Source organism: Musca domestica, unplaced genomic scaffold (assembly GCF_030504385.1).
Source record: "Musca domestica strain aabys unplaced genomic scaffold, Musca_domestica.polishedcontigs.V.1.1 38, whole genome shotgun sequence".
Lineage (NCBI taxonomy): Eukaryota > Metazoa > Arthropoda > Insecta > Diptera > Muscidae > Musca > Musca domestica.
The window spans coordinates 530,769-774,561 of record NW_026712324.1 but is presented as its reverse complement, the minus strand read 5'-3'; the positions used below and the strand labels follow the sequence as shown (position 1 = coordinate 774,561).

At 34.8% G+C, this 243,793-nt stretch overlaps 7 protein-coding genes across 19 annotated transcripts; 3 read left to right on the top strand and 4 right to left on the bottom strand.

The window, feature by feature from the left end:
• The first annotated feature begins 743 nt into the window (after window positions 1-743).
• Window positions 744-47,524, top strand: LOC101895874 (protein melted). Of its 4 annotated transcripts, none has more exons than XM_059126364.1 (12): window positions 744-871; window positions 1,707-2,527; window positions 41,015-41,233; window positions 41,305-41,556; window positions 41,626-42,338; window positions 42,396-42,751; window positions 42,814-43,517; window positions 43,588-43,834; window positions 45,246-45,415; window positions 45,477-45,605; window positions 46,456-46,737; window positions 46,806-47,523. In XM_059126364.1, the coding sequence occupies exons 3-12, from the start codon at window positions 41,129-41,131 to the stop codon at window positions 47,061-47,063; spliced, it is 3,216 nt and encodes a 1,071-aa protein (XP_058982347.1). In that variant the 5' UTR covers window positions 744-871; window positions 1,707-2,527; window positions 41,015-41,128; the 3' UTR covers window positions 47,064-47,523. The 4 variants fall into 4 exon arrangements, with proteins under 4 accessions (XP_058982347.1, XP_058982349.1, XP_058982346.1 ...); XM_059126365.1 differs by having other exon boundaries at window positions 826-871; window positions 1,845-2,527; XM_059126366.1 differs by having other exon boundaries at window positions 797-2,527; window positions 45,264-45,415; window positions 46,806-47,524.
• A 10,030-nt stretch (window positions 47,525-57,554) lies between these two features.
• LOC101896152 (glycerol kinase) lies at window positions 57,555-96,417 on the bottom strand. Of its 3 annotated transcripts, none has more exons than XM_011298054.3 (3): window positions 95,680-96,417; window positions 62,863-63,588; window positions 57,555-61,760 (listed from the first exon to the last, which is right to left on the bottom strand). In XM_011298054.3, the coding sequence occupies exons 2-3, from the start codon at window positions 63,497-63,499 to the stop codon at window positions 60,655-60,657; spliced, it is 1,743 nt and encodes a 580-aa protein (XP_011296356.1). In that variant the 5' UTR covers window positions 63,500-63,588; window positions 95,680-96,417; the 3' UTR covers window positions 57,555-60,654. The 3 variants fall into 3 exon arrangements, with proteins under 3 accessions (XP_011296356.1, XP_011296357.1, XP_011296355.1); XM_011298055.3 differs by lacking the exon at window positions 95,680-96,417 and adding an exon at window positions 68,695-68,805; XM_011298053.3 differs by lacking the exon at window positions 95,680-96,417 and adding an exon at window positions 68,508-68,572.
• A 1,891-nt stretch (window positions 96,418-98,308) lies between these two features.
• On the top strand, window positions 98,309-174,929 carry LOC101896323 (protein draper). Of its 8 annotated transcripts, none has more exons than XM_059126436.1 (15): window positions 98,309-98,408; window positions 99,218-99,372; window positions 120,264-120,296; window positions 152,460-153,158; window positions 153,225-153,446; window positions 155,879-156,042; window positions 156,122-156,253; window positions 159,594-159,840; window positions 159,923-160,962; window positions 164,663-165,202; window positions 165,276-165,443; window positions 166,845-167,141; window positions 167,208-167,360; window positions 167,486-167,599; window positions 171,190-174,929. In XM_059126436.1, the coding sequence occupies exons 5-15, from the start codon at window positions 153,322-153,324 to the stop codon at window positions 171,474-171,476; spliced, it is 3,267 nt and encodes a 1,088-aa protein (XP_058982419.1). In that variant the 5' UTR covers window positions 98,309-98,408; window positions 99,218-99,372; window positions 120,264-120,296; window positions 152,460-153,158; window positions 153,225-153,321; the 3' UTR covers window positions 171,477-174,929. The 8 variants fall into 8 exon arrangements, with proteins under 8 accessions (XP_058982419.1, XP_011296359.1, XP_058982420.1 ...); XM_011298057.3 differs by having other exon boundaries at window positions 166,842-167,141; XM_059126437.1 differs by having other exon boundaries at window positions 98,310-98,408; window positions 166,842-167,141; window positions 167,486-167,518.
• Window positions 140,912-146,356, top strand: LOC101897608 (germ cell nuclear acidic protein). The gene is made up of 6 exons (XM_011298056.3): window positions 140,912-141,123; window positions 141,181-143,811; window positions 144,015-145,436; window positions 145,501-145,693; window positions 145,752-146,009; window positions 146,073-146,356. Exons 1-6 carry the CDS (start codon window positions 141,051-141,053, stop codon window positions 146,323-146,325), a joined length of 4,830 nt encoding a protein of 1,609 aa, XP_011296358.1. The 5' UTR covers window positions 140,912-141,050; the 3' UTR covers window positions 146,326-146,356.
• An 8,726-nt stretch (window positions 174,930-183,655) lies between the features above and the next one.
• Window positions 183,656-201,313, bottom strand: LOC101897784 (uncharacterized). Its single transcript, XM_059126431.1, has 3 exons — window positions 200,169-201,313; window positions 184,325-186,268; window positions 183,656-183,979 (listed from the first exon to the last, which is right to left on the bottom strand). Exons 2-3 carry the CDS (start codon window positions 185,928-185,930, stop codon window positions 183,750-183,752), a joined length of 1,836 nt encoding a protein of 611 aa, XP_058982414.1. The 5' UTR covers window positions 185,931-186,268; window positions 200,169-201,313; the 3' UTR covers window positions 183,656-183,749.
• On the bottom strand, window positions 186,193-191,838 carry LOC101897947 (lipase 3). The gene is made up of 4 exons (XM_020040056.2): window positions 191,616-191,838; window positions 190,837-191,559; window positions 190,310-190,740; window positions 186,193-186,268 (listed from the first exon to the last, which is right to left on the bottom strand). Exons 1-4 carry the CDS (start codon window positions 191,691-191,693, stop codon window positions 186,193-186,195), a joined length of 1,308 nt encoding a protein of 435 aa, XP_019895615.2. The 5' UTR covers window positions 191,694-191,838.
• LOC131804048 (uncharacterized) lies at window positions 196,452-223,652 on the bottom strand. Its single transcript, XM_059126320.1, has 3 exons — window positions 218,690-223,652; window positions 200,169-201,317; window positions 196,452-196,561 (listed from the first exon to the last, which is right to left on the bottom strand). The coding sequence occupies exons 1-3, from the start codon at window positions 223,650-223,652 to the stop codon at window positions 196,452-196,454; spliced, it is 6,222 nt and encodes a 2,073-aa protein (XP_058982303.1).
• Window positions 223,653-243,793: the final 20,141 nt, after the last annotated feature.

The following is a 243,793-nucleotide window of genomic DNA, read 5'->3' as shown; positions in this document are numbered from 1 at the left end:
TTGAAAAATATTTTAAAGAACCTCCACGTTGATCGGCCTGGAAAAATATTCATAAGAAATCCACTTTTTATCCCGAAAGATATTCTTTAAGACCACACGTGTGTAGCTCCCGATTGTTATGGAAAAAAGTTTCACGTTTGTATTTTTATAAAATCCATGATAGTAATTTCCGATTGTTGCTTTTTTCAAGGTTCTTGCTACCGATTGTTCTGGTAATTCTTTTTTAAAAATTCATATTTTATAGCTCCGGAAAGAAGATATACAAAAATACAGATTTCAATGACAAATACCCTAAGAATACCCATGTTTATAGTTCCTCATTATCTTTAGTTATAGCTCCCATATTTTGAGACGCTGAGGTCTTAAAAAAACATATATAATTTCTATAATTTTTATTTCTTTAATTTAAACAAAAAAATAAAGAAACAATCCTTTCCTGGTAAATTTTTTGCTACCATTGAAATGACAATGATTCATATATCCCAACCCTGCTCCTTACTCTCTGTTGAAAACAAAACAACAGGTGGGCTAAGAGAACGTGTGTTGTCACCATTTCAGTTATTCAAAGAGAGCCCAACAAAAAGAGTGCAAGAAGAGGCACAACAAAAAAGTATCTCAAATAGTATCTGAAGGTGTGTATCTGTGTGGTGTTGTTGTTAATCTTTTTTATTATTGTTGGCTTGCTGGCTATCATTGTATTATTCACGTCATTTATTGTCCAAAAGAGAGAGTGTGTGAAGTGAGAGAGAGACCTCATGGAGATACAACCACTTTTCCGTTGCGCTTCAAGATTTTGTTTAGTCTTTAATTTGGCTTTAACGCGATTGGCTTGCTGGATATGTTCGTGGCTAGCTAGTTGGCTGACTGTTTGGTTTGTACGCACGGTAATTTGTTTTAGTTTAGTGAATTGGTTAGTTAAGTTGCTAAATTAAACTGGCGTTGGGACGGTTTGTCGGTCTGACGATTTTCATTTTTTTTTGGAGAGTCTAAAGTGCCTTGGCAAAAAATAAATAAAAAAAAATCTGTCAGTTTGGTTTAGTGAATGGTCGATCGGTCGTTCCGTGGTCGCTGCTCATTGTATGCAAGCGGCATTAACGTAACCGAAAAAAAAAAAAACAAAAAATAAATAAAATATACAACACCAACAACAAATCGCTTGCTTGATCGGTCCGGTCCGTCGTCGGTCGTTTGTCTCTGCGGTTGGGTCGAGGAGCGACGTTAATGCTTCTTGTTTGACGGTTTTCGGTGATCGTGAATTTGAGATTGTGTGTGGAAGAATTGCTTGCTTGCGCTGGTGTTGTTGGTTCGATGGATGGTTGGAGTAGAGTGCTAAAAAAATTTTTAATATTAAAGAAAAATTGAAAAAAAAAATAAAAATCGAAAATCTGATATCACCTCTCTTCGGGCCACAAACCTTCAAAAAACAACCAAAAACAAACACCATAAAAGCTCTGTTTGTTCGAGAAGACCCCTCAAGCCATCAGCAATCCAGCCCTGGTTTCTTCATCAGCCATTTATCCAACTCCGTCCACAAAAAAAGACGACAACCCAAAATTCGCAACGTCAACGAAACGTTTTGAAAAACTCAAAATTTCGTAGACGTTGAGTAGTCAAAATACAAAAAATTAAAGTTATTTTCTTGTTGTTATTGTTGGCGTCGTCGTCGTCGTCGTGGCTCATGTATGTGTGTGCGTGAATATGTAAAGCGCGTTTGTGTGTAGGTGAATGTGCTGTGCAATTCTGCTTTGAAGGCAGAAGAAAAAAAAAGAGTTAATAACAATAGGCCATAACGTCATTGTACTAGAGTTTTCTTTTGCACAACAACAAAAAAAATTTTATGCCAGACAAAAACAACAACAACATCATCTGAAGTTAAAAAAAAAATTAACAAAACCCCACCTTTTTATGCCGCAAAAATAAAATTGGAGAAAAAAATCTGTCAGCAGATCTGTTAACCAGTTTCAGAATCCAAGCATAAACAAGTTTTCAGAGGGGACAAAGAGAGAACAGAGAGTGAGAGAGGAGACCCCCCTCCAGTTTCATCTTCCGCTTGACAAATAAAAAGAACTGATTTTCTGATCTAAAACTCTGGGCAGAGCCGGTCCGGTAAGCGGGCCTCGTGGTTTACCTTAGACAAACGTTTTTTATTGCCTCAATTTTTTCACTGAGAGGAGGGAAAGAGACGTAGCTCAAACCGGAGAGACGGCCAATAGAAGAAGAACAAAACACCAAGAACAACAACAACAAAACTACATTGGCATCTCATAAATACCTGGCTGGGGTCTGGTATCTCTACGTCTGTCCGTCTGGCTGTCTGGCAAGGTTCGTTGATGATGATCATCATCATGATCGACATGACGATGATGACTGTGTGATGTTGGAAACCAGTTGGAAGAGGAAACATGTTTGCCAACTCTTTCTTCAACTACCAGAAATGAAGTGAAAAACAAGCAGCAGGCAAGGCAAACAAACAGCAGCAGCAGCAACAACAACAATACCAATACCACTAACAACAACAACAAAAATGGTAAGTGAGTACCCGGAATCTAACGGTAGATGGGATGGATGGATGCATGTTCAATGCCTCATCGTCTTCTTCTTCTCCGTCTACTTCTCGTTGTTTAATTTTCACTTCATTTAAACGTGATCACTCACCACCACCACTGGCCGACAACCGGCCATCATAACGACGTCCAGTAACACTTGTTCTTCTCCCCCCCCCTCCCCTTTTTAACCGAGGGTTTTCCAAGAAATGCATTCTAGTTTGAAAACAAACAACAACTTTTGTTGTTAGCCGACTTGACTCTTAAGGTTAGAGGGAGAATAGGATTTAAAATTTTTCAAAAAAAAAAAAAACAAAAACAATTTTAAAATTATTTTCAATTTTTTTGTTTGTAATTTTTGTTTTTTGGGTTTTGTTAATGTAATTGTTTTTGTTGTTGTCGATTGGTTATGTTTTATGAAGTGTTAGGGCTATTTATGAGTGCAATACTTGCTCGCACACATTCGATCGAACCCAGCCGGTGCAATCAATGGTGGTTTGACATGACTCGTATGGAGAGTTGCCACATTAAACAATTTAAAATATGCATTTTTATATCCTCTATCATAGTATGGAGGGCATATTGAGTTTGTAATTCCGTTTGAAACACCACTTCGATCAGCATAAAATTCAAAGTCGATTTAACATCGACCGTCTGTCCGTCTGTGGAAATCACATTAGCTTCCGAACGAATTCAAGTAGGTTGATAAAATTTTACTCAAATGTATGTTATGTATGCAGGACTTTTAGTATTGAAAATGGGCCATGTAGGTCCACGTTTTGGTATAGCCCCCATATACGGTACCTCCCGATATTCGGTATTTTTATGATTTTAGCGACATTATTTACCGGAATTGTTTCAAATTTAGTATTTGAAGTTCGTAATGAATACTACAGCATAAGGCAGAAATTTGTCGGTGCAGGTCCACGTCTTCGTATAGCCCCCATATAACGGTACCTCCCTATTTTCGGTATTTTGAAGATTTTAGTGACATTATTCACCGGAATTGATTCAAATTTTCGTATTTGAAGTTCATACAGGGTACTACAGCCTGTGCCAAAAAGTTAAATATGCTGGACCACGTCTTCGTATAGCCCCCATATAAGTGTACCTCTCTATAGTCGGTATTTTGATGGTTTTTGCTACATTATTCACTGGAATTGTTTCATATTTCGTATTTGAAGTTGGTATAGGGTACTAAAACCTGTGACAGAAAATTCAATTTGCAGGTCCACGTCCTCGTATGGCCCCCATTTATCATTACCACCCTATATTCGTTAATTTAATGGTTTTTGCTGCATTATTAATCGGAATTGTTTCAAATTTCGTATTTGAAGTTCCTATAGGGTACTACAGCCTGTGACAGAAAATGCAATATGCAGGTACATGTTCTCGTATGGTCCCCATATAGTATTACCTCCCTATATTCAGTATTTGGATGGTTTTTGCGACATCATTTACCAGAGTTGTTTCAAATTTTCCATGGGATGTTCGTACTGGATACTACATCCAATGACAGAAAATTTTCTGTGCAGATCCAAGTCTTCGTATAGCCCCCATATAACGGTACCTCCCTATATTCGGTATTTTGGTTTAGGTACAATACCCACCGAAATTGTTTGAAATGAAGTTGAAGTTCGTAATGGATGCTACAGCCTATGACAGGAAATTGTCTATGCGGGTCCAGGTCTTCGCACAGCTCCGACATAACAGTACCTCCCTATATACAATATTTTGATGATTTTTAGCTACATTATTCACCGTTTATTTCAAGTTTCAAATTTGAATTTGGTAATGACTTATGACACACAATGCCTATGTAGGTCCACGTCGTATAGACATCAATATAATGGCTATATTCGGTATTTTTAAAATTTTAACAGATTTTTTTAAGGATTTTATTTCCAAATTCGTTCCAAATGATGGAGGGTATTCAAAGTTCGGCCCGGCCGAACTTACTGCTTTTTAACCTGTTCAATTTTAAATTATAAAAAAAAATATTAGTAAACGGCTAAAAGTGAAATGCTGAGATCTGGTCCAGTAAAGGAATTAAGCTGGATTTTTGGAAATTCGAACCGAAAATTGCTTGGCACGTAAGAACAGTTATTTGTGCCAATTCTCAGGATATTGAATTTCACTTATCTTTTCTTGGTATCGACATTCCAGTGTTATCAATTTCGTATCTACCCTATGTCTGATATAAATATTACAAAGTGTAAACTTTGGACTACAGAGTGACATAAAAAAACTGCAACAAAGTCAAACGCCATAATTTTTACATTTTTTTAATTTTATTGAATAAAAGCAAAAAATGTCGGAAATAGCATCAAATTTTAAAATAAGTTTAGATTTCTTCGAATTGGTCGCCTTTGGCACGAATTATGGCCTTCAAACGGCCAATGAAACCGTCACACGCTGCCCGAATGTTGCTCTGCGGTATTTTTCCTATTCCCGGCGAAGAGCTTGTTTGGGGTGATCGACACTTTGGTATTTATTAGTGCCAACCTTGCTTTCCAAAATACTTTAGACTCAATAGTCCAACGGATTGGTATCCGGAGATTTTGGTGGTAATTGTGCGCTGGGAATAAAGCGAGGAACATCATTTTGTAACCATTCTTAGGTGGCGTGTGCTGAATGCGATGGTGCGAAGTCCTTTTAGTCCGCGGCCAAAATGTTTGTGTGCCCAAGGCTTTAATACACCCTCCAGAATATTTTCGCGATAATATTCGGCAATTATTCTGATGCCACGATCGATGAATACGAGCGGAGAACGACCAACGTCTCTAATGGCGACCCACACCATTACCATGGCCGGCGCTTGAGTTATGGTGGCCAATCGATGGTGCACATTTTCATCTGACCTCTTTGGCAAGTAAACACGATCGTTTTGTTTGTTTACAAACTGCTGGACCACGAATGTTTTCTCATCGGAGAAAACCAAATTCGGCAGTTCACCACTTTCGGCCAAGCGAAGCAACTCTTTAGCTCTTTTGAGTCTATTTTCTTTCTGTTGCGGTGTAAGTTCTTGCACTTTTTGAAATATCAATGGCCTTACCCCGAACTCATTTTTCAATATTTGCCGAATGGAATATTGCGATATGTTCAGCCCACGAGCAATTTTTCGGACACTGCGACGCGGGTTTCGATCAAGTCGCTTTTTTATTTTTCGAACCATTTCTGCTGATGTTGCCGTTTTCTTCCATCCTTCCTTGACGTCTGGCTACGCTACCAGTAACACGGTAACGAGCGATAGTACGAGACACAAATAATTTATTCACATTTAAATGCTGGAGTGCTCTAAAGATAGCGACTTGTGGTTTTCCAGCCAAATATAGAGTAATCACACTACCACGCTTGAATTCCATCACGAAGAACTTATAATCGGGAAAATTCTCACCATAATCCTTGTGTACGCTTGTAAACAATATAATAAGCTGTCACTGGAATAATTTTAACAGCTGTCGGACGAGTGTCTTAGAAATGACAGCAGTCTGAAGTTGACTGCAGTTTTTTCATCTCACCCTGTACGAAGGCTATTAAGACTAACTTCATTACTTAAGGAATATTTTTAAATGCCCTTCTAGGCTATAAACCTGGATTTCAAAGAATGTTTTTGAAGACAATTTTTTTAATTTTATAAAGAATATTTTATTTCGAAAGGCTGCAAACGTATATTTTAAAGAACATTTTTAAGTTGCTAAAAACCACCTTTGATTTTTAAAAAATATTTTTGATGGCCCTTTCAGGTCACAAACTTTGTTTCATAAAGAATATTTTTTTTTAATATTTTTAGAAGGTACTTCAAAGCCTTAAATGCAGATTTTGAAGGCCCTTAAAGGCTATTAATGCATATTTCCAAAAGATATATATTTGAGGGTCCTTCAATGCTACAGAAGGAGATTTTTAAGGTCTTCAAATTAACATGAAGAAAAAAACGGTTCGGATATATAACAACTTTATTCGGAACAAAATATGTAATAAAGTTCAGAAATACCTATTTTAAATTTTATAAGAATCGGTTCAGATTTTGATATAGATCTCATATGTATTTCTATCCGATTTCACGTTCATTGTGCACTAAATGGTTAATATCAGCACAAATTGAATGGATTTTAACAAATACAGCCTAAAAGCAACTGTGTGAAATTTGGTGAGCATCGGTTCATATATTACTATAGATCTCTATATACCTCTCTATACCTATGTTTTATCCAATTTTGGTATTGAAGTCCCTCGGATAAAGCTTGGAAATACCACTGCCAAGTTTTGTCGAAATCGGTTCAGATTTGGATATAACTCCCATATATATCTTCATACGATCTTACAAATTTACCAAATGTGTAATATCAGCCCAAAAGGTAGTCTTATCATGCACCCCATACGAGCTGTAATTTTTGGTGCTAGAGGTCCAAATACTTTGGTCAAATTTTGTGTAAATCGATTCAAAGAACAAGTTAAAAAGCAGTAAATTTGGCCAGGCCGAACATTGAATACCCTCCACCATTTGGAACGAATTTGGAAATTTTCAATAAATAAAGTCCTTAAAAAAGTCCTTGTTTGTCATAAGCCATTACCATATTCAAATTCGAAACTTGAAATAAAAGGTGAATAATGTAGCTAAAATCATCAAATATCGTATATAGGGAGGAGGCTGTGAGAAGACCTGGACCTGCATACACAATTTCCGTCACAGGTTGTAGCATCCATTACGAACTTCAATTACAACATCTCAAACAATTTCGATGGGTATTGTACCTAAAATCGTCAAACTACCGAATTTTGGGAGGTATTGTTATATGGGGGCTATACGAAGACGTGGACCTGCACAGACAATTGTCGTAGGCTGTCGTATCCATTACGAATCTCAAATAGCAAATTTGAAACAATTCCGGTGAATAATGTCGCTAAAATCATCAAAATACCGAATATCGGGAGGTACCGTTATATGGGGGCTATATGAAAACGTGGACCTGCACAGACAGTTTTCTGTCTTAGGCTGTAGTATCCATTACGAACTTCAAATACCAAATTTGAAACAATCCGATGAATAATGTCATCAAAATACCGAATATTGGGAGGTACCGTTGTATGGGAGCTATACGAAGACGTGGACGTGCACAGATAATTTTCTGTCATAGGCTGTAGTAACCAATTCGAACTTCAAATACCAAATTTGAAATAATTCCGGTAAATAATGTCGCTAAAATCATCAAAATATCGAATATCGGGAGGTACTTATATATGGGGGCTATATGAAAACGTGGACCTACATGGCCCATTTACGAACTTAACCTGCTTACTAGAAAAATAAACACGTGTGCAAAATTTTAACCTTCTATCTCAATTCGTTTGAAAGATAGCGTGATTACAACAGACAGACGGACATGGCTAAATCGACTTAGAATTTTACGCTGATCAAGAATATATATATTTGTTGGGTCTGACATGAGTATTTCGAGGAGTTACAAACGGAATGACAAAGTTAATATACCCTCCATAGTATGGTGCAGGGTATAAAAACATACCTCCCATATATTAGTTTTATTCGTTTTCATATTATAACTGCTCTCAAGCCATAGTGCGTATTCTACTTCACATAAGTTCCCCATATAAACGATTATCTGTTACAGGTAGCTCTGCTAAATATGCTTTGTGCTGTAAGATATCAGCAGCAATCGGACCCGTCCGCTTTTTTACCTTTCGAAATGTCAAAAAATCCTATCCTACCTCTTCCTTGGCAATCCATATAGCCTCCAAATTTTATTGAATGAAATCTGGTAACCACCCTGTCAAGTGCCAGTTTATAGTGTTCTCTTTCTCACCTGTGTTTATCAACACACCAGTAAAACTAATAATAACAACAACAATAAAAATGAGCAATTTCCCAAAACGGAGGAAAACAATAAAACGTACAAAAACCTTAACTGTGTTTATCTAAACAGGTAAATTTATGTGGCTGCGACGACTGCTCTCACCTGCCGAGAGAATGAGAGAAGGTGAATGAAACGCACACCGCGAACACTGCGCTCGTTTATAAACAAATGGCAATTATGGGAGAAAAAATAACAAAACAAAAGATAATTGAGATCAACAAAATAGAGTAAATGAGGAGGTTCTCTTTTGGGCCTTGCTCTTTGTATCTTTGAGACAATTTTCCGAGTTGGAAGTCAAGAGAAAAGAGAGTGTGTTAAAGAGAAATTTCCTGATGCATGAAGTCTTCAGTGACTGGATTTCTGATTTGTTTTTTTGCTCATTTTGCAAAACCAAGTTTAACTTCCTGCTTCTGGCCAAGTTTGACGACTACTACTCCATGATATAATACTCGCATGAAGGCAGCGATCGGTTGAAGCTATACGCTTTCAATTCGATCTGACTGTTTTTCCACTTGGTGGTGCCTGCCAGCAAGAAAAAAATTGTTGTTTACAAAACACAACTTTGACAATTGACAGGAAATTATAATCCTACATTGATATGATATGACAATCGAGAGACAGAGAGGTGGCTGGACAGCAATGCAAAGTGTTTGTGAAAGGGTTCTGCCATTAGGAGGGGGTATTTTGGTATTTTAAGACACTGTGCTACACAATAAATGATTACAGGAAAAACTCGGTACATTATGAAAGGAGAGCTAAAAATAGAAGAGACGTGAATCGCGGTTTTAAAAGTTTTCAACGCAAAACTACCTGCAAAATTCTCCCCTCTTCTAAATTTTTTGAAAATGTGGGTTTGAGATTCCTTGAAATCCCTACGTTTTAGGTATACAGGGTGAGATGAAAAAACTGCAACCAACTTCAGACTGCTGTCATTTCTAAGCCATTCGTCCGACTGCAGTTAAAATTATTACAGTGACAGCTCATTATATTGTATACAAACGTACAAGTGCATATTAGTGAGAATTTTCCAGAGAAAAAGTTATTCGGGATGGAATTCAAGCGCGATAGTGTGATTTCGAAACTCGCGTCGCAGTGGCCGAAAAATGGATCGTGAACTGAACATATCGCAATATTCCATTCGGCGAATATTGAAAAATGAGCTCGGCATATTCCAAAAAATGCAGGAACTTAAACCGCCACGGAAGAAAATAGACTCAAACGAGCTAAGGAGTTGCTTCGCTTGACCGAAAGTCGTGAACTGCCGAATTTGGTTTTCTCCGATGAGAAAACATTCGTTGTCCAGCAGTTTGTAAACAAACAAAATGATCGTGTTTACTTGCTTAAGAGGTCAGCTGAAAATGTGCACGTTCGATTGGCCACCAGAACTCGAGCGTCGGCCATGGTGATGGTCTGGGCCGCCATAACAGCCGATATTCTTTAAAAAATCCACGTTTATTGGTCTTCTGGTCCTTAAAAAAATATTCTTTAAAAAATCCACGTTTATTGGTCTTCTGGTCCTTAAAAAAATATTCTTTAAAAAATCCACGTTTATTGGTCTTCTGGTCCTTAAAAAAATATTCTTTAAAAAATCCACGTTTATTGGTCTTCTGGTCCTTAAAAAAATATTCTTTAAAAAATCCACGTTTATTGGTCTTCTGGTCCTTAAAAAAATATTCTTTAAAAAATCCACGTTTATTGGTCTTCTGGTCCTTAAAAAAATATTCTTTAAAAAATCCACGTTTATTGGTCTTCTGGTCCTTGAAAAAATATTCTTCAAAAAATCCACGTTTATTGGTCTGAAGGTCCTTGAAAAAATATTCTTTAAAAAATCCACGTTTATTGGTCTTTGGGTCCTTGAAAAAATATTCTTTAAAACTCCGCGTTTATTGGTCTGAAGGTCCTTGGAAAAATATTCGTTAAAAAATCCACGTTTATTGGTCTGAAGGTCCTTGGAAAAATATTCGTTAAAAAATCCGCGTTTATTGGTCTGAAGCTCCTTGGAAAAATATTCGTTAAAAAATTCGCGTTTATTGGTCTGAAGGTCCTTGGAAAAATATTCGTTAAAAAATCCGCGTTTATTGGTCTGAAGGTCCTTGGAAAAATATTCTTTATAAAATCCACGTTTATTGGTCGTTGGGTCCTTGAAAAAATATTCTTTAAAAAATCCACGTTTATGGGTCTTTGGGTCCTTGAAAAAATATTCTTTAAAAAATCCACGTTTATTGGTCTTTGGGTCCTTGAAAAAATATTCTTTAAAAAAATCCACGTATATTGATCTGAAGGTCCTTGGAAGAATATTCTTTAAAAAATCCACGTTTATTGGTCCGAAGGTCCTTGAAAAATATTCTTTAAAAAATCCACGTTTATTGTTTTGAAGGTCCTTGAAAAAATATTCTTTAAAAAAATCCACGTATATTGATCTGAAGGTCCTTGGAAGAATATTCTTTAAAAAATCCACGTTTATTGGTCCGAAGGTCCTTGGAAGAATATTCTTTAAAAAATCCACGTTTATTGGTCTTTTGGTCCTTGAAAAAATATTCTTTAAAAAATCCACGTTTATTGGCCATTAGGTCCTTGAGGAAATTTTCTTTAAAAAATCCGTTTATTGGTCTTTGGGTCCTTAAAAAATATTCTTAAAAAAATCCACGTTTATTGTTTTGAAGGTCCTTGGAAAAATATTCTTTAAAAAATCCATGTTCCAATTTTTTTTTAATTTTCTCCCCAACCATGAGTCTCCCCAGAACTGAGGAAGTGTTGACACCAAAACTTTGAGTAGGTCATTCTTCTTTGACACGATGATCTCATTACCGATGAACTTTTGTGTATGAATATCATTCATCCACAATCAATACACATCATTTACATATTCACAATAGATTTTACAGCTAAGAACCATACAAAGCCCCCATCTCTATTTCATTCGAAATAAATCCACAAAATCCAACAATGTGGCACGTAGCTCTACCTCTCTTCGATGAAAAGTTTACATTTTGGTATCGAACCGAAACAAAAATAAAATTCAAATGTTGTGATTTAACTGGATTAGGTAAATGAAACCGTAGCTAACCCTAGCGTATTTTGTTTTCGGTTTCCAAATAACCAAGCCAAACCTTCATCCATTAATCAAATCTTGTTAGGTAAAAAAAGCAAACAAACAAAAAATAAATTAAATCAAATAATGGCAAATGTGAAACGTGGTTTTTGCAGCTTTGTTGGGCAAACAAAATTTTGTAAAAATTACGAAAAAAAATAAATAACTGTCAATGATGCCCCCCATAGAAGTATCATAAATTAGGGTACTAAACATTAAATTTGAAAATAAAATCAGTTTTGAGAAAATTATATTACACTGTGCAACACAAAGATAATTATGGAGAAAATCCAGCAGATTATGAAAGTAGAGCTAATAAAAGAAGACACGTGTATCGGCGATTTGACAATTACGCAAAGTAACCCGAAGAGAGGGGTCATGTTACCCCCTCTACCACACTTTAAGAAATTTTCGGATTAAGATTCCTCCAAATCCGTGCATTTTAGGTAAATAGTGTCTCAGGCAATATTGCTGATAAAAATACACGGAATATTTCATTGGGAAATTTTAACCCTCCACCGAGTCAAAAATTAGGTCTTTTTGGTCTGTCTTTTTAAATATGGTTAAAAACTCCCTTTATAAGGGACCATAGCAAGTCAAAATATTCTACAAAATTATTTGGCATAAAATTCTACTATAGGTCCTAGAAGACGTAAAGGGTCTAATTCTTATCTAAACGCCAGAAATTCATATCTTTCAAAAAAAAAAAAAAAAAAAAAAACGTTTTAGGGTTAAAATCGTACTTTGTGTGAGTTTGGGCAAAAATCTCTAACAAATCATCATTTTAGAAGGATGAGGTCAAAGACAAAATTGTTCTTCATCAAATTTTCATGGAAGTCTCCAAAGAAAGAAAATCTCTATTTCCATTGTAAGCCAAAATATTTTTGTTTCAAAGATCTGAAAAAAACCGAATATATTTTTTAATCTTTTTAATCAAATTTTGCCATGACTTTTTTCGAGTTGACTCCTGAAGGTAACATTAAAGGTCGCTTTAGACATAAAGTATCAAAACAAGAAATATTCTACACAAAATTTCACTACAAATCTCAGAATAAACCATGTATCTAGGTGCAACAGTTTTTCTGAAAATCATATTCAAAATTGATGAACTAAATTGATGAAAATGATGTGCTTGCTTTTTTCTACTGTTAATTTGACACCTTTCTAAACCATGTCAAAATCTCCCTTTATAAGTCATTTTTTGGGAGAAGTGTCAAAGGAAAAATTATTCTTGATCAAATTTTACTATAAGTCACCAAAGAAAAGAAATCTCTATTTTCATTGCATGCCAAATTATTTTCGCATCAATGTTGCGAAAAAAACGAAAATATTTCTTAACTGATCTTAACTTAACATGAAACTTATGTGTTTGCTTTTTTGTACTGTTAATTTAATACGAATCGATATCTCCCTTTATCCCTCATTTTTGGGAGGAAGTGTCAAAGGAAGAATTATTCTAGATCAAATTTCAATATAAGTCACCAAAGAAAATAAATCTCTATTTTCATTATAAGGCAAAATATTTTTGCTTCAAAGATCTGAAAAAAAAACCGAAAATATTTTTTTAATTTTTTGGTCAATTTTTTCCCGAACTTTTTTCAATTTAACGCCTGAAAGTAGCATTAAATTTCGTTTTAGGTGGATTATGTCAAAAGAAGAAATATTCGACACAAAATTTTACTATTAATCTCAGAATAAACCATATATCTAGGTGCAATAGTTTTTATGAAAAATATATTCAAAATGTATGTACAGGATGAGATGAATAAACTGCAACCCTCTTCAGACTGCTGTCATTTCTAAGCCACTCGTCCGACAGCTATTAAAATTATTCCAGTGACAGCTCATTATATTGTTTACAAGCGTACAAAAGCATTACGGTGGGAATTTTCCAGAAAAAAAGTTATTCGTGATGGAATTTAAGCGTGATAGTGTGATTTCCTTATATTTGGCTAGAAAATCGCAAATGGCTATCGTTAGACCACTCTAGCATTTAAATGTGAATAAATATTTTATGTCTCGTACCATCGCTCGTTACCGTGATACTGATAGTGTAGCCCGACGTCAAGGAAGTGGACGGAAGAAACAACAACATCAGCAGAAATGGTTCGAAAAGTAAAGAAGGGACTTGATCGAAACCCGCGTCGCAGTGGCCGAAAAATGGCTCGTGAGCTGAACATATCGCAATATTCTATTCGGCAAATATATAGAAAAATGAGCTCGGAGTAAAGCCAGTGAAATTCCAAAAAGTGCAGGAACTTACACAGCAACAGAAAGAAAATACACTCAAAAGAGCTAAAGAGTAGCTTAGCTTGGCCGAAAGTGGTGAACTGCCTAATTTGGTTTACTCCGATAAGAAAACATTTGCTGTCCAGCAATTTGTAAACAAACAAAATGATCGTGATTACTTGCCAAAGAGGTCAAGCGAAAATTGTGCAGCTTCGGTTGGCCACCAGAACTCAAGTGCCTGCCATGGTGATGGTGTGGGCGGCCATAACAGCCGGTGGTCGCTCTCCGGGTGTATTAAAGCTTTGGCCACGCAAACATTTTGGCCGCAGACCTTGGACATTCCAACAGGACTCAGCACCATCGCAAAATGTGGTTCCCTGCTTCATTTCCAGCTCACAATGGCCACCAAAATCTCCGGATACCAATCCGTTGGACTATTATGACTTTGGAAAACAAGGTTGACACTAAATAATACCAAAGTTTTTAATATTTTTTCAAGGAGCTTCAGACCAATAAACGTGGATTCTTTAAAGAATATTTTTTCATGGAACTTCGGACCAATAAATGTAGATTCTTTAAATAATATTTTTTGAAGCACCTTCGGACCAATAAAAGTGGATTTTTTAAAGAATATTTTTTCAAGGAACTTCGGACCAATAAACGTGGATTTTTTAAAGAATATTTTTTCAAGGACCTTTAGATAAATAAACGTGGTTTTTTTTAAGAATATTTTTTCAAGGACCTTTAGATCAATAAACTTGGTTTTTTTAAAGAATATTTTTTCAAGGACAAAAGACTAATAAACGTGGATTTTTTAAAGAATATTTTTTCAAGGACCCAAAAGACCAATAAACGTAGATTTTTTAAATAATTTTCTGAAGCACCTTCGGACCAATAAACGTGGATTTTTTAAAGAATATTTTTTGAAACACCTTCGGACCAATAAACGTGGATTTTTTAAAGAATATTTTTTCAAGGACCTTCAGATCAATAAACGTGGATTTTTTAAAGAATTTTTTTCAAGGACCTTCGGAACAATAAACGTGTGTTTTTTAAATAACATTTTTTCAAGGACCTTCAGACCAATAAACGTGGTTTTTTTAAAGAACATTTTTTCAAGGACCTTCAGACCAATAAACGTGGTTTTTTTAAAGAATATTTTTTCAAGGACTTTCAGGTCAATAAACGTGGGTTTTTTTAAAGAATATTTTTTCAAGGACTTTCAGATCAATAAACGTGGATTTTTTAAAGAATATTTTTTCAAGGACTTTCAGGTCAATAAACGTGGTTTTTTTAAAGAATATTTTTTCAAGGACTTTCAGGTCAATAAACGTGGGTTTTTTTAAAGAATATTTTTTCAAGGACCTTCAGACCAATAAACGTGCTATTTTTAAAGAATATTTTTTCAAGGACTTTCAGATCAATAAACGTGGATTTTTTTTAAAGAATATTTTTTCAAGGACTTTCAGATCAATAAACGTGGATTTTTTAAAGAATATTTTTTCAAGGACCTTCGGACCAATAAACGTGGTTTTTTTTAAAGAATATTTTTTCAAGGACTTTCAGGTCAATAAACGTGGATTTTTTTAAAGAATATTTTTTCAAGGACCTTCGGACCAATAAACGTGGTTTTTTTAAAGAATATTTTTTCAAGGACTTTCAGGTCAATAAACGTGGGTTTTTTTAAAGAATATTTTTTCAAGGACCTTCAGACCAATAAACGTGCTATTTTTAAAGAATATTTTTTCAAGGACTTTCAGATCAATAAACGTGGATTTTTTTAAAGAATATTTTTTCAAGGACTTTCAGATCAATAAACGTGGATTTTTTAAAGAATATTTTTTCAAGGACCTTCGGACCAATAAACGTGGTTTTTTTTAAAGAATATTTTTTCAAGGACTTTCAGGTCAATAAACGTGGATTTTTTTAAAGAATATTTTTTCAAGGACTTTCAGGTCAATAAACGTGGTTTTTTTAAGAATATTTTTCCAAGGACCAAAAGACCAATAAACGTGGTTTTTTTAAAGAATATTTTTTCAAGGACTTTCAGGTCAATAAACGTGGGTTTTTTTAAAGAATATTTTTTCAAGGACCTTCAGACCAATAAACGTGCTATTTTTAAAGAATATTTTTTCAAGGACTTTCAGATCAATAAACGTGGATTTTTTTTAAAGAATATTTTTTCAAGGACTTTCAGATCAATAAACGTGGATTTTTTAAAGAATATTTTTTCAAGGACCTTCGGACCAATAAACGTGGTTTTTTTTAAAGAATATTTTTTCAAGGACTTTCGGTCAATAAACGTGGATTTTTTTAAAGAATATTTTTTCAAGGACCTTCGGACCAATAAACGTGGTTTTTTTTAAAGAATATTTTTTCAAGGACTTTCAGGTCAATAAACGTGGATTTTTTTAAAGAATATTTTTTCAAGGACTTTCAGGTCAATAAACGTGGATTTTTTTAAAGAATATTTTTTCAAGGACTTTCAGGTCAATAAACGTGGATTTTTTAAAGAATATTTTTTCAAGGACTTTCAGGTCAATAAACGTGGATTTTTTTAAAGAATATTTTTTCAAGGACTTTCAGGTCAATAAACGTGGATTTTTTTAAAGAATATTTTTTCAAGGACTTTCAGGTCAATAAACGTGGGTTTTTTTAAAGAATATTTTTTCAAGGACTTTCAGATCAATAAACGTGGATTTTTTAAAGAATATTTTTTCAAGGACTTTCAGGTCAATAAACGTGGATTTTTTTAAAGAATATTTTTTCAAGGACTTTCAGGTCAATAAACGTGGATTTTTTAAAGAATATTTTTTCAAGGACTTTCAGGTCAATAAACGTGGATTTTTTTAAAGAATATTTTTTCAAGGACTTTCAGGTCAATAAACGTGGATTTTTTTAAAGAATATTTTTTCAAGGACTTTCAGGTCAATAAACGTGGGTTTTTTTAAAGAATATTTTTTCAAGGACTTTCAGATCAATAAACGTGGATTTTTTAAAGAATATTTTTTCAAGGACTTTCAGATCAATAAACGTGGATTTTTTAAAGAATATTTTTTCAAGGACTTTCAGGTCAATAAACGTGGATTTTTTTAAAGAATATTTTTTCAAGGACCTTCGGACCAATAAACGTGGTTTTTTTTAAAGAATATTTTTTCAAGGACTTTCAGGTCAATAAACGTGGATTTTTTTAAAGAATATTTTTTCAAGGACTTTCAGGTCAATAAACGTGGATTTTTTTAAAGAATATTTTTTCAAGGACTTTCAGGTCAATAAACGTGGATTTTTTTAAAGAATATTTTTTCAAGGACTTTCAGGTCAATAAACGTGGATTTTTTAAAGAATATTTTTTCAAGGACTTTCAGGTCAATAAACGTGGATTTTTTTAAAGAATATTTTTTCAAGGACTTTCAGGTCAATAAACGTGGGTTTTTTTAAAGAATATTTTTTCAAGGACCTTCAGACCAATAAACGTGCTATTTTTAAAGAATATTTTTTCAAGGACTTTCAGATCAATAAACGTGGATTTTTTTAAAGAATATTTTTTCAAGGACTTTCAGATCAATAAACGTGGATTTTTTAAAGAATATTTTTTCAAGGACCTTCGGACCAATAAACGTGGTTTTTTTTAAAGAATATTTTTTCAAGGACTTTCAGGTCAATAAACGTGGATTTTTTTAAAGAATATTTTTTCAAGGACCTTCGGACCAATAAACGTGGTTTTTTTTAAAGAATATTTTTTCAAGGACTTTCATTTAATAACAATAAACGTGGGTTTTTTTAAAGAATATTTTTTCAAGGACCTTCAGACCAATAAACGTGCTATTTTTAAAGAATATTTTTTCAAGGACTTTCAGATCAATAAACGTGGATTTTTTTTAAAGAATATTTTTTCAAGGACTTTCAGATCAATAAACGTGGATTTTTTAAAGAATATTTTTTCAAGGACCTTCGGACCAATAAACGTGGTTTTTTTTAAAGAATATTTTTTCAAGGACTTTCAGGTCAATAAACGTGGATTTTTTTAAAGAATATTTTTTCAAGGACCTTCGGACCAATAAACGTGGTTTTTTTTAAAGAATATTTTTTCAAGGACTTTCAGGTCAATAAACGTGGATTTTTTTAAAGAATATTTTTTCAAGGACTTTCAGGTCAATAAACGTGGATTTTTTTAAAGAATATTTTTTCAAGGACTTTCAGGTCAATAAACGTGGATTTTTTAAAGAATATTTTTTCAAGGACTTTCAGGTCAATAAACGTGGATTTTTTAAAGAATATTTTTTCAAGGACTTTCAGGTCAATAAACGTGGATTTTTTTAAAGAATATTTTTTCAAGGACTTTCAGGTCAATAAACGTGGATTTTTTTAAAGAATATTTTTTCAAGGACTTTCAGGTCAATAAACGTGGATTTTTTAAAGAATATTTTTTCAAGGACTTTCAGGTCATAAACGTGGATTTTTTTAAAGAATATTTTTTCAAGGACTTTCAGGTCAATAAACGTGGATTTTTTTAAAGAATATTTTTTCAAGGACTTTCAGGTCAATAAACGTGGATTTTTTTAAAGAATATTTTTTCAAGGACTTTCAGGTCAATAAACGTGGATTTTTTTAAAGAATATTTTTTCAAGGACTTTCAGGTTAATAAACGTGGATTTTTTTAAAGAATATTTTTTCAAGGACTTTCAGGTCAATAAACGTGGATTTTTTTAAAGAATATTTTTTCAAGGACTTTCGCGATCGCTCTGAGATAGTACGAGACACAAAATATTTATTCACATTTAAATGGGGGAGTGCTCCAACGATAGCCACTTGAAGAAATATAAAGAAATCACACTATCACGCTTGAATTCCATCACAAATAACTTTTTTCTGGAAAATTCTCCGGACTTTTTTCGTTTTACGCCTGAAAGTAGCGGAAAATTTCGTTTTAGATGGAAGGTGTCCAAAGAAGAAATATTCTACACAAAATTTCACTATAAATCTTAAGTAAACCATTTATCTACGTACAATAGTCTTTAAGGAATTTCGAATGTAATCGAAATGTATGTGCAAAAAGTGAAAATTATGTGTTGGTTTTTTTTACTGTTAATTTAACACCTATCCAAGGCGAGTTAAAATCTCCCTTTATATTTCATTTTTTGGGAAAAGTGTCAATGGAAGAATTATTCCAAATCAAATTTCATTGCGAGTCTCTGAACAAAAGAAATTTGTATATTCAATATGTACCATGAAAAATGTCATCAAATTTGGACAATAAAAAAATCTTGTTTTTTGAAATACTTAGCACTTTTCTAAGCACTTTCTCTTTTTGGAAATGTTCTTATAATTTCACTGTCCAGTTTGAGTTATACGAAATTCCTAGTGGATTTGATTGTATTCGGATTAGAGGTCCAAACTTTTTAGAGCCTTCATATTTAATTATGATAAGTTAAAAATATTTCCCTTGGTTAAATAAAATTAAATTAAAAGCCTATGGACTCACCTTTTACACGAAATCTCTCTCCATGACCATCTGAAATTGATTAAAAACAAAAATAAAACAATAAATATAAATTCGCATTAATAAAAAAAAATAAAATTAAAGACATCAACAATAACAATAACATATATATAAATATATATGTATTATTACGTATTTGTGAAATTTAAGATGATAACTTGTATTTCCTTATTTCATATTTTTTTGTTGTCTGGTTTGAGGTTTCGTTTCGTTCATTTTTTTCTCTTTTTTTCAAATAACAGCCGCGCAAAACCACAAAACGCCAGTGAGGCAGACAGACAGGCAAGAAAAAAAAATAAAATAAACGAAAACCAAAAACAAGAAATGAATGGAAAACAAAAGTAGCAACAACAACAACAAGAGGGCGACTCATTTTACCGGAAGTTTATCACCATTTCTGGTGTTCACCAAGCGACAGCAGCCGTAACAACATCAGCGTTGGCTTCACACTTTCCCAAAAATGAATCGCGCCTTGGAGATTTAATAACAACACAAGGCAAGGTTCGGAGATATGACCTGGCTTGGGAGTTGTTTGGCAACACCTTGTGATCCGGAGGATGTTTGGGAGCTATTATCGTGATTATTGAATTTTTTATTTATTTTTATCGATTTCGGACACTCTTAAATATTCAATAATATTGTAATGTTTATTACACCACAGCTAAGAGTAGGAAATGCAAAACGAGTTCATGGCAGTTTTCCAAGGAAGTCTAGTGGCTATTAGGGAAGACAAGTTATATTTTCACGGAAATCCTATAATACCTTCCTGATTTGCAAGTTTTTTTTTTTTTTTTGGTGAGCAGATTTTCTCTTAGGATGCTGACGGGGGTCAGTGAAAACATTCGCATATTATAATGGAGAAATGTAGGTTCAACTGCATTGTTGCGCAAAAACTTTTAAATAATGCTGGTGTCATGGTCCAAGTTTTGGAAATTCCAAAATAAAGATACGAGTAACAACAAATCCCATTACAAAAAAATGAAGTACATTTTGACACCAGTAACTACTTCCAAGCACCCTAACCCATTGTTTTAACATTTATTTGTACTAAGAAGAGTCTTGAGAGGGTATATAGGGTGAGATAAAAAAATGCAACAAAGTCGAACGCCATAATTTTTACACGTTTTTTTAAATTGTATTGAATGTTGACCTTTGGCACGAATTATGGCCTTCAAACGGCAATGAAACCGTCACACGCTGCCCGAATGTTGCTCTGCGGTATTTTGGCGCTTGCTTGGGGTGATCGACACTTTGGCATTTTTTAGTGCCAATTTTGCATTCCAAAATACTCCAGACACAATAGTCCAACGGATTGGTATCCGGAGATTTTGGTGGCCATTGTGCGATGGAAATGAAGCGAGGAACCTCATTTTGTAACCATTCTTGGGTGGCGCGTGCTGAGTGCGATGGTGCGGTGATGAGTCCTGTTGGAATGTCCAAGGTCTGCTGCCAAAATGTTTGGGTGCACAAAGCATTAATACACCTCCAGAATATTTTCGCGATAATATTCGGCATTTATTTTGATGCCAGGGTCGATTAATACGAGCGGAGATCGACCATCGGCTGTTACAGCGGCCCACACCATCACCATGACCGGCGCTTGAGTTCTGGTGGACAACCGAAGGTGCACATTTTCAGCTGACCTTTTTGGCAAGTAACACGATCATTTTGTTTGTTTACAAAATGCTGGACAACCAATGTTTTCTCATCGGAGAAAACCAAATTCAGCAATTCACCACTTTCGGCCAAGCGAAGCAACTCTTTAGCCCTTATGAGTCTATTTTCTTTCTGTTGCGGTGTAAGTTCTCGCATTTTTTGGAATTTCAATGGCTTTACCCCGAGTTCATTTTTCTATTTTTTCCGAATGGAATATTGCGATATGCTCACGAGCCATTTTTCGGCCACTGCGACGCGGGTTTCGATCAAGTCGCTTCTTTACTTTTCGAACCATTTTTTTGACGTCGGGCTACGCTCCAGTATCACAGTAATGAGCGATGGTACGACACACAAAAGATTTATTCACATTTAAATGCTGGAGTGCTCTAACGATAGCCACTTGTGGTTTTCCAGCCAAATATAAAGAAAGCACACTATCACGCTTGAATTACATCACGAATAACTTTTTTTTCTGGAAAATTCTCACCAAAATGCTTTTGCTTTTGTAAACAATATAATGAGCTGTCACTGGAATAATTTTCACAGCTGTCGGAATTTTAACAGCAATCTGAAGTTGGTTGCAGTTTTTTCATCTCACCCTGTATATTCATGTAACATACTGGTCCATTATTGGGTTGAAGAACCCTCAGAACCCTTATTTGCTAATTTTCAATTTTCTAAAGTCGAGTTCTAATTTCGGTACTTATACGCTTTTTGGTTTATAAATAATTTGTTTGGTTCATTAAGGCTGGGTTTCTGGAAATTTAAAATGTATATCCATTGGTAGTGAATGGCATTTGGAAAAGAATATAACTGGATATCGGATATCGGGAAATGGAAATACGAATATACGAAAAGTCCTAAGTGGTACTAAATTTTGTATTGGATTAATATATAGTACTTGAAATCTGAAATTTAGCAATATGGTCAGTTTTTGTCCGGTAAGGTTAATATATGGAGGTGGATTTGGAAATACGTACTAAAAAGTACGAAAAGTATTAAATTGTAAAAAAAATTGTATTTGGGAAAGGATGGAGCTGGATATCGGAAATTTGGATTTTTTGTGGGATAGACAATCCAAAGTACCAAAAAGCACTTAATTTGGTACCATTTATCATTATGAAAGATCTAACACTTTGACAAAATTAAGTTTACAAAGTAGCTATGAAATAAAGAGGCGATCGTGGAAGGACTTACTACCAGTATACGAATAGTACTAAATTTGGTATTGAGTGAACGGATGGTGCCTGAAATTTGGAATTTAAGGTTATTTATGTTCTGTAGAATAGACGAACAAAAGAATTTTTGGAAATTCAAACAAAAAGTGTACCAAAAGTACTAAAATGCGTACTAAAGGTTTAAGAAAATTAGTAAAATGTACCAAATGGTACTAAATTTTGTATTGAGTGAACGGATAAGGCTTGAAATATGAAAATTCGCATTGGAGTCATTGTTAGTGTGGGGTTGATATGTGTACGTAGGTTTGGGAATATGTACTAAAAAGTGCGAAAAGTACTGAATGGTACTAAATTTGGAATAGAGTAGAAAATCTAAAATTTAGAATGAATGTTTTTGCTATTGTGGATAATAGACGAACAAAATTATTTTTGGAAATTCGAATAAAAACTGTACCAAAAGTACTAAAGTGTACTAAATTTAGTGCCATCTGGAATTAAGCGAACGGATAGAGGTAACATTTTGAAATTTAGTATATGAATTATGTTAAGTCTAGGAAGATGGGCTCAAATGAAGAGGTGGTTTTGGAAATACGTACCAAAGGGGTACGAAAATTAACAAAATGTACTAAATGGTACTAAGTAAATTTTATTGATCGAATGGTTAGAGCTTGAAACCTGAAATTTCGCATTAGAGCCACTGTTAGTGTGTAGGTATAAGATTTGGAGGTGGGCTGGGAAATACGTACTAAAAAGTGCGAAAAGTACTAAATGGCACTAAATTTGGTCTTTGAGAATGAAATGAAGTTGGAAATCTTAGATTTGAACACAGATGTTTGATGTTGTGTAGAATCGACGAACAAAATGTTTTTTTTTTTTTTGTTGGAAATTCGAACAATAAGTGCGCCATAAGTACTCAACCAGACTAAATTTAGTACTAGAAACTTTGAAATCTTAAGGGGTAGAAAATTTCCTTCAAACGTCATACAGTGTAGGTCCAGGTTTTGCAAGAACCCCTTGACACAAATTTGAAATTGTTGGGTCGTAAGGGGCTACATCGAATATTGAAGATTTTGGGTGATTTTTTTTCGAGGATTTTTAAGTTTTTTTTTTTTAACACCAAAAAGATCCGAAAACTTGGATTTTTAAAGAGCACTGACCATTTTAGGAAATGTTTTTAAGAATATATATTTTTTATGGAACAAAAAGCCATTTAACTTTATTTTAAAAATTCTTTTTGAGGACCAATAGTGGTATCAAATGTGGAATTTTTAAGAATATTTTTCAAGGATTTTGTAGGAAATTTTTCCAAGGCCATCTGCCAACTAAAAATTAAAAAAAAATATTTTTTTCAAGCACCCGTAGACCATTAAGCAAGGATTTTTTAAAAAGTATAGATCAAAGATGAGTAGACCATTATGTTTGAATTTTTTTAAGCTTCTCTTCAAGGAACGACAGTCCAACATTTGATTTTAAAGATTTTTTCAACAAAAATAGATCAGAAAACGTCGTTTCAGAATCAAATATTTGTCGAAGATTTTGTAAGAATATTTTTGTTGAGCAACAAAACATTTAACGTGGTTATTTTAATAATATTTAAAATATTCAAGCTCCAAAAGAGACACCAAACTTGGATATTTTTAAGAATTTTTTTCAAGGGTCAATATACCGTTTATCGAGGATTATAGTCAGCATATTTTTCAAGAGCCAACAGACAGACATTTAAAAAAAAAATTAAAGGGTAACTATTTGAGGATATTTAAATATTGGGTTTTTAAGGATTACCAAACTATTATTCGAAGACTTTTTAGATTTTTTTTTCAACGACCAGTAGTCCTTTTTTCCTTTTTTTTGTTTAAAGGGTCAAGTGGTATTTCTAAAGAATATTTTTTAAATGACCGGTAGACCATTAAAAGGAGATTTTTAAGAATATTTCTTCCAGTACCCGTAGACCATTATTCGAGGATGTTTATGTTTTCGAGGGCCCATGGACCATTAAATGAGGATTTCCAAAATTTCATATTATTCCAAAGTCAATTTTTAACATGGTGGACATTTTACGTGGTTACTGCATTCAGTATTAGACCATATGATTTAATGCCTATAATTTGCCAAGGTAATAAACCTAGACACAATAAAAACTTATTTCCAATTCAATTGCATAAATCAAAAAAAATTCACTTGAACCTTTGGGTGAAAAGAAAATGAAAAGTGAAGAAAAATGAAGAAAAAAAATTATAATTAAAATTAAATTAATTTCATTTTCAGTAGCTGACTTAAAATTCATACAAATGAAAGCGAATGAAAAATCTAATCGCATAAACATGAAGTGAAATAATTGGAAGTAGCAATAAATCCAGCAGAGGCTTATGGGAGGCCTCAGTTAGACTTGGTTGAAGATAGCCAGTCTTGTAAAAAAAGCACAACAATGTAATGAATTTAAAGTTGGCAAAAAGGCATATGAAGAAGAGTATAAACAATTCGGTCCTGCTACTTCTTCGAAGTTGGCTTTTTATTATACGACCATAGATTTGAAATAAGTGTATACCAAATTTTATTTATTTATTTTTATACCCTACAACACTATGTGTTGGGGGTATTATAAGTTTGATTGGGCCAGAATTTATGTAACACCTCGAAATATTGGTTTCCCATATAGGAAAGTATATATGGATCTTCCTAGCTCGCCGAGCTGAGTCGATCTAGCTATGTATGTCCGTCCGTCCGTCTGTCCGTCTGTCCATGTTAATTTGTAATCACTCTACAGGTCGCAATTATGGTCCGATCTTCACGAAATTTAAAATGGAGGTGGGGATAGGGTCGGAATAGAAGCCTATTTCTTTTGGAGATGATCGCCAAATGTTTAGGGGTTGAAATGGACCAAATACTGAAAAAATATCGGATTTTGCAGTAGCTATACAAGTCGCAATTATAGACCAATCGACGCGGAATTTCGTATGTAGCTAGAGTTTAGGGCGCGGAAGAAGCCTACCAATTTGGGTGGTCATCGGATAATATTTAGCGGGTAAAATAGACTATATCTTTTGTGTTGAAAAAATTCAACATTTTTCATTAAACCGCGAATATTTTAAATTCCGGCGAAATCACTAAGCCATGACAAGGTTACTTCTGACCTTTACATTGATGTTAACATCCAACAAATCGGATATATAGCAAAATATGTGCGATATATATGTCTATCAAAGAAGATATGCTTGAAAGATCTCTTATATGTCAAGAACGGCTGAACTGATTTCGACAGTTCTCATTAATTAAGGAATGGCCTTTTGGCATGAAAGAAAAAACGTCTAAAAAATCGCATAAAAATATCTCTCTAAAGATGAAAATTTTGATTTTGTAAAATTTGCTCATATTTTTTCAATTTTGTCATATTTTTGGCATATTTTCATTTTGAATTAAACATTTGGTAATATTTCTACAGCTAACAAAACTAAGTAGTTAGGATATCAGGATATCATATACAGATCGCATTTATGACCCGATCCTTACGAAATTTTGCATGGGGATAAGATGAGGGTCAGAATAGAAGCCTACTCTTTTTGGAGATGATCGCCATATATTTAGGGGTTGAAATGGACCAAAAAAACTGCAAAATTATCAGCAGGTCGTAATTATCGCCCGATCCTCACGCACATTTGAATGGGGGTTACCGGACATTGCAAAAGCTAAGCAGTTTTGGATGGCCATCCAAAAATATTCCATGTGTGAAACAGTTTGCCAACTTTTGTAGACAAAATATGAGAGATTATAGGTCTTTGGGAAATATTGGTTCCAGATCTAGGAAGACCATTTAAGTGCAACATCTACCAATAAATTGGAAATGAGCAAATTAGTTTAAGTTGCTATTATTCGAAAATTAGAGAACGAAACCTGATGGCTTTCTTTTATTATTTGTCACAATATTTTGTGGAATTCTTTCGAGTATCTCGCCTATATAAACTGTATCGTTTATTATAGTGTTGTAGGGTATTCAACGGTCGGTCCCGCTCGACTGTAGCCTTTGCTTACTTGTTTTTTTTTGACAATGATTTTTCAAATACTTTAAATAATATAATCAGTTATTAATTTAAAATTTTTGATATCAATCAAAAAATATTGCGACTTTTCAATTAAATTTTAATACACAACAATCCGTTTGAGTTCGTCTAAATTTTTAAGTTGTTGCAAGCGGTCTGTTCAAACCATCACACCTACCATCTTATATCGAAGCATATAAAGAGATTAATGATTGTTTTGTTTTATAATCTCATCACCAACGCTTTCATATTGTTTTCAGTCTTCCTCTCAATTTCTCTCGAATCTGGACATTTTACTGACAGACAGACATACAATTATTTATTTATTGTTTTTTTTTTTTTTTGTTTCACAAATCAGACAGCTAATTAATTACATTTCATGCTGTCGGTCAAACGACAAACAACTGAAACGAGGTTGTTAACATTGTTCGAAAATTTATTGGCCTATTTCGAAGAGTAAAATTCAATCCAAAATTAAATTGAAATTAAATGACAGTCACGTTTGAGGAACCCACACCATACATGCACCTTAAAATTGGCATTGGAAAAAGGGAGGTGAATGTTCACCAATTAATTTTGTAAGGTGAGACAATTTTGTAATTGACCTGATTTTTTCAAGGGCCTGTAGACGAAGAAGTGTGGATTTTTAAAGATTTTTTTTATTTTTTTAGAATTTTTCTTTCAAGTATTTTTTCCGAGAATTTTTTAAGGATTATTTTTTAAGAATTTTTTTTAGGATTATTTTTTCGTTGGTTTTTAATAACTTTTTTCCCACGAACAAAATACCTATACCTATTAAGATTTTTTAAGGACGAATAGGCCATTCTTCTTAAATTTTTAGGATTTGTTTCTTAAGGGCAATTATTTAATAGAGAATTTAAGAATATTTTTTCAAGGACAATCTGCACAAGAGACATGTTTAAAAAAAAAATCAAGCACCTATAGACCTGAAGTCGCGGATTTTTAAAAAATATTTTTCAAAGACTCCACCCGTCTTACGATTATGTTTGGATTTCTCTCTCTGGTATTTCTCTCCAAGGACCAACATTCGATTTATATATATTTTTAAGGACGAGCCTATTCGAACTCTTGGTTTTTTTAGGAATTGTTTTTCAAGGTCAAATTAACAACTATTCTTATATATTTAGAGAATATTTTTAAAAACCACCTGCCTGGATTTTTTAAAAAGTATTTTTCAAAGACTAGTAGACCATTATGATTGGATTTGACAAGCATTTCTCTTGAAGGACCAACAGTCAAGGATTTTTTTTTGAACACCAATAGATCACAAAATTCGGTTTTTAAGGATTTTCAGGACCAACCATTTTTTGAAATTTTTGAGATTATTCTTTTTATGGAACAACAAACCATTTAACGTGGTTATTGTATTAAATATTTCTTCGAGGACCAAAAGAGACACCAAACGTGGATATTTTTAAGAATATTTTTCGAAGATCACCATAATTTATCGAGGATTTTTGAGGATTATTTTTCAAGGGCCATATGTTCAATAAATATTAAAAAAAACAAAATATTTTTTCAAGCACCCATAGACCATTAAGCGATGGTTTTTTAAAAAAATATTTTTTAAAGAAGAGTAGACCATTGCATTTGGACTTTTTGAGAAGCCTTTCTTCAAGAACCAACAGACCAACATTCGAGGATTTTTAAGATTTTTTTTTTCAACACCAGTAGATCTTTAGTCTGTGGGTCCTTGTTGATTTTTAAGGATTTTTGGACCAACTATTTTCCGACGATTTTTTAAGAATATTTTTTATGGAGCAACAAACCATTCAACTTGGTTATTTTAAAAATATTTTTCGAGCTCCAACCGAGGCACCAAATGTGTTTTTTTTTTAAATATTTTTATTTATTTTTAATATTTTTCAAGGGTCATCGGTCCAATAAACATTTTTTTAAAGAAATATTTTTTCAAGCGACAATAGACCAGTAGTTTCGGATTTTTTAAAAAGTATTTTTCAAAGACGAGCAGACCATTTTGTTTGGATTTTTTGAAAAGCATTTCTTCAAGGACGTGCAGACCAACATTCGAGAATTTATAAGATTATTTTTTCAACACCAGTAGATCTTTAGTCTGTGGGACCTGGTGGTTTTTTAAGAATGTTTAGGACCAACTATTTTCCGACGATTTTTTAAGAATATTTTTTAATGGGCCACAAACCATTTAACTTAGTTATTTTAAATTTTTTTTTCGAGCTCCAACCGAGGCACCAAATGTGTTTTTTAGAAAATTTTTCGAGGATCACATTACCAATTATCGACGATTTTGTAGGAATATTTTTCAAGACCCATCTGTCTAATAAACATTTTTTAAAAAACAAAGTATTTTTTCAAGCCCCCTTAGACCATTAAGAGCGAATTAAAAAAAAAAAAAAACATTTTTCAAAGATGAGTAAACCATTATGTTTGGAAAAGCATTTCTTCAAGGACGTGCAGACCAACATTCGAGAATTTTTAAGATTATTTTTTCAATACCAGTAGATCTGTAGTCTGTGGGTCCTTTTGGGTTTTTAAGGATGTTTAGGACCAACTATTTTCCGACGATTTTTTAAGAATATTTTTTGAATGGAGCAACAAACCATTTAACGTGGTTATTGTATTAAATATTTTTTCGAGGACCAAAAGAGACACCAAACGTGGATATTTTTAAGAATATTTTTCGAGGATCACCTTAACATTTATCGAGGATTTTGGAGGAATATTTTTCAAGGGCCATATTTTTTAAAAAACAAAATATTTTTTCAAGCTCCCATAGACCAGTAGTTGCGTATTTTTTATAAAGTATTTTTCAAAGAAGAGTAGACTATAATGTTTGGATTTTTTGAGAAGCATTTCTTCAAGGACCTACAGACCAACATTCAAGGATTTTTAAGTTTTTTTTTTCAACACAAGTATATCATTAAACGTGGGTTTTGAGGGTGTTCAGGACTAACCTTTTTTTTAATATTTTTTAAGAATATTTCTTATGGAGCAACAAACCATTATACGCGGATTTTTTGAAAGCAATAATAGCAAGGACCAAGAGGGACACCAAACCTGGATATTTTTAAGAATATTTATTCAAGGATCAATATACCATTTTATACATTTTAAAAGGGCCAACAGACCATTATTCGAGGACTTTTTTGAATGACCAAGAGTATTTTTTAAGGACCCAGTGCGATTTCCAGAAACATATTTTTTAATGACCAATAGACCATTAAAAGAGGATTTTTTAAGAATATTTCTTCTTGCACTCGTAGACAATTATTCGAGGACTTTGAAGGAACGTGCAATCAAGAACTCGTGGCCAAGACCGCGGATTTTAAAAACATTTATTATTCAAGGACCAACAGACCTTTTTAAGGATTAGGAATTTTTTTAAAAATATTTGTTCAAGGACCAAGGGATCATTATTCGAGGACTTTTTAGACGTTATTTCCTTAAAGACTATTATACCTTTATTCCTGAATTTTTAAACAGTATATTTTTAAAGGATCATGTCATATTTCTAAAGAATATTATTAAGTAACCTGTAAACCATTAAAAATTGTCTTTTTAAGGATACTTTTCGAGGACCCGTGAACCATTTAACACGGTTTCTTTTTTGAGACATATTTTTAAGGACTAACAGATCACTAATCGGGGATAGTTAAAATTATTTTTTCAAGGACCATTATTTAAGGATTTTCTTTAAATATTTTTTAACAGTGCATTTTTAAGGATATGTTTTTAAGGAGGGTTTTTGAAGGTCCAACAGATCATTATTTGTAGAATTTTTCCAAAATATTTTTCTAAAAATTAACAGACCATTTTTCAAACTTATTTTTTAAGATATATATTTCCAGGACCAACAAAGAATTTTTTAAGAATATTTTTTCAAGGCCAGCAGGTCAATATCCAAAGATTTTTTGGAATACTTTTTCAAAGAACAATAGGCCAATATTTAACAAAATTCTTAAAATATTGTTTTCAAGGACCAGCAGTGAATTTTTAAGAACATTTTCTCAATTACGTGCTGACAATTATTGAAGTATTCGTTGCAATATTTGTTCAAGGGCGAACCAAGTTACTATCATATTTGAGGAATTTAATTTTTTTTAAATCAACTCAAATCTGTTTAGTTGTAATTTATCAAGGATCAATGGACCATTGTTTGATGATTTTTTGAAAATATTTTTAAGGACAAAAAGATGATTGTTAAGAATATTGGACAGGTGAATAGGCCAATGTCCTTTATTTTAAAGCTATTGTATTTTTTTCAAGGTAGTTTAAGAATTTGAAATTTTCCAACATTTCCCATTTTCCCCAAATTAGAATAGAGCACAAAAAATGTATCTGTCAATGTCATTATTTTCTAGGCTAAAATTGTCTTCTTCAACGGAATGTGCAAAACTAAGCAAATACCTCAAAGATAGAAAAAAAAAATACTGAAAAATACTAAAAACACACATAAAAACTATTTTGGATTAGTGGCATTCCAGCAAAGGCGGCAGCAGCTATCTCTCTCAACGACAAGAAGAAAAGCGTCAAATATTTAACTAATCCGCAATGACGATAATTACAAAAAAAAAAAAAAACACACATAAAACATGATCTCAAAAAGCAAACAAAACCCCAACAACACAAACAAATAATGCCCACCGAACAAGCGACTCGGGGAATTCAAATGAGTTGGCAAAAATAGAAATAAATAAGAAAAAATACCGGCTAAATGACAGTTCCGTTCTAAAAATAACAACGCGAAAAAAATATCACGACCCACGTGAAATTAAAGAAACGAAGAACGAAAAAAAAAACATTTATTTGGTGACCGGATATTTTTATAAAGAAAATCATATTTATTTCTTAGAATTATTTTTTTCAAATAATAAATAAATGAATGAATTTCAATGTGGACAGTGATGACCAGCCGGGGGCACTCACTCATACCAATTTCAAAAATTTCTTTGAGGAAATATTTATTAGTACTTTTGCAGGTCACATCGAAGGGTCCAACTTTCTTTGCCGACGTTAAATTACAAAAAAAAAAAAAATGGTATTAAAAAAAATATTAAAAAATTAAAGTTTGGTTTCTAACAACATTGATTTTTAAGAATATTTTTCTAAGGACCAACAGCTCTTTTGACGTGTATTCTTTAAGAAATTTATTTTAAGGACCAAAAGACCATTGAACCTGGATTTCTTATGAAATCTATTTTAGGGACCAATGTGGACTTTTTAAGGATTTTGTTACAAGGGCCAAAAGTGGACCACACTTGGATATTTGAAATACATTTTTTTCTAGGACCAACGGTGGAGCAAAAGTGTTTTTTCTAAAGAATTTTATGGAGGACTAACAGTGGATCAAACTTCGATTTTTTTTCAAGATCCAACAGTGGAGCGATCGTATCAGCAGTGCACCAAACGTCGATTTTTTTAAAGATTTTTTTTTAATAACCAACGGTGGATTTCTAAATAATTTTTTGAAGGACCAATGCCGAATTTTTGAATGAGTTCTTTGGAGGGTCAACGGTGGATGTTTTAAAGAATTTTTTCAAGAGACAAAAGTGGACCAAATCTTGATTTTTTAAAGAATTTTTTCAAGGACTAACAGTGGACCAAACGTTGATTTTTTAAAGAGTTTTTTTCAACGACCGACAGTGGACCAAACGTCGGATATTTAAAGATTTTCCTCAAGGACCAACAGTGGATGAATCGTCGATTTTTTGAAAAAAAAATTCCAAGGACCAAAAGTCGATTTTTTAAAGAATTTCGTCAAGGGCAAACAGTGGGCTTTTAAAGAATTTTATAGAGGACCTCTATATTTAAATAATTTTTTCAAGGAACAACAGTGGACCATATGTCGATTTTTTAAAGAATTTTTTCAAAGACCAACATTGACCGAAACGTCGATTTTTTAAAGAATTTTTTCAAGTTCCAACAGTGGACCAAACGTCGATATTTTCAAGAACCGACTGTGCACCAAACTTCGATTTTTTTCAAAGACTTAGATTATTTTAAATTGTTTTTTGAAGGGCTAACGGTGGATGTCATAAAGAATTTTTGCAAGGGGGGATTTTTAAAGAATTTTTTTGCAGGACCAAGAGCGGATTTTTATACCCTCAGCCATATGGCTAGAGAGGGTATATATCATTTGATACGGCCAAAACGCGCCTCATCGAAATAATGGGTTTAAACCCTAGGTCTCTTTGGACCAAATCCTTTTCAGGACATTTGGAGTCGATCTAACGATGTCCGTGCGTCCGTCTGTCTGGTCTGATAATTCTCAAAGGGAATATCTGATTTGGTCCAAACTTGGTACATCGTAATATTACTATCAAATTAAGATCGAGCTCGGAGATAGGCAATATCGAAAGAAAAAGAAATGTTCAAAGAAAATAATGCACTATCAGCACAAGATGTGTCATGAAGATGGTAGAGATCGAACCATTTTTTCTGGTATCTCCTCCACATAGTGTTCAAGATTTTGAAAAACAAGACGCTCAAAGAAAGCGAAATAAGCATCCATCTCTCTTCTAATTTTACACATACAAACATTTTTGCTAACACAAGATCTGTTGTGAAGATGATATATATTTGCGAACCCCTTCTGGTACCTCATCAACAAAGGGTCAACATTTTTTAATATTTTTTGACAATTTTTTTTTTGGTCCGATACGAAACGGTTCCACTGTATCAGAACAAATGGTTCTGCTACAACCCCCTCCTCCCCCTTCTTATCGCCATCAGCACCTTCAATGGGTATGCGACTACCTCAGACATCACCTACCTACCTCATTAGGTTCTTGTCGCTTGTCTGTTTACATATTTGGTAATTGAATTCGATATCTGTGGGGATTCCCCCAAGCAAAACAGAACAAGAGCAGCAAAAACAAAAAAAAAAAACTATCGCAAAAGACGTGGAATATGAAAAACGCTGATAACGATTAATGCGATATTTGTGTATAAACAATTTTCGACATTGTTTGGCTAAGAATTTCATTAACCAAGCGGAACCGAATAGAGAGGAAAAACATAAAACCATGAAAATATTTTTTTAAGTAATTCAGATGGAGATTAAATGAAAATCCTTCAAATCCTCCAAAATTATTTGCTTGATGGATCTTGCATTAAAGAAATGCTTAATCTATAAATTCAATAAAGAAAACCAAAAGATCCAAATCAGACCTAAGTCTGATACAAATATTAAAACGTGCCAGATTTGGATTAAATCAACTAACTCATTGACTTTATACGAGATATGTGATAAATTTTGGAAATTTTTGAAATGTGAGTGAGGTTCCAGGTGTTGGGAAGTGGAGGAGGTACCAGAAGGGGTGGGCTGATATACCAAGTTTGAAAAGAATCGCTGAATGTTATGAGCGAAATAAGTATTGAAAGAAAAATTAGGATGTGTGAAGCTTAGTATAAATCACATGCTTATTTCGAATTTTATGAGAGTTATAATTATTCAAAATTTTGACCGGATGTAGAGGAGGTACTAGATGGAGTGGTCCCATAGATTCCATCTTCACATAAGATTTTGTGATGATAGAAATATTAGGATGCGTGAAATGTGAAGAGAATCGCATGCTTACTCCAGATTTTACGAGAAAGTTAAAATTATTTAAAATATTTTCTTTTTGAGGGTAGGTGCCAAAAGGGGTGGGCCAATATTAATCACCTTTATACCAGATCTTCTGTAAGTGAAAATATTGGGATGTGTAAATTTTGAAGAAAATCTGATGCTTATTTCAAATTTTATGAGAGTTAAAATTATTCAAAATGTTGACTCCTTGTGGGGAAGGAGTGGACCGATATATCCCATATCCATACCAGATTTTGTGTTCATAGAAATATTGAGATGTGCGAAATTGGGAGATTATAGAACACTTGTTTCACATTTTATGAACATTTTGATATTCAAAATCTTGGACCTTTTGGGAGAAAGCTACCAGAGAGAGAGAGAGAGAGAGAGTTAGCCGATATACCCCATCTTCACACCAGGCCTTAAGTTAATACAAATATTGGGATGCACGAAATTTAATGGCAATCAGACTCATAGTTATTCAAAATGTAGACCCCTTTGTGGGGAAGGTACCAGAAGGAATGGGCCGATATCTACCATCTTTGCAACATATCTTGTGTTGGTGAAAATCTTGGAATCTTTGAAGTTTAGAATGAACCAGATGCATATTTCGCATTTCATGAGCATTTTGATTATTCATGATGCTCACATTTTTGTAGTGGAGGTACCAGAGGGAGCTAGCCGATATGTTCCATATTACTATCGCATATTGCGTTAGTAAAATTATATGATGTTTGAAGTTTGAAGTCAATGGAACTCTTATTTAACTCTTTAGGAAAGTTTTGGTTATTCCAAATTTTAGCACCTTTGTGGGGGAGTTGCCTGAAGGAGTGATTCGCTCTATTCCATATTCACCCCAGATTTTGTGTTGGTAGAAATTTTGGGATGTGCGAAATTTGAAGGCAATCGAAATCTTATCTCACATTTTATAAGAATCTTAATTATTCAAAATGTTTACCCTTTGTGGGGGAGGTACTTGATGGAGTGGACTTTTAAGGATCTGTTGGTCCTTTAAAATTTACGATTCGTGGTACTTGAAAAAATATTCTTAAAAAACTAAAATATTTATTTTTATTCTCGAATATTGGTCCTTTGAAAAGAATTGTTTAAAAATCTTTGATTTGCGGATGGTTGGTTCTTAAAGAAATATTCCTAAAAAAGTCTGTTGGCTCCTTAAAAATTGCACGTTTAGGACTTGACTTGAAAAGTAACTTTACAAAATCCACTTTGTTGGTCTTTAAATGAAATTCATAAAAATCCAAGTTTAGAGGTCTGTTAATCCTTAAAAATTCTTGAAAAATCAGTGGTTTTTTGGACCTTGAAAAAAATTCTTTAAACATTTCAAGTTTGGTCCACTGTTGGTCCTCGATAAAATTCTTTAGAAAACAGACGTTTGATTCACTTTTGGTCTTTGAAAAAATCTTTAAAAAAACATAAGTTTGGTCCACTGTTTGTCCTTGAGAAAATTCTTAAAAAAAATCGACGTTTGGTCCGCCAGTGAGTCCTAGAAAAAAATTCATTAAAAATCCACGTTTGGTCCTAGAAAAAAAAATATTTAAAATGTCCACGTATGGTCCATTGTTGGCCCTCAATATATTTCTTTAAAAAATCCACGTTTGGTCCACTGCTGGTTTCCGAAAAAAAAAAAATCTTAAAAAAACGATGATTGCTCCACTGTTGGTTTTATCCAATGTTGGTCCTTCAACAAATTCTTTAAAAAATCGAAGTTTGATCAACTGTTGGTTCTTCAACAAATTCTTTAAAAAATCGAAGTTTGATCAACTGTTGGTCCTTGAAAAAATTATTTACAAAATCGACGTTTGATCCAGTGTTGGTCCTTGAAATAATTATGTAAAAACTCGACGTTTGCTCCACTGTTGGTCCTTTAAAATACATTTTTTTTAATTCCACGTTTGGGCCAATGTTGGTCCTAGAAACAAACTTTCTTTAAAAATCCACGTTTTGTCCACTGTTGGTCCTTGATAAAATTCTTTAAAAAATTCACGTTTTGTCCACTGTTGGTCCTTGATAACCTTCTTAAAAAATCCACGTTTGACCCACTGTTGGTTCCAGAAAAAAAAAAATACTTTAAAAAATCAATGTTTGGTCCACTGTTGGTCCTTTAAAAAAATTCTTCGAAAAATTCACGTATTGTCCAATGTTGGTTCTAAAAAACCTTTACAAAATCGAAGTTTTGTCCAATGTTGATCCGTTTAAATTTAAAAAATCAAGGTCCACTGGTACATGACTGCTCCACTGTTGTTTCTTGAAAAAAGTTCTTTCATCTGTTGAAAAAAATCCACATTTGCTCCTCTTTTGGTCCTCAATATAATAATTAAAAAAAAATTCTTTAAAAAATTTAGAAAATCCACATTTGCCCCACTGTTTGTCCTCAATATATTTTTTTAAAAAATCCACGTTTGGTCTACTGCTGGTTCCCGAAAAAATTTATAAAAAAAATTACGTTTGGTCTACTGTTTGTCCTTGGACAAATTCACATTTCAATTCACATTCCGCTTCACATTTGGTCCTTGAAAAAATTCTTAAAAAAATCCACTGTTGGTTCTAGAAATTTTTTCTTTAAAAAATCAAGATTGGCCAACTGTTGGTCCTAGTTTTTTTTAAGTCCACATCGGTCTTTAAAATGAACTTCATAAAAAATACAGGTTCAATAGTTTGTTTGTCCTCAAAATAAATTCCTTAAAGAATCCACGTTAAAAGGTCTGTTGGTCCTTAAAAAACACGTGAAATGTTCTGTTGATCCTTGGAAAAATACTCTTAAAAATCCATGTTTAGTGGATCTGGGGTTCCTTGAAAAAATATTCACAAAAACCGATGTTTAATGGCTCAGTTGGCCCGGGGAAAAATATTCTTAAAAATTCATGTTTTGCAACTCTGTCGATCCTTAAAAAAATATTCATAAAAATCCACGTTTAGTGGTCTGTAGGTCCTTGGAAAAATGTTCGTAAAAACCTGTTCATTGTGGCTCTGGTGTTCCTTAGGAAAATATCCTTAATATCTACATTTAGTGACTCTATTGGTCCTTGAAAAAATATTCTTAAAAATCCACATTTAATAGTACATTGGTCTTCAAAAAATTCTTTCTTTAAAAATACATCGAATAATGGTCTGGGTCCTGAACAAATATTCTAAAAAACTCTAGAAGTAATGGTGTACTCTTCCTTGAAAATTATTCTTAAAAATCCACGTTTAGTAGCTGTGTTGGTCCTTAAAGAAAAATTCTAAGAAAATTAAATTTAATGGCCGGTTAGTCCTTGGAAAAAATATTCTTGGAAATCCATGAATAATGGTCTGCTGGCTCATTGAAAATTATTCCTTAAAAATTCCTCGAATAATGGAACACAGATCCTTATAAAAATATTTTAAATACTCTATTCGATCGTCTAGTTAGTCGACCTTGAAAAATATTCTAAAATAATCCAAATTTTAAGGTGACTCAACTCATTAAAAAATCCCTAAATATACAGGATTTTAGGTCATGGGGAAATCTTTTAACTCTTTTGCTCATCGGAAAATTCTTTAAACACTCATCGAACATTGATTGATCTGTTCGTCCTTGGAAAAAAAATCCTGGATTTCAGGCCGAGTGGCCCTTGAAATAAATTCCTTCAAAATTAAAATGTCACAGATAACCCAACAAAACTTAGCATACCCTCCCATCTCATGGTAGCTGCATCAAAAATATTTCTATTAGACGCTCTCAGCAAAACAAATGTCATCTAAAAATAATTGTCCACAAAAATATATTTTTTGTGCGCTGTGGTATGCCACAACAAACCAAAAACTAGAAATAGAAGAGGCAAAGAAAACCAACCAAAAAAAAAAAAAAAACAATTCTCACGCTTCTTCTATTTGCATCATTTTGGCAGCTACGCAAATTTTGAACTTCCCCTCGCGTCTTGACTCGCACACGGAGCGTGTGAGATGGGGTCGGTTTTGGTGGCGTTTAACGATCATTAAGATGTCGCTCATTGTCAATTTTTTTCCATACGCTTCTGATGGCTGCTTAGCTGAGTGACGGGCTGACTGGCTGAATGTTCTATGCAATTTATTTGCTAAACATTGCCAATAAATGACAAGACAGCCAGCTAGACATTTGAAGAGTCCCAGAGACAGACAGACAGGCAAACGTAGCGACGCAAACAATGTTGTTAACGACTGGTAGCAACTTGACTTTTTGGTCTATTGCCAATGGCAACCAACAACAATTGATGTTGAAATGATGTTGCTGCCAATATCAGCTCAATTGTTGTTGTATTTCCTTTTTTTCGTCTTCACGTCATTCATTTGCCCGAAGTTGTTTGTTGATCGACGACAAACATTTGTTGTTCTTTGCTTCTTTGCTTTTTGTTCTAGTCTGAGGTTGTGATTCGATTTTTATTTCTGTTATCTTATCTTTTTTGGCGATACACGTTTGTTTTGTTTTACATGTTTCAAGTTCTACCCTCCATCACACCTCCATGCATTGAAATTAATTTTCATTAACAATTTGCCATGGGACACTAGGCTACAAGTTTGAGAATTTCGATATTTGAAATTAACAAAAAAAAAAATCAATAAAATAACAAATCCACGTTAATCGTTGATCTTTAAAAAAATATTTTTAGAAAATCTACCATGACAATGGGTCCTTAAAAAATGTTTTAAAAAGGTCGCGTTGATTGTGGGTCCTTGAGAATTTTTTTTAAAAATCACGTTGATTGTGGGTCCTTGAAAATTTTTTTTTTAAAAATCCACGTGACCGTGGGTCTTTAAAAAATGTTTTTAAAAAATCACGTTGATTGTGGGTCCTTGAGAAATTTTTTTAAAAAAATCCACGCTGTCAGTGGTTCTACGTAAAAATATTTTTAAAAAATTAACTTTTACAGTAGGTCCTTGAAAAAATATTTTTAAAAAAACCATGTGTCAGTGGGACCATGAAAAAAACTTTCAAAAAATCTAAGCCGTCAGTGAGTCCTAGAAAAAATATTTTTAAAAAATCCACGTAGATTGTGTGTCCTTAAACCAATATTTTTAAAATATCCACGTTTTCGGTGGGTTTTCGAAAAAATATTTTTAAAAAATCCACGTTGACAGTGGGTCTTTGAAAATACATTTATAAAACATCCACGTTGACAGTGGATGACAGCTGTCAGTGGGTCCTTCAGAAAGTACTTTTAAAAAATCCACGTTGACAGTGGGTCTTTGAAAATACATTTATAAAACATCCACGTTGACAGTGGATTACAGCTGTCAGTGGGTCCTTCAGAAAGTACTTTTAAAAATCCACGTTGATTGTTGGTACTTGCAAAAATATTTTTAAAAAATCCAAGCTGTCAGTCGGTCTTTCAATTTTTATTTTTTTTAATCCAAGCTGACCTTCTAATCCTTGAGACCATGTTTTTGAAAAATCCACGTTGATTGTGGGTCATTCCAAAAATATTTATATTTTTTTTTAAATCCAAACTGTCGGCGAATCATTAAGTTTTATGGTTCCTTAAAAATATTTTTCAAAAAATCCACGTTTATTGCTCCTTACAAATTATTTTTAAAAAAATTCACGTTTATCGCTCCTTAAAAAAAATATTTTTAAAAAAAATCAAGTTTATTGCTACTTAAAAAATATTTAAAAAAAAATCCACGTTTACAGCCCCTTAAAAAAATATTTTTAAAAAAATCCGTTCATTGCTCCTTAAAAAAATATTTAAAAAAAATCTACGTTAATTCTGAGTCCTTGATTTTTTTTCAAAATATCCACTTCAACTTCGTGATTTGCAAAAATATTTTTAAAAAATCCACGTTAATTCTAGGTCCTTGATATTTTTTTTTCAAAAAATCCACATTAACTTCGTGATTTGAAATTTTTTTTTTAAAAAATCCACTTTGACAGAGGTTAATTGAAAAAATATGTTTAAAAAATCCACTTTGACAGAGGGTCTTTGAAAAAAATATTTTTAAAAATCCACGTTGACAGTGGATCCTTGAAAAAATATTTTTAAAAAATCAACGTTGACAGTCGGTCCTTGAAAAAATATTTTTAAAAAATCCACTTGGACAGAGGGTCCTTGAAAAAATATTTTTAAAAAATCCACGTTGACAGTGGGTCCTTAAAAAAATATTTTTAAAAAATTCAGGTCGATTGTGGGTCTTTTTTAAAAATCCAGGATTTCAGGTTTCCCTCTTTCAAAATATTTTTTAAAAATCCACGGTTTCAGGTGGCCCTTGAAAAATATTTTTTAAAAATCCACGTCGATTCTTGGTCTTTCTTAAAAAATCCACGTAAATTCTTGGTTTTTTTAAAATCCACGTCGATTTTTGTTTTTTTTTTAATCCACGTCAATTCTTGTTTTTTTTTTTTAAATGCACGTTGACAGTGGATCCGTGATAAATTATTTTTAAAAAATTCAGGTCGATTGTGGGACGTTTTTAAAAATCCACGATTTCAGGTGGCCCTTAAAAAATATTTTTTAAAAAATTCAGGTCGATTGTGGGACGTTTTTAAAAATCCACGATTTCAGGTGGCCCTTAAAAAATATTTTTTAAAAATCCACGCCGATTTTTGGTCTTTTTCAAAAAAATCCACGTCAATTCTTGGTTTTTTTTTTTTAAAAATCCACGTCGATTCTTGGTCTTTTTTAAAAAATCCACGTCAATTCTTGGTTTTTTTAAAAATCCACGTTGACAGTGGGTCCTTGAAAAAATATTTTTAAAAAATCCACGTTGTCAGTGGGTCTCCAAAAAATATTCTTCTTAAAAAAATATCTTAAAAATTTAGTGGTTCTGTTGGTCCTGGAAAAAATAATTCTAAAAAATCGACATTTTGTGGTTCTGTTCTTAAAAATCCACATATGGTTGCTCTGTTAGTCCTTAAAAAAATAGGTCTAAAAATAGGGTAGTCCTTAAAAAATAGGTCTCAAAATTCCACATTTAGTGAAACTGAGGGTCATTGGAAAAATATTCTTAAAACTCCTTATATAGTGGCTCTGAAGCCCTTAAAAAAAGTTCTTAAAAATCCACATTAGTAGCTCTGTTACTCCTTGAAAAGATATTCTTAAAAGTCCTCATTTAAAGGCTCTCTTGGTCCTTGAAAATATTCTTAGAAATGCACATTTGATGGCTCCGTTAGTCCTTGAAAAATAATTCTTCAATCTCCACGTTTAGTAGATCTATGGGTCCCTAAGAATATTTTCTAAAAACAATCTACGTCTTGAGGTTCTGCTGATCCTTAAAAATATTCTTAAAAATCCACGCTTTGAGTCTCCAATTAGTCCTAAGAAATATTTTTTAAACTGTGTGATTTGAAATCTAATAATTTTTATTTTTCTATTCTCTCTTTCCAGATACTTCCCTGCTAAAAATGTCTACAATTCGTAATACCCATTAGGTTCAACACAAAAAACAAAGTTAATTTCTTGTCTAAAAGAGAGTAGCATAAAAAGAGAACTTGTTCCAAAATGCATGAACTCTTCACAAAAGTACTCTCAAAACGTGATCTGTCGCGGGCCGGTGATCTGTTTTCCGTACCCGACAATGACATTGTCAACGATATCACCGATGTGGTAAGTCGCCCTCTCCCTTTCCACTCTATAAACATTCTCAACTTTTTGTTACCAAATCCTCTCTTTTCCAGCTCTCTGATATCAACGCCATCATCTCTTTGGCGGACTATTTGAAAAACAACAACGACCAGTCTGTGGTGGAGATCTGTGTAACGCGAGTTCTGTCCTGTATTCGTGAAACGAAAACAGCCGAACGCTACTGTGCTGCACTTATCGATCTACTTAAGACCTGTCTTCTATGGAATCTCCAGCCGAGCGGTAGCAACAAAGAGGATCCGCCGCATGCGAAAATTGCTGCCGATATTATATCGAGTATATTTTTGGTAAGTACCACGGCTTTAACAGTCCTTGAAATTAAAAAAAAAATCTCTCTTTCCCTCTCTCCTCTCCAGAATTATGACAAACGTGAGGTAATGAAGTTGGCCCTTCCCATTGCCGTACAATTCCTGCCCAAGGGTAATCGTGAACTTTCCCGCAATCTGGCCAGCTATCTCTCGCTGGCTGCCATCGATTACGCCTATCTGTTAAGTCCCCATGTAGATTCGATTATGAACTCGATTTTGGCCGGCAACTATGGCCTTTTGAGGGTACTATCCCAAATCTATGAAGTTTCCCCCGACACAGTGTCGCCCCATGCACCCCAACTGGTGGCCCTGCTACCTGAATGTGATTCTCAAGAAAGACTGGCCGTCTTTCAATTGTATCTGTTAATAGCCCAAAGGACTCCCTTAGTTTTAGAATCGTGCATTTCACCGTTATGTGAGTTCCTCTATGACAGTGAAACGGCCAGCACAACAATGCAAATCCTCTTAAAGCTGGCCGAGCAAAGGCCTCTGCTGGTGGCGGAACATTTTGATAAGATACGCTTGGCCACCAAAACCAATCCGAATACAATGTCCCTGGGTGCCCAGGTATTGGCCACGGCAGGACGAACCAATAAGGAGAATGCTCAATATGCCTTGGATTTTGTGTTGGAACAATTGCCACATGCCGATAGGACTTCGCAGGCGGTGTTGTTGCAGGAGGCCACCAAGTTATGTTCGTCGTTTCCGATTTTATTTACCGACAAGGTGTTGGCTTGTGTGAGGCAAAAGAATGCTCTGAGGTGAGTTAAACATCTTTTAAGTATTCAGCTTATTCTGATCTTCTTCCCTCTCTTTAGCCAACAAAAATTGTCTTCCTCGGAAACAAGCGTGGATGTGGGCAACAAAACCTCCGGAGGGGTGACAATTGTCAATTTGAATAGCCCCCATGAACAGCCAGGGATCCAACAGCCTCTGGTGGGTAAGACCTCCGGGATTGTGGTAAATACTTCAGGGGCCCCCAGTTCGGTGGCCCAACACTCCACAATTATCAGTGCAGATCCGGTTACCAGTACCACAACTGTCACGGTGCCCTCGGGTCATACCACTCATGCCACCACAGGACGCACGCACAAGAGTAAACAGAGTCGCAGCAGTCCAAACAGCCCCAAGGATCCGTACAGGCGGACAATTACCACGGGGAATATCAAGATACGTAAGTGGATCACCCTTCTTTGAAAGTTACGTAATAATGATATATTCCCCCTCTTCTTACAGCATCCAATGCCCCCAATCCCGTTCCAGTTCTAACTCAACCTCCCAGTTCCGGCAACACAACCGCCACAGTACCGCCCACTCCACCCCACACAGGCTATACACGACGAGTTAAACTCGGCGACTCTCGCAGCACGGGGAGGCTACATCCTTCGGGAAATACCCATCGCAGTATGACCCGTCTCAATGTGGCCGGAGGTTCAGTGGGTGGTCTTCACAAGAGTATGACCCGGCTGAGTTCATCGCAGCACATAAATCAAAATGGTGGAGGTTCAGCATCCGGTTCCGGTTCGAATACAGCCAATAATTCCACCTCCAGCAGTAATGTGGTGGTCCAGACAGGAGTGATGCCCAAGACGCCCACATCACCCAACAGCCCTGGCTATGTTACACCCGTACCTCCGCTGAGTAATAATGTTATCATAACGGGTCACAACAAATGGGGTATTCCCTCAACCCAGGTGACCTCGGGTGGGGTAACGGTCACCACATCGCCCACGAAAATGCGCCCTCAGTCGCAGGGCCCCACCACCCTTCTAAACACCAGTGCCGCCCTCATGAAATACAGTACCGATGCTCTCAATCAATCCATTGGATCCATAACGGCACCCACAAATCCCGTTTCGGTGCATCATGCATCGCCAGCCTTGCCACATCAAAATAATGGCAATCAAAAATCTGTGATGAAGTTACCAGTGAATGGAAGTGTAAGGATGGTCACCACCATATCAGGATCGGGTTCCGTAGTTAATTCACATTTATCTTCTCTCTTTCCAGAGCGACCACGAAGTCATAGTCTCGGGTCCCACGACCAATGTAACACCACGCCGCAATGACAACACCAGCCGCACTCTCTTGAATGCCAACAACAGCATTTTGGACCAGCGCATGAGTACCTTTGAACCCTATCAAATAATGCGTGACCCCGTCCAGCAATTTTGTGAGAAACACTTCTCCTCCATCAGCTCCTACATGGATGAGGTTTCGCAAATGTTGCCACCCCCGACGCGGTGTAGCATAGAAGGTAAATTGAGAGTTTAGTAGAGAAATGAAAAGAGTAGAGAGGGAGAGCTATTCAAGTGGGAGGTGGGAGAAACTTCTTACTATAGACCGGAAGGAAAATACTTCTATCCACAGGAGAGGAAGAAGAGAGGGTGCTATTCTATGGCTAGAAGAGAGTGAGCTCTTCTATAGATAGAAGAGAGTGAGCTCTTCTATAGATAGAAGAGAGTGAGCTCTTCTATGGATAGAAGAGAGTGAGCTCTTCTATGGATAGAAGAGAGTGACTCTTCTATGGAGTGATTATCTTCTATAGAAGGGTGTGACTCTTCTATGGAGTGATTCTCTTCTATAGAAGGGTGTGACTCTTCTATGGAGAGAGTCTGTGAAGAGATTGATTCTTCTACGGATATAAGAGAGTTACTCTTCTATGGATATAAGAGAGTGACTCTTCTATGGATATAAGAGAGAGGCTCTTCTATGGATAGAAGAGAGAGAGATCTCTTCTATGGATAGAAGAGAGAGGCTCTTCAATGGATAGAAGAGAGAGGCTCTTCTATGGATAGGAGAGAGAGGCTCTTCTATGGATAGGAGAGAGAGGCTCTCCTATGGATAGGAGAGAGAGGCTCTCCTATGGATAGGAGAGAGAGGCTCTTCTATGGATAGGAGAGTGAGGCTCTTCTATGGATAGGAGAGAGAGACTCTTCTATGGATAGGAGAGAAAGGCTCTTCTATGGATAGGAGAGAGAGGCTCTTCTATGAATAGGAGAGAGAGGCTCTTCTATGGATAGGAGAGAAAGGCTCTTCTATGGATATGAGAGAGAGGCTCTTCTATGGATATGAGAGAGAGGCTCTTCTATGGATAGGAGAGAGAGGCTCTTCTATGGATATGAGAGAGAGGCTCTTCTATGGATATGAGAGAGAGGCTCTTCTATGGATAGAAGAGAGAGACTATCTATTGATAAGAGAAAATGGTTCATCTGTGGATAGAAAAGATAGGATCTTGTATGGATAGAAGAGAGAGGATCTTCTATGGGTAGAAAAGAGATACTCTCTCTCCCACGTATGGAAGAGGATAGGAATATCCTTCTTTAGCTTGAAACCCCTCTCATAAGAAGATATATTATTATTATTTTGCATGTTTGTTTTATATGTTTGTAATTTGTATCCATATTTGTTTTTTTTTTCTCTCCCTATTTCCCTTCACCTACACATACATACACACACATTATATTGGAATGTCCTATAAAAATTATTAACTTTTTTTTCTAATTTCTTTTGATTTCATATAACCACCTGTTTGTCGTAACCAAATGTGAATGCTGTTCTGTATTTAACGTATCCTTCTTGTTTGTTGTTGTTGTTAACTTGCTTGCCTTCTGTCTGTCTGTCCTTCGATCCCCCCAAAAACACACCAAAAAATTACACAAAACAAGTTTCCAATGAATTTGCAGAGCGACGCTCAAAGAAAGTGGCAAAATTACATTTTGCCTGTCAGATACGAGGACCCCATTGCCTATACTCGAAGACCTGTTTTACGATGAGAACCCGCAATCCCAAGACCTGGATACATTTAATGTTTCTGGACTTTCAAGTCAGGCACTATGTGAGTATTAGGATGTGAATATTCATTTAAATGTGAATAACAAATTAAATTTCTTTTCTAGGTTAAGGAAAAAAGTGTCCTGAGTACCCGAGAACCGGGTATAAGTAATTTGAAAAATATCTGGCAAATACTCAAATGTGAAAATCGCAGTTTTACCGAATTGGTCACCAGCCAGTTTCCGAGCATAAAGGTAAGGAAATGAAGAGACTAAAGGCCTCAATAGAGGTCCTGTTCTACCCATATAAGACCTCTTCTACCCATAGAAGACATCTTCTATCCATAAAATACCTTTTCTATCCATAGAAGACCTCTCCTATCCATAGAAGATCTCTTCTATACATAGAAGATCTCTTCTATACATAGAAGACCTCTCCTATTCATAGAAGACCTCTTCTACCCATAGAAGACCTCTCCTATCCATAGAAGACCTCTTCTATCCATAGAAGACCTCTTCTATCCATAGAAGACCTTTTCTATCCATAGAAGAACTCTTCTATCCGTAGAAGACCTCTTCTATCCGTAGAAGACCTCTTCTATCCATAGAAGACGTCTTCAATCCATAGAAGACTTCTGCTATCCAAAAAAAAGATCTCTTTTATCCATAGAAGACCCCTTCTATCCATAGAAGACCTCTTCTATCCATAGAAGAACTCTTCTGTCCATAGGAGACCTCTTCCATACATAGAAGGCCTCTTTTATTTATAGAAGACCACTTTTATTCATAGAAGACCTTTTCTATCCACAAAAGACCTCTTCTATCCATAGTAGACCTCTTCTATCCATAGAAGAACCCCTCTTCTATCCATAGAAGACCTCTTATAGCCATAGAATACCTCTTCTATCAATAGAAAACCTTTTCTATCCCTAGAAGACCTCTTCTATCCATAGAAGACCTCTTCTATCCCTAGAAGACCTCTTCTATCCTTAAAATACCGCTTATATCCCTGGAAATACTTTTCTATCCATAAAGCCCTGATCTATCCATGAGAGAACAAGAAGAAGATTTCTTTTACCAAATTCTTTATTTTTTAAATTTCCAGGACCGTGAAATCCTGGTCAATGAATTAAGACATTCAGGCTTCTTAGATGTTTTCGAAGTCTCCAAGACTGATAAATCTAATCCGAATTGCAATGAGCTGGAATATCAATGGGGTTGCTTCCTATGCAATCATCCGGACAAGGCAATGGGCTTCTTGAATGGCAGTAATCAACCCATGATTGAGGGTCAATTGAAAGAGAAAAAGGGCAAGTGGCGGCTATTTCGACGGTGGCGTACCAGATATTTTACCCTATCGGGGGCACATTTGTCGTGCAAAGGATCGGTGAGTATATTTGTTGGCAATACATTCTCCTTCGAGATTTTAATCCCTTTCGATTCCGAAACTTCCAGAGTGGTGGTGAGAGCATTGATGTGAATCAAATCCGTTCGGTAAAGGTGTCGCGTGGTGCCCGCAACATACCCAAGGCATTTGAAATATTTACAGCCGATCAAACACTAATACTCAAGCCGAAGGATGGCAAAAATGCCGAGGAGTGGGTGCAGTGCCTCAGTATTGTGGTGGCTCATTCGCAGGCCCGTGATAATCCGCATACGAAAACCAATAGTTTGCCGGCGCGGGGCATGAGTAGCAGTAAACCATCGTTTTGAGATTTTGTGAAAGAGACATATAAATACACACACACACACCTACATTTAAAGATTTTAAATATACACACAGACATAGAAGTGTAATTTAAGCCTATTCTCAATACTTTTTAAAAGTTAAATAATTTAAATTATAAATTCTAGTTTAGAAATTAATTTTGAATTTAAGAATTTAGATTTTCTTTTTACGCGCATGTATGTATGTATGCACTTTGGCTTTAAAATACATAAATGTATTTAAAAAAAATATTCGAAAAAAATCAAATTTCTGCTAAAAGACCTAAATGATCCTATCATTATATTTTGTACTTAAACTATTGTTATTATTTTAAGGTTTATTTTTTTATTTTTTCTAAGAGTAGTTGCCTTATATATAGACTACAGACAATGCATATCATCAATATATACACACTTATATATATTTTTAAATTTTTTTCCTGTATATTTATTATTATTTGATATTATTATTACTATTATTATTTCTACTATGATTGCAACAAATTAAAAGACATATTTTTTTATAAAATATTTTCCAGAATTATTTTTTCTTTAAGGGAAGATTAAGAGATTTCCACATATTTTCGAGATATGAAAAACATACTCACCACCTTTTTATACCCTCCACCATACTATGGAGGGTATATTAACTTTGTCATTCCGTTTGTAACTCCTCGAAATACTCATGTCAGACCCAACAAAGTATATATATTCTTGATCAGCGTAAAATTCTAAGTCGATTTAGCGATGTCCGTCTGTCTGTCTGTCTGTCTGTCTGTCCGTCTGTCTGTCTGTCCGTCTGTCCGTCTGTCTGTCTGTCTGTCCGTCTGTCTGTCTGTTGTAATCACGCTATCTTTCGAATAAATTGCGATAGATGGCTAAAATTTTGCACACATGTTTATTTTTCCAGTAGGCAGGTTAAGTTCGTAAATGGGCCATGTAGGTCCACGTTTTCATATTTTGATGATTTTAGCGACGTTATTCACCGGAATTGATTCAAATTTGGTATTTTAAGTTCCAAATGGATACTACACCCTAAGATAGAAAATTATCTGTGCAAGTCTATGTCTTCGTATAGCCCCCATATAACGGTACCTCCCGATATTCGGTATTTTGATGATTTTAGCGACATTATTCACGGGAATTGTTTCAAATCTGGTATTTGAAGTTCCAAATGGATACTATACCCTAAGACAGAAAATTGTCTTTGCAGGTCCACGTCTTCGTATAGCCCCAATATAACGGTACCTCCCTATATTCGGTATTTTGATGATTTTAGCGACGTTATTCACCGGAATTGTTTCAAATTTGGTATTTGAAGTTCCAAATGGATACTACACCCTAAGATAGAAAATTGTCTGTGCAAGTCTATGTCTTCGTATAGCCCCCATATAACGGTACCTCCCGATATTCGGTATTTCGATGATTTTAGCGACATTATTCACGGGAATTGTTTCAAATCTGGTATTTGAAGTTCCAAATGGATACTACACCCTAAGACAGAAAATTGTCTTTGCAGGTCCACGTCCTCGTATAGCCCCAATATAACAGTACCTCCCTATATTCGGTATTTTGATGATTTTAGCGACATTATTCACTGGAATTGTTTCAAATTTGGTATTTTAAGTTCCAAATGGATTCTACACCCTAAGACTGAAAATTGTCTGTGCAGGTCCACGTCTTCGTATTGCCCCCATATAACGGCACCTCGCTATGTTCGGTATTTTGATGATATTAGCGACATAATTCACCGGAATTGTTTCAAATTTGGTATTTGAGATTCGTAATGGATGCTACAGCCTATGACAAAAAATTATCTGGGCAGGTCCACGTCTTCGTAGAGCCCCCATATAACGGTACCTCCCTATATTCATATAGCCCCCATATAAAGGTACCTCCCGATATTCGGTATTTTGATGATTTTAGCGACCTTTTTCCCGGAAGTAATTTAAAATTTAGTATTTGAAGTTCGAAATGGATACTACAGCCTATGACAGAAAATTATCTGGGCAGGTCCACGTCTTCGTAGAGCCTCCATATAACGGTACCTCCCTATATTTGGTATTTTGATGATACTAGCGACATTATTCACCGGAATTGTTTCAACTTTGGTATTTGAAGTTCGAAATGGATACTACAGCCTATGACAGAAAATTATCTGGGCAGGTCCACATCTTCGTAGAGCCCCCATATAACGGTACCTCCCGATATTCGGTATTTTGATGATTTTAGCGACATTATTCACCGGAATTTTTTCAAATTTGGTATTTGAGATTCGTAATGGATGCTACAGCTTATGACAGAAAATTGTCTGTGCAGGTCCACGTTTTCATATAGCCCCCATATAACGGTACCTCCCGATATTCGGTATTTTGATGATTTTAGCGACATTATTCACCGGAATTGTTTCAACTTTGGTATTTGAAGTTCGAAATGGATACTACAGCCTATGACAGAAAATTGTCTGTGCAGGTCCACGTCTTCGTATAGCCCCCATATAACGGTACCTCCCAAAATTCGGTATTTTGATGATTTTAGCGCCATTATTCACCGGAATTGTTTCAAATTACGTATTTAGAGTTCGTAATGGGAACTACAGTCTACAGTGACAGAAAAATGTCAATGCAGGTCCAGGTCTTTGTATAGGTCCCATATATCAGTACCTCCCTATATTCGGTATTTTGACGAGTTTAGGTACAATACCCACCGAAATTGTTTGAGATATCGTATTTGACGTTAGTAATAGATGCTATAGCCTGTGACAGAAAATTGTCTATGCTGGTCCAGGTCTTCGCACAGCTCCGAAATAATGATACCTCCCTATATACGATATTTTGATGATTTTAGCTACATTATTCACCGTTTATTTCAAGTTTCGAATTTGAATATGGTAATGGCTTATGACAAAAAATGCCTATGTAGGTCCACGTCGTATAGAAAATTGAAAATTTCCAACTTCGTTCCAAATGGTGGAGTTCGGCCGGCCGAACTTACTGCTTTTTAACTTGTTTCACCTTACAACACAGGTTGGGGTTATTATATACAGATTGCAATTATTGTCCGATCCTCACACAGCTAAAAACATAGCTAAAAACCCCGAAATGTCGATATTTAAGGAGTTATGGCCATTTTAAAGTATGCTATTTTTCCTCTTTAAAAAAGTCATTACAAATAATAGCTAAAAACCCCGAAATGTCAATATTTAGGGAGTTATGGCCATTTTAAAGTATGATATTTTTCCTCTTTAAAAAACTGACCACAAATAATAGCTAAAAACCCCGAAATGTCAATATTTAAGGAGTTATGGCCATTTTACAGTATGCTATTTTTCCTCTTTAAAAAACTGATCACAAATAATAGCTAAAAACCCCGAAATGTCAATATTTAAGGAGTTATGGCTATGTTAAAGTATGATATTTTTCCTCTTTAAAAAACTGACCACAAATAATAGCTAAAAACCCCGAAATGTCAATATTTAAGGAGTTATGGCCATTTTAAAGTATGCTATTTTTCCTCTTTAAAAAACTGATCACAAATAATAGCTAAAAACACCGAAATGTCAATATTTAGGGAGTTATGGCCATTTTAAAGTATGATATTTTTCCTCTTTAAAAAACTGACCACAAATAATAGCTAAAAACCCCGAAATGTCAATATTTAAGGAGTTATGGCCATTTTACAGTATGCTATTTTTCCTCTTTAAAAAATAATAGCTAAAAACCCCGAAATGTCAATATTTAAGGAGTTATGGCCATTTTAAAGTGTGCTATATTTCCTCTCTAAAAAAGTGATCACAAATAATAGCTAAAAACCCCGAAATGTCAATATTTAAGGAGTTATGGCCATTTTAAAGTGTGCTATATTTCCTCTCTAAAAAAGTGATCACAAATAATAGCTAAAAACCCCGAAATGTCAACATTTAAGGAGTTATGGCCATTTTAAAGTGTGCTATATTTCCTCTTTTAAAAACTGATCACAAATAATAGCTAAAAACCCCGAAATGTCAATATTTAAAGAGTTATGGCCATTTTAAAGTATGTTATTTTCCTCTTTAAAAACCTGATCACAAATAATGGCTAAAAACCCCGAAATGTCAATATTTAAGGAGTTATGGCCATTTTAAAGTATGCTATTTTTCCTCTTTAAAAAACTGATCACAAATAATAGCTAAAAACCCCGAAATGTCAATATTTAAGGAGTTATGGCCATTTTAAAGTATGCTATTTTTCCTCTTTAAAAAAGTGATCACAAATAATAGCTAAAAACCCCGAAATGTCAATATTTAAGGAGGTGTGGCCACTTTAAAGTATGCTATTTTTCCTCTTTAAAAAACTGATCACAAATAATAGCTAAAAACCCCGAAATGTCAATATTTAAGGAGGTGTGGCCACTTTAAAGTATGCTATTTTTCCTCTTTAAAAAACTGATCACAAATATTAGCTAAAAACCCCGAAATGTCAATATTTAAGGAGGTGTGGCCACTTTAAAGTATGCTATTTTTCCACTTTAAAAAACTGATCACAAATAATAGCTAAAAACCCCGAAATGTCAATATTTAAGGAGTTATGACCATTTTAAAGTATGCTATTTTTCCTCTTTAAAAAAGTGATCACAAATAATAGCTAAAAACCCCGAAATGTCAATATTTAAGGAGTTATGGCCATTTTAAAGTATGCTATTTTTCCTCTTTAAAAAAGTGATCACAAATAATAGCTAAAAACCCCGAAATGTCAATATTTAAGGAGGTGTGGCCACTTTAAAGTATGCTATTTTTCCTCTTTAAAAAACTGATCACAAATAATAGCTAAAAACCCCGAAATGTCAATATTTAAGGAGTTATGGCCATTTTAAAGTATGCTATTTTTCCTCTTTAAAAAACTGATCACAAATAATAGCTAAAAACCCCGAAATGTCAATATTTAAGGAGGTGTGGCCACTTTAAAGTATGCTATTTTTCCTCTTTAAAAAACTGATCACAAATATTAGCTAAAAACCCCGAAATGTCAATATTTAAGGAGGTGTGGCCACTTTAAAGTATGCTATTTTTCCACTTTAAAAAACTGATCACAAATAATAGCTAAAAACCCCGAAATGTCAATATTTAAGGAGTTATGACCATTTTAAAGTATGCTATTTTTCCTCTTTAAAAAAGTGATCACAAATAATAGCTAAAAACCCCGAAATGTCAATATTTAAGGAGTTATGGCCATTTTAAAGTATGCTATTTTTCCTCTTTAAAAAAGTGATCACAAATAATAGCTAAAAACCCCGAAATGTCAATATTTAAGGAGGTGTGGCCACTTTAAAGTATGCTATTTTTCCTCTTTAAAAAACTGATCACAAATATTAGCTAAAAACCCCGAAATGTCAATATTTAAGGAGGTGTGGCCACTTTAAAGTATGCTATTTTTCCACTTTAAAAAACTGATCACAAATAATAGCTAAAAACCCCGAAATGTCAATATTTAAGGAGTTATGGCCATTTTAAGGTATGCTATTTTTCCTCTCTAAAAAAGTGATCACAAATAATAGCTAAATCCCCGAAATGTCAATATTTAAGGAGTTATCGCCATTTTTAAGTATGCTATTTTTCCACTTTAAAAAACTGATCACAAATAATAGCTAAAAACCCCGAAATGTCAATATTTAAGGAGTTATGGCCATTATAAAGTATGCTATTTTTCCTCTCTAAAAAGTGATCACAATAGCTAATAGCTAAAAACCCCGAAATGTCAATATTTAAGGAGTTATGGCCATTTTAAAGTATGCTATTTTTCCTCTTTAAAAATTGTGAATTTTTCTAGAAATTTAGATTTTTAAATTATTTTTCAAAACATCTGCAAATTGTGAATTTTTCGATACATAATATATACAATCATTTTAATCCTATAAATTACCGATCTTAAGAAATTTACTGAAATTTTTTAAAAAGTAAAAAAAACTTGGTAAGGTTTGCAAAACCTTGGTAAACAATATTCGAACGAGTTCAATTTTAAACTGCCTAGGCTAGTGAAATCTGTTGGAGAATACCGTTAGGCACCAAAGGTCTTACTTTGACCATTGCAAAAATTCCATTGAAAATATAACAAAAGGAATATCCGAAGGTACCGTTGTATGAGGGCTATTGGAAATCGTGGACCTATATAGATAATGTTATGTCACAAGGGGTAGGACCAATTGCAAAGTCTAAGTACCAAGTTGTAAACAATTCCGTTACGAAAACGGTAGGTACTTTCACATAGGCTATAGAAAATTTACATATAAAAAATATTGTCTGCTGAGAAAATAGTAGCCTTTAGGAGGGCCAAATACCAATCTTCAAACAATTCCTATGAAAAATATGACTGAAATCATAAAAATGTCGAATATATACTCTCTACACTCACTTTTTGGAATCCACTAATAATTTCGAAATACTAAATTTTAAACAATTTCAGTGGAAAAATATTGCAAATATCAGCAAAATTCCGAATATCTACACAATGTTAAAGTGGCTATTTGTTTTCATCAAATTAAACCCCTTGAAATAATGTCTGTCTACAATTGACAACCTCGTAAAGAAACTTTCATCAAAACGTCTTCTTTTGTTGAAATGTAGAAATGTCTCAAAAGCAGCTTTCCTTAATTACAAGACCTTCAACTTAACCACTTGCACTCTGCTGCACTTCGATTAATATCTTTCAATTGATTGTCTTTCTTTTATAAAAAAAATTGCAATTAAAAAATACAACAACTATGCTATCAGTACAAATTCGTCAGAATTTTGCCAAGGTCCACATACCAAGAGTAGTATCGCAAATAAAAGCAATAATGAAATCAGTATCGTTCAACTAAGAAATAAACGAAGGTGTGGCTCAACGTCGTTCAGACCCTGATAAAGTTCGTATATCGATATGATAATACACTTGAGCCTCAAAGACACCGATGTGCAAATAATAAAGATTATGCGAAACACACATTATAAATGTTTTATGTTAAGGAAGAAGAAGAGATAGGCAATAATGCTTAATGGAGAAACAAATATTGAACAAGAAAACTTCAAAAATGTTCGCGATTATGGATCTGAGTAGTTGGACTTAGGCCGATATTGTTATTTTAATTATTTGAATAGAATTATTTTTTTTTGCTTGGTTGGAAAAATCGATGGCTATTTGAAATTACAACTCTACAGGGTTGCCTAAAAAATATATTCTAAAAATATTAGTGATTTATGCATGTTTTTTAAATATCCACATTTAAGTTTTAGGCGACAAAAACCATTTTTCTGAATAATTACAGAAAAAAATCCAGCAGATTATAAAATTAGAGCTAGAAATGTAATGACGCATGCATCGTCGTTATGAAAGTTTGCATCGCAGAGTGCCCAAAAATAAAGGGGGAAAGTTCCCCCGTCCTTTTCCACACATTTGAACTTTTTCGGATTAAGATCCTTGCAATCCTTACATTTCAGATATAAAGCGTCCTCGATAATACTATAAACAATCTGAGGATTATTTTGATCAATTTTCTTAAGGCTCAAGTCAGCTACCAAAGCTGCTTTTTTGGTCCATTTTACAAAATATAATTAAAAATCCCCTTTAACGGGATCTTAGCAAGTCAAAATATTCTAAAAAATATATTTGGCATATGCAGGGTGTGATGAAAAACCTGCAACCAACTTCAGACTGCTGTCATTTCTAAGCCACTCGTCCGACAGTTGTTAAAATTATTTCAGTGACAGCTCATTATATTGTTTACAAGCGTACAAAAGCGTTTTGGTGAGAATTTTTTAGAAAAAAAGTTATTCGTGATGGAATTCAAGCGTGGATGGAAGAAAACAGCAACATCAGCAGAAATTGTTCGAAAAGTAAAGAAGCGACTATACCAAATCGTGGACCTACACATGCAATGTTTCGCAAAAGGAGCTAGAACCCATTATGACCTACAAATACCAATTTTCAGACAAATCCGTGAAAAAATGTGGCAAAAATCATCAAATTACCGAACCTCGGGACGTACCGTTATATGGGGACTATACCAAATCATGGACCCATACATGCAATGTTTCGCCACCGGAGCTGGAACCCATTATGACCAACAAATACCAATTTTTAGACAAATCCGTGAAAAATGTGGTAAAAATCATCAAATTACCGAATATCGGAAGGTACCTTTATATAGGGGGCTATACCAAAACGTGGACCTATACATGCAATGTTTTGCCACACGCACAGCCACCCGTTATGACCTACAAATACCAATTTTCAGACAAATCCGTGAAAAAAATGTGGCATAAATCATCAAAATACCGAATATCTGTAGGTACTGTTATATGGGGACTATACCAGAACGTGGACCGATATATCTAATTTTCAATACCAACCATCCTAGACACAATACAAATTGCTCTGCGCTCTACGTCAAATAATGTGGGCTGTATCGTGATTTCAACAGACAGACAGACGGACAAATCGACTTAGAATTTTATGCTGATTATGAATTTATATACTTTATGGGTCTACGCCGAATATTTAATGACAGAGTTAATATACCCTCCTTTCCAAGGTGGAGGGTATAAAAAGCTAAAGAGTTGCTTTGCTTGGCCGAAAGTGGTAAACTGCCGTATTTGGTTTTCTCCGATGAGAAAACATTCGTTGTCCAGCAGTTTGTAAACAAACAAAGAGGTCGGCTGAAAATGTGCACCTTCGTTTGGCCACCAGAACTCAAGCACCGGCCATGGTGATGGTGTGGGCCGCAATAACAGCCGATGGTCGCTCTCCGCTCGTATTAATCCACCGTGGCGGCATCAGAATTAATGCCGAATATTTTCGCAAAAATAATATTCTGGAGGGTGTATTAAGGCCTTGGACACGCAACCATTTTGGCCGCAGACCTTGAACATTCAGCACCATCGCACTCAATAGGCGCCACCCAAGAATGGTTACAAAAAAGGTTCCTCACTTTATTTCCGCGCACTTCTGTGTCTGCAGTATTATGGAAAGCAAGGTTGGCACTAAAAACTACCAAAGTGTTAATCTCCTCAAGCAAGCGCTTCGCCGGGAATGGGCCAAAATACCGCAGAGCAATATTCGGGCAGCGTGTGACGGTGATTTCCCTTGAAGACCATAATTCGTGCCAATTCGAACAAATCATAAAATTTGATGCTATTTCCGACATTTTTTGCTTTCATTCAATAAAATTTAAAAAAATGTAAAAATTATTTAATTTGACTTTGTTGCAGTTTTTTATCTCACCCTGTAGTTCTTCTTTAAAGGGAAGGCATTCTGAAGCTCTTATGTAATATTCATATTCATTCAATAAAATTTAAAAAAATATATTCATTCAATTACATTTTAAAAGAATGTAAAAATTATGGCGTTTGACTTTGCTGCAGTTTTTCATCTCACCCTGTATATGGGAGCTATAGATATATCCGAACTGATTTCGATCAAATTTGGCATACTTATTACACGTATGGTGCACAATAAAAGAGCAAATCGGACGAAGATATATGGGAGCTATATCTAAATTCTGGCCGATTATCTGCAATTTCAATAGGGTTCGTCCTTGGGTTAAACCAATGACTTGTGTAAAATTTCATCTGTATCGGGCAATAAATGCAACCTGTACTCTTATTACAAAAGCACATGGACGGACGGACATGAACAAATCGACTCAGAATGTGATTCTATGCAGATCATCAAAAGGAACTATGGGTCTATCTCGTTTCCTTTTGCCTGTTACAAACAAATGCACAAAGACATAATACACTGACAACCTTGTGGTGTAGGATTTTAAAAAATCGCCGCATCTATTTAGGTTACTTTCCGATGTAAACTCTCAAAAAACCAATACATGCGTAATCTATTTTTAGCTTTACTTTCATAATCTACTGAAAATTTCTGATTATAATTGTTTTTGTGTTACATAGTGTTATCAATAAAAAAAAATAATAATTCATACATTCAAATAATTAATGAAGTACTAATTCTTTTTCTTTGAATTTTAAAGCTTTTTTTCGTTTTATTTCAATTAAACATAACATAATTTCCTGGTTCTTAATCTAAATCGTATAATTCATGAATAGCTAATATTTACACTAATTTCGTTTGGATGGTATAATATTTATATAATATTTATATAATAATAACAAGAACATTACTGATTATAAAATATTTGTTAAATTTATAAGTCGTTGGCATATAATTCTTAAATGGCTATAAATTAATTTCATACATTTTGCGGTTCTTAACACAAAAAGAGGTTTACAATAGTGGTTGTTATAAAAACAATAAAAAGGGAACATTATGGAGAGGAGAGGGGGTGGGGAAACATTTTATCACATATGGCTGTAAAGTACTTTACAATAGTGGTAATCTAAAAGAAAAATATTTATGCAACAAGATAAACAAAATAATCAATAAACAACAACCATAACTTGTCAAAGAGAGGGGGTAATTTTACAAAATAAAATTTGAAATGAAGTCCGTACATGTCTCGTCTGTACAGAGTTTTATAAAAAAAATATAAATGGTAAAATTCAATAAAAACAGTATTAATTAAAAACATTACTAATGGGTATCTTAAAGCTTATAATAATAGTACATATTTAAGGAAAATACTTTATAAGTACAAACATTACTCTCTTTAAGAATTTGAGTCCTTTTTCTCTGTGTATATGAAATACACTACAGTTTTTACATGATTTCGAAAAAAGGACAAAACACGAATAAAATAAAAAAGGAGTCTAGATGAAATTTAAGGTCTATAAAATCATTTTAGAATTGAGCACTGGAAATTGAAGTTGTGGTTCTCGAGAATTTTGGCGTTGACTTGAAACTAAAGGTCTTCTATGAACTAAAAAAAGCTCATGAAGGTCCTACGTGAATATTTTAAAAAGCATTTCCTAAAGATAAAATGCCTTATTTGAGGTTGGAAGGAGCCATTCATGGATAGAAGACCTTCGCAAGACTCCTTTTAAGGATTCTCTGATAGAGGGCTTGAATTTACTAAGGTCAGCTAAAGATAGAAGTATTTAAAAATGTCTGATGAATGATTGTTTTAAGGCCATCTAATGGAAGATTTTCAAATCGATTAAAAAGACCTCTTGAAGATATCTTGAGAAATTTGTGGAGGTCTCCTTTTGGGGATTTTCCGATAAAGGGCTTGATTTTACTAAGGTCAGCTAAATATGGAGTTTTTTTAAATGTTTGATGAGAGACTGTCTTAAGGGCTTCTAATGGAAGATATTCAAATCTATTAGAAAGACCTCTTAAAGGAGCCTTGAGAGATTTCTGGTAGTAGAAAATTGTAACCTATTGATAATCTTTTTTAAGGAAGACCTCCAGAAAGTCGTTTTTAGAAAACGTGGAATGGAAAACCTTTAAAATATATTTTCTAAAAGAGGGTTTACTAAAGCAGTGTTTAGCTTTACTAAGGTCATCTGAAGATAGAAGTATTTTAAAATGCCTTGTGTTGAATGACCGTTCCAAGGCCTTCTAATGGAAGATTTTTAAATCTATTACAAAGACCTCTTGAAGACCCCTTTAGAGATTTCTGATTGTATAAAATTCTAAAAATTCTGTAGCAAACATTCGGCAATTTGTCAGTCCATGGATGATCAAATCATTTAGAAAAGGTTCTAGCTCGATAGAAGAACTTGTGAAGGTCTTTATTTACATATGCGTCTTTAATCTATTCTCAGAAGACCTTGGAGAGGCTTCTGATTGTAGAAAATTCTATAGCAAACCTTCAGGAATTTTTTAGTCCGTGGAAGATCAAGCCATTCCGAAAAGCTTCTAGCTCTATAGAAGAACTTGTGAAAATTTTTCTTCACATATGGGTCTTCAAGCTATTTTCAGAAGACCTTGGAGAGGCTAATGACTGTAGAAAATTCGAAGGAGGTATAGCAGATCTTCAGGTATTTCTTAGTCCGTGGAAGATCAAGTCGTTTAGAAGAGCTTCTAGGTCTATAGAAAAAGTGGTGAAGTGGTCTTTAACCTATTCTCATAAGACCTTGGATAGGCTTCTGACTGTAGACAATTCTATGAAGGTATAGCAGACCTCCAGATATTTTTTGGATCAAGCCTGCCTAAAGTCCTCTATCTAAAGATGAATTTATCTAAGGTCTTTATTTACATAGGGGTCTATTATCGAGGGATAATAGCATTTTGCAAACTATTTCGCAAGGGGGCCAACTAGGAAAAAAATTAACTTTTCCAAGAAAAATATACAAAAACTGGTAGAAAATTAGCCATATCGGAGTAAATTCCTTCTTTAAATGGGATTCCATGTGTAGAATTTTCAAAGGGTTTTCAAAAGATGGAAGGCGTTAAAAATGTCTTTCGTGGCTAATGGCAATCAAGAGAAATTTTATGACAAGAAACGATGTTTTCCATGGCTTAAAGGCTTTTCCAATGACCTTTAATGCAAAAGAGTCTTTTATAAAGATATTCAATGGTAAGGAGACCTTCATAAGGTCCTTTTTGGGAAAGGGACATGCAAAAGATAATTTATAACTAAAAGGCATTAAATTTTCTTTTATAACTACAACAGCTCCAATAGGATTTCATTATCTAGAACACATTTAAATTGTCTTCTATAACTAAACGACTTTCAAAAGTTCCTAAATTAGGAGTAGTCTTTGGCCTTATATAAATTGAAGAACCTAAACATCTCTTCTATAACTAGAAGATTTCGAAAAGTTTGCCATGTGATAAAGCCATCAAAGTGCCGTCTATGACAAGGAGACCCCTCAAAAGGTTGAATAAATTCTAATGACTTTCTGAGACCTTCGAAAGACCTCTATGGATCTCAAAGGAACTTTTTGGGCATATGTGACCCAAATACCTTCAAAAGTGTTAATTTTATCATTTCATAGATCTTCAAGACGAGAAGACTTTCATAAGATCTTCTTTCCCGTGAAAATATTCTCTATGAACAAAAGACCATCCAGAGGTCATATATGGCTAGAAGATCCTGAGATAAACCTTACAATAAAAGAATACATTTTCAAAATTGCTCTAAAATAGATTTAAAATTCAGCCACAACTCTTTTCTATTTCCTTAAATATCTGACTGTCCTTGAAAATCTGTGTCAGAAAAAACACATTTCGAATAGTGGTCTGACAATGCTCCAGTCCTGTTTTGTTTTTCTTAATTCTATAGAACGTCTTTAGAATATATTATATCCTATTAGGAAACTTTTGAAAATCTGATACTGTCATAAGACCTTCTATCAAAAGACTTTTCGAAAGCTTTTTTTTGACTTCTTGATGTCTTTCTATCCGCAGGTGGCCCTATGAAGGTCTAATTTTTCTTTTGACAATTTCTAACCAATGAAGACATTTTGTAATTATGATACCATATCCTTTTCTTTAAAATCTATGCCTATCTATCTACAGGTGACCTTTCCAAAATAATTCGGCACTTTTTGGAACTCTTTCTCATTTTCTTAATTATCTGTCTAAGAAAATCTGGTTCATGAATTTATAGATGACATTTTCAATCCCTTTTCATTTTCTAGCACTTCCACTCAATCTCTTCTATAAGTCTGATTGTCTATCGATTGTATTTCTCATTTTATGTAAGTGAGGAGCACATTTACCACCTCTCGTCTTTAAGCCTTGACATTACGCAGTGAATGGGCCAGCATTGCAAATGTGGTGATAATAAACAAACTTCCAGGCACCGACGAGAGCATGCGATAACGTTCCTCTGTCATGGTCTTAGCTTGGCCACGATCCACCCAATCGAAACTGCGCTCCACAGCCTTTTTCCATTTGCCATAACGATGCTTGCGTTCCTCCTCGGTACTCGTCGGCAGGAAGGTGTCATAGTAAATGTTGTCATAGTGTCTCTTTTCAGGATCAAATTTACACAGCTCCACACCTTCGGCCTGGGCAGCACACATGGCCGCACCAAATGCCGTTGAATCCAGCAGCTGGGAACGGAAGACTGGGACACCGGCCGTATCGGCCTGTAATTGCATTAGCAAATTGTTCGACGACAAAGCACCATCGGCATGGAGCTTATTGAACTTGAAACCACCCTCCTTGTACATACATTCCAAAATGTCACGCGACTGAAAACAGATGGCCTCCAGGGCGGCTCTCACCACATGATGTTTGGTGGAGAATTGTGTCAAACCTATGAGCATACCACGGGCATCCTTGCGCCAATAGGGGGCATAGAGACCGGTAAAGGCGGGTACAAAATACACATCACCCGTGGTCTGTACTGCCTCGGCATATTTCTCTGCATCGGAGGCATTGGGCATTATGCGCACTTTATTCTGCAACCATTCCAAGGCATGACCCGCCACTGCCACTGCTCCCTCCAGAGCATAAATGGGCGGTGAATTTGGTCCCAATTTATAGGCAACTGTGGTGAGTAGACCACGCGAAGAGATGACATGGGTTGTACCCGTATTGCAGAGCAAGAAACAACCGGAACGATAGGTATTTTTCGTTTGTCCCGGTTTAATGCACATCTGTCCCAGCAGCGAGGCTTGTTGGTTGCCCAGAATACCACTAATGGGCATGCCATTCAGTACGGATCGTTCATCACAAATTTTACCATAGATTTCGGAACAGCTTCGAATTTCGGGCAGCATATCAACATGTATGGAGAAAGTTTTCAACATCATCGGATCCCATTCCAGACTTTCAATGTTCATAAGTAGGGTCCGGGAAGCGTTTGTAACATCTGTTATGTGCAGGGAACCTGGGGAAAAATTGAGAGATTTTAGTAAAAATATTTTGAGGGAGATGATTTTAAGAGGTAACCTGACGTCGTATAGAAATGAACTTCTGTGTATAGAAGAGCTCTAAGGGGTCTTTTATATATAGAAGATCTCTAAGGGGTCTTCTATTTAGAAAAGAACTTCAAAGGATCTTCCGTCTATAGAGAACCTCTAGAGGTTCTGTCCATAGAAGACCTCTAGAGGGTATTCTGTTCATAGAAGATTTTCTAACTATAGAAGACCTCTAGAGGATCTTTAATCTATAGAAGACCTCTAGAGGTTTTTCTATCTATAGAAGACCTATAGAGGCTCTTCTGTCTATAGAAGACCCCTAGAGGGTCTTCTGCCAATAGAAGACCTCTAGAGGGTCTTCTGTCTATAGAAGACCTCTAGAGGTTCTTCTGTCGATAAAAGACCTCTAGAGGGCATTCTGTCCATAGAATACTTCTAGAACGCCTTCTGACAATAGAAGACCTTTAGAGGGTATTCTGTCCATAAAAGACCTCTAGAGGGTATTCTGTACATAGAAGACTTCTAGAGCGTCTCCTGACAATAGAAGGCCTTTAGAGGGTATTCTGTCCATAGAAGATTTCTAGAGGGTCTTCTGACCGTAGAAGACCTATAGAGGTTTTTATATCTATATAAGACTTCTAGAGGATCTTCTATCGATAGGTCTCTTATAGGGTCTTCTGTCTATAGAAGACCTCTAGAGGCTCTTCTTTCTATAGAAGACCTCTAGAGGCTCTTCTATCTATAGAAGACCTCTAGAGGCTCTTCTATCTATAGAAGACCTCTAGAGGCTCTTCTATCTATAGAAGACCTCTAGAGGCTCTTCTATCTAGAGAAAATCTATAGAGGGTCATCTTTAGAGGGCTGTCTGTCTGTAGAAGACTCCTGGAGAATCTATAGAAGAACTCTAGTGGGTCTTCTAATTATAGAAGACCTCTAGGGGGTCTTCTGTCTATAGAAGATCTTGCATCTATTGAAACCTCTAGAGAATCTTGTATCAATAGAAGTCATCCAGAAGGTCTTCTATATATTCCAGACCTCTAAAAATATTATTAAAAAAATTTGAGTACTCACCCTTTGTTAAATTCCACACAATCCAACTGTCAATGGTACCGGCTTTGCAGCGCTTCTCACGACATGCCTTCCTCACGGCCGGTACATTATCCTTGAGCCAACGTATTTTCAATGCCGAAAAATACGGTGAAATCGGTAGACCGACTATATTTTTAAAATGATTCTTATTCTGCTCGGGCACCTTAGCCAAAATCTGATCCACGGTGCTGGTGGTGCGTATGTCATTCCAAACGATGGCATTGTAGAGAGGCTTACCCGTCATGCTGTCCCACACCACTGTCGTCTCACGTTGATTTGTAATGCCTATCGTGTAGATGTCCTCCTTGCGATAACCCAAGGCAGGCAGTTTACTAACCGCCACTTCGGCACAACGATAAATGTTATTGATAATGGCCACCGGATCCTGTTCGAACCAGCCATCTTTGACGCTGATCATTTGTTTCTCTATGCGATGAGCGGCGATTTCTTTGAATTCCGGTGTGGTGTAAATCGAGAAACTTACCACATTGGTGCCCTCATCGATGACACCCACCAGCCGGTTGATGCTCAGTGATGTTTTACGAAAATCGCCCATGCGGCGAAAGGGCACCTCGGCACTGGAGCCGGGGGTGGTGGGTATGTTTTTACCTTCAGTCATGTCGTCGTTGATGTCCTCTAAATCTTTAGCGTCGTATACTAAATTGTCGATGTTGTTATAGTGCGTCGGCGTTGACGTTGCTGTCGTCTCTAAAATGGGAAAATGGTAGGAAAGGGGTTAGGATATTTGTCTTTTTTTCTTTTTTTTTTTCGTGCAGATCATTAAAAGCTAAGTCGTCACAACTTATGGCCTAAGGTAATATTTGACCTTAAAATTAATGCGCGTGTTTTTTTCCGTTGCTTTGTTTTTGTCGGCAGTTTTGTTTTAAGCTTGTTTGTTTTGTTTTTATTTTTTCACAATTTTTTTTTTTCGTTTTGCTTTTATTTTTGTTTACTTCACTTTGAACGAGCCCCTTATTTTTGTGGCGGGTAAAAAAAAACTCGTTCCAGCGTTTTTTGTTGCATCTTCTTTTTTACCGTCTAGACAAGCAGAGCCATTAAATAACTCAGAAAAAAAACAGGTGAATACTGAGAGGGTACTTAGAAGTACACACATACAAATGGATTTCAAGTTTTCACTGAATGGCATTTTTGGGAGAAGCAATGCATTGGCAAGTTTTCAAGATGTATAGAACCGATAGAGGACCAGTATATCGACTATGGATCCAGTATGATAGAAACATTTTTAGAGAAAGGAAAAAGGTATCTGCCAGAGCTCGAAGGTATCTGCCAGAGAATATATATTACTACAAGAACGAATTTTACAGATCTGAAAATATAAGTCTTATCAGAGATCCCCCAGAGGGCTCTATAGGTTTTCTGCAGCTAGGAGACGTTCTAAAGACCTAAAAATAAAAGATGAGAATGATACAGACATCTTCTAGAGGAGACTCAATCGAAAGAAGACATTATAGAGATCGCTCAAAGGTATGTACCGAAAGACCTTCGAGTTAGGAAGCCCTGAATACATCTAAAGATAGGAGATTTCCAACAGATCACTTAAAACAAAAAACCATCCAGGGATCTTTTCGAGGACGATATAGATAGAAGACTTTTGGAAATCGTTCATATATATCTTCTAAATGTCTTCCGCAACTGGGAGATTTCCCAGAGATCTTAATGTAGAAGACCACCTCCCCCCGCCCTCCGTGAAGACCTTTTTTATAAAGAGAAACTTAAACAGGTCTTCTATAGATTGCAAACATTGTAACGGTCTTCTATTGGTAGAATAGATTTCAGATACCTTTTTCGTATAAAATATCTTTAAGAAGCCCCTTTAGAGACCTACCACAGATGTGAGTGTTTTCCGAGAGCTTCTGCAAATAGGAGAACTCACAGAAAGCAATGTGGAAGGAAGACCAGTGTAATACATTTAATGGATAGGAGACCTCCTACATGTCTTCGACAGACAAAAGACTCACCCGATAGCTTATGTAGATAGAATTTATAAAAATCGTAATAGATGGGATAACTCCCAAAGATTATAGATAAAAGACCTCCCAGAGTTCTCTACAAATATGACAACATACAGAGGTATTCTGAAATTTGAGGTTTTCCAAAGATCTCCAATAGAAATGTTTCGTATTACAACTATAAAAAAGTAATATTGGATCTTCAGGGGAGAGGATTTCCGGAGAACTTTTAAGTATAGGAAATGTTCCAAAATCTTCTATAAACAGAGAATCCTGTCTGAGACTTTATAAAAAAAAAACCCACCCAGAAATATTCTAAGGATATAAGATATTTTGTAGATAGGAAGGACATCTTACAAGAAATAGCAGAATCTCCAGCCATATTCTTTAGTTGGAAGACTTGGAGATTTTTTGTAGATAGGAGAACATTCGAAGGTCTTCATTCTTCTTCTTCTAGGAGATTCTTCCAGAAATGTTCAAAGATCTACTACAGTTAGGAGAACTTTTAAATATCTTACAAAGATAGGAGTCCGGATATAATTAAGAGAACTTTTACAGATCTTCTGTATATAGGATTAATTCTGTAAATAATGGACCTTCTAGAGATCTTCTGCATAAATTCTACAGTTGAGGGCCTTCTATAGAAAGGGTATCTTATAGAATATTTCTCTGAATAGAAAATCTTCTAAAAATAAGAGGCTTTCCAAAGATCCTTTTTAGATAAAAAAAAATTAACTACTAGAACTTCCAGATTTCCTCAATAAATGGAGGAGAGAAAAAACTCTACGACAAGAAAAAAGAGATGCGTCGGCCCAAACTATAGACTTTGTGGGACCATATTTGCTTCGCTGAGTGGTTGCATCGGCAATCGACAAATATGACCACCGCCTTTATAGAAAAATAATCTAAACTACTAGACCTTCCAGATTTCTTCAGTAGATAGGAGGCCGTCAAGCGGCGAGAGTTTTATATGGAAAGAAACCAGTACTCCCAGAGGACGTCTTATACGAGGAGACCTTCATTTCGAAGCCCTTTGAGAAGTTTTCTATTGCTTGAAGGCCTTCACAAGGGGTTCTGTTGGTACAAGAATGTCCTATCCCTATAAGATCTGTAGGATTGTCCTAACACCATGAGATCTTCTAGATCCCATATTTTCTAGAAGAACTTCGAAGGGTCTTATATTTCTTGAGGGCCTTGAGAGGTCATCGGGAAACTAGAACGAAGTTGTAGGCTGCAAAAACGACTTGAATCGGATATCAATTGAAAAAAGGTTTAAAGAGCTATTATTATATAGCTTCGAGAGATTTTCTATTGATCGATGGTCTCCCTCAGATCTTCTATTTCTAGAAGCCTTCGGAAAGCAAATTTTTTGTACGGCCTTCGTTTGCCAGAAAACCTTAGAAAGGAATTTTGTTACAAGAAAATCTAAGATGGATATTCCGATTTCCTATTGTTCGAATGTCTCCATGAGATCTTCTATTACAAAAAGCCCTTCGAGAGGTAATATTTGCCAGAAGAGGCCTCCGTTTGCCAGAAGACCTTAGAGAGGCATTTTGTTGCAAGAAAATCTAAGATAGATATTCTGTTGTTTGAAGACCCTTGAGGAATTACCAATCTCTAAACCTTCTCGAGACTTTTTTTTTCTGAAAGAGTCATATATTGCACGTGGACCCTGAGAGTTCGTCTACAGATTAGAAGGCTTTCAAGAGGTTTTCTCTTGCTAGAAGTGCTTGAAGATGTTAGCACATTGAATGAAATCTTAGAGAGCTATTCTTATATTGCTCGAGAGCATCGAAAGGTCTCCTATTGCTGCAAAAAATTTCGAGAGGCATAATATAGCTAAAACCCTTTTCATAGAACTTATATTGCTTAAAGTCTTTGGAGAAGTTTTATATTGCTAGTAGACTTTGTAAGGTCATATCTTACTAATAGATTATCGAGGTGATTAGAGTTTTAAGAGTCTTTTTAGAAGACTTTTATTATTATTTTATTGCTCAAAGGCACTCCGGAGGTCTTCAATTGCTAGGAGTGCTTAGAAAAGCCTTCTACTGCCAGATATCTTCGGGAAATTTTCTTTGAAAGATTTTCTATTAATAGAAGGTTCTGGAGAGGTCTTATCTTACCTCGAGTTGTCTACTAGAACGAGAATGTCTTCGAGAAGTCTTATTTGGGTAGTAGGGCTCTAAGGGTTCTTACTTTGATGAAGATCTCTGAGAAACCTAAAAGCCTTTTCAGAGAACTTATATTGCTTAAAGTCTTTGGAGGGGTTTTCTATTGCTAGTAGACTTTCTAAAGGTAATATCTTACTAATAGATCATCGAGGTGATTAGACGACTTTTAAGAGTCTTTTTAGAAGACTTTTATTAGTAAAAATCTTTTGAAAGGGTCCTATTATTGCTCAAAGGCACTCGAGAGATCTTCAATTGCTAGGAGTGCTTAAAAAGCCTTCTACTGCTAGAAAATCTTCGGGAGATTTTCTTTGAAAGGTTTTCTATTAATAGAAGGTTTTGGAGAGGTCTTATCTTACCTCGAGTTTTCTTCTAGAACGAGAATGTCTTCGAGAAGTCTTATTTGGGTAGTAGGGCTCTAAGGGTTCTTATTTTGATGAAGAGCTGAAGAAAAGATAGAAACCTATTACTAGACGATCTTTGGAGTTTTTCTTTCAGCTAAAATATTTAGAAGAGCCTTCTGATTCTAAAAGTGCTCCGTTTCCCCACGAAACATTATATATTGCTTTTAGGCCTTGAAATTTATTCATTTATTTTTTATTATTATTACAACATTTTTACAAAAGATCCTCTAGATTCTGTAAGATCTGTAAGAGATTTTTAAGAAAGAAGTCTTATGACCTTCGAAAACTCTTCTGTTTCTAAAAGACGTTTCGAATACTTTCTATCGATAGAAGCCGTTTTAAAGGATGAATATCTTTCAGTGCTGTTCTATTGAAAGTATGACTTTTAAAGGATATCTTCGTCTACAAGAACTTTCAGGGTTCTTTTGTATAAAGAAGGCCTCCAAAGATTTTCTTCATGAGTCTTTAAGTGATCCTTTATTGTAAAAAGTCATTCAAGACGTCATCTATTTCAAAAATACCTTCGAGAGGTTTTCTATTTTCAGAGGAGTCCTCCATAGAGCAACCGTTAAGGGTCTGAAAAATTGGTTTCCATGCTGGGAATATCAATTACACTGTTTTATCTATCAGATTCGTATGGGAAATATTCTGTTTTCACAACACCTGTTATGGGTTACCTTATGGTAGGTCTCCTATACCCAAATTCCACAAACAAATTTGAAATCTCTTAAAAAAATAATACTTTAAACACTGTAATTAGACGTCTGCCGTTCGGAAATTAATCAATTACCCGTACGAAAACAATTAGCCCCCCTCATAAACATTTAACACTTTCTTTGCGATAGAATTTTTTTTTGTTCAAAGTTCAATTATTCATAGATAAAAATAAATATAATTGGAATGTTGAATTTAAAATCACAAAGTACGCAATAGAACCGAAAATTGTAGAGTACAAAATAACAAAAAAACTCTAACTCTTCATGTTTTGTGACAAACACTTGTGAATTTTGCCAAATGAATATTAAAAAAATACAGAGAGATCGGCCCACATGCATACGTTGAGCCCCAAAAGATAAGAGACTCACATGGAATTCACTTGGAGTTGTTGTTGGTAGATTTTTTTTTTTTCAAAATAACACCAAAAAATGCAAGACAAAAATTTAAACCAGTTTTCAATTTGTTTTTGGCAAATTAAAAATGCAATATTTTAAAAAAGTCTCCAATAACAATGTTTCAAATGAATTAAACCAAAACTTCACTAATTTGACTGACCCACACCGCCTTCGTGGTCGCACTCGTTATTGACTTCCGAAACTTCCGAAATTGAAATCAATTTTTTTCGCTCAGTAACGATAAATGAAATACACACGTCTGTCTTGTCAAAGAGTTACGAAGTATCTGAGCATTACTCAAAAACCCAATATTGAAAGAGTCGAGGAAGGAAGAATGGCATGGAAAACAAGACTTTAGCTTTGTTTCGCTCGCTCTCTGGTCGCATTCAAAAATGTATTTGTATTGAGTAATAATTCAAATTCGAAAAAATATCAACGAAAACCGGCTGTCTGCTTGTATCGGCAATCGACAAATATGACCACCGCCATATACCCACATATACATACAACTATGTTATCAGGCCGACCATCAATAAGTGGCTTCTGCGTAGGGAGAGAGAGAGACTGTGTTTGTTCGCCGCCGTTTCGGAAACGAGCCCTCTATCAGAAGCGTATTGTGTGTGTGTACATATTGATTTAGTTTTGTAAGTAATAGGGGTTAATGTATAGAAGCCAGAGGTTGGACAGTGATCTTCAAAAGATCGAGATCTACGGACTATGGAAGACTATGGAAGAGTGCTCAAAGATTACGAGTTTACCTTCCACTAGTTTGTTTTATGTGGGAAAGCTTACGAGTTAACTCTGTTTGAAATGTTAAAGTGGAAGTCCTATTTCACTCTCAGAGTAAGAGTAACTCTGAGAGTGAAATCGAGAAACGGTAAATGTAAGGGACTGGTTCAGTAAAATCTGCTCGATTGGAGCGTATTTTACTCACACTCACAAAAGCTCAAAACATACTGCATAACAAACGAGTGTATGCTAGGTTTCCTCGTTTTTACTCGCAGTAGTACTATCATTCGGATTCGAAAGTTTTACTCTCTACTCGAATTTGAGTGAGCATTTCGGAAGCCACAAAATATCTGTAAAAAGTCTTCCAACAGAGGAATATCCCTGAAATGATACTAGGACTGTAAAATATCTCTACATAAAGAATGTATTTTCGGAAAGTCGGAAAGTCTCGCGCATTTTGAGCTCATTTTACTCACACATGAAACGCGCAAAGCATGCTCGGCCTTATTAGAGTGGCATAGAAAAAATGCTCGATTTCTTCTATAATGTGTTCGCTAATAGAAGATCTACAGTTGGTCTCCTTTTCAGAAAACCTAGGAAATATCTCTTTTTTAAAAGACCTCTGAATGCTATTTTGTGTTGTTGAAACTCTATGGAAAAAGACCTCTAGATGTACTTATTTTTAGAGAAGACCACTTAAAGATATTTTATTTCTAGAAGTTCACGAGAATCTTCGTTTATTGAGGTAGACTTCGGAAGGGTCTCCTAGAAAGAAAAAAATATGGTCTTCTTTAAGGAACCCTTATGAAGATCTCCTAATTAGAAGACCTTTAAAAGGTGAACTATTTTCTACTGATAGAGGACCATGCAGCACATCCGGAGGTCTGTCACATATTTAAGGCCTCCCAAAGGAATTATATATTTCATTTTTTTCTAGAAGACTTCAAATTTCTCCTGAAGATTCCTGAATGTTTTCTTTTCCTAGAAGATTTCCTGTTCTTTCTTTGTGAGAAAAGACTCAGAAAAATTTTGAACTCATTTTACTCCCACAACGCATTAGAGTGGCATAGAAAAAATGCTCGATTTCTTCTAAAATGTGTTCGCTTATAGAAGACCTACAGTTGGTCTTCTTTTCAGAAAACCTAGGAAATATCCCTTTTTTAACAGACCTCTGAATGCCTCTAGATGTACTTTTTTTAGAGAAGACCACTTAAAGATATTTCATTTCTAGAAGTTCACTAGAAGGTTCGTTTATTTAGGCAGACCTCGGAAGGGTCTCCTAGAAAGAATAAAATATATGGTCTTCTTTAAGCAACCCTTATGAAGATCTGATAATTACAAGACATTTTGTGAAGAGAAATTTTTTCTACTTATAGAGGACCATGTAGCATATCCGGAGGTCTGTTACATATTTAAGGCCTCTCAAAGGAATTACATATATTTCTTTTTTTTAGAAGACTTAAAATTTCTCCTGAAGATTTCCTGAAAGTTTTCTTTTTCTAGAGGAGTTCCTGCTCTTTCTTTATGTGAAATGACTCAGAAAAATCTTTTTAGAAGAGTCCTCTGAAGACCTACTGAAAGGCCTTTTAGACACAGGAGGCCTCTGAAAGATCTTCCAGACATAAAAGGTCAAAGAAGACCTGTAACATAGCCTATGGCCACATAGGATAAGACTGTGTATGTTAAAGGGGTTTCTTGCTACAGAAGACCCGCTATAACATCTATTAACCACGGAAGACCGAGAACTTTAAAAGGTCTTCTGGCTCTAGAAGAGTTGTAAAATATCTCCTAGATAGAGAAGAGCTGTAAAAAATTTTCAGGTACAGAAGACCTAACTGCGGAAGACCTGCAAAATGTCTTCCAGCCATAGGTTACCTGTCAAATGACTTCTTGCTAGATATAACCTGTAAGAAGGTTCTAGTCATAGTAAATCTGTAAAAAAAAACACATATAAGACCCATTAGGGTTCATCTATCTAAAGAAGCTCTGAAAAGATTCTAATTGTAGAAGATCGCTGTAAAGTCTTATCTCAATGGGGGATCTCTCAAAGGTTGTCTTTTACCAAAAACGATCTCTGAAGGGTCTTATATGCATTGAAGACGGTTCAAGGTTTTTTCTCTACTGGAGAACATTTCCATCCCGACATTTATATTTTTTTCATTGAAGACTCTGACGAGCCTTCCATAAGGATGCTAAAGTAACTTTTTAGGAATCTAGGACCTGTAAAGGCTAGTATATATAAAAAAGTCCTATAAAAATCCTTGTTTTTTTTCAAAAGATTAAATGCAGTCTTTCTTAGGCAGACCAACTAAGAACTTGTTTCCCCAGAGAGCTCATAAACCTCGTTTATCTTCAAAAGTATCTCTTTTATCTTCAAAAGCATCTCTTTTATCTTCAAAAGGAATCCTGTCAATATACCTCTGAAAAGCTTCTATGTACAGGATACCTCTATAAACTATACCCACATTTAATATTTTTGAGAGAAGTTTATCTACCCACAAAGAACCCGAAATATCATATTTCAGCTGAATTGCTAGGAAATTTAAAATACCGAAATTCGGAGGTAGCTGGAGGCTATACCAAAAAGTAATCCCACATTGAATTTTTTGTGCAAGAATTTAAAATACATTCAAAGAGACCAACATTTGAAATTACAGCGGATTTTGTGGGAGTTTAAGGCCGAAACTTTCAAAATACCAAAAAAAAAACGGGGAGGTATCGGTTAACGGGTTCCGGTTTATTCCATCTTCGTCTATCTACAGAAAACTTTTTTCTAAAGGTCATGTAATTATAGAACTAGCAAAATTACGTTAATTTCGACCTTTTATATCCTCCACCTTGTGAAAACTTAACTTATGACCAGATCGACCACCCTCAATACCCCTTAAACTTTGAAAGTTTAATTGTCTGAAAACTACAAAGAACCCGAAACATCAAAATTCAGTTGAATTGCGAGGAAATTTAAAATACCGAAATTCGGATGTATCTGTAGGCTATACCAAAAAGTAGACTCACATTGAATATTTTATGCAAGGATTTGAAGTACATTCAATAAGCTAAAATATCAAATTACATCGGGATATACACATTCTAATATCTAAGAAGCCATAATATCAATTTTCTGCGGATTTTGTGGGAATTTAAGGCCGAAACTTTCAAAATACCAAAAAAAAAAAAAACGAGGAGGTATCGATTAGTGAGTTCCGGTTTATAGGATATGGGCATAAACGTCGACAGATTTATTCAATTTGCAATACCAAATAGCCCGAAAACCTTAAAAATGCCAAAAAAAAACAGGATGTACCGGATTATGGGAGCTGCGCCTAAAAGTGGCCCGATTTATTCCATTTTTCCCACACATCTTTGGAATATCAATGGATATGAAACATTACAAAATTATAGCCTTAAAAATCCGAACTCCATTATTATGTAGGCAGTGGCACAGATATAAATGCGAACTTGGCTAAATCGATATAATTTTTACGCTGATCATGAATATATATATATAGTATATTATTTCAAGCTCTTTCTAATGGAATGTCAAAAATATGGAGGGCGAAAATTGGAATATATGTATGGAAGGTTTTTTGAATGACCTCCTATATACAGAGAACCCCCCAAAAACCCTCATTACTTTCCCTTATCGCCCATATTTGTGTGGGTCGTAACCCTCCATCCCTTGTGCCCCACTGTAAAATTCTTTTTTTTTCTTGGACATTGATCATATTGATATTTAATAATAGTGAACAAAAAAAAACTACAGAAACAACAGCATTATCAACAACTAATGAAACATCGTTCGGTGAGTGATAAAAAAAAGAACATTGTTATCGAACAAGTAAATTGATATGTTCACAAACACAAACACACCCATACATATACATACACATACATATATGAGAATGTTTGTCCCTAAATAACAGATAATACCACATAGTTTTTGTTTCGATTATTTTCCAAAATTCTCCTTTTGGTTGCTTACTGACCACCGATTTTTTTTTACTTTCACTGGCTGAGTGACCAACTGACTGACTGGGTGTCTGACTGATAACAGACCTTGTGCTTGAACTGTATGAAGTTCCAGTGGTGAGGATGATGATGATGACGATGAAGTCACAACATCAGTCATCAGTCACTATCTTTCTGGGTATCAAGTGCTTTCATTCACACGCCGGCCCCAGGGTTTGATGGATTTGGCAACAATGACAAATTATGTGTTCAGAGTGTTAAAATTTAAAAAAAGTAAGGCGCAAAAATGTTGAAGAATATTTGATAAGGATGCCCCCTCTGCAATTGAGAGGCATTCCGCTCTCAATCAATTGTGAAAATTTCAGCATTCGAGGAGATTTGGTGGTATAAATAATAATGGTATTAAATTTTGAATTAACATAAACTATTTGTGGAACTGATAAGAATGACAAATTTGAGACCATTATGCGAGGGCAATGAACAATGAACATTTATTCATCTTCAATATTAGATCCAGTGTCTATAATTCGAAGGGAATCGGTCTTCGCGATGAAATATGCTCATAACTCCTTAAATATTGACATTTCGGGGTTTTTAGTATCATTTTAATTGCAGATATTTAAAGAAGAAAATAGCTAAACAGTATCAGACGGTTTTGAGGACAGATGTATACGCTCAGTCAATTTTCGATTATTTAAATATATTTTGAGTTCTGTTATGATTATTCAAACTGTTGACCCTCTATGGAGTAGGTTCCGAAGGAATCTACGTATCGGGCCTAAATAAATATGATATAAATACAAATAGGTTTGGACTGATCTCTATTGGTCCGATCTCTACCATCTTCACAGCAGATCTTGTTTTAGTTAAAATAATGGGATGTGTGAAATATGAGGAGAAACGGGTGCTTATTTCGGATTTTATATTCGTTTTGGTTATTCAAAACTTTGACCCTTTGTGGGGAATGGTCCGATCTCTACCATCTTTACAACAGATCTTGTGTTGAAGGAAATACTGAGATGTACCAAGTCTGAATGAAATCGGATGTTAATTTCGCGTTTTATGAGCTTCATGGAAATTCAAAACTTTGATCCTTTGTGGGGGAGGTACCAGAAGGAATGGTCTACTATCTTTAAAATAGATCTTGGTTTAATGGAAATATTGGGATGTGCCAAGTCTGAATGAAATCGGATGTTAATTTCGAATACGGACATTCAAAATTTTGACCCTTTGTGGGGGAAGTACCAGAAGGAATGGTCCGACCTCTACCACCTTTACAACAGATCTTGTGTTGATGGAAAAAATGAGATGTACCAAATCTGAATGGAATCGGATGTTAACTTCGCGTTTTATGAGCTTCATGGATATTTAAAATTTTGACCCTTTGTGGGGGAGGTACTAGAAGGAGTGGACCGATACGTTCCATCTTCACAGAAGATTTTCTGTTAGTAAAAATAATAGGATGTATGAAATATGAAGAGAAACGGGTGCTTATTTCGGATTTTGATTATTCAAAACTTTGACCCTTTGTGGGCGATGTACCAGAGGAAATGGTCCGATCTCTACCATATTTATAACAGATCTTGTGTTGATGGAAATATTGAGATGTGCCAAGTCTGAATGAAATCGGATGTTAATTTCGCGTTTTTGAGCTTCATTAATATTCAAAATTTTGACCCTTTGTGGGGGAGGTACAAGAAGGAGTAGACTGATATACTCCATCTTCACTCCAGACCTTGGGTTTATAAAAATATTATGATGTGCGTAATTTGAAGAAAATCGGAACTCTTACATTACATTTTATTGGAGTTATAATTATTTAAAATTTTAACCCTTTATGGGGGAGGAACTTGATGGAGTGGACCGATATTGTCCATTTTCACACCTGACCTAGCACTGATGCAAATATTAGGATTTGCAAAGTTGAAACAAAGTCGGTTTATCTTTTCTCTTTCTGTGCAGTAAAATATATATATTTTTTTAATTTATACCTATTGTGGGGTAGGGACCAGAAGGAGTGGACCAAAATTGCCCATCCCCGAACCCTTTTCAGGAGAGGGTCGTTTTTATCCATCTCCGAACTCGATCTTACAATGAAAGAATTATTATATCTTTCCAAATTTAGACAAAATCGTATACACCGTTCTCTCTTTCCGATCACTCTTTCTCTCTCTATCTCTCTCTCTCTCTGAGTAAAATTTGAGTGGTTTACGCCTTTGCTACGTCAATTTTTAAATTAAATTTACTTCGTATAGTTTAATTTCGAATTTTTAAAACTCAGCTAACCTAGGAAGGTTGATCTACCCTTTCTCTCCCTCTCTCTCTCTCCATATTTACCTGTGTAAATTGTGTGTAGTTTATGTCTTTGCTGCATAAATTTTTAAATTATTTTTATTCTCTCTAGTCCAATATCGAATTTTTAAAACTCTACTTACCTCAGGAGGTAAATATGTTCTTTATCTCTCTGAGTAAAGTGTGCGTGGTTTATGCCTTTGCTACATTAACTATTTAAATTATTTTTATTTCGTATAGTTAAATATAGATTTTAAACTCTGCTAAGCTCAGAAGGCAAATGCGATCTACTTTGTTGAAGCTTCCATGTTTCATTTCCTCCCTCTATCAAGTGTTTTTTTTTTTTTTTTTTTTTTTTTTTTTGAAAACAATTCAATTTGTCAGACAATTACAAAATAGATTATAAACACGACAGATTATCAACGATTACGTGTTTGATTATTTTTTGCCCCTCTGAACAAGTCACTCGGTGTATGAATGTAATTTACACAGAACAATTCTGAAGTGACGCCGTCTATTAACTGGAATCATTATTGCGAAAAATTTGCTGACAAGTTTCTACAACTAAACTTAAAGTAAATATTATTACGTTAGAAAAAAGAAATAGATGACCAGCTGACTACTTAGACTCGGCTAAGTTGAAAACTCCCGGGGAATATATATCTCATATTTCTAAAAATCATTTATGACAACCCGATTTTTGGGATTTTCGGACAAAAATAGTTGGACATCCCTACGGTCGCATTGAAAATGTAGAATTTCTAAAAAAATCACCTAATTCAGATAACCGATCTAGAGGAACTTATAAAATTATATGTTCAATATTTATACCCTACAGCACAAGGTGGTCAGGGTATTATGTCTTTGTGCATTTGTTTGTAACAGGCAGAAGGAAACGAGATAGACCCATAGTTCCTTTTGATGATCTGCATAGAGTCACATTCTGAGTCGATTTATGCATGTCCGGCGTCCGGCTGTCCGTCCGTCCGTCTGTCCGTCCGTCTGTCCATGTATTTTTGTAAACAAAGTACAGGTCGCATTTATAGCTCCCATATATATCTTCGTCCGATTTGCCTTTTATTGTGCACCAAACGTGTAATATAAACCCGAATTGTATGGAATTTTGCATATACACCCAAATTAGGTCTGAAAATATGTATGCCAAATTTGATCGTAATCGGTTCAGATATAGCTATAGCTCCCATATATATTGTTCATCCGATTTGTTATTTTTGTCCACCGCCGCCGTAATATGCACTCTGCAACAACAATATTTGGGGAAATATATCAAATGCAGCTCAGAAATACATTTGCTAAATTTTATCGAGATCGGTTCAGATTTGGATATAGCTCCCATATATAACTTCGTCCGATTTACTTTGGATTGTGCACCAAACGGCTAATATTTGCCCAAATTGGATGAAATTTGGCACTTACGACCGAATTGAGTCCAGAAGCTAGTATGTCAAATTTGAATGAAGATCGGTTCAGATGTAGCTATAGCTCCCATATATATTGCTCATCCGATTTGTCATATTTGTTACCCACAGCCGTAGTATGCACTCCGTAACAACGATATTCAGGGAAATATATCAAATACAGCTCAGAAATATCTTTGCCAAATTTTATCGAGATCGGTTCAGATTTGGATATAGCTCCCATATATATCTTTATCCGGTTTCAAATTAATTGTGCACCAAATGGGCAATACAATTCCGAATTTAAAAGATACAAATGCTTCGGCATATTTAGTCCTTTGAACTTTAAGTTATAATTATAATCATAGCGTGTATGATTGAATTCTCCCATAAAAACTTTTATTGTTATGTGGAGCTCTACTAAATTAGCAAAGTGGTGTAGGGTATCATAAAGTCGGCCCCGCCCGACTTTAATACTTTCTTTACTGGTTTTCCAAATAATTTGCCCTTTTGGGCATCTGATTATTTAATTAGCCCTTTATGAACCAGCGTAAAATACGGATAGTTTGTATTTCTACTACAGCAATTTTTAGTTTATCTTCACGGGTTTTAAAGACTTTCATCCATTGAGAGCCTAAAGAAGCTCTTCTATACAAAGAAGGTCTAATGGAAGTCTTTAGTCTCATGTCGAATTTGTTATATCCAAATCCTTCAGAACATCCTCTTTCCATAGAAGACATTATTAAAGGGTTCCACAGAATATGCTTCTATCCACAGAATATTCTTTGAAGACTTCTTGAAAGTCTGTTGTCTGTTGAAGACCTACTCCAAAATAAGCTTCAGAAGATCGGAAGATATACAAAATATGAGAAGATGTCAGACCTGGCTGTTTGTGGTCTTCTGTCAAAGAGTGACTTATAGAAAGATACCGACCCACAGAAGACCCTTAAAAGATTTTATATCCATTTTAGAATGATGGTTTTCTGTCTAAAGCTAATTCTTAAAAGAAGATTGACATATAAACTATCAGCAGAAGATATTTAATATACAGGGTGAGATAAAAAACCTGCAATAAAGTCAAACGCCGTAATTTTAACATTTTTTTGAAATTTTATTGAATGAAAGCAAAAAATGTCGGAAATAGCTTCAAATTTTAGAATAACTTTAGATTCGTTTGAATTGGTCACCTACGAATTATGACCTTCAAACAGCCAATGAAACCGTCACACGCTGCCCGAATGTTGCTCTGCGGTATTTTGGCCCATTCCCTGCGAACCGCTTGCTTGAGGTGATCGACACTTTGGTATTTTATACTGTCAACCTTGCTTTCCAAAATACTCCAGACACAATAGTCCAACGGATTGGTATCCGGATATTTTTGTGGCCATTGTGCGCTGGAAATAAAGCGAGGAACCTCATATTGTAACCATTCTTAGTTGGCGCGTGCTTAGTGAGTGCGATGGTGCTGAGTACTGTTGGAATTTCCAAAGTCTGTGGAGAAAATGTTTGCGTGCCCAAGGCTTTAATACACCCTCCAGAATATTTTCGCGATTATATTCGGCATTTATTCTGATGCCACAGTCGATTAATACGACCGAAGAGCAACCATCGGCTGTTATGGCGGCCCACACCATCACCATGGCCGGCGTTTGAGTTCTGGTGGCCCACCGAAGGTGCACATTTTAGCTAACCTCTTTGGCAAGTAAACATGATCATTTGTTTGTTTACAAACTGCTGGAAAACGAATGTTTTCTCATCGGAGACGGAGAAAACCAAATTCGGCAGTTCACCACTTTCGGCCAAGCGGCGCAACTCTTTAGCTCTTTCGAGTCTATTTTCTTTCTGTTACGGTGTAAGTTCTTGCATTTTTTGGAATTTCAATGACTTTACCCCGAGCTCATTTTTAAATTTTTGCCGAATGGACTATTGCGATATGTTACGCTCACGAGCCATTTTTCGGCCACTGCGACGAGGGTTTCAATCAAGTCGCTTTTTTACATTTCAAAACATTTCTGCTGATGTTGCCGTTTTCTTCCGTCCACTTCCTTGACGTCGGGCTACACTACCAGTATCACGGTAAAGAGCAATGGTACGAGACACAAAAGATTTATTCACATTTAAATGCTGGAGTGCTCTAACGACAGCCACTTGTGGTTTTCCAGCCAAACACAAAGAAATCACACTATCACGCTTGAATTTCATCACGAATAACTTTTTTTTGGAAAATTCTTACCAAAATGCTTTTGTACGCTTGTAAACAATATAATGAGCTGTCACTAGAATTCTTTTAATAGCTGTCGGACGAGTGGCTTAGAAATGACAGCAGTCTGAAGTAGGTTGCAGTTTTTTCATCTCACCCTGTAACAACAAAAATTCTATGTCTATGTCTATTAGATGATTATTTCATGATTTCGATTAGAAATTTGTAACGGAATCTACATCTGGAGCATAAAATTGTAAGTATACCTATAGTTTTCCTGCAGTGCTCACATAAAAGTACGTCTCGATATACTGTATTTTTGCGATTTATGCCAGATTTTTTTTTTGGATTTGTTAAAAGTTCGGTATTTTTAGTTCATAATATTAGAAATATTGTTCAATACACCGCATAATGAACTAGTGATTTTTTTTTCAAGAACCAGCCAAAAAAATGAATTTTGTTAATATTTTTATCAGGGATCAGAAAAAAGTCGATTCCCAATTTTCAACGACCTATTATAAAACTTTAATTTTAAAAGTGCTTTTCTAAGCTGTCTATGAACATAGATTTTAGAAATATTTTTTTTCCGATTTGAGACATGAATATTTAAAAGAAGCATTATTCAAGAACTAGGTTTGAGAAGAGCTAATTATTACTTTCTTAAATTTTTTTTCATGAAGCTGCTTCAGAAAAAATGAAAATCCGTAAAAATCCTGTTAAAATCTTAAAAATACCGAATGTAGCCATTCCATTAGGGACTATACGACGACGTGGATCTGCATAGGCAACTTTTGTCATAACCCATTACAATATTCAAATGGAAAACTTGAAAAAAAAAAATCGGTGAATAATGGAAGCTAAAATCATCAAAATACCGAATACCGGGAGGTGCCGTTATATGGGGGCTATACGAAGACCTGGACCTGCACACAATTTTGCCACAATTTTAAAGTTATCTTCAGGGTTTGGAAGAACTAAAATCTTCGAGAGCCTATAGAAGCTCTTTTATCCAAAGAAGGTCTATTGGAAGTCTTTTGTCTCATGCCCTTGTCTATAAAAGACCTTAAAAATACATTATCTGTCTGTGGAACTTCTCTAGAATATTTTCTGAATTTTTTGAATGTATATTATAATTGCATAATTCCGATAAAACGCCCTGTGTCTATAGAAGGTCTTGTTTTTGCAGAGCCAATAACCATACATTTAAAAAATGTTTGGGTAATTATCGATTTTTTTTGATAACGCTGTAGAGGCGTTTTCTGCCACGCTTATTTTGCACTTTGAAGAACCTATCTTGACAAATGCCCCAGACCTCATGTTTGGCACTTTCCAATCTCCTGCAATTCTGTTTATAAGACATCATAAAATTTGATAGTTTAAGGAGAAATGGGATGGGGGAAGGGTCTGTTGACTGACATTGACACTCTTGTGGATAGATAGAAGACGCCACATAAACGAGATATCAACCAATATTTCAAGTGCAGGTCTTGTGTAGACCTTACCACTTTTTTTGTGAGACAGGTACTTGTGTTTTTACCACCCATTAACCTAACCACACCCTCCTCCCTTTTCAATACAAAAATTATTGTTATTTGCTTATGATATGTGATATGTGACATTTCATGCCGCTTTATCTTTTTATGACATCTAATTTTAGCTATCAGAGAAAACAAAAAAATTATAAAATTCTTTTAAAGTTTAATAAATGTCATAAAAATGCAACAACAAACCAACAAAAAACAGCATTGCTGATAAATTGTCTCCAATGTGAAGGAACGCGAATAGGTCCACTTATGTAAATTGATCAATTAGTTGACGATATAGTTTCAATATCTGCAATATATGTAAATGGTCAATGGACCCCTCACTAGTTGTCACGCTTTTCGAGGGATGAAGAAGGGATATATTGCTAACATGGAGGGCAGTTGTTTACCGCTGCACTCTCGCCATAAATATTTATTATTTCCATTTTTTGTTTGCATTTCATTGTGTCATTCATTCAAAGCTGACTAGCAAACATGTAATTTAATAGAATTGTTTGTTAGATTTATTGCCGGTTGCCCTCAAACCAATAAATTTCAATTTCAATGCAGCAAAAAATGAGTATCGCATGGAAGATATTACTGTCATATTGTGCTAATATTGTGGAGGCGGGCTATGGTATCTCAAATGCACTTGTATAATTTGTAGATATAACTCCCACGTTCCATGAGATAAAATAGGGATCCCCTATGGGTACAAAATAATAATAGACATGTGATTCAATGGCTTATGGAAAACCTTTAATGCGGTTTATCTACAGGGTGAGAAGAAAAAACTGCAACCAAATTCAGACTGCTGTCATTTCTAAGCCACTCGTCCGACAGCTGTTAAAATTATTCCAGTGACAGCTCATTATATTGTTTACAAGGGTACAAAAGCATTTTGACGAGAATTTTTCCAGAAAAAAAGTTATTCGTGACGGAATTCAAGCGTGATAGTGTGTTTTCTTTATATTTGGCTGGAGAAACACAAGTGGCTATCGTTAGAACACTCCAGCATTTAAATGTGAATAAATCTTTTGTGTCTCGTACCATCGCTCGTTACCGTGATACTAGCAGCTGGTAGCTTAACTCGGCGTCAAGGAAGTGGACGAAAGTAAACAGCAATATCAGCAGAAATGGTTCGAAAAGTAAAGAAGCGACTTGATCGAAGACCGCGTCGCAGTGGCCGAAAAATGTCTCGTGAGGTGAACATATCGGAATATTCCATTCGGCAAACATTGAAACATGAGCTCGGGGTCAAGCCATTGAAATTCCAAAAAGTGCAAGAACTTACACCGCAACAGAAAGAAAATAGACTCAAAAGAGCTAAAGAGTTGCTTCGCTTGGCCGAAAGTGGTGAACTGCCGAATTTGGTTTTCTCCGTTTCCGATGAGAAAACATTCGTTGTCCAGCGGTTTGTAAACAAACAAAATGATCGTGTTTACTTGCCAAAGAGGTCAGCTGAAAAATGTGCACCTTCGGTTGGCCACCAGAACTCAAGCGCCGGCCATTGTGATGGTGATGGTGTGGGCCGCCATAAAAGCCGATGGTCGCTATCCGCTCGTATTAATCGACCGTGGCATCAGAATAAATGCCAAATATTATCGCGAACATATTCTGGAGAGGGTATTAAAACCTTGGGCATGCAAACATTTTGGCCACAGACTTTGGATATTCCAACAGAACTCAGCACCATCTCACTCAGCGAGCGCCACCCAAGATTGGTTACAAAATGAGGTTCCTCGCTTCATTTCCAGCGCACAATGGCCACAAAAATATCCGGATACCAATCCGTTGGACTATTGTGTCTGGAGTATTTTGGAAATCAAGTTTGGCACTAAAAAATACCAAATTGTGATCACCTCAAGCAAGTGATTCGCCGGGAATGGGCCGAAATATCGCAGAGCAACATTCGGGCAGCGTGTGACGGTTTCATTGGCCATATTTCGTGCCAAAGGTGACCAATTCGAACAAATCTAAATTTATTCTAAAATTTGATGCTATTTCCGACAGTTTTTGCTTTCATTCAAAAGAATTTAGAAAAAATTTTAAAAATGATGGCGTTTGACTTTGCAGTTTTTTATCTCACCCTGTATAGTTCTTCTACGACGAGAAGGGCTTCGGAAGCTCTTCTATGAAGGGAAGACCTTCTGAAGCTCTTCTATGAAGGGAACGGAACGCCTTCTAATGTTCTTCAATGAAGAGAAAATCTAATGATCTTCTATAGCGAGACTCAATGGCCAGAAGACCTTCTGAAGCTCACTATGACTAGAAGACCTTCTAAAGGCTTTCAGAAGCTCTTCTATGGCCAGAAGACCTTCTGAAGCTCTTCTATGGCCAGAAGACCTTCTGAAGCTCTTCTATGGCCAGAAGACCTTCTGAAGCTCTTCTATGGCCAGAAGACCTTCTGAAGCTCTTCTATGGTCAGAAGACCTTCTGAAGCTCTTCTATGGCCAGAAGACCTTCTGAAGCTCTTCTATGGCCAGAAGACCTTCTGAAGCTCTTCTATGGCCAGAAGACCTTCTGAAGCTCTTCTATGGCCAGAAGACCTTCTGAAGCTCTTCTATGGCCAGAAGACCTTCTGAAGCTCTTCTATGGCCAGAAGACCTTCTGAAGCTCTTCTATGGCCAGAAGACCTTCTGCAGCTCTTCTATGGCCAGAAGACCTTTTGCAGCTCTTCTATAGCCAGAAGACCTTCTGAAGCTCTTCTATAGCCAGAAGACTTTCTGCAGCTCTTCTATAACCAGAAGACCTTCTGAAGCTCTTCTATAACCAGAAGACCTTCTGAAGCTCTTCTATAGACAGAAGACCTTCTGAAGCTCTTCTATAGATAGAATACCTTCTGAAGCTCTTCTATTGATAGAAGACCTTCTGAAGCTCTTCTATTGATAGAAGACCTTCTGAAGCTCTTCTATAGATAGAAGACCTTCTGAAGCTCTTCTATAGATAGAAGACCTTCTGAAGCTCTTCTATAGATAGAAGACCTTCTGAAGCTCTTCTATAGATAGAAGACCTTCTGCAGCTCTTCTATGGCCAGAAGACCTTCTGCAGCTCTTCTATGGCCAGAAGACCTTCTGCAGCTCTTCTATGGCCAGAAGACCTTCTGAAGCTCTTCTATAGATAGAAGACCTTCTGAAGCTCTTCTATAGATAGAAGACCTTCTGAAGCTCTTCTATGGCCAGAAGACCTTCTGAAGCTCTTCTATGGCCAGAAGACCTTCTGAAGCTCTTCTATGGCCAGAAGACCTTCTGAAGCTCTTCTATGGCCAGAAGACCTTCTGAAGCTCTTCTATGGCCAGAAGACCTTCTGAAGCTCTTCTGTGGCCAGAAGACCTTCTGAAGCTCTTCTATGGTCAGAAGACCTTCTGAAGCTCTTCTATGGTCAGAAGACCTTCTGAAGCTCTTCTATGGTCAGAAGACCTTCTGAAGCTCTTCTGTGGCCAGAAGACCTTCTGAAGCTCTTCTATGGCCAGAAGACCTTCTAAAGCTCTTCTATAGCCAGAAGACCTTCTGAAGCTCTTCTGTGGCCAGAAGACCTTCTGAAACTCTTCTGTGGCCAGAAGACCTTCTGAAACTCTTCTGTGGCCAGAAGGCCTTCTGAAGCTCTTCTATGGCCAGAAGGCCTTCTGAAGCTCTTCTATAGCCGGAAGACCTTCTGAAGCTCTTCTATGACCTTCTAAAGCTCTTCTATGGACAGAAGACCTTCTGTAGCGCTTCTATGAGCAGAAGACTTCTAAAGCTTTTATGTGAACAGAAAACCTTCTGAAGGCCAAAAGACCTTCTGAATCTCTTCTATGGCCAGAAGACCTTCTGAAGTTCTTTTATGGCCAGAAAATCTTTTGAAGTTCTTCAGAAGACTTTTGACGCTATTCTATGGCCAAAAGACCTTCTGAAGCCTTCTATAATTTTTTCATTCCGAAGAAACTTCTAAAATACTTCGACGGTATAAGAAATTGAGGCTTTTTGGAAAATCTTTAGGAAAAAAGATCTTCTGAGCACCTTTGTAGACAAAATACCTCCTATGGCCCGAAATTTTTCCTAAATTGAAAATATTGATTTTCTAAAGATATAAACGTTCCTCTTTATAAAATTGTTTTACATCGTTGTTTATAATTTATATAATTTTTAAAATATTTTTTTTTAATTTTGCACATTTTTAATTTTTTTTAAATATATATTTTTAATTATATTTTTTTTATTTATTGCTGTTTTAAAATTATAAATTAAATTCTCCAATTTTCGTAGTTTTTTTATTTCCTTTTTTAATTTTCTTTTTTACGCAAAGATATTCCTTTTTTACGTTTCGAATTATTATTTTTTTTTTTTCAATTTTTAATTTAAATACCGGTTCGATCACTTTAAAAACAACACCTTAAATATATCGCAAACTGATTAAAATTCAAATTAAATATTTCAAAAATTCGTTTAAATATATTTTACTGGGTCACTAACACGATATTGTCCATCTCTCAGCATCAAGCCACGAAATTCAATTAAATTAAACACGTTTATACCGTTAATCGCAAACTTACCCATTTTTATAAAAAAATCCCAATTAAAATTTAATGAAAAAATTATAAATTAAAAAAGAAAATGTTATAAAACGCAAATAATATGTTAATTTAATAATTGTTATTTTTATTTTAATCGTTCGTCCCGTTTGGATGTTTCTTTTTTTTTCCTTAGCGCGTCTTGGATGGGATTCAAGTTTACCCGGCAACGAGTTGAAGGCAACTGAACTTTTCGAATGCGATCAGTGATCAGTCGTTGCAGAATAACGTTTGAAAGGAAATCGCAACAGAACGTAACGTAAAAATGCCAACAACAGCAACAACATGCCAAAGAAGAAGACAAAACATGGCGCAAAGCAAAAAACGTTAATGGCAGCAGAGAAAACCTTTTACGTCGCTGTTTCAGGTCGAAATAACTATGGCCATAAAATGACGAAGACCACCAACAACAACAACAGCAAAAACGTAAACAATAAAAGTTGGCTGAAGAATGTCAAAAAGAAGAGCATTTAATGATATTACCAATAATAATAACAACAACAATGAAAACAACAATACAAAGTCGGCCCCCATACAAATCAACAAAGATAGGAATAGGACGTCAGCGCTCATCTCAGAAAAACTGTTTTGATTAACCCAAACAAATTCAAAAAATACCCCACGATATGTAAACAGAGACGACGTCATCCTCATCGCAGCAACGGTTGCATTTGTATTTTTTTTTTTCACTTATGTAATTATTTTAATTTGCAATATTTTTTGTTGAAATCAAAACAAGCTATTTGGGAATTCTCAGGGAAACCCCCTCAGCACCTGTCTGTCTTTCACTGATCTCAACACATTTGGAGGTGTGTTCCGTAGATAGAAATCGGACTAATGTTAGAACTCATGCCAAATATTGCCGGACATGTGATGGTGTGTTGAGTGCCAACATCTGGGTTCCTGGGACCTATATAAAACAGCCGTCTTATTTTGGCATCGACATTTAGTTACAAATGAGTGTTTCCCTCGCATAACCTATTCTTCATAGGAAGGACAGTGGCTCTCACTGAACAAAAATTATTGGAAAGACAGAAGACTTTCTGAATTCTGAGTAAGAATGAGCATTGAAAGATCTCTTTGCTATAAAAGAGCTTCAGAAGGCCTTCTGGCTACAGAAAAGCTTTAGACGGTCTCCTGGCTATAAAAAAGCTTCAGAGGGTCTTCTGGCTATAGACGAGCCTAAGAAAATATCTTAACTATAGAAGAACTTCAGAAGGTTTTTCTGGCTATAGAAGAGCCTCAGAAGATCTTCCGACAATAGAGAAGATTCATAAGGTATCCCGGCTACAGAAAAGCTTCAGAAGGTCTTCTGGCTATATACGAGCCTTAGAAGAACTTCAGAAGGTTTTTCCGCTACAGAAGAGCCTCAAAAGGCCTTCTGACTATAGTGGAGCTTCATAGGGTATCCTAGCTTTAGAAAAGCTTCAGAAGGTCTTCTGGCTATAGAAGAGCTTCAGAAGGTCTTCCGGTTATAGAGGAGCATCAGAAGCTCTTCCGGCTATAGAGGAGCTTCAAAAGGTCTTCAGGCTATGGAAGAGCTTTAGAAGGTCTTCTGGCCATAGAAGAGCTTCAAAAGGTCTGTTGACTATAGAAAAGCTTAAGAAGGTAAACTAGCTATAGATGAGCTTCAGAAGAGCTCATAGATATAGAAAAGCTTCAAAAGGTCTATTAGCTATAGAAAAGCTTCAGAAGGTCTCCTAGCTATATGGAAGAGCTTTAAAGGTCTTCTGGCTATAGAAGAGCTTCAGAAAGTCTTCTCTTCATAGAAGAGCTTCAGAAGGTCTTCAGGCTATAGAAGAGCTTCAGAAGGTCTTCAGGCTATAGAAGAGCTTCAGAAGGTCTTCAGGCTATAGTAGAGCTTCAGAAGGTCTTCAGGCTATAGAAGACATTCAGAAGGTCTTCAGGCTATAGAAGACATTCAGAAGGTCTTCAGGCTTTAGAAGACATTCAGAAGGTCTTCAGGCTATATAAGACATTCAGAAGGTCGTCTGGCTAAATAAGAGCTTCAGAAAGTTTTCTGGCTATAGAAGAGCTTTAGAAGGTCTTCTGCCTATATAGAAGAGCTTTAGAAGGTCTTCTGGCTATAGAAGAGCTTCAGAAGGTCTTCTGGCCATAGAAGAGCTTCAGAAGGTCTTCTGGCTATAGAAAAACTCCAGAAAATCTCCTAGCTATAGAAGAACTTCAGAATGTCTTCCAGCCATAGAAGGGCTTCTAGAAGGCCTTTTTTCATATAACATGAAGGTCTTCTCATCTTTCTATTCATAGAGGAGCTTCAGAAAGTCTTATCTTAATAGAAGAGCTTCAGAATGTCTTCTGGCCATAGAAGAGCTTCAGAAAGTCTTCTGGCTATAGAAGATCTTCAGAAGGTTTTCTGGCTATAGACGAGTTTCAGAAGGTCTTCTGGCTATAGAAGAACTTCAGAAGGTCTCCTAGCTATAGAAGAGCATCAGAAGGTTTTCTGGCTACAGAAGAGCTTCATAATGTCTTCCAGCCATAGAAGGGCTTCTAAGAGGCCTTCTATTTATAGAAGAGCTTCTGAAGGTCTTCTCTTCTTTCTATTCATAGAGTAGCTTCAGAAAGTCTTATCTTCATAGAAGAGCTTCATAAGGTTTACTGGCTATAGAAGAGCTTCAGAAGGTCTTCTGGCTATAGAAGAACTTCTGGTCATAGAAAAGCTGCAGAAGGTATCCTAACTATAAAAAAAATTGCTGAAGGTCTCCTAGTTATAGACGAGCTTCAGAAGGTCTTCTGGCTATAGAAGAACTTCAGAAAATCGTCTGACTATAGAAAGAAAAGCTTTCGATGATCGTGAGGTTAAAGAAGAAATTTAGAAGGAAGAGCTATACGTCCATGGAAGAGGTATAGAAGAGCTTCAAAAGCAAAAGGACTTAGGTCATCAGAACGTCTTCCTTTACAAGGTATTCTGTCTACAGAAAGAAAAGCATTTAAAAGTTTAATTTTAAGAGCTGAAGGAGTTATCTTGGAATGAAAGAGCTTTAGAAGATATTCTTCTCACAAAAGAGTTTCGGAAGTTATTTTGCCTATAGTAGATATTCGAAATACTTCAAAAAGTTATAGATAGAAAAGCTTCCGAACGTATTTTGTTCTGATGCTATACCGTCCTTTTTTAAGGGCATTCATAAAGAAGCTTCAGAAGGACTTCTGTTTATATAAAAGCTTTGGAATAACCTTCTGAAGCTTTTCTATGAACAGAAACCCTCCTGAAGCCCTTCTGGGCCAGAAGAGCTTTTAAAGCTCTTATATAGCCAAAAGATCTGTCAAAGCTGTTTTATATCATTAAAAGACCTACTGAAGTCCTTCTATGGATAGAAGACTTCGACGAAGCTTTCCTAGACCAGAACATCTTCTAAAGCTCTTCTATGACCATTAGGGCTTCTGAAGCTCTCTATAAAACTCTCCATGACGCTTTCTAAGACCAGACCACCTTCTAAATCTCTTCTATGGCTATAAGGCCTTCTGAAGCTCTTCTATGGTCGGAAGACCTTTTAAAGGTCTTTGCAATTAATTTTCTGATAAAAAAATTTAAACTTCTAGATATATTTTTTCATGCCACGCTTACTTCCCATAAAATACATTTTGACACAGCTCCAAAGAACACTCCTCCTTTTAAAATTTCGCTATCAATCAAAATAATCATAAATTCTTTATAAACTGCCCCACTTGCAGATATCATTTGTTATTTGATAGTTTATCGCTGTGAACTCAGGGAAAGACGTTCCATTTCGAAGAGAGAGGTGTGGCACGATGACGCCATTGTCAATAGATAGGGGGAATTCAAAAGTTTGAAGTACAGGCCTGGTCAACGTAACCAGTTTGGAGCAGATATGCATTTGGATTTTTGGCCTCCCTAATCAATTGGATTTTAGTACTTGTATTTTTGCGCTTTATTTTTATGTGATCCAAAATACAGGATTTCACCTAGGTCGAACAACTTGTCAAAACAAAATACTTGCCAAATGTTTGCTACAAATGAAATTTGAGCGATTCTCTTAGAGATCTTATAACTTATTAAGAGCTTCTAAAAAGCCATTAAACAGTTATTTACGGGACTCCTTTAAATGTTTTTAAAGGCAGAGCCCTAGTAAAGTATTTAATTTTCAAACCCATTAATAAGGTATTTTTAAAAAAATAAAGTCCTTTCAAACCTTCTGTGGAAATGTAGGCACTTTATTAATCGGTTATAAATAGAAAAGCCTTTAAGATTTTCCAAAGAAATTTAAAATATTTTAAAGAATCGTGTACGTACGTTTATACCTTATATAGATACTCCAACGTACATACATAATTGTGTTGTTCGTGGAAACATTGGCCCCCCACAGAATTTTTTGTTTGTATCTATCGCTGTTATGAGACGAGCCCCCACTGTCGTTCAGTGATTGGTTGCTGCTGACAAGGGCATGTTCTGAGAATAAAAATTAAAACAGGGATGCCGTCTTTTAACAATTTTAGGTTGAAATAATATCTCTCCACTAATATACTAACATTATTTTTATAAAAAGATTCAGTGGGACTTTTTTCGGGGCCCTAAATCACTATACATATTTATATAAAGTTCACAATAAACCTGAAATCGGATTAAGGGTATGTATGGGAGATATTTCCAAATCTTTGCCGTTCTCGATACAATTTGACAAAGGTATTTTCGAGCTTTATAAGATATCGGGTATCATATATCATTTTTGTCGAATGCATATTATGGATGTGATGGACTTAAACATCAAATCGGATAAAACATATATATGGTAGCTAAAGCTATATCTGAACCGATTCTCTCCGAATTTAATCTACTTGATTCTAGTCTGAATTCGGTCGGATATGCCAAAATTCAGGTCATTTGGACTGTTATTGGCAATTTGGTGCACAATTAACACGAAATCGGTTGAGGATATACATGGGAGTTATATCAAAATCTGAACAGATCTTGACAAAATTTGATACACTTATTTCGGAGCTGTATCTGATATTTGGTACCAAAGATCATTGTTGTGGAATGCATATTACGCTAGTGAGGGACTTATAACCCCAAATCGGATAAAACATATATATGGGATAGCTATAGCTCCCTATAGCTCTGAACCGAATTACACCAAATTTTAAATACTGGTTTATAGGATGAATTCAGTCGTAATTGCCAAAATTCGGTCCATTTGGGCTGATAATAGTCATTCATTCATTTGGTGCACAAAAACCCTGATATCGGATATAGATATATAATCTGAACCGAACCCGATAAAATTTGACAGAGGTATTTTTGAGTAGTATCTGACATCCAGTACCAAATAAAATTCTTCGGGAGTGCATATTAAGCAAATAAGAGACATAAACCTCCACATCGGATGAAACTAATATATGGGAGCTATAGCTATATCTGAGCCGATTTCCCCCAAATTTAATTTACTTTCTTCTAGACTGAATTCGGTGGGATGTACCAAAATACAGTCCATTCGGACTTATATTAGCCATTAGGTGCGCAATTTGCCAGAAATCGGTTGAAGATATATGGGAGCTATATCCAAATCCGGTCCGATTATCACCAATTTCAATAGGGTTCGTCCTTGGGCAAAAAAACATTGTCTGCAAAATTTCATCTCAATCAGATAATAAATGCGACCAGCATTTTGTTCACAAAAATACACGGATGGACGGACTGACATGCATCAATCGACTCAAAAAGTGATTCTATGAAGATCCCCAAAAGTAACTATGGGTCTATTTCACTTTTTTCTCCCTGTTACAAACAAATGCACAAAGACATAGGGTAAGTGTGCCCAAGTTCGGCATGTCCCATTAGTCGGCACTTTTTATTTTTTATAAGCCCAAATAAATGAAACTATTATAACTAAATGTTTTTTGTCTACTTCAAATATATTGTCAGCTTTCTTTGTGTACAATTTCGCTAAGAAAAGATGATTTATTCTAATAAAAATTAAATTTTTGTGAAGGTCCTCAACAATTCATATTCTTAAGAAAAGTACAATAAAGACTTCGAATCAGTTTAACTAAACAGAAATATTATATTTTAATGAATTAATTTATTATTATTATTAATTATTCTTACAAAAAATTGGTATGCCGACTGTTGGAACATGCCATACCGACATTTGGCGAGTGGTGCCGACTACTGACACAAAATCATTGTTTTAATAAAACTACAAATTTATGAAATTTAATAAAAACTTATTAAAACTTTATTTATTACTGCAAAAACTATACAAAATTTCGAATCTGAATAAATAACCTTTGTAATAATTGAAAAGTTCCACTCAGAATGGTGAGCGATTACAAAAACTCAAAAATCCTAAAAGTGCCGACTACTGGTACACTTACCCTAATACCCTTACCACTATGTGGTGTGGGGTATAAAAATCCACCTAAAAACATTCGTTGAAAATATATTCTTACCCCTTTTAAATCCACATTGAAAAAAAAATTAACAAAATTACATTTGAGAACTTATTAAAAAAACACATTGAAAAGGCATTGTACAAAAAGCACCGTTGAAAAAATATTTTAAAAAATTCAATCTTCTTAGATCATTGAGAGCTCAAATCGTAAGAAAAATGATCAAATATCATTCTCCAAATGGCCGCCCTGGTAAGTACAAATGAATATTTCCATGACCTACATAAGTTCGGCCAGTAAGCTCATCTTTCAACTAAATTTGCTGTCAAAAAAGACATATTGTGATTTTGAGTTGAAAGATAGCCAAATCACAAAAGTGCAAAAACTACTACTACTAATCTTGTTGGCCGACCAATCGGCAATCGGCCCTTAACTTGTTTTTGAACCAGAAAAGTATCTTCCCAAACCTATAGCCTGTATACTTTCTATAGTTAATAATCCTTCTTAAAAAAAACATTTATTGCACAAAAAATATTAACAGGTTGCCAGAACGTTGAAAATTATTTCGAGGTTCTCCAAAATAATTTAATGAATTTATATAAAAAAATATATTTTTAATAAATACAATATAAATATGCATGCGTAATAAAATTCGAATGCATGGGCATGTGATCAAATGCAAGATATAATTCTTCTCACTTTGGCAAGGCAGTTATTTATATGGGCCAAGACAAAGAAGTATTAAAGAGATCATTGACCTTGGATAAACAGAAAAAAAGAAAAACATTTATTTGATTTTATTTTTGTGGACAAAATGCACCCAAACGCTGACGTAGATGGGCTGGTTCAATATATGTGTCACAAAAAATACTGTGTACAAGGAACATTGCATATAAATGCATATAGGTATCGGGAAAATAAACAAGAAGATGGAGCATTTATAAAATCAATCGTTATGAAAATAGAAGAATAATTTCGAAGATTAAGATTTTTTTTTGTGTAATTTTACTTTTTATTGTATTTATAGAATAAATTGAAATATTTGCCAATTCACGTAGATGTAGCATTTATAAAATCTGTCGTTTTAAAAAATAGAGTAATAATATTTGAGATCAAGGTTTTTGCTGAATTTACTGAATTTAAATTTTTACTGAATTTATAGAATTAAATTAATTAAATAACATAAATTGTTATATTTCACTGTGCACAAAATAAATAAAATGAAAAGTTTTTATTTAGGAAGAGACAATGTTTTTAAATTTCCCTTAGCCGATCCCCAGTGATTTAAGACACTAACCGTGTCTTGCTTTCTTATCTTTTAAAATTCATTATTTTTTATGAGCATAAATTTTAATTGTAACAACTACAATACCCTTGAATTGACAATGAACGTCTCGCCATCATGTCACACCATAATAAACATTGTTATATTCTTATGCATATTAAATCAAAGTCATAAAAATTTGCTCATTTATGGGCAGCATCTTTTGAAGAATCTTTAGTGGGCAAAGCTGCAAATATTCGGTGCTATTTCTAAATTGACGTTAGCATTTGAAATCCTGCATAAAGTTGTTATAGAGATTTCTTAATGTGATATAACCGGTGGTATCTGGCGTGTTTTATTAAAGTCTTCGATTATGGAGGCTTTAAATATATTATTGAAATAGAAATCAAATAAATAATAAATTTATTGTTGCTAAGACAAAAAAATCAAAATTTATGGAAATTTCAATAAAATAAATGTAAAAGTATTAGTCGTCATACCGGCTAATGCATATCCTTAGCCAATGTTCGTCTATCTAAATATATTTTGACTGGCGTTATTGATAATTCACACTGTTGACCCTTTATGGAGGTGGTTCCGAAGGAGTGGGCCAATATTGTCATTTTCGTAGCTGGCATAAGTCTGATATAAATATTACACCGTGCCAGATATGGACTATATCGACAACACTTTAAATGGGATATGTGATATTTTTTGGAAAATGTGGAAACACTGATGAGGTACCAGATATAGTGGACCGAAGTATTCCACTTCATATAATACTGATAATAATACTGAGATGCGAAACCTTAAAGAAAGCCAATCGTTTAATTACAATATTATGAGAATAAATGATAATCATTTCCACTCTTTTGTGGGGAAGACACGTGAAGGAGTATGTCTATAAATTCTATATTCACATCAGATCTCTCGTTGAGTTCTCAAGTTATGAGAGATACACAGGGTGTGATAAAAAATAACTGCAACAAAGTCAAATGCCATAATTTTAATGTCGGAAATAGCATCAAATTTTAGAATAAGTTTAGATTTGTTCGAATTGGTCACCTTTGGCACGATTTATGGTCTTCAAACGGTCAATGAAAGCGTCACACGCTGCCCGAATGTTGCTCTGCGGTATTTTGGCCCATTCCCCGTGAAGCGCTTGCTTCAGGTGATCGACACTTTGGAATTTTTTAGTGCCAACCTTGCTTTCCGAAATACTCCAGACACAATAGTACAAGGGATTGGTATATCCGGAGATTTTGGTGGCCATTGTGCGCTGGAAATTAAGCAAGGAACCTCATTTAGTAGCTATTCTTGCGATGATGCTGAGTCCTGTTGGAATTTCCAACGACTGCCGCCAAAATGTTAGGCATATCACTGGATACAAATATTGAGATTTGCAAAGTTTTCACAAAATAGGTTGATCCTTTCTTGTTTAATGCGGCAAATTATTTTCTATAAAAAATTTAACATTTTGTGGGGGAGTTGCCAGAAGGCTCACTTACGAACCCGATCTATGTTTGGTAAAAATATTACCAAGCGTCAAGTTTGGGTCATATCGGATACTCCCCTCGAATGTTATTGTGCGAACAGACAAGCAAGATGGACACCGCTATTTCGACAACCAACATCCTGACACAGATTTCTTTCAAAGAGACCTAGTGTCTAAAACCTTAATTTCAATAAGGTATATTTTGGCCGCATCATATAATGCATTCCCACCCTCTATAGCCCTCAGGCTGAGGGTATAACGAACTACGGCACTGAAATTGATAAAATGCGAAATGCTCGATCAAGAACAACTGAGGAGGACAATTTTCCCACCGGTGGCCATGCCAACAACTTTGGAAACCCAAGAGTTATTGTTGAAAAGCCTATCTATCCCCAACGTGTGACTGTCTGATGGTGTTCATATTTCGGGAAGTGGTATCATTGGATATTACATTTTCGAAAACTGGATTGGATGATTTATGATTTTTTATGGTTGAAGTTAGAAGTATATTGATCTGGACATGGCATACTTTCAACAAGAAAGCGCTGTGACACATGAGCACCGAAACCAAAGCTGTTTTATGAAAAAGGTGCATCTTTCGAAGAGGTGATCACAGTTGGCAACCGAGATCTTGCCATTTAACACCTTGCGATTTCTTTCTTTTGGTCACGAAAAAGTTCTTGAAAAAAGACCAGCGACAATTTAAGACCTCGAAGATGGGATTCGCAAGACTAGCTCTTAGTCAGCCTGTTTGCAATTAGGTTCAGCAATATTTCATAAAAAGCGTCCTCGTGGTGGTTTTCTTTCGACTTTTGTCAAACCCATGACTGTGGCAATTTTTAAAAGTACCTATTTTTCAATAAATATCGTCCTTATCCTCATGTTGATCATAAGGGTTGATATTGTACTTCATCATCAACGACCTTCCTTCATTCTATTCTATGAAAAAAACTATCATTTATCTTTAATTGGCGCGTAAATACCTTTGAATGCCAAATAAAAACCTCTTATTGGAAACCCTCTAATATTGTTTCAATGACAAAATTGGTTTGGATGATCTCATGTAATTATAAAAAATCTGTATAGAAGTTGACCTTGACAAGAAAAATTTCCCCCAAATATAAATATTGGGATAAATTTATTCTAAATTTGGCTTGGAATCTCTGGAAAGCTTATTTATTCATAGAATGCTATTCTGCTGCCTGAAATTTCCAGTTTTATTTTAACCCAGCAAATGCAAATCAGCCCACCAACAGCAACAACATATAGCTCCGAGGCTACATTATCAGAACATGCATAAATTATGAATAAAATAACAATAAAAAGTTTTATGGACTTACCCCCGTCGAATGATGTTGTTTTTAGACTTTTGTTTTTATAGAGTGCTGCATTAATTTATGGTCACGGTTTTTCTGTCTTCTGTTTTTTGTGCTACTTTTTTTATTTAATTATTTGTTTATATTTATTTTGTTCACACAATTTCTCACAAGTGTGTTCTTCTTCTTTTTTAATTTAATTCTGGTGCTATTTTTCGCTATTGTGTAGTTTGTGGCAGGTTAGAGAATGGGGGTGGTGGGTGACAGACCAAAAGCCACCAATGATGATGAATGGGGAATGTGGTACGATATGGTGTCGCTTGTGACGTAATAACCCAAGCAACGAGGAGACGAGCCCACTTTTTTTGCTGCTGCCGCTGCTGGCTGCCAAATATATCTATCTATTGACGTCTCCACGTACGTATTGTGGTAGTTTTTGTTTTTGCACATTAAATTCACGAGTACCCTCTTGTTGTTGTTGTTTTTGCTGCTGCTGCCTCTTTTGTTTGCCAATATAACACGCCACTTTCTTTTGCTAATTTTTTTAAGGTCACGTTTTATTTTCACAATACTTTTTTCGATCTTTTATTACTTTTAAATATATCCGACAATTGAACGATTATGATTTTACCGTTTGAAGTGCATACGACGGCTTACGATTTGTTAATATCCTCTTTATTTTCCAAAATTATTTTAATATTATGCCGTTGCTCACAAAAACCGCCTACATACACATGCACACATACACGTGCACTGCTCTTGACATCAACAGCTGTTTGTGAAAGAAACCGCAAATTAGGAATAAGTAGGTCGACTTTTGACCGATTCATTAATCGAGCTTTGGTAGCGAAGATAATAATCGAATGGTAATCGTAATTTTTCAAAGTTAAATAATAATAATTTTAAAAAATATCAGAAAAATCTGACAAACAATATTTATTAATGTGTTATTATGTGTTTCTGTGCGAAGAGGCCTTCGAAAACTTTATAAACGTTTGAAGTCAAAAATGCTAGGGAGGTATAGTCCGATTTTAGCTTAATCCAATTATCGACTTTGTGTAGCAAAAATAGAAGAGCAAGAGCCATGGTAGAAGAATACAGGTAGTCGCATCGACACAGGTGCTAAGACTATGAACTGCCAAACAAATTGTGAAATTGAAAATTTTGAATGAACAATTATTAAAATTTGTAAAAATTTTAAATGCATATTATAGCAACCTCCGATTGGAGTCGTATAAGAAAACTTATAAAAATATACTTATGTTTGAAAACACATAGTAAAAGTGTTGCCATATCAATATTTCCAAACGTTCCCAATGTTCTACCATAGCAAGAGAAAAATTACAGAGAAAGATATGCTCTGTTCCAGAACTCTAAAAATGTAAACGTGTTTACTACTACCGATTTAACCGTTATAATATCGAACGAAAATTTCAAGGTTAGTAGATTCTGCAAGTTCAGTAACAGACCAAATGTTGGAAGCTCTATGAAATTGTTGGTTAGTTTCTTGATTCTGGTTTGGTGTTTGATGTGCTTGTGAATTCTTTAGTGCCCAAGGTAAACTTTTGGCCGGTTCCAGAACTGCAAAATATTTATACTACAATAACCGATTTTTCCGTTATGATATTGAAAAAATTGCAAATCTAGTAGATTTTGTAGGTTCTGGAACAGAGCAGCTAGTGTGGGGTGGATTATTAAGAATGACTCATAATCTTGGTTTTTCAAGGATGATAAAGCCTTGTGAAACACTGCAAATTTCCTAGACTTTACATGACGGATCTTCGTAAGGTGTAATATTTATGGATTTCCTAAGGATGGTAAGACCAATAATCGTGGACATTTTAAAGAAAAGACCTAAGGTCAGAACTACTATCAAAACAAAAGTAACATTGGTTTTGTTTATTTAGCTGGCTGGTGGGCATGATAGTTCTCTCCCCCGCAAGAGGTCAATATTTTCAAAGAAAATATTTTAACACATAGAAAAAGTTCAATTTTGTTCAAACTTTGCAAGAACCGATAGAATGAACTATTTCTTCAAGTAACTCCCCCAAAATTAGCAATAACGCTCATAAATTGCGAAATTGACATCCGAATCCTTTCAAACTTGACACATTTCTATATTTCTATCAATACAAAGGGTCCACATTTCGAATAACAATAACCTTTAAAATACAAAAAAGTCACCCATTTTCTCGGGAACTCGTGTATCTAAATATTTTTTATTAACGATAGATATGGGATATGTCAATAAGGTTAAAACTTCGTTGAATTTTTCGTATAAAATTGAAAAAGGGTTCGATTGTTTTTAAACTTTGCACATCCCTTTTTTTATCAGTATTAGATGAAGTGTGGAAATGGAATACATCGGTTCACTGCGTATGGTAATAAAAAATAACGATTTCCAAAAAAAACGAATACACAGTTTTCATTTCATTCATTTCAAACAAGCATGTTTTATAGAACATTTTTATTTATGAAATTTGTTCATTTATCACTTTTAAAACATTGTAATTTGCTGGGTTTTTAACGGTAAAATAATATTTCAGTGTGGCAACATTAAAATTACTCTACGAATTAGGCATCCCTATTCATCCCTCAAAGAGAAAGTGCTGCCAATGTTACGTTAAATAAATTTGATCTGACGTCAATTTGGAACACCAAGTCGTAAGTCGACCTTCGTCTCCCTAGTTGCTTGAGAACTGCCAATGTGAAGAGAGTTGTCGAGCTCGTTTATTTGTTGCTTGTCGGTCTCGGTGGGTTGCATGGAATTTTAATACAAAAAATATGTATTTATTTGGAACGCATTTGATGTGAAAAACAAATTTAATTGTTTGTTGTTTTTTAAATGAAAATAAAAAATTCAAATGTCCATGGAATGCATCAAAATAAAAAAAAAAACAAATGCAAACGTTAGTATGCGGGTATACTTGGTGTTCGTGAGTGCGTGTGTGCCTTTGAAAAGTGTCAATGCTATGAGTTGTTAATTAGAAACCTTATTTGGTGTTTTTATTATTACTTTTTCTTTAATATAATGCTCGATAAGGCATTATTAGAGTTTATTAAAAGTGAATAAAAGAAAATAAATTTCACCATCACCAACTAAATTTACTAAAGCTGTCATTAGCTGTTTTTGTGTGTCTGTGCGACAGAGAGAGCGTAACGAACTTGTTTTCATATATTTGTTTTTGGGCAGAGGTGTTGTTTTGCAAATTTTTTCTTCATTTTAAGTGAATTTTTATTTTGGAACAAAAACATCAAAATAAAATATTAGTGTTTGGTTGAATGTGTGTTTTTTCAATTGGTGCCAATTTATTAATGATTTTTCTACAGTGCTTCTTCTCTAGTGGTGTCTGTGTATCTTTCATTATTATCCATTTCTATGTGTTGGTTAGATGAAGTGTGTGTAGCAAAAGAAACAAAAAATAAACCAATCAGATTCAATTTTACGACAGCCATCAAATATGGTTGGATGCTGTAATCAACGAAAATAAAAATCTCTTAATAAAACGAAAATAGTTGTTATTTATTAAATAATTTATTTATGTGAAATGTGATTTTTTAGGTTTTTAAATAATTCTAAACTTGTTTTGTTTAAAAAGCAATAATGGTTTATAAAAACATAACAAATTATTGATCACACAAACATAACAAAAGTGCGCTAAAAGCCAACAACAACAACAAAATACTGTAACAACAATTTCCAATTAACAAATCAAGGTGAGTAAATACCAAAAAAATGTGCAGTGCGATTAGATAGGTATTAGTTGTGTAGAAAATAAGTTACTAATACAACAACAACAACAAATCGTGCCAAATGTTAATTTAATATGGAGTATGGCAAGACATGCTTGGTTGACAAAAATTCATATTTGCTGTCTGATACTACCTGTTAACTTTTTATTTGTCTTTGTTTTCTTTTTGATTTTTTGTTTGCATTGCCAACAGAAAATAAACCCCATAAATTAACCCAGTTTTATTTATGCGGAAACTACAGCAAGAATTCCTTAACAAAAAAAAAAAACGAAAACAAAATAAGCAAGCAGTTTTTACAAAGTAAAAACTTTCATCAGTTAATTGTCATAAACTGTCACACTCGCTGTTTAACTAGTTTTTAGTAGAAGTGAATATCAGGGGCTTTTGTAACAAAACTACTCCTTTTCCTCTCTCTCTCTCTTTCTCTCCGTATAAAACCATTAAAAGCAGTTGAGATAAAAATCAAAAGGGTTTGACTCCAGAAATTTAATACATTATTGAGTTCATCATTATCATAACCACACAGTAAATAAAGCCCGTGAGTATCATAACAATAACAACACCGTCGCGTCGCAGTTACTGAGGGAATGCTGAAAATCTCTTAACAGGTTTCTTCAATGATTTTCTTCTTTTTTGTTATTCTTTTTTTTTACTGCTGTTCTGTTTGTTTATTTTCTTTTTCAGATACAGGGTAGGGTTGCATGTGTATGGGTATGAAATTATTGTTTGTTCCATTACATTAGCTACCTTTTGTTATTGTTTCACACTGGACAAATTGCTGTTGTTCTTGTCGAGACTGCTGATAATCTCTTTTGATACACTCTCTCCCTCTCTCACACGCACACTCACCTGTAGAAAATCTTGTTGTCATATTGTTTTCTTTTGATTTGTTTTTAATAGACAAATGTTACCGTAAGAAACACAGCTGATTACTTAGAACTTATGCTAGGTTCATACTAGCTTGAAATTTTATTATCTGTTAAATATATATTAAACAAGCAGCATTTAAAATGGAAGAAATTTTCAGAATTTAGCAGAAATTTACTCTCACAACAACTCAATTTTTGTTAATCTTTCTTAGCATTAAAAAAATACGAAAACACCGCTTATAAGTATTGTACAATAAGGAGGTAGAACAGCTTCGTAAACCTATGGAAATACATCCCTGAGGCTATGCCCGTTTATTGTTAGAGTTATTCAAAATTATATGCAACAAGTTGTTTCAGTTATTCGACATTTCACGAAAAATATCACAAAAAATGAATAAAATATGATCTAATCTATTCAATCTTTCAATTTCATGGCAAAACTGATAATTTTTTCTTCATTTCAAGTTTTTGTAGAACAAAACCCAACATAAAAACGGATATACGCTTGTTATTCTTGATGTTAATCTTTTGATACATTCTCTCACACACTCTACTAATTGCAATCTCTTTTTCTCTCTCGAATTTTTGTAGTTGTCGTATTAAATGGAAATAGTAAGAAAAGACGTGATTGCATAGGACTTATGCTAGGTTCACACCAGGTTGCAGCTTTAATACATATTAATAAAATTGCATTTACAAGAGTTTTGACCACATATGAAGAATGTTTTAGGTTTAATTTTTATACCCTCCACCATGGGTAGGAGGGTATATTAACTTTGTCATTCCGTTTGTAACACCTCTAAATATTCGTCGTAGACCCCATAAAGTATATATATTCATAATCAGCATAAAATTCTAAGACGATTTAGCGATGTCCGTCTGTCTGTCTGTCCGTCTGTCTGTCTGTCTGTCCGTCTGTCTGTCTGTCTGTCTGTTGAAATCACGATAGAGCACACATTATTTGACGTAGACCTTTGAAATTTGGCACAAGTGTGTGTATTGTCCCTAGGATGGTTGGTATTGAAAATGAGATATATCGGTCCACGTTCTGGTATAGTCCCCATATAACGGTACCTCCCGATATTCGGTATTTTGATGATTTATGCCACATTTTTTCACGGATTTATCTGAAAATTGGTATTTGTAGGTCATGACGGGTCCCTGAGCGTGTGGCAAAACATTGCATGTATAGGTCCACGTTTTGGTATAGCCCCCATGTAACGGTACCTACCGATATTCGGTATTTTGATGATTTATGCCACATTTTTTCACGGATTTGTCTGAAAATTGGTATTTGTAGGTCATGACGGGTCCCAGAGCGTGTGGCAAAACATTGCATGTATAGGTCCACGTTTTGGTATAGCCCCCATATAACGGTACCTACCGATATTCGGTATTTTGATGATTTATGCCACATTTTTTCACGGATTTGTCTGAAAATTGGTATTTGTAGGTAACAACGGGTCCCTGAGCGTGTAGCAAAACATTGCATGTATAGGTCCACGTTCTGGTATAGTCCCCATATAACGGTACCTCCCGATATTCGGTATTTTGATGATTTATGCCATATTTTTTCACTGATTTGTGTAAAAGTTGGTATTTGTGGGTCATAATGGGTCCTAGGTCGTGTGGCGAAACATTGTAATTATAGGTGCACGTGTTGGTGTAGCCCCTATATAACGGTACCTCCCGATATTCGCATTTTAATGTTTTTTGCCACATTTTTTCTAATGTTCTTTTACCCTAGGGTGGAGGGTATTAAAAGTTTGGCCCGGCCGAACTTAATGTTTTTTTACTTGTTATAATTATAATTATTAAAGTTAAAAAACACTAGCTTTTAGACGACCGCTTAGAACTTATACTAGGTTCAAACTAGGTTTACTAGATAACCCAGTCGCAATTTATTGATTTACATTTGTACACAGAATTGTAACTTCAATATTTTGCCGATTTTATCCATATTTTTTAACTGAATTATCTTAATGTGGTATTTGGACTTCGCAATAGGGACCGTGTTCTCTTGCAAATAATTAGCTATATAGTCCAAACTTTTCGTATAACTTCCATATAAAGGCACAACTCGATATTTGATATTTAATAATTTTAATAATTTTTTGAAATTTTGCTATGTTCCATTCCTAAAAATTCTGCCCGGCCGAACTCAAGGGATTTTGTAAGAGCCATCAAATAAAATGTTTTTTGTTTTTTTGAGGACTATCAGGAACAAAATCTAGATTTTTTCAAATATATTTTCGAGACCCTTCTTAGACAAAAAAAAAAAAAATATACAAAATTTTTTATTTTTACAGATATGTGTTCTGAAACTATTAGAACCAAAATTTGGATTTTTGAAAAAAAATTTAAAGATCATCAGGCGTAGATATCTTCAAAAAAATTTTAGTGGTCATCAAAGGTAAACTTGGATTATCCATCGAGGATGAAATTTGTATTTTTACAGATATGTTTTCAGGAACTATCTGAACAATAATTTGATTTTTTTTAAACTCTTGAAATTTCCAAAAATTTGAAATTTTCAAAAATTGACTAACGTCTAAGCTAAATTTTGTATTTTCTATCGGGGACAAAATTTGGATTTTTAAAATTAAATTTTCAGGAACAATCAGAACCAAAATTTTGATTTAAAAAAAAAATTGAAAGGTGATCAGGTGTAGATATTTTCAATGAATTTTTTAGCGACCATCGAAAGTAAAACTTGGATTTTCCATCGGGGACAAAATTTGGATATTTGCAGATATGTTTTCAGGAAACATTAGAACAAAACTCGGGGTTTTGAAAAATAGCGACCATCAAAGCTAAACTTGGATTTTCTAAATATTGTTTTCGAGGCCATCAGAGCCATTTGTTCGAGAGACCCTCAAAGAATGAAAACGCATTTAATGCCTTCAACTTCTCCGAAATAGATAAAAGATATGTAAGACGAACAAGCTCAATGCACTGCTATTTATTCCATGTACTTTTTCTTTTTGTGGTTTTTAGAGTAACGTCACTCTTTACACACATTGTAATCAGTTAATGGCACGTACTGATAACACCCCTCGCCCCTCTCCCCACACTAAAATCCAAAATTAAATTTTTAAACGATCTTTAAATTAATTTCTCATTTTTTACTTGTTTAGCATTTGAAACTGAACATTTTTACGGTGTTAAGGCAGAATGTGAAAAAAAAAATCTCAAAACTCAAACAAATGTCACGAACAACCACCCGCCCACACTCACTGGAAACGTGATCGAAATCAATTAATTGTAATAACAATTTTGAAAGGCAGGCAAAAAAAACTATTTGTTATTTTACTTTTTGAATGAATAATACAAATATGGACTTTGTGACATATTGGCCGACTGACTGTCGGTCTGAAAACGAAAAAGGTGACTTATCTATCACCCATTGCAAAGGTATGTGCATTAGATTATCCAAAGTGGCAAATTGAGATACGAAAAAGTTAGCTGCCATAAATTTTTAATTGTTTTTAAGGTGCTATATTTGTATTTGTTTACAGCCATTGTTTATGGATCATCGTTTGCATTTCGAATATTTATAAGTACGCCCAATCATGCATTTCTACTGCCGGCCACTGGAGATGAATGAAATACGCATTTGAGCATCCAGTGGCTTCGTCTCAAGGGATTTTCAATGGCTGACCACAAAAACCGCGATAAGATTTGTTTGTTCTGTCAAAAGCCGCGGAAAAATTACAACAAACGGAAGTTTTTTTCTCTCTCTGGTTGTTCTGATAAAAAAATGTTTTTTTGATGTCCGGATGTTGGGAAGTTGAGGCCGCATTTAAGGTAGCTTAAATTCCAAGGGAATTCGATTTTTAAGACGTAATTGTAATGGCGATAGGCAAAACCTAAACCATTGGACTGATATTGACTTTTTTAAGGACAGAATTAGGGTTTATGAACTTTTGAATTACTTGGAGCTGAAGTGGTTTTCTCTCTCTCTCTCTCTCTCTCTCTTTGTTGTGATAAAATATGATTTTTGAGGTTAGGAATTGGATTTTTAGGTTAGGAATTGGATTTTTAAGACGTAATTGTAATGTGGATAGGCCAAACCTAAGACACTCGGCTGCTTTCTTCACCGAATAAGGTTTTATGAGTTTTTGGAATATTTGAGGCCGAAAAAAAATTATCACAATCTCCGACACGAAGTACATACCAATTCAAGGACCACATAGAACGGCTTTGGATTATTTGGAACTGAAGTGGTTTTCTCTCTCTTTGTTCTGATAAAAAAATGTTTTTTGATGTTCGGAGCTTAGGAATTCGATTTATAAGACGTAATTGTAATGGCGAAAGGCAACACCTAAACCATGGAGTTGGTATCGACTGCTGGTTTTTTCACCGAATAAGGTTTTATGAACTCTTGGAATATTTGAGGCCGAAAAAAAATTGTCACAATCTCCGACACATACTTATTCAAGGACCACATAGAACGGCTCAACACAGAATTAGGGTTTATGAACTTTTGAATTATTTGGAGCTAAAGTGGTTTTCTCTCTCTTTGTTCTGATTAATTTATTTTGATGTTCGGAGGTTAGAAATTTGATTTTTAAGACGTAATTGTAATGGCGATAGGCAACACGTAAACCATGGGGTTGGTATCGACTGCTCGATTTTTTCACCGAATAAAGTTTTATGAACTCTTGGAATATTTGAGGCCTAAAAATAATCACAATCTCCGACACGTAGTTCATGACTATTCAAGGACCACATAGAACCGCTCAACACAAGTTCAATGCCTGCGGTGGTAAGATATAATGGCGATAGTCAAAACCTAAGGCATTCAGCTGATGTTGGCTTTTTTTAGCACAGAATTAGGTTGTAGGTACTTTTGTATGATTTTGATGTTCGGAGGTTAGAAATTGGATTTATAAGACGTAATTTTAATGGCGATAGCCAACACCTAAACCATGGGGTTGGTATCGACTGCTTGTTTTTTTCACCGAATATAGTTTTATGAACTCTTGGAATATTTGAGGTCGAAAAAATAATCACAGTCTCCGACACGTAGTACATAACTATTCAAGGACCACATAGAACCGCTCATCACAAGTTCAATGCCTGCGGAGGTAAGCCACCCAACCCAGCAGCCAAGACTTGGCAATAATCACATGAAAACGAAAACCAAGGTTGTTATTGTTGTCTTAAAAACATTCCGAGCTTAATGTTTGTAATCTGCGACTCTTGCATTACAAAGAAAAATGCTAGGCTGAGCAAAAAAATGTAAAAAAAAAAACAAAATTCACATATATCAGCGTTTATTTCTCTAAAACGAATTCTTGAGGAGGCTAAATAAAAAAATGGCTTTATTAATAAATTACTCAGGGAGGCAGGCAGGCAGTCATATCGTGGAATTGAAGTGTTTTATTTTATTATTGCGAACAAAGCAATTGTGGCTCGAATTACAAAAGCGTTTAATAATAACAGAAATTAGGGGACAAAGGCAACAAATTGTCAAATGTTTATTTTTTCTTTGGCTTTTGATAACAAATGCAGTTTGGGGAAATCCCGTTTAAGGGACACTCAAATGATAGTCATATTAAATCAAACAGTTTTCATACCGGGGAGTGGGTTCCCTTCTCCTTTATAAAAGTTTTCATTTTTACAGAACAAGAATTGAAGCCCGGGTGTTAATTCTTTTTCTATGAAAATATGAAATGAAAACTTCGATAAAGGAAATTAATGTCGAATTAAAACAAATAAAAAAGCAGCTGAGTTCGACTAGGCCAAACTTTTAATACCCTCCACCATTTGAAAAGAACTTGAAAATTTTCAAAAAAAAAACCGAACACTACCACTTAATTGAAAACAGCTACCCTCCACCATTTGAAAAGAACTTGAAAATTAAAAAAAAACCGAATACTACCACTTAATTGAAACCCGCTACATGGGGACTATACGAAGACGTGGACCTGCATACGAATATTTTTGTCATAGCCTGTAGCACCCATTACGCTGTAGAACCCATTCAAATACGAAATTTGAAATAATTCCGATAAATAACGTCGTTGAAATCATGAAAATATCGAATATCGGGAGGTACTGTTTTATAGGGCTATACGAAGACGTGGACCTGCATACGCAATTTTTTCCCATAGGTTGTAGTAACATCTTCCAATACGAAATTTGAAACGATTCCGCTGAATAATGTTGCTGAAATAATCAAAATACCGAATATCGGGAGTTACCGTTATATGGGGGTTATACGAAGACGTGGACCTGCTTATAAAAATGTTTGTCATAGGATGTAGTACCTATTACGAACTTAAAATAAGAGATTTGAAACAATTCCGGTAAATAACGTCGCTGAAATCATGAAAATACCGAATATCGGGAGGTATCGTTATATGGGGGCTATACGAAAACGTGGATCTACATGGTCCATTTACGAACTTAACCTACCTACTGGTAAACTCAATCTACCTCAATTCGTTCAAAAGATAGCGTGAATACAAGAGACAGACGGACACCGATACATCGTTTTAGAATTTTACGCTAATCAAGAATATATATACTTTGTAGGGTCTATTATAAATATTTCGAAGGGTTACAAACGGAATGACAAAGTTAATATACCATAGATTGGTGGAGGGTATAAAAAATCAAGTTAATGGGTATCAGTCGGTTTTGCCGACAAAAGGAATAGGCTCAATGGTGGCCTATTCCCACCATATTGGCCCCATTTCGTATTGGACCTAAATTAATACGATATAAATATTGCGACGTGCCAGGTTTGGGCTATATCGAATTTTTATATTCAATTTTATGCGGAATCACAAAAACCATATTTATCCCAGGTTTCTGGCTGAGACGAATATTTAGATATAGCAAGTTGTATAGAATCGCTTATTCGTTTCGCAAGTTATGACAGATAAAAGTATTGAAATTTGTGAACCTTTGTGGGTGAGGTACCAGAAGGGGTTCGCAGATATCATCTTCACAACAGAACTTGTTTTAGCAAAAATTTTTGTATGTGTGAAATTTGAAGTTGGATGCTTATTTCGCTTTCTTTGGGCGCTTTGAACCCTATGTGGGGGAGGTACCAGAAGAAATGGTCAGATTTCTACCATATTCATAACAGATCTCGTGTTGATGGAAATATTGAGATATGTCAAGTCTGAATGGAATCAGATGTTAGTTTTGCATGTTATGAGCTTCATGGAAGGAGTGAACCGATATGTCCCATCTTCACACCAGAACTTGGGTTAATAAAAATATTGTGATGTACGTAATGCGAAGAGTATCGGATGCTTATTTCGAATTTTATGATCGTTTTGGTTATTCAAAACTTTGACCCCTTGTGGGGGAGGTACCAGAAGGAATGGCCGAATCTCTAAAATCTTTATAACAGATCTTGTGTTGATGAAAATATTGAGACGTACCAAGTCTGAATGGAATGGGATGTTAATTTCGTGTTTTATGAGCTTTATGATTATTCAAAATGTTGAACCTTTGTAGGGGAGGTACTTGATGGAGTGAAGGAATATTGACCATTTTCGCAGATGACCTAGCACTAGTGCAAATATTACGATTTGCAACGTTTGAGCAAAATCGGATTATCGTTTCTCTTTCAGTGCAGTAATTTTTATTTGGAAAATGTTGACATTTTTTCGCTAAAATAATTTTATAAAACTTGTAAAAAGGGCTTTACGTTTCCAGGCCAGGCCGAATTTTTATACTTTTTATTTAATGTTCATCAAAGTTGAAATTGTGGTAGAAACCTCCAAAAACCGAAAATCTGTATTATCTGTATATTTTTTCAGAGAGAATGTGAGAGAGAGAGAGAGAGAGAACAGACCTACTTAGTATCCCAAATTTAAAGTTTCGTCTGATTTGGTTAAAAATTGTGGCAGAAACTTTCAAAAATACCGACAATCTGGAGGTACCGTTATATGCCAATTTGTGGACCTGCATCGAACATTTTTTGTAGGAGAGAATAGATCTATCCAAAATGCTAATGCTAGTTTCATGTAAATACCAAAAATGGGGACGTACCATTATATGGTGTTATAGCCCCCATATAATGGTACGTCCCCATGTTAGTGGACCTGAATCGAAAATTTTTTGCAAGGTATATATATATATATATATATATATATATATATATATATATATATATATATATATATATATATATATATATATATATATATATATATATATATATATATATATATATATATATATGTATATATATCTGTATTATATATCTAATTGACAATTTGCATCTAATTTGGTTGGAAATTGTGGCGGAAACCTGCGAAATGCCAAAAATAGGGAGGTACCGTTATAGGATATACTAATTGGTGGACCAGTAGCGAATATTTTTGTGGGAGAGAGAACTAACCTTCAAAGTTCCCCAAATGTAAAGTTTCTGCTGATTTAGTTGGAAATTGTGACAGAAACCTTTAAAATACCGAAAATCAGAGTTACTGTTATGTGCGATTTCAACAGACAGGTTAGATATGGGCGCTATAAGAAACATGAACCTGTACTGCCAATAATTAGACAGAGAGACTATTGCGAACTCTAAATACCAATTTTGAAAAAAATATGTTAAAAATGTGGCTAAAATCGGCAAAATACGGAATTTCGATAGCTACCATTATATAGGGGAACGTACAAAAATGTGGAGTTGTGTATATAAATTTCTGTCGTAGGAAGTGACAGCCATTACGAACTTCAAGTTCAAATTTCATAATCAAAATGGCTATACAACAAGTAAAAAAGCTTTAAGTTCGGCCGGGCCGAACTTTTAATACCCTCCACCATTTGGTACAAATTTGGCAATTTCCAAAAAAAAATAAATAAATAAATAAAATCCATTAAAAATTCTGTTAAAATATTAAAAATACCGAATGCCTATACGACGACGTGGACCTGCATAGGCAACTTTTGTCATAAGTTATAACAATATTTAATTTCGAAATTTGAAGAAAAATCTGTTTATAATGTAGCTAAAATCATCAAAATACCGAATATGGGGGGTACCGTTATATGGGGGCTATACGAAGACGTGGACCTGCACAGACAATTTTCTGGCATAGGCTGAAGTATCCATTACGAACTTCACATGCGAATTTTGAAACAATCCCGGTAAATAATGTCGCTAAAATCATCCAAATACCGAATATTGGGAGGTACCGTTATATGGGGGCTATATGATAACTTGGACCTACATGGCCCATTTACGAACTTAAAATATACATGTCTGCAAAAACTTTGCGTTCTATCTCAATTTGTTCGAAAGATAGTGTGATTACAACAGACAGACAGGACATGGCTAAATCGAATAAATTAGAATTTTACGCTGATCAAGAATATAAATTCTTTGTTGGGTCTGACATGAGTATTTCGAGGAGTTACAAACGGAATGACAAAATTAATATACCCTCCATAGTATGGTGGAGGGTATAAAAATATGGGACTATTTGGACTATCAGAGAAGTACTATATTCTGTCAAGACTAAATACCTACTTTGAAATACGTAATTCCGTAGAACAATGTCGCTAAAATCTTAAAAAAATAGCGAATATGGGAATGTGCCGTTATTTTGGGTCTATACGAACAGGTATGAGAGACTTTGAAGAGAGTGAGAGCAATAAAACTTTTAATGATTTTAGAAAAGTTAGTTGTGTTCCAAACCCCGAAAGGGAAGCCTGTTTTACCCATCTTCAAACTCGATCGTGGTTATGATGATGACATAATTCTCCATATAGAAACATATCGGAAAGGTTTTAAAAAATTCCACATTTATTAAGTCCAGTTATTGGTTTATTATTTGTAGTTGGGCGCCAGTAGGTTTTTTTTCTACGCAGAAGATCTCCCGGAAATAATTAAAAAAGACTTCCAATGAGGCCCTACGAATTATCAATGGAATTTTTATGAAATTCTGGAAGAATTCCTGTGGGATTACCTGTGTTCGGAATAACTGTGGAACATTGAACTTGCATTACTTTAAATTCCAACTTCAGTCTTTAAAGTCATAAAATCAAAATCTCTCTTTTCCCAATAATTCAAGAACACTGCTCCATACCCTCTATGTCTGTTGTGGACTTTTAATTATTGCAAAAAAGCAAAAAAAAAACTAGAATAAAAAATAAACAAATGACAGACAAACAAGTCTCAGTCGTTAACAATGCATTTCTATGCCGGAATAAATCTATTCATTATTATCGGGGAAAAAGGTTCGAGAGGGGAAAGCAATGTTCTTCAGTTCAGTATTTTTATGTTTTTCCCCCATTTTCATTTTTCTTCTATGCATACAACAAATACAAGAACAACTTATGGAACAATAGGAAAATGTGTAGAAAAGTCATTGTCATTAAATTCTCTGGCTCTATGCTAAAATGCAGGCGGAAAAATGCCAGCCATCCAGCCAGCAAGTCAGCCAGCCATCCAGCATCCCAACAACCTAAACCCTGAATAATTAGAGAAAAAAACAACAAACGTCAAATAAAATGATGACGACGAGAAAACTAAATGCAGATTTGAAAAACCGAATGAAAACTCTATTCGAATACGACTTGAAATGCTGGCTGGCTGGCTTTTTGCTTTAGCTGCTAAATTTCCCGGCGTTGCCAGGCAGTGCAGTTTGCATTTTGCAATTCGATTCGATTCTGTGGTTTAGTGTCTCTAACTACTACTTGGGCGCCAACCCACCTTCCCAACCATCACCCTGACCAACACCTATGTTGTTAATCAACAACAACAACCACACACGTTATCTGTAGTGTATGGCGATGATGTTCTGTTCTGCCCGGCTGTCTGCGTGCGGTTTTTTCTGTCAGATTCGAGTCTGTCAGAGTATCTGCATTTGGTTTGTTTATTATACTTCGTCTGTCTCAACTATTTTATTTCATCTAGCGGTTGGTATGACCACCTCTCTGACTGATTGTCTGTCTCCTCTGTTCTGTATTCTTCCATAGAACAGATGTGATAATGATATTTTTTTTCGATTGTAGTTGTATTTTATTCATTATTTTACGGGCTGTAGAATAATGACGAAGTAGTTGAGATTACAACGAGCTGTTGACGACGACTATGAACTTCTAAGATTATGACAGCGATAATGAACTGTTCGAACACACAGACACCAACAACTAAACAATTTTTTTGATGATTAATACAAAACACTAACATCACACGGGTGGAGGAGATGTCGTCTTTGAAGATAGGACACGTTTGGAGGAGACAAACATTCAATTCTAATCCCATTTAATCTCATAATTTCAAAGAAAACCAAAAATGTGTGTTTTATTTTAAGTGAGAACGGAAATTGTAATTTTACACTTACATGTGTGTGTGTGTATGCACACATGTGTGATTACATATGTAACCAAATATATTCTTATTGCGGGTTGTAAAAATGTAATTCGTACGTCCAGGGAAAATATAGATATTTTTTTTTTCTAAGTAGAACAGAAATTTTTTTAGCTCTAACTTTCCGATTTTTAACAATTTCGAAATTGATTCTTAAATGGGGGAAGTACAAAACAAATACACCTGGGTACAAATAAACTTTCAAAAAATCGGTGAGGTAAAAAAACTGCCACAAGTCAAATGCCATAATTTTAACATTTTTTTTAATTTTTTGAATGAAAGCAAAAAATATCGGAAATAGAATCAAATTTTAGAATAAGTTTAGATTTGTTAGAATTGATCACCTTTGGCTCGAATTATGGCCTTCTAACGGCCAATGAGACCTTTACACGCTGCCCGAATGTTGCTCTACGGTATTTTGGCCCAGTCCCGGCGAAGCGCTTACTTGAGGTGATCACCCCTTTGGTATTTTTTAGTGCCAACCTTGCTTTCCAAAATACTTCAGACACAATAGTCCAACGGATTAGTATCCGGAGATTTTGGTGGCCATTGTGCGCTGGAAATGAAGCGCGGAACCTCAATTTGTAACCATTCTTGGGTGGCGCGTGCTGAGTGCGATGGTGCTGAGTCCTATTGGAATGTCCAAGGTCTGCGTCCAAAATGTTGCTTGCTCAAGGCTTTAATACACCCTCCAGAATATTTTCGCGATAATTTTCGACATTTATTCGAATGCCACGGTCGATTAATACGAGCGGAAAGCGACCATCGGCTGTTATGGCGGCCCACACCCTCACCATGGACGGCGCATGAGTTCTGGTGGCCAACCGAAGTTGCGCATTTTCTGCTGACCTCTTTGGCAAGTAAACGCTATCATTTTGTTTGTTTACAAACTGCTGGACAACGAATGTTTTCTCATCGGTGAAAACCAAATTCGGCAGTTCACCACTTGCGGCCAAGCGAAGCAACTCTTTAGCTCTTTTGAGTCTATTTTCTTTCTATATGTTGCGGTGTAAGTTCTTGCACTTTTTGGAGTTTCAGTGACTTTGCCCGAGCTCATTTTTCAATATTTGCCGAATAGAATATTGTGATATGTTCAGCTCACGAGCAATTTTTCGGCCGTGGGTTTCGATCAAGTCGCTTCTTTACTTTTCGAACCATTTCTGCCGATGTTGCTGTTTTCTTCCGTCCACTTCCTTAACGTCGGGATACGCTACCAGTATCACGATAACGAGCGATATTACGAGACACTAAAGATTTATTCACATTTAAATGCTGGAGTGCTCTAACGATAGCCACTTGTGGTTTTCCAGCCAAATATAAAGAAATCGCAATGTCACACCGTAATTCCACCACGAATAATTTTTTTCTAGAATATTCTACCCAAAATGCTTTTGTAGGCTTGTAAACAATATAATGAGCTGTCACTGGAATAATTTTAACAGCTGTCGGACAAGTGGCTTAGAAATGACAGCAGTCTAAAATTGGTTGCAGTTTTTTCAAATCACCCAGAGCAGTCAAATAACTGACCGACTGAGGTAAAATTAACGTTCGGACGAAACGGGCTGAAGTTAGAATCTTCAAATTATGCACGAGAGCCAGTCTTGCTGCGTAGATGTGAATAGACGTGGAGCTGCATAAGAAATTTTCAGGCATAGGCTGTAGCACAAATTACAAACTTCGAATACGAAATTTGGAAGAAATATCGGGAGGTACCGTTATATGGGGGTGATACGAAGACATGGACCTGTACAGACAATTTTCTGTCATGGACTGTATTATCCATTACGAACTTCAAATACCAAATTTGAAACAATTCCGGTGAATAATGTCGTTAAAATCACCAAAATACCAAATATCGGGAGGTACTATTTTATGGGGGCTATACCAAAACGTGGACCTACATGATCCATTTTCAATACCAAAAGTCCTGCAGACATAATACACGTTTGAGTAAAATTTTATCAACCTACTTCACTTCGTTCGAAAGCTAGAGTGATTTCCACAGACGGACGGACATCGCTAAATCGACATAGAATTTTATGCTGATCAATAATATATATACTTTGTGGGGTCTAAAATGTATATCTCGAGATGTTACAAACCGAATTACAAACTTAATATACTCTCCATACTATGGTGGAGGGTATACAAATACCGAATATTGGGCCTATACGAAGACGAGGACCTGTAGATGTTATTTTCGTCATGGGTCATTACGATATTCAAATACAAATCTTGAACCAATTCCGGTCAATAAAATCATTTGACTAAAGACTAAAGACTAAAGAAATTGGTTTAAATCGGTCCAAATTTATATGGCTACCATATCTTCGTTCGATTTCAATTCTATTGTGTGTCATATGTGTAATATTTGTCCAAATAGGATGTATTTCGACACACTCGATCGATTTCAGCCTAGAAGTAAATACTTCAATTTTGATGAGAATTGGTTCAGGTATAGCTATAACTCCGATTTGGTGTTTAAGTCCCTCACATTCAAAATATGCACTTCGAAGGAATGATATTTAGTACCAGATATCTCACACATCTCAAAAATACCTCTGCCAAATTTTGTCGATATCGGTTCAGATTTAAATATAAATCGGATATATATTTTTATCCGATTAAAATTTTATTGTGCACTAAATTTCTAATATCACCCCAAATGGAGTGGGTTGTGGCACATTCGACCGAATTCAGCTCAGAAGCAAGTACTTCAAATTTGGTGAAAGCCGGTTAGGATATGGCTATAGCTCCCATATTTATGTTTCGTCCGATTTGGTGTTTGAGTCTCAGATATGTAATATTCGCCCATATTGGATGGATTTTGACCATATTTTTTCCATTTGGCTAAACTCGGTGATCCATATATCTATTGCTCCGATATATAGTTTTTGAACTTTTGATCTGACCGACTTTTGACCTACCTTTACGGTTTCAAACTATAGCAGAGAGTAAAATTTCAAGTCAAACTAGCTTCCATATTATATTTAAGTATACATACAAACACTATTTACTTTGCACACACAAACCACCATAATTGTTTTTCTCAATGAAGAACGCAACGTTTTGGCTTGCTATTAGATTGTATTGTTTATAATAATTTCAATTGTATCCAGTTTTTTTGTTTTGTAGTAATTTCCATAAAGATGCTGGTTGTTTGCGTTTCAGTTATAGGGGTTGCCATCATAATCTGAAAATTCGTGCTATTTATTATTTTGCAGTTGTATTTTATATTTGCAATACCAAGCCAATTCAAATAAAATCTTAAAGGGGGAAATGGAAGGGGTTTTCGTTCAATGGAACTCCTATTTAAAAAGTGACCTTCCATTCAATGCCAATTGCAAACTATGAAAGAGCTACTTTCGATTTTTATACCCTACACCACAAGGTGGTCAGGGTATTATGTCTTTGTGCATTTGTTTGATGATCTGCATGGAATCACATTCTGAGTCGATTTATGCATGTCCGTCCTTCCGTCCATGTATTTTTGTAAACAAAGTACAGTTCGCATTTGTTGCCCTATCCAGATGAAATTTTGCACAAATCAGTTGTTTGGCGCAAGGACGAACCCTATTTCCCTAAATTGGAGATAATCGGTCAAAATTTTGATATAGCCCCCATATATATCTTCGTCCGATTTGTATTTTATTGTGCACCAAACGTGTAATATTTACCCGAATAGTTTGGAATTTTGCACATACAACCAAATTAGGCCTGAAAATAAATATGCCAAATTTTATCGAAATCGGTTCAGATATAGCTATAGCATCCATATATATTGTTCATCCGATTTGTTATTTTTGTCCTCCGCAGCCGTAATATGTACTCTGTAACAACAATATTTGGGGAAATATATGGGGAATAGCTCAGAAATATATTTGCTAAATTTTATCGGGATCGGTTCAGATTTGGATATAGCTCCCATATATAACTTCGTCCGATTTACCTTTTATTGTGCACCAAACGTCTAATATTTGTCCAAATGGGATGGAATTTGGCACTTACGACCGAATTGAAGTCTAGAAGCTAGTATGCCAAATTTGCTGAAGATCGGTTCAGATATAGATATAGCTCCCATATATACTGTTCATCCGTCTTGTTATATTTGTTACAGCAGTAATATGCACTCCGTAACAACGATATTCAGGGAAATACATCAAATACAGCTTAGAAATATCTTTGCCAAATTTTATCGAGATCGGTTCCGATTTGAATATAGCTCCCACCAAATGGGCAATACAAGTCCGAATTTATGAGATACAAATGCTTCGGCATATTTAGTCCTTTGAACTTGAAATTATAATTCTAATCATAGCGTGTATGATGGAATTCTCCCATAAAAACTTTTAATTGTTATGCGGAGCTCTACTAAATTAGCAAAGTGGTGTAGGGTATCATAAAGTCGGCCGCGCCCGACTTTAAGACTTTCTTTACTGGTTTATAAATAACAAAAATTAACAACATTGGGCGTCGTTATTACAAGGATTAAAAACGCCACCTACTGGAGAAAATTAACACTAATATTATGTAAAATAACAATCATTGAAATCATGCTACTATTAATTATCATAAATCTACCAGTATATCCGACAAAATTCAAAAATTCTCTTCATTTTTAAAAATTTTTTTAAATCGCTTGGCAACCCTGGATAATTATCTTTTCTCATTGAATACATCCCCGAGCATTTGTAAGATACAGAAACTATTATTTGTGATGGTGGTGGTCACTCGATGGACGTACAAAAGGACGGACAGACATGTGTGCACTTTCTGTGTGATGGATGCCAGATGCGGGCATCAGCTCAGCTACTTGGCTGGCCAACTGAGTTTAATATTTCTTTTTTCACTTCAGGCATCATCATCATCATCATCTTTTGCAAGTGTGGAACTAAATAACTAAAAATGTGATGCGTAATAAAACTAGAATTTCAGCAGAATTTTTTTTGCCCATGGACAGCAGCAAAGCGAGAGAAAAGAAAATATGGCAAAAAAAAACAGAAGAATAGAAAAATAGAAAAATACAAAAATCTACATGTGTCAAATTTAGAAGAGACAAACAAAAAATTAGAAAACAGCGGGCGTCATTACATGACTGAGTGACCAGCAGTAACAGCAATGCGAAAGGCAGAGGGGTGCAGAAAAAAACTATTTCGGTTTTGGAAAGAAATTCTTTCTGGCGTTCGTTCTCAAAAGACAATGTAGGTAGCAAATGTAAATGTAATTTGGACAAATTGTTCTAATAAAACTACATGGGCATTCTCTCAAGTGCCTTGGGACAAAAGACATGAACTGGACATTTGTTACACAAAACAGAAAAATGGGTCATGTGTAGCCAGTAGTTCAGATTTGTCTTAAAAGATTTTTTTATTTTCTTTGTGATTTTTCTTCTCTTTTTTTGAGCTCCATCGTCACATGCAGATAACTGAAGCAGGAATACACTCTGCAAATATTAATACGCTTAATTAAATATAAATTAGTCATAATGAGTCACAGGTCAGATTTTGATGTTGCCTTTATTGAATCTTCTTCTCCGTCTTTAACAAGACAGACACAGATGCCGTCTTATCAGTTGTATACAAATTATTCTCTTGCAATTAATCTCACATTAAATTTTGCAATAAACCATAAACAAATGCCAATTAATTTAAAAAATGATTTCTTTGAATAGATAATTAAATGAAGTAAAGAACTTTTATATATAAAAAAATCAACAAATTATAATTGTTAATTTTGTGAATATTTTTGGAGAAATCTTTAGGCCTGGATTTTTTAAGAATATTTTGCAAGTACTAATCAGAAGTGGATTTTCTAGAATATATTTTGAAACTTATATTCACAAACTTAGATATTCTGTAAAAAATATTTTTAAGAGCCAAGAAAATTGGATTTTTTTTTTTTTTGAAAATCATACCAAGTTAACCCAAAGTGGATTTTAATATTCTTTAATGCTGATTTTAATAATATTTTTGAAAAATCTTTTTCCAAGAACCAAATTTGGACTTGTTTCAAAATTTAGCAAACGTCGATTTTTTTATATTGCTTCAAGAACCAAAAGTAAATTTTTAGGAATGTTTTAAGGGATTATTTTTAAGAATATTTTTCAAGTACCAATCAGAAGTGGATTTTTAGAATATATTTTGAAGGGCCCACAAACCTAGAAATTCTGTAAGAAATATTTTTTAAAGATCCAAGAAACGGTATTTTTTAGAAATATCTTATCTAGGTCTGGATTTTTTCTATATTTTTAAAATTTATTTTTAAACTTTTTTAGTATATTTTGAAAAAAAAAAAACATAACCAAAATCATTCCGATTTTAACAATATTTTTAAAAAATATTTTTCCAAGAACAAAACTTGTATTTTTTTAATTATTTTCCAAGAACCAAATTAAATTTTTTAGGAATTTGTTTTAAAGACAATTTTTTTAAGAATATTTTTCAAGTACTAATCAGAAATGGATTTTTAGAATATATTTCCTAAAAATTCTGTGAGAAATATTTTTAAAAATGCCAAGAAATGTGTATTTTTTTAGGAATATCTTATCAGGATCTTACCAAAGGTGGATTTTGAAAAAAAAACACAACCAAAATCATGTCGATTTTAATATTTTTAAAAAATATTTTTCCAAGAACAAAACTTGTATTTTTTTAATAATTTTCCAAGAACCAAATTCAATTTTTTAGGAATGTTTTTTAAGGACAATTTTTTTAAGAATATTTTTCAAGTACTAATCCGAAATGGATTTTTAGAATATATTTTGAGGAACCCACAAACCTAGAAATTCTGTGTAAAATATTTTTTAAAAGGCCAAGAAATGTGTATTTTTTTAAGGAATATGTTAAAAGGTCTTACCAAAGGTCTTATAAAGGTCTTAATTTTTTTTCAAGACAATTTTCATAAAATTGTTTTAAAAAGCAAACGAAAATTTTTAAAAATACTTTTTGCCGAATATCGCGTTTTCTATATGAGGGCTGAAGCAAAACGTAAACTTACATAGACTATGTTCTGGGTTCTACCTCTACCATGGGCTCTACCTCTTAATACCGAATTTCCATTTTGGAGTGACGTGGAGAGCGGAAGTATTCCTGAATTGGGGCGGGAGCACTCATGAAAGTATACAAATATATCGAGTATTCTATATTTTTCTACGCCAATAGAATACGAGCGTGTTTGCTTCGTTCGCCTTTAAATGGAAGCGAAATTCGCTCGAAGAGGATGAGATTCTATAGTTTTTGTTGTCTTATTTGAAGGTTTGTGCAAATAAATACATTAAAAAGCTTTGTCAGCAATCATTAACAACAAAGCTTATGTAATACATTCTGCCGTTTTTCGCCACTTGGTCTTTGTGCACGTTCTCCAGTTCTCCCTCCAGTCCACAATTTATATATTTTTTAAATACCATTTTTTTCAAAATTGGATTTTTGCAAAGATTTTTTTAAAGCATTTTTTCAAGACATGTTTCAAAAAATGTTTTTCCATGGAGCAAACGCTAATATTTAAAAATATTTTTTTTAGATCTAAATCTGGATATTTAAAAAATACTTTTTCAAGAATATTTTTACAGGGAACGAATGTGTTTTTTGTTTTAAATATATTTTAATATCGTTTTAATAATATTTTCAACAAGTTTGAAGAGGGGCTATATCGGTCCACGATCGTATAGACCCCATATAACGGTACCCCCCGATATTCAGTATTTTGACGATTTCTGCCAAATTTGTCAATGGGACTGTCTAAAAATCCAGACTAGAAGTATTTTCTAAGCTCTTTAACCCCTGGAAGAAACATGTTTTCAGGTCCACGATATCGTATAGCCGAAATACAACGGTACCTCTGTATTTTGACGATTTTAGCGTCATTATTCACCGGAATAGTTTCAAATTACGCATTTAGAGTTCATAATGGGAACTACAGCCTGTGACAGAAAATTTTCTATTAGTACCTCCCTATATTCGGTATTTTGAAGATTTTTGGTACAATACTCACCAAAATTGTTTTAGATGTCGTATTTGAAGTTGCAAATAGGTACTACAGCCTGTGACAGAAAATTTTCTCTGCAGGTCCAGGTCATCGTATAGTTCCGATATAACGGCACCTTCCTATATACATTATTAATTTTTTTTCAAGTTTCGTATTTGAATATTGTAATAGTTTATGACAAACAATGCCTATGTAGGTCCACGTCTTCGTGTAGACCCCAATATATCGGCTATATTTGGTATTTTTATGATTTTAACGGATTTTATTTTTTCAAAATTTCCAATTTCGTACCAAATGGTGGAGGGAATTCAAAGTTCGGCCCGGCCGAACTTACTGCTCTTTCACTGGTTAAAATTAGTTTTAATTTTTGGAACCATAGAAAATTTTAAGAATTTTTAGGAAAAAATTTCAAGGAGTGACAACGATTTTGAATGTTTTTAAAATGTTTACATGAAAAAAGCAGGGGCTTTTTAAAAGTATATTTAGTTGTGTGATTTATTAAATTTTATTTTATTTATTTATTTTTTTTTTTTTTTGAACAATAGGACTTTTGAATTTAAAATTTCTGTGAATAGTTTTATCCTGGATTTTTTTACCTTTATATAATACTTATATCGTATAGTATTTTAATAACAATTATTTTTCTTTTTATTTTTCAGATATCCATCGTAATTACCTGATAATAGTTTGAGGTAAGTGATTGAAACCTTTGAAATATTGAACAATTTAATAATTATGTCATATATTCAGACAAAGTTGTACGTTAGATTTTTATTATAATTCCACGAATTGTTTCACTTCTTACCAAAACCTTATATTTAGAATATATAGGTCTTGTGTAAAGATGGACCTAAATGACTAAAGACTTAAGTTGCTAAAGCTCTCTCATGACAGTTTTTAATTCCTCACTTATTGAGTTCTCTTTTGGGGAAACATATTCCTCCGGTTAATGGGATTTTTTCTTATATTTTTTGCTATGAAATGTCTCGGCTTAAAAAAGAATTATTTCATAAAGAGAGGAGTTAAAAGAGAGGAGTCATAAAGAGAGGAGTTAAAAGCCGTCGTAGGAGAACAGATTTTTTTCTTAGGTGTTTTCCTTTTTTTTTTGTTTTTTGATTTTTCAAACTTTTATTTGTCATTCGTTTCTGTAACTTTGTTCGAAGTTTGTAATGGATACTGCAGTCTATGCAAAAAAAATCGTATGCACGTCCATGTCTACGTACCGCCCCCATATAACCCTTTATTTGGAATTTGATGATTTTAATGACATTATTCGCCGGAATTGTTTCAAATTTCGTATTTGAAGGTTTTAAAGGGTACTACAGCCCATGACAAAAAAAGAAAAATACTTATGCAAAAGTTAGCCGATGTAGCCCATCTTTGAACTTGATCTAAGTTCACACCCAAAACTCATGTGTGCCAATATTCATTATTAATTGTTTTTTTTTTTTTTTGCAAGGCGGTTAGGAACCTGTAACAACATTCACATACCGAATTCCAGACAATTCCGTTGATCAATGTACAGAAAATCGTCGGAATGCTTAAAATGAGGGGGAACCGTTATATGGCCGATATAGCTCATTTTCGAACTTGATATTGGTTCAGACCAAAACGTATGAGTATTAATATTCAGCACTCTATCTTAATTCTTTCGAAAGATAGCAACGGAAGGAAGGGCATGAGTAAACCGTATTAGGATTTTACGTTCATCATGAATATATCTACTTTGTGGGGTCTTCATTACTTCGATGAGTTGTAAACGGATCGAAAAACTTAATATACCCTCCAAGTTATGGTGGAGGATATAAAAAGTGTCATAGCTTCTAGGTATTATGGTTTTTCCTACAAAAAACAATTTCCTGTTGATTGATTGATTTTATACCTTTTTCTTAAATCGATTCCAGCTGTCAACACTCAAATCATTAAAGTATCTTTAATGGCCCTATTTGTGAAATCTTTTTTTAAACAACTTTTCCGAGCAATAAAAAAGTAAATAAATTTTAAAATAATTTTTACACACCTTTCGGGTGGTGACTAATGTCAAGCCATTCATTCGATCATCAGTCGCTGAATGTGTAATAATGAAATATTTCGTTGTATTATTGACAAGCATGAAAGTAAACAATTCAATCTATGGACCCCGAAATAAAATACCAGCAACTGTATCAACAATGTGGGGAATATGGTTTTTCCAATAAATTTCAATAAATATTACCAAAAAAAAATCTACAAATAAACAAAAGAACACACACACTTTCGCAGTGGATTGAAATTTTCATTTAGAAAACTATCAGATAGAGATAGAAAAGTTTCTAAAGATAGAGATTTTCTAAGGCACACCACACAATTAATTTCATGGAAGGGGAGAGGGAGGGAGGTAGAGAAGAGGTGGCTTCCCAAACTAAACATGAATCAGCCTTAATTTACCCATAAACGTAAAACAGAAACTAAATTACACATTTTCTCCCAACTACATCTGTTTATACATATTTAGTCTTCTCCCTCCCCCCAGCCCCACCGAAAATCACTGGCGTAATAATCTTGTTTTCCACCAAAACGATCACTTCCGTATTTAATAATGTCGAGATTGTTTCAAATTTTCCATTTGGGGAAAAAGAAAAGCAAAAAAATAATTGATGGGTGAGTGAACAAGAAAATGTCTTCTGTTTTTGAAAATCGTTCAGGTTGTTGTTGTTGTTGGTGGTGTGTATGTGCATGACAATGGATCTATTACAAACGAAACATTTCTTATTTGTTACCAGGGGAATTGATGCATTTCAGTACATTTTCAATAGCCAAGGGAGTTTCTTGAAATAGATTTTATTTCTATTTTCTCCCTACTTTTGGGTTTAACAATAAACTTAGAGAAAAATAAATTTAACTTTAAGTACAAAATACCTCGAGTTTTAGGTGAAAAAAATAGTGGCTGCACTTAAAATAAATCGCCTGTTGAAAGTGAACCAAAATTTTATTCTTAGCTACTTTTATGCTGCAGAAAATCCATAGATAAAACACCCAGGATCTGAGAAATAACATTGTGTGACAAAATTATATTTTATTTTTCAATAATTCAGAAAAAATCCAAAAAACCAGTAAAGAAAGTCCTAAAGTCGGGCGGGGCCGATTTTATGATACCCTACACCACTTTGCTAATTTAGTTGAGCTCCACTTAATAATTAAAAGTTTTTATGGGAGAATTCAATCATACACGCTATGATTATAATTATAACTTAAAATTCAAAGGACTAAATATGCCGAAACATATTTTTAAATTCGGACTTGTATTGCCCATTTGGTGCGAAATTAATTTGAAATCGGATAAAAATATATATGGGAACTATATCCAAATCTGAACCGATCTCGATAAAATTTGGCAAAGATATTTCTGAGCTGTATTTGATATATTGATATAATTTTTCATATTACATATACATATTACAATAAATCAGATGAACAATATATATGGGAGCTACAACTATATCTGAACCGATCTTCACCAAATTTGGCATACTACCTTCTAGACTAAATTCGGTCGTATGTGCCAAATTGCATCCCATTTGGACAAATATTAGACGTTTGGTGCACAATAAATGGCAAATTGGACGAAGTTATATATGGGAGCTATATCCAAATCTGAACCGATCTCGATAAAATTTAGCAAAGGTATTTCTGAGCTGTATTTGATATATTTCGCCAAATATTGTTGTTACAGAGTGCATATTACGGCTGCGGAGGACAAAAATAACAAATCGGATGAACAATATATATGGGAGCTATAGCTATATCTGAACCGATTTGGATAAAATTTGGCATACTTATTTTCAGGCCTAATTTGGTTGTATGTGCAAAATTCCATACTATTCGGGCTGATATTACACGTTTGGTGCACAATAAAAGGCAAATCGGACGAAGATATATATGGGAGCTATATCTAAATTTTTACCGATTATCTCCAATTTCAATAGGGTTCGTCCTTGAGCCAAACAAATGTTGTCGACCTGCATTTTGTTCACAAGAATACATGGACAGACGGACGGAAGGACAGACGGACTGACATGCATAAATCAACTCAGAAAGTGATTCTATGCAGATCATCAAAAGGAACTATGGGTCTATCTCGTTTCCTTTTGCCTGTTACAAACAAATGCACAAAGACATAATACCCTGACCACCTTGTGATGTAGGGTATAAAAAAAAATAAATACGAAAGTAGATCTAAAAGACATTTGGAAAGTCTAAATCGCAAAATATCAAATTAGAGGGACAAGTTCCTCCCTCTTCAACATTTTTTTTATACTCCCAGCCACATGGCTAGTTTATACCCTCAGCCATATGGCTAGAGAGGGTATATATCATTTGATTTGGATTTGGAGTCGATCTAGCGATGTCCGTCTGTCTGTCTGGAGTATCCGATTTGGCCCAAACTTGGTACATCGTAATATTATTGTTAGATTGAGTTCGAAGATGGGCAATGTCGGTCCACTTCTTCTGATACCTCCCCCACAAAAAGGTCGATGTTTTCAAAAAATATATATATATTACTGCACAGAAAAATAAAGAATAATCCGATTTTGCTTCAACTTTGCAAATCCTAATATTTGCATCAGTGCTGGCTGGCTCAGGTGCGAAAATGGACAATATCGGTCAACTCCATCATATACCTCCCCACTAAGGGTCAAAATTTTGAATAATTACAAACCTTACAAAATGTGATGTAAGAGTCCGCTTATCTTCACATTACACACATCACAACATTTTTATCAACCCAAGGCCTGGTGTGAAGATGGAATATATCGGACCACTCCTTCTGGTACCTCCCTCAAAAAGGGTCAAAATTTTGAATTTTCATGAAGCTCATAAAACACGGAATGAACATCCGATTCAATTCAGACTTGTCACTTCTCAATATTTCCATCAACGCAAGGTCTGTTTTAAAGGTGGTAAAAATCAGACCATTCCTTCTGGTACCTCCTCTACAAAGGGTCAAAAATTTGAAAAATCAAAACGATCATAAAAACCCCAAAAATAAGCATCCGGTTCTCTTCAAATTACGCACATCACAATATTTTTTATTAACCTAAGGTGTGGTGTGAAGGAAGAATATATCGGTACCTCTCCCACAAAGGGTCAACATTCAACAAAACGCGAAATGAACATCCGATTTCAATTAGCCTTGGCACATCTCAATATTTCTATGAACGCAAGATCCGTTATAAAGATGGTAGAGAGCGGACCATTTCTTCTGGTATTTCCCCCACATAGGGTTCAAGATTTTGAAAAACAAAACGCTCAAAGAAAGCGAAATAACCTCTCGATTTTCGGTATTTTGAGGGTTTCTGCCACAATTCACAACCAAATCAACAGAAACTTTCATTTGGGGTTCCTAATAGGTCTGTTCTCTCTCTGAAGACATGTTCGCTACAGGTCCACTAATTGGTATAGCCCCCATATAACGCTACCTCCCGATGTTCGGTATTTTGAATGTTTCTGACACAATTTCCAACCAATTTAGATGAAACTTGATAATAAGGGTTCTGTGTAGATCTATTCTCCCCTTGAAAGAATATTCTCTACAGGTCTACTGATTGGCATAAGCACCATAAAACGGTACCAACCGATATTGTTTATAGGTTCCTGCCACAATGTGAAGTCAAATTAGCTGAAACTTGATATTTGGGGCTCTTGAAAGGGCGGTTCTCTCCATGCAAAAAATGTTCAATTCGGGTCTTCTAATTGGGGGCTATACCAATTAGGTATTTTGAGGCTAGGCTTCTAGGCTATCTTTTCATATTACGGATTTTGGGGGACTTTAATATCAAATCGGATGAAACACATATATGGGAAACTATATCTGTAACTGAAACAAATTTCTCGAAATTTGACAGTTTTGCTTCTATATTCTGAATTCCGTCTATTATATTTGGTCAGACACTTCCCAAATTTTAGCGATTTTTAACAATTTTATTCTAAGTAAAGTTTTCACATGTTGGAGGGTGTAACAATTTCAGCTTGGCTGACCTTATATGAAGTTTTACTTGCTTTGATCAGTCACTAATAATTTGCTTTCGAAGATTTAAAAACACATTTTTTTCTTAGAAATAATGAAAATGCTGGCTTTTCTGATTTCACCTCCATGTCTCCACGTCTTTGCCACGCTTTTTCTGTTGCACTTTTTTTGTAAAGTTTATTGACCTTATTTTTCTTTCCATTAGCTTTGCAATGCATTGCATTGACACATTCTTTTGTTGTTGTTGCTTGCTAGCTTGCTGCTACTGTCCGTCAGCAAATTGTATCGTCTGTTCAATATGAAACGCAAAAAACCACCACACTGTCATCATCCGTCGACAAACCCCACCATGACAAGTGGAATAAAAATGGATTTGGTAAAGGGTATGAAGGTGGGCTTTACATGGTGAAGAGGTTTTCAATATAGAATGTCGAATATAAACCAAGTCTTTGGATTACCCAGCTCTGCAAAGTGGATCATTTATCTCGTATTGCAAACGAAGGACCTTGACACTCTTCTAATTATTTCATAGTGTAATTAACGTAATTGATTTTAGGTGTACATAGACATGCACAGTCATGTGTACATGTGTATCAAGTAAAGAAAAATAATCGATAGCTGTTGATTTTATACTTAAGCCATCCGTTTAGTTTATAAAAATGTACTGACCACCTAAAAGTATGCTATAACAATGTACAAACGTAAATATTAAAGATGAGAATTCTTCGAAAAAGGTTAATGACATGTGTCATGTAAAACGCTATTACACATTATTGCTTCCTTCCAGAAATGCGGGAATGTAAAAATAATCTGTATGATAACCGATTTTAAGATATCAAATAAAATTATAAAACTAGCAGACTTTTGAGGCATACTTTAAGGATCTCTCAACAATGTTTAAACTTGAAAGTAGCGCTAGTAATATAATACTATATAAACTATAGGTATACATTGAAAGTTAGTGGCATAACTGATTGACTGAGAGTTTACGCCCAGACGAAACAGCTAAAGCTAGAATCTTGAATTTTTGCACCAGGGTCAGTCTTGGTGCATAGATGTATAATATGTGATTTCTGAAATACGTACTATACAGTGTGAGATAGAAAAACTGCAACAAAGCCAAACACCATAATTATTACATTTTTTTTTAATTTTGTTGAATAAAAGCAAAAAATGTCGGATATAGCATCAAATTTTAGAATAAGTTTAGATTTGTTCGAATTGGTCACCTTTGGCACGAATTATGGGCTTGAGGTGATCGACACTTTGGTATTGTTTAGTGCCAACCTTGCTTTCTAAAATACTCCAGACACAATAGTTCAACGGATTGGTATCCAGAAATTTTTGTGGCCATTGTGCGCTGGAAATGAAGCGATGAACCTCATTTTGCAACCATTCTTGGGTGGCGCGTGCTGAGTGGGATGGAGCTGAGTCTTGTCGGAATATCCAAAGTTTGCGGCCAAAATGTTCGCATGCCCAAGGCTTTAATACATCCTCCAGATTATTTTCGCGATAATATTCGGCATTTATTCTGATGCCACGGTCCATTAATACGAGCATAGAGCGACCATCGGCTGTTATGGCGGCCCACACCATCACCATGGCTTGAGTCCTGTTGGCCCACCGAAGGTGCACATTTTCAGCTGACCTCTTTGGCAAGTAAACACGATCATTTTGTTTGTTTACAACTGCAGGGCAACGAATGTTTTCTCATCGGAGAAAAGCAAATTCGGCAGTTCACCTTTAGCTCATTTGAGTCTATTTTCTTTCTGTTGCGGTGTAAGTTCTTGCACTTTTTTGGAATTTCAATGGCTTTACCCTGAGCTCATCTTTCAGTATTTGCCGAATGGAATATTGCGATATGTTCAGCTGACGAGCCATTTTTCGGATATTGCGACACGGGGTTTCAATCAAGTAGCTTCTTTACTGTTCGAGACACAAAAGATTTATATACCCGAAATTTGGTAAGAGAAACAAGGTTGAAAAGTAAGTTTGATATATGAAGGTTTAGTTTAATGATGCGCAGTTGCAGGAATTCGACAACTGATTCAACTTGGAGACCTTTAGTTCATTGCTTTCATCCTAGGAAGAAATGAACAATTTCGGGGATAAAAGAGATATAGAAGCGAGAATGAGAAAAAAAATTACTGAGAAAGGAACAGGTACCGATTTGGTACAAACTTGGTACATAGTAAAATTATTATAGAACTTATATCGAGTTCGGAGATGGGCAATATTGGTCCACTCCTTCTGGTACCTCCCCCACAAAGGTCGAAATTTTCAAAACAAAAAAAAAAAAAAAAGAATATTTTCTGCAAAGAAAGAAAAACGATAATCCGATTTTGCTCCAATTTTGCAAATCCATATATTTGCGTCAGTGCTTGGTCACGTGCGAAAATGGACAATATCGGTCCACTTTTGAATAATTATAACTTTTATAAATTGTGACGTAACGGTCCGATTGTGTTCAAACTACACATTTTACAATATTTTTATTAACCCAAGGGCTGGTGTGAAGATGAAATATATCGGTCTACTACTTTTGGTACCTCACCCACAAAAGGTCGAAATTTAAAATAAAAATTTTTTAGTGCACAGGAAGAGAAAGGATAATCCGATTTTGCTCCAACTGTGCGAATCCTAGTATTTGCATCAGTGCTAGGTCAGGTGCGAAAATGGACAATGTCGGTCCACTCCATCAAGTACCTTGCCCACCAAGGTTCAAAATTTTGAATAATTACAAATCTTATAAAATGTGATGTAAAAGTCCGATTGTCTTCAACTTACACACATCACAATATTTTTATTAAGGTCTGGTGCTAAGATGGAATATATCGGTCCACTCCTTCTGGTAACTCCCCCACAAAAGGTCAAAATTTAAAATAAAAATATTTTAGTGCACAGAAAGAGAAAGGATAATCCGATTTTGCTCCAACCTTGCGGATTCTACTGTTTGCATCAGTGCTAGATCAGTCGCGGAAATCAAGTACCTCCCCCAGAAAGGCTAAAAATTCTGAATAATTGTAGCTCTTATAAATTGTGTCCGATTGTGTTCAAACTATACATTTCACAATATTTTTATTAACCCAAGGGCTAGTGTGAAGATGCAATGTATCGGTCCAATTCTTCTGGTATCTCCCCCACAAAGGGTCAAAATTTTGAATATTCATGAAGCTCATAAAACACGAAATTAACACCCGATTTCATTCAGACTTGGCACATATAAATATTTCCATCAACAAAAGATCTGTTAGAAATATGGTAGAAATCGGTCCACTCCATGAAGTGCCTCTCCCACAAAGGGTCAAAATATTGAATATCCACGAAGCTTATATAACGCGAAATTAACATTCGATTTCATCCAAACTTAGTACATATCAATACTTCTATCAACACAAGGTCGGTTGTAAGGATGATAGAAATCGGACCATTTCTTCTGGTACCTTCCCCACAAAGTGGCAAAATTTTTCTCTTCACATTACACACATCCCAATATTTCTATTAACACAAGATCTGGTGTGAAGATGAGATATATTGATATACTCCTTCTGGTACCTCCGCCCAGAGGTATCAAAATTTTTAATAACCAAACGCCCTTAAATAAAAATAAATAAAATAAACTTTCGATTCTTTTCAAACTTCACCAATCTCATTATATCTACTAACACAAGATATGGTGTGAAGATGATAGATATCGACCTACTCCTAGTGATACCTCCTCCATAAACGATGACAATTTTAAATACTTAAATCTCTCATAACTTGCGAAACAAGTCAGCAACTCCATTCAATTCTTGTATATCCTAATATTTTCCTCAACAATAGATCTGATGTGAATGAATTTTTCAGCCCACTCCCTCTGATATCTCCTACCCACAAAATTTGAAATTTTGAAATTAAATAATCGATATTCTTTACATTTACAATATTTTTCTTAGTATTAGATGAAGTGGAATACTTCGATCCACTATATTTGGCACCTTCCGCACATTTCAACATTTTCTAAAAATGATCACATATCTCATATAAAGTGAAGGCAGTAACCAATATAGTCCAAACCTGGCAAGTCGCAATATTTATATCATATTTATTTAGTTCCGATACGAAATGGACAATATTGACCCATTCTTTCGAAACCTACTCCATAGAAGGTCACCAATTTGAATAATCATTACCGAAGTCAAAATATATTTATACCCTACACCACAAGGTGGTCAGGGTATTATGTCTTTGTGCATTTGTTTGTAACAGGCAGAAGGAAACGAGATACACCCATAGTTCCTTTTGATGATCTGCATAGAATCGCATTCTGAGTCGATTTATGCATGTCCGTCCGTCCGTCTGTCCATGTATTTTTGTAAACAAAGTACAGGTCGCATTTATTGCCCGATCCAGATGAAATTTTGCAAAGATCTTTTGTTTGGCCCAAGGACGAACCCTATTGAAATTGGAGATAATCGGTCAAAATTTAGATATAGCTCCCATATATATCTTCGTCCGATTTGCCTTTTATTGTGCACCAAACGTGTAATATCACCCCGAATTGTATGGAATTTTGCATATACGCCCAAATTAGGCCTGAAAATATGTATGCCAAATTTGATCGAAATCGGTTCAGATATAGCTATAGCTCCCATATATATTGTTCATCCGATTTGTTATTTTTGTCCACCGCCGCCGTAATATGCACTATGCAACAACAATATTTGGGGAAATATATCAAATACAGCTCAGAAATACAGTTGCTAAATTTTATCGAGATCGGTTCAGATTTGGATATAGCTCCCATATATAACTTCGTCCGATTTACCTTTTATTGTGCACCAAACGTCTAATATTTGTCCAAATGGGATGGAATTTGGCACGCACGACCGAATTGATTCTAGATGCTAGTATGTCAAATTTGGTGAAGATCGGTTCAGATATAGCTATAGCTTCCATATATATTATTCATCCGATTTGTTATATTTGTTACCCACAACCGTAATATGCACTCCGTAACAAAGATATTCAGGGAAATATATCAAATACACCTCAGAAATATATTTGGCAAATTTTATCGTGATCTGTTCAGATTTGGATAAAGCTCCCATATATATCTTTATTCGATTTCATATTTAGTCCTTCGAACTTTAAATTATAATTATAATCATAGTGTGTATGATTGAATTCTCCCATAAAAACTTTTAATTGTTATGTGGAGCTCTACTTAATTAGTAAAGTGGTGTAGGGTATCATAAAGTCGGCCCGCCCCACTTTAAGGCTTTCTTTACTGGTTTTATAATCGAACATTGTCCGAGGGTATTCATCTGTACCTACATATACTTTTTAACTTGTTTACCTTCACATAGTCTATAGCAGTCAGAAACACTGTTGGTCCCATCTCATACTCATACATCTCATACATCTAAGCTCACCACATTTTTAAGATCAGACCCACTAAGTGATAGAAAGGAGCATGTTCTTCTCCTCTAAATTACCGTTCTTCTCCTCTAAATGGTCTTAGATAATCTGCAACTGGTTTCCAAGTGCCAGCTTCTTCGATGAGAGATTGTTTGAAGCAGCTAACGTAATAGCTTATTTGTGGTTTAACAATCTCATCAATCCGCATATCAATAATATTTTTCCCACTTCCAGTGCCCTGGAAATTTCTCTGGCATTCCACCTATTTCTGAGTCTTTTAAAATATGCTAAGAGAAATATTTCCCCACTTCCTGGGGCCTGAAAATTCATCAGACATTTTATTTGTTCCTGAGACTTTGATTTCATCCATTGAAATATTTCCGTTCTAATTGTGTACCTGAAAAAAAAATAAACAGATTTAAAAAATTGTCATAACTGTATCAACATTTTAATTATACTTATTAAATATGAACTTTGGGTTGGCTGGAATTTTAATGACATGTCATCTAAGTAGTAGGTAGATACATCATCAAATAATCATACATATCCGACTGACTCATCTATTGTCGGGCCACCTTCGATGCATATACACGTGCTATAATTAATTCACTTACAATTTGTATTGACTTGAATACAGGAGAATATAATGACACGATATCTGCCCCTCTTCCATTGTTCATGTTATTGACAATGAAAATCAAAAAAAAAAAAAAAAAAACGAATGTCAAGGTCAACAATTAAAATAGATTTTAGAATATTTAATAGAAATTTTAGGTATTTTCGTTGAGTCGGACTAAAAAAGAACTGGGATTTTGAAAAACTAACACACGCAATTTGCTTTTTTTTCCATTGTCAATCATTAAAATCTAGTCTCAGACATGACTCACTGTCACAATATTGTAACGTTCACTGTTTTTTTTTTCAAAACTAATTAAATCTATTAAATACTTATACGGAACTAAATATGTTTATTATTTAACGCCTTTAACAAAGTGGGAGTCAGCGAGCAGTAAAGGCTGTTTAAAAAAAACGCCTGTTAATCAAATTCGAAGAAATCGGAAACTGATTGATTGGTCTTGATTTATTGGGAGGATTGGTGACTGTGTAGAAAAAAATGCTTTAGATGTAAAAATTGATTTTTCAATTAAAAAATTATTTATTCTTAAGAATTGCATTCTTTTACAGTCCTTAAAGAATTAAAGAACTATTAGAAATTATTACAGAAGAACTGAAAAAAAAACAGTAAAGATAGTCTAAAAGTCGGGCGGGGTCGACTTTGTGATACCCTATCCCATAACAAATAAAAGTTTTTTTTTGGGAATTTGTGAGAATTAAATCATACCAACTATGAATACAGTTATAATTTAAAGTCCAAGGGAACTAATATATGAGAGGAATATCCTCCTTTGAATCCATTTCTACTAAAATTTCCAAAGGGACTTTTCAATTCGGGCTTATATCAACCATTTGTTGAACGATTAATTCGAAATTGGATAAAGATATATATGGGAGCTATATCCAAATCAGAACCAATTCGATAAAATTTGGCAAAGGTATTTCTGGGCTGTATTTAATATATGTTCTCCAAAAATCGTTGTTACAGAGGCCTTATTACCGCTGCTGAGGACAAAAATAACAAATCGGATAAACAATATATATGGGAGCTATAGCTATATCTGAACCGATTTTCACCAAATTTGACACACTTGTTTCTAAGCTCAATTTGGTCGTAAGTGCAAAATTCCACCCCATTTGGGCTAGTATTACACGTTTAGTGCCCAATAAAAGAGAAATCGAATGAAGATATATGTGGGAGCTAAATCCAAATTTGAACCGATCTCGATAAAATTTAGCAAAGGTATTACTGTGCTATATTTAACATATTTTCTCCAAATATCATTGTTACAGGGGGCTTATTGCGGCTGCTGAGGACAAAAATATCGGATAAACATTATATATGGGAGCTGTAGCTAAATCTGAACCGATTTCGATCAAATTTGACATACTTATTTCAATATGGTCGTATGTGCAAAATTTCATACTATTTGGGCTGATATTACAGATTTGGTGGCCAATGAAAGGAAAATCGGACGAAGATATATATAGGGTGAGATGAAAAAACAAAAAATCAAAGTGAATATCTTTTTAGTGTCCAAACCTGAATTTTTTAAAAATACATTTTCAAGAATATTTTTTTTTTTGTTTTTTTTTTTCCAATATATATTTTATCCAAGAATCAAACTTGTATTTTTTTCAAAAACTAACAAACGTGGATTTTGTTTAAACAATTTTCCAAGAACCAAAATCAGTTTTTTAGGAATGTTTTTAAAGACTATTTTCTACGAATATTTTTCAAGTACCAATCAGGAATGGATTTTTAGAATACAGGGTGAGATAACAAAACTGCAACACAGTCAAATAATTTTCAATTTTTTTTTAATTTTATTGAATGAAAGCAAAAAATGTCGGAAATAGTATCAAATTATAGAATAAGTTTAGATTTGTTCGAATTGGTCATCTTTGGCACGAATTATGACCTTTAAACGGCCAATGAAACCGTCACACGCTGCCAGAATGTTGCTCTGCGGTATTTTGGCCCATTCCCGGCGAAGCGCTTTCTTGAGGTGATCGACACTTTGGTATTTTTTAGTGCCAACCTTGCTTTCTAAAATACTCCAGACACAATAGTCCAAGATTTTGGAGATTTTGGTAGCCATTATGCGCTCATTTTGTAACCATTCTTGAGTGGCGCGTTTTGAGTGTGATGGTGCTGAGTCCTGTTGGAATGTTCAAGGTCTGCGGCCAAAATGTTTGCGTGCCCAAGGATTTTATACACCCTTCAGAATATTTTCGCGAGAATATTTGACATTTATTCTGATGCCACGGTCGATTAATACGAGCGGAGAGCGACCATCGGCTGTTAAGGCGGCCCACACCATCACCATGGCCGGCGCTTGAGTTCTGGTGGCCAAACGAAGGTGCACATTTTCAGCTCACCTCTTTGGCAAGTAAATACGATCATTTTATGTGTTTGTTTCTCCTTCGAGACAAGCTTAATGATCTGAAATACGCAGTGAAAAGGAAAGCCAGATAGACACTATCAAACACTCACCACTATGCGACGCGTTTCGCCGTTGGCTAAGCGGCTCATTTTGTTTGTTTACAAACTGCTGGATAACGAATGTTTTCTCATCGGAGAAAACCAAATTCGGCAGTTCACCACTTTCGGCCAAGCGAAGTAACTCTTTGCTCTTTTGAGTCTATTTTCTTTCTGTTGCGGTGTTCTTGCACTTTTTGGAATTTCAATGGCTTTACCCCGAGCTCATTTTTCAATATTTGCCGAATGGAATATTGCGATATGTTGAGCTCACCAGCCATTTTTCGGCCAATTTGCTTCTTTACTTTTCGAACCATTTCTGCTGATGTTGCTATTTTCTTCCGTCCACTTCCTTGACGTCGGGCTACGCAACCAGGATCACGGTAACGAGCGATGGTAAGAGAGACATAAAGAAATTATTCACATTTAAATGCTGGAGTGCTCTAACGATAGCCACTTGTGGATTTCCAGCCGAATATAAAGAAAGCACACTACCACGCTTGAATTCCATCACGAATAACTTTTTTTCTGGAAAATTTTCGCCAAAATCCTTTTGTACGCTTGTAAACAATATAATGAGCTGTCACTTGAAAAATTTTAACAGCTTTCGAACGATTGGCTTAGAAATGACAGCAGTCTGAAGTTGATTGCAGTTTTTTCATCTCACCTTGATGCGCAAATTTCCATACCATTTGGGGCTGAATTACACGTTTGGTGCCCAATAAAAGACAAATCGGACAAAGATATGTATGGGATCTATATATAAATTTAGGCCGATTATCTCCAATATCTATTGGGTTCGTCCTTGGGTAAAACAAATGTCTTGTGTAAATTTTCATCTAGATCGGGCGATAAATGCGAGCTGTATTTTATTTACAAAAATACATGGACAGACAGACGGACGGACATGCATAAATCGACTCAGAATGTGACCGATTATCTCCAATTTCAATAGGGTTCGTCCTTGTGTCAAAAAAATGATTTGCGCAAAATTTTATCTGGATTTGGCAATGAATGCAACCTGTACTCTGTTTACAAAAATACATGGACAGGCAGACGGATAGATGGTCGGACATGCATAAATCGTCTCAGAATGTGATTCTATGCAGATCATCGAAAGGGACTATGGGTCTATCTCGTTTCCTTTTGCCTGTTACAAACAAATGCACAAAGACATAATACCCTGAGCACCTTATGGTGTAGGGTATAAAAATGCCCTAGTTGTGAAGATTGATTTTTTTCATTGAAAAAAAAATATATTAATTCCTGAGAATTGAATTTTTGCATAATCGAAAAATTATTAGAAATTATTACAGAATAACTGAAAAAAAAGCAAAATTATTAATTCTTGAGAAATGCATTTTTCCATTTTCGTTAAAGAACCAAAGAATTATTACAAATCATTACTGAAAAAACTGAAATCAATTCCATTCATTTGATACTTCCACACAAATTCTCCATTTCTCAATTAGCCATTCTGGGAACGATTGTAACATTCATATACATTTTCGAATAAAAAAAATGAATTGTTTAATTTAATTGTATATAAAGCGAAGTCATTTCAATTTAAAAGCAAAAAAACAAGAAACAAATATCCAGTGACAAAAACAACAACGGAATGAAAAGTGTACAATCCGATATTTCATGTCTGAAAAGGGGGAAGGGTGAGAGGAGAAAATCAAGGAAATGCTTGCAAAAAAAATGGGAAAAAACAATGACAATAATAACAAATATTTAATCATAGTTTGTTGACCACCAGCACTAGCACCAACATAGCCCCCCGTCAGAACGCTAAGTACAATCAATGGAGTTCCATTGTATCAAAAGTCATGGAATTTCATGTTTAATTTTAGCAGACATGCTATGGGAGTGATCCAGTTTGTGTTTTTATACCTATGGCGCGAAGGGATTGATCCCTCTCTTTACCTTGTTTAAAAAATGTTATCCGAACTTTATATTGTTTTTTTCTTCTTTTTTTTTTTTTCTGGGGAAATGGTTTGTATATCTAAAGAAGTTTTAAAATTTCTTTCTTTTTTTGATAAAAAGATAATATAATATAGATAATACAGCTTGAATGTCTGCTGCAGCACTTATTAAATGATTAATAAAATCCGCTTATAAAAAAAACATACGTACACACATCCATTCATATGAATAGTTATGACAGTGCTGCCCGTCCAACAGACTACGCCAGTTCACAAAATGCACTCACTCATCGTCTGTGAATTACACTAATATTTAGTCCAGAGCGTAGGCAGCCAGATTGACTGACAGTCACTTGCCACCAAATTGATTCGTAAGAATTTTTCTACCCTCAACCATATGGCTAGAGAAGGGTATATATAATTTGATACGGCCAAAACGTGCTTCATCGAAACAACGTCTTTTGCCCCTAGGCCTCTTTGTACCAAATCCGTTTCAGGACATTTGGAATCGATCTAGCCATGTCCGTCCGTCCGTCTGTCTGGCTGGTGCGCAGGATAACTCTCGAAAGGAGTATTCAATATGGTCCCAACTTGGTACATCGTTATATTATTATATAATTTAGATCGAGTTTGGAGATGGGCAATATCGGTCCACTCCTTCTGGTACCTCCCCACAACAGGTCCAAATTTTCAAAAAAATATATATATTTTACTGCACAGAAAGAAAAAGGATTATCCGATTTTCCTCCAACTTTGAAAATTCTAATATTTGCATCAGTGCTAGGTCAAGTGCGAAAATACACAATATTGGTCAACTCTATCGAGTACCTCCCCCACAAAGTGTCAAAATATTGAATAATTATAATTCTTATAAAATGTGATGTAAGAGTCCGATTGTCTTCAAATAACACACATACACACACACAATATTTTTATTAATCCAAGGTCTGGTGTGAAGTTGGAATATGCCTGTCTACTACTTCAGGTATCTCCCCCACAAAGGATTAAATTTTGAATATACATGAAGCTCATATAAAGAGAAATTAACATCCGATATTTCAATATTTATACCAACACTAGATCTGTTATAAATATGGTAGAGATCGGGCCATTTCTTCTAGATAATCCGATTTTGCTCCAACTTTGCATATCCTAATATTTCCATCAGTGCTAGGTCAGGTGCAAAAAATCGACAATATCGGTCCACTCCATCAAGTACCTCCCCCACAAAGAGTGAACGTTTTGAATAACCAAAACGATCATAAATTCCGAAATAAGCATCCGGTTCTCTTCATATTTCACACATCCAATTATTTCTACTAAAACACGATATGCTATGTAGTTGGGATAGGCTTCTAATGAAGTAGACCAAATAGTCTTCAAATGGGGAAGACCAGAAGGTCTTCTTAGTTTAAAGGCAAGAATTTATTCCAATTTAGAAGACCATAAAATGGTCTTTAAATGTGAAAGACCAGAAGGCCTTCTTATTTAGAATTCAGGACTTTATTCCTATTTAGAGGACCAGAACGCCTTCCCACAAAGAGGACCAGAAGGGTTTTTATATTTATATCTGACTAAAAACTCATATGCGAATAGAAAACTTAAAGTTGTTCTTGCATACGATTCTTAAATGTTTTAAAAAGTAGACCGCAAGATCCAAATTCTTTCGTAAGATAGCAAAAGTCTTTAAAAAGAAGACTTCAAGGTTAATTTTCACACAACCTCGCTTTCTCCAATAATGGGCCTGAAAGATTGCTTTATTAAAGACCCGAACAATTTCATTTTATCCTCATTACTTTTCATTTGTTCTACTAGCAGATGAACTCCTTATGTTTGCGTTGCAAACTTTTTCCTATAATGAAAAAAGGATAAATTTATGTTTTTTAAAGCGTTTTTACTTGCGTGGATGCTGTAGAACAATTCCTCCTTTCATAGATAAGAATTTCTCTTATGGGGTAGCAGAAGACTTTAAAAAAGAAAGGCAAGAGTCTGAACGTCTGCTCTCATTGACAACCCAATAAATTTCCTTAAGATGCGGTGTATAAATTTCCATTCATTTGGCAGACTGATCAAATCCTTATGTCTGATGTTCTTGATTCCTTTCAGAAACAATTAATTGTATTTGAGGTTTTGCTAAATCTTTCATGGCTCTTACAATTTCCCAATCGTGTTATAAAATCTTCTCCTAGAATAGAAAAATATTAATAATAAAAAAAATAATAAAACTGTTATTCAAGTTTTACCTATCAGTTTTATATCACCATATTCTGTTATTAAAGAGTAGAAAGTCTACTCGAGGTCTGCCCATGAAACCCCAAACGATTCTTATATGTATCCTAATTAGGATATCTTATAGGTATTTGTATTAAGAAGACAAGGTGCATTAGTTTAAAGTCTTTCTGCTGACTGATCAAATTCCTATGTTTGATATTCTTGATTCCTTCCGGATAATATTTATTTGTTTTTACTCTCCAGCTATGTAATTCATCGGCAATTAGAATCTCCCACTAGCGTTACAAAGCTTGTCCTACAATGAAACAAAACAAATTATTCAAGCTTTCTGTACCAATTACTTACCTGGATGCTGTACATAAATACTGTGTGTGAAGGTATTTGTACCGGCAATTGGTTGAGTGGACGGACGTTCTGTTGTGCCTCCATTGAAGAATCACAATCTGAGTACTTGAGTTAATAATGGAAAATATTAATTTATTTTATGTACCAGCACCAGTGAAGCGCGTACTTTCTGCCCTGGCCAATTTGTGCATGGGATGCTGAGTGGGCAACAGCAACAACTACATACATACAAGTTTCATTGTAAGCTTTCAAGAGGCACAGCAGACTACATTGTTAATATAAAATGTTATAATTTTCTTCAATACGGACGGAAATGCCTGAAAAAATATACGCAGAGGCAATGTTTCAAGTCCTAGAGCTTATTGGAATGACCAAAAGTTGTAGAATATTAAAAATTTAAAGGAAACACTGATTATATGCTGACCAGGAAATATAACGTTTCACTGTTTGATCAGAAAGGTATTGAAGAATATGTTTTAGGCTAGTGCGTTGAATTCTTTTGCAGATAATTTTAATAACGGAGAGACATCAAAGTCGTAGAGAAACCAAACATTTATTTTCTTGTCAAAAAGATTGAAAAAATATTTCCATTTTAAAATATATGAAGTTGTATAAAATCTCTTGATTTCTGTAGGCATTCCTTGATCACAGCACATAGAGACAATGCAAAACCAAAGGCAGAAAAAATAAATAGTAACGGGGAAGACATCAGAATCATTGTAAAATATATAAGATCTTGACATTTTGCCAATATTAGCCACCACATTATACGGCGTGTTGCATTACGGAAACGAATATTCCACAATGTAATACAACCGATTTTTGTGAACATGATTTGTAACAATTTGCAAAACCAATCCAAAAATAATTGAACACAAGAAATCCCCTTTTTTAAGTGGCCATTTCGAAAACTCTCTATGATCGTAACCAATACATGTGTTATACGTTCTCTCCACACCTCTGGCATGTAGCTCAACATATAACATTGTATCAGACACCATAGATGATTTTCTTGTAAAACACTACGTGGGGATTTCATTCTATTTTTTCTGTCCGTTCCGTAATCTGGTGGCTGCAGTGATTCATTTTCGCTATCACTTTCATTCATTAAATTCAAATTTCGCACCAGAAATTTATTCCTCTCCTGGATTGTGGTAAACATACTGGAGTCGCCTTCGTAATTTCCATTGTAGCACGTAAATGAATTTTGAGATCTATTTTGGGGATGGAAACCAAGCAAATTATTAGTGATTTAAATGTTTAACTAGATTGCCTTACCCTTTCCTTGTAATACTCAGTCGGGAACGACTTGTGGTTAGGGGTGCATCATTTAGCAAAGATATAGCGTTTAATCCTTCTGAATATTCTGACATTTTTAATTATTTGGAAAATGTTTAAGTAAAAATAAATAAGAAATATATATTTTTTTTGAATATTTTCGTTTTAATGTGTGGTTCAAAATTGCTTCTCTGCAAATTTTTTTTAATATATTTTTGCTTTGGCAACTGGTTTTGAAATTTGAAAGTTGTAAATTTTTATTAGATTGTAGGGTCATTTCTTATGCTCTATTTTATTCTTGTTACCAAAAATTCAAATATTTTAAGATAGACTTCATTTTAGAATGCCATGGTACCGTTGGTGTCTTTTAAAACAACGAAATGCTAGACTCAGATTTCTGCCCTTCATGGGGGAAATTGATAGAACCCACTTCTTCCATAGATGACCAGCAGATGTTCTTTTATACAAGATCAGAACGACACCTTTCTCTGGCGGTTCTTTAAAGGAGAGGTTCCTAACAGACTTCCACACAATTGTTAAAAAATGGTTGGCCAACAATTTATTCACAAGCAATGTACAGTCCACTTTTTTCTACAATATATAATACACAATATTAAATTAATTTTATAACGGATCAATAGTCAGCAAAGACGCGCCTAAACGAAGCTATGTTCAACTCGTACCATGGAGAGAACATGGCAGTGTTTAGTTAACATTTGTGTGAAAAGCACAGGATTTACATCTGCGCTAATTATTCATATTAAGTGCTTTGTTATCCAGATTATGCATACTACCTAGATTTTTTGGGGAGAGGATGTAAAAAAATGCTCCAATAACTTTCTCTTAGTCCGAAAAATCGTTGCTAATATACATTTCATGAAACGGCCAGAGAGCTGTGTTTTTTGAGAGCAGTGGTGTCTTCATGGCTGTGTTTTGTTGACACTACTCACATACAAATGCCTATGCCACATGAAAAATTTAACGCCGTTAGCAATATGTGGTATGATTGCGGCGCGACTTTGGAATCCATTTGAATTGTGCTAAATGGACGCCAAGTGAAATTTCTTAACTTGACTATACATATATTTGTTTGTTTTGTGTTTGTGTTGAAATAAGAAATAATAAAAACATTATCAAAAAAATATATGCTAACAATACCATGGAAGAGGAACCAATTTATAGTTTATTGCAAGCTATAGATCCTTCCAAGATCAAAGTACCAATCAATGAGCGTAAGTACAATTGGAATTTTATAACAAAAACCAAAATTAAGACGCTTTTATTTCTAGGGTTTTCCAAACTAACGTTATCCTCAAGTAAAAAGAAACAACTGCAACAACAAGAAATGCAGGAAAATAATGTAAAAAATGATCCAGCGGCAGAACCCAATACTTATTCCAGTTTGCAGGAGAAACGTCAAAGCGCTAGTCGCAACTTATTACAACAATTATCCCAACAAAGCCAAGATTCGTTAAATGATCATCGAAATCCATTGTTGCGCAGTGAATCCTCCAAAGATCCAAGTGACGAAAGAAATAATGCAAGTCGTTTGGGGGAACACTATGAAACAATGGATCCATTAAATGTAACCGAAGACGACCATGCTGAGGAAGGCGAAACTGAAGAGGATTTGGGGTCATATAATGAGTCTGTTGAACTACCACCCCACTTGGATGTGGCCGTGGATGATTTGTCCCACAAAATATCAGCTATTGATTTGCTTGCTCGCCCCATATCCATTTCATCGACCAGTAGTAGTTCAGCGGAACCACCCAACGATGTAACACAATTGGTTTCCACAGAAAGTCAAAGATCTAGTATGGGAATGGAAGCACGCCTTAATATTATTGAATTGCCCATAACAAAGGTCTTTAAAAAAGAAGTTGTTGGCGTTGGAACCACAACTAGAATAGAACATCGTGAAACAAGTAAACAATACGAAATGACCGAAGATGAGGACGAGGAAGAGGAGGAGGACGAAGAAGATACTGAGGATGAAGCCATTACCATATCCGATAGTTCGGTTAGTGAAGGAAACAAAACAGAAGATCCCACAAACATGGCTATGTCCACCATAAATACCGTAAGAGCTAATTTAGTTGCATTGAGTCCAGATAAAATGGAACGTATGACCGCATTTTTGAAAGATGTTTCCATGGAGCAAAGAAACTTGCAAGAATGTTGTGATCTTACCTTAGATAGTTTGGAATATGAACAAAATTCCCGTTACATCGAATTGGAGAATGCAACTAAGGCTCGTATTATTGCCACAGCTGATACTGAGTCAGTGACACCAGATGGAGTGGAGGATGAAGAAGATTATAACACGAAATCATTGAAAGAGAAAAAAGAGAGAATTAAGGCCTTTGTGGAAACCAGCCAGAACGGAGAAGAAAATGTTCACAGATTAGCAAACGAAGATACCCAGGATAATTCTATAATGACTGATTTACAATTTAGTCCCTCCCAGGCTCAACGTGAGGAAAAGACACCACAAAATAAGGCACGAGCAATTGCCAATGCTGAGACACAAGATAATAGTGAGGTATATGCATCTCCCGAAAACAATTTCGATGATCCTCTTAATACCCCAAAGCCACATGACGAATCTGGCAAACGACACAGGAGATTAGCTTCTGCAGAGACTGAAGAGAATACCATAATGACAGAAGAAATGCATTTAATTATTTCGGAACCTATTTATAAGACACCTATAAAGGCCTCGAATAGACGTAATTTTGCTTTAGAAGAGACAGAGGAAAATACCCAAGTGAATTCATCCATTTCTTCAAACGAAGATGAAGCGCGAAAGGAGAAAGACAATGCTATGCGTTTGGCCCACAATGACACTGAAGCTAATACTGAAGTCTCAACACATTCAAGTCCACAGGAAAATGTAAGAAATTTGGCTGAAGATGAAACCGAGCTAAATACTTCACATTCCGACACCTCTGCGGGTTCTGCAGCTAGAAATTTGCATAAAGATTTAGCCCAAGCCGACACAGAAGTAAATACTTCAATATTTCTTCCCTCAAGTCCCGAAATGAAAACCCCACAAAAATCCTATAATAATTCCATCAATTCTTGTATTAGCGAATCTCCTGAAGCAAATAAGTCTGCTCCCGATCATTCTATAACCATTTTGGAAACAGATGAAGAAAACAGTTACACCGAATCGGTGCATAGTCCCCAGTCTAACGACAATAATAAACTTTCAACAAGTCTGCACAATGCTGAAGCTAGTGAAGTCTATGAGGATACCGATGAAGAAAGCGATACTGATGGCCAAATGTCTCAAATTCAAATGTCCATGGCGAACATCAATATATCGGCTAAAATAAATATAAAAATACATGTTACCGATTCAACGGAGCCCAGTGAGGATGGTGATTATTCTGATAATCGTCGTAGTACAATAGAATCACTGCCCGAACAAGAACAACCACATATTGATGAAGCTGAAGTTTTGAGTCAACAACAACAAGAACAAGCGAGGCAGGAGAGAACACCATCAAAAAGTAGAGAGAAACCCCAAACACCTAACAATAAAACAATTGTAAGGCAATCAAAAACTCCTGCTAGGAATGGAAATGTTAATGGACGTACTCCAAATAAATTGCTGGACAATAAAAATGATAATTTGGATGACTCCTGTATGGTTGTCGAAGAGGATGAAAACTTTGTTGATGCTGCCCAGAAGCTATTGAATCAACTATATGGTAATTCATGGCAAACACCCGATGTTATACGTACCCTTAAACGGACATCTGGCAGTGCGGATAATACGCTTAAAAAATCAGCTGTTAAGAAACCGCCATCGACAAGTAAGCCAAAAGAAAAACCTGCCCCAAGTGGAACTGATAAGGAAATGAGTAGTCTTCGAGTGACCGATGAGAGTGCATTGTGTGATTTTAGCATGTGTAAGTTTCAACCATTTATTTTGGCGTGTTATTTTGAATCCGTGTTAAAATTCGGAATTATATTCGAAATTTATTTGTAGTTAACTTCAAATACAAAACTAATATTTCCAATTTAATTGTTTAAAACGGATTTAAATTTTTTACAATTTTGAGTTTCTAAAATATTTTATTCCAATTTAAATGAAAACATTATCTTCTTAAAGTTCGCAAAGATATTGTCAGAACCAATTTGGATTCAACCCGATTGGTGACGCCAAAAACGAAATCCTCTGCAAATCGGGCCATAAACAACTGCCAAACTGAACCCAGGAACCGCACCACAAAAACGACGACAATGAAATCACGTGACGAACGTGACAATGTCTTTAAAGCTCCACAAACTGAGTTGAAAAAGCCACCACCCAGAACCCCAGCAATGGCAAAATTAAGCGTAAATCAAATACGATCACAAAATGAAAGATGGCGGCAGCTTATCGATGATACCGATTCCGAATCTGAGGGTAATAATGCATCCGATGATGATGATGCCGACAAATCCGATGATGAGTCATGGCAAGCGAGTGATGTGGAGGATGATAGTGATTTTGAACCTTCGCCGGTGAAACCCAAAGATAAATCGAAAAGAAATATCAACAACAAAAAGGAGAAGGACAATAAAAAGTCAACTAGTAAGAAACCCTCACGTAAACAACGGAACTCTTCTGGTGAGGAAAGCGGTGATGGCGAACGAAGTAGTAGTGATAATGAGGAAAACAATGATATTGATTTCAGGGCTTCTCCAGCAAAGCCCAAGGAGAAAACGAAAAGAAATGTTACTAATAAAAAATCTACAAACAAGAAACTTCCACATAACCTTCCATCTGATGACGATAGCGATAGTAATTTGAAATCAGACGAATCTTGGAAACAAGATGACGATGTGACAAATTCCGATAGTGACTTTGAACCCAAAAAGACAAGGGCGAAAAACAATACAAAAATAGGTAAAACTTCCAAAGCCAAGAAGAAAGCGGATAAATCAGAGGATCAATTGGTCTATTTGGATTTATCCAAGGAAGAGGTTTCCATCCTGGAAGATGTACCGCAAAGTCCACCGGCAAATCATGATGCCACATTTGCAACACGTTTAAATGATATACTCAAAACTTGCCGGCATGAGGATAAACCCAAGCTGCCATCCTCCACTCAATCAACAAAAACGAAACGTAAATTGTTTACTCCCATGTTTGGTCATGATTTGGAGGTTGAAGATCCTGCCCTGCCGGATATTGTTGAAAAGGAAAATAGAAAAATATTGGTAGATGAATCTGAGAGCATTATACTTGATAATGTAACTTGCCCCTTTGATGCCCAGGGAAGGCCCAAGAAGTTGGATATTTTCAATAAACAATTGGAATCGGTAAAGGTGGGTAAGCCCATATTCAAACTGACACCATCACCCAAAAAGGCCGGGGCAACTACACCTCTTAGAGAGAAAATAAACGACACACCCACTTCGAAAACTAAATCGGGTAGTAAAACAAAGCCCCAGACTCCAACCACTGGCCGTAAGGCAGAGCCCAAAAAGTTGGGAGATCTTAGCGGGACACCAAATTATAAATATAGTTTTTTGAAATCATTGGATGGTAGGTTATTTTTTTCGAAATTAAAAGTACAAGATTATTAACTCATTTTATTCGTTGGTTCTAGTAACGGTCAGCAAAGCCTTTTGCCATCCCGATGCCCTGATTTATCGCGAGAGTTATCGCACCAAAAAGGAAGATCTGGCCAACATACTTTATGAAATGTACAATCAAAGATTGTTTGGCAATAAACTTAATGTGCCCTTAACATGGAATAAGAAACTTATCAACACTGCTGGTCGATGTTTGAATAAGAAAAAGTAAGCAACACGAGATTTAAAACCGGGCCTTCCAATCATATTTATGTATTATTTCTAGACTTGGGGTACGATCCAGTGTCGTGGAGTTGAGTGAAAAAGTCCTGACGAGTGCCGATCGTTTGCGTTGCACTTTGATACATGAATTGTGTCATGCAGCCACATGGATATTTAATGGTGAAGGCGGCCATGGCCGTACATGGAAGGAATGGGCCCAGAGGGCTAATGCCACTTTTCCTGAAATACCTAAAATTGGGGTGTGTCATCAATATGATATAGAATATAAATATACCTATAAATGTACTCTATGTGGAGCCAAGTAAGTAAAAAACAATTTCTAAAGAATGTAAACATTTTGTATTAAACTAAAATTTTCTTTCAGGTCACATGCTCATTCAAAATCAAAGAAAGTGGAGAATATACGCTGTTCCTATTGCCATGGTGCTATTGAAATATTTCTCAATAAAAAAGATAAGGAGGGCAATATTATACCAACACCGGTTAAGGAGCCAACGGGCTTTGCTAAATTTGTCAAGGACAATTACAAGAAATATAAACGTGACGATACAAAACATGCTGATGTCATGAAAATATTAAGCAATGAATTTGCCACAATGAAATTGAATAAAAAATAGACTTCATAAACATTAGAACAAAAGAGAAAAACAACCCACCTTCTTTAAAATATGTAACCTGTGCATTTATATTTTCTAGTTTTGCCAATAAGTGTATTTTTAATTTTCCATTTATATGTATCAATTGTTGATTTACTTTCTATCTTTATACTATATTTTCTAAAACAAAAATTGTATTTTATGTTCCACTTTCTTTGTGTACCCGTACTTCTATTTTTGTAGGTGTTAATTAGATTTAGTTTTAGAAGAGAAATCATAAGAATAATAAATGAGATGTAAGAAAGAAAATCCAATATGATGCAGTACCTATTTTTGGGAATTGCGAAGAAAGTAAGAGAGTTAGAATCAACGTTTGGCTGTTCTCGGAAATTTGATGTCCCGGGCCACTTTGTGTGTTGCAAATAGATGCTATAATATCAAATTGAAAAGAGAATTAAATATTTCGTGAACCTTGTCAGATGGAACACGTATATGGAAGAAACATAAAGTAAATGTTTCAAAATCGAGGTTCGAAAATAGATTTTCAAATTTGAAAAGATGTCATCTTGGTTAGGATAAAGGATGGGCAGTTGCTTTGTAACAAAGAGTAAAGAGTTCTTTGATCGTTTTGTTTTTCAAAATCTTGAACCCTATGTGGGGGAAGTACCAGAAGAAATGGTGCGATCTTTACCATCTTTATAACAGATATTGTGTTGATCGAAATATTGAGAAGTACCAAATATGAATGGAATTAGACGTTATTTTCGCGTTTTATGAGCTTTATGGATAAAAAATTTTGACCCTTTGTGGGGGAGGTACCAGAGGAGTGGACCGATATATCCCATCTTCACACCAGATCTAGGGCTAATAAAAATACTGTGATGTTTATAATTTGGAGACAATCTGACTCTTACATCTCATTTTATACAAATTACTAGCTGAACCCGGTGCGCTTCGCTACCCCTTTTGATTTTATATGCATTCAAAATTTTATTTACGAATAAATGTTGGATAAAGAAAAACAAATTTAAAAATTAAAAAAAATATTGCACTAATTTAATGCGTTAATAAACAAAATCATTACAAAAGCAGTAACATGACATGCATACACGAAGGGTTTGTCCTTTGGATTTATTTATTTCATAGCAAATACCAAGCGTGCAGGAAACTGCAATTTTTTTAAGTAGAGTGGCATTTCTATTGCAAGTAGTGAATTCGAGATAGCAACATACTTCGCCGTAATAAGCGAATTTCAAATAAATTGTTGTGTTGTTTTTTAGTGTTAGCCTAAGGCGTTGTGGGTCAATGGTTCTTATTAAAATCATATCCCAATCTGATTCGATTTAAATATAATTTAAAAAAAATTACTTTTACACCAAACTCCGCCACACCTTTCATATTTAATTGAAATTGGTGCGTCAAATATGTGAAATCGGCCGAGAATATATATATGGGAGCTATATCCAAATCTTAACTAATTTCCAATTAATTTATCACATTTATTATTATAACAAAATTCCGCCACACATTCTGAATTTCATTGGAATCGGTCATATATATCGTGTTTGGTGCATAATATGTATGAAATCGGCCGAAATATATATGTTAGCTATATCCAAACCTCAACTGATTTCAATATAATTGTGCAATTTTTGCTGGTGCCAGATTTTGTCTCTCTCGCTTTGGGTGTATCAAATATGTGAAATCGGCTGAGTATATATATGGAGCTATAATCACATCTGAGCGTATTTGAATATAATTTGTCAAATGTGCATCAAATATGTGAAATCGGCGGATAATATATATGGGAGCTATATCCAAATCTGAACCGATTTTAATATAATTTGACTAATTTATTTTCTAATCAAAATCCCGTTACATATTCCAAAATTCTTGGAAATCGAACATACATATCGTGTATGGTGCATAAAATACATGAAATCGGTCGAAAATATATATGAGAGCTATATCCAAATCTGAACCGATTTTAATATAATTTGACAAATGTATATTTGTTTTAATTTCCGCTACACATTTCAAATTTCATTGAAATTAGAGATACATAGCGTGTTTAGTGCATCAAATACATGAAATCGGTCGAAAATATATATGGGAGCTATATCCAAATCTGAACCGATTTCAATATAATTTGAAAAATTCATTTTTGCTCCCGATTCCGTTACTTATTTTAAATTTCATTAAATTTGGACATACATATCTTGTTTGGTCCACCAAATACATGAAATCGGCCGAAAATGTATATGGGAGCTATATCCAAATCTGAACCGATTTCAATATAATTTGGGAAATAAATTTTTTTAGATAAAATCTATCACACGTTTCAAATTTCATTGAAATTGGGGATACATAGCGTGTTTGGTGCATCAAATGCTTGAAATCGGCCGAAAATATATATGGGAGCTATATCCAAATCTGAACCGATTTCAATATAATTTGACAAATTTATTTTCGGATCAAATCCCGTCACATATTCCAAATTTCATTGGAATCGAACATTCATATTGTGTTTGAGGCATCAAATGAACGAAATCGGTCGAAAATATATATGGGAGCTATATCCAAATCTGAACCGATTACAATATAATTTAGCAAACTTATTTTTGTTCCAAATTCCGTTACACATTCCAAATTTGGAGACTGTATCTTTAACCGATCAATAGATATGTGCATATAAAATCTAAATTTTTGGGAGGTACCTCCGATTCTGATGCTATATCTCCAGTTCCAAGTGGAAATTCAAAAATGTATATAGCCTATGTTACTTTCAGGCGATGTTGCAGTATATATGGAAATTTTCAGAAAAATCTATTCAGCAGTTTTCGAGTCCATAAATTACAAACAAACAAACAAACAAACAAACAAACGTACAAACATTTTCCTCTTTTATAGATATAGAAGAAGAAGATAATTATTCAAAATTTTATAATCTTTGCCTTTCTCCAGACAACACCAGACCTTAAGTTAACAAAAGTATTGTGATGTGTGCAATTTGAAAAGAAATGGATGCTTATTTCGGATCTTATGATCGTTTTTGTTATTCAAAACTTTGACCCTTTGTGGCGGAGGTACAAAAAGAAAGATCTGATCTCTACCATCTTTATAACAGATCTTGTGTAGATGAAAATATTGAGATGTGGCAAGTCTGAAAGGAATCGGAAGTACATTTATTGTTTTGTGATCTTCATGAAAATTCAAAATTTTGACCCTTTGTGTGGAGGTACCAGAGGGAGTGGATCTATATATCCTCTCTTCACACCAGACCTTGAATTAATAAAAATATTGTGTTGTGTGTAATTTGAAGACGATTGGACATTTACATCACATTTTATAAAAGTTATAATAAGTAACAATTTTGACCCTTTGTGGGGGAGGTACTTGATGGAGTGTATCGATATTGTCCATTTTCGCACCTGACCTAACACTGATGTAAATACTAGGATTTGCAAAGTTGGGACAAGATCAGACTTTCTCCTTCTGTGCAGTAAATTATTTGTTGACATTTTGTGGGGGAGGTACCAGAAGGTGTGGACCGGTATTGCTCATCTCCGAACTCAATCTAAGTTTGACAATAATATTAAGATGCACCAAGGTTGGATAAAATCGGATACTTCCTTCGAGAGTTGTCGTGCGCACCAGCCAGCCAGACAGACGGACATCGCTAAATCGACTCCTAATGTCCTAAAACGGATTTGGTCCAAAAAGACCCAGGGTCTGAAACCGTTATTTCGACTAGGCACGTTTTGACCGTATCAAATGATATATACCCTCTGTAGCCATATGGCTAAGGGTATAAAAATTAACATTTTGGTAGAAACAACTGGCGTTCAAGTCTCACATTCTATATTTTCAGCCTGTTTTTGTAGCAGTATTTTTCCTTTCGTTTGGAATTTTGGCGAAAGAAAAAATATTTTGGATTTTTGTACTGCATGTTTTTTTAAAGCCTTTTCCAAAAATACAAACGAAAATGTCAGAAAAATAACGATAAGAGAAGACCCATGTGTATGACGGGGAATTTATATATGAAATATTTTTACATATCTACTTTTTGTTAGCGGATCTTGCACAGGACCATATTCTTTAAATGTTTTCTCAACATTTTTTTAATTTTATTTTACGAATTTGTGACAACATTTGAATTTATTGGGGTTGCCACAATCAGCACAACTCCTAATGAAATTATATAAAAAAATAACAAAATAATGGTTATGGAAACCCTGAAATATCAAAACTTTTCGGAAATTGACCAGAAAGTAATTTTTTTGCGAAAAAAGCTGTTATTCGTTTCTACACAAATGTTCTTTTAAATCAATCGAAAACTGATATATTGAAAGTTATTTTGATGGAAATTTTTTTTTCGATACGATAGATTTTTTTTGTTATGCTATACACGAAAATCTACTTCGAACAATTCATTATTGAAATCTGATACATGAAGAATATCAATATTTAAATATATACTTAGCCAAAATACAAAGAAAAACAAGTAAGCAAAGGCTACAGTCGAGCGGGGCCGACCGTTGAATACCCTACAACACTATAATAAACCATACAGTTTATATAGGTGAAATACTCGACAGAATTCCACAAGATATTGTGACAAATAATAAAAGAAAACCGTCAGGTTTCGTTCTCTAATTTTCGAATAATAGCAACTTAAACTAATTTGCTCATTTCCAATTTATTGGTAGATGTTGCACGTAAATGGTCTTCCTAGGTCTGGAACCAATATTTCCCTATGACCTATAATCTCTCTATATGAGATACAGACATTTGACTATATTCATCAACGAAATCAGCGTTAACGAAATAGTCAGAAGTGCGTCTTTCCTGTATTTGTGCATTCTCCAAAAAGTCACTGGAATGGATTTTTGTATTTTATCTACAAAAGTTGGCAAACTATTTCACACATTGAATATTTTTGGATGGCCATCCACAACTATTTGGCTTTTGCAATGTCCCGTAACCTCCATTCAAATGCGCGTGAGGATCGGGCGGTAATTACGACCTACCGACAATTTTGCAGTTTTTTGGTCCATTTCAACACCTAAATATATGGCGATTATCTCCAAAAAGAGTAGGCTTTTATTCTGACCCTCATCTTATCCCCATGCAAAATTTCGTAAGGATTAGGCCATAAATGCGATCTGCATATGATATCCTGATATCCTAACCACTTAGTTTTGTTAGCTGTAGAAATATTACCAAATGTTTAATTCAAAATGAAAATATGCCAAAAATATGACAAAATTGAAAAAAATATGAGAAAATTTTACAAAATCAATATTTCATCTTTAGAGAGATATTTTTATGCGATTTTTTAGACATTTCTCTCCTGCCAAGAGGCCATTCTGAATTAATGAGAACTGTCGAAATCAGTTCAGCCGTTCTCGACATATAAGAGATCTTTCAAGCATATCTCCTTTGATAGACATATAAGTATATCGCACATATTTTGCTACATATCCGATTTGTTGGATAATAACATCAATGTAAAGGTCAGAAGTAACCTTGTGTTCGCTTTGTGATTTCGCCGGGATTTAAAATATTCACGGTTTAATGAAAAATTTTGATTTTTTCAACACAAAAAATATGGTCTATTTTCCCGCTAAATATTATCCGATGACCACCCAAATTAGTAGGCTTCTTCCCCGCCCTAAACTCTATCTACATGCGAGATTTCGCGTCGATTGGTCTATATTGGTATTTGGTCCATTTCAACCACTAAACATTTGGCGATCATCTCCAAAAGCAATAGGGTTCTATTCTGGTCCAAGCCCGACCTACATTCTAAATTTCGTGAAGATCGGGCCATAATTGCGACCTGTAGAGTGATTACAAATTAACATGGACAGACGGACGGACGGACATACATTGCTAGATCAACTCAGCTTGGCGAGCTAGGAAGATCCATATATACTTTCCTATGTGGGAAACCAATATTTCGAGGTGTTACATAATTTTTGGCCCAATCAAACTTATAATACCCCAAACACATAGTGTTGTAGGGTATAAAAATTTCGTTCATTCGTATATGTACATACATATATTTTTTCCAAACATGTGAAAATAAGAAAAAAAATATTTACAAAACTAATTGAATTTAATCGTTTACGTTTTTTTTATTTTCCTTGCAGTTACTTTACGGCTTTGTGATATCTTTGGAAAATAGCACAGACACAGATTGCTGGGATTATGATGATTGGCTTCTCCTCAGGCGGATAGAATAGTTGCAGCTGAGCAGAATCAGAATAGTAGCAGTTGTGTGCGACTTTTGTTTATTGGGTGCTGCTGACTTAGTAGTTGAGATAAATTTAAGCGGATAAACTAAACGACCACTACAACAATAACAAAAGCATCATCATCATCATCACATAATAAAATTACAACAACTAGAATCCACAAAAAAAAAAAACAATAATAATCAACATTCCAGTAAAAGCAACAGAAGCAGCGCAAGCTTCATAAACAAAGCCAGGGAGTTTTGAATCCCAATTGCCGAGCAAGTCTCAGTGGTATTGAAAACAATCATTATTGCCAGAGCAAACAGTACGCTTGTTGGACTCATGAGAACAAAAAAACAAACTGTAACTGAATCATCATCACTAACAACAACATTCGTCAACTGAAAAAAAGAATAATACTACAAATTTGAGACCGATTTATGTGCTAAATAAATAAATAGCCAGCCGGGAAAGAAGCAACGTATTTTTTTCGCTTCAATTTAATAATAATAATAAAAACAAAGAAAACACACAAAAACGAAGGTGCTGGAAACCGGAACCGCCAAAGCGGAGCATAGAAAAAATGCAAAATATCCACAACAAATAGTGAAAGTAAGTTTTGTTTTTAAGTTTCTAATCATTGTGTGGTTGATTTTTATTTTTTTTTTCTCTTTTCAGATTTATTTTGGGTTTTCTTTTGCGTTTGAATCAAATCTGTCATTTATTTTTGAAGTATTTTTGAACGTTTTTGCTAACAGTAACCTGCACGACAATTATGGCACATCCACGCATTTTACTGTTCTACAGTAGTTGTCTCTTAGTGCTGGCATATGCACGAACAGAATTACTCTTCGATCAGGAGAATCGAAAAGATCTGAATGTGTGTAAAACCAAAGTAACGTAAGTATCGATTAAAAAATCTTAAAACATTTCAGTGATTATTGATCCCGACAAATCTTAAAAAATTTAAAAAAATCTCAGATCTCATTGAGGGTCCTTGTTGTTTGGGAGTTAAAAATCCACTATTGTTCTTTAAAAAATTAATTAAGATCTCGATAATGGGTACAATGGCCCTTAATTTAGAATTTTCAAAAAATTATGTTTTTGGCTCTGCTGGTCCTTGAAAAATTATCTATGAAAATTATATTAAAAATTACGCGATTAAAAGGCTGCTGATCCTCGAAAACAATTTTTAAAAAATTCGCGATTTTTAAGTTGCTTAATTCTTGAAAATTTTAAAAATACGCACGTTTCTGGTCTGTTTGCCCTTGAAAAATATGCTCAAAAATATTGGTCCTTTTAAAAAGTGTTCTTAAAAAACGTATTTTTCGGGACAATTATTCTTAAAAATATCCAAGATTGTTAAGCTGTTACTTCAAGGACGGTATTCATTCTCTAATTGTTGATGGAATCTGTGACTGCCAATCGGACCTGTCTGATAGGCTTCTCGATTTGGAGGCATTGGAATTCCCCTCTGTAGATAATATATGTCCTTCGTGACAACCTCTGGTAGGATTGAGAATTTTATCTACCAAATTATACTTTGGTTGACTTCCACGATAACACCCAATTTGGTACTGCAAAGGAACCATATGGTTATGGTTACGTACGGACAGGATAAAAATATACGTACGGACAGGATCTCCTCGTGTAGATGGTCCACTGATGTAATGAGGAGGAACTCTCAGAGTAGCTTTCTTGTAGGTCTGGATGCGTTGCACTTATGTTCGCAGACCACACTGGGACCGCATATGTGACCATTGACCGACCTATCGCTTTATAAGAGGTCAACAAGGCCTCCCTGGCCGCACTCCAAGTACCGCCGTCTAGCGCAGATAAATGCCGTCGAATGTGAACCCTAAGATTTTGGGGTAGTTCGGTCGGATCGGAGCTATATTTCCATCGACTTTCACTTTCAGCTCTGTTCTCATCTCCGCAAACCATGTGGCGTAAAGTGTGACCATTGATTTAATGTCGAACATTTTCATATTCTTCGCGAGGATGTAGGCGGCAAACTCCGCTAGTGAGATGTTCAAGCTTGGACATATGTCTTAACAACGGGGCCCGACGCCATTAATGTACGATTATCTACACACTTAACGATCTCTATGCTGTCTGAACGGCATGGAAAGGTAGAGGTAAAATAGTTCCGGAGATATCTCCCCACCTTGGGGAACTGCTTGTTTCACTCTACGGGATTTGGACTTCTTGTTGCAGAATTCCATGTACCAGTGGCTTTCACATATGTTCTCCCCTGTTCTTGTTCTGGTTTCATTTTCGACTGATATGTGGGACATGTCATGCAATTGTGTTGTGGTAATATGTTTTAAACGGAATCCGTGTTAATTGTTGGCAAGTGGATAGCTTCCTCTGATTTTGGGGAGGACTAAATCCTCAAGAATATTTGAGAAAGCGGGTTCTACAATACCCAATTGACCCGAAATAAAAACATACAAGTTTCGACCAGCATCAGCCCTTATGCGTTTTTGGGATGGTCCTTGAAAAACATTAAAAAAATACACATTTTCGAACTCGGATGGTCTTGAAAAAATTTATTCACATTTTGTAGATTCTTAAAAATTTCAAATTTTGTTCCTTTAATTGTCCTCGAAATTTCCGTTTTGTGGCTCTGAAGGTCCTTGAAAAATATTCTTAAAAAGTTCAAATTTTGTGGTGATGGAGTCCTTCAAAAATATTTTTTTATTGAAAAATCTCATCAAAATTATTCTACCATGGACTTGTAGTTCTTGAAAAATATTCTTAAAAAAATTCACATTTATTGGCCTGTTGGTTCTCGAAAAGTTCACGTTGTGAGAATCTGATGGTGTTTAAGAAATATTCTTAAAAAATACATGTATTGTTGCTCTGATGGCCCTTAAAAATATTCTTAAATAATCTACGTTTTTTTCTTTTGGCTCAGATGGACCTTGAAAAAAAATCTATGAAAATGCATGTTTTGTGGAACTGACTGTTCTCACAAAATATTTGGTCTGTTGGTCCTTGAGTCCATTTTTTTTTTTGATATGTTCTTGAAAAAATCTAAATAAAAAATTCAATTTTCTGCTCGTTGTTAAAGAATTTTTAAGAAATATACGTTTTGTTGCTCTGATGATCCTTTAAAATAATCTCAAAAAACCCGAATTTTGTGGGTCTGTTGGTCTTTGAAGAGTATTTTTAGTCAAACTGTTCTAAAATTAAAAACAAAAAACAATTGTTCTCATTCGTTCATAAATAAAAAACCTAATATAATATCATTAACCACCAATTTATTTATATCTTAAATTTATTATTATTTTTAACTAATGGTCTTTCTTTTCTTCTACTTACTTTAGATATCCCGTGACAGTTGTCACCACAGAATTACAAAACTATCAAGTACGAACAAATAATTGGTGTTTCAATGTCCCACCACGATGTTCATCATACAAACTCCAAACGCGGGTGGTTAATAAAACAACAACGCTGTATAAGGAACGTTTCGATATAGACTGTTGTGGTAAGTTGTTTAAAAAATAATACTCGTATACATATATTTATTTGGAATAAAAATATATAATTTTTTTCTTTTCCCCCAGAGGGTTATATGCGCAATCCCGTGGACGATACTTGCATACCCAAGTGTGATGAGAAATGTGTCCATGGCGTTTGTGTGGCACCCAACAAATGCAAATGTGAACATGGCTATGGTGGACCTTCCTGTGACATAAGTTCGTAGATTTTCATGTTTTATTTTTCACTTTTATTTTAGCACATTTGAAAGCCTTCAGTGTTTGTTTTCTTCTCTACAAGATGCTTTTTGGTATTTTTTTCTTTAGTGGTTATTAAAAAATATTGTTGAGAGTATTTTTTAGTTTATTCAGAGCCCTATTCTTGTTCTGTGAAAATAACTTTATTTCCTTATTTATTTAATTCTTTTAACAATTTTTAAAACTTTCTTCCAAAGATCTTCTTTAGATTTTACAATATTTTAAGATTTTATATATATTGAACATCTGTTAAAACCCTTCTTTAATACATGGAGAAAGGTCTTCCTTTCTCTCTATAAATTTTCAATAGATATTCTATTAATATAAGTTCTTTGAATAGACGTTTGATAAATCTATAACCAGAAACTTTATCAGAACTTCTATATATAGAACGACTGTAGGAATGCGTAGAGAAAGGCCTTTTAGAAATATGATTTATAGAAAAATATACAACCTATTGCAGAAGCTGAAATTCTTGACTTCTCAAGATTATTTTGTGTGTCTATATAGTTTTGTAAGAGCATTTTGTTAAGGATTATCAGACATAGTGGATTTTTACGAATATTTTTTAAACATAATTTTTGGGTGCTTGGAATATTTTTCAAGATTCGTTGAGGATGTTAAGAATATATTTTTAAGAACCATCTGAATTACAGTTATAAGTATAGTTTTTTAATATTTCTTTCAGGACTATCAGTCCTTGTTTTCCTTGTGGAGTTTTTATGAACGCTATCAACTAGGCTTTAGAAAAATTTTAATTTTTATTTAAGAATATTTTTTAAACGTCTTCTTTAGCAACGAAATTTTTCCTTTTTTAAGGACGTTCAGAGTTACCAAACTAAGACTTCAAAGAATATTTTTTCAAGGACTTTTAAAGAGAAAAGGAAGATCTTTAAGAATACTTTTCAACGACATTCAGAGCCATCAAAAATGGTTTTGTAAGAACCTTTTTTTAAGAAATTTTAAAGCTTCAAAACGAGGATTTTTAAGAATATTTATCAAGGTTTATTAGAGGATTGTTTAAAAATTTTTTTTCAAGGTTTTTAAATCCCTCCAAGGTTTTTGTCAATGTCTTTAAAAGCCATCCAATTTTTTTTTTTTTTTTTTTTTTTTTTTTTTTTTTGAGAATATTTCTTGTCTCTGTTTCGGACTATCAGAGTGGACTTTTTAAGGACGTTTAGAGATACTAAACTAGTCTTATGAAAAATATTTGTCAAGTCATCAGGCGAGGATTTTTTAGGAAGATCTTTTTGAGCTACGAAACGAGGACTTCGAAGAATGTTTTTTTATAAAAATGTATCAAGGATTAATAGAGGATTGTTTAAGAATGTTTTTCAAGGTATTTTTAAATCCTTCCAAGCGAAGATTTTTAAAGAATATTTGTCAATGTCTTTAAAATCCATCCAATGTTTTTTTTTTTTTTTTTTTGAGAATATTTTTTCAATAACTATTCTAGCTTTTAACGTGGACTTGGAAGAATATTTGTCAAAGAGTTTTAGATTCACCCAACGAGGATTCTTTTGGACTAATGTTCAATGATTTTTAGAGTCACCAAACAATTTTTAAAAATAGGTATTCAACGATATTTTAGAGCCACCAAAACCAGCTTTTTGAAGTATTTCTTTCAAGGACTATTAAAGCCTCAAATCGAAGAATTTTGAAAATATATTTTTAGGGACTATTAAAGCTAGGATTTTTAAGAATTTTTTTAAAGAGCCATTAAATTAGGGTTTTCAAGAACATTTTTCAAGGTCTGTTAGAGGATTAGAGTTTTTTTAAGAATTTTTACAAGGAGCCCACCAAACGTGGACTATTAGAGCCACCAAACAAGGATTTTTTAAGGATATTTTTCAAGGACTATCAGTGCTCCCAGACCTGAATTTATAAAAATATTTTTTTCTATGACTAATAGAGCCAATAAAGCTGGATTTTTTAGAGTATTTTTCAAGAATTTTAGAGCCACCAGACCAGAATAGTCAAGAGTATTTTTCAAGGATGTTTAAGAGTCAACTAAAAAGATGTTTTAAGAATACTTTTTCAAGGACTTTTAGACTTAACAAATGAGAATCTTTTTAAGGGCCACTAGATCCAACAGAATAGGAATTTTTATGATTATTTTGATGATTCTTAGAGCCACATAACGGGGTGTATTTATAGTTTTTTATGTCTATTTGAGTCATTAAACGAGAATTTTTGAGAATAATTTTCAAGTATTTTTAGAGTCATCAATTTAGGAATTTTTCAAAGATTTTTTAAGAGGATTTTTAGATCCAACATACGATAATTTTCTCAAAACGAGGTGATTTTGTCGTTTTTTAAGGTCTAATTGAGTTATTGAACGAAGATTTCTGAGAATAATTTTCAAAAATTTTTATAGTCAAGTTAGGAATTTTTTTATGAAAATGGTTTTTTGGGTCTATTAAGCTACAAAGATGTATTGATTAAATATTTTTAAGGGCTATTAAATCCATAAGACAAATAGACGACACATAACACGCCTTCTACAGCCAAAGGGCTTCACGAGGTTCTGCCATAGATTTAATTAATTTCCCGATATATTTATTGGTTAGGTTTTATACTATTTTAGAGCTTTTTACATGTATTCTATAAAAAAAAGATTTTTTTGGCAGGTTTTGTAATGGTCTATAGATGGAAAATCCTTCAATCGATTAAAGACCTTTTATGGGTTCCCTTCTAAGATAAGACCTTATGTTGGTCTTTATTTCACAAAAAATCTTTGAGATGTTGAGGTTTAGTTTTTTTTTTTAATTTACAAGAATTGGTTTTTAACACTTTCACAGAACAAGAATTAGGGCACTACTATTCTTTTCTCTTTTTTTTTTCGCAATTTCTATACCTTTATTAATGTTGTTGCTTTAGCTTTTGCTTTTAATTACAAATAACATTGGAGTTTCGTTTTATTGGCTTTTTAAATACTTACCCACACCTCCAAGAGACCACCGAAAACCACCCTTTACCCATCCCACTAAATAATAATTCTGCCACAATAGAACATAAGTTTTGCACCATTTTGAAACTCTTCCAAACGTATCTTTGTACAACACAAGACACTACACTTATCACTCCTATACACTACCGAAAACAGAAAAATCTTTCCAAAAATTAGGTGCTGTCCAGTGTATGTCGTGTGTCTAATAGTCTTCTCCAAAACAGCATTTCCAAGCATATTAACCAGGCAAAAGCAAACTTCTATTAAAAAAAAAATTCTCTATCTGCACAATATGGTGTTTATATAAATCTCTTCTAATATTTCCTCCCCAAAACCAACCTATCAACCTAGATTGCCCCACTGGTTATTGGGGTCGTGACTGTAAAAAACAATGTGATTGCTATAACAATGCCACCTGTGAACCATATACCGGTGCTTGTCAGTGTGACAAAGGTTATACGGGGGAAAAGTGCCAAGACACTTGTCCCCTGGGTTATTATGGTGCCGAGTGCTTGGAGGAATGTAGGTGTGAGAACGGCGGTTCATGTCATCATGTGTCTGGCGAGTGTATTTGTGCTCCAGGTTTCACGGGACCATTGTAAGTTTTAAATTGAAATGCTAATAACCAAGAAAAAAAAAAGGATTGGATAATAACTTTAATTTTCGAAACAAAAAACAAGATGTGAAGACCAGTGTCCAGATGGCAAACATGGCGCCCAATGTAAACAGGATTGTCGTTGTCAAAATGATGGTAAATGTGATCCTCAGAATGGTGAATGTATGTGTCCACCGGGTTGGACGGGAGATGTGTGTGCCAACAAATGTCCCACCGGTACGTACGGACCGAATTGCGAAGAACCCTGCGAATGCTTCAAAGGTGCACCCTGTCATCATATTAGCGGAAAATGTGAATGTCCAGCTGGTTATATGGGAGATAGGTGTTTTGATGAATGCCCCTCGAATACATATGGCCTAAATTGTACCCAGGAATGTCAATGTTTAAATGATGCCACCTGTGATAAGGCAACGGGTGTTTGCCAATGTCGTCCCGGTTGGAAGGGTGAAGATTGTGGCACTCGAATTTGTCCTGACAATGAGTATGGCATCAATTGTACCAAATCATGTGAATGTGAAATGCAATACACCGAACTATGTCATCCTGAGACGGGAAAATGCCTTTGCCAGGTGGGCTGGAGTGGTACCCTATGTAACCGGCCATGTCCCTTCCTTAAATATGGAGCGAATTGTGAACTAAACTGCAATTGTAAAAATAATGCAAAATGTAATCCCATTAATGGTACCTGTATTTGTGCCCCTGGCTACAAGGGTGACACCTGTGAAGAGCCATGCGATGAGGGTTATTATGGTCAAGATTGTGCCCTGCCATGTGATTGTCAAAATGGTGCAAAATGTGCACCCGAAACGGGACAATGTTTCTGTACGCCCGGCTGGAAGAATCTGAAATGTGATCGCCCCTGTGACTCGAATCATTATGGCCAGGACTGTGTTAGTGTGTGTGATTGTAAGAATAATGCGGCCTGTAATCCCACAGATGGCAAATGTACCTGTCCGGCCGGTTATAAGGGTGCCAAGTGTGAGCAAAAGTGTGATTTTGGCACTTTCGGTCAGGACTGTGCCCAACAGTGTGAATGTGATTTCAACAATACAATTGCCTGTGAAAGTTCCGATGGCAAATGTATTTGCAAGCAGGGATGGGGAGGTATAGACATTTTCTTCTAATTCTCAATTTCATGCTGAACATAAAGTTTCATTAGTTTAAGGTTTCACAAAACACACTTTTCTGAAAAATTGGTGATGGATTTCTATTCTCAAGAACACGAAACACATTTTCATCTACTTCCCAAACTCCTAATAAGAGATATAATAGAATCTTTAAACCCCCTTTCTCTCCATTCATTTACCCGAACACCACATACATTTCTCATAAGAAAAACCTAATACTTTCACATTTTTGCATGAGTTATGAATTAATAGCATGTTGGTAGTTAAGAAGAGAATAACAAGTTTTGGAAAATTAAAAAAAAACATGGAAGTCATCCTCCTCAGAGACCGGTTATGGTTTTCTGATGGTAAAAATTTTGAGCATAGACCAAGTTAAGGGCACTGTCTATTCTGCAAACATATCATTTGAGGAACAATTTTTAAAGGATTGTTGGAACTAAAATTGGCGACTTTAAAGAATATGTTTATAGGGTTATCAACTTGAACTTTTAAGGAATATTTTTTGATGGACTATCAGCGTTATTAAAAGCGATTTTTGAGGACTGATTTCTATGGTCTATAAGGATCACAATATAGGATTTTTTAAGTTTTTTTTGAAAGACTATTAGAGCTATAATCGAAGACTGATTGGAGACCACTTGTAAAGAACGACTGGAGCTATAAGAACCATTCGTGCCACCAAACGAGATTATTTTATGAAAATTTATTTCTACGACTTTCAGAGCCATTTATCCTTTTTACCAAATTTATTAAGGGTATACTTTCAGGGACTGTAGGGCCCCCAAATGTGAATTATTTAAAAAATATTTTTAAAGACTGTTAGAGTTATACATTTTTTGATGGACTTGTAGAGCTTCCATACGAGGATTTTTAAGAATATTTTTTTCAAGGGCCTAAAGAGACATCTATTGTGGATTTTTTAAAAATATTTTTGCAAGGACTATCAAGACCACCAAACATGTTTTTTTTAAATATTTTTAAATGAACGACAGAAAACATGAATTTTTCAAGTCTTATTAGGGTAACCAAAGATGAAATCTTGAAAAAAATATTTTTTCAAAGAATATTCCTGAATTTATTATAGCCACCATATGGGGATTTTTATAAGTTTTTCCAAAGGTGACTTTAATCATGGATGTTTTTTTTAAAATTTTGTGATTTTCAAAAATATGTTTTCAAATGCCATACAAGACACCAAACAGGGAGTTTTTATAAAACTGTGCGACAAAATATATTTTTTTTCAATAATTACAGTATAAATCCAACAGATTATGTAAGTAAAGCAAATACAAAAAAAACTCATGTATCGGAATTTTAAAAGATTATGTCGCAAAATCACCTAAATAGAGGGGACAATATCCTCCCTTCTTCCACATTTTTTTTTTTTTGAATTTAGGATTGCTTGGAATCCGGTAATTTTTGTATTAGAGATAAAAATACAGAATTCTTTATTATTGGGTTCTCAAGCAAGTCAACTTTTTGCTTCTTTAAAAAATGGACAAAAACTTAATTTTAAAGTAGATTTCATACAATTCGACTATAGGTCCCAGAAGACATCAAGAGTCTGAACGGCTAAAATTCATATACAGGGTGAGATAAAAAACCACAACAAAGTCAAACGCCATAATTATTACATATCTTTTTAATTTTATTGAATGACAGCAAAATATGTCGGAAATAGTATCAAATTATAGAATACGTTTATATTTGTTCGAATCACACGCTGCCCGAATGTTACTCTGCCGTATTTTGGCTCATTCCCGGCGAAGCGCTTGTTTGAGGTGATCGACACATGGTGGCCATTGTGCGCTGGAACCTCACAATGAAGCGAGAAATCTCATTTTGTAAACATTCCTGGGTGGCGCATGCTGAGTGCGATGGTTTGAGTTCTGTTGGAATGTCCAAGGTGTGCGGCCAAAATGTTTGCATGCCCATGGCTTTATACACCCTCCAGAATATTTTCACGATAATATTCGGCATTTACTCTGATGCCACGGTCGATTAATACGATCGGAGAGCGACCATCGGCTGTTAAGGCGGCCCATCCCATGGCCGGCGCTTGAGTTCAGGTGCTGAACAACGAATGTTTTCCAACAAAATTCGGCAGTTAACCACTTTCGGCTATTTTCCTTCTGTTGCGGTGTAAGTTTTTGCACCTTTTGGAATTTCAATGGCTTTACCCCGAGCTCATTTTTCAATATTTACCCAATGGAATATTGCGAGCCATTTTTGAGATTTGAGCCACTGCGACGTGGGTTTCGATTAAGTCGCTTCTTTACTTTTCGAACCATTTTTGCTGATATTGCGACGGTACGAGACACAACAGATTTATTCACATTTAAATGCTGGAATGCTCTAACGATAGCCATTTGTGGTATTCTAGCCAAATATAAAGAAATCACAATACCACGCTTGAATTCCATCAGGCATAACTTTTTTTCTGGAAAGTTCTCACCAAAATGCTTTTGTATGCTTGTAAACAATGTAATGAGCTGTCACTGGAATAATTTTAACAGCTGTCGGACAAGTGGCTTAGAAATAACAGCAATCTGAAGTTGTTTGCAGTTTTTTCATCTCACTCTGTATACCTAAAATGAACGGATTCCAAGCAATCTTTGGGCGAAAATTTCCAAAAATGTGGAAGAGAGAGGACCATGCCCCCTCTATTTTGGTTAGTTTACGATGTAAACTTTGAAAACGGCGATTTAGGTATTTTGTATTTTTAGTTTTAGTTTCATAATCTGCTGTAATATTTTTTAAGGTGCAACAGAGGCACATTACATGGATTTTAAAATATTATTTTTCCAGGGATCGTCAAAACCACTAGATGGGGATCTTTTCAAGGGGATCTTTTCAAGGCCAACAAATACGACACTAATTATGGATTTTTTTTAAGCTCTGATAGTCCCTTAACAAATTTTAAAAAATCCATTAAAAGTCCCATTTGCTAGCAATGAAAAGAGAATATGCCTATCCTCGGAAAAATGTATTTTTTAAAGCCAGGCATAGAACATGTATTTTTCAATAATTTTTCCGTGGATTTTCATAACAAAAGGTTTTTAAGAAATCAAAGCCAATAAGTTTGCCTTCGATGGGGTTTTCTTTAAAATTTTTCTATCTCTGAAGTCACTCAAAAAATTTTAAAGAATATATATATTTATAGCTCCATTTAGTGGCTTTGAAAAAACTTCCTATGAAAATCTACTTTATCCACGAAAATACTTTTTAAAAATTCATATTTTGTGCCTCTATTGTCTTTCAAAATATATTCTCAAAATCCAAAAAAAAAAAAAAAATTAAATTAAATCAATGATTAAAGCTCTATTCGATAGCTTTGGCTATTCGATTTATAATAGTGGATTTTAATAAATATTTTTTGACAACACAGACTTTGAAGGTTATTTTTTGTGAATGTGGTTACGTAAACACCACGCCCTTACAAATCATGTTTAATACTTCCAAAACTTGTCCTAGAATTATATCTTATATCATTACAGTAATCTTAAGTTTTAGTTAATTAATTTCTTTATTTAATTTATTTTATTATATTTTTTATTCCATTTATCCCCGCTTCATTTTGCCTGCTGTGTGTTGGGTTATGTTTACGTTATCTTTTTATTGCGTTAAAAATTGTTAAAAACTACAAAACGAAACAAAAAAAAACTAAACCTCTGAAGGCGTTCATTGTGAGACCAACTGTAAACCAGGTTATTATGGTGAAAATTGTGATCAAGTTTGCAGATGTAAAAATAACTCGTCATGTGATCCGGATACGGGACGTTGTATCTGTGCGGCCGGCTGGACCGGTGAGGATTGTTCCAAGCCATGCGAAGAGGGCTCCTATGGCAATGGATGCAAAGAGAAATGCCCCACAATTGTGCATGGCAATAAGAGTTGCGATCACATAACTGGTGAAATACGTTGCCGCGATGGTTATATTGGTCTGACATGTGAACACCCATGTCCAACGGGTTATTATGGTCCTGGTTGTACGAAAAAATGTAACTGCTATCATGGTGGAGAATGTAATCACATTACCGGCGTCTGCCAATGTATGCCCGGATGGACGGGACAGAGTTGTAATATGACCTGTCCGGATGGTTATTATGGACAGAATTGTTCACAGGAATGTCATTGTCAAAATGATAATGGCTGCCGTAAGAATGATGGTTTGTGCTTGTGCAAACCTGGATGGATGGGTACGCGGTGTGATGAAGGTGATTACCTTGATGATTTTTCAAAAAAAAAAAAACATATATATTTTAATTTCGATTTTCTATATTTTTTTAGTTTGTCCCGAAGGTTTCTATGGCGAACACTGCATGCGTTCCTGCCAATGTGCCTCACCCAATTTCGTTTGCCAGGCCACTGATGGCTGTGTGTGTCGCAAAGGATTTACCGGACCAAATTGTGATTTAACCAAGGCTGAGCAGCATATCCAGGAGGCCGAGCGTGATAGTAAGTTCGATTTTGTATTTATTAGAATAAAAAACACTTTAAAGTATCAATCAGTATTGCCGACAAATGTATATCCCCTGTCAACGTCCATTTACTAAAATATATTTTGATTTGCGTTATGATTATTCAAACTGATGACCATAAAGTCTCCGAAGTAGTGGTCCATTATTGTCCATTTCGTATCTGACATGAATCTGATATAAATATTATAACGTACCAGATATGGACAATACTTCTCCATCCATTTATTCAAGATATGAGATGATGTTTGGACAAATGTTTGTGAGGCATATAAAGAAAACCGAACATTTATTTTCAATCTTATGCGAATAATTGTTAGTGGGATATGATAAATTTTAAGGCAATCGGACTCATATTTCAAATTTTATAAGATTAATAATTATTCAAAACGTCGACCCTTTTTGGAAGAGGTACTTGATGAAGTGGGCCAATAATGGCAATTATCGCACCTGACCTAGGACTGATAAAAATATTCAGATTTCCAATGTTTGCACAAAATTAATGATCCCATTTTGGAAAATTATTTTCTGTTCTTTTCTATATTTCTATACAATTTTTTGTCCTTTTTTGTGGGAAAGGTACCAGAAGGAGTGGCCCGATATTGTTCATTTCTGAACTCGATCTAAGTTTGATAATAAAATGCGAAGAAACCAAGTTTGGATCAAAACGGATACCATCTGCAAGAGTTATCTCTCGCACCAGCCAGCCAGACAGATGGACACCACTAAATCTATTCTAATGTCCCAAAACGGATTAGGCCCGAAAAAACTTAGTCTAAATCCGTTATTCCAATATTGTCCATCTCCGAACTCGATCTAAGTTTGACTATAGTATTATGAAGGAACCAAGTTTGAATCAAATCGGATAATATCTTCGAGGGTTATCGTTCGCACTAGCCAGCCAGTCAGACGGACACCACCAGATCGCCTCTAAATATCCTAAAACGGATTTGGTCCAAAAAGACCTAGAATCTAAAACCATTATTTCGATGAGGCACGTTTTAGCCGTATCAAATAATATATACCATCTACAGCCATATGGCCGAGGGTATAATAAAAGGTATATTATTCAAGTTGGATAGTGTAGGTTTCTGGAAATATATAAGAATTAAAGTTTTATAAGTAAAATTATTAGGATTAATCGTAAAGGCTATCATTTCCCTACAAAATATAGACAAGGAAAATCTCTCATTGAGTGAGTTCGAATCGGGGTTTTGAACTGTTTAATCCCTAAGAGATTAAATAACAAGTCCTTCAAATACCAGATTGGAATACTTGATTCTAAAAATTTTAAACAATTCGTTGAATTTTTATTCTTTCGAATTTTTTTCTTTTTAATTTTTATTTCAATATTTAATACAATTGCATTTATTTTCAGCAGGTCGTGCCGGCTTAGCGTGGGGTCTTTCATTGGCTATACTCTTTGTGGCCATTATTATTGCTGTTATATTCTATTATCGGCGAAGGGTGTCCAATCTCAAAACAGAAATTGCCCATGTTCAATACATCAGCGATCCCACACAAGGTTGGCCAGATCGTCATAATTTCGATAATCCTGTGTATGGAATGCAGGCCAACAATTCGGAAACTCGGCTATTGAATAATCTTAGACCTAAAATTAATAATCTTAATTGTGGTGGGGATATGTATGCCGATGATTCGAATGCCAGTAGTAGAGGTAAGGTTTCAAAATAAAGGAAAAAGAAAAATTTTTTTAATAATTCTTAACTTTTTATTTTCCTAGCCGGCACCTATTCCATTAACTACAATCACGACATGTTTGCCAAGAATTTCAATGCCGATCTGACCAATCCCACAGTGTACAATTCATTGGAAGGCCTAAAGGAGGAACATGTCTATGATGAAATTAAACAGAAAGAGGGTTACAAGGATCCGGGTAAGTTGTTTTACATTGTTTTTTGGTATTCACTTGTTTTAAAACATCATCTCTCATAACGCTTTCTCTCTCACTTTCATTTGTATATTTCTAAATGCATTTCAATAACAATTTAATGGCTGCAGTTAAAAATTATAACAAAACTCTATTCCCCGAGGGTAAGAAGATAAATATCATGTCAAGTTCAAGTTTCAATCACAACACAAGCCCTCTTCCACCTTTTTTAAATGCCTGGCCATGTGCGTATTTAATTTGTTTAATTGCATTTTTTTGTGTTGTTTAAATTATGTTGTTGTTGTTATTGTTTGTTTTATTTGTGTATTTATTCCAAAAATGAGGAAAGAGTTTAGTTTGTTGAAAATTTAAAGCGTGGTTTGAATAATTAAAGATGTATGTCGTCTTTGTACCATAGAAGTACACATCTGTCAAATTTGTAGCTATTTTTAAATTTAGCTGAACTGTGAGTTTGCTACTTGATGAAATTGATGATTAAGCGTTGACAATTTATTAGGCAGCTTGGGATTACTTAAAGAAACATTGGTTTAAAAAATTTTGCCATGGGTCGATACACTTTTTCGTATAGTCCCTATTTTTTAACTTCTTTTTTTATTAATAATTTTTTAATAAAACAATAAATAAAGCAAATGAAAGTAAAAAAGTAGGGCAAAGTATTTGTTAAAGTTTCTATGGCTATTTTTATCCATTTCCAAATGTTGCTTTGTTGAGTTCTTATTATGTTGAAACGCTACTAGAAAAATAACATCAATATCAATATAGGTCCACAGAAAAATTTTCAGCGAATTCGGAAAAAGTGCTATATTATTCGAAAATAAAAGAACAGTTCTTATCGAAAAAAGACCTTTTTTGTGACTCGCTTCAAAATTACCATTTTTAACCAAAATTGTTCTCGTCTGGTTTTCTGTAATAATACCATAGACATTATATACCTAAAATGCAAGGATTCCCAGAAATCTTAATCTGAAAATTTAAAAAAAAAAATATGGAGGAGGCTTTCCTATTCCCCAATCACACAATATTGCTTATAGACCGTAGTGGATATGTCTTCATCGATCTGGCTACAAAGGGTATATATCATTTTTACGAACGAAAAAACGGTTTTAGACCCTAGGTGTCGGTAGACGAAATCCGTTGGAGCCGATCAAGTCATGTATGTCTGTGGATCAGTCTGTCTGTTTACAATCTTTCGTCAAAATTTGGTACATCTAAATATTTCAATTAAATTTTTTATCGAGCTCGGAAATGGAAAAAACGACCATTGGTTCTGTTATCTCCCTTAACAAAAGATCAAACATTTCGAAGAAGCTAACTTATTAAAATAAGGAATATATCCGAATTATTTCAAACTTTACACATCTTAATTATACTCTCAGCCATATGACTAGAGAGGGTATATATCATTTGAAACGGCCTAGTCGAAATAGCAGTTTTCGACCCCAAGTGTCTTTGGACCAAATCCGTTTCAGGACATTTGAAGTCGATCTAGCGATGTCCGTCTGTCTGTCTTCCTGTCTGGCTGGTGCGCATGATAACTCTCGGAGAGAGTATCCAATTTGGTCCAATCGTAATATTATTATCAAACTTAGATCTAGTTGGGAGATGGCAATATCGGTCCACTCCTTCTAGTACCTGGCTGAAATTTTCAACAAAAAAAATATTTTACTGCACATAAAGCGAAAGATTAATCCGATTTTACTCCAAATTTGCAAATACTAATATTTGCATCAGTGCTAGGTCAGTTGTGAAAATGGACAATATCGGTCCACTCAATCAAGTACCTCCCCCACAGAGGCCAACATTTTGAATGATTATAACTCTTTTAAAATATGATGTAAGAGTCGGATTGACTTCAATTTACACACATCACATAATTTTTATTCACCCAAGGTCTGGTGTGAAATTTGGATATATCGGCCCACTTATTCTGGTACCTCCCCCACAAATGACCAAATTTTTGAATATTCATGTAGGCCATTAAACACAAAATTAACATCCGATTCTATTCAGACCTGGTACATCTCAATATTTCTATCAACACAAGATATGTTTTGGAAATGGTAGAGATCGGACCATTCCTTCTGGTACCTCCCCCACAAATGGTCAAAGTTTTGAATAACCAAAATGATTATAAAATCCGAAATAAACATCCGGTTCTCTTCAAATTACACCCGTCACAAAATTTTTATTAACACAAGGTCTGGTATATAATTGGGATATATCGGTCCACTCCTTCTGGTACCTCCTCCCACGAAGTTCATAAAACGTGAAATTAACACACGATTTTATTCAGACTTAGTACATCCCAATGTTTCCATCAACACAAGATCTGTTATAGAGATGGTAGAGATCGGACCATTTCTTCTGGTACCTCCACCACAAATGATCCAAGTTTTGAATAACCAAAACGATCATAAAATCCGAAATAAGCATTCGGGTTCTCATCAAATTGTGAAGATGGATTATAACGGCCTACTCCTTCTGGTACATCAATCATCAAAGTTGTGCATAATCAAAACGATCATAAAATCCGAAATAAGCATCCGGTTCTCTTAAAATTACACCCATATTTTTATGGTGTGAAATTTGGATATATCGGTCCACTCCTTGTGGTACCTCCCCCACAAAGGGTAAAAATGTTGAATATTCATGAAGCTCATACAACGGGAAATTAACATCGGATTCCATTCAGACTTGCCACATCTCAATTTTTCTATCAACACAAGATCTGTTATAAAGAAGGTAGATATCGGACCATTTCTTCTGGTATCACCCCCACCTAGGGTTCAAGATTTTTGAAAACAAAATGCTCAATGAAAGCGAAATAAGCATCCAGCTCTCTCCTTTGTGAAGATGGTATTTATCTGCGAACAGCTTCTGGAACATCATCCACAAAGGCTTACAATTTCCAATACTTATATCTGTCATAACTTGCGATGTAAATCGGCGATTCTTTGAAATATCTAAACATTTCTCCCAACCCGAAACCTGAGATGAATATGGAATTTATGACTTCGCATAAAATTTGATATAAATGTTCAATTTTCTTGTAATTTTGCCCATACCAATGTTTTTATCTGTATTAGATAACGTGTGAAAATGGAATACTTCGGTCGACTATATCTGATAACTCAGGCACATTTTAACATTTTATAAAAATTATCACATATATCCTGTAAAGTAAAGGAAGTAACGAATGTAGTCCAAACCTTGCACGTACGATACGAAATTGACAATATTGGTCCATTCCTTGGGAACCCACTCCGTAGAGTGTCACCATTTTGAAAAACCTCAACAGAATTTAAAATATATTTAAGTAATCGAACATTGGCTGAGGGTATAAATCTGTCGACAAAACCGAACGATACTTTTTTACTTGGTAAATCTCCCTTTGGTTGATGGGCCTCCAGAATGGGCCAAAATTTTTAATATATGAAATAATTGTTTTTATCCTGATAAAATCGAAGCTTGTGAATTAAATCTTGAAAAAAAAGTCGAATCAGTTGAGTTAACCAATATCTGTCATAATGTCTCAATATTTGCTGTTTTATTTCAAACGACATATTCTTATAGGAATATTCATTTTTAAGGACCCTTATTGATCCAAAGGGTAGTTTCGTGCACTTGTACAAAAAAGTAACAAATTTAACACAATTATTTTGAAGTTTTGTGGTGTTATTGTAAAATTTTTATGTTTTTACCCCATATTTTTGTTTTGTAGACTTTCATAATTCTCCATCCCGTTTATAAAATATAAAAATTTCTCTTCATTATTAAAGTAATTTTTTATTTTTTTTTTTATTTTCCCCAACAGATGAATACGATCACCTGGACTACTCGCGACCAAGCACCTCACAAAAACCCCATTATCATCGTATGAACGATTCAATGTTGAATATAAATCGTGATGAAGAGAAACCCAGTAATTTGAAAACCATGGAAGTGTTACTGAAGAAATGTCTACCACCCGATGTGGGAGGAGGTGGTGATGAGACTGAAAATGAAGATAACAATGCGGTCTGTAGTGCCAGTATAGCGGATGATAATAATGATAATGCATCGACAGCCTCACCATCAACCAGCTCCAAACAAATAAAATAAGTTAGAGAGGGGTTTCATAGAATATTATCATCATACATAGATATACGTTGCGAAAAAGAAAAGTCTGTTTAAGCGTGAACAAGAGATTTGCTCAAGCAATGGCTAAATAAATGGGGGATATACATACATTTTAGTAATATAAGTGTCATAAATTCATAGAAAAAAGGACAATATTTTTTTAGGATATCAAAAAAAAAAAAAACTCCCCGAGAAGAAAAGCAACTCACTCAATAATACCCCCTAGGAATTTTATTAAGGAGTTTGTTCAAAAAATTTTTTGCAAAGCGAATAACATTTAAAAACCCTTTAGTTTTAAGTGCTCCGTTTAACGATCTCTGCTAGAAGTATGTCATATGTCACTTTTATCAGAGTTCCTTTTGTGAATTTTTATTTTATTTTGAATTTACGAAATTTTTATCGCATAGGGTTCGCTTAACGTACTATCATTGTTTTATATATTTTGTAATTATATTCACATTTAAATTTCATGAAGAAAACAAGATTTCTCAGAATTGTATTTATATATTTTAGTTTATAGGTTAATGCATAATTATTAACCTTTTTTTAGGTTAATTGTGCATTTTGTTTTGTAAGATATTTTTTTAATTGCAGATATTATTTTAATTTGCTCACATTTTGCTCATTGAATGAAGACTATTTTCATTGAAATAGATTTTTGTAAATTTTATTAAACCTCATTTCTTTGTATATTTTTTTGTTTTATTTTTGAATTATTTTAAGTTTTTCTTTTGTTTAAACCTATAAAATGAAATAAAACATATATTTTAAATATAAATTATGTCCTACAGCTCGAATTGAAAATAATGTGAATTTTTGTTTTACGAAAATATTTTCTCTTAATTACTCACATCTGTGAAATCTCCTTTTTTATTAATGCACTAGGAAAGTCTCATAACGGTCTTCTGTCCTCCTAAAAAGAAAAAAACTTCTGCTGTCTATAGAGGAACTTTTTTGTATTATCCATCTACCCAAAAATGTTTACATAAAGCACTTCTTAAAGGTATCCTTTTTCGTTCTATAGAAGATATCATCAAAACCGCCTTCTCTCAAATGGACTCCTCTAAAAGGCCCTTTTCAGGAAGATATCAAAAATTTTCCTCTTAAGAAGTCCCTTGAGGTTCTTTGATCTCTACATATTTTCAAGTCCATAGATAACAGTTTTTTTTATTTAATACCCTAAAAGTTTCTGAATAATGGATAACCTCTACAAAATTTACTTTTAAATAACATCACATGAAAAGCCTCTCCTAAACATCTTCCCACTTCAGTGTTGATTAAAAAAAAAACTTTTTCTGGAAGACTGTCAAAAGATCTTCTCTTTCAATCGCCCATAATTTTTTTTCTTGTAATACCCTACACCACCAGATGGTCAGCTTATTATAGTTTTTGTGCATTTGTTTGTAACAGGCAAATGGAAAAGAGGTGATCCCATAGTTCTTCTGATCTTCATAGAATCACATTCTGAGTCGATTTATGCATGTCTGTCCGTCCGTCCGTCCGTCAGTCCACGTATTTTTGTAAAAAAAGAGAGAGATTTGAGATTTTGCACAAATCATTGATTTGACCCAAGGACGAACCAAATTTAATCGAAAAAGCTATAGCTGCCATAAATATTGTTCATCCGATTTGTTATTTTTGTCCTCCGCAGGCGTAATATGCACTCTGTATCAACGATATTTGGGACATATATCAAATATAGCTTAGAAATACCCTTGCCAAATTTGATCGAGATCGGTTCAGATTTGGATATAGCTCCCATATATATCTTTGTCCGATTTGTATTTTATTGGGCACCAAACGTCTAAAATTAGCCCTGCCAATAGGTAGGTTAAGTCCCCATATGATGGTACCTCCAGATATTCGGTATTTTGATGATTTTAGCGACATCATTCACCGGAATTGTTTCAAAATTGGTATTTGAAGTTCGAAATGGATTCTACAGCCTATGACAGAAAATTGTCTGTACGATACCTCCCAATATTCGGTATTTTGATGATTTTAGCGTCATTATTAACCGGAGTAGTTTCAAATTACGTATGTAGAGTTCGTAATGGGAACTTAAGTCTGTGACAGAAAATTGTCTATGCAGGCCCAGGTCTTCGTATAGGCCCCATATATCAGTACCTCCCTATAATCGGTATTTTTAGAATTTTAGGTAGAATACTCACCGAAATTGTTTGAGATGTAGTATTTGAAGTTCGTATGGATGCTACAGCCTGCGACAGAAAATTGTCTATGCAGGCCCAGGTCTTCGTATAACTCCGATATAACGGTACCTCCCTATATACGGTATTTTGATAATTTTAGGTACACTATTCAACTTTTATATCAAGTTCCGAATTTTAATATGGTTCGGTTATATTCGGCATTTTTAAGATTTTAACAGAATTTTTAACGAATTTTTTTTTTTTTTTTTTGATTTTTTCAAATTCGTTCCAAATGGTGGAGGACATTCAAAGTTCGGCCCGGCCGAACCTACTGCTTTTTAACTGGTTTTAATTCGAATCTTCCAAAATCCCTACGACAACTTTCTAACACCTTCTGCAACATTACTATAATTTTAAAAGTAATGTCGCAATATTTTCCGGACGGACAAAAATAGTTATCTCTCAAATCAGATGTAAGCTAGGTCATGTCATTCACGAAATAGGTACTAGTTAAAAAGAATAGTGTTATATGGCGGTATATAGCGTTACTTTTGAGTTTAAAAACTGTTGGGAGCTCCCTAAAGTATGCTATAAAAATTTGAAAAAGTTAACTTTACATAAGACTCTAACATAATGTGTAATCGGGCTTCAAGGTCCAAGGAAATGAAAACACCACTCCAAATGTGTGTTTTAAAATTTTTAATTCAACTCTAAAATTGAAATAGTGTTTTTTCGAGTTCATTTTCCTATCGTCAAATAGAATTAGGCCCTACAACCATTTTATTTTGGAACTATTAAACAAATGTTTGATTTCTGGATTTTATCTGAAATTTACAGCTTTCTGGTATTTATATCAGCATCCTTTAAAATATTTAATAAATATTAATTTTTATAAGATTTCTCTATTTTTTTTCGAGTTATAGCCCCCCTAAAAATTATCTTAAAAAATATTGAAATTGAAAAAAGTACCTACCCACATGTAAACATACACAAATTACCTTCATCCTCTCTTCCCATGTTTATAAAATAAGCATTTTTAAAATACACATATATTTATAGACAATATGCAAAATGAAAAAAAAAACATAACATATCATGGTATTAGGATGATAAAATAAGTAAGTCCCAAGTCACATGGGGTTAATGACTCAATGTGAAAAATCATATATAATACATATAACCTAAAACTACAACAAGTATTAGACCCCTACGACTTACCTTATTTCCATGCCATGTCAGTGGATATACAAAAAACAATAGATCTTCAAAACAAGATTTCATCGAATAACGTAATATAAGATTGAGTGAGAAAATTATGCGATATATTTGAATTTTTTTAAGAAATTTATAAAATATTGAATTCATGAAAACATGCAAACATATTACAGTAAAATATAAGAAATTAAAAAAAAAAACAAATAAACAATTTTTCAAGAAATAGTAAATTAATAAATAATATGAAACAAATTTTCAAAATTACATACAACAATGGTCCCTTTACGAAACAAAGGCAATACATTTTTATTGAAAAAAAAAAAATCTCAATTCTTAAAATGCAAATACCTAACCTATACAAATTGGCCAAATTTTTATTTTTTAACAAAATTATCGATTTAAAATCTATCTATGCTAAAAGTGTAATATTTAAGAAAAAAAAAGTAAAATAAATGTGAAAAATAATAAAAAGATTTAAAATAACAAACAAAAAATAAAAAAATATATTTCGAAATTACAAACGTCAATGGCCCCATTACCAAAACAAAGGCAATAAATTTACATTCACAAACTCTCAATTCATAATATACAAAAAACCTAACCTATAACAATTGGCCAAATTTTTTTTGAAAAAAAAAACAAATATCGATTCAAAATCAATCACTGCTCAAAGTGTTTTTTCTCTCTGTAAACAAAAAGCAATTATTTTTAAAAATGAAACACATGTTTAATTATTAGAGAATAAGAATTATTTACATTATTTATAAGAATTGAAAATTTAATGAAATAATATATACAAAATATACATTTTAAATTAAATTGTTAAACAATTATGTATTAAATTTAAATAAAAAATTATATAAAAATAAAAAATACATACATAAAAAACTAATAAAATATATATTAAAAAAAGTTAGAGAGTGCATAGTGTGTGGGCAAAAATCTTAATTTATATTCGGAGAAAATGTGATGTGAGGGGTAAATAAACTAAAACAAGCAAAAAACCTATAAGTTCGGTCGGGCTGGACTTTGAATACCCTCCACCATTTAGAACGAATTTGGCAATTTTCAAAAAAATACCAAATGTAGGCGTCATTTTAGAGTCTAAACGACGACGTGGACCTGCATAGGCAACTTTGGTCATAAGCCATTCCAATATTCAAATTTCTGCTCAAAATTTTTCTGCCTCGGGCTGCAGAATTTATTACGAACATCAAATACCAAATTTGAAACAATTCCGATGAATAATGTCGCTAAAATCATTAAAATACCGAATATAGGGAGGTACCGTTATATGGGGGCAATACGAAGACATAGACCTGCTAAGACAATTGTCTGTCTTTGGCTGTAGTATTCATTTTGAACTCCAAACGCCAAAAAAGAGAGGTACCATTATATGGTAAAAATCCTGCAGACATAATACACATTTGAGTAGAATTTTATCAATCTAATTCATTTCGTTCGGAAGCTAGAGTGATTCCCACAGACGGATAGACGTACGGACATCGCTAAATCGACATAGAATTTTATGCTGATCAAGAATATATATACTTTGTGGGGTATAAAATGTATATTTCGAGGTGTTACAAACGGAATGACAAACTTAATATAACCTCCATGCTATGGTGTTGGGTATAAGAATGAGGTAAAAGCTATATTTTAATAATTTTTTAATAAGAAAATTTGTAACTATATTTAAAAAATAAGACCAATAAGACTCCTTTGGTGAACTGATAGAGGGTTGCAATTTTTTGACCAAAATAGTCCTCGTATCGTGATTTGCTATATTGCCGAGTAAAGTACTTACTTAAAATACAAGGATATCAAGGAATCTTATTTCTAAAAAAAATAGAAGAGGGGGGTGGGTGAATTTGTCGCTTCAATTTAGGTTACTTGGCCATGTAGACTTTCAAAACGCCCATAAGCTTCTCTTCTATTTGTTTACCTCTACTTTCATAATCTGCTGGATTTCAAATTTAATTAATTTTATTGTTTAATGTCATTGTCTAAAATTGAAAATAGAGTTCCCGAAATACAAATAATTTTTTTGAAATACAAATAGAAATCTCGAATTACAAATGATATGGTTTTAAATACCTCGACAAATTCCTTTTGGAGATAAACCAGTGTTGTAAAGTGATGTATTTGAGTAATAATTTCATGCGCCCTAAAGTATGCTTTGCATTTGAATACTTTTGCTTCATATATGTTTATTAGAGCTCTAAAAAAAGGAAGGTAGCTACTTTTTACATTGAAAAACTTTCTAACTTTTAACGACCAATACTAAACTTTTAACGGATAAAAGAGGGTGAGATGAAAAAACTGCAACCAAATTCAGACTGCTGTCATTTCTAAGTCGCGCGTCCGACAGCTGTTTAAATTATTATAGCGACAGGTCATTGTTTGTTTACAAGCTTACAAAAGCATTTTGGTGGGAATTTTCCACAAAAAAAGTTATTCGTGATGGAATTCAAGCGTGATGGTGTGATTTCTTTATATTTTTGGATGGAAAACCCCAAGTGGCTATCGTTAGAGCACTTCAGCATTTAAATGTGAATAAATCTTTTGTGTCTCGTACCATCGCTCGTTACCGTGATACTGGTAGCGTAGCCAGTACCTACGTCAAGAAAGTGGACGGAAGCAACATCAGCAGAAATGGTCGAAAAGTGAAGAAGCGACTTGATCGAAACCCGCGTCGCAGTGGCCAAATATTGAAAACTGAGCTCGGGGTAAAGCCATTGAAATTCCAAAAAGTGCAAGAATTTGCACCGCAAAAGACTTAAATAGACTCAAAAGAGCAGAGTGTTTACTTGCCAAAGAGGTCAGCTGAAAATGTGCACCTTCTGTTGGCCACCAGAACTCAAGCGCCGGTCATGGTGATGGTGTGGGCCGTCATAACATCCGGTCGCTCTCCGCTCGTATTAATCAACGGTGGCATCAGAATAAATGCTGAATATTATCGCGAAAATATTCCGGAGGGTGTATTAAAGCCTTGGGAACGCAAACATTTTGGCCGCAGACCTTGGGCATTCCAACAGCACTCAGTACCATCGCACTCAGCACGCACCACCCAAGATTGGTTACAAAATGAGGTTCCTCACTTCATTTCCGGCGCACAATGACCACCAAAATCTCCGGATACCAATCCGTTGGACTATTGTGTCTGGAGTATTTTGGAAAGCAAGGTTGGTACTAAAAACTACCAAAGTGTCGATCACCTCAAGCAAGCGCTTCGTCGGGAAGGGTCAAAATACCGCAGAACAACATTCGGGCATCGTGTGACGGTTTCATTGGCCGTTTGAAGGTCATAATTCGTGCCAAAGGTGACCAATTCGACCAAATCGAAACTTATTCTAAAATTTGATGCTATTTCCGACTTTTTGTGCTTTCATTCAATAAAATTAAAAAAAGTAAAATTTATGGTGTTTGACTTTGTTGCAGTTTTTTTTTATCTCACCCTGTTTGAACCGATTTCGATAAAATTTTAAAGAGGTATTTTTGAGTAGTATCTAATGTCCGGTACAAAATATCATTCTTGTGGAGTGCATATCATACATATGAGAGACTTAAAACCCCAAATCGGATAAAACTTATAGCTATAGCTATGTCTGAACCGATTTCCTCCAAATTTGAGGTACTTGTTTCTAGACTAAATCCGGTGGGATGTACTAAAATTCAGGTCATTAGGACTTATATTGGTTATTTGGTGCACAATTAACCCGAAACCAGTTGAAGATATTTGGAAAAAAAATTGGGAAATTTCACTTCAATCGAATAATAAATGCGACCTGCATTTTGTTCATAAGAATACATGGACAGTCGGATGGATGGACAGACGGACTGACTGACATGCATAAATCGACTCAGAAAATGATTCTATGAAAATCAAAAGTAACTATTGGTCTATCTCTCTTCCTTCTCCCTGTAACAAACAAATGACTAAAAACATAATACGCTTACCACAACGTGGTGTAGGGTATAATGACTAGCAACTGGGTCAAAATTATTGTCCTTTCAATTTGTTATTAATAAATATATTAATATTTATTTTTAGACCCTACACCACCACACTATGGTATAGCGTATTATCCATTTGTGGAAGGGCATGTAGAAGGGAACGAGATAGACCCAAAGTTCCTTTTGGTGATCTTCATAGAATTGCATTTATTGAATAGCTTTATGCATCTCGGTCCGTTCGTCTGTCCATATATATTTATAGGCAAATACAGGTCGCATTTGTTGTTCGATTGTGATGAAATTTTGCACAGATCATTTGTTAGGCGAACGCTATTGAAATTGGTGAAAATCGGTCCATATTTTGATATTGCTGTTTACTCAGGTAAACATTGCTATTTTGCCCTAATAATAAATGAACAATGTGTTTGGGCCAGGTCTTTGCAAACCGAAAAACTACGATATCCCAACGAATAAATATCGACACTGCTCTAATATTCATTTGAGGATACCTACATAGCTGATGTGTTTTAATTATTCTATTCGGAAATTGCAGACCCCTTGCTACCCAATAAATATAAAACAAGTTTCGAATTATTATTTTTTTTTGTAAATTTTATTTATTTGTTGTATTTATAATAATGACTTATTTTGTTTGTTTGTGTGTAAGAATTAGTTTATGTCTTTTTTTCTTGTTTACAATTTTGTGATAAGTTCCCCAAACTATTTTATTTTTATTTTTTGATGATATGAGGTAACAATTAAATATTATATTTTTTTAGAAGATTTTCTCATTTAATTTTAGTATTTAAATACTTTAACATAAATAATTACAAATTTTCATATTTTTTTTCAAAATATTAACTTATGAAATATTTGTCATTTCTTACAAATTTTAACCATAACTACAGACTAAGCGACTCGATCGTTTGCTATGCAAAATATATTTAAAAATAAAAAATAAGTAATAATAAATGATCTTAACAAATTACAATAAAATAATGTGAAATTCGTGTTAGTTTGTTTTGTATTTTCTATAATTGTATTTGTTTTTATTTTATTTATCAAAAAAATTGTACATTTCATCAATAATTAAATTCGAGCTTATTTTAATGAATGTTTTTGCTTCTACTTCTTGTAAATGTCTAAGAGTTGTCGTTAATACTTCTTCGTTATCGGTTATGCGGCTATTTTGTAATTTTGAAATTTTTAGAAAATTTCCAAAAATTACATTACGAAATGTTTTTCCCTACTAAAAATGGGACTTAGTCATTTGGTCGTTTCAAAGATTTGTTTTTGTATTTAGTTATTACAAATCCTACATTTTGTATTTTTCAAGAAGAGAGGATTTTTTGTTAATAAAATTTTATATTGTATTGGCAGTGTTTGCAAACGTCATGTCAATATGTTTTGTAAAGATTTAAAAAGGGTCATAGATGAATGGAAAGAGAACCACAGTTATTTTATTATATCACCGAGCTTTTGTTGCCAACAATCTAAAATGTCCCTAGTTAATAAGCATGGATTTTTTGGAGCTATTCCAGAATTCCGAGGCCGGGAAAACTTTTGAATACTCTCTAACATTTGGAACTAATTTGGCAATTTTGAAAAATATAACATCCGTTAAAAAATCTGTTAAAATCTTAAAAATACCGAATGTAGCCGTTATATTAGGGTCTATACGACGATGGGATCTGCATATGCAACTTTTGTCATAAGCCATTACAATATTCAAATGCGAAATTTGAAAAAAAATCGGTGAATAATGCCGGTAAAATCAGCAAAATATCGAATATCGGGGGGTACAGTTATATGGGGGCTATACGAAGACATGGACCTGCACAGACAATTTTCGGTCTTAGGCCGTAGCTTCCATTACGAATTTCAAATGCCAACTTTGAAACAATTCCGATGAATAATATCGCTAAAATCATCAAAATACCGAATATCGGGAGGTACCATGACGTACCAAAACGTGGACCTGCACGGACAATTTTCTGTCATAGGCTGTAGTATCCATTACGAACTTCAAATACCAAATTTGAAACAATTCCGTTGAATAATGTCACTAAAATCATCAAAATACCGGGAGGTACCGTTATATGGGGGCTATACGAAGACGTGGACCTGTACAGACAATTTTCTGTTTTAGGCTGTAGTGTCCATTACGAACTTCAAATGCCAAATTTAAAACGATTCCGGTGAATAATGTCGCTAAAATCAGCAAAATACCGAATATCGGGAGGTATCGTTATATGGGGGCTGTACGAAGACGTGGACCTGCACGTACAATTTTCTGTCTTAGGCTGTAGTATCCATTAGGAACTTCAAATACCAATTTTGAAGCAATTCCGTTGAATAATGTCATTAATATCATCAAAATACCGAGTATTGGGAGGTACTGTTATATGGGGGCTATACGAAGACCTGGACCTGCACAGACAATTTTCTGTCTTAGGCTGTAGTATCCATTACGAACTTCAAATGCCAAATTTGTAACAATTCCGGTGAATAATGTAGCTAAAATCATCAAAATACCGAATATCGGAAGGTGCCGTTATATGGGGGCTATGCGAAGACGTGAACCAGCACAGACACTTTTCTGTCATAAGCTGTAGTATCCATGACGAGCTTCAAATACCAAATTTAAAACAATTTCGGTGAATAATGTAGCTAAAATCAGCAACAAACCGAATATCGGGAGGTACCATTATATGAGGGATATACGAAGACCTGTACCTGCACAGGCAATTTTCTGTCATAGGCTGTAGTATCCATTACGAACTTCAAATACCAAATTTGAAACAATTCCGGTGAATAATGTCCCTAACATCATCAAAATACCGAATATCGGGAGGTACAGTTATATGGGGGCTACACCAAAACGTTGACCTATATAGCCCATTTTCAATACCAAAAGTCCTGCAGACCAAACGTACATTTGAGTAACATTTTATCAACCTACTTCAATTCGTTCGGAAGCTAGAGTGATTTCCACGGACGGACAGAATTTTAGAATTTTATGCTGATGAAGAATATGTATACTTTTTGGGGTCTATAATGTATATTTCGAGGTGTTACAGGCGGTATGACAAACTCAATATACCCTCCATACTACGGTGGAGGGCATACCAATACTTTCTGTCGGAGGGTTTTCTACCCATTAAGAAACTAAAATAGTAATGTTCAGGAAAATCGAATGGAAAATCGCTAAACCTTTGCATTATCTAAAATCAGGAAGGGTCTTTAAATAAGGGCTGTACCAAAACTTGGACCTATATTTGATTTCTTTATATTTGGCTGGAAAACCACAAGTGGCTATCGTTTGAGCACTCCAGCATTTAAATGTAAATAAATCTTTTGTGTCTCGTACCATCGCTCGTTACCGTGATACTGAAGAAGAAAAGAAGAAAACAGCAACAACAGAAGAAATGGTTTGAAAAGTAAAGAAGCTACTTGAAAGAAACCCGCATACCAGTAGCCGAAAAATGACTCGTGAGCTGAACATATCGAAATATTCCATTCGGCAAATATTGAAAAATGAGCTCGGGGTAAAGCCATTGAAATTCCAAAAAGTGCAAGAACTTACACAACAACAGAAAGAAAATAGACTCAAAAGAGCTAAAGAGTAACTTCGCTTGGCCGAAAGTGGTAAACTGTCGATTTTGTTTTTTTCTGATGAGAAACATTTGTTGTCCAGCAGTTTGTAAACAAACAAAATGGAAATGTACACCTTCGGTTGGCCACTAGAACTCAAGCGCCGGCCATGGTGATGGTGTGGGCCGCCATAACAGCCGATGGTCGCTCTCCGCTCTTATTAATCAACCGTGGCATCAGAATAAACACCGAATATTATCACGAAAATATTCTGGAGGGAGTATTAAAGCATTGGACACACAAACATTTTGGTCGCAGACCTTGGACATTCCAACAGGACTCAGTACCATCGCACTCAGCACGCGCCACCCAAGAATGGTTACAAAATGAGGTTCCTCTCTTCATTTCCAGCGCACAATGGCCACCAAAATCTCCGGATACCAATCCGTTGGAATATTGTGTCTGGAGTATTTTGGAAAGCAAGGTTGGCACTAAAAAATACCAATGCGTCGATCACCTCAAGCAAGAGCTTCGCCGGGAAAGCGCCTAAATTCCGCAGACCAGCATTCGGGCCGCGTGTGACAGTTTCATTGGCCGTTTGAAGGCCATAATTCGTGCCAAGGGTGACCAATTCGAATAAATCTAAACTTTTTCTAAAATTTGATGGTTTTTCCGACATTTTTTGCTTTCATTTAATAAATTAAAAAAAAAAATGTTAAAATTATGGCGTTAGACTTTGTGGCAGTTTTTTTGTATCACCCTGTATATAGATATATGGTGTCTGTAGCCTCAAGTCTAAGGGTATATTTATTAAGACAAGCTTTGAAGACTGTAAGTTGCACAAAAAGGTTTTTCCCACGCCGATTTTTGGAATTTCCAATGATTTGGTGCCAATTTCCAACTATATCCGTGATATTTTGGTTTCTCATATTTGGTTTCTCTCTTTTAGTTCTCCCAAAAAATATACAAGAATTCCCATATAACGGAACTTTGTTATTTTAAGGTGGAGGGTATACAAATTTTAATTCAGATGAGCTAAAGCCCTTTTTACTCGTTTTTAATATTATGTGGAGCGCCTGAAAGTATGCTGTAAAAGCAAAAAGTCACTTTACATATGACTCGAAGAAAATGGCTAAACGGGCCTTAGGCTGGATGTTCTAAGCCGAGATGTCCCCTCCTGTCTTTCTATTACACTCCTTCTGTCTCCTTTTCTTTCTCTCTCTCTCTCTCTCTCTCTTCCTGTCTCCTTCTTTCATTCTATCTTTCTCTTTTTCATTCATCTATGATCCATGGATAAATTTCTTTCCATTTTAACTACCTTTCCATCTCCGATTGCCATTTACAGAAAACCATGACCGGCCACCTCAGCCGGTATATAACCCTGACGACCATCACGTGTCCTCACATAGAACCACTGCCGGTGATCTTTGGTCTCACGACATTCACACAGCGTAACAATATCACCTTTTTGCAATGTCAAACCCCCATCACCGGTTGAGTAATCTGTGGTTATGGCCACCAGTGTCTGACGCTGGCCGCAATGGGCCGAGGAACGGCGTATTGCATTCAGTATGGAACGTGGAGCAACCGTAGTGGTGGTGGTGGCGGTGACGGCGGTGTTGGCCATCAATGAGCCATTTGATTGATTGTTGATGTGATGTAATGGGGCTGCTGGAGTTGTGGCTGCGGAGTGCTGTTGAAGTTGTTGTTGCTGCTGCTTGGCTGCTGTGGTTATTACCAATGGTGGATGTAGTTGCAGTTGGTTGGGACTATACGATGTGACAGTTATGGTTGCTGCGGTGGCGGTGGCGGCGGCGACTGTGTTGTTGTGTGGCAACCCTGTTGTTGTTGCTGTTGTGTTTTTGAGGTTATTGCAATTATTTGCCAACAACATAGCCGTTGTTGTCGCTCCATTCGTTGCTGTTACTTGGGCCTGCTTCATATCTTTGGGATGTAAATGCTGGCCATTGTGACCATTGGTGATGAAGGTACGCGTGATGTAGGTCTTCTGTACCGGCAAATGATGGACATGTTGTTTTTGCATTGATTTTTGTTGTTGTTGTTGTAGAGTAACATATTCATCATTGAGTTGATGATAATGGTTCGATGATGTGGCCGATGCTGCCGAGGAATGATTTCGAATAATTTTCAGTTGGGCATAGGATGTCTTCTCTGTCAGCTTGGGTTGGGAAGCTGCCCTCAAATAGAGTTTATCCACCTGTTGCTCTCCATAAATGGAGGAGGTGTTGCCATTTAAACAATCGGTATTGTCGGTGTTCACCGAGATCACAGTCACCGTATCGGCATTATCTGTCAATTGACTTTTTAGATGTGGCGTCCTGGCCCCTTCACTGCGGCTGCGGGTACCTCCCACTCTCAAATGGATTTCCTTTTCCGAATCGGTCATATTACCACAGGGTTTGGGGAAAACATCGCCACTGGTTTCCCAGCAGGCTTTGGGTTTGGTATGCGTCGTCTCACTTTTCCCCTCCTTCCGGGCCTCGGCCGGCAGAATACCCAGCGGCAAACAGGTGTTGTAGTTGACATAACCCTCCTCGCCATGGGGCGTCTGGACATAGAGCCAATTTTGATTTTTGAACACAGCATTTATGACCATGCCCAGGGGCAGAGAGACCTCTGTCTGATAGCCACCGGGCCGGGTTTGATAGAGCACACATGAGGTAGACAGGACCATGGGTATGTTGGCCGGTGAGGCCAGTGAACATTTGGTCAGAAACTCATCGACATTCTTAATGTCATACCCAAACTTGGGAGGACGATTACGTTCCTTGCGTTTGCGATGACGATGCCGCCGGGGATTGCCTTCCGAGGCAGCAATGAGACTAGGTTCAGAGTAGGATCCTGATTTTAGGGAGACTTTTGGCTCCTTTTTTACTGGCAACAGCCCGCCGACGCCCCCGTTTAGGTGATTTGTGGCAGCCTGGGTCTCGGCCCGAAATTGGGCCATCTTGGCTGCCAATTTCTTGCGTATCTCATTACGTTTCTTAACCAAGGCCAAGGCTTCAGTGGAGGCAGCAAATCCATCCGGCAGCCGCTGGGGCGTACACACAAACAACAAATCTTTGGATGGTGGTTTGGCATTGCTATCATCTCGATGATATTCCAGCAGATTTTGATTGCTAAAAAACTTCTGGGAGGCCAATGCCGTTGAGGCATTGGTGTAACTGGTCGGTGTGGTGGCATAGCCATTAAGGGGTTCCACATTCTCTGTGGCCGATTTCTTCAGGCGATATCGTTTCTTTTCCACCACCACTGTGGTTTGATTTTGATTGACTTCGAGATTGGGCAGACCCTTACCATTGACCTGATTGTTATTTGTGAGGCGAGCTGGATCCTGGCTCTTTACCTTATTCTCCTTGTCATTGTCGTTGTTGTGTTTCTTTGTTGGCGAGTCCTTTTGATTTGGTGTCTGTTGTTGTGGCTGCTGCTGTTGTTGCTGTTCTCTCAATACCCATGTAAGTGATATCCTTGGCCGGCGTATACTTAAATTTTGACCCATTTCCTGTTGTTGTTGTAATCTTTGGTTTTCTTCTGCTGTTGTTTCACGATTTGTTGCTCTCGATAAGTTTTGTTGTTGTTGTTGCTGTTGTGGTCCATTCAGTCTATTCGTTGTCTCGTAAATAATTTGATTAGTTGCTTGACTTCGTTGATATGGTATTTCCACATAATCGGATGAAGAAGTATCATCATCGTCGTCCACGTCGTGGCTGATATTTCGTCCGTGTGGTGCTGGTGAATCGGTGAAACTTCCTACTGTGGAATCACTTGTCTGCTGTTGTTGCTGCTGTTGCAGTAAAATCAATGAACAGGCATTCAACAAGTCGGGACAATAGGCATCTGAAATGGGAAGGGGAAAATGGAAGAATATTTTAATCATTTTTTTTTATTTGAAACTACTACCGCTACTTTGTTTACGAAAAGTCCACCCTAAAATTTAAGATTTGTCCCAACAATTCGTGATTGGCCATTTTAGTACCCAAATGGCAAATTCTACAATTTTTTTAACAAAACTTCATACATTGTACTAAATATTCAGAATTTTAAGGTCTTTGTATAGCATTCAAGGTTATTTTTATTTTTACACCAAAAACTTTCATTTCCATTTTACCGAAGAGGATATTGATTACATAGTGGACCATTACATAGTGGACCCATATCCATTTTTTCCGTCCAAAACTAGAAACCAACTGTTACCTCAGTATCGATTTTCTGAATATAAGGTCTATCCCCTCACTAAATGTAGTAATTAGTAGTACTTTTCGTACAATTATAGTAGATCACCTCCATAACTCAATTCCAGATAACACATGGATAACAAATTTCAGATTCCATCTCAATCGCTTCACCCAATACGCAATTTAGTTACATGTGGTACTTTTCGTACAATAAGAGTACACATTTCGAAAACCATCTCTGTCTCTCAATTCCAGATACCAACAGAGACCTCAAAATGAAATTTAAGTATTCCAGCCCTATCCCTACATATAATACAAAATTTTGTATAATTTATATTTTTTCGTACAATTATAGTACACATTTCCCAAACCACTTCCACATCTTAACCACAGAAATCAACTATGAAATGTATTAATTTCAACTCTTTTCCTTCACCAATATCAAATTTAGTACTTATCGTACAATTATAGTGTACACATTTCCAAAACAAACTCCAAAACTCAATTCTAGATACCAACAGAGATCTAAATATCAAAATTCAGGATGCCAGCTCAATTCCTTCACACAATACCAAATTTAGTACTATTTAGTACTTTTCGTACAATTATAGTACACATTTCCAAAACCACATTCATATTTCAATCTCTGATACCGACAGAGACTTCAATATTAAATTTGAGGTTTCCAGCTCAATCCCTTCACCCAATACCCAATTTAGTACCATTTAGTACTTTTCGTACAAATATAGGCCCCATTTCGAAACCACCACCAAATCTCAAACACAGACACCATTAGTAATCAAAATATAAAATTTCAGAATTTTATATCTATCCCTTTACCCAATACCAAATGAAGTACCATTCGGTACTTTTCGTACAATTATAGTACACATTTTCAAAATGCTCTCCATATCTCAATTCCAGATACCAACAGACACCTCAATATCAAATTTCGGGATACAAGCCCTTTCCTTTCACTCAATCTAAAATGTAGTACCATTTCGTACTTTTCGTATAAATATAGTACCCATTTCTAAACCACTACCAAATCCCAAATACAGATGACATCAGTAATCTAAATATTAAATTTCATAATTTTATATCTATCCATTTACTAAATACCCAATTTAGTGTGGTACTAAATTTTACTTTTTGTACAATTATAGTACATATTTCCGAAACCAGCTCCATTTGTCTAGGCTACACATTAATAGCGAACTTAGTATCAAATTTTCACCCAATACCAAATATTATACTATTTAGTACTTTTCGTGAACTTCTAGTATAAATTTCCAAAACCACCTATTTATCGCAAACCTACCACCAGCAGGGACCTCAATACAAAATGTAGTAATTCTAGCTTCAACCGTTTACCCTAAACCAAATTTAGTACCATTTAGTACATTTCGCCCTCTTAGCACACATTTCCCAATCCACCTTCATATATCAAAATTACTTTCCAACCCTGATTCTCATAGAAAAAATTAAGTTCTTAGCTCTATCCGTTCACCATTTTAAAAACTTAGTAAAATTTAAGAACATTATCTTAATTTAAAGTTCAAATTTCCAAGAACTCTTTGGTACATATATCCTGCACTCCATCATTTAAAATTTCAGAATTCCAGCTCCATCAGTTCATCCAATTTTTACCAAATTTAGTACCATTTAGTACACATAAGTACGAATTTACAAAGCTTCCTACATACCCAAATCCTAATCCTCCCACAGAAGCCCAACTCTAAATTTCAGGACTCCAACCCTATTGGTTCACCCAAATACAAATTATACTTTATTTAGTACGGTTTAGTATATTAAAGGACAAACTTAAAAAACCACCTACATATCCCAATCCGAGACTCCGAAAGTTACCTCATTTTCAATTTTCAGGATACCAACTCTATTGGTTTTATCCAAATCCAAATTGTACAAAATTTAGTACAATTAAGTACGAATTGTTATAACTACCTACGTCATAAGTCTAATCGAAATTTTTATTTTTAAATTTCGGATAACAACTCCCCACCGGTTCAACCAAAATTTAAATTTTACCAAATTTAGTACAATTTAGTACACATAAGTACGAATTTCCAAAACTACCTGCATACCTCAGTCTTACAATGCAATAGTAATCTTATTTTCAAATTTTCAGGACTCCAACTCTTTTGACTTTTCAAATATTGGAATTGTACCAAGTTTAGTACCATTTGGTATACATAAGTACGAATTTCCAAAACTACCTACATTCCTCAGTCCTAGAATGCAATAGTAACCTTATTTCTAATTTTCAGAATTCCAGCCTTGATTTGCATTCCAAATATTCCACATTTTTTTAGCTCATGATGCGGAATGTAGTACATTTTAGTACCTTTGGACACTTATGGTGCGATTTCCTTTTGGTACATCTACCATAGATTCCATCAGTCACACTCATTCCGAATTTAAGAGATCTAGCTCTACTGCTTCCTCAAATACAAAGGGCACCATATTTATTACTTTTCAATACTATTCGAATCGTTCTAGTACGAATTACAAAAAATCCTGCCTTATCTGACGCCTTCGGAGAAGAGTAACCCTCACCCAAAATTTCATGATTCTAGTTTTAGCCGTTTCGTCTGGGCGTTGATGAATCGTTAAGTCAGCCAGTCAATCAATTACTTCACTTTTTTCGCAAGTTATGACAGATATGAAAATTGGAAATTGTGCCCTTTGTGGGTGAGGTACCAGAATGGGGTTGGCAGATGTATATAATCTTCACAACAGAACTTGCGTTAGCAAAAATATTTGGATATGTGAAATTTGAAGAGGGTTGGATGCTTATTTCGCTTTCTTTGAGCGTTTTGTTTTTTCAAAATCTTAAACACTATGTGGGGGAGTTACCATCGTAATAACATATCTTGTGTTGACGGAAATATTGAGATGTATCAAGTCTGAATGGAATCGGACGATATTTTCGCGTTTTATGAGCTTCATAGATACTCAAAATTTTGACCCTTTGTGGGGCAGGTACTTGAAGGAGTGGTCAATAAAAATGTTGTGATGATAATTTGAAAATAACCGGATGTTTATTTTGGATTTCATGATCGTTTTGGTTACTCAAAACTTTGACCCTTTGGGAGGGAGGTACCAGAATGAATGTTTCGATCCCTAACATCTTCATAACAGATCTTGCGTTGATGGAAATGTTGAGATGTGCGAAGTCTGAATGGAATCGAAAGTAAATTTCGTGTTTTATGAGCTTCATGAATATTCAAAATGTTGACCCTTTGTATGGGAGCTACCAGAATGAATCTACCCATATATTCCATCTTGGATTGATAAAAATATTGTGGTGTATTGTGGACACTTACATAACATTTTATATAACATTGACCTAGTACTGACGCAAATATTTGGATTTGCAAAGTTGGAGCATAATCGGATTACCCTTTCTCTTTCAGGGCAAGAAACTATTTTCTTTAAAAATGTTGACATTTTGTGTGGGAAGTACCAGAAGGAGTGGACCGGCGCATCAGCCAGACTGACAGAGAGACGGACGGACGAACATCGCTAGATCGACTCCAAATGTCCTGAAACGGGATTGGTCCAAAGAGACCTAGGATATAAAACCGTTATTTAAATGAGGCGCGTTTTGGCCGTGTCAAATTATCTCTAGCCATATGGCTGAGGGTATAAAAAGAAAACAAAATTTGAAATGTTTTAAAACGCTTTATTTCTAAAATTATTACACAAACTGCCGTTAAAGGACCTGCCTTCGTACTGTTGCATTTTATCGACGACACAATCGTTGATGGAGGTTTTAACATTTTTCGCCAAAATAAAATCCCAATGATTATATTTTTCAAAATTTAGACGATGCAGCGACAATTGATTTCCCATAATTTTGTAGAGGTGACGTATATCCTCGATGGTGGCCAAATAGTCATTGTCGCTGAAATACATTTCAATGGGCATTTGGAGTTTGATTCTTTTCAAATCGTAGGCGGGTGGTTCCAATTGACCATATTTTTGTTTATTTTCATTGGGACCGAAATCAAAGGACCTAAATTGGCAAGAGTTGACCAATTGGAGGAAGTGTAAGGTCAGGCGCGGTGAGGTTCCCGCCGGGTAGGTGGAGAAAAAGTCCGCGAGGAGGGTCTGTAAAGGAAGGGAAATTTTTATTATTCATTATCATTATTTATAAATTTAATAATAATAGTAATAATTAGAAATTATAATAAATTCCAAACTCACCTGATTCACATAGGGCGAATCGCGGCCGACCATACTCTGTAAATAATTGGCACAGGTATTGGAATTATGCCGACAAATCCCAGGCAAAACGGAACGCATTAAATCACTCAAAGCATTTCCCTGCATGGCGCCGAAAATACTCGACAAAACTCCGGGTCTACCGAAAATCGGAGCCAATAGCGTCGGCAAGCGAGATCTGATGTGACACAAGAATACTCCAGGACCCAACATTTGGGCAGTTTTGATTTTCTCCGCATATTTGGGTTTCGTCGACATTGTTATCATAAAAATCCTGGTGCCCATTGAGAATCCAATGTAATGGAGTTTCTTTTGATTAGTCCTCGAGAGGATATAATCAATTTTTGCGGGTATATCGTAACGGCCAATTTCATCCCATGAGAAATTCATAAATTCCCGGGAGGAGGGCGAGAGTGTCTGATGTTGACGTGAGTACAAATTTCCTCGAATATTGGCCAGCCAGACATCATAGCCGGCATTGGCCAGCAGGAAGGGTAGACCATCATTGGGACCATTGAGTACCCACATATCCGAGGAACATTCGGTGCCATGCATCAATAAAACGGCAGGTCTGGGTAGAATTTCATTTTCCTGGGATTCTCTTAATGGGGAGTGAGGTATGCGAAACATGGTCAGCAGATAGCCATCTTTGGTAGTTACCGTGTGATTCTCACAGAGATAGCCATGCTCCGTTACGCGATCACACTGTCAAAGAAAAAAACGAAATTATAACCCATTTTTTTCAATAATTCGTTACTCACCGTGTTCTTGGCAATCCGTGGCTTTATTAGCTGTAGAATGATCACACCCAGCAGAATTAAAATAATACGCGTCTTCATGTTGTTATTGACAATTTAAAACAACAACAACAAATTGTCATTTGAAAATTTCCGATATTCGAACCGTTGACCGACCGATCACAAACCAAAAATTCAAATCCCCTCTTTGCCAGTTGCTTTAGTTTTGTTTTGGCCAAAACATGCTGAGACCATGTGAAGCGGCCATTGAAGCGGCCTGAACGACTGACTAGTTGTTTGGACCAACAACAAAACATAACAACCGGTTTTTTTTGGGAGGTAATAACAAAAACAACAAGACTCATCAAATTTACTTCCGACTTTATGAACATTAACACCGTAAGACGTCTAGCGTGCAGTGCATGGAAAACCACCAAACCCAAACATCCAACCAGCCTCTTGTGTTTATGCTTAGTTGTTGTTTTTGCAGGCACATGTGAATCAATTTCACTAGTCAACAAAATATTTTTGTGCTGAGTAGTGAACTACATACCTATTTAAAAAAATAGTTTGTTGCTTTTTTTGAGGTCAACGTTTGGAACTGGGACAGCTCACTTTTATTTCATTGCAAAACGTTCGACAGTACAACTTGGAACTTGGTTTGAGACTGGTTTGAAAATAATTAATTATGTAAAATTCTATTGTTTACATTGTCGTGAGATTGAAATACAATAAACCAACGCTTAAAGAATTATCAATGAAAAGGTGGTGGCGCCCAACGTAAAAATGAAAAAAATTAAATTAAAATTAATTTTATTTTTTTCTAGTTCTTCAAGTGCTGAAACCCCTTAAATATAAAAAAATATCGGCCTGTAACGTTTCAAGGGGCCAATACCGAGAAATGGGTATAGAGTTTTTTAGAGATTTTTGTTGCAAGGTTTCCTTTAGCCAAGGAACCGAAATTTACAAATTTATGGGTGAGACTATGCTACGGATAAATACAAAAATTTGTGTTTTTTTATCTGAATACCGAAAATATGAAGTGGCGCCCAACGTCAAAAATAAAAAAAATATATTATTATTTTAATTTTTTAAATTTTTTACGACAAAAAACCCTAACCAACGCGATGTAGTTTGAAGAAAATATTATCAGTCGTTCCGGCGACAGATACATAATTTGGGTCCACGTCCATTTATATATGAATATTCATGGAAAGAAGGCAGAAAATAGTCTTAATGGAATGCACATTATTAAAGGAAGTGGTTTTTGAAAAAAAGCAGTAAATTCGCCGGGCCGAACATTGAATACCCTCCACAATTTGGTACAAATTTGGCAATTTTCAAAAAAATAAAATCCGTTGAAAATTCTGTTAAAATCTTAAAAATACGGAATATAGCCGTATATTGGGGTCTATACGACGACGTGGACCTGCATAGGTAACTTTTGTCACAAGCAATGACAATATTTAAATGTGAAACTTGAAAAAAAGAATCTGTTTATAATGCAGCTAAAATCATTAAAATACCGAATATAGGAAGGACCATGGGGGTTATAAAACGTGGACCCGCACAGACAATTTTCAAATACTAAATTTGAAATAGTTCCCGTAAATAATGTCTCTAAAATTATCAAAATACCCAATATCGGGAGGTACCGTTATATGGGGGCTATACGAAGACGTGGACAAAAGTCCTGCTGACATTATATATATTTGAGTAAAATTTTATCAACCTACTTCATTTCGTTCGAATCCACAGACGGATAGACGGACGGACATCGCTAAATCGACATAGAATTTTATGCTGATCAAGAATATATATACTTTGAGGGGTCTAAAATGTATATTTCGAGGGGTTACAAACGGAATGACAAATTTAATATACCCTCCATACTATGGTGGAGGGTGTAAAAATTTTCGGACTGTAACGTTTTAAGGGGCTACACCGAAAAATGGGTATAGAGTGTTTTTTAGAGATTTTTGTTGCAAGGTTTCCTTTCGCCAAGAAACCAAAATTTACAAATTATAGGTGGAGACTATACTACGGTTTATGATGAACACAGAAATTTATGTTTTTTATCCGGAATATAATGGATTGACTTCAAAATACCAAAAATATGAGGTGGCGCCCAACGTCAAAAAATTTTATTTAAATTTTATATATTTTTTCTAAACCATTTATTTATTTTCAGGACAAAGAAAACCTAACCCACACGATGTAGTTTGAATAAAATATTATCAGTCGTTTCGGCGACAAATATATAGTCTGGGCTTATGACCATTTACAGGGTGAGATAAAAATAAACTGCAACAAAGTCAAAGGCCATAATTTTTAATTTTTTTTTGTTTTAAATTTTAAAAATGAAATTAAAAAATATCGGAAAAGTCATCAAATTTTAGAATAAGTTTAGATTTGTTCGAATTGGTCACCTTTGGGACAATTTATGGCCTTCAAACGGCCAATGAAACCGTCACACGCTGCCCAAATGTTGCTCTGCGGTATTTTGGCCCATTCCCGGCGAAGCGCTTGCCTGAGGTGATCGCCACTTTAAAATGGTAACCTTGCTTTCAAAAATAGTCCGGACACAATAGTCCAACGGATTGGTTTCCGGAGATTTTGGTAGCCATTGTGCGCTGGAAATGAAACGAGGAACATCATTTTGTAACCATTCTTGGGTGATGCGTGCTGAGTGCGATGTCGCTGAGTCCTGTAGGAATACTTAAGGTCTGCAGCCAAAATGTTTGCGTGCCCAAGGCTTTAATACACCCTCCAGAATATTTTCGCGATAATATTCGGCAGTTTTTCTGATTAATACGAGCGGAGAGCGACCATCGGCTGTTATGGCGGCCCACACCATCACCATGGCCGGCGCTTGAGTTCTGGTGGCCAACCGAAGGTGCACATTTTCAGCTGACCTCTTTGGCAATGAATCACAATCATTTTGTTTGTTTACAAACTACTGGACAACGAATGTTTTCTCATCAGAAACGGAAAACGGAAGTTCACCACTTTCGGCCAAGCGAAGCAACTCTTTAGCTCTTTTGAGTCTATTTTCAGTCTGTTGTGGTGTAAGTTCTTGCACTTTTTGGAATTTCAATGGCTTTACCCCGAGCTCTTTTTCAATATTTGCCAACGCGGGTTTAGATGAAGTCGCTTCTTTACTTTTCGAACCATTTCTGCTGATGTTGCTATTTTCTTCCGTCCACTTCCTTGGCGTCGGGCTACGCTACCAGTATCACGGTAAGGAGCGATGGTACGAGACACTAAAGATTTATTAACATTTAAATGCTGGAGTGCTCTAACGATAGCCACTTGTGTTTTTCCAGCCAAATATAAAGAAACTTTTTTTTCTGGAAAATTCTCACCAAAGTGCTTTTGTACGCTTTTAAACAATATAATGAGCTGTCACTGGAATAATTTTAACAGCTGTCGGACGAGTGGCTTAGAAATGACAACAGTCTGAAGTTATTTGAAGTTTTTTCATCTCATCCTGTATACTCAAAAGAGAGCTAGTATTTCGGAGCTCAGATTCAAGATTTTTCAAAAAGTTGAGGATACGAGAGGGAGTATACGTATATATAAGTTGGGGATATTTTCTCCTCAATTTTTTGACTGAAGTAAATTTTTTATTTTGGTCATATTAAAATATCGGCCTCATTTTCTCATAACTAACAAACAAATCAAATCTATAAATGAAAAGTCGACACATCAAGAATAAAAATTATTATACCCTCCACCATGGGTAGGAGGGTATATTAACTTTGTCATTCCGTTTGTAACACCTCTAAATATTCGTCGTAGACCCCATAAAGTATATATATTCATAATCAGCATAAAATTCTAAGACGATTTAGCGATGTCCGTCTGTCTGTCTGTCCGTCTGTCTGTCTGTCTGTCCGTCTGTCTGTCTGTCTGTCTGTTGAAATCACGATAGAGCACACATTATTTGACGTAGACCTTTGAAATTTGGCACAAGTGTGTGTATTGTCCCTAGGATGGTTGGTATTGAAAATGAGATATATCGGTCCACGTTCTGGTATAGTCCCCATATAACGGTACCTCCCGATATTCGGTATTTTGATGATTTATGCCACATTTTTTCACGGATTTATCTGAAAATTGGTATTTGTAGGTCATGACGGGTCCCTGAGCGTGTGGCAAAACATTGCATGTATAGGTCCACGTTTTGGTATAGCCCCCATGTAACGGTACCTACCGATATTCGGTATTTTGATGATTTATGCCACATTTTTTCACGGATTTGTCTGAAAATTGGTATTTGTAGGTCATGACGGGTCCCAGAGCGTGTGGCAAAACATTGCATGTATAGGTCCACGTTTTGGTATAGCCCCCATATAACGGTACCTACCGATATTCGGTATTTTGATGATTTATGCCACATTTTTTCACGGATTTGTCTGAAAATTGGTATTTGTAGGTAACAACGGGTCCCTGAGCGTGTAGCAAAACATTGCATGTATAGGTCCACGTTCTGGTATAGTCCCCATATAACGGTACCTCCCGATATTCGGTATTTTGATGATTTATGCCATATTTTTTCACTGATTTGTGTAAAAGTTGGTATTTGTGGGTCATAATGGGTCCTAGGTCGTGTGGCGAAACATTGTAATTATAGGTGCACGTGTTGGTGTAGCCCCTATATAACGGTACCTCCCGATATTCGCATTTTAATGTTTTTTGCCACATTTTTTCTAATGTTCTTTTACCCTAGGGTGGAGGGTATTAAAAGTTTGGCCCGGCCGAACTTAATGTTTTTTTACTTGTTATTTTTATTTTTTGTAATTTTCTGTCGAATAGTGTAATCTCTTTTAAACTATTAGCCATATTATGTTTTTATGATCATGATGTTTGCAGAGAAACTGGTTGTGTCAAAACAAAGCTGTTAACAGCTGATTGTGTATCAATAGCGGTAATATTGCCTAAATCGATGTATGCGTTAAACAGTGATGCTAAGTTGGCGTTTTTGAGAGAGAGAAAATAATTTCTATTTTTATACCATATATCATCGTATGGGGATATAGCCATAAGTTTGTCTATGGCGATGTCCATCCGTGGAAATAGAAATCTTTGTTCAAAAAAACAAAAACTTCATTATTGTTCTCTTATTTTATATAGCATCGCATACTAAAATTCTTCCGAATTTAAAATATTTTGGAAGTATTGAAATCATTTCACAACCAAACGGGCTGTAATTTGATGTTTCAGTTTTTAAAAGGGTACAAACTTTTCTTGCAGAAAATTTCTAAAATACGTCCAGACATTTCAAATATAGGTACACTAACATATAGCGGAAAAATATTTTTTTTTTAGTTTGATTCTCACGAAATTAATTTTCAATATCGGTCAACATTCCGATATAATTACTATATTGCGGTGCGGTAGATTTTTGATGTTTTGGAGGCTTAGTCACATTCTTTACTGGAAGTGGCTATGATTTGTTTTTTATACCCTACACCACATAGTGGTAAGGGCATTATGTCTTTGTGCATTTGTTTGTAACATGAAGAAGGACCCATAGTTACTTTTGAGGATATCCATAGAATCACTTTCTGAGTTGATTTATGCATGTCAGTCTGTATGTCCATGTATTTTTGTGAACAAAATGCATTTATTATCCGATTGAGATGAAATTTTGCACAAATCATTTGTTTGGCCCAAGGACGAACCCTCTTGAAATTGGAGGCAATCGGTAAAAATTTAGATATAGCTCCCACATATATCTTCGTCCGATTTGCCTTTTATTGTGCACCAAACGTGTAATATCAGCCCGAATAGTATGGAATCTTGGACATACAACCAAATTAGGCCTGAAAGTAAGTGTGTCAAATTTGATCGAAATCGGTTCAGATATAGCTATAGCTCCCATATATATTGTTCATCCGATTTGTTATTTTTGTTATCCGCAGCCGTAATATGCACTCTGTAACAACAATATTTGGGGAAATATATCAAATGCAGCTCAGAAATCCATTTGCCAAATTTTATCGAGATCGGTTCAGATTTGGATATAGCTCCCATATATAACTTCGCCCGATTTACATTTTATTTTGCACCAAGCGTCTAATATTAGTCCAAATGGGATGAAATTTGGCACTTACGACCGAATCCAGAAGCTAGTATGTCAAATTTGGTGAAGATCGGTTCAGATATAGCTATAGCTCCCATATATATTGTTCATCCGATTTCTAGTATTTGTTACCCACAGCCGTAATATGCACTCCGTAACAACGATTTCCAGGGAAATATATCAAATGCAGCTCAGAAATGTCTTTGCCTTTCTTTTTATCGAGATCGGCTCAGATATGGATATAGCTCCATACATATCTTTAACTGATTTCACATTAATTTTGCACCAAATGGTCAATACAAGTCCGAATTTAAAAGATACAAATGCTTCGGCATATTTAGTCCTTTGAACCTTAAATTATAATTATAATCATAGCGTGTATGATTGAATTCTCCCATAAAAACTTTTAATTGTTACGTCGAGCTCTACTAAATTAGGAAAGTGGTGTAGGGTATCAAAAAGTCGCCCAACTTTAGGACTTTCTTTACTGGTTTTAATCTAAATTAATGCTCAATATTCGGTTTTAGGAATATCATTTTTTTTAAATTAAATTGATACTAAATATTCAGGAATATCGCCAATATCACGTCAGGTCACAGATATTATTGCTTTATAAGTCCTAACCAATTTTTAAAATTTGTTTTTGGTTTTTTTTTAAGTTTCCGACTTGCTCCAAATTTGGCACATCGATGTTGTTGAAACTTCCCTCAGTGTATTATTTATATAAGAATTCGACCAGGTGCGAAAATCGAATACCTTCCACAAAAAGGGTCAAATTAATGAATAACCATAAACCTCACAAAATGCGAGATGTTTCCAAACTTCCCTTCCTTTCTTTTTCAAGAAATTTTGGAGACTATAATCATGGATTTTTTAAAGAAATTTTGGAGATTATAATCGTAGATTTTTTAACGAAATTTCGGTGACTATAATCGTGTATTTTTTAAAGAAATTTTGGAGACTAAAATTACGAAATTTTTGAAAGAAATTTTGGGACTAAAATTACGGATTTTTTTAAAGAAATTTTGGAGACTATATTCGTGGATTTTTTAATAAATTTTGGAGACTAAAATGACGAAATTTTGGAGACTAAAATGACGGATTCTTTTTAAAGAAATTTTGGAGATTATATTCTTGGATTTTTTATTAAATTATGGAGATAATAATCGTGGATTTTTTAAATAAATCGTGGATTTTTTAAAAAAATTGGAGACTATAATCTTCATTTTTTTAATAAATTATGAAGACCATAATCGTGGATTTTTCAAATAAATTTTGGAAACCATAATCGTGGATTTTTCAAATAAATTTAGGAGACTGTAACCGTGAATTTTTTAATACATTTTGGAGACCATAATCGTGGATTTTTTAAAGAAATTTTGGAGACTAAAATTACGAAATTTTTTAAAGAAATTTTGGGACTAAAATGACGGATTTTTTTAAAGAAATTTTGGAGACTATATTCGTGGATTTTTTAATAAATTTTGGAGACTAAAATGACGAAAATTTGGAGACTAAAATGACGGATTCTTTTTAAAGAAATTTTGGAGATTATATTCTTGGGTTTTTTATTAAATTATGGAGACCATAATCGTGGATTTTTAAAAAAAAATTTGGAGACTATTATCTTCATTTTTTTTAATAAATTATGGCGACCATAATCGTGGATTTTTCAAATAAATTTTGGAGACCATAATCGTGAATTTTTCAAATAAATTTTGGAGACTGTAATCGTGGATTTTTTAATACATTTTGGAGACCATAATCGTGGATTTTTTAAAGAAATTTTGGAGACCATTATCGTGGAGTTTTTATATAAATTTAAAAAAATTTTTTTGAAGACTATAATCTTGAATTTTTTAATAAATTATGAAGACCATAATCGTGAATTTTTAAATAAATTTTGGAGACTATAATCGTGAATTTTTTAAATAAATTTTGGAGACTATAATCGTGAATTTTTTAAAGAAATTTTGAAGAACATTATCGTGAATTTTTTAAAGAAATTTTGGAGACCATTATCGTGGATTTTTTATATAAATTTTGGAAGACTCTAATCGTGGATTTTTCAAATATATTATGGAGACTATATATCGTGGATTTTTTAAATAAATTTTTGAGACTATATATCGTTGATTTTTTAAAAAAAAATTGGAGACTTTATATCGTGAATTTTTTAAATAAATTTTGGAAACTATATATCGTTGATTTTTTAAAGAAAAAATTAGAGACGATAATCGTTGATTTTTTAATTATTCTTGGAGGCTGGAATCGTGGATTTTTTCAAGAATGTTCGGAGACTAAAATAGTGGATTTTTTAAATAAATTTTGGATACTATAATCGTGGATTTTTTAAAGAAATTTTGGAGACAATAATTTTTTTTTCTGGAAATTATTTTTTACTTTTACCAAAAAACAATATTTCTGAGATTCCCCAACCCTTTGAACTCATAATTGTACATTTCTTTAAAATATATCTGATAACTTACCTCTTAATTTCAATAAACGTTGCCTTCGGCGTCTTCTCTGATCCCTGGTCGTGCCGATATGGGACTGATCTTCGTTAAAATTCTCGTTGATATCACTCGAGCTCGTTGAGCTGTCAGAATCTGTGCTACTGTCGATGTTATTCGGATTCCCAACGATGGGAGAGTTCGATTGTTGCTGTTGTTGTTGTAATAAATGGAATTTACGGCGACGTTGTGTTCTACGTCTTTGATGATGATGTTCTTCCTGGGGATGATGTTGTGATGACACTGTTGCCACATTTCTCGGCGAATAGCTTTCATTGGCCAGCAATGGTTCCTGCCTGGCATGGCCATATAACGATGCGACTTCAAATGGCAATAGCTGGGCTACGCTTGAGCTATTGCATCCTCTGCTGCTTCGGCTCCTTCTTCTCGTTCTTCTTTCGTTGATATTATGTCCATTTAAGAAAACATAATCCTCATCAGCGTTGTCATCAATGCCAGGACCAAGAACTTCCGGTACTCGATAAAGCCTTAAAGGCAATGCTGGAATTTCTGGAGATGCTGCTGCTGTGGCTGCTGGTGGCGGTGGTGGTGGAAATGTCGGAAATGGATGCTGTTGCCGTTGTGTCTGTGTGTCTTGTGTTGCATTTTCAATGCGACTGCCAACAGTGGGAAGATCTCCAGGATTTATTTGCTCTTCGTCTTGCCTTTCCCAGTGACGTGGCGTATACAAAGGAGGTGGCGTCACCGACGACAATGAGTGATAATTTGGCGGTGGTGTACGACACAAAAAGGGTCGTTGTTGTATCTCTTGTCGATTTACCAACAATTCTGGGTCGTCATCATCGTTTTCGTGGACAACGTTGTTGACATCGCCATAGCCATCATCAGCATCATTGTCATTACTACTGCCATTGATGCAATTCAATGTGGCAAAACGTGGCTGACGACTCCTTGCCGTTTGCGGAACTGTCACTGACTGTGACGACGATGTTGTCCTCCTTGCTGTCGTCGATGATGTTGTTGCTGCTGTTACTGGCCCAGTGGCTGGCGGATTCTCTCCACAATGGCCACCACCACTTGAGGTTACTTCAAGCGTTGAATTATTAAGGGACGATGAAGTATTAATATAACGACGAGAATGGCGAGGATGAGAACGACTGTGTTCTGAAATTATTACAAAACACAGAAAAAATGGGAATGAATAAAAAAAACAACATTACCCGGTGAGATGGAGAACAATGGAGGATATAAAACAAAAGTTAAACTACAAGAATAATTACAAAAAACAAAGAACACACACACACACAAAAACAAGAAGGATAACAAGGAGCAAAGACAAAATATATATATTTCTCTTGGGATTATCTACGTTCAAGTGCATGGAAAACAATGAGTAGAATTAAGGTTGAAACGAATATTTTATACCCTGCATAATGTCGAAAATAGAAGTCCTTAAAGAGGTCCTTTCAAGAACCAAAAGACCAATAAGCTTGGATTTTTTTTTAAAGAATTTATTTCGAGGACCACCAGACCAAAAAAACTTGTATTTTTAAGGAATTTATTTTAACGATCAACAGACCAATAGTCTTGGTATTTTTCAAGGACCAACAGACCAATAAGCTTGGATTTTAAAAAAAAAAAAAATTTTCCAGAACCATCTGACCAATAAACTTAGATTTTTTAAAGAATATTTTTTCAAGGACCATCTGACCAATAAAGTTGGATTTTTCAAAAAATATTTTTTCCAGGACCATCTGACCAAAAATCTTGGATTTTTTAAATAATTTTTTTCAAGGACCACATCAGCAATATCAGTGGATTTTGTAAATAATTTTTTTCAAGGACCAATAGACCAATAAGCGTCGATTTTTTTAACTAATTTTTTCAAGGACCAACAGACCAATAAGCGTCGAGTTTTTAGCTAATTTTTTCAAGGACCTTCCAAGCCATAGTCGTGGATTTTTTAAATTAATTTTTTCAAGGACCTTCCAAGCAATAGTCGTGGATTTTTTAAGGAATTTATTTTAAGGACCAACAGACCAATAAGCGTGGATTTTTTAAGGAATTTATTTCAAGGACCAACAGACCAATAAGCGTGGATTTTTGAAGGAATTTATTTCAACGACCAACAGACCAATAAGCGTGGATTTTTTAAGGAATTTATTTCAAGGACCAACAGACCAATAAGCGTGGATTTTTTAAGGAATTTATTTCAAGGACCAACAGACCAATAAGCGTGGATTTTTTAAGGAATTTATTTCAAGGACCAACAGACCAATAAGCGTGGATTTTTGAAGGAATTTATTTCAAGGACCAACAGAGCAATAAGCGTGGATTTTTGAAGGAATTTATTTCAACGACCAACAGACCAATAAGCGTGGATTTTTTAAGGAATTTATTTCAACGACCAACAGACCAATAAGCGTGGATTTTTTAAGGAATTTATTTCAACGACCAACAGACCAATAAGCGTGGATTTTTTAAGGAATTTTTTTCAAGGACCAACAGTCCAATAATCGTGGATTGTTTAAATAATTTTTTTCAAGGACCAACAGACCAATAAACCTGAATTTTTTAAATAATTTTTTTCAAGGACCAACAGGCCAATAAACCTGGATTTTTTAAATAATTTTTTTCAAGGACCAACAGACCAATAAACGTGGATTTTTTAAATATTTTTTTTCAAGGACCACATCAGCAACAAACGTGGATTTTTTAAATATTTTTTTTCAAGGACCACATCAGCAACAAACGTGGATTTTTTAAATATTTTTTTTCAAGGACCACATCAGCAACAAACGTGGATTTTTTAAATATTTTTTTTCAAGGACCACATCAGCAACAAGCGTGGATTTTTTAAATATTTTTTTTTCAAGGACCACATCAGCAACAAACGTGGATTTTTTAAATATTTTTTTTCAAGGACCACATCAGCAACAAACGTGGATTTTTTAAATATTTTTTTTCAAGGACCACATCAGCAACAAACGTGGATTTTTTAAATATTTTTTTTCAAGGACCACATCAGCAACAAACGTGGATTTTTTAAATATTTTTTTTCAAGGACCACATCAGCAACAAACGTGGATTTTTTAAATATTTTTTTTCAAGGACCACATCAGCAACAAACGTGGATTTTTTAAATATTTTTTTTCAAGGATAATTTTTTTTTTTCAGTACAAACAGGCCAATAAGCTTGGATTTTTTAAATAATTTTCAGGGACCAACAGACCAATAAACGTGGATTTATTGAATATTATTTTTTTACAAAGACCCATAGATCAATAAACGTGAATTTTTTTAATATTTTTTTAAAGGACCAACAGACCAATAAACGTTGATTTTTTAAAGAATATTGTTTGAAGGACCAACACACCAATAAGTTTGGATTTTTTAAATATTTTTTTTCAAGGACCAACAGACCAATAAACCTGGATTTTTTAAATATTTTTTTTTTCAAGGACCACGTCAGCAATAAACTTGGATTTTTTAAATAATTTTTTTCAAGGATTTTTTAAAGAATATTGTTTGAAGGACCAACACACCAAATAATCTGGATTTTTTAAATAATTTTTTTCAAGGACCACATCAGCAATAAACGTTGAGTTTTTAAAAAATATTTTCTCAAGGATCAGCAGACTAATAAATCTGGATTTTTTAAATAATTGATCTCAAGGACCAACAGACCAATAAACCTGGATTTTTCAAGGAATTTATTTCAAGGACCAACAGACTGAAATTCGTGGATTTTTTAAGGAATTTATTTCAAGGACCAACAGACCAATAAGCGTGGATTTTTAATGGAATATTTTTTGAAGGACCATATTTTTTTAAGGACCAGCATCAGGCGTGAATTTTTTAATTTTTTTCAAGGTCCTTCCAAGCTTCAGACGTGGATTTTTTAAGGAATTTATTTTAAGGACCATCTGGCCAATAAACGTGAATCTTTTAAAGAATATTTTTCGAAGGACCATCTGACCCATGAACCTGGTTTTTTTAAAGAATATTTTTTCAAGGACCATCTGATCAATAAACGTGGATTTTTGATACATTTTTAGGGACCAACAAACCAATAAATGTGGATTTTTTTTTAAATATTTTTTTCCAGGACCATATCAGCAATAAACTTAGATTTTTTAAATAATTTTCAAGGACCATATCAGCAATACAGGTGGATTTTTTAAATATGTTTTTAAGGACGGGGATTTTTTAATGAATTTATTGTAAGGACCAACCGATATTTTTTAGGAATATTTTTGAAGGTCCCTTATCCTTACTTTTTTTATTTTACAAGTAATTTATAATAACAAATTGTTTTCCGTAATTCATTTCTCCGAGACTACATAAACAATGTTTTTGACATAATTTTAATCAGCTTTCCTATTCCTGCGATGTCTGGAATAATCCTGCACCAGGTAATAAGCCAATCATCATGGTGCGTGTCATTACCACCCTTTGTCAAATCGGCCGTTACAAACCCAAGAAGTAAATGAGCACTTCTGGCTCAGGTGAAGGATACGAGAATATGGCAGAAAAAAAAGAAAATAAAAACAAATCCTTGCAACTCATTTACAGAGCGCTCGACAGCCTGTGGTGATATTGAATCGGTTGCGAAACCATTGCTGGTTTTGTCGTTTGCCATTACTCATCCCAGAGTTCAGGCCATGGTCGGCTGTTGTGTAGAGACGGCTGTTGTTCCAGTAACAGAAAAAAAACAACGACCTCTTGTAGCAACATTGTTGTGCTGTTGTTTTCTGTGTTTTTTTTTGTGTTGCATGAAAAGCAAAGCGCAAAAGTACGACAATTAAATTATATAAGCCTCGAAGCTGGGTTTATTGATTTAGGTTAAGGGTAAGTTGGCATCCTTGTAATGTGTGTGTGTACCACACAGAAAGCCCTGGCAAAGCAAATTATTTTTTCTTTTGTTTCTTTCCATTCATTCAAGTAAAAACTCCAAATGAAAACATAAAAAAAATCTTACAAAGTATTGCCATAATAATTCCCACTCTTCTACGTTCTGCAGCAATGCTGCAGCAGTCAGGATGCATTCTTGCATCCCTTTGTACCGTTGGCAATTTTCTGCAATCAAAGGATATGAAGTGTGGAATTCCTCCTTTTTTACTTTTAATTATTTCGATGTGACCATCAAGGAAGGAGGAGGGGGAGGCGAGACATCAACGACAAACTTATTTGATATTTTACAGAATCTGCCCTCCCCCTACTTCTTGGTATGTGAGAAATTTATTTTTTCTCAAATAATGAAACATCAGTACTCCTTTGATGTCGGCTGATTATTTTTTCTAGGCAGACATTCCAGATGGAGATAATGCAGTGATGAAATATGGAATCACAAGGAAAATATTTGGGATAGAGGAGGTGCATCCTTCAAAATATTTAAAAAATGCAAGATTATTGAAAATCTTTAAAAATATTTGCAAAATATTTAAGATTTTGGATAGACTTTCGAAAAATTTGTTTAAAAAATCTAAGTTAATTGCTGGGATAATCCTTGAAAAAATATTCTTTAAAAAGTCCAAGCTTACTGCTGGTTCTCGAAGTAAGTTCCTTAAAAATCTCCGATGATTGATCTGTTGGTAACTGAAAAAAATCCAAGCCTATTGCTCTATTAGTCCTTGAAAAATATGTTTAAAACTTCCACAATTATTGGTGAATTGGTCCACGCTTATTGGTCTGTAGGACGTTGAATAAAATTCCTTAAAAAATCAGCGCTTATTGGTCTATAGGACCTTAAATAAAATTCCTTAAAAAACAGCGCTTATTGGTCTCTAGGACTTTAAAAAAAATTCCTTTAAAAATCCACTCTCATTGGTCTGTTGGTCCTTAAAATACATTCCTTTAAAAATCAGCGCTTATTGGTCTGTAGGACCTTGAAAAAAATCCTTTAAAAATCCACTCTCATTGGTCTGTTGGTCCTTAAAATAAATTCCTTAAAAAATCAGAGCTTATTGGTCTGTAGGACCTTGAAAAAAATCCTTTAAAAATCCACTCTCATTGGTCCGTTGGTCCTTAAAATAAATTCCTTAAAAAATCCACGCTCATTGGTCTGTTGGCCCTTGAAAAAATTCCTTTAAAAATCCACGCTCATTGGTCTATTGGCCCTTGAAAAAAAAAAATCCTTAAAAAATCCACGCTTATTCGTCTGTTGGCCCTTGAAAAAATATTTTAAAATATCCAGGTATATTGGTCTGTTGGTCGTTAAAATAAATTCCTTAAAAAATCCACGCCTATCGGTCTGTTGGTCCTTGAAGAAAAACTACTTTAAAAATCCACGTTTATTGGTCTGTAGGACATTGAAAAAAAAAATATTAAAAAAATCCGCACTTAGTGGTCTATTGGTCCTTGAAAAAAATTATTTAAAAAATCAACGTTTATTGCTGATGTGGTCCTTAAAAAAAATATTTAAAAAATCCGGGGTTATTGGTCTGTTGGTCCTGGAAAAAAAATTATTTAAAAATCCACGCTTATTGGTCTGTTGGTTCTTGAAAAAAATTATTTAAAAAATCCAGGATTATTGGTCCACGCATATTGTTGGGATGGTCCTTGAAAAAAATTATTAAAAAAATCAACGCTTATTGTTGGGATGGGTCTTGAAAAAAATTATTTAAAAAATCCACGCTTATTGTTGGGATGGTCCTTGAAAAAAAAAATATTTACAAAATCCACGCTTATTGGTCTGTTGGTCCTTGAAAAAAATTATTTAAAAATCCACGCTTACTGGTCTGTTGGTCCTTGAAACAAATTATTTCAAAATTAACGCGTATTGGTCTGTTGGTCCTTGAAAAAATTATTTAAAAAATCCAGGCTCATTAGTCCGTTGGTCCTTGAAAAAAATCATTTAAAAAATCCAAGCTTAGTGGTCTGTTGGTCCTTGAAAAAAATCATTTAAAAAATCCAAGCTTAGTGGTCTGTTGGTCCTTGAAAAAAATTATTTAAAATTCCACGCTTATTGGTCTATTGGGCCTTGAAAAAAAATATTTAAAAAATCCAAGCTCATTGGTCTATTGGTCATTGAAAAAAAATTGTTGAAAAAAACCACGCTTATTGGTCTATTGGCCCATTGGCCCTTGAAATAAATTTCTTAAAAAATCCACGTTTATTGGTCTGTTGGCCCTTGAAATAAATTCCTTAAAAAATCCACGTTTATTGGTCTGTTGGCCCTTGAAAAAAAATTATTTAAAAAATCCACGTTTATTGGTCTCTTGGTCCTTGAAAAAAAATTATTTAAAAAATCCACGTTTATTGGTCTCTTGGTCCTTGAAAAAAAATTATTTAAAAAATCCACGTTTATTGGTCTGTTGGTCCTTGAAAAAAAAAATTATTTAAAAAATGCACGTTTATTGGTCTGTTGGTCCTTGAAAAAAATTATTTAAAAAATCAACGTTTATTGCTGATGTGGTCCTTAAAAAAAATATTTAAAAAATCCGGGGTTATTGGTCTGTTGGTCCTTGAAAAAAATATTTAAAAAAATTACGCTTTTCGGTCTGTTGGACCTTGTGAAAAAATATTAAAAAATTCAGCTTCTTACGAATCGATTCGAAATCATCCTCCATTTCCCTTGTGAAAAAAATCAATTAAGCGGAAAAATACCTCCCCCCTCTCCCTTCCATTTCCAGTGAAAAACAAGTGAAACGAAATCAGAAAAAAACATCAACGACCTCTAAAAGCCCTAAACCTGTTATTAGCCGCAACGATGAAGGTAACCAAGAAAATTAACTAATTCCGTATAAAATAATCAATTGTTGTAGTAAACAATAACAACTAAGAAATATGAATCCAAAGAGATTGTTGTTGCTTCTGTTCTTCTGCCAAGCTAAGCAGAGCTGAGCAGTGAACGTGATTTGCTAGAAATGGAGCGTAATTATTTAAATTCCACTGTCCGACTAATCCACCCAATTGATTTTTAACTTTTGAACATCTTTACTAGAGAACGGCAAGACTAGGCCATGCTGGATGGATGCTGTTATTGTTGTTTTTAGTTCCAAGTAAAAAAGAAGGTATATTACAAATAGTTTTCGAAATGAGCGTAAAATCTTACTCTGGAACAGGGATGGGAAATTACAATTACCCACAAAAGAAGATAGTTTTTTTTTTAATTTTTTTTTGAGAATCAGCCAATATTCGTGGATTTTTTGAAATTTTCCTTTTTTAGAATTTTAGTATTAAAAATATATTGTATCCATCCCTGCTTCTAAGCCAAAGGATAATCTCTTCAATACAATATTAGCCAACTAATGCTGTGGAAAGCCAGGAATATCATGTCCAATAAAATTCCAAGGCGATAACATGGCCCTCTGCGTATCTTCCAACCGTGTTTTGTTTTTCTGCCCAGTCAAATAAAATGGCTAAAACGTGACGATATTTCAAATACAACAATAACAAAAAAATAAAAACAAAAGAACGTAGAATGATTTTTTCCATCTCTTTTTGTTAAGAGAGTGGGGGAGAAGAGAGAGGTGTAAGCTGCTCCTGCTGCTGCCGTTGAACGTTGATGGTTATGGCTGTTGATGCGTGGTTGTGGTGCCACAAAACGATCATTGCCTGGCTGACAATGATGCAGATCATAGCTTGGGATTAATAATAGTTAGGCCATATCCCCAATGCCCAAAAACTACACCATTTCCAGCGATACTTGGAGTTGAAGTGGAACATCGAACCAAATGAAATATTCAAACCGAAACTCTCGAAATGGTGTAGCTTGAAATCGTATTCTATTTTTTCCTCGTTGTTACCTATTTTCCAAGAGTTGCTGTAATCAAAATGACTGCCTGGCTGGATGCCTTCCTCCATGCCTGATGGACAGAGTTCAATCAAAACATTTGCAACAACATTGTTGCAGCCGTATAGCCATGTAACACTTGGAATTGGAATTAGACAACTTGGGCATAATGGAGGGATGGTGGATTAAAAATATCAGTTGCAGCAGATGATTTACCACAGTCACCATCACCGTCATAATCATCATCATCATGGTCACTGGAAGAATGCTGGCTGCCATTTGCTAGGTCTTTTCAAATATAAGCAATGCCAGGAACTGTGACGAACAATAAATTGATGAATATTTTATCTAATCAGAGTCTGTGGAGAGTGCCGTAGCAGAATGATATGTTCATAGAGTCGTTACATTTGTGACATCAAAAAAGTATAAGAACTCTCAGTGAAAGACTTTCTTCTATGGGAGAGATGGTACTCTGCCGTAGAGAAAAGACCTCTTTCTCTTCTATGGAAGTGGAAATCAACTTCTTCTAAATAAGAGGAGGAGGTTCTGATTCCATTGAAGAGATTCAGGTGTATTTTCATAGGTGAGGTTGACTTCGTCTTCCATAGAAGAGGACAATAGATGAAAAGGAAGTACTTATATTCCATAAAAGAGTAGGATAACATAGAAAGATGTTCTCTTATTCCAAAAAAGAGAAGGGACAGGTCTTTTTCTTCCACAGAAGCACAGGAGCAGGTTTTTAGCTTCCATAGAAGAAGAGGAGGAGAGGGCATCATCGTCCATAGAAGAAGAGGAGTAGAGGTCCTCATCTGCCATAGAAGAATAGGAGAGGTCCTAATCTTTCTCCTCTTCTTCTGTGGAAGATGAGCACCATGAGAAGGTGGTGAGAAGGTCCACTTCTTCCATAGAAGAAGAGGAGCAGAAGGTCATCTTTTTCCATAGAAGAAGAGGAGGAGAAGGTCCTCTTCTTCCATAGAAGAAGAGGAGCAGAAGGTCATATTTCTTCCATAGAAAAAGAGGAGAAAAAAGGTCCTCTTCTTCCATAGAAGAAGAGGAGGAGAAGGTGCTCTTCTTCCATAGAAGAAGAGGAGGAGAAGGTCCTCTTCTTACATAGAAGAAGAGGAGGAGGTCTTCATCCATAGGAGAGAAGGAGGTTCGAGGTTCTCAACTCCCATAGAACAGGAGGAGGTCCTCTTCGGTATCCTCCAAAAAAAGAAGAGGAAGAGGTAATCTTCTTCCATAGAAGAGGAGGAGGTCCTCTTCTTTCATAGAAAAATAAAAGGAGTTTCTCTTCTTCTTCTTCTTCTATAGAAAAAGAGGGTGAGTTTATAACTCCTTCTTGGTGCTTAAAAAATATAAGAAATCCAGGATTATTGCTGAGATAGTCCTTGAAAAATATAAGAATTTTTAAATATAATTATTTAAAAAATCCATGTTTATTAGTCTGTTGGTCGTTAAAAAAATATTTAAAAAATCCACGTTTATTGGTCTGTTGGTCCTTCAAAAAAATAATTTAAAAAACTCATGTTTATTGGTCTGTTGGTCCTTGAAAAAAAATTTGGTCTGTTGGTCTTTGAAAAAAAATTGTTTAGAAAATCCAAGTTTATTGGTCTGTTGGTTCTTAAAAAAATTATCTAATAAATCCACGTTTATTGGTCTGTTGGTCCTTGAAAAAAAAAAATTATTTTAAATATCGAAGTTTATTGGTTATTTTTAAAATTCTGGTTTATTGGTCAGTTGGTCCTTAAAAAAAATATTTAAAAAATCCACCTTCATAGGTCTGTTGGTCCTTTGCAAAAAAAAAAATATTTAGAGACCAAGTTTGTTGGTCTGTTGGTCCTTGAAAAAAATTATTTAAAAAATCCTAGTTTATAGGTCTGTTGGTCGTTAAAAAAATTATTTAAAAAGTCCCCATTTATTGGTCTGTTGGTCCTTGAGAAAAATTATTTAAAAAACCATGTTTAATGATCTGTTGGTCCTTACAAAAATTAATTTAAAAATCCACGTTTATTGGTCTGCTGGTCCTGCAAAAATATTATTTAAAAAATCAACGTTTATTGGTCTGTTGGTCCTTGATAAAAAATATTTTATAAATCCACGTTTATTGGTCTGTTGGTCCTTGATAAAAAATATTTTATAAATCCACGTTTATTGGTCTGTCGGTGCTTGAAAAAAATTATGTAAAAAATCCACGTTTATTGGTCTGTTGGTCCTCGAAAAAAATATTTAAAAAATCCAGGTTTATTACTGAGAAGGTCCTTGAAAAAAATTACATAAAAAATTTATTTTGACAGTATAAACAATCCTTAGTTTTTTTAATTGTACTCTTCCTCCAAGGCGACCTCTATCTCTCCTCATATCAAAAATAATAATTTCGTCATACTTCTTCTTCTTCCTTCGTTTCAATTTTCATTGGAAAAGCTATTTGGAATATTTTCCAAGAATGAATTACAAGTATTTGGCTATTGTTTTGCGGGGCACAACATTGTATGGTTAATATTTCTCGGGAGCACTTCAATAAAAACCCAAAAGAAATGTTGACAAAATAGGCAGTGATGTAGAAATAAGTTGGGAAGGAGGAGGAGGCGAAGGGGAGGTATCAGAAAAAAAAATCGTGTGTCCAACATTATGATGATGATGTTGTTGTTTGTAATATTGACAGTTGAACAACAATGCCACATGACCTGTGTGCTGGCTGCTGCTGTTGTCATTCTTGCTGGATGTGATGATGTTCTGGCCATAATATGGGTTGATTATGTCCATCAAGTGTGTGGGCTATGGTCATGGCAAACGGTGGGGGGGTTCCAAATCCTAGTTATGGTCAACAAGACTTCTGACCAGCAAATCGTCAATGCCAGCACCATTAACATTATTACGTTGCTTTGATGATGATCTTCGAAGTGGTTTTCTGTTGACTGTCAGCCAACCAGCACCACCATCACTTCCACCATTTCCATCGTCATGGTTGTCTTCGTAGCCAGTGTTGTTATGTGTCTAAGGACATTGATTTACCCTTAGGGAAATGTCAATAGTTTGCAAAATTGCAACGAAAACCACACGGATGTTTGTCTAACATGCCACAAAATGTTGCATCAACATTTTGTCGTTGTAGTTACCACTCACTCACTCGCTCGGTCGCTTGTTTACCGACCACCACTGGCACCACAAACCAGACCAGACCAGCCTCCATCCTGCACATACTTTGGAAATGCTTTTGAGCAAGCTTCAACCTTCATTAGATTTTGTTGATGGAACGCTTGTTGGCTGCGCTTCACTTCGGCTGAATGAAGGCTGTGGGCTTTTTTCTCGGAGTTTCTTTTTCGTTTGTAGACTCCCCCTCTTTGGCATAATTGCAATTGAATGGATGTTTGGGATACACCATGGACGTCAGAATCCATGGATGACACAGTGAACCAAAAAGGATAATGTTTTTTTTTAAATATTTTTTCAAGGACCAACAGATCAATAAACCCGGATTTTTTAAATATTTTTTTTCAAGGACCAACAGACCAATAGGCGTGGATTTTTTGAATAATTTTTTTTTCAAGGATCAACAGATCAATAAACGTGGATTTTTTAAATAATTTTTTCAAGGACCAACAGATCAATAAACATGGATTTTTTAAATAATTTTTTTTCAACGACCAACAGATCAATAATCCTGGATTTTTTAAATATTTTTTTTTTCAACGACTACGAGACCAATAAACGTGGATTTTTTAAATAATTTTTTTCAAGGACCAACAGATCAATAAACATGGATTTTTTAAATAATTTTTTTTCAAGGACCAACAGATCAATAATCCTGGATTTTTTAAATATTTTTTTTTCAACGACTACGAGACCAATAAACTTGGATTTTTTAAATAATTTTTTTCAAGGACCAACAGATCAATAAACTTGGATTTTTTAAATAATTTTTTTTCAAGGACCAACAGATCAATAATCCTGGATTTTTATATATTTTTTTTCATGGACCAACAGACCAATTAACGTGAATTTTTTAAATATTTTTTTTTCAAGGACCAACAGACCAATTAACGTGGATTTTTTAAATAATTTTTTTTTTTCAAGGACCAATAGAGCAATTAACGTGGATTTTTTAAATAATTTTTTTCAAGGGCCAACAGACCAATAAACGTACATTTTTTAATTAATATTTTAAAAGGAACAACAGACCAATAAACCTTGATTTTTTAAATAATTTTTTTTCAAGGACCAACAGACCAATAAACGTGGATTTTTTAAAAACATTTTTTCAAGGACTAAAAGACCAATAAACGTGGATTTAAAAACATTTTTTAAGGATCAACAGACCAATTAACGTGAATTTTTTAAATAATTTTTTTCAAGGATCAACAGACCAATATACGTGGATTTTTTAAATAATTTTTTTTCTCAAGGACGCAATAAACTTGGATTTTTTAAATAATTTTTTCAAGGACCAACAGACCAATAAACCTTTGTTTAATATATAATATAAATAATATTTTTCAAGGACCAACAGAACAATAAACCCGGATTTTTTAAATAATTTTTTTCAAGGACCAAAAGACCAATAAACCTAATTTTTTTAAATAATTCTTTTCAAGGACCATATCAGCAATAAACGTGGAATTTGTAAATAATTTTTTTCAAGGACAATCAGACCAATAAACTTTGATTTTTTAAATAATCCCAGCAATAGGCGAGAATTTTTTAAATAATTTTATTCAAGGGCCAACGGACCAATAAACGTGGATTTTTTAAATAATATTTGTCAAGGACCAACAGACTAATAAACTTGGACTTTTTAAATAATTTTTTTCAAGGACCAACAGACCAATAAACTTGGATTTTTTAATAATTTTTTTAAGGACCAACTGACCAATAAACGTTGATTTTTTAAATAATTTTGTTCAAGGACCAAGAGACCATTAAATGCGGATTTTTAAATAATTTTTTTTTCAAGGACCAACAGACCACAAACGTGGATTTTTTAAATGTTTTTTTCAAGGACCAAAAGGCCAATAAGCTGTAATTTTCTTAAAGAATTTTTTTCAAGGACCAATAAACCTAGATTTTTTAAATAATTTTTTTCAAGGACCAACAGACCAATAAACTTGGATTTTTTAAATAATTTTTTTCAAGGACCAACAGACCAATAATCGTGGATTTTTAAATAATTTTTTTCAAGGACCAACAGACCAATAAACGTGGATTTTTTAAATAATTTTTTTAAGGACCAACAGACCAATAAACTTGGATTTTTTAAATAATTTTTTTCAAGACCAACAGACCAATAATCGTGGATTTTTAAATAATTTTTTTCAAGGACCAACAGACCAATAAACGTGGATTTTTTAAATAATTTTTTCAAGGACCAACAGACCAATAAACTTGGATTTTTTAAATAATTTTTTTCAAGACCAACAGACCAATAATCGTGGATTTTTAAATAATTTTTTTCAAGGACCAACAGTGGACTTTTTAAATAATTTTTTTCAAGGACCAACAGATCAATAAACGTTGATTTTTTAAACATATTTTTCAAGGACCAATAGTGGACATTTAAATATTTTTTTTCAAGGACCAACAGATCAATAGAAGTGGATTTTGCAAATAATTTTTTTTCAGGGACCAACAGACCAATAAACGTTGATTTTTTAAACATATTTTTCAAGGACCAATAGTGGACTTTTTAAATATTTTTTTAAGGACCAACAGACCAATAAGCATGGATTTTTTAAATAATTTTTTTCAAGGACCATCCCAGCAATTTGCTTGGATTTTTTAATTATTTTTATGCTACAATGCTGTTCTCTATGAACCCACTGTCCTCCGATTACCACAGTAACAGTAATCGTGTGCTTACATGAAACAAACAGCAAACGCTACATGAACCTCGTCAGCAGTTAAAATATATACTCTACTGCTTAACTGCTATGCAATACTATGCTGTAATGGTAGCAGCAGCAGAAACAACAACAATAAAAAATTAAAAAAAGAAATCTTTTTGGTATTTTAATCGAATTTTCGTGATGTTGTTGAGAAAAATCAACAATTTTCAATGGATTCTTTTTCTTTTGCCGTTTTATGTTTTTTTTTTTTTCATGAGGAAGAAATCGTTGGCTTACAAACGCCAAGTGAAGACATACCTACATACATATGTAAATACATTTGATCTCTCTCTCTCTCTCTCTCTGCACACCTTTTACAATTCCAGGACCATGACGTTCAACCCGTTTGCCTGGGAGGCAAAGTGGAAGAAAGTGATTTGTTTAGCAACCAGTGAACATTTTCAAGTGAATGAATCTCCATTGTATTGGAATTCGAATATTCAGCACTTAAATTAATGACCATGCAACAATAATTTTCATAACTACACCAACGCACACATCCACTCACACACACACATACAATGTCATTTACATGTGTAGCACATGTCATCACTAATCATGTCTCCAATGAGGTATAATATTGTTTATCCAATGGATTTAATATAATTGGAAGTTGTTATGTGTATTAGGGTGGTCTATTTTACATTTTCAGGAATCGGGGATTTATAAGAAAATATATATACACAAAAACAAAACAATAATCGAACATCTTCTGACAAAAACATGGTTATGATCAATTCTTCACAAACCTCCTCAACTTTTGGGGTTTTTAAAAAAAACATTTTTAACGACCTTCTTAACAAAATTTACGGATTCTCAAAAATGTTTTCAAAGAACCTCCATCCAGAAAATCGAAGGACCTTCTGACCATAAAATCATGAACTATTTCAGAAGTTTTTTTTACGGATTAAAAATATTGAATTTCTGACCTAAAATAGTGAATTTAAAACAAATGTTTCTATGGACCTCCACCTGACCAAAAATCGTAGGTTGTTGAAGAACATTTTTCAAGTGAATTTTTTCTACTTTCCAGAATTTCCAGATTTTTTGAAAAAATATTTCCCAAAGTATGTACAAAACGTGGAGTTATAAAAATATTTTTAAGGGCTTCCATATTTTTCCTGAACGATATTAGTGGATTTTTAGACAATTTTTCGAGCATCTCTAAGAACAAAACTACATTTTATCAATGATTTTGATTTTATCAATTTTTAATAGAATTTCAGAGAAAAATTTCGTTTACGTTTAAAGAAAATTTCCCCAGGTCCTCTCGACCAAAAATTTTGGATTTTCACAAAAAAGTTATTGAGAAATAAAACTCTGCGATTTGTTGAGAAAATATTTGAAGATTATTTTCCAAGGACCAATATATTTTTGTAAATTTTTTCATGACCGAGCCTCGTGAACTTTTCCTTTTTTAAAAATAAAATTTGTTAAGAATATTCTGAGTAATTAACGTGCAATTTTTATTTTTAAGGACTTCCCCACCAACCTTAGTTCATTTTTACAATTTTTTTTCATTGACCTCTAAAGCAAAAATCTTTGATTTTTAGAATTTTTTCTAGGAACTCTAGCAAAAAGAATTAGCTTTTTTATAAAAAAAAAACTCTTGACAACAATCTTGTATTTTTAAGAGTTTCAGGGATTTGCTGACTTAAATCTTTAAAAAACTTTATTTTTCAAGGACATCCTGACAAATTTTGTTTTCAAAAATCTTTGAAGGAATTTTAAGGATCATTGTTTCAAAGATCTCGATTTTCTTTTCAGGATCCTCTTTACCAAAAAGTTTGATTTTAAAAAATAATAATCATGGATTTTAGTGCAGTTTTTTTTAATAAGCTCCCTATGAAATATTCCAATCGACGTCTTGACCAAATATCTTAAAGGAAGTTTTTCAAGGACCTCCTTTATTAGAAATTAAAATAACTTAAGAATAAATATTTAAAGACCTCCTCAGAACAATTGTGCAATTTTAGAGAATCCGCTATGACCGAAAGTAAATTGTTTTGTTTCTTCCAAGGGCCTCTTGACCAAACATCTTAAATTTTTTTATAATTTTTTTTTTAACACCTCCTGATTAAAAATTGTGCATTTTTGAGAACCATTATTTGAGGGACATCAGCGCCAAAAATCGCTAATTTTTTAAGACGTTTCTTTGTATATTGTAGATTTTTATGAAGTTTTTTTAAAGATCTCGAGACAAAAAAGGTCAAATTTTTAAAGGACATCCTCATCAAATTCGGTGATTTTTTTCAGAAAATGTTTTCAAAATCCTTCTGGCACTCGTACATTTTGAGTTTTTTTAGTATTTTTTTAGGACTATTATAAGAAATATATTTGAGCTTTTATAATAAATTTTTCCAATGACCTCCTAAGCTGTCCTTCAGAAATAACATTTTTAAGAAAATTATGTGAAATTTTTAAACAAATTATTTTAAACAACTTCTGGCTAAAAATCTTGGATTTGTTGGAAATATCTAGAAGAATCTTCTAATACGAAAAAAGGGATCTGTTTCAAATTTTTGTCGAGGACATCTCTACCAAAATACTGTTGATTAAAAAAAATCGTTTAAGGACAAAAAGTAGTGGAAAGTCTTGGTCAGATATATTAATATCGTGGATTTGTTTCAAACACTTATTTGAGTAACTCTTTACCACAAACGGTGTTTTTAAGTTCTTGGCATTTTTTTCCTAAAAAATTCACGATTTTTCCTCGGAAGGCCATTTACAAAATTTTCTTAAAATATCCAGTATTTTTGGTTTCGGATAAAAATTTGTTAAAAATCCACGATTTTTGCTCTTAATTTTTTTTCATTTTTACAATTGTCCTTATAAGGACTAAATATCGTGCATTTTTAAAAAAGTTTGTCGTGAAACTTTAGGGTAATAATCGTGGATTAATAAATATTCACAGGACGTAAAATCATAACCTTCCGAGGAAAAATTGTGAATTTTTTAGAGAGAAAAAAAAAATGCCAAGAACTTCCTGTCGAAAAATCGCAATTTTTTCAAGAAATAAGCTCAAACACAATTCTGTCCAAGGATCTTTAATTTTTTTTTTCATAATATTTTCCAAGAATAGTGGATTTTTTAAGAAAAATTTTCAAGGACCTCCAAAAATTGGGGATCTATTGAAAACATTCTTCTTTAAGAAACAATTTTAAGGGATAAAAAATCTTAAAATTTACTTAAAAACAAGTTAAAAAGCAGTAAGTTCGGCCGGGTCGAACTTTGAATACCCTCCACCATTTGGAACAAATTTGGAAATTTTCAAAAAATAAAATCCGTTAAAAATTCTCTTAAAATCTTAAAAATACCGAATATAGCCTGTTGCAGCGAAAATAAAACTTTGGTTTTAATTTAGTTTTAATGTGTTTTATTAATCAAGTTATGTTACACGCGTACTTTCTGTAAAAACAAACTAACTCGGACAACGTGTTTCGGTGTCAAAAGAACAGACAAAAAAGAGAGAGAAAAGATAGAGAGTTGTAACGAACTATAACTTACAATGTCAATCATTGTCACAACATACAATAGGCATAGGAGAACAAAATAAAACATAGAAAACAGTGTTGCCATATTGGCGCGAACATGCCGGCCGCCTTGAACTACGGGGCTAAGTTCAACAATAGTAATATAAGAAACGGTATAATAATAGAAAAATTGTTAGGTATATGTCGTAAGATTTGTGGGCAGCAAAGTCAATTTAGCGGTAGGGCGAAGTAGTTGGCCATCCCTGGTTTGAAGTCGAACGACTCTTACTAGACCATCTTGGCCAGGTCGGCACTCGATTACACGTCCGAGCTTCCATTTTGTAGGCGGAGCAAGTTGGTCGTGAATTATGACGATGTCACCAACGGTAAAGTTAGGAGTTGGACGGAACCACTTACTGCGTTTCTGAAGGCTCGTGATATACTCACTCTTCCAGCGGCGCCAAAAATGTTGTCTCATGGCACTGATAGTTTGCCATCGTTGCGAAAGCGAACCTCGGAGGTCGGTGGTGTCAGGCTCGGGCAATGATTTTAATGGCTCGCCGATGATAAAGTGACCCGGCGTTAATGTTTCTTCTTCTCCCGGATGTGATGAAAGCGCAACAAGTGGGCGAGAATTCACACATGCTTCCACTTCTGTTAGAAGAGTGTTGAATTCTTCATATGTCAGCAGGACATCTCCAAGAGCTCTTTTGAGGTGGTACTTTACGCGTTTTACGCCTGCCTCCCAATAACCTCCCATATGAGGGGCACTAGGAGCATTGAAGTGCCACGTTATTCGGGACTTCTCAAAGTATGCCTTTACTGCGGGATCGGCCATGCATTTATTAAACATCATGTGTATCTCCTTATTGGCACCAACGAAATTTGTTCCGTTGTCGGAGTAAACGTGTGCGATGAAACCTCTTCGATTAATTATACGTTTAAAGGCTGCGATGAAATCTTCCGAAGATAAACTGCCGACCAACTCGAGGTGCATAGCGCCTGTGCTCATGCAAATGAACGAAGAAATATAACCCTTTGTTGATCTGCTTCCTCTTCCGTGAGTATATTTTAGCGTAAATGGTCCTGCGAAATCTACAGCCGTATGTAGGAAGCATCGCCTGAAGGTAAAACGACTAGCAGGAAGGTCTGCCATCATTTGTTGAACTGGTCGATGATTCAATTCTGTACATTTCACACAGCTGGCATATATCCTGCGTATAAGATTGCGAGCGCCGACTACCCAAAAACGCCTTTCGAGCGTAGCTTGCATAATACGAGGGCCAGCATGCAAAGTGTATAAATGAATATCGGATACGATGGCCTTGGCTAGCGGCGACTTCTTGGGCAAAATAATTTGATGGCGGGCTTCATAATGCAAATTCGAATAGCGTAGCCGACCTCCTACACGGAGAATGCCTTGTTCGTCCAGAAAGGGGTTTAAACGAAGTAAACTGCTACGCTTCGGTACAATCCTTTTATCTCTGCAAGCAATAACTTCTTGATTAAATACAAAATGTTGATCATACTTAACCAATAGAGACTCGGATTCGTGCAATTCAGCAATCGTAAAAGATCCGCAGCGGGGCGTTGAATTTTGTAGCTTGCACTTGATGTTGTATATAAAGCGTCTCAAATAAGATGTGATTCGAACTAGTTTGTCGAAGGATGAGTACCGGAAAAGAAAATCCCAATACTCAATATCATTGGCGATTTGAGCCGTTGCTACTGCTATCTTGCGCGCTTCAAGACAAGTTGAATGTTCACTGGAATTGCTTCGGTGCCATGTAGGTATGATGCTTCGTAGCCAATCGGGTCCATTCCACCAAAGATTATGTTGTAGCAAATGACTGGCGTTGACGCCTCTTGAAGCACAATCTGCTGGATTGTGTTCTGAGCGTACATGATTCCATATTTCAGGGGGAAGAACATCTTGGACCTCTGCCACGCGGTTTGCAACATAAGTTGACCATCGGCTAGGATGGCTGTGCAACCACGCGAGTACCACAGTTGAATCTGTCCAGGCATACATTCGAAATCCACTGCCAATGCTTTCTCTTACCTTCCGAATAAGCTTTGCTGCTAGTGAAGCTCCACATAGCTCGAGGCGGGGTAGCGTTTTAGTTTTTAGCGGTGCTACTTTAGCGCGGGCAGTTACCAATGAAACATTTACCTTTCCGTCATGGTGAACAGTGCGTGCGTATAGAGCGGCTGCGTAAGCTCGATTTGAAGCATCAGCGAATACGTGAAATTCGGTATTTGTGGTATCTGATGTATTAATCCAGCGGCAGAGTCTTAACGTTGATAACTTTTGAAGACCATTTCGGTGTTTTATCCACTCACGCAGTATAGACTTAGGCACTTCTTCGTCCCAGTTGACATTAGCGCTCCACAGTTCTTGCATCCATAATTTTGATCGAATCGTGCATGGAGCGATTAATCCCAATGGATCGAAAAGCGTACTAGTGTCCGACAGGAATACTCGTTTAGTTATTCTATGCGGTAACTCCTTTAAGTTGACGGCTAATGAGATACTGTCATCTGTAGTGTTCCATATGTTACCTAATGTTCGAACTTCCTTATCAGCCACAAGGAGATGCGTTGTTTGCATAGACGTCTGTGGAATGCGTTCAATGAGCTTTGTGGAATTTGTTGCCCATTTTCGTAGTTCAAATCCACCTTGTGATAAATGTTGGGACACTTCATATTGTAGTGAAAGTAGCTCCTCCTCACTGGAGGCCCCACTGAGCATGTCGTCCATGTAAAAATCGCGAGTGATAATGCGGGCAACGCTTTCGTTAGCGTTGTTAGCAGTTTGCTGCATGCATTTTACAGCACAATAAGATGCGGAAGCTACACCATATGTAACTCTTAGTAAGCGGTAGTCCATGATAGGCTCTGCGGGAGATCGACGCCAAACGATGCGTTGAAAATCCGTATCCTTTTCTGCTACATACACCTGCCTATACATTTTTTCCACATCTGCCATCATGGCAAAGCGATGTTGGCGAAATCGTAGCAGAATCGAAAACATATCATCTTGTAGTTGCGGCCCCACCATGAGGGCGTCGTTGAGCGATAGACCTGTAGACGTCTTCATCGACGCATTAAATACAACGCGCAGTTTTGTCGTGGAGCTGGTTTCCTTTAACACTGCATGGTGCGGCATGTAGTAACAGTGCTCCGTCGGTACAGATGTTGTAGGAACCAGTTCCATATGCCCCATTGAAAGAAGCTCATCCATGAATGCGTTGTATTGGTCCCTTAAACTTGCGTCGTTGGCTAGTCTGGCTTCTAAACGTTTCAAGCTACGCAGTGCTATCCCGCGAGATTCTCCCAATACCATAGAATCTCTGAAAGGCAATTGAATGACAAATCGCCCATCGTCAGCTCTGCCGTGCGTCTTCTTAAAATGCCTTTCACATGCCAACTCTTCAGCAGTGTAATGCCTCTTAGCACAAGGCTCTTCGATTTCCCAAAACTTACTAACGGCTCTGGCGAGTTGCAGGTCACAATGCAGATTCGCAACATGAAGGTTAGGAGAGGTCGCGAGAACATTTCCGTATAAAATCCAGCCTAAATGTGTATTAAATGCCATTGGTGTTCCCGGTGGTCCCCGTTTAAACCCTTCAATGATAAATTTGTCCATTTCATCGACACCAATTAGTAAATCAATAGGACCAGGGTGATAAAAATGTGGGTCTGCGAGGCGTAGATTCTCGATGTGTGGCCAGGACACGGTAGGAATTTCCACAGATGGTAAATCGTTTGTCAATTTTGGTAAAACAAGAGCAATGATATTGAAGAGGTTAGTGGATGTTTTAGGACAAAGTATTAAATCTACTTCACCTTTTACACCACCTCCTTGTGATGTTCCAATGCCAGTTACCGTTAGCGATGCGGGTTTGCGGGGTATGCGGAGGCGCTGAGCACAAGCCTCTGTTATAAATGTTGCGTGCGATCCACTATCAAACAGGGCTCTTGCAGGTTGGAGTCTGCCGGACTCGTCCTTGATACGGACTAGGGCAGTACCCAATAGTGCGATGATTTTTACGGATTTTGATTTAGGGGCAAAAGCTGTGTTAAAGCTGTTAACATACTGTGCGGTGGCTGCTATGCCGTTGTTTGGTGTAGCCAAATGCGTATTCGTAGTATGTTGAGCGGGTAGCGGGGTAGCAATAACTGCTGATTGACTTGCGGGCGAACTGCATTGATAATTTGCGGTGAATGCTTCGTGGATTGAGGTGTGATGACTGCGGTGACATATTCGGCATTTCGACGAGCTTTTACAGCTTGTTGTCGTGTGTCCTAAACTGAGGCAATTAAAGCATGCGTTCTTTTGTCGAATCGCATCGAACTTTCTTTTTGCACTCAGCTTGTCATAGTCATCACAATGATAGATCTTGTGATCTTTGTTGCAATATGTGCACTTACTCTGACTCGGGGCGCTGCTATGAAATGCACTCATACTCCCTTTCAATTGTCTAGTTATGGGTTTTGATTGTCTGGGCGGATCGGAATTTCCAAGCATTTCCAGTGAACGGGCTCTTATGAGAAGGAATTCCGATAATTCCTCAAATGTTGGAGGCGAGTCATCCGTTAATGACAATTCCCATTGTTTTCGGGTTTCATATGCAAGCTTTGATACTGTCCAGTAAACCAACCAATCGTCATACAGGTCTACGGGGCGGCCAAGTGCACGTAAAGCAGCAATATGTTGCAATACTAAGCCATGTATTGACTTTATTGATGCGGCAGTGTCTTTTGTAGACTTCTCTATTGTGAAAATTGCATGTAAATGCGTATCCACTAATAATCGCATAACCTTATAGCGATCTATTAAAATGTTCCAGGCCTCGGAGTAATTTGCGTCACCTACTTTAAGTCCGCTGATAGCTTGTAAAGCTTCCCCTTTAAGGCAACTGCGTAAATAATGCATCTTTTGACCATCTGTGATGCTGGTGTTTGTGTGTATCAAGGAACAAAATGTATCGTGGAAAGATACCCAGTCCGCTGATCTGCCGTCAAATGTTGTTAACTGTATTTTCGGCAATTGTATGGATGCAGTTGCAACAGGGGCATCCGTGGGCGAAAGTTGTGGGTTGTAGGCGACTTCATTTTGAACTACTGAAGGATGCGCGGCTAGCAATTTGTCAAAATTGCTTTTTGCGAGCAGATACCATTCCTCAGCTTGAATACGTGCTTCTTCTTCCACCTGGTATTCCACGCCACAAGATATCTCCACCTTTTCCTGCGCTTGGTTAAAGCGTCGCCACTGCTCTTCCAGAAGCAGACTATAATTTTGGGCCATTTCCAAATTAATAGCCATCTCATCCTTCTTACTAGCCTCCATATACCTCTTTATGGCTCTGGATGCTGAGTCGCGTACCTTAACCTCATTCATAGCCATTGTGGTTATGTTTTTCACTTACGCGGGGTATATTTTTGTTAAATATTTTAACCCCAATATTTTAACATCCGGCTCGAAGGACCAAAAAATGTTGCAGCGAAAATAAAACTTTGGTTTTAATTTAGTTTTAATGTGTTTTATTAATCAAGTTATGTTACACGCGTACTTTCTGTAAAAACAAACTAACTCGGACAACGTGTTTCGGTGTCAAAAGAACAGACAAAAAAGAGAGAGAAAAGATAGAGAGTTGTAACGAACTATAACTTACAATGTCAATCATTGTCACAACATACAATAGGCATAGGAGAACAAAATAAAACATAGAAAACAGTGTTGCCATATTGGCGCGAACATAGCCGTTATATTGGGGTCTATACGACGACATGGACCTGCATAGGTAACATTTGTCACAAGCCATTACAATATTCAAATGCGAAACTTAAAAAAATCGGTAACAATGTAGCTAAAATCATGAAAGTACCGAATATCGGGAGGTACCGTTATATGGGGCTATACGAAGAAGTGGACCGCTCAGACAATTTTCTGTCTTAGGCTGTAGTATCCATTACGAACATCAAATACCAAATTTAAAACAATTCCGGCGAATAATGCCGCTAAAATCAACAAAGTACCGAATATTGGAAGGTACCATTATATGGGGTCTATACAAAGACGTGGACCTGCATAGACAATTTTATGTCATAGGCTGTAGTATCCACTACGAACATCAAATACCAAATTTGAAACAATTCCGACAAAAAATGTCGCTAAAATAATCAAAATACGGAATATCGGGAGGTACTGTTATATGGGGGCTATACGAAGAGGTGGACCTGCACAGGGAATTTTCTGTCTTAGGCTGTAGTATCCATTACGAACTTTAAATACAAAATTTGAAGCAATTCCGGTGAATAATGTCGCTAAAATCATCAAAAACAGAATATCGGGAGGTATCGTTATATGGGGGCTATACGAAGACGTGGACCTGCACAGACAATTTTGTTTTAGGCTGTAGTATCCATTATGAACTTCAAACACCAAATTTGAAACTATTCCGGTGAATAATATAGCTAGAATCATCAAAATACCGAATATCGGGGCTATACGAAGACGTAGACCTATATGACCCATTTTCAATACCAAAAGTCCTGCAGACATAATACACATTTGAGTAAAATTGTATCAACCTACTTCATTTCGTTCGGAAGGATGTTACAAAAATCAAGTACAAAAGATTGTTTAAAAAATCGCGGAAATTATTGGCTGCTATGAAAATCGTGGATTCTTTAAGTCTTCTCAACTTTATATAAATCACGGATTTTTAAGGATATTAAAGGCAATACCCGCTTTATATAAATATAGTTTATAAATATTATTATGTACAATTATAAATGAATACGTAACGTTCAGTGGTAGGGGTTGGTTGGTCGTAAAGACCACTATGAAACCCATCAATATTAACAACATCTTTCCATAACTGCCGGCACGTGACGCGTGGACACTCCATTTAATTTGCAATTTTACTCATCATAATTGCTGAGCGGCAACTCTCAAGAGATGCGATACTAAGTATTGACGGTGATCAGACTTGTATGGAGCTGTTTGAATGCACATTTTGTCCTGCGGATGGATGGCCGTACACATACTACGAGTTACTTCATCTTCTGAGTTTATGGCCAGGGCTAAACTAGTTTATGATGGCAGCTACCGGAGTTCCTGTTGTATTTTCGTTTTTTTGCTTTTCATTATCGCAGTAAAGATTGTTTCGATCGCATCTTGATCATAAAAAAACCTATGATTGTGCTGACGATGAAGATGAGGGAAAATGAAATGCATGAAAATCCATTAAATTGGCACGTGATAAACGTTAATGATTGACAAATTTACCAAATGGGTCCATTTGGTGGGGGACTTGGTGATGACACACCAAACGACAGCCTTATTTGAGTATTGAACTGGTAGACAGACATTCAGTCAGTCAGGCAGGTATGATGTTGGGCGGGCGAATATTATTACAGCATGACAGAAATATTAAACATTTAATTGAGAGATGTGAGTGGAAATATTAATTAGCGAGAGGTTGGCAATCAGGTTGTCACCGACACTGATGAGGATCACAACTTCGGCAAATGGACAATTGGTGGACAAGTGGCAACATGGTTGTTAACAGATGTATTGAAAATGAAGATATTAAAAATTACCATAATTGGTAACACCTTTATTCCAAGGAAAGCAAAAGGGATGCAGGGCTAGGGTAAAGGTATAATTATTATGTGGAAAAACTGTTGCTTACTCTAAAAAAAAATGGAAAAAGGTTCTAAAGTGGTATTTTATTTTGAAATTAAAAATAATTTGTTTCATTTGAAATTGGAGGTAAAAATAGGCTATTACAAAAATTGTCTTAGAATTAACTTTTTTGAAGGTCCCTGAAAAATATTTAAATACACTTATAGTAATAAAAATACAGCAATAAACGTGGACTTTTTAAATATTTTTTTTCAAGGACCATATCAGCAATAAACGTGGATTTTTTAAATAATTTTTTCAAAGACCATATCAGCAATAAACGTGGATTTTTAAATAATTTTTTTCAAGGACCAACAGACCAATAAACCTGGATTTTTTAAATAATTTTTTTCAAGAACCAATAGACCAATAAATGTGGATTTTTTAAATAATTTTTTTCAAGGACCATATCAGCAATAAACGTGATTTTTTTAAATAATTTTTTTCAAGGACCAACAGACCAATAAACCTGAATATTTAAAATAATTTTTTTTCAAGGACTATATCAGCAATAAACTTAGATTTTTTAAAAAAAATTTTTTTCAAGGAACAACCGACCAATAAGCGTGGATTTTTTGAGGAATTTTTTTCAAGGACCAACAGACCAATAAACCTTAATTTTTTAAATAATTTTTTCAAAGACCAACAGACTAATAAACCTTGATTTAAAAAAAAATATTAAAGACCACCATTGGTGTGATATATTTTTTAAATAATTTTTTTCAAGGACCACATCAGCAATAAACGTGGATTTTTAAATAATTTTTTTCAAGGACCAATAGACCAATAAACCTTGATTTTTTAAATAATTTTTTTTAAGGATTTTTTAAATAATTTTTTTCAAGGACCAACAGACCAATAAACCTTGATTTTTTAAATAATTTTTTTCAAGGACTATATCAGCAATAAACATGGATTTTTTAAATAATTTTTTTCAAGGACCAACAGACCAATAAACATGGATTTTTAAAATATTTTTTTTTCAAGGACCAACAGACCAATAAACCTGGATTTTTTAAATAATTCTTTTTCAAGAACCAACAGACCAATAAATGTGGATTTTTTAAATAATTTTTTTCAAGGACCACATCAGCAATAAACGTGGATTTTTTAAATAATTTTTTTTTTCAAGGAACAACCGACCAATAAGCGTGGATTTTTTGAGGAATTTTTTCAAGGACCAACAAATCTAAAACTTTGATTTTTTAAATAATTTTTTCAAAGACCACCAGACCAATAAACATGTATTTTTTAAATAATTTTTTTAAGGACCAAGAGATGTGTATTCTTAAATAATGGGTTTTTTAATAAAGGACCAACAGACCAAAAAGGCTCTTTTTTATTTTTTTATAGAAAAACTTACCAAAAATTATCAATATTTTGGTTAAATTTTTCAAAGACCTTGCCAACGATATTTTTTAAAAAAGTATTTTTGCTGTCAGCCTTTTCTCTACGAACCCACAAATTTAATTTTTTTTTTAAAAATATAAGATTTTGTATACGAGTAGCTTTGAAAAACATTTTAAAGGACCCATGATATTTGGTCAGAAGATCCTTGATTTTTTTTATTCATAATTTTTGGGCATGCTCCCATGTTTATAGAATTATTGTTGAGGGGGTTCTAGAAGAAATTCTCTTACAAATGTCCAATTCTTGGTCTGGATGAAAAAATCTAAAAAATTTTAGAATATTTTGAAATGGGTGCCGCCAAAAAAATTAATATTCTTGTCGATAAAATTCTTTAAAAATCACAGCAATCGTGGGTTTTTTATATGCTCAGCCTTATGGCTATAGAGTGTATGCATATATCTTTTAATTCAGTCAAAACGTCAAATCCGTTTCAGGATGTCCGTCTGGCAGACTTGATAACTCTCGAAGGGAGTATCCGATTTTATCCATATTTGGTACATCGTAATTTCATTGTCAAACTTAGATCGAGTTCGGAAACGGGCAATATCGGTACACTTTTTTACTGCATAGAAATTCTAATATATGCATCAGTGCTAAGTCAGGTGCGAAAATGGATAATATCGGTCCACTCTATCAAGTGCCTCTCCCTCTGCTTCTGGTACCTCCTCCACAAAGGGTCAACATTTTGAATATCCATGAAGCTCATAAAACGCGAATTAACATCCGATTCCATTCAGATTTGGCACATCTCAATCAACAATATATCCGTTATAAAGATGGTAGAGATCGAACCATTTCTTCTGGTACCTCCCCCACATATGTTTAACGATTTTGAAAAAAACAAAACGCTCAAAGAGGCGAAATAAGCATCCAACTCTCTTCAAATTTCAAACATCCAAATAAAAAGTATTTTTCTTCAAATTCAGCGATACTTGGTATGAGAGTCCTTGAATATATTTTTGCTAAAATTTTTGGACAGAGAGTCTTCAATTTTTTTTAAATAAAAATCCTCGTTTTTTTCTGGGTTGAAGTCTCTGAAAATTACATTTTAAATCAAAAATTCTTAACTTAGAAGAACTTGAACATTTTTTGTCTTGGGAGTTCTAAAATCCACAATTAGTTCCATGAAAAATACGTTTGTTTCAAAAAACCCACAATTTTTGCCTGGGAGTTCGTGAAAATTTGTATTTTAGTCCAATTATTCGCAATTCTTTGCCTGAAAGCCCTTGAAATTTAGTTCTCAATATTTTTGCTTGCTTCTTGGCCTGAGTCCCACAAAAAATGTAAAATCCACGTTTTAAAATCCACGAATCTTGGCCTTGCAGTCTTTGAATGTTCCTTAAATTTATTTATTTCCAAATCCACAATTATTGGCTGGTTGTTCTTGAAAATATGTTTTTTTTTTTTTGAAGTTTCAATGTAAGGGAGTCCTTTAGAAACCAAGAACTCTTGTTTGGCCTGGGAGACTTTGAAAAATATATTTTTAAATCCTTGATTTTCCACTTGGGAGTCCTTGAAAGTAATTTAAGAAATTCACTATTTCTAGCATAGAATTCCTTAAAAAAAACATTTTTTTAATTCCAAGAAAATTCTTTTATTTTTTATTAATAATTCTTTTTAGTCGCCATTTTTGGCTTGGCAGACCTCCAAAAATGGTTTTAAAACCCGTCATTTTTGGTATTGGAGTGTTGATAAATATTTTTCGTCTATTTTTGGCCTTTGAGTCCTGGGAAAATATTTTTAAAATAGTCCACGGTTATTTTCCACGATGTTAAAGAGGTTTGTTTTTTGAAAAAAAAACAAAAAAAAATGAAATGAAATCATATTAAAAGGTATGTCTTGTGTAGAGGTTGTAGCAAAAGTTGCCATTTTTTTTTTAAAATTACGTAAATTTGATAAAAATTGTATGACTTTCGGATTTTTCTCATATTTTGTAGCTCATGTTTAGAAGTTCTTGGTTCTTCTGATTTCTGTTTACAGTCTAGAGTATAGTCCTGGAAGGCGTTGAAAATATTTTTAGGAAATCCACATTTGAGGGCTTGAAAGTCCTTTAAAAATTGCCAAATTTTTTACTGGATTTAAAATTCAAAAAAATACCTTATTTGGGGAGTTAGCAAAAGAAATGGACCCATGCTTTTTTACTTCAAAAATCGTTCTAAATTTCATAAATTTTATGAGGTTTGGATTTTGGATCAACACGGATTTTTATTTCAATGGCCTTCTACAAATCGCCTTTAGAAGCCCTTACCTCTCTCGTATATTTTCCTAATTTTGCATTTTGGTTGAATAAGCCATATATGCACATATCTTATCTTCCTTTGTGAATGCGAGTGTGTGTTCGAGAGCTTTTTGATGCCAAAAGTGCCTGAAAGCATCCATAATGGCACCATCGAAGAAAATTCGTGACAAAAGCAGGAACTTCTTCAACCAACCAACCGACCGACATCAGCAGCATATGTTTGAAATGGCAAATACGTTGTGTGCACCTCCCCCATCCCCATTGTCGTTATTGCTCATTTTCCAGAGCTCTTTGTAATGATTGGAATTTCGCAGAGGAACGAAGATTCTTTGATGTTCTATTTGTGACAAATAATTTCTTCTTTAACTTTTGTCATTTGCATGTGCGCCCTTAAAACATATTTTTTTCGCAAATTTTTTCTTTTCTTTTTTTTCTTTGTACCTTTGACTGGGAGTGTGTTTTGGGTCTTTTTGTGTATCGAATAGCCCCAAAGATTTAATTTCCTTTTATAGAAACATTTTTTGCCAAAATAAATGGAGATCCTAGAGTTCAGGAAAGAATTTCATTCATGTGTGAAGATTTTAATTGCTGTATTTAGGGAGCAGTTTGAAATAAATAAATTGTATTAAATGATATGAGGGAATCTCTAAAAAACGCTTTTAAGGGGAGGTAAGAAATTGTAATTTCTTGTTTGAATAATTTTTGGGAGATAAAATTATCCTTTTTGAAAGGTAAAATGGAAAGTTTCAGATCATTAAATACAATATTAAAATTCAAGTTTTAAGAGCTCATCCAAAACTTATGGTACTTCAAATGTGTACCCATTAGTACTTTTCGTACGCTTAATATTATTCTGAATGTGAAAGAACCCCGTTTATGGTACCACGAAAAAAGGACACGACAAAGTGTTGAAGGATTTTTGAAGAATTTTTCCTGAGGGATTATTTATGGCGGAAACGAGGATTTTTTAAGAATATTTTTTGAGGGATTATTAGAGGGGTCCATTGAAGGAAGAAACGAGGATTTATCATGAAAATTTCCTGAGGGACTATTGAAGACACCAAGAAAGATTTTTAAGATCATTTTTGGAGGGACTATTGACGACAGGAATGAGAGTTTTCGTAGTATATTTTTAGGGACTATTGAGGGCAGAAATGAGGCATATGAAGAATATTTTCTGAGGGACTATTAAAGACAGAAAAGAGAATTTTTTAAGAATATTATTTGTGAAGGACTAATGAGAACAAAAACATTTATTTTTGACGGATCACCGAAGTCACAAACTTGGATTTTTTCGGAATATTTTTTGAAGGTCCTTTGAAGACAGAACGAGGATTTTTTAAGAAATTTTTCTGAGTGACTATTGAACATAGAAACTAGGATTTTTTAAGAATATTTTTGAGGGACTTATGAACATAGAAACTAGGATTTTTTAAGAATGTTTTTGAGGTACTATTAAAGACAAAAATAAGGATTTTTTGAGAATATTTTTGAGATAGATTTGTGATATTTTAAAAATATTTTTTGAGGGTCCATTGAAGACAGAAACGAGGATTTATCATGAAAATTTCCTGAGGGAATATTGAAGACACCAACAAGGATTTTTAAGAATATTTTTGAGGGACCATTGAAGACAGGAACGAGGATTCTTAGGAGTATATTTTTAGGGACTATTGAGGGCAGAAATGAGGAATATGTAGAATATGTTCTGAAGGACTATTAAAGACAGAAAAGAGGATTTTTTAGGAATTTTATTTGTGAAGGACTAATATGAACAAAAACTTCTATTTTTGAGGGATCACCGAAGTCACAAACTTGGATTTTTTCGGAATATTTTTTGAAGGTCCTTTGAAGACAGAACGAGGATTTTTTATGAAACGAGAACTTATTATGAAAATTTCCTGAGGGACTATTGAAGACACCAAGAAGAATTTTTAAGAATATTTTTGGAGGGACTATTGAAGACAGGAACGAGGATGCTTAGGAGTATATTTTTAGGGATTATTGAGGGCAGAAATGAGGAATATGAAGAATATTTTCTGAGGGACTATTAAAGACAGAAAAGAGGATTTTTTAAGAATATTATTTGTGAAGAACTAATGAGAACAAAAACTTAATGTGATTTCTTTATATTTGGCTGGAAAACCACAAGTGGGTATCGTTAGGGTACTCCAGCATTTAAATGTGAAGAAATCTTTTGTGTCTCGTAACGTGATACTGGTAGCGTAGCCCGACGTCAAGGAAGTGGACGAAAGAAAACAGCAACATCAGCAGAAATGGTTCGAAAATAAAAAAGCGACTTGATCGAAACCCTCATCGAAGTGGCCGAAAAATGGTTCGTGAGCTAAACATATCACAATATTCCATTCGGCAAATATTGAAAAATGAGCTCGGGGTAAAGACATTGAAATTCCAAAAAGTACAAGAACTTATACCGCAACAGCAACAGAAAGAAAATAGATTCAAAGAAGCTAAAGAGTTGCTTCGCTTGGCCGAAAGTGTTGAGCTGCCGAATTTGGTTTACTCCGCTCCGATGAAAAAACATTCATTGTCCAGCAGTTTGTAAACAAACAAAATGATCGTGTTTACTTGCCCAAGATATCAGCTGAAAATGTGCACCTTCGGTTGGCCACCAGAACTCAAGCGCCGGCCATGGGGATGGTGTGGGCCGCCATAACAGCCGATGGTCGCTCTCCGCTCGTATTAATCGACCGTGGCATCAGAATAAATGCCGAATATTATCGCGAAAATATTCTTGAGGGTGTATTAAAGCCTTGGGCACTCAAACATTTTGGCCGCAGACCTTGGACATTCCAACAGGGCACTAAAAAATACCAAAGTGTCGAACACCTCAAGCAAGCGCTTCACCGGGAATGGACCAAAAACACCGCAGAACAATATTCGGGCAGCGTGTGACGGTTTCATTGGCCGTTTGAAGACCATAATTCGTTCCAAAGGTGACCAATTGGAACAAATCTAAACTTATTCTAAAATTTGATGCTATTTCCAACAATTGTTGCTTTCATTCAATAAAATTTTAAAAAAATAAATGTAAAAATGATGGGGTTTGACTTTGTTGCTGATGTTGATGTTTATTTCGTTTTCTTTCAGCGTTTTGTTTTCCAAAATCTTGAACCTTATGTGTGGGGTAGGTACCAGAAGAAATGGTCGGAACTCTACCGTCTTTATAACAGAGCTTCTGTTGATGGAAATATTGAGATGTACCCAGTCTAAATGGAATCGGATGTTAATTTCGCGACTTATGAGCTTCATAGATATTCAAAATTCAGACCCTTTGTTGGGTACCAAAAGGTGTGGACTTATATATTCCATCTTCACAGCAGATCTTGTGTCAGTAAAAATAATGGGATGTGTGCAATTTGAAGACAATCAGATCCTTACATCACATTTTATAAGAGGTAGAAGCAGATACTTGATGTAGTGGACCGATATTGTCAATATTCGCACCTTACCTTGCACTGATGCAAATATTGGGATTTGCAAAGTTAAAGCGAAATCGGATAATGCTTTCGCTATTTTTTTTTTTTTTTTTTTTGAAAATTTCGATCTTTTGTGGTAGACGTAGCAGAAGGAGTTGACCGATGTTGCCTATCTCCGAACTGGATCTAAGTATGATAATAATATTCCGATGTAACAAGTTTAGACCAAATCGGATACTCCCTTCGAGAGTTATCGTGCGCTCCACCCAGACAGAGGGACGGAAAAACTTCGCTAGATCGATTTTAAATGACCTGAAACGGATTTAGTCCAAAGAGACCTAGGGACTAAAACAGTTATTTCGATGAGCTATATGGCTGAGTGTATAAAAAATTAAACAAATTGTGTTCCCCTCATTGCTTAAAGGACTAAATACCACAAATGTCTTTAATGATTGTTTAAATACGATATCCTTGCTGCAGCTATCCTTAAAACGAACCCAGTTTTTTTTTATTTCCAAAAACCAACAAATATATGTTTGTAGTAACACACCTATACAACTCCGGCCAAAATGAAGGAAAAAGAGGATTTGATTAAATTTATGTCTGTATTTGACAATGTATGAATGATTGAATAAAGACGAAAACAAAATAAACCCCCCTCCCTCCCTCTCACAATTTCATACCAACCATTATCCTTATAGTATTGTCAAAATAAAACCCAGGAGTGGGATGATGCTGTGTTTTGTGTCATTGCATACATTTTTGTTGTTGTTGTCATTGCTGTTGTTGTTATCCTGCAACAGTTGTTAAAAATCCCACACACCCACACACACAGAGATACACTTTGTTTTCTCTAAACAATGTTGTCAAAGACGACGATGATGCTGTCAGAGAGTGGTTATTGTTGTTGACGTTTCCTGGTTGTTCCCTTCATTTTTTTTTGAAGAGAAGGCCTTGTTCTTTACACACAAAACAATTGAAATTCTTATTTATTTTGGTCTTGTTCTAGCATCTATTATAGGATGGTAGGTGTACTAGGTTTTTCAAGCCTTTTTTAAATTTATAAATTTAAAGGAGGTTTCATGGGTCTTTTAGAGGAAGAAATTCCAAAGCCTTCCAAATATTTTCAGATGTCACAATATTTCTCAAAATTGCATGTAAGAAACTCCCATCATGTTGTGAGGGCTCTAAATAAAAAAATCATGTCGAGAAATTTAGGGGTAATTTGAAAAATATATTCTTCAAAACTCCACGTTAGAGGCTGCATGAGTTATTTAAAAAAATGCTTCATAGAATTCGTTTCGGAGGCCACGAATTTTGTTTGAACACATATTTTACTAAAAATAAGAGAAATATTCAGATATAACAAGGTGTAAAGAAGTTATGACAGATAAAAGTATTGAAAATTGTAACCCTTCATGGGTGAGGTACCAGAAGGGATTCGTAGATATATATCATCTTCACAAAATGTTTGGATGTGGATATTTTGAAGAAAGTCGGATGCTTATTTGCTTGCTTTGAGTGCTTTTTTGTCAAAATATTGAATCCTTTGTGGGAGAGATACCAGAAGATGTGGTAGGATCTCTACCATATTTATAATAGATATTGTGTGGATGGAAATATTGAGATGTACAAAGTCTAAATGAAATCGGATATTAATTTCGAGTTTTATGAGTTTCATAGATTTTAAAAAAGTTTAACCTTTGTGGGGGAAGTACCAGATGGAGTGGACCGATATATTCCATCTTAACACCAGGCCTTGGGTTAATATAAATATTTGAAAAATATATTCTTCAAAACTCCACTTTGGAGGCTGCATGAGTTTTTTAAAAAAAAAAAAATGCTTCATAGAATTCGTTTTGGAGGCCCCGAATTTTGTTTGAACACATATTTTTCTAAAAATACTCTTTGGAAGCTTTAAAAATCTACTTTGGGTGTTTTGAAAAATATTTATTAAAAGTGCACGCCTAAAGCTTTGAGGGTTCTATAGAAAGTTCCTGCTCGATATTTGGGGGAATTCAATATTCATTGACAATGTTTCTTTAAAAACATAAGTTGGTCATTGAAAAATATTGAAAAAAAAAAACTCAAAAACTTCGGATAGGACGATCTGACGACCCTTTAAGCTAAAACACTATGTTTAAAGCTCTGAGAGTCATTCAAAATAAAATATCCTCACAGAAGAAGTAGAAGTCTGTGGCACTTTTCTTTTACACAGTCCAGGGATCCTTTAGAGACACATTTTTAAAAATTTTTATTGGAAGCTTTGTGGGTGCTTCAAAAGGATATCGGTTAAAGACATACGCTGATGGCTCTGAGAGTCCTTTGAAATGATAATTCCATGGAAATATTTTCTCAAAAAAGGTTCTTAGAAAATATGATGGAAAATGTTTCAGATTCAAGATCCTATAGTCCTTTATGGAAAAACTCTAAATAATCCACATTAAAAGCTCTGTTTTTAACACTGAAAAAATATCCATATTATATCAACAATGGAAATTGTAATGATCCTTTCGTACCTTTCCAATGTTCAGAGGGCCTATTGAGAAACATTTGTAAATATTGTAAAATATTCTTAAAACCCTAAATAGGTTCTTAAAACGACTTTAAATCCTATGATGGAAGCTCTGAAGTTTCAATGAAATTAATTCTTAAATAAAGCACGTTAGAAGGTCTGTAAATCCATCATTACATATTTATGGGACCCCAAAAGAACTCTTCAGAAATGTACGCTGACAGGATTCAGGCCCTTTAAAAAATCTTCTTAAAACAGGCATTGCTGGGCAGTTGGTCCTTTGAAAAATATTTATAAAAAATCCAGGATAATAGCTCAGATAGTCCTTTAGAAAATATATATATTTTTTAAAAAAAATATGATTTAAAATATCCAGGATTCTAGCTCAGAAAGTTCTTAAAAACCCACGATTTTGCTCTGAGTGTCCTTCAGAAAATATTCTTTAAAAATCCACAATTATAGCTCAGATAGACCTTCTCAAAGAGTTCTTGAAAAAATATTTAATACAAATCCAGAATTATTTTTCAAAGAGTTGTTGATAAGTTTATTCTTTAGAAACCCTGGATTATAGCACAGACCCTTTATTTAAAAAAAATCGCGATTATGGATCCGAAAGTCCTTCCAAAAATATTTTTAAAGAATCCACGATTATTGCTCAGATTTTTCAAAAAATATATATTTTTAAAAATTCAGGATTATAGGTCAGATAAAAATTGAATTAAATTAAAGCTCAGACATTCCTTAACAAATATTCTTAAAAAATCCACGATTGCGGGTCAGTTGGTCCTTTGAAAAATATTTTTAAAAAATCCTTGAAGAGAAGGGCTCTGGAAAAATTATAACAAGTGAAAAAGCAGTAAGTTCGGACGGATTTTTCACAGATTTTTCAAAAAATTATATCAGACTCTGCTCTGCTCAGACATTCCATAACAAATATTCTTAAAAATTCCACGATTACAGGTCAGTTGGTTCTTTGAAAAATATTTTTAAAAAAAGCCTTGAAGAGAAGGTTTCTTGAAAAATGATAACAAGTAAAATAGCAGTAAGTTCGGCCGGGCCGAACCTTCAACACCACACACCATTTGGAAATTTTCAACAAATAAAAAAATAAAATAAAATCTGTTAAAAATTCTTAAAAATACCGAATATAGCCGTTATATTGGGGTCTATACGAAGACGTGGACCTGTATAGGCAACTGTTGTCATAGGACATTACAATATTCAAATACGAAGTTTCCAATAATGAATATTGTAATGAAAATCGTCAAAATACCGAATATAAGTAGGTACCGATATACATGCTGAGATGGGTCCTCAAGAGAATTCCTCAAGATATGTACGCTGACAAGTTTTAGGCCTTCTTCTTAAAACAGGCATTGCTTGGCAGTTGTATCTTAAAAAATATTTATAAAAAATCCAAGATAAAAGCTCAGAAAGTCCTTCAGAAAATATATTTTTTGAAAAAAATATGATTCAAAAAATTCCAGTTTTATTGCTCGGAAAGTTCTTAAAAAACATAATTTTTGCTCAGAGTGTCCTTCAGAAAATATTCTTTAAAAATCCACGATTATAGCTCAGACAGACCTTCTCAAAGAGTTCTTGAAAAAATATTAAATAAAAATCCAGAATTATTTTTCAAAGAGTTTTTGATAAGTTTATTCTTTACAAACCACGGAATATAGCCGTTTATTTAAAAAAACACGATTATAGCTCCGAAAGTACTTCCAAAAATATTTTTAAAGAATCCACAGATATTGCCTAGACTTTCCAAAAAAAAATATATATTTTTTAAAATTCAGGGTTATAGGCCAAATAGAAATCCTCGATTAAAGCTCAGACCCTTTATTTTAAAAAAATCGCGATTATGGATCCGAAAGTCCTTCCAAAAATATTTTTAAAGAATCCACGATTATTGCTCAGATTTTTAAAAAAAATATATAAATCCTCGACTAAAGCTCAGACATTCCTTAACAAATATACTTAAAAATTCCACGATTGTAGGTTCAGTTGGTCCTTTGAAAAATATTTTTAAAAAATCCTTGAAGAGAAGGGTTCTTGAAAAATTATAACAAGTAAATAAGCAGTAAGTTCGGCCGGGCCGAACCTTCAATACCCCACACCATTTGGAAGGGATTTGGAAATTTTCAAAAAAAAAAAAAAATAATAAATAAATAAATAAATAAATAATTAAATAAATAAAATAAATTCCGTTAAAAATTATTTTAAAATCTTAAAAATACCGAATATAGCCATTATATTGGGGTCTATACGAGGACGTGGACCTGCATAGGCAACTGTTGTCATAGGACATTACAATATTCAAATACGAAGTTTCCAATAATGAAAATTGAATATTGTACTTAAAATCGTCAAAATAGCGAATATAAGGAGGTACCGATATACATGCTGAGATGGGACCTCAAAAGAACTATTCAGAAATGCACGATGACAGGTTTTAGGCCCTCTTAAAAATCTTCTTAAAACAGGCATTCGAAAAATATTTATAAGAAATCCATGATAATAGCTCATATAGTCCGTCCTTCAGAAGATATATTAAAAAATAAGATTTAATAAATCCAGGATTATAGCTCAGAAAGTTCTTAAAAACCACAATTTTTGCTCAGAGTGTCTGTCAGAAAAAAATCCAGAATTGTAGCTCAGATAGACCTGTTCAAAGAATTCTTAATTATAGTTCCGAAAGTCCTTCCAAAAATATGTTTAAAGAATCCACGATTATTGCTCAGATTTTCCAAAAAATATGTATATTTAAAAATTGTGGATTGTAGGTCAGATAGAAATCCTCGATTACAGCTCAGACGTTCCTTAACAAATATTATTTAAAAATCCACGATTGCAGGCCAGTTGGTATTTTGCAAAATAATTAAAAAAATATATCCTTGAAGATAAGGGTTCCTAAAAAAAATAACAAGTAAAATACAGTAAGTTCGGTCGGGGCGAACCTTCAATACCCCACACCATTTAGAAAGAATTTGGAAATTTTCAAAAAAAAAATAATAAATAAATAAATCCATTAAAAATTCTGTTAAACTCTTAAAAATACCGAAGATAACCGTTATATTGGGGTTCTATATGAAGTCGTGGACCTACATAGGCAACTGTTGTTATAGGATATTACAATATTCAAATACAAAGTTCTAATAATTTTGGTGAATATTGTGCTTAAAATCGTCAAAATACCGAATATAAGGAGGTGCCGATATACAGGGTGAGATGAAAAACCGCAACAAACTTCAGACTGCTGTCATTACTAATCCACTCGTCCGACAGCTGTTAAAATTATTCCAGTGACAGCTCATTATATTGTTTACAAGCTTACTAAATTTTGGTGAGAAGTTTCCAGAAAAAAAGTTTTTCGTGATGGAATTCAAGCGTGATAGTGTGATTTCCTTATATTTTTGGCTGGAAAACCACAAGTGGCTATCGTTGGAGCACTCCAGCATTTAAATGTGAATAAATCTTTTGTGTCTCGTACCACCGCTCGTTACCGTGATACTGGTAGCGTAGCCCGACGTCAAGGAAGTGGACGGAAGAAAACAGCAACATCAGCAGAAATGGTTCGAAACGTAAATAAGCGACTTGATCGAAACCCGCGACGCAGTGGCTGAAAAAAGGCTCGTGAGCTGAACATTTCGCAATATTCCATTCGGCAAATATTGAAAAATGAGCGCGGGTAAAGCCATTGAAATTCCAAAAAGTGCAAGAACTTATACCGCAACGGAAAGAAAGAAAATAGACTCAAAAGAGCTAAAGAGTTGTTTCGCTTGGCTGAAAGTGGTGAATAGGTTTTAAAATGGAAATTGTAATGATCCTTATGTCCCTTTCGAGTGTTCGGAGGGCCTATTGAGAAAAAATTGTAAATATTGTAAAATATTCTTAAAAACCCAAATAGGTTCTTAAAAAGACTTTAAATCCTATGGTGGCAGCTCTGACGTTTCTATGAAATGAATTCTTAAAAGAAGCACGTTGGAAGGTCTGTAACTCAAACACTACATATTTATGGGACCCCAAAATAACTCTTCCGAAATGAACACTGACAGGTTTTAGGCCCTTTGAAAATTTTTCTGAAAACAGGCTTGCTGGGCAGTGGTACATTGAAAAATATTTATAAATAATCCAGGATAATAGCTCAGATAGTCCTTCAGAAAATATTTTTTTTTAAATTAATGTTGTATTATGAACTGCCGAATTTGTTTTTCTCCGATGAGAAAACATTCTTGTAAACAAACAAAAAGATTGTGTTTACTTGTCAAATCGGTCAGCTGAAAATATGCACCTTCGGTTGGCCACCAGAACTCAAGTGCCGGCCATGGTGATGGTGTGGGCCGCCATACAGCCGATGGTCGCTCTCCGCTCCTATTAATCGACCGTGGCATCAGAATAAATGCCAAATATTATCGCGAAAATATTCTGAAGGGTGTATTAAAGCCTTGGGCACTCGAACATTTTGTCCGCAGACCTTGGACATTCCAACAGGACTCAGCATCATTGCACTCAGCGCGCGCCACCCAATAATGGTTACAAAATGAGGTTTCTCGCTTCATTTCCAGTGCACAGTGGCTACCAAAATCTCCGGATACCAATCCGTTGGACTATTGCGTCCGGGAATGGGCCAAAATACCGCAGAGCAACATACAAGCAGCGTGTGACGGTTTCATTGGCCGTTTGAAGGCCATAATTCGTGCCAAAGGTGACCAATTCGAACTCTAAACTTATTCTAAAATTTGATGCTATTTCCGACATTTTTATACCCTCCACCGTAGTATGGAGGGTATATTAAGTTTGTCGTTCCGTTTGTAGCACCTCGAAATACACATTTTAGACCCCACAAAGTATATATATTCCTGATCAGCATAAAATTTTATGTCGATTTGGCGATGTCCGTCCGTCCGTCTATCCATCTGTCCGTCTGTGGAAATCACTGTAGCTTCTAGGCCCAATTTTTGGTATAGCCCCCACATAACTGTACCTCCCGATATTCGGTATTTTAATGGTTTTAGCGAATTTCTTCACCGGAATTGTTTCAAATTTGGTATTCGAAGTTCATAACGGATACTACGGCCTAATACAGAAAATTGTCTGTGCAGGTCCACGTCTTCGTATAGCCCCCATATAAGATTATCTCCCGATATTCGGTATTTTGATGATTTTAGCGAATTTCTTCACCGGAATTGTTTCAAATTTGGTATTTGAAGTTCATAATAGATCCTACAGCCTAAGACAGAAAATTGTCTGTGCAGGTTCACCTCTTCGTAAAGCCCCCATATAACGGTACCTCCCGATATTCGGTATTTCAATGACTTTAGGGACATTTTTCACCAGAATTGTTTCAAATTTGATATTTGAAGTTCGTAATGGCAGTGCAGGTCCACGTCTTCGTATAGCCCCATATAACGGTACCTCCTGATATTCGGTATTTTGATTTTATCGACATTATAGCGATTTTTTTAAGTTTCGCATTTTAATATTGCAATGGCTTATGACAAATGTTACCTACGCAGGTTCATGTCGTTGTATAGACCCTAATATAATAGCTACATTCGGTATTTTTAAGATTTTAACAGAAGTTTTAATTGATTTTATTGCTTTTGAGATGTGCCAAATTCGTTCTAAATGGTGAAGGATTTTCAAAGTTCGGCCGAACTTAAAGCTATTATACTTGTTTGCTTTCATTCAACAAAATTTAAAAAAAAAATGTAAAAATTACTTTGTTGTAGTTTTTTATCTCACCCTGTAGCCGTATGGCTGAGGGTATACATTTTTATTGGAGCAATTGATATACCGGACCGAGTTTCACCAAATGGAAAATTTCAATTTGAGCTTAAACCGATTTTGTTCAAAGAGACCTAGGGTCTAAAACCCGTATTTCGATGATGCAACTTTTGGCCGTTTCTAATCATAAATACCCTCTGTAGATATATACCCTCTGAGGGTATAAATATACGCGATTATAGCGAATATAAATTGAATAAATCCGCGATTATAGTTTGAAAAGCTTTTAGAAAAATCCAATTATAGTTCCTTTGAAAATCCTTGAATATAAAATACCATCTATAGATACCCTAGCTTGGCAGACCTTCCGAAGTTGCACTAAAATATATATAAAAGACATTTTAAAGGTCCTTTCTACACATAAGTACTTTTTAAAAATCTTGTACACATGGAAGTCTTCTGAAAGACCTCTATAAAAAGAAGTCCTTTTTGAAACCCTTCCCCGATTAGGGGTACAACATATTCGTTGCTGGAGTTCTTAAAGCCGTTTTCCGCTTTCTTTGTATTTTTTTTTATATCAAATTCCTTGTTTGTACTCCTCCTTTTTTCGGCTGTTTTTTTGCATTCATTCATTTCTTTCCCTGTTTTCTTCCATGTCCTGTTTGAATTGCCTCAAAAACACACACACACAACTCCTTGCAAATATTAAAATTTTATTCATTGTTTTATGTTTGCATTGCCGAAAAAAAAGTCGGAGGAAAAAATTTCGCAAGCAAGAAAAATAAGTTGGCGGCCATAAAAAGACATAAGGATGTTGGGTATGTGGAGAAAGGACAACGAAAACACACACACATATAGGGAAAAGAGATGAAAATAAAAACAAAAACAAATACTGCCAAACGAAAACAGGAACACACACAGAAAATATAAAAATCCATATATTTTTTTACAAAGGCTCCCCAGAGCTTTTAGCCCACATCTTGTTTTATGGCTCACAAAGTTGGGAAAGAGGTCTTGGTTTTTCGTTCTGATTTCGCTGCGCCTTTTTTTTGGTATTTTTTTTTTTTTTTGGCGAGCAAATATGAACAGGAAACGGCAATAAGAATGTACATTTAAAGACAATTTAGTGGGTGAAGGAGGCTGATACTTTATTTGAATTATTACATATATATTATTATCATATTCAGGACAATCTTCCTCTGGTGTAATCCAAGCAACTCCCTGCCTCCTCCTTCTTCTTCTCCTCCTCCTGGGCATAGTTATATCGTTATGTTGATGAAATGTGTTTAAATCACGGTTAAATATTAACGAAAAAAGTTCATAACAGCCACTGCCCTTGGAGGTCTGGGGATTTTGAAATGAAATCTTCTTAAAGTTGAGTTTTTTTTTTATTTTCCAAACTCCAAACTTGCTGAGATTAATAATTCACTGAGAGAAATGCAGCAATAAAAGGAGGTGGACTGGTAGTCCCCGAGGGCAAATAAATTTGTAGGTGTTGTAATGAGGTTGAGAAATGAAAACGAGGAATTTGATTTTATTTATTTAAGAGAAATTTTAATTTTTTCACAAGGATCCCTTTGTCCTTTGACTTTACTATGGAAGATATTTGGGAAACAATTTGTCCACACATTCTCTGTTAACCTGAAGATCAAAATCTTCACTCCATTAATTTTAATTACATTTTCAAGTGGCCACTTCATAAAATTCAATTTCCAAATGAAATAGATTTAATTGCAAATAAATATAAAATTTCAAAATAAAAATAAATAAATAAATATTAATTTCCACAATGTTGACTAACCCATATTTTATACAAAAGTAAAGTTCCTTAACCGCTGGCCTTTGTCATAAATATCTACACACATAAATATACACTCATATAAACCCACACAAACACACACATACGCAGATCAGCCAAAGATTACAATGACTGTATTTATTTGAAATCTCCTATCTGTTTTGAGATAATACATTAACTGTCAACAGGATAATAAACAGGCAGCATGACAGGAATGCGGACATACACACTCTCACACACTTTGATGAGACCATGGAAACGGAAACTGATCCCCCTTTCATTTGGCACACGTAGTGCCATACAGGAGCTTAGAACAAAAAGTAATTATTCAACTTTTGTGATGAGCAAAGCCGATTCCGGCACTTCAATTGTTGTTCAGCATCGTGTGCATGTGTGTGTGTGGTATTGTAAGTAAATATGGATGTGTGTAAATATTAGGGTAGAATGACAAAATTGAGGTAAAATTGGATTCCTTGAAATGATTTGTATGAAAAATCAGGCTTCAAAACTAAAGCTAGTTTTGCAAACATTTTTATGAAAATATGGAAGAGGTTAGATTGTGGAGATATAGCTGAAAAGAAAAAAAAAACGATAGACGGTGTTAAGTCCATATGACTATCTGGATAAATACTAATACAGGGCTCTTTAACCCTTGGGTAAATAAAACTTTCTCCCACACATAGAAGATCTTCTATAAGTCACCCATACATAAAAATAATCTTC

Coding starts and splice junctions, on each gene's coding strand:
- LOC101895874 (XM_059126364.1), top strand. CDS start 41,129: ATGCATGAACTCTTCACAAAAGTACTCTCAAAACGTGATCTGTCGCGG. Junction 42,752..42,813: donor CACGGGGAATATCAAGATAC/GTAAGTGGATCA, acceptor CTCTTCTTACAG/CATCCAATGCCCCCAATCCC. Junction 45,606..46,455: donor GCCAGTTTCCGAGCATAAAG/GTAAGGAAATGA, acceptor TTAAATTTCCAG/GACCGTGAAATCCTGGTCAA.
- LOC101896152 (XM_011298054.3), bottom strand. CDS start 63,499: ATGACTGAAGGTAAAAACATACCCACCACCCCCGGCTCCAGTGCCGAG. Junction 61,761..62,862: donor TGTGTGGAATTTAACAAAGG/GTGAGTACTCAA, acceptor ATTTTTCCCCAG/GTTCCCTGCACATAACAGAT.
- LOC101897608 (XM_011298056.3), top strand. CDS start 141,051: ATGGAAGAGGAACCAATTTATAGTTTATTGCAAGCTATAGATCCTTCC. Junction 145,437..145,500: donor TTTTTTGAAATCATTGGATG/GTAGGTTATTTT, acceptor CGTTGGTTCTAG/TAACGGTCAGCAAAGCCTTT. Junction 146,010..146,072: donor TGTACTCTATGTGGAGCCAA/GTAAGTAAAAAA, acceptor ATTTTCTTTCAG/GTCACATGCTCATTCAAAAT.
- LOC101896323 (XM_011298057.3), top strand. CDS start 153,322: ATGGCACATCCACGCATTTTACTGTTCTACAGTAGTTGTCTCTTAGTG. Junction 156,254..159,593: donor TGGACCTTCCTGTGACATAA/GTTCGTAGATTT, acceptor CTATCAACCTAG/ATTGCCCCACTGGTTATTGG. Junction 165,203..165,275: donor GGGTACGCGGTGTGATGAAG/GTGATTACCTTG, acceptor ATATTTTTTTAG/TTTGTCCCGAAGGTTTCTAT.
- LOC101897784 (XM_059126431.1), bottom strand. CDS start 185,930: ATGGGTCAAAATTTAAGTATACGCCGGCCAAGGATATCACTTACATGG. Junction 183,980..184,324: donor GGCCCAAGTAACAGCAACGA/ATGGAGCGACAA, acceptor CACGTTCCATAC/TGAATGCAATACGCCGTTCC.
- LOC101897947 (XM_020040056.2), bottom strand. CDS start 191,693: ATGAAGACGCGTATTATTTTAATTCTGCTGGGTGTGATCATTCTACAG. Junction 191,560..191,615: donor CACGGATTGCCAAGAACACG/GTGAGTAACGAA, acceptor TTTCTTTGACAG/TGTGATCGCGTAACGGAGCA. Junction 186,269..190,309: donor AATAATTTTAGAAATAAAGC/GTTTTAAAACAT, acceptor TTCCCATTTCAG/ATGCCTATTGTCCCGACTTG.
- LOC131804048 (XM_059126320.1), bottom strand. CDS start 223,652: ATGGCTATGAATGAGGTTAAGGTACGCGACTCAGCATCCAGAGCCATA. Junction 201,318..218,689: donor TTTTTGGCGCCGCTGGAAGA/GTGAGTATATCA, acceptor TAATAATTTCAG/AACACAGTCGTTCTCATCCT. Junction 196,562..200,168: donor ACGTTTATTGAAATTAAGAG/GTAAGTTATCAG, acceptor ACGCCAACTTAG/CATCACTGTTTAACGCATAC.